Source organism: Schistocerca americana, chromosome 5 (assembly GCF_021461395.2).
Source record: "Schistocerca americana isolate TAMUIC-IGC-003095 chromosome 5, iqSchAmer2.1, whole genome shotgun sequence".
NCBI classification, from domain to species: Eukaryota; Metazoa; Arthropoda; class Insecta; order Orthoptera; family Acrididae; genus Schistocerca; species Schistocerca americana.
In genome coordinates, this window is record NC_060123.1 from 556,273,597 (window position 1) to 556,561,954 (window position 288,358).

At 41.6% G+C, this 288,358-nt stretch overlaps 1 protein-coding gene, 1 non-coding gene and 1 pseudogene across 2 annotated transcripts; 2 read left to right on the forward strand and 1 right to left on the reverse strand.

The window, feature by feature from the left end:
* Positions 1-75,854: 75,854 nt before the first annotated feature.
* Positions 75,855-218,400, forward strand: LOC124615858 (sodium- and chloride-dependent glycine transporter 1-like). The gene is made up of 15 exons (XM_047144017.1): positions 75,855-75,967; positions 93,596-93,646; positions 134,697-134,823; positions 144,091-144,222; positions 158,920-159,074; positions 162,274-162,359; positions 173,224-173,491; positions 174,998-175,101; positions 178,889-179,013; positions 205,550-205,662; positions 205,766-205,894; positions 205,990-206,089; positions 211,348-211,448; positions 211,529-211,699; positions 218,066-218,400. The coding sequence occupies exons 1-15, from the start codon at positions 75,941-75,943 to the stop codon at positions 218,165-218,167; spliced, it is 1,791 nt and encodes a 596-aa protein (XP_046999973.1). The 5' UTR covers positions 75,855-75,940; the 3' UTR covers positions 218,168-218,400.
* Positions 182,340-182,457, reverse strand: LOC124617309 (annotated as a pseudogene).
* Trnar-ccu lies at positions 200,341-200,413 on the forward strand. The gene has a single exon. It is a non-coding gene; the product is annotated as a tRNA-Arg (tRNA).
* Positions 218,401-288,358: the final 69,958 nt, after the last annotated feature.

Sequence of the window (288,358 nt, forward strand, 5' to 3'; positions counted from 1 at the left end):
TCAGCCTCTGCGTTGTCCGTAATAAGAGGTAATGCCTCGGAACGCTTTTGACACTGTGGATCTTGGAATATTGAATTCTCTGAAGATTTCCAAAATGGAATGCCCCATGCGTCTAGCTCCAATTACCACTCCGCATTCAAAGTCTGTTAATCGCCGTCGCGCGGCCATAATTACGTCGGAAACTTTTTCAAGCGAATCACTTGAGCACAAACGACTACTCCGTGAGTGCACTGCCTTTTCACCTTGTGTACGCTATGTTCGAGTACAATGACTTCTCTGGAGACTAGAAATCTACTCCGTAGGAATCAGTATGGGTTTCGAAAACATCGTGTGAAACCCAGCTCGCGCTATTCGTCCACAGCACTCAAGAGAGTCATAGACACGGGTTCCTAGGTAGATGCCGTGTTTCTTGACTTCTTGAACAAAAAACAAAGTATGAGAGTATGAACCATCAGACCAACTGTGTGATTGGATTGAAGAGTTCCTAGATAACAGAGCGCAGCATGTCATTCTCATTGGAGAGAAATTTTCCGAAGTAAGAGTGATTTCAGGTGCGCCACAGGGGAGTGTCGTAGGACCGTTGCTGTTCAAAATACACATAAATGACCTTGTGGATAACATCGGAAGTTCACTGGGGCTTTGGGCTTTTTCGGATGAAGATGTAGAATATCGAGAGGTTGCAACAATGGAACATTGTACTGAAATGCAGGACGATCTGCAACGAATTGACGCATGGTGCAGGGAATGGCGATTGAATCTCAATGTAGACAAGTGTAATGTGCTGCGAATACTCAGAAAGAAAGATCCTTTATCATTTAGCTACAATATAGCAGGACAGCAATGGGAAGCAGTTAATTCCATGATTTATCTGGGAGTAGGCACTAGGAGTGATTTAAAATGGACTGACCACATAAAATTAATCGTCGGTAAAGCAGATGCCAGACTGAGATTCATTTTTAAGAATCCTGAGGAAATGCAGTCCGAAAACACTGCTTGAATACTGCTCACCAGAGTGGTATCCATACCAGATAGGGTTGATAGAAGAGATAGAGAAGATCCAACGGACAGCAGCAAGCTTCGTTACAGGATCATTTAGTAACCGCAAAAGCATTACGGGGATGATAGAGAGACTCCAGTGGAAGACTCTGCAGGAGAGACGCTCAGTAGCTCGGTACGGGCTTTTGTCAAAGTTTCGAGAACATACCTGCAACGAGGAGTCAAGCAGTTGTGAGCGTGGGATTGCTATTCTGTCATTCTGCACAACGGATTAATCTGAGATGTACCCTTTACGCTGTGGCTCCTGCAAGATGCAATTTCCACCCCCACACTACTACAGAAGTCAGACAGACGCTCCTAACGTTCTAAAGAGAAATGCCTGAAAAACTTTCAGCAATAAATATCTTCTGGAGTCGTCCGCTGTAAGGAAACGACACAAAAATTGACAAAATTTCTTACGTAACTAGTGGGATACTTGGGTACTGGAGTAGTGCTAGTTAGTGTAAGAAAAACATGAAACTAACGAAAATTATTATTTTTTTGCAAAAATTCTGAGAAATCACAATGGCACTTTTAGTTATGAATTGAATAAGTTATATCCTGGTTCTTTTCGGAATGTGAAGTTACCTCTCAAGGATAGGATTCGCTAATGAAATTTCTATACAAAGTTTAAGATTGTTATTCGTTAGAATGTTGCTAGGTACGGTCGAGGCTGTCGCATGTGAAATGCAGTAAAGGGTACTGTTGTGGAGGAAATGTTGGGCTCACAAGAGCTGTAGCACACAATACCGTACGCTGCGATGACTGCTGTCTGCGCCGCTCGCTGCTGACAAATAAGATAACTCTCGTTCTATCTGGATTGACCTTCGCCAATCAAACTCTCCCTACGCCTTGATGAAGTCAAGGACTCCTATTCGCCCCTAGTCTAAATATTGGCGTGGGACACCGGTCAGATAACCAGTCCACCGCGATGCCACTCAAAAATTCGTTCACAGGCATTTAACTATAACTCTGTCCGTTCACACCGCACAATAAGTGTGTCGGCCAACACAGTGAACAACGCTTAATTGCAAGGACTCCATATAGAGTCGCACTGCGATTCGCTCTCGACAGAGGTGCTCTCCCAGTAAAGTACTGAGGAGAGACTTGTTCCTCACTCTTTGAGTACACATACGAGCGCGCACACTCTCGTTTCGTGTTCTCGCTCCAAGAGCGACAACGGAACAGCCCCTCTCCACACCAGATATGAAGGGGTATATCTTTCAGTCTCTTCCATTACTCCTTCAGCCCAAGGTGTCAGAAATATCGTCTGCCAATCAGCATTGCTCTTCTAAAACGGGAGAATGATATTTCGTTTAAGGCGACCAATATGGAAATCCGTAGCATTGGCGTTTGGCGTTTGCTGTCTCCCTGTGAAAATCTCTGAAACTGCGTGTTATGTGTAAAGAGTGCGTAGGCTGGCTGCTCCCACACAATGTAGCGAAATATGCTTTTAAGCCGAACATGAGGTCGTTCCTCCTTTCTCTCGGGCACACGCTGTCCGCTCCATGGGCGGTCACCTGCCGACATAGATAGGCTGAGTCGTCCTCTGAAGAGACCAGCGTCGCGTTGTGTGGTTTCTCTCCCAACCTAAAAGCAAGCCCCTGCGACCATCGTGTCTTGAATGTGTGTGTGTACGCCAGCCTCGAGTATTTCAATCTCGGTGCGCATTGGTGATTTGCTAGTTATTTTCATATCGTTCAAATGAATTCATATAACATTGACTTTATCTTATCGAGATTGGGTTAGAATAAAGCGTCTTGATGTGCGGAATATGATTGTGAGGGCGGAATATGTAAGCAATTAAGGTCAGGAGACTATGAAGTCTTACACAGTATATTGCTCCATCCTACGTATATCTCACGAAGAGACCATGAGGATAAAATCAGGGAGATTAGAGCCCACACAGACGCATACCGACAATCTTTCTTTCCACGAACAATACGAGACTGGAATAGAAGGGAGACCCTTAGAGGTACTCAAGGTACCCTCCACCACACACCGTCAGGTGGCTTGCGGAGTATGGATGTATATGTAGATGTAGATACTACCGCCATCTGGATATGTGGAAGTTGCTATCTTATGACTTGTCACCTCAGTGTATATTATACTGAAACAAGACTTCCCCGGATGGGGTCTCCAGCCCATCAATGGCACACGACCACTTCAGTCATGGTGTGATATCTGCTGGGAGTGGGTTAATTTGTTGTACGGTGTGGTAATGTCGCTGCAAGCTGACAGCGGTGGTGGCCCGCAGAAGCCGGCGGCCGGGGCGCGGACGTGGAGTCGGTGTGTGAGCCGCGGCCGGTGCCGGAGCGCCTCACGTGCCACGTGGGGCTGGGCGTGGGCCGGCTGCTGCCCGCGCGGCCGCACGTGCCCGGCTGCGAGGCGGAGGCGCTCGGCTGCCACGACACGTGGACCGTCGAGTAGCCGCCGGCTCTTCCTCTGCAGGACGCGGCCGCATTAATGCCTCAACATCTAAATAAGAAGCCTACCCCCAAAACTGTAAAACGCGCCTGTAACGCTTTTATATTACTCAAAATAAATTCGATTTTATATTTTTCACCTGGTTTCTGTCAACAGTTATCTATCATTCGCAACAGGCTGACAAGGTGAAGTCATGAAATTTTAATTGTCCCCCCGGAAAAATAATGTCGCAGAATAAATTGTTTTGTTTGTTCGCGGATACATGTATGCAGTCCTGGTACACATCCAAATACCTGCGCCACAGTTCGACAGAAGCCAGAGGTTCGTCTCAGTAACGACAATACATTATTTATTTAGCGTATGGCTAATACAGACATATCATGAAATTAAATTACATATACATATGTACATATTGACGCACAAGAAATTTAAGTTTGTTGTTACAACTGAATATTCAATCCTCAAATCCAGCAGACTGCATCTGGAGTTGCTAGCAGGAAGTCCTCTTTGGCGCCGTGATAGGCTCGAATCCTGCATTCACTCACAATTTGGTGAACAGTCTGGTATGGGACCCTACAGTCACAGGCTGGATCAAGCAGCTTCTTCCACTTAAAGAGAGCATCCCTGCATCGGCCGTGGCTGGTACGGATTCTGTTGCAGTAGTCCATGGTAGATCGAATCCACTTGGAAGTTTAGCACCTGAGAAGATGTTATGCAGGTGCACATCTGTCACTGCTTCCCACCGACCTTTCCATTCTTCAAGAGGTTTGAAATCCTTAGCAACCACGTCAGCAGCATCGTACATAGTTGGATGGCGTGATTTCAGTCTCTTGTGATTTAAAAGTGGCAGGTCGCTATGGACGGGTAGGGTAGAATTCCTGGAGATCTTGTGGAATTATCTCATAAGGGCAGTACATCTGCGTAGATCAGGAGGTATTATACCGGTTAACAGTGGAAGCCAATAAACTGGAGTAGATCTGATTGCGCCAGATATTATGCGCATTGTCGTATTTAGCTGGGTATCAACAAGCCTTGTATGATGACTGTTCATCAAAACAGGTGCACAATACTCAGCACTTGAGTACACCAAGCCCGGAGCTGAAGATCGCAGGGTGGTTGCTGAAGATCCCCAGGTAGTTCCGCATAGCTTATGGAGGATGTTGTTTCGAGTCCTCAACTTTTGAGCCAAGTTAAGAAGGTGTTGTTTGAAGCATAGTACACGATCCAGGATGACACCAAGATATTTTGGGTTCCAATTATGACGAAGAATTCTGCCTCTGAAACTTATTTCCACTTTTACATTCGCCAACCGGTTATTTAGATGGAAGCAACACACTTGTGATTTACTCACACTGGGTTGGAGCCTCCAGATTTTGAAGTAATTATCTAATGCAGACAGGTCATTGGCTAGAATCTCTTCTGTTGTCTTCATTTCCTGGTGTTTTACGGCTAGAGCCAGGTCATCGGCATAGCAGTATTTTCTGAACGAAGTGTCAGGTAGATCAGATAGATATAGGTTGAACAGTAAGGGTGAGAGAACTGATCCTTGAGGCAATCCGTTGTTCAGCTTCCTCTCCTTACTTATGTTGCTTCCACTGATTACCTGGAACTTCCGATCACTTAGCATGCTGTTAATCAGTCGAGCCATTGTTCTGCAGGGTATGATGCGGATAAATTTGTAGACAAGGCCTTCCCTCCACACAGTGTCGAAGGCGGCAGTTAGATCAACAAATGCCACAGATGTTTTCTGCTTCATTTGGTATCCTGACTCTATGAAGGATGTGAAAGACAATATTTGGTCGCAGCAGCTACGCCCTGGTCTGAAGCCTGCCTGATCAACTGGAACGTTCTCTCGGATAGCGCTACTTATTCTGTTATATATTAGCCTTTCAAAAAGCTTGTAGCAGCAGCTGAGTAGGGCAACGGGGTGATAGTTTTCAACCTTGTTGCTGGGTTTGCCAGGTTTCAGAACAGATATTATCTTTGCCTTTTTAAACTCCAATGGAAGTTGACCAGTCAGCAGGATGTCTGTGAAGAATTCTGCCAGTTATTTCTTAGCTCACCCAAGAGGTCCCACATTAATTACCCCAACGCAATCCGCAATCTCCATTTGGACATGATACAAGATCTGCATGGGGGACTAGCTTCACATAATAATGTAACAGACTGATAGTAAAATGTACCCTCCATAATAGCGATTGCTAGGAATTACGGTAGAACTATCTAATGAACTGATAAACGCAATCCTTCCATCAAACTATTACATTTATTGTCTTTAAACATGTGTTGACTCAGAGTAAAATTTTTATCAGAGTAACGAGTATCATGACAATAGTACAAATCAATCTGTAAATAGAGTATAAGTGAATCACCAGTCGGCAAATCCGTCTACCCATCGATGCTGCTCAAGACCCATGGAGACTTCTCTAGTGCAAATAAGGTGGCAAAAAGATGCAAATTAAATGACGAACTGAGTTAAGCAATCGTAAATAGGAAATGTACACCGTTATTACCTGTCGAGATGAAGTGGTGACTTGAATGCAACACTTAAAAGTGCTGCGCTACTAATTTGATAACTCTAACAACAGATCAGACCACCCCAAGCCGGAGCCGTGTAAATTACCGAGCAAATATTGCTCGCAGACGCCACGCCGACGAAGGGTGCTAGATTGAGTTGTTTGAGCTCCAGACAGGTGGCCTCTGGACTGGAGATCTACGCACAGTGCTGAAAACTATTAGCATTGCCCGGATGACGGGACTAGCAAACATCTATCACAAATTCTCTACAACGGGAGTGACAGAGTGACATCGCTGTCCGGTTGGCAGTCGAAAAGCAAGTCTCAGAAGAATCCTCTTCCACAGCACAAATCGAGTTTCTGTTTCGCTCTGTGTGGGGCCATTCGACAATTAAACCAACAGTCTACCACTTTACGAGGTGCTCTAAGCTTCCCACTACCTTGCGCTGTTAATTTTTCTCCCAGTGAACGACCTTCCCTCCAGTTCTTCTGAAGGTGGTAATCTTTAGCTGACTTCACTGTCGTGTAGCTAATCCCAGCTACTGTGAGGACTTTACTCACGAAGCTTCTCGGCTTTTCTGACGCTCCTCTTAGGAGCGTTGTGTGCGCCCGCAGCTCTGCATAGACGGGAGTTGGGTGGCCGCTTCCGTGAACTGTTATTGAAAAGACCACAGCTTTTGGCGCTGAACCATGCTCTTTTGCTCACGATACGAGCCTCTCGTCCAAAAGCAGACGACTGCGAGAGCTCATTGCCCCGTACTCTGAATCCCGAGATCAAGGAGGATGGTCCTGGCTGCAGGTGAGCACAAAGAGCCAAGGTCCACTTTGTCGCTGGTGACCTGTCACTATTTTGACAGGTCAGACACCCCCATTCTCTCGGTCACTTGTCGACTTCTACTGTGTGCGACAGGTGAACTCCGTCCGCGATGAGGCTGCCTGGAGGTATCTTCCGCACACACAGGAAAGCTTAAAAATTACTCAGTTCCGTCCTATACGATATGAGCATTACTTCTCCAGGTACGTTGTACACGGTCATAGATTGCACGCGACTGGTGAGTTAGCATGAGGATTTCCCCGGTTTTTCATTGCAAAGAATGAATCGCATAACGGCAAATATCGAAAAGAATGAAAGATGTGCAGGTGAGCTTGGGCATACAACTTGTGTGGGAGAGGCAACTGGCCTGCCATTTTGTACAGAACCACTGCACGCCGGTAGAGTCACAACAAAATGGCGCACTGCGCTGATAAAGTAGAAGTGGGGTGCGCCTCTGTGTTTCGGCTTGCCTAGCCGCGTACTGTGGTGATGGTATTTTTGTGTACCAGGACTGCAGACATTTACCCGCAAACAAACAAAAAAATAACTAGGGACTTTTATTTTATTGAGGCAATACTTAAAAGAAGAGGACTATCTGTCTTATTCATTACCACAGAGAACCAACACTTTGAAAGTAATGTGAACACTGTGTTAACGATAATCTATCAGTATATTATATGTGTTTACGCCAACAAAATGTAAAGTAGCAAAGTAGGAAAGCCATTACTTCAAGAAGAAGCGGCGGCTGCATCTTCAGTTACATTAAGTCACTGTAGAAACTAATGTTTACATGATCACAAGAGTCAATTTCAAAGAAACTAATTACATGTATGTTTGAAAACAGAGGCCTGATACAATAGTCTACTACTTGTTGCGAAATTTTTCACTGTACGCTACTTACCATATATCTAACGGGAAATTTCAGCCTTTGACCCTGCATAACACTACTCAACACACATTTGCCCTCTGCATGAAAATAGATGGTTATGACTAATTGTCGTATATTGAATTTAGATTTGATCTTAGTTTTTCTCCATCCGGTACAGTTTCTTCTCGATATCAGTTTTTTCTCTGATATAGAAATATAACTTAATTTAATAGAAAAAAGTTTCAGTTCACATTCAACAGGGAAACTTTTTTCTCTTTGTATACTTTTATCTGTTTGTCCCTGTTTGTTTGTCCATCTAGTGTTAGTTATCGTCATAGTCCTGCCTACTGCTCCTATCTGGTGAGTTTTCATGCAGTTTCAATGAAAAAGTATTGGTGCTACACCATAATGGCAGTTATTACTGTCTTGTGTGTTGTGGTTATGTGAGTTTTAAAATATATGAGTATGTTCTGTCAGAAACTACTGAAATAAATGTCCAAAGAATGTTTAAACAATTTCAGCATCTTTTGTATAGTAGGTGGGGAATATACAGTGAAAAGCCAATAGCATAATCCTCTTCTTGTAGTTAAGAAAGCATAGGAGTATTTTAGCTGCAGAGTTGGGGACTAAGATAAACCTTTTGCTTCTCATCTTTGTTGTGGCACGTATGCAAGTTACGTGCGTAATTAACTGCAAGGTGAGAGATCACAATTGTATGGAGCATATGCTAGGGTCCCACATGTTGCCAATGTTGTTTCAAGTACGTTGCAGAAGTTTTGCTGGGAAGCCCTTACACATCCTCCATTAAGTCCCCATCTCTCCTCGTGCGTTTTCGATATTTTTTTGCAGCCTGAAGAAACACATTTGTGGCCGTCGATTTGCTTCAGACTAACAGGTGGTCACCCGGGTACAACCATTGTTCCGTAGGCAACCACAAACATTTTTCCATGAAGGCATTGACCGTCTCGTCTCATAGTGGGACAAATGTGTTAACAGCTATAGCGATTACATTTGAAATAATAGTCTACTTACTTTTCCTCATCTGTCAGCTTTCATTTGATTGGCCCTGACAGATACAAGAGAATTACCTTTTTGGCTGAGTGGATTCCGTATTCCACACATTGTCTAAATCTTGTTGGAAACATTACTGCGAACAGGTTTGTTGATCGGTGTGTTTCTTTTATGTTCAATCCAATTTGTTTCTAATGTCAACATAACACACATTCTTGCTAACTTTTTTTCAGCCACTTTTGTTTTCCGGAGTTCTCCGAGCACATTGCCTTTTTTCTGCTGAGGATGAACGGTGGAAGTATTTTTAAAAGCTTGGACGAGAAAACGATCGAAGAATATACTGTCGTCAAGTGTTTGTGAACAACGTGATGTTCTGTTCGTCAAGAATTGTTCTTTTTTGTATTTATTTATTCATTGTTTTTATTTCTCATAGACCACTTTCTTAATAACAACAATGGGCTGCTACGCATAGAGTATCATTTGTTTGAATCTTTTTCATTATCCACTTTTTTTCTTTCTTTTTTCCACTGTGAACACTGAACTAACCTTACAGCAAAAATGAACATGAACAGTCGCAACCGTAAGAAACTTCTTTTGTGAGGTTACCGGTTTCGGTCTGTTTTAGACCATCTTCAGACCTCACACCATGATGGTAGATGGCGGCTGTGAACGTAGCAGGCGCTACGACTCCACGAACGTTACAATCACCACGGTGTGCGGTCTGAAGATGGTCTAAAACAGACCGAAACCGGTGACCTCATAATAAAAGAAGTTTCTTGCGGTTGTGACTGTTTGTGTTCATTTTTAAGTAATAAAAACCACTGCACTTCAAGAGAAATGATCTCAAAAATTACTAACCTTAGTGTCTATCGTATTTCATTCCTCATCTTTATTTTCTTCTATTACTATCTCTTTAATGTTCTAATGGCTACCCTTACACTACTCTACATGCAGTTTTCCTATGGCATCTTTTTGCATTCTGTCGGGAGTTCCTTTACTGCGACAGAATAAAGGCCTCCGTTTTCATTATATCAAACTTCTTTGACAAATTTTCAGTGGTCTTTATATCTACTGTTATTGGTACTGTTCCACCAGCATATACTACTACTATAACAACAAATAATACAACCATTGCAAGTATAAAAAGTCGCTATATCTACTACCACCACCTTGATTTTTCGACAGCAACTACTACTACTACTACTACTACTACTGCTGGAAACTGTGTTACTAACACTAATGCTAACACTAGTACTAATCATCTACTACTACACTACTTATGATAATGTAAGGGTCAGTAACCCTCAGAAACAAACAAACACACACACACACACACACACACACACACACACACACACACACACACACACCGTTTACTACTTTGTGAACGTATCTAGTTTTTCTGTACTTTCCGCACCAGATCTGCCACGCTGTCGGGTCCCGCAAAATTTTGCTCCTCCGGACAGCACTGCGGCGGATGAAAGTGCATCTCTTGATCTTTCATTGATTCGTCTCGTTCATCTTACGTACGCTTGTGACCATCTCCTTTCGGTCTTTCGTTATAGGACCATGCTATTGCAGAGCTATGGGGCTTCGTTCCCTGGAGTCGTAAATAGGCCTTACTTGTCTCTGCTGTGGTATCTGTTGGCTATAGTTACGACTTGCTCTTTCTGAGACAGCTTCAGCTACAAGACTTTAAAGTGTCAAACTCCTCTTGTACTCTAACGATGTTGTAAACATTTTTACCTCTTAAAGTGTGCCTAGCATTCCTTACCAATTCTTCAACTGGGGGAATATTCTCATAGGACATGATCTGGTGTATCGATTTCGCCACAGCCACAGTTGGATCTAGTCAGTTATGTGGGATGTGGCCCATGTCCGGAAAGACAGCGGACTGGCCCCCTACTTGGCTCAAAATATTAAAGCGCACTCCTTTTGGTGACTGAGGAATTCCATTCTGCTGCCATTCTACGAATATTAAATTCTGTGGCGCTAACGGATTTGTTGCTCGTTCCCTAAGAATTTCGTGTATTATTCATCCAATATCTGGCAGACATTTTTCCTTATTTATAGGGCCAGGGTGGCTATGTATATCTTTTCAAACAAGACAGTTTCACTGTTAGGAAGAAAAGAAAATGTTGTACTATGCTGCGATGTGAAAATGTGCAGTTTCGTTTTCTTTCTCGCATTCAGTTTTAACAATGATAGAAGGGCATTGAAACCAATAACAGATTGTGTCTGTCATGTGTCTTCATTCTTATCTGTAATTTTAAACACAAATTGAATACATATCTATGTGGTGTTTTGTTTACTTCCAGCCGGCCGTTGTGGCCGAGCAGTTCTAGGCGCTTCAGTCAGGAATCGCGCTGCTGCTACAGTCCGAGGTTCGAATCCTGCCTCGGGACTGGATGTGTGTGCTATCCTAAGGTTAGTTAGGTTTAAGTAGTTCTAAGCTCCCAATCGATTTATGCATTCATTTTAAGCGACCTTAGTTCTCAATCAAGGTTTTCTTTGCAACCTCAATAAACAAGGCTCGAAGTCTGAGGAAAGAGGAGATGTACAGAGAGGAGGAAGGAAATGAACATACGAAGGGAGGAGGAGGAGATGAACAGAGAGAGGAGAAAGGAGAAGAACGGCAGAGAAGGGGAGGAGGATGTGATGGGCAGAGAAAGAGGCGAGGAGGACAAGGTGGGCCATGAGAGGGGGACGGGGAGGTGGACACAGAGAGAGAGGAGATGGAGATTAGGATGTACTATCAAGCTCAAAAGTATCTGACCGACCTGAACTACGCTCCACCTGATTTACGTGCAACGCACATAACGTAGCTCTTCTTAGTCGGTCTTAACAGAAGGAAGGGTAGTTATCGGGAATCCGAATCGTCCGAAACTTTGTAAACCTACCCATTTGAAGATTAAAACTACGCGGGATGCTGTCACCGAAGCTACTATCCTGACAAATCCAGCACCTGGAGCGGTCTCTCACCGACCCTGTGTACCAATGATCCTAAAAAGTTTACCCATTCATTTTAAGCGAATTCAGTTCCCAATCAAGGTTCCAGGCTGTAGCAATAAAAATGCCTGAAGGTCAGCGGGAAAGGGGGGAAGAGGAGATGGGTAGATGCAGGGGAAATGGACATAGAGAGGGGGAAGCTGGCGATGGAAAGAGAGAGGAGGGTGGAAGGGGAGGAGAGAGATAGTGGAATGAACAGATGGACATAGAAATGAGTGGAGGAGCTGATGGACAGAGAGAAGGGGAGGAGGAAATAAACAAAGAGAGGGGAGAAGAGGAGATAGAGAGTTAAGAACGTAATTCCAATTCCCATACATCTTTAGCATTTGCGAAGCATTTCCAGGTTCGCTAGTATTCTACATAGACATTGATTGACCAGTGTTGGTCAAAACACACACGTGACTACCTATTAACAGTATATCTTCAAATTATTATATAATTTATTTTAATCGATGGATCCCTGATCTCCCTCTAATTAACATATACGTCGATTTTTGTAGTGCTGCCTTGAGTCGCACCTGCGAATACCACTCAAGCGTGATTCCAAGAAGTTTTCCACAATTATTTTTTAGCGAATCTCGGTTGCGCGCACTAAAAGTAACAAGTCATAAGCATATGCTACAACTATGTAGCCAGAAGTGCTCCTAATCTAATCACAGAATTCTGAACTGCAAATATATCCTTGAGGGCATCCTTTCGTAATACGTCAGGTGATAGTTGATGTGGAACTTGACAGCCACACCTATCAGTCTCTGCAGTAATCCATTAGATAATAGCATAATATTCTTGGGCAGGATCGCTCCATAAGTCTTCTAAAGAATGAAGTATACCATAACTTATCAAACTCCCCAGATAAGTCTATCGTTACACATATTACATTTTTTGGTATGCAACTTACATTAATTTTCTCACCTCATTAGTTGCGTCCTCCGTTCATTTATCCTTCCGGGATCTGTAGTGGGTTAATCCCGTGCCATTTCAATCAACTGATTAATTCCTTTCCGAAAAGCTTACACAGTGCATGTGATGGGCAGATATGCCGGTTCAGTTCGAGGAGAATGGTGTCTTTATCTTCTCCCTTTATTTTAATGACTGCTTCAGCTGTTTTCTAGAATTTTTGAGAACAGTCACTCATTGAATCATTTACTCATATAAGGAACTACATAGCGATTTAATGATTGTGCTAAAAGGGTTAAAATGAATTAATAAGTATCTGTATAATTACAGAAAATTATATCTTCTTCTCTTCTTCCTATAACATTTCTGCTTGTGCAGGTCGTTCACAGAGTCTACCCTAATAACACCAGGGCTGTGTAATGTGGTAGAAGCCAGGCTAAATGACGCTGAAATACCACTGAGTCTCGTTAAAATGAGCATTTGCAGTCTCTGTCACTGTCAGTAGCAGGTAAACGTTTAAAATATGATAATAACACAATAAAACGATGTACAAATACTACCTGATTGATTAAGCACTCGCCACTACTGCTTTCATATGCTCGAATATCTGTGATATATGCTAGAATGACTACCTGCTGGCACTGTCAATACCAGCCACTTGGAATGCTACCTCTTTGCTTGGTTCAGTTTCACTAAAATAATTCAATACAAGACTAATGCCACTGTTGTATATGCGACTGGCCTCACCCCTGTCTTGTCTACGACAGGCGACGCAAACACACAAATACGCACACTTGTATGGAAACGGACATAGATATGAAATCACAATGTCATAAAAGATAAACTATTTCTGTGGCTTCTACTGAATCGTTGTGTGTCTTTTAGTGTATGGGATTAAGGGTGTACAAACCGTAGGGAGATATTATCATTTACTGAGCAATCTGTAGTTCATATGAAAATTTAAATGAAGTGAGAAATTTTGAATCAAGTGTGCAACAGGGATTCTCTAGCGAAACATTGGTACTATTGACCTGTGGTTGCTTACATATCACACAAGCTTCGTTTTCGTCACATGTATAGATTTATGTTAGTGAACTACCGCAACGGACCGTATTGATATAACAATTCGAAATGATGCTATTACTCATTGCTCAGAATGCTGAAACTGCAGTAGATGTTCAGCTCCTTATAAGCTAGCATATATGCTTTCACAGCCAACTTATGTAGCTTAACAACAACTTTTAACTGTGAAAGAATGTGTGTGTGTGTGTGTGTGTGTGTGTGTGTGTGTGTGTGTGTGTGTGTCTGTGTGTGTGTGTGTGTGTGCGTGTGTGTGTGTAAAATAAAACATATTTAACCTAACTATTTATTCTCTTTGATAACTGTCTTTAATGTTAACTGTCCTCATTTGTTTAATTTCAGTCAGTGTTCACACGGAGAGTTCGTTGGCAAGATAAATGTTTACGGAGATGCACAAAACAATGTCCAGCGCCAGAGATGATACACTGCTATTTTTCTTTAGCTCACTGGGACTTCTACCGCTGTAGCTGAAAATCGTTGGAATCTTCACGTGGCAGACGTTCGGTGGTCCACCGAAGCAAGCGAAGATAGTTTGGAGCTATCTTATCGGTGAATCACTTAATTTAGAAATGGAAAAGAGTACCCGCTGTCGCTCCGATAAGTCACCCCGTTGCAGAAATCTCACTGTAAAAACCATTAAATTCTTGTAGAAAGGGTATGGGTTAGGGATGTGCTAGGCCTGAAATGTGAACGCTGTTTCACACACAATAATAGATGCACGTGTAACGAGGAATTTTAGTAGAGTGATGTCAGTTTTATTAATATTTCCATTGTCAAAATTAACATAACTCTGGTCCTCACATCAGATAAACTAGTGATAGCCGATCTTTTCATTGTATATTGTTTCGATTAGCAAGTGATCAATAATAGTCACTTTTCGCAACGCTGTCCATGTTACTTCTGTAGTTCGCAGTTTCTCATTAGCCAAAATACAGCTGATACTGCTCAGTACACAGCCTAAGCAAGTTCACTGTATGATCACGTTTACCGATGAGGACAAGGTTCTCTTGTACATTCGATGTCTTGATACTCTTCCGACCTTTTGCATCGATCCACCGCCAAATTGTTGGTCTCGAACTCTTTATAATCTTTGTAATCTTCCCCTCTTGCAACTTTTCTTCGTTGTTGAAAACAAAGTCGTATTTCCTCTCGAAACCTCGTCTTTTACAGCAACAATGCGGCTATGACAGTTTTCTGCTAACTTCCACATTTCGCTCGTTTCACGTATTTAATGTGCTTCCTATAGCCAGCTGGTGTAATTCTCACCTCCACATAAACGCTAATCAGCCATAACAATATGAGTATATCTAACAGCCTGTATATCCCCGTTTGGTATGGATAACAGCGACGAGGGATCGTGGCTTGCAGAACCATATCTGCACACTCAAGTCACCCAGTTCCCTAAATTCCGGGGAGGAGGGAGGGGAGGGGTGATGGGCTCTGACGTCATGTTCAATCACATCCCAGAGGTGTTCGATTGGGCCCAGAGCTAGCAAGTTGGGCGGACAGCAGATCAACCGGAACTCGCCACTGTGTCCCTCCAACCGCTCCATCATACTCCTGGCCTTGTGACATGGCGCATATCTTGTTGAAAAATGGCACTGCCGTCGGGAAACATGATCGTCATGAAGGAGTGTACGTGTTCTGCAACCAGTGTACGGTACTCCTTAGCCGTCATGGTGCCTTGCACGAACTCCGGTGGACCCATGGATGCCCAGGTGAATATATCCCATAACATTACAGAGCCGCCGTCAGCTTCTCTCCTCTCCGTCTCAGAGCACACGTGTCAAGGAGCTGTTCCCCTGGAAGACGACGGATTCGCGCCCTCCTATCGACAAGATGGAGAAGGTATTGGCGTTCATCAGCCATGCAACTCTCTGCCACTGCGCCAACGTCCAGTGCAGATTGTCACAGGCCCATTTCAGTTGTAGTTGCCGATATCGTATGTTAACATAGGGACATGCATGGGTTGCCGGCTGCGGAGGCCCATCGTTAGGAGTGTTCGGTGCACTGTGTGTTCAGGCACGCTGGTACTCTGAGCAACATTAAAATGTGATGTTAGTTCCGCCACAGTTTCTATTTCACCAATCTGGTCAGCCCACGACGTACGACATCTGTATTGAGGGGTGGCCGCCCACCCCACGACATCTGGACGTGGCTTCACCTTGGTTTCGCCACGTGTTGAAGACACTCCAGATAGACCGCGCACCTTCCCCATTTTACACACGGACAGCACGCTCACTGATACTACATGCACCGTGCGTATGTCTGCCTACCAGTCATTCCTAGCCAGGCGACGCTGCTATCGCGAGGACGGGTTCATATCGAGATAACTGACATTTCCCACAAAGAAAATAGCCCGTCTTTCTTTCCAACAATTAATGACGCGCCTTCGACCATGTGTTATTACATTACCGAGTCCTGCACTGACTGACTTCATTCACTTGTCACTTTCTCACTGCCTAAATTTTGCACACATAAAAGTTTTCCTAGTGGACCAAAGCATATACTTTAGATATAAATTGCTTATAATTTAAGTCACAAAAACATCGCAACAAGTTTTTAGGATACATTAAATTTGATTTCCACTTATCGGTAAATACAAAGAAGTTTTTAATCTAGGATGTACAAAATACATGCAGCTGTAGTTACATGTGTGTTTAATCATTGAAAATGCACTGTTTCTCTTGTGTCAGAGAAAATATCCATTATGGTACTACTTCCCCTGCTATGCCATTTCATATATGATTTCAGCTACCTCTGTATCCTTACATTGGTATGTGGCCGCTGTATTTTCTTAAGGCTCTTCGAGAACCTTTCTCATTTTTCCATTTGGTAATGAGTATCAGCCTTTTCGTGGCCATCTGGAAGAAGAATTTGAAGAACAACAACCAGTTACCTATCAACTGACCTTCCGTTTGTACTGAGGACATAACAGAGGGGATCTACGCAGTATGGTAGCTGTATATGATCTGATCATCGATAAGTGGCTTCAACTGGTTATTGTATGCGTGAAAAAACTTCCGTACTCTCTTCCTCAACCAACTGAGACCATTATATAAAAGCTTTGCTACAAGATATTAGAGTGATGTCTTCTGGTGGGGGAGGTAGGTATAGACTAATGTTTTTCCAGTGTGCTTACTACGCGACAAACAAGGATGGAGACTGAACGAAGGGCAGGTACTGACTCAGGACAAGTCTACATAAAATAGGCTGTCGGCGCAACTCCTCCGCAACAAAATGCATTTAAGTGTCTTGCACAAGTACAGCAGTACAGATTTAATTAGCTGTGTAAGAAATATTATTTTCATTTGCAGTGGGTAGCACGGATCTGTGGCATTTGTCGCTCTCCAATATCACTTTACTGTCAGCAAGTGCAGATCAGCTGGGGGGAGGAACAGCTGTCAGCTGACCCACGGCCAGTGATTGCCGGCAATGTCGCGTTGTCGTTAGCCTACCTCCTGCTGCTAACGAGACAGCGTGACTTGCAAATTGCAAATGCGCGACCCTGCGGCCAATTCATTGTCCATTAGCGGCAATAAAACGCGCTGGGTAGCAAGTGATCTCTCGCAGCTATCCAAGCACGTGGCTGTAGCCGCTTATGAGAGTGAATGGGTGACTGAATCTTACGGCATAGGGCTCAGATTTTTGTACCTTCTCTCCACTGCCTCTGCAAGTAGATCGCACATTCAGTACGGAGACTGTTGTATAGCACCTTAAACATTCATTTCCTTCTAAACTCTTTGCAATTCATATTCCAGTCGCTAAAAAACAATTTCATCCATCCGCTGACCAGCCATAAGCTGAAATCAGATTAATAATACGTGCCGAAATTTTACCATTCAAACAGAAACGTCGTACGTTTGTACTTATGGCATAATGCAGCATGAAATTTTTCGAGCTCATTCTATAAAGTCAAGAAACCTTGGAACATGCAAATTTTTCAAATCTAAGTTTCAAATTCCAATTTTTATTGAATTGCAATCAATGAGGTGTGTTTGCTGATATATGAAATATTCGTGGTTCTACATATTCAGATTCAGTATTCATGAACTCAAACATTAGTGTCACCCCTGAACATGCATATATTTAATAATCTCTTGCTCCCTTAAATTAGACTAAGTGGCCAAACGGTAACGGACTAGCAGTGTGCTGGTGACGTATGTCTGAGACGGGATTCAGATATTCCCCAAACATTGTAGCTGTATGCATGATTTTGGGTATTGGTTGGTGCATTATACAAAGAGCAAGAAGAATACTTCTATGATGCATCAAAGAGACAATAGAATACGTTGTTTTAATCGTACCACAGCGACAACTTATGTACTTTTCAATACACTTAATTTTTTGTAACGTTTCAGAGTACCCATTTCACACGTACCCTTTGGATTCTGGAACGATAGTAACGTTATCTACATTATTCTTGCAAATGGTGTAAACGGTCAAAACAATGAGCACAAAACTTTAATTGAAGCACTGTCTATCGCAAACGTAAAATGCAGTGACAGAGAAACACCAATGGAAACAATAACTTTTAACCTTATTTTGTGCTGTTCCCTCTAATTTCTAATACATCATCTAGATTTCAGTAAAATAATTTGCAGTCTTCTGTTGGTGAGTATGGCATTATCGGTTTTTAGCTCCCTTTCTTAGTCTGAAAAAGTCAACACCAGAATGGTATGATCAGAATGTTTACCAAAAACACGAATCGTCTTCTATAGCCATATATTATTTACACATATATGTGTTGTTGGATTTCTTTTCGTGATTATGTTTCACTTATCATAACAGTCTCCATGTTGACATCTTTGGGAATTCGAAAGTGCAGGTTAGTACACACTGAGTCTCCATTTCATTATCTGAGAGAAACGAGAACACAACGCTGATTTCCACATGTAGTTACTCTCTGCTTGTCAGTAGATCCACTTTATATACCGCATTAAAGAACGTCTTATACTTTACCGAATACGAACAACCAACGATCATCTGGCACAAAACAGAAGGGCACGATGCAGCCTCACCCTTTCTTAATTAACCAAATAACCCTTCTAATATGGATATTCCACTAAAACAAGAAATTAAGTATAGGTTGTGTTATGCCAGAGCCCCCCCATGAACCATGGACCTTGCCTTTGGTGGGGAGGCTTGCGTGCCTCAGCGATACAGATGGCCGTACCGTAGGTGCAACCACAACGGAGGGGTATCTGTTGAGAGGCCAGACAAACATGTGGTTCCTGAAGAGGGGCAGCAGCCTTTTCAGTAGTTGCAGGGGCAACAGTCTGGATGATTGACTGATCTGGCCTTGTAACATTAACCAAAACGGCCTTGCTGTGCTGGTACTGCGAACGGCTGAAAGCAAGGGGAAACTACAGCCGCAATTTTTCCCGAGGACATGCAGCTTTACTGTATGATTAAATGATGATGGCGTCCTCTTGGGTAAAATAATCCGGAGGTAAAATAGTCCCCCATTCGGAACTCCGGGCGGGGACTACTCAAGAGGACGTCATTATCAGGAGAAAGAAAACTGGCGTTCTACGGATCGGAGCGTGGAATGTCAGATCCCTTAATCGGGCAGGTAGGTCAGAAAATTTAAAAAGGGAAATGGATAGGTTAAAGTTAGATATAGTGGGAATTAGTGAAGTTCGGTGGCAGGAGGAACAAGACTTTTGGTCAGGTGATTACAGGGTTATAAATACAAAATCAAATAGGGGTAATGCAGGAGTAGGTTTAATAATGAATAAAAAATAGGAGTGCGAGTTAGCTACTACAAACAGCATAGTGAAGCATTATTGTGGGCAAGATAGACACAAAGCCCATGCCTACTACAATAGTACAAGTTTATATGCCAACTAGCTCTGCAGATGATGAAGAAATTGATGAAATGTATGACGTGATAAAAGAAATTATTCAGGTAGTGAAGGGAGACGAAAATTTAATAGTCATGGGTGACTGGAATTCGTCAGTAGGAAAAGGGAGAGAAGGAAACATAGTAGGTGAATATGGATTGGGGGGAAGAAATGAAAGAGGAAGCCGCCTTGTAGAATTTTGCACAGAGCATAACTTAATCATAGCTAACACTTGGTTCAAGAATCATAAAAGAAGGTTGTACACCTGGAAGAATCCTGGAGATAGTAAAAGGTATCAGATAGATTATATAATAATAAGACAGAGATTTAGGAAACAGGTTTTAAATTGTAAGACATTTCCAGGGGCAGATGTGGATTCTGACCACAATCTATTGGTTATGAACTGCAGATTGAAACTGAAGAAACTGCAAAAAGGTGGGAATCTAAGGAGATGGGACCTGGATAAACTGAAAGAACCAGAGGTTGTAGAGAGTTTCAGGGAGAGCATAAGAGAACAATTGACAGGAATGGGGGAAAGAAATACAGTAGAAGAAGAATGGGTAGCTCTGAGAGATGAAGTAGTGAAGGCAGCAGACGATCAAGTAGGTAAAAAGACGAGGGCTAATAGAAATCCTTGGGGAACAGAAGAAATATTGAATTTAATTGATGAAAGGAGAAAATATAAAAATGCAGTAAATGAATATCTACAGGTAGTGCAAAATGGCTAAGCAGGGATGGCTAGAGGACAAATGTAAGGATGTAGAGGCTTGTCTGACTAGGGGTAAGATAGATACTGCCTACAGGAAAATTAAAGAGACCTTTGGAGAGAAGAGAACCACTTGTATGAATATCAAGAGCTCAGATGGCAACCCAGTTCTAAGCAAAGAAGGGAAGGCAGAAAGGTGGAAGGAGTATATAGAGGGTTTATACAAGGGCGATGTACTTGAGGACAATATTATGGAAATGGAAGAGGATGTAGATGAAGATGAAATGGGAGATAAGATACTGCGTGAAGAGTTTGACAGAGCACTGAAAGACCTGAGTCGAAACAAGGCCTCGGGAGTAGACAACATTCCATTAGAACTACTGATAGCCTTGGGAGAGCCAGTCCTGGGGAAACCTCTACCATCTGGTGAGCAAGATGTTTGAGACAGGCGAAATACCCTCAGACTTCAAGAAGAATATAATAATTCCAATCCCAAAGAAAGCAGGTGTTGACAGATGTGAAAATTACCGAACTATCAGTTTAATAAGTCACAGCTGCAAAATACTAACGCGAATTCTTTACAGACGAATGGAAAAACTGGTAGAAGTGGACCTCGGGGAAGATCAGTTTGGATTCCGTAGAAATGTTGGAACACGTGAGGCAATACTAACCTTACGACTTATCTTAGAAGAAAGATTAAGAAAAGGCAAACGTACGTTTCTAGCATTTGTAGACTTAGAGAAAGCTTTTGACAATGTTGACTGGAATACTCTCTTTCAAATTCTGAAGGTGGCAGGTATAAAATACAGGGAGCGAAAGGCTATTTACAATTTGTACAGAAATCAGATGGCAGTTATAAGAGTCGAGGGGCATGAAAGGGAAGCAGTGGTTGGGAAAGGAGTGAGACAGGGTTGTAGCCTCTCCCCGATGTTATTCAATCTGTATATTGAGCAAGCAGTAAAGGAAACAAAAGAAAAATTCGGAGTAGGTATTAAAATTCATGGAGAAGAAGTAAAAACTTTGAGGTTCGCCGATGACATTGTAATTCTGTCAGAGACAGCAAAGGACTCGGAAGAGCAGTTGAACGGAATGGACAGTGTCTTGAAAGGAGGATATAAGATGAACATCAACAAAAGCAAAACGAGGATAATGGAATGTAGTCAAATTAAATCGGGTGATGCTGAGGGAATTAGATTAGGAAATGAGACACTTAAAGTAGTAAAGGAGTTTTGCTATTTAGGGAGCAAAATAACTGATGATGGTCGAAGTGGAGAGGATATAAAATGTAGACTGGCAATGGCAAGGAAATCGTTTCTGAAGAAGAGAAATTTGTTAACATCGAGTATAGATTTAAGTGTCAGGAAGTTATTTCTGAAAGTATTTGTATGGAGTGTAGCCATGTATGGAAGTGAAACATGGACGATAACTAGTTTGGACAAGAAGAGAATAGAAGCTTTAGAAATGTGGTGCTACAGAAGAATGCTGAAGATAAGGTGGGTAGATCACATAACTAATGAGGAGGTATTGAATAGGATTGGGGAGAAGAGAAGTTTGTGGCACAACTTGACTAGAAGAAGGGCTCGGTTGGTAGGACATGTTTTGAGGCATCAAGGGATCACAAATTTAGCATTGGAGGGCAGCATGGAGGATAAAAATCGTAGAGGGAGACCAAGAGATGAATACACTAAGCAGATTCAGAAGGATGTAGGTTGCAGTAGGTACTGGGAGATGAAGAAGCTTGCACAGGATAGAGTAGCATGGAGAGCTGCATCAAACCAGTCTCAGGACTGAAGACCACAACAACAACATGCCAGAGCCACGGTTCCCCCTGAGGGTCGGCAACCCATATTACACCACAAAGGACGGAGTTGTCTATGTCCAAGGCGTACCAAAAGCACCATGGTAAACACCGGCTATTTACATACAAGATACTAGAAACAGACAATCCGAGCACTAATTCCTTCATGGGGAGCTCGAACCGTGGCCTGCAGGAAGTATCACTACGCCAAAACCTGATTGGCTGGAGACAGCTATTTAGGGGCTAGAACCAGCCCCGAGGTTCAGTTCACTCCGGATGCCGACCTGGTGGACTTCGACCGCTGAAGATTACGTCTTCGTCTCTGAATTGGACTTCTACTAGTGTGTGTGTTACCACGAACCTTTGTGGACATTTAGAAGTGAACTTTTGTTTGCCTCAATTAGGAGACTTTTACTGGCATCATTATTGTTACCTTTCTTTTGTTGTTCAGTCATCAACCTTGTAAACTTACATAAATAAAAGTTTTGTTTGTGAAAAATTGCGAATTGTCAGTCACAACAGGTTGTATTAGTAAACTACACTGTTTCAGTGGATGATAACTTCAATATCAACCATGCCCTGTTCCCCCTTACAATAAAAGTTAGGCGTAGTCCAACACAAAGTTCTGGTTCATCGAGCTTCCAAAAATTAAATGAACTTACTTCGCGACCAAATAGCTCTATCGAAACATATCTCCTGTAAAAACCGAAGAATCCCTACTTATTTTCGAAGGTAGGCTCAGTTTACGTCACTCTGACACTAAGACAGCAACCAGAAACATTTATTTAACGAAGAGCATAAATTAACGCTACACGATGTAACCCAGACATCAGCGTGCAGAAATACTCATAGAAATTTTTACAGACGTTTATGATTTCCTTCTCGAGACAAAAATCACATACCAGCATGTTGTTCTCGACGGCGAGTGTTATCAGAGACAAGGGTATCGTCAGGAGTGCCCCAGGGAAGTGTGATAGGACAGCTGATGTTCTCTACATACATAAATGATTTGGCTGACAGGGTGGGCAGCAATCTGCGGTTGTTTGCTGGTAATGCCGTGGTGTAAGGTAAGGTGTCGAATTTGAGTGACTGTAGGAAGATACAAGAAGACTTAGACAAAATTTCTAGTTGATGTGATGAATGGTAGCTATCCTAAATGTGGAAAAATGTAAGTTAATGCGGATGAGTAGGAAGAACAAACCTTTATCGTTCGAATAGAGTATTACTAGTGTCCTGCTTGACACAGTCAAGTCGTTCCAATATCTGGGCGTAACGCTGCAAAGCGATATGAGGTGGAACGAGCATGTAAGACGTGTGGTAGGGAAGGTGAATGGTCGACTTCTATTTATTGGGAGAATTCTAGGAAAGAGTGGTTCACCTGTGAAGGAGACTGCATATAGGACGCTGGTAAGACCTATTCTTGAGTACTGGTCGAGTGTTCGGGATCCGTACGAGGTCGGAATGAAGGAAGATATCGAAGGAATTCAGAGGCTGGCTGCGAGATTTGTTATCGTTAGGTTCGATCAACACGTAGGTGCTACAGAGTTACTTCAGAAACTCAAATGGGAATCCCTGGAGGGAAGGCAACGTACTCTTCAAGAAACACTATTGAGAAAATTCAGGCTGACTGCCGAACGATTCTACTGCCACCAACATACATCGCGCGTAAGGACCATGATGATAAGATACGAGTAATAAGAGCCCATTCGGAGGCGAACAGACAGTCGTTGGGGAAATGACAAATAGTGATACTCCGTCACGCACCGTAAAGTGGCTTGAGGAGTGTCTACATAGATGTAGATGTACCAAAATCACTAATTTCTCGATTTTACAATGATGCTGTAAATGGATGAACATGTACTTTTCTACCGTTCGTAGCATTTGTCACGGCATTTCCGTTCGAGAACTCCTTGACAACAGAAACTACTCAGAAGTGTGTTGTAGATACTTTTCATATCAGATGCGGCTTTATCCCTGAAGGACCAGAAACAAATTTAATTACCAGTTAACATATGCTAACAAACTTTTCTCTCATTCATCATTTCTCCTATCTTTCTTCACACTAATTCTTAGTGCGTTTAATTGTGATCGTGAGACTGCCGGAGTGGCCGTGCGGTTCTAGGCGCTACAGTCTGGAACCGAGCTACCGCTACGGTCGCAGGTTCGAATCCTGCCTCGGGCATGGATGTGTGTGGTGTCCTTAGGTTAGTTAGGTTTAATTAGTTCTAAGTTCTAGGCGACTGATGACATCAGAAGTTAAGTCGCATAGTGCTGAGAGCTATTTTTTTTTTTTTTTTTTTTGTGATCGTGAATTCATGCGTGCGTTTTTTTTTTTTTTTCCTCCACGCTGAACACGGGCTTTCAAGCTTAATGTCCTAAAAATCTCAAGTTACAGTTGAACTGACTTAATGACTCCATTTTGGAACCAGTTTGTTTCCTAGAACAAATAAATCTGTGTGGTCTGTCCCCAGGGATTGTCAAGGACAACTCGCTTCTAATGAGTCGAGGCCGACGAGTTCTCGAGTCCACAAATGTTCAAATTAACTGCTCGGCTTCCGACAGGCCACTTTTGAAGAGAAATGTGAAATGTCGACAGTAAACCTTTCACGGAATCTGCGAGGAAGATTCCACTGGCCAGCAGAATCTTGGACTTCGTCTTTACATGCGACTGTTACGCAATGTAGAACGAAAGAAACTGGTACACCTGCCTAATATCGTGTAGGGCCCCCGTGAGCACGCAGAAGTCCCGCAGCATGACGTGGCATGAACTCTACTTACGTCTGACATACTGCTGGAGGGAACTGACACCATGAATCCTGCAGGTCTGTTCGTAAGTCCGTAAGAGTACGAGGGGGTGGAGATCTCTTCTGAACAGCATGTTGCAAGGCATCCATGATATGCTCAATAATGATCACGCCTGGGGAGTCTGGTGGGCAACAGAAGTATTTAAACTCAGAAGAGTGTTGGTGGGGCCACTCTCTAGAAATTCTGGACGTGTGGAGTGTCGCATTGTCCTGCTGGAATTGCCCAAGTCCGTCGGAATGCACCATGGACATTAATGGATTCAGGTGAGCAGACAGGGTGCTTACGTACGTGTCACCTGTCAGAGTCGTATCTAGACCTTTCAGGGGTTCCATATTGAATAGTTGAAAGGAGTGGAGTAAAATTTAATATATAAAATTGTAACTGATTAATAATTGCTGCTTAAATAATTAAAAAAATAAATTTGGAAAGAATAATTGCAAAAAATTAGAAGGTACACATATCCTGAGTGAACTTTAACTGGCATTAATATCAACAGATCCTCAATATTCAATGTGTATATTCAGCATTTAAATTTACGTACTTCTTTTTATTGTTACCGCCATTGTGCATAGAGCTTGGTATGACAGTATTGGTTCCAGATCGCCCCTCTTCTGTTCACGCAAATTATTCTTGTCTGCTTCGATCCTCTTGATGCAGGATGCTCGACGTGTCGCGGAATGATTAACAGACAGGTCGTCGTGAATGTACGAATAAACTTTGATATCTCGATAACTTTTTATAACACATTTTAATTTACAATTGGAATACACAATTTTTAACAATATTAACTTGGCTGAACTCGTCATACATTCACTCGCTTATAGAGACAAACAGATTTTTCAACTATATTAACTCGGCGGAACTCGTAATAGTCCGCCCGCTATCACTTATAGAGACGAACAGATGAATATAAATAAATTAAAAAATTGAAGAGCATATCTCTACTTGTTCTGTTTGCAATCCAATATTATCTATGGTACGAAATTATTATATATATGAAAAGAACGAGGGAGAAAAGAAAAGAAAAAAATAATAATATGATACATTACAGTATCACTCCAACTGCACACGCCCCACACCATTATAGAGCCTCCACCAGCTTGAACAGTTCCCTGCTAACATGCAGGGTCCATGGATTCATGAGGTTGTCGCCATACACGTACACGTCCATCCGCTCTATACAATTTGAAACGAGACTCGTCCGACCAGGCAACGAGTTTCCAGTCATCAACAGTCCAGTGTCGTGTTGATAGGTCTAGCCGTGGCGTAAAGCTTTGTGTCGTCCAGTCATCAAGAGTACACGAGTGGACCTTCGGCTCCGAAAGCCCATATCGATGATGTTTCGTTGAATGGTTCACACGCTGACACTTGTTGATGGCCCAGCATTGAAATATGCAGCAATTTGCAGAAGGGTCGCACTTCTGTCACGTTGAACGATTCTCTTCAGTCGTCGTTGGTCGTGTGCTTGTAGGATCTTTTTCCAGCTGCAACGATGACGGAGATTTGATGTTTTACCGGATCCCTGATATTCACGGTACACTCGTGGAATGGTCGTACGGGAAAATCCCCAATCCGTCGCTGCTAGCTCGGAGATGTTGTGTCCCATAGCTCGCGCGCTGACTATATCACCATGTTCAGAACCACTTAAATCTTAATAACATGCCATTGTAGCAGCAGTAACAGATCTAACAACTGCGCCAGACATTTATTGTCTTATACAGGCGTTGCCTATCGCAGGGCCGTATTCTGCCTGTCTGTGTACCTCTGTATTTGAATATACATGCCCATACCAGTTTCTTTAGCGCTTCAGTGTAATATGTGACCAGAATCCACCGCCGGCATTACATTCTGCGCCCGCTTCCCCCTTCGACTGACGCCATTAGATGCTCGCGCAGCAGGTGGAAACCATGAGCCATTGAGTTGAAGTCGCCTCACTACGCCTGCATCACAGATGTCGGATCAGTCTCTTTAATTTCCAGCATCTGTGGAGGAACTGTTGCCTTCCTGAAGGCGAAGATTTTCAGTAATTATCTCCAGCTCTTAGTGCCTCTGCTGCCGTTCTGCGAACTGCTTTGGTGATGGCCTGTTCCCATTCGTCTTAGAGACAACTGCAGTCTTCTCCATAACTCCACCCCCCCCCCCCCCCATTTATTTTGGCTTGTAACTGCCAGAGTTTGGTTTCTTTAGAGAGCTCATGTTGGGAGACATGATATTATAGAAAGGCTGTGAATTCTGAATTTCTGATTCGTGCTTGGGTAGCTCAGATGGTAGAGCACTTTCCCGCCAAAGGCAAAGGTCCCGAGTTCGAGTCTCGGTCTGGCACACAGTTTTAATCTGCCAGGAAGTTTCATATCACCGCACACTCCGCTGCAGAGTGAAAATCTCATTCTGGAAACATCCCCCAGGCTGTGGCTAAGCCATGTCTCCGCAATATCCTTTCTTTCAGGAGCGCTAGTTCTGCAAGGTTCGCAGGAGACCTTCTGTAAAGTTTGGATGGTAGGAGACGAGGTACTGGCAGAAGTAAAGCTGTGAGGACGGGGCGTGAGTCGTGCTTGGGTAGCTCAGCTGGTAGAGCACTTGCCTGCGAAAGGCAAAGGTCCCGAGTTCGAGTTTCGGTCTTGCACACAGTTTTAATCTGCCAGGAAGTTTCATATCAGTGCACACTCCGATGCAGAGTGAAAATCTCATTCTGGAAATGATATATTGCTTGTGTGGAAAAAATTTCTCCAACCGTCCACGTTCCAGTTGTTCAGTAAAAAGATGTTGAGGATATTACAGGTAAAACCACCGAGTGGCAGACGCTGCCTCCCTAGTTAGACACATAAGGAAAATCCTGTACGTAATTGTAGTGCTACTATAGAGCCATATATGACTTTAATTTATACGTCAGAATGTGATCTAAAATACTTTCTCTTGACCTGTAGTTGTTCACGAAAAGCTTCTTAAGAAAAGTAAGCAAAGACTGTTCTAAAGTTGTTTGAGCACCTCTTTAAAAAACTCATACATAACCAAATAATTTGTCTGGAATGACGTAAACAATCCCTTGTACCTATTACGTGTTAACACCATTAAAAATTGCGAGTAAAAGTTGGAAAATTTCATCACTAGTCTTCCTTCTATTTAAAGCGTAAAACACTAGGACACGTTTTCTACAGGTAGTGCTACATATGGGTCCCTGCCTCTGTAGCTAAGATTGTGGTGTAAGTTACCAATCACCAGCCTTTGCGCCCACGTCCTGTATTACATTCCAAACCTCTCCACAGAGTGTAATGAAGTGAGACCCTGTGACACTGATGATAATGATCCGTCTGTCGGATGGGGACGTTGAACTTGGCGGGCCCCTTGGTGCTGTTGGGGAGAAGTAGGCTATGTGCCGGTACTGGGTTTCACTCTCTCCCTTCCCTTCAACCATCACGACACAAACCAAACGCCACACAGTAGAAACACTCCCCACGAACAAATACACACTTCACACTATGTAACGGGTCGGAGGAAGGCAACGGCAAACCACCTGCACCCTGCAATGGCGATACAGGATTCCTGCATCAGCTCCCCTACACTCATTCCCGGCATATGGAACCAGTTGCACTTTCTTTGTTTATGTTTGCAGCTCCAAAGAAAACAGAATGATGAAGACATTTAGAAACAATATGCCACTACACAGCTGTCCAAGTTCTGCCAAGATAGTATAGGCATTTTCAGATACTCCAACTGTCAATGAGACAGAGGTAGAAGAAATATGAAAGGAACCAAACCCAGAAACCACAAAAACGAAACTGGGTTTTAATTTTACTATTTAAAGGAGGAAGACTCACGCTTACCAAGAAACGGGTGGTCTTTAACTAATGACAAAAACTATATGAAATTAGTACACTGTATTGTATTGTATTGAACTGGGGACTTAGAAACGACTGAGAGGCTTCGACCCCGCCGTAGCCCGGTAGCCTGCAGCGGCCCAACAGGCTACAGCAGTCCGCTTACCCAGTCTCCACCCCACACCGAACACGGGAAACGTCTTATACCAGACGAGTGTAACTCCAAACGTTTGCGTGGTAGAATAATTATGGTGTGCACGTACGTGGAGACAGTATGAAACTTCCCCTTTGTATGTAAAGAATGACAGTGCTGGAAAAACTCTTACGTTATTTGATTTTCAAACAGTTGAGCAAAACTGAACGTACTCGGACAGTCCTCTCTACTTATTCACTAAACTGACACACAACATTTTTAGTGCAACGCAATCTGACTTTCAATAATCCCTACAAAACAATGGCCCTGACTAACAATAACCTATACCTTTCATGAATCACTTACCTCACAAAAATCTTCGCTATTCGAACTACTGCAATACAGCGAGCGCCAATACTGCCAGCTAAATAAAAGATTCTAACTATTGAAGCCACTGTCTACTGATAGGCATAGTTAGCAAATGAAAGATTTTGATAGAGAACAAACAATGTATTTACTTTAGTAGTGTTCAAAAGTCGTAATATATATATATATATATATATATCAGTTCATGACATCCAGTCTTACAAATTTTCTTTTTCTGACGGACACACGTCTAGATCGTCCGCTCAAATCTCTGCCGTCTCTCTCCCCACATCCACCACTACTGACGGCTCACCTCCAACTGCCCAACGCTACACGCTGTTCACATCCAACCGCCCAACGCTACACTAGCGAATATTCCAACAATGAGTCCAACCAGCCACAGACTGCACACGGCGCAGTCAGCGATTTTCATACAGAGCACTACGTGACGTTACCAACATAAAAACCTAAACAGCCTACTTACAAGCGTTTGCACAGCAATCCCCGACATAGTGTACCTGAAGCGGGATAAGGGGAACCAGCCCGCATTCGCCGAAGCAGATGGAAAACCGCCTTAAAAACCATCCACAGACTGGCCGGCACACCGGACGTAGACACCAATCCGCCAGGCGGATTCGCGCCGGAGACCGGTACGCCTTCTCGCCCGGAAAGCAGTGCGTTAGACCGCACGGCTAACCGGACGGCAGTACACTGCACTCGGGAACATCTTTACATGTATGTAGACCAAGAGAAAAGACCCTCCCCCCTCGCCTGTGACCCAAAGATGAGACTGTTAACATCTTACTGATCGACTATCGAAGCATTCGCATCAAAGATCCAGAAACTGAATCACTGCTAAACAGAAATGGGGCTCATATCATACTACATACAGAAAGCTAGCTAAAATTACCAGAAATCTAAATCTACATATATATTCCAAAGGCCACCGTATGGTGGAAGATACATCACCAGTTTCGATTTTGTCCTGTATTTCGTCCGTGCATAGAGCTAATTAAAAATAACTACATGCGCCCTTGTATCTCTTACTATATTCTCATGGTCACTAAGCGATACATGCAATGGTACCAACATAATGCTTGCACAGACTTCTTTGAACATAACTTTCGTGATAACTTCGTCACCTTTCATCCATGAATTTCCATTTTCGTTCCCATAGCACCTCTTTTACATTTGAAAGGGCTTTACCGACTTGTTCGATTCGAGCAACGTGTCTCTGAATTTGATCAATGTCTGTTTACATGGTTAATTGATAAGTACTCTAAACATCGCAACCATACTCTAGGATGTTCGCAATAGCGTCTGGTACACATTTTTCCTTTACGGATCACTGCACTTAGCCGAACTATTCCACCAAAATTTAGATCCTCCATTCGCCTTCCCTAATACTGAGTTTCCGTGGTCACCCCATTTAATATGGCTTCTTCGATATGGCTAAGTACAGGGTTATTCGTAAATAGTTCCAGGGATTTAGAACACTACTATGAGAAAGCGACGAGACATACAGAAAGTAGTGGATAGGACATCTCTCCAAGTTTTTAACTCATGTTGCAGTCGGACACTATTTGTCACGCGGCAAATGACAATACCTTCGTGTAACTGATTGAGGTCACCGACACAAACTGGCTAGCAAGGTGCGATAGCAGCCTACTTTGGAAATCTATTCTCTGCGTCACCCAGCTACAGGCGGCAACAGGGGACGAATAGCTTGTCTCCTTGTCTACAGCATGCCGTTGTTCTTTTCTTGGCCGCCGAAGGACAAACACCGGTAGACATCCATCGGTGAATGAAGAAAGTATGTAGGGCAGGATGACTATCAGATGGGCGACCTTCAACCATTTCGCTCGACACTGATCTCTCCCCATGCAATTAACACGCCTTCGTCCCTTACAACAGACCTTTAAGGGTCGATTATTGCTGTTGGACGAGGATGTACAGCAGGTAACTGCGGACTTCACACAGCAGGACACGGTGTCTTACTAAATGGCGATCTTCAACCTGATGAGTCTGTGGGATGATTGCCTCAATGCTGACTGCGACATTGCCTGACTTCTGGTCTCTACGGCCTTTTAACGGAAACTTTTTGATCAGCCATGCACTATGTAGATGCCTACTAATAGCAATCTTACAAAGTTAATGCATTATTACATAGCCAGGACATAAGAGCTTTAACGATATTACTCAAGAACAGTACATTTGTTTAATCTAAACGCTGTACCATTCACGGTATGCATAGTAAAGTGGAAAGAAGGTAACGTATTTTCCAAAGCTCCCTTAGCTGCCTCATACGAATACAACAAAACGACAGTGAAGATTTTTCCTCTCCAATTTAATAGTGTAAGGAATTCCATGATGCCACACATGAGTTTCCAATCATGAAACTTTACACCGAACGAACGGCTATACAACGTACTCACTTGAAACGAGGATGTATTTTTAAGTAGTCACAGGTAAACTACCACATAACACAGGAAAGAGGCGGCAGTAATACCCACCGAGGTCGCTAACAAGTAGTAATGTTAATACTGGCAAACTGCCAAGGCCGGAGTATCGAGAAACTTCCAGTTCAGAACGAGAACTTCTGGTCAAAACCAGTTACTATGAAGGCAGTTAGATGTTGCTGACTCGTTACGCCTAACTGTAGTAGACACTTGACTATTCTGTACTTCTAGAATATGGAAGGTATTAATTTATTTACGTTTTTAGATTATCGATATTCGCCTTTAAAAATAATAACTGATTCAGATAACCTTAGAACAAGATTATGTTTTAATTTATTTCAAAAAGGGCTATACTTATCGATGAATGATGGTACAATACTTTACAATTATGAAATTGGAGTATTTGTATCTCTCTAACAGAAAACAAAGGGTGTTGACAAGGAAGAGTCTTAATTAAGTTATCATTCACTATCCAATTGGAAACTAATTGCATGTGGTGTCTCACCTTAAAGCCCTTACTTTTTCTTGTATATTTTAATCACCTCTCATCAGTAACGTTACCAGATTCCGAGTCTGTTTTGTTTGCATGTGATACAGGGATTGAAATAAATAGGAAATCAAGTAAAGTTTTATAATGAACAGTTAGCGAAATTCTGATGAACATTAATAAATGGTATCTAGGTAATTCTTTGTCACCAAACTTTGAAGAGACACATCATACGCAGTACAGATTTTCTATGAGATTTCCTGCAAGAAGCGTGTAAGCTGTTCAAGGAACTGGAGATACTAATTACTACTTCTCAATATATTTAGTCATTAATTAATTAAGATATAAATAACATATTGCTTTTTGGACAAACTCCTCAGTACATGGAATCAACGCTGTATATAAGAATAAAAAATTGTTCAAATGGCTCTGAGCACTATGGGACTTAACTTCTGAAGTCATTAGTCCGCTAGAACTTAGTACTACTTAAACCTAACCAACCTAAGGACATCACCCACATCCATGCCCGAGGCAGGATTCGAACCCGCGACCGTAGCGGCAGCGCGGTTCCAGACTGTAGCGCCTAGAACCGCTCGGCCATAACAATAACACACGCAAAGGTTTAAACCACTAACTTTGGTCAGGAAAGGAGTCCATTATTCAGGAAAACACATTTTCAGTTATATAGCAACAGCCATAAAAATTTTAACTACTAATGAAGTTCAGCGCAAGAAATGTAATTCATGTCCAAGTTTTTCTACTACAGTGATGAATTTCTTTGCAGAACCCTTTGATGTGTACATTATCTAATAATGTGAGTGTTATCTACAATCTTATTTCTGAACATCTGCATTGCAGTAATGCGAGCAATATAATTAAGTAATTCTGAAAAGGTCTCACACGAGAGAGGTTACCTGATTTGCATTAATATAGCCAAGTTTTGTGCGCCTTATTAACTACATACAAGGTGTTCGTAAATTCCCGTTACAAACTTCTAGGACTTGTAAACTGTCTCTTTATCATGTTATTTTCTAGCCACATTTGTTTAGGCAAGAAAATAGCATTGAGGCACTTATTTCAAGAGTCCACAGCGATGTTTTTGTCACCAGTTTGACGGATAAGCGTGTGTATGTGGAAAGTAACATTATGATACTTTAAGAGCACAACCCAATTTCTGCGTCGCTAATATATTTTTATAGACATTTAAAATGTTTAATTAACAGTGTGGCAATTGAAAAGCGCCATAGATGTGGAAAATAGTTAATTGAGGCTCTTTTGTGCCTCGTGCCATGGTATATTATTCGAATTATGAGCATTTGTAAGCGCAGCCATTTGATGGTGATGACTAGCAACTGGGAGCATAAAACAGCAGCTGATTTTATTTCGCGTTCCGAATCTTTGCACAGTAGTATTTAAACTAAACTGACCTTCAACAACTATGTATTATAAATGCATTAATTACATTGAATCAGCAAATTTTATGTTTTCAATTATTTATGAAGAATATGTTTCACATAGGGTGTCCAGCGAAGGAATCCCTTATTTTAAAATTAAGTATCTTGAAAACTAAGATCAATATATGAGTACAAGGAAATGTATGTTTACTGTGAAAGTTGTAAGAATTTTATACAGAAGTTTACAAATAGTTCGAAAAGCTTATAATAGATAACTGCACGCTGTGCAGCTCGTACAGAATCAGGGTGTATAATTAAAATCGTCCTCTGAAAACAGTCTTCGCCTTCACACCCCAGTCTTTTCGAAACTTCCACTACTTACAGTACAGCGGTGGCGCAAAGAAACAACGAAATTTCCCAGCACATCCTATTGTGTCTCAACGGAAATGGATTGAGATGCCAGGGACGTCGCCGATTCAAGCTCGTCCAGAGTGCTGGAATGTTTCCAGTAGGCAGTGTCTTTCAATGTGCCCCACAAAAAGTAGACACAGGGAGTAATTTATAGCGAAAATGGAGACCAATCCGTCACTGTTACAGTAAATACAGTAAATTTGCAATAATCTAACGGAGTGACTATTCCCAAACTATTCACGAGCAAGTGAAACACCTATTCGAAGTGATGTAGTCTGGCCTCATATTAACCAGTCGGTGCCCGGTCAATCCCTCAACGTAACGTTCACCAGTGATCATTTCTCGGTTGACGAAAAGGGCCAATAAAGCCTCTGCTGCTACTGCAACAAAAACGGTGACTTTAAGAGAGTACTGGGGTTTCACATCACACAAGTGTGGATATTCGGAACGGCAAGATCGCGAGTTTTGTTTATTCACGACTCTGTTCAGATGGAAGCGTGCTTCATCTGTGAAACATATGCAACCAACATCAGATCCTACATTATCAGTCATTGTGAGAACCTGGTTCGCAAAATTAGCCCTCTGCTACACAGCTCGTACAGGTATGGCCTGTCGGCTTTGAATTTTGAATAGAAACATGTGTAGGCTCTATCTCAGTGTTTCCTACGTGCTGAAATACTTCAAACGAGTCTGTGCTGGAATTCTTTGGACGGATATCCATGAATTTTGCTGAGATGCCACGGCGACATTTTCAGGAATAACTACAGTTCGCCTGGGCCAACATTCCCCGCTAGATCAGCAGCGCTGCCTGCCTGTCGGAATTTGGTGAAGATCTTGCGAATGGTTTTCGGATTGGGTCCTTTTGGAACATTAATTCGTGTTCGAAAACTGCGCCTTGTTGCCATAGTATTGTGTCTAACCTGTGGTATTGCAGTACCAGAAAAAGATGTTGTTGAAAGGAATGGATGATTTCAACCTCTTCCTTCAATATACTAAACCTTCTTTCACGTTTCAATGGTGAAACTGATCGCTCTGGACTGTCATTCACTAGGCATTACATATTGCGATTACAGAGACATCTGTTGGCAGCTTCTTGAACTCTTTCAAAACTACTGTATAAGATTCTTACAGCTTTCACAATGAACTTACCATTTGTTTGCGCTCGTCTATCGATCTTAGTTTTCGAGGTATTTAATTTTGAAGTCAGGGACTCCTTTGCTGGGCGCCCTGTACTACTTTTATTTTCCATAACCCTGCTTAGCAAGCCACATGTGTTAGGCGTGAAAATAACATTTCAGTAGTCACTTTATAGTTAACAATCATTTTTTGACGCCAATTTGACAAATATTCGTCTGTATATGTCGCTGATCTATTTTTGCTGACATTTTAGATGTGCAAAGAATATTGTGGTACTTGATAAGCATCATAAATGTGAAAAATAATTTGGGAGAGTCACTATAATGTTTTTGACACAGAAATAACATTGTTTACACTTTTCAAAGAGTGCACTTTAAGCTTTAGAGCCCATGTTAGTTTTACAGTGCGTCATGCATGTCATATACTCTGACCGGATGTCATAGCAAGATAGCCTTGATGGAACAAGTCAGCGAATTCACTCTTTCTGATGCCTACTCGACCCGTGTGTCATGTAATGCCGATTGGATGTCACATTAGGAAAAGACTTGTCAGAATAAGCAAAACGCTCATTCACAAGTTCAGTCTTGTCCACACCTGCCTGTCTTTCTGCCTGCCTTGTGACACTTGACAACAATTTAGGCTGAAAATTATTAATTTTACGCTTTGTTCGAACTCTGAATGTATTCAAGTAGTGCTTTATGTAACTGGATAAATACTTTAAAATACGGAGCCAAAAATTCAGGGCGTTCATATAGTTTTTGCAGTGCCCAAATATACTGCGACTTTCATCCTTTATGTAATTTTTTTGGTCGAACGTGACGCAAAAAAAATCAGAGAATTTGGATAATTTTGATCACGGCTAAAAGTACTGTAAGTTATATCCTTTACGTAGTTCTTGTGATAAATTATTTCAATAAGAAAAGAAAATCCGTGTTCAGACAGCCGAATTGTACCCTTTGCATTAACTCCTAGACAAACACTTTTGAACTAGAGAAAAACAAAAGAAACGGATAAATCTGAGCAGCCTCTAAAGTACTATGAAAGACTGCAAGTTACTTGCTTTGCACTATGTTTTGTGTGTGTGTATGGTGGGGGGTGGGGGTGAGCACGCGAGAGCGCGCGTGTGTGTTTTGATGGTCACAGTTTACGTAGTTCAGGTGAAACGTACATAATTTTTGGACGTGGCGTAAAAAATTAACAGTGGTTACGTGTGAGCACAGTCAAGTTGAATTCATTGTGACTGGTGTTTCCATTTTAATGGACGTTAAAATACTAAGCTGTGATCGGCTGTCCTATTTAATAGTATAGTGTGACTGATTGAAGAGGGGAGAGAAGGGCTAGGGACTGGGATGAGAAGGGGAGGAAGGGGCAGCAGAGAGGAAAGGGGCAGGGCTTGTCACGTGATAATGACGTCACAAAATCGGTGACTTCGTCACAAATGCAAACAAAGTGGTCCAGAATATACGGTATAAACAAAGCGTGCTGGTCTCCACATAGGCAATCATACTTTTTTACAATGTGTGTGCCATCTGATAAAATATAATCGGAGACTTATTATTGCCGGCCGCGGTGGTCTCGCGGTTCTAGGCGCGCAGTCCGGAACCGTGCGACTGCTACGGTCGCAGGTTCGAATCCTGCCTCGGGCATGGATGTGTGTGATGTCCTTGGGTTAGTTAGGTTTAAGTAGTTCTAAGTTCTAGGGGACTGATGACCACAGCAGTTGAGTCCCATAGTGCTCAGAGCCATTTGAACCATCTGAACTTATTATTGGTATTAATGTGAGTTTTGTTCACCCTTAGCCTTATGTTGCCTCATCTCTACTGGGGACACATTCAGTGAGATGTCTGCATGTCTGGAGGAATAGCTGTCCATTCTTCGAGAGCCGAAACTAGACGAGGTAATGATTTGGACGCTGGGGTCTGAGGCGAAATCGACGTTCTGCTTAATCGCAAAGCTGTTTCATTGGGTTCAGGTTGAAACTTTAGCTAGGTCAGTCCATTTCATAACTGTTATGTCCACAGAACAGTGCCTCACAGATGTTGCATTATGACAGTCAGAACTGACATGATGACAGAAACAGTCGTTGTATGCAGTACGCGATGCTGTAAAATGTGATCTTATCCTTCCACATTAGGGGGTTTTCAAGCAGAATAAGGGGACAACACCCTCACCACGAAAAACACGCCCACAGCATAGCACCACCTCCTTTGTACTTCATTATTGGGACTAAACACGATGTTAAGGAAAGTTCTCTAGGCATTCGTCAAGCCCAAACACTCCTACCGGATTATCAAAGGGTATAGCGGGATTCATCACGCATTCCATTTGAATATTCAGATACTTTTGATCAGCTCGATGATGTTTCGATCCAGTGGTGGTGGTGATTTTCTTTGAACCTCTGGGTACACAGTTCCTAAAACTTTACTGAGTCATTCCATACTGCTTTTAATAGTAAGTTTTGCTGTATTATCTGTCGTATCCTACATTAAGATAGCCGCAGTAATACCACTCACAACATCCCTAAGCGTTACGAGACACATATTGAAAAAATAAAAAATATTGACTTTTTGGCAAAGTAACTCAGTCACTGACGAGAGCGTTAGTAATGAATCTCTTAAAGTGTAGAAAGTCGCGTTTGTCTTGATGGGCGACACCTGGTAACAGATAAAGAACACAACCAAAAACACTCTGTAGTTATGATGATGTCATAGTTCCTCCAGAGCCAACCAGCGCGAGCAGTAAGCCTCGTATCTCCATCGGGACAGTGGGACACATCCTCTGGCAAATCAGTTCCAGCACGACCGAGGTCGGGATACGCTAGGGGTAGGGGGTCCCCTCTGCGGAAGCGGCCGTCAGTCTCCATTAGTCGCGCCATGAACTCGTCCCGGCCACACTCGAGGGGTACGGTTTTGTGACCGTCCTCTTCTCTCAGCTGCCGGTTAGTCCACCCAAAACCAGATCGAAAACGCTACAACACTGAATGATTGGCTTTAATTGTTCGCCGATGTTTCTACTTCTATTTCTTTGGCAGTGTAGTTAGTGTTCAGTCCATCTCTTTCTGGTTCGCCCTTTATTTCATAACATTCGAGACAAAGCTGATTGTGAAAAAATACTGAATATGGGCTGAAATCCTTATATGGCAATTAGATTTCGGTTTCACACAGCTTCCCTAGTTAGTTTTAAGCGTCCGAAGGGACTGTTGTTTCAACAATGCCAGGACTGGATTCCTCCCTCCTACGGGACAAAGTTAGTAAGATAGCAGTAGCATGCTTTCAAGTTTTTATTTGTATTTTGTAGACGCAAAGATAGCAGTAGCATGCTTTCAAGTTTTTATTTATATTCTGTAGACGCAAGTTTCAGAGGCATTAAAATGTGTGGGGTTCTATTGGATTCAATTCGTTTCTTTGGAAAATCTATAATTCTGTCATTCTGTAAATTCTTTATAACAAAAATAATTAAGTTTTTAACTCGAAATATTTAATGGGACCGTTTACAGTCCATACTATCAAACGGTTCGTGTCGCATAGATCCAGTTGCAGGTCTAGGTATTTACAGGGGCAAGAAAAACTATTTTCAGTATCTCACATAATTGTTGACCTAATTTAAAAGTTTAAAACGATCTCATTATCTGACTGCCGGGGTGGCCTAGCGGTTCTAGGCGCTTCAGTCTGGAACCGCGTGACCTCTACGGTCGCAGGTTCGTATCCTGCCTCGGGCATGGATGTGTGTGATGTACTTAGGTTAGTTAGGTTTAAGTAGTTCTAGGGGACTGATGACCTCAGAAGTTAAGTCCCATAGTGCTCAGAGCCATTTGAACCATTTGATCTCATTATCTACTCATTAAGAGGCATCATTTAAGTGAAAGATTTAACACAGTAAGACAATTGTTAACAGTCAGAAACCGTTATACGTCTTCCGGCAGTGTAAGTCAAGGCGCACAAATTACCCAGAGTATATTCACCCACTATTTGAGAGTGAGAGGACTTAGCCAGAAAAAGTTTTATGAAAATTTGAAATTATGAATAAAGTTTGTTGGACGTCGCTAACACCACCGCCCCTTCCCCGCCCCTCCCACAAAATGATGAGAGGAATAAACGCTTACCAGTTGTTACATTTTTGCTGCACACACAGTAAAACTTCGACATCAGGCATGCCACTTTAATTTATTACTTCTTTACTACTAATTTATTTGCAACACATACTGCAGATGAAATCCACATTCACCACTGAATGCGCCTGCAAAATTATATCATTGTACGACTCACAGTTCAGGAGATACTACGTCATACAGCTGAGATGCGTGAAAAACACCATTTACACATTTTGGACACATATTTTGTAACACTTGACAAACATTACAGAACAATTTAAATTTAATTTGAGGGTGTATTGTGACTCATATCAAGAGAGGCTTAATTAATTATTTCCAGAGTCCCTATAGTTTGTATAATATTTTAGACAACATGCGTTTTCTGCACATATAAGACTGGTCAGTCTAGTTTTACGACATCTTTTGGCCTAACTTGTGATGTCAACTGTCTGTTTAGCATATTATTTTCTAGCCTCATGAGTTTAGCCATGAAAATAGCATTTAGGCTCTTGATTCAAGAGTCCAGAGAGATGTGTGTGTATATGGAAAGTAATGTTGTGATAGTTGAACAGCACAACACAATTTTTGCGTTGCTGATGTATTTTTAGACACATTGTAAACGTTTCCTTAGCAGTGTGACAATTGTCAAGCACCATAGATGTGGAAAATAATAGAGGATCTGGTGTCCTTCATGCTATGATATGTTGTTGTTGTTGTTGTTGTGGTCTTCAGTCCTGAGACTGGTTTGATGCAGCTCTCCATGCTACTCTATCCTGTGCAAGCTTCTTCATCTCCCAGTACCTACTGCAACCTACACCCTTCTGAATCTGCTTAGTGTATTCATCTCTTGGTCTCCCCCTACGATTTTTACCCTCCACACTGCCCTACAATACTAAATTGGTGATCCCTTGATGCCTCAGAACATGTCCTACCAACCGATCCCTTCTTCTGGTCAAGTTGTGCCACAAACTTCTCTTCTCCCCAATCCTATTCAATACTTCCTCATTAGTTATGTGATCTACCCATCTAATCTTCAGCATTCTTCTGTAGCACCACATTTCGAAAGCTTCTATTCTCTTTTTGTCCAAACTATTTACCGTCCATGTTTCACATCCATACATGGCTACACTCCATACAAATACTTTCAGAAATAACTTCCTGACACTTAAATCTATACTCGATGTTAACAAATTTCTCTTCTTCAGAAACGCTTTCCTTGCCATTGCCAGTGTACATTTTATATCCTCTCTACTTCGACCATCATCAGTTATTTTGCTCCCCAAATAGCAAAACTCCTTTACTACTTTAAGTGTCTCATTTCCTAATCTAATACCCTCAACATCACCCGACTTAATTCGACTACATTCCATTATCCTCGTTTTGCTTTTGTTGATGTTCATCTTATATCCTCCCTTCAAGACACCATCCATTCCGTTCAACTGCCCTTCCAAGTCCTTTGCTGTCTCTGACAGAATTACAATGTCATCGGCGAACCTCAAAGTTTTTATTTCTTCTGCATGGATTTTAATACCTACTCCGAACTTTCCGTTTGTTTCCTTTACTGCTTGCTCAATATACAGATTGAATAACATCGGGGAGAGGCTACAACCGTGTCTTACTCCCTTCCCAACCACTGCTTCCCTTTCATGTCCCTCGACTCTTATAACTGCCATCTGCTTTCTGTACAAATTGTAAATAGCCTTTCGCTCCCTGTATTTCACCCCTGCCACCGATATATTAATCGAATTATGAGCATTTGTAAGTGCAGCCATCTGTTGGTGGTGATTAGCAGCCGCAGCATAAAGCAGCAGTTGATTTTATTTCGTGTTCAGAATCTGTACACAACAGTATTTAACCTAAACTCACCTTCAACAACCATGAATTATATATGCATTAATTACATTGCATTACCAAATGTTGGTTTTTAGTTATTTGTGAAGAATATGTTCCACTTACGGTGTCCAGCGTAGGAGCCCTAATTTCAAAATTAAGTATCTTGGAAACTGAGATCAATACATGAGTACAAGCAAAGAAAATGTAAAAATTGTCTATTGTGAAAATTCTAAGAATTTTATACAGAAGTTTAGAAATGGTTCGAAAAGCTTCTAACAGATAACACTGAACGCTGTGCAGTTCGCACAGAACTAGGGTGCATAATGAAACTCGTCCTCTCCAAGGAGTCACTGCGCATGCAAAATTATATCTTTGTACGACTCGGATCAGGAGATATTACGTCATACAGCTGAGATGCATGAAAAACTGGCTTTTGGTTAAAACTAAGAGGTAATTACCCAGACTATACTCATAATAATGAGAACACTTAGCGACTTTCAACAAACTTTGTACTTAATGTTCCATCTTTTCTAAACTTTTCTCACTAACATGCTTAACATCAAATATTTAACACATTAACTCATTTGCAAAGCAGTCAGAGGTTTGGAACTTTTTTATATGTAGGAGTTCGATTCTTCAAAGTAGCGGGCTGGTGGTTTACTGTAATTATACCCAAGCCCAATTGCTTTCGTAAATTAATTCTACTAAAGATAATATGTAATATGCAATTCACAATGGCCGGTTTTGGCTTATTGCCATCTCTAGATGTCTTACAAAATAGAAAACAACACTAATGTGACAAATGGTTCAAATGGCTCTGAGCACTATGGGACTCAACTGCTGAGGTCATTAGTCCCCTAGAACTTAGAACTAGTTAAACCTAACTAACCTAAGGACATCACACACATCCATGCCCGAGGCAGGATTCGAACCTGCGACCGTAGCGGTCTCGCGGTTCCAGACTGCAGCGCCAGAACCGCGCGGCCACTTCGGCCGGCACTAATGTGACAAAAATAAGTTCAATTGGCTTAGGACTCAATATCCAGAAAATATAGAAATACATCGATAATATGTCTGACAGCCATACATACCATTATTCACCTTTTCACCTTTTTCGCTCTCTATCGAAGATCCTTCAAGTAACTTCCCTTCGGGATGAAAATGCGCTCCAGATATGTTTCGAAGACTTCTTCGCCTCAAAGTCGCGTGATTTATACAGTCGCGGTATAGAAAAGTTACACCAGATTTGTCCAGACTGTTGTAAATAGTGAAGGAAAATATATTATTGATGACAAAGGTGTCTGTTACGTGTATCTGTTGTGTTTATTAAAGTTATGGAAAAACGCTACGAACTAATGCACCAGCGCAATACAATACGCAGAAATAAAATCCGTACTTTAAGTCTGAATAAAACGTGTAGAAGGAAATAAACAGACTTAATAGAAAATCTTGCAGCATTGCAAAGTAAATGAAACACAACCCTGTGTGAAAGATGGTTAATGAAAGAATAATTATTTAATCGAAGGTCTGAATGGTTGACAGCGCATTCAGAGGACAATCCAGCTGACACCGCCTTTAGGGCTCTCTGCGGAATGTTGGGCTTGCGGAAGAAAGTCCACACTCGTTGGCGAGCGTACATGACCGTACACAGTGCTACTGCGCTGCAACATGCCGTTCAGACTAGAAACTTGCTGAATACATCACAATATCACTGAAGTAAGACTAACTCCGTTCGATAAACAATAATTCCGGTTGCTGTTTTCGAATTCCACACATCTACATTTCCTCAAGTAGCTTCAGCAATTGTCCTTTTGATGCCCTATGGAACATCTCAAAATTATCCTGCATATTACCTGACAGACGTTTTTCGTTTTTCAAATGTGTACTAAATGCGCACGTATTTTGACTACACCTGTGTTCTTTGAAACGGATCTTAAAATTTGTCCCCGACTGACCAATATATAATCTTTTACAGTCCTCGCACCTGATGGTGTAATATTCATTATAGTTGTTGCAAATTTGTGGCATAGCCTTAGAAGTAGCTGTACCTTTTGTCTGAAATTCAATTTCAACTTCAGATTTTCTGAAAGCTTGCGCAACTCTATCAGAAAAAACTCGACGGATTCATCATTTTTAATTCACTTTTCTATTTTTCACCAATAGACAAAAAATAGTTTTCATTACTTTACTTACTTCTGATTGAAACTTAATTACAGGATTTTTCTTGATTTAAACTATGTTATTATCAGCAACAATTTTCAAATTTTTTGGATGTATTCATTATTTTAAATCATTACAACAAAATTTCTGTTGTCAGCTTTCGGAACTACACCTTTGTACATTTCTAATTTATAATTTAGGCTTCTTATTATTTCAGTGTTTTTTTGTAATGCTATGTTTGTAGTAATCTGCTTTGGAAAGTTTCCTTAACTTTAACTGCCATGTCCGTTTTTTCAAATTTAACTGAACTTAATAAATAATCTAGCCGATTCGGCAGTTACTGTCTGATTCCACATGCAGTATTCCACACGTAGAACACAGTCGAGAAACTGCGAAAACGTCTTTTCAGTGTTGAAGCTAAATTCTTCAGGAACTCCATTTAATTTGCAGCTGTGTATGAGAAGGTGGAACTCTTAGTGGACATAACTAAATGTCGACATACATGACTGGTTATCAGTTATTTGGCATTTCCTTTCTTACACCTCAACTAAGGGTTAACACGTTTTTAATTGAAATTCATTATAATCCACAAACATCCACTACGGCTGTACAACTTAACATTATTTTTCTATATCGGACTGGTAGCGAGGTACGCGCATATTTTTTGCTTTCAGTCTCTCACATAGTCCTTAGGTTAGTTAGGTTTAAGTAGTTCTAAGTTGTAGGGGACTGATGACTTTAGAAGTTAAGTCCCATAGTGCTCAGAGCCATTTGAACCATTTCTTTCTTTCTTTCTTTTTTTTATGATGGGAAAGAGTAAACGTATCTTCCACTGAATAAGTTCTCATAGCGCTTAAGGTATGTCTATTAGAGGCAATACTTACTGTAACTGGAAGTCATGACGACGGCGGTCGAGTTTAGGCTTGTTTTGCACAGCTACGTCAATCATTTTCCAACAGCCAATTAGCGTTCAGTGGTGTTATGAGCGCTCGGTTGTGAATGTCGTAGCCAATGCAAGTATTAAAAGTGATCGTGGTGAGTTATTTAGTGAATGTGGGTGACAAGTGGCTCCAAATGTTTCAAGACCTGATCCGCCCTGATTTCACTGTCCCCACAGAATTCACAGAAGGCATCTTGATCCCAGTTCTGAAACCGAATGGTGGTTGTAGGTGGCAGGATTTTCGCCCACTCAGACTCCTCAACAACGACTACAAGATCTTCGCCCGTATCCTCCGCGCGCGTCTCCACACCGCTATCGGGAAAGCCATCCACACCGATCAGACATGTTTAGGTGGTGTCAGCAACATTCATACGGCGTTAGGAGCATACCGCGACGTAATTGCTTTGACGGCGGCCTGCAAAATACGAGGCGACCTTGTCGCCGTAGATTTTGACCACGCATTCGACCGCGTCGATCACGGCTTCTTACGCGCAGTTTTGCAACACATGGGCCTCTCTCCGGAGTCTGCACAGGTGGTCCTTCGACTGGTCCACGGAGCGCGCTCCCGCATGATGGTCAACGGTTATCAGTCTGGTCACATTGTTGTTGGACGGTCAGTGCGACAAGGGTGCCCCCTGTCGGGCATATTATTTGCTGCAGCGCTTGAACCAGCTTTACATGGTCTACGGCAGCGATTAACTGGTGTCTCCTTGCGGGACGTGACCTTTTGTTGTGGTGCATTCGCCGATGACGTGGTGTTCCTGGCCAGATCAGAGGATGAAATGCATATGGTGCTAAAGTGGCTACGCCAGTACGGGGCGGTCGCTGGGAGCGTCATCAACGTGAAGAAGACAAAATACATGGATGTCGGAGGGGGGATTTCCCACACAACGGCGGTGCCCTTTGACAAGGTGCCCGTACTCAAGTGTTTAGGAGTGCAATTCTATAGCAATGTCCGCCGCACGGCGGCGGCTACGTGCCGCCGGCTCCTACACCAGACACGTGCTCTGCTGCAGGACAACAAACTGCGTCGCTTGGATATGCTCCTCAGAACACGTTATGTCAACACCTATCTTGTCTCAAAACTGAACTATTTTGCGCATATCCTTCCCTTGACAGCTACGATGGCCGACAGATTTCAAGCAGCATATGGACATTTCGTAAGCACCGGTCTGGTTTTTGAAGTCCGATACGCCACCCTGACACTGCCGCAGCGGGCGGGCGGTATCGGTTTAATTCACGTATATAACCGTGCGCGATCGCTTTATCTCAACACTATGCGTCGCACGTGGACCTCTGCCCACGCCACTCTGACGGGTACCCTGATAGCAGAAGTGGCACCACACTCTCTGCATCCCCCGGTTTCTGTAGGACACATTTCACCGGCACTCACCCACGTCAGAGAGTTCTTTATTGACTTCAACTACTTACGGTTAGAACTTCCGATGACACGGAAGCCCAGCACAAAAGACTATTATCGCCTCTATCAACAGCGGCAACCTGTAAATACGGCCACCCACAGACATCCTGAAGTTGCCTGGAACACGGTGTGGCGAGCGGTACACACGCCTTTTCTACCTACGACGGTGCTTTCATTGTGGTACGTGGTTGTGAATGGGAAGTTCGCTACTCGTCAGAGGTTACATTCCATACATCTAACGGACGACCCCTTGTGTCCGATATGCTCAGTCGCTGACTCGGATGCACACCGTCTGACGCGTGCCGCGACCAGCGAGTGCTGGCTACTGACGCAGCGCATGCTGGCATTACTCTTGCGGCGATTGCCGGAGTCTATCTCCCCTGATGTATTGCGCCCCGACGGCGTATACTTTCCATCAACCAGAACGAACGCCGTTAACTGCCTGAAGGGCATGGCCGTTTACTACATATTTTGCGATGCTCCCAAAGGCACACTCGACTTTTGAACCCTATTGATGACGACACATGCAGCTCTCAGCCGCCACCCGAAATACAGAACTCGTTTCGCAAATTATTTAGGTTCATTATTTGCGGATCCTCCTGCACACTGGGGCGTTCCGGGTATGAGACGCTGAAAATGAAGAAGAATGCTGAAGCATATTGATCCTCTACGGACGGAATAGGGGGGAACCCCTCCCAACAGACGAGAAGACGACTCGGACGCTCGGCTACGGCAGTTGTAGGATCTTTCTTTGTAATGAAACAAAAATAAATCTATAATACAAAAAAATGTTGTAAAAATTAAAGAAATAAATAAATAAAAAGAACAACATCGACAAACCCACTACATCCTCTTCCTGATCCTTCGATCCTCGAACTCGAACACGTTGCTTGGGCGTGGCGGCGGGATGGCCAGGCTTCGGGTGTCGACCCCTGCCCTACCCGTCGTCCTGCTCCTGCAGCGGTTCATTAGATTTAAAAAAAAAAATGGTCAACGTGACAGATTGTCAGTCCTCTGTGCCCGGGTTCGATTCCCGGCTGGATCGGGGGAATTTTTTCCACCCAGGGACTGGGTGTTGTGCTGTCCCCATCATCGTCCTTTCATCCTCATCGACTGCAGGTCGCCAAAGTGGCGTCAAATTGAACGACCGGGACCCGGCGAACGGTCTGCCCGACGGGCGGCCCTAGCCATACGAATATATAAATAAATTCTACTTGTTGTGAGTTGTCATCGTTGATGGTGGCGGTAGGCTACAAATGCTACATGAGCAAGCGAGACGTAATTTGCAGCATATACGCTTTCTTCAAGCATAAAGCACATGCGTACCGCAACTGTCGCTATCAACCGGAAAATACAGTCCTAGTCCATGCCTCGCCCTACGCAAACCGCCATTCTTCGTGAGTCGGATTACAGGCAATTTTTATCTTGTTTTGGCCTATACTACCTCCTTCCAAAACATGAAAAGCAAGGAGTATGCAGTCGAAGAGATCCACTGTCAGAGGTACCAGAATGATTTTTGCTTATAACTTTCTACATCTACACTTACATCAATGCTGCGCAGTCCACCGTACGGAGCGTGGTGCAGGGTATCCCATACCACACTAGTCACTTCCTTTCCCGTTTCGCAAACAGAACAAGAGGAAAACGACTGTCTGTATGCCTCCGTATGAGTCCCAGTTTCTCGTATCATATGTTGTGTCTAGACAAGACAGCCTAGACACAATGAGAGGAAGCCAAAAGGCACGCGCTAAGCTACAGCAGGATGGCGTGAGGTCTTAAACAGGATACGTAATGAATGCTATAAAGAAAAGTACGTAGCTTCTGGAATATTTAACTTTAATCCATCCTTTTGGTACATCTGGAGATTGTGGCGATACAAGTGAGACTCCATAGATACATGCAATATTACTAATGGCGCCTTGCTAGGTCGTAGCCATTGACTTAGCTGAAGGCTATTCTAACTATCTGCTCGGCTAATGAGCTATGCTTCGTCCGTGTAGTCGCTAGCAAAGTCGTCCGTACAACTGGGGCGAGTGCTAGCCAGTCTCTCGAGACCTGCCTTGTGGTGGCGCTCGGTCTGCGATCACACAGTGGCGACACGCGGGTCCGACATGTACTAATGGACCGCGGCCGATTTAAAACTACCACCTAGCAAGTGTGGTGTCTGGCGGTGACACCACATCATATCTTCGTGATCCTTACACACAGTCAGCTTTGAAAGCCCGTTCTCTAAATGTTCTCAAAAGTTTTCCTTGAAAAGAATGTCGCCTTCATCCAGGGTTTCCCGAAGCATCTCCGTAACACTTACGTGTTGTTAGAACTTACCAGTAACAAATCTAGCAAATCTTAATTGGTTCGATATCTTCCTTTAATCTGACCTGGTATGCATCCCAAACATGCGAGCAGTACTCAAGAATAGGTAGCACTGGCGTCCTACATGCGGTCTCCTTTACAGATGAACCACATTTTCCTAGAATTATCGCAGTAAACCAAAGTCGACCATTTCTACATTTAGAGCCAGCTGCTGTTCATTAAAAACAACTAAAAATTTGGTCTAAGTCATCGTGTATCCTCCTACAATCACTCAACTTCGACACCTTGCCGTACACTACGTCATCATAAGCAACCAACCACGGATTGTCATCGTGTATCCTCCTACAATCACTCAACTTCGACACCTTGCCGTACACTACGTCATCATAAGCAACCAACTACGGATTGCTGCCCTCCATCTCCACCAAATCATTTCAATCTTTTCTGTATACAGAGAACAACAGCGCTCCTATCACACTCCCTTGAGGCACTACTGACGATATTCTTGTCCGTGATGAACACTCACCGGCGAGGACAACATACCGGCTTCTATAACTTAAGAAGTCTTCGAGCCACTCACCTACCTATGAACCTGTTCCATATCCTCCTATCTTTGTTAACAGCCTGTAGTGGGGCACCGGATCAAATGCTTTTCAGAGATGAAATATGGACTCAGCCTGCTGCCCTTTATCCAGATATAACGCGAGAAAAGGATAAGCTGAGTTTCGCACGAGCTACGCTTTAAAAAACCATGCTGATTCATGGACATAAGCTTCACGGCCTCAATGAAATTTATTGTATTCGAACTGAGAATATGTTCAAGGATTCTTCAGCAAACCGATGTTGGTCTGTAATTTTGTGGGTCCGTTCCTTTCACCTTCTTATACACAGGAGCGACCCGCACTTTTTTCCATTCGCTTGGGAATTTGCACCGGGTGAGAGACTCGCGATAAATGCAAGCTAGGTAAAGGACCAATGCCGTAGAATATTCTTTGAGAACTGGGATTCCACCTGGATCTGGTGATTTATTTTTTTTTCAACTCCTTCAGTTCTTTCTTTACACCAAGGGTGCTTATTGCTATTTCGTGCATACGGGAGTCTGTTCAATGGTCAGCCGCGCGGGGTAGCCGCACGATCTCAGGCGCCTTGTCACGGTCCGCGCGGCTCTCTCCGTCGGAAGTTCGAGTCCTCCCTCGGGCACGGGTGTGTACGTTGTCCTTAGCACGAGTTAGTTTAAGTTAGATTAAGTAGTGTGTAAGCTTAGGGACTGATGACCTCAGCAGTTTGGTCCCATAAGATCTTACGACAAATTTCCAAATTTCGATGGATGTTTGTGCGACTCTCCTGCGAGAACGATTTCTTGAACGTGAAATTTAAAACTTCGGCTTTCGTTTTGCTGTCTTCTCCTGTGACACTAGACTTATCAACAAGTGGCTGGATGGAAGCCTTAGACCCATTTTTCGATTTTATGTGGAGCCAGAATTTTCTCTGGTTCTCTTCCAGATCGTTTGCTAAGGTATGATGTTGGTAGTAACTGTATGCTTCGCGCATAGATGTTTTCACAGACGCACGAATCCCTAATAATCTTTGTCATCGTTAGCGCGTTCTCTTTTGATCCGAGAGTGCAACAGCCTCTGCTTCCTCAACATTTTCCGAGTCTCGTTCTTAAAACAAGGTTAGTCTTTTCCGTCCTTAATTCATTTATTAGGTACATAGTTATCCAGACCACAATCTGCTTAAACTTTGCCCATAATTCCTCTACGTTCATCTTACTGGAATTGACTGATGTCAATTCACTGTCTAAGTGAGTTGCTAACAACTACTTATCTGCTCTTTGTAGCAGAAACACTCTTCTAGCCGTCTTAACTGATTTATTAGCTTTCGTAACCATAGTTGCTATAATGACATCACACTCGCTAAACCCCTTTTCCATACCGATGTTGACGATAATGTCCTGCCATTTGCAGCTACGAGGTCGGGCAGCAGAACTAGCTGCTAAAGTCAGTTTTTAGAGAAAGTGTTCAGAAGTACTGCTCATAACTGTCTGTCTGTACCCCTGCAATGAATCCACAGACATTCCAGTCTGCACTCGGTAGGTTAAAGTCGCCTCCAACTAGTAATGCACGATTGGGTATTTATGCGCTGTTGACCACAGACATTCTTTGAACGACTCTAGAACTGTCACAGCAGAATCGGGTGGCTGGTAAAAACATCCAACAATTAACTTTCTTTAATCTACACCTGTTATACGCAACAAGATAACTTCACTGTCACATTCAACTCCTACCTCAATAGAGACAATATTTTTGTGAACTTCAATGAACACTCCCTCCCCAGTGGTCTATAATCTGTCTTTCTGATATATATTCCCATACCTCAGAGCTCTCCACTTCGGATTTCTTCCAGCTCTCTTTCGAGAGAATAATTTGAGTGCGAGAACTTTCCTGTAGGATAGTAAATTCACGAACATTGTTACGAATGCTTCAACAATTTAATGATAAAATTTTGACGTTCTAAATGACTTTACTCTAAACGTGGTATGACTACGCCTGCTGCATATCGACTGGCGAATGTTCATTAGAGTACCTCAAACTCCGCTTAGCCTAAATAACCTCCATGTGCACTCCAAAGGTCCTGTGCTGAGTAACTGCTTCTTTTGTGCGGTGCACCTTGGTCCTATCAATGAGAGTCCTACAAATCCCCAAATGAAGGCATAGAAATCTGCAGCCAAGACTGTCACAGAGTCGACGAGTCCTTTGGTTGAGACCCTCCACTGGGCTCCAAGCCACACAACCGTGATCAACTCTGGGAACAATGCTGCAAATTGCAAGCTCTGCTCGCACCCTACAGGTGACGCCAGCAGCCTTACCAGTTCTGTCAACCGCCTGTATGTACCGTGAATGCCCTCAGAACCCATGCGACAGGTGTCGTTGGTGCCGACATGAGTCACAACTTGTAGACGACTGCACCCAACACTCTCAATAGCCACAGGCAAGGCCAACTCCACATCTCAGGTGAGCCCCCCCTGCAGACGTACCGAGTGCACATTGGCTTTCTTTCCAGCCCTGAAAGCTATCTGCCTGAGTCACTCGATAACGTGCCTAACGTTCGAGATTCCGATCACTTGAAACCCACCCTGTGCCTGCTCGGAACTTGCTGAAGGAGCGGCCACCTGTCCACTCACAGGTCGAGGCCAGATGACCAGTCTCCACGTTGGCCCCCCACTTCGAGCGGCGCGAACTCATTACCACCAGTCACTCTGGTGTGAGGGTGGATCCACTCGTCGGGCACACTAGGAGGTTTGCCGGTAGCAGAGCACGTGGGCGAAACAAGCGACGCCTGAGATGTCCTACGGGACGCACCAGATTCTCCGCCACCGCTGCATCCCGAGGCAGCAGCCTAGAGGGGGCTGACCTGAGCCGTGCCGTTTTACTGGCGCCCTAGCGTATTTGCAAGTACCTCGCCTTCGCGCTCTTATCCTTGCTTGTGGTGCTTACTCAGTCTTGGCTGCCTTATCTTTGCCGAAGGGGATAACTGGAGGCTCTTGCCAAGGACAAGAGTGGGCGTTCGATGTTACCTGAGGCCGGAGTGCGCTTCTGGTGGAGCGGGAACCGACCAGGTCTATGGGGCAGCTTGGTGGGGAGTCTTTCCTGTCGCCTGAGAGGAGGCTTGTTCCTGCCTTGCGTTGCGTGCTGCTAGTTCCGGTCGTCTGCTGCCTTATTACGGCCTACTGTACCCGACGCAAGCCATATCGGTCGTCCAGCGAAAAGTTAAGTGAATTTGTCCGTGATATGTGACTGCAGATTTGTCAGCATTGCTGTAGTGCTTTAAAATATATCGAACATTTTTCATTTGGCTTATGCCTTAATAAGCTTACTGTGGTGTGAATGCAGTCTGTGGATCCACTATTGGGTGTATTGCTGAAACCTTGTGTGTTTAAGTCCTGAAGATGTTTAGAGTGATATGCTATGCGTGTAGGAATCATTTATTTAGTGAGGTGTGTAATTCTTCTTTTACCATCAAATGTGTATGCTTCATTGTATTGCCACAATTTAGCCAAGATTCAGTATTTTTCATTGAAAATAGATGCACATATTTGTTAAAATTGATTTTGTGCCTTCATCTGTCAGCTAAGTGATAAGACCTGCTGTACAGTGTATTTATATTTGGAAGTTGATTAGCTGTGTCTGCATGGTCGTCATTCCGGAGGAGAAATGTTTATAAATGATAATCAAAACATAAAGTACTTGATCTTAAAGAAGGCAGTGTGCCGTTTTATTAGTGAATATTTTAACCTGTTACTCAATGTCTTTTGGTGGTTGTTTACATTGTCCCTGCGGACCTGTTCTGTGCGCTCGTTAAATGTTACAGCTGGCTGGCTGGTGTTTTGGAGTAAGCGCTATCTTTCCACCTACGGGTACCGGGCTGTGAAATCCTGGGTAGCGGGAGGTGACTCCGGGTCGAAGCTCGAGAAGTGGGTCTTGTACGAACTGCTGGCTTCCGCCTTGGCTTCTCCAAGTGAAGTTTCCGTTCCGCCTTCGAGCGACCTGGCGTCACTCCTCACTATTTAATTCTGATGCTAATTATGTTTACTCAAGTATTTATTATATTTATCAAATTTTGTCTGAAGAGCAACATACAATTGTAAATTAATTTTAAGCCGTCAAGCGAATAATTGTTTTTAATATATATTTAATAATTGTTTTTAATATTTTTATATGTATGAGATAGATGTATGAGATAGACTTTGTTTCATAAAAGACATTGGTAGCAGATTAAGATTCTATCGCTTGCGCCTTGTCCCACGGTTATGCAGGGTCGGCCGTGGTTAATCGGATTTGGCATGTTAATGGTAAGGGGTGGCCGGGTGCCCTTCCTGCCGCCACCCTGTACCCCCCAGGATGGAATTAGTGTACCCCAACTGTGTCTAGTGGAATCCATGAAATAGTGTGAATGTGTTCAAATGTCTGCCAGCTGTGTAACTGAGGCGGAACGTGGGGACCAGCCCAGTATTCACCTAGCGGGATGTGGAAAACCTCCTAAAAACCACATGCAGGCTGGCCGACATACCGACTCACGTCGTCAATCCGCCGGGCGAATTCGACCCGGGGCCAGCGCGCCTACCTGAGTCTAGGAAGCAGCGCGTTAGCGCTCGCGGCTACTCTGTCGGGTTGGTAGAGGATTAAGATATTGTTGTTTTAAAGGAATTTGTTTATATGACTGTTAAATAAAACGAGTGATAACAAAAGGGGTCCAATCCTTCCTATTTGTTTCCCTATTCCTAGTAGAGGAACGTTTCATGACCGTAGCCAAAAGCACATTCAGATGTTCACGAATTGCGGACAGCTCCTCCTGCGTCCGCACACATCCTAACTCTCCACGCAAAACGAACTGGAAAAGCAAACTACAAAAGTAGACAGAATGCTAGATATGCAACTTGCTACCCTCCTGTTGTGTCACCAATGGACGCTGTTGCTATCTAGCTGGCTGTTCAGAGGAAATGAAAACTGCGCTACAGACTGCCCGAATTTACGCATACAAAATGCGAGCTTACATCTGTTAAACGGAAACACACACGAAATTTTAGAAATATACTACGAGGAAAAGGCAGAAAAAGATAAACACTCAATTTTCAGCTGCGCAGATGTGTATCAACCGAGAGTTGGAGTCTGACTGATTGGCTTACTACACAAATGGAAGCTTATCTTCAAAACAAAACAAATGAGCAACTACTGAGAAACAGACTGAATGAATTTACACTTACAAAAGCGCGAGATTAAATCTCTTAAACAGAAAAACAGGCATGAAATTTAATACATATACTATGAGGAAAACACAGGAAAAGATAAACACTTAGCTTGCCGCTCTTTAGATATAAATCAGGAATCGGTCGTTTCGTGACCAGTGTCCCTTACGTCAAATTTATTCACTTACCCTTCTCCATCACCCCTTAATCCCCTGCATATATTTCTATACAGGGGTAAAATTCGGTTGTTGCATTTTGAAAGAGCTGTCGTAAAAGATGGGTTTTTTTACCTGATCCGACTTAACTGATTTTATGAAAGATAAGACGTTCTGAACATTTCACACCAAGTTCATACAACTTGACGAACCACTCACTAAGCCTTCAGAGATCAAACAAAAATCACTCAGATTAACGAATGAAACAATATTAGCGTTGCCATGTAAACTGGGAACGTTATTCCTATTTCAGTTTTTCCGTTATTTGTATCTTATATCCAATGTTGACTGCTGCAGAAAGAATGAAAAGGAAATTAACTTAGTATTACTGTGAAGTATCGCATTCACAGAAAAATAGGTAAACCATAAGTACTCAAAACTCTGAATGTCGAATTTTACTTCCACGGGTGCAAATCAGTGTGGTGAGTGAAGCCAATACGGATTTCTCATCCCACCATGAAATTCGTTTTCATGAAAATTCATACTCATTTGAGGTGGAAATGAAGGAACGTGGTGAACATGGTAAGTCCTCCCCAGCCTTCACTGTTTTCCACGTCACTAACTTACCTAGCACATGTCCTACAATACTGCCAGAGATCCTCCACTTCCTCTTCCCCAGACCTGAATCTTCTCAGAAAAATTCTAATGATTTTCCTATCTCACTTCTTAAACGGAAATATCTTCCGACCTTTCTTAGCTTTTCGATCAATACCAGTGATTTATGGTGCAACAGTAACATTGTGGTCACCGAATGTTTCCTCTACGTTCACTGAATCGAAGAATTTTTTTTTTTTTTTTTTTTTTTTTTTTTTGCAGATCCTTTACTGGTAAGCTGTACCACCAACCGCTAAAAATAATTTCCGCAAATACGTTTAGCATAGCATCACAAGATTTTTTAAATCCCTGTCTCCAATCTTAAACACGTGCACCTCTTAATATACAGGATGATTATACACTGTTGTCATATTGAAGTGACCACTTGTCAAAAGCATGAATAAGAAACTTTTGCAGCGCAGACCTTTCAAGAAGAGAGTCAGTCAGATTCTGGAAGGTATTGGCAGCTATGTGGAGCCATGCTAACCCCAGTGCCGTGGCGAGCGGCACTAAGCTTCTCGCTTGAGAATCCACAGCGCGTTCAGCCTGCTCGAGGCGGTCCCACAGATTTTCGATTGGGTTTAAATCCTGGGAGGTTGGTGGCCAGGGGCGTACCACGAACGTACAAATGGCTCTGAGCACTATGGGACTTGACATCTGAGGTAATCAGCCCCTACCTGTGTGGCTCATTACATTGTCCTGCTGGTAGATGCTGCCGTACCGAGGAAACACACAGTGATGTAGGGATGGATCTGGACCCCAACGACAGATGGACACTTGTGTGGATCCATTATGCCTTCCAGAATGAGGAGATCATCCAGAGAATGCCACGAAAATATTCCTCCCATCATAACGGTATCTCTTCCGGCCTTGACACTTTCGACGACTCGTGCAGGGTGTTCGCCTTCAGACAGTTCACGCCGTTTATGCCGACGGCCATCTGTCCGATGGAGCATAAAGCGTGATTCATCTGGAAAGTCTGTTTGTTGCCACTCAGTGAACTCAATTTGCAGCGTTGGTCTGCAAATTTTAGCCCTCGTCGCCGATGAACAGCAGTCAGCATGGGTGCATAAATCAGGCGCCTGCTGCGGAAGGTCACACACAGCAACTTTCGCTCAATGATCGTTGAGGAGACACTATCGGTAGCCCCTTGGCTCATCTAGACGTTCAGTTGCTCAAGAGTTGCACGTCTATTCCACCAGCTGCGACATAGTCGCCTGTACACATCTCTGCAGCTGTCTTTCAAATGGTTCAAATAGCTCTGAGCACTATGGGACTTAACATGTGAGGTCATCAGTCCCATGGAACTACTTAAACCTAACTAACCTAAGGACATCACACACATCCATGCCCGAGGCAGGATTCGAACCTGCGACCCTAGCAGCAGCATGGTTCCGGACTGAAGCGCCTAGAACCGCTCGGCCACAACGGCCGGCAGCTGTCTTTCACCTCTGTCATCTATGGCTCGTGGTGCATCACAGTTACCACTGCGCCACTTTCGCATAGTGCCATTTTGCATGCACTGTATGCCTTAACTACGGCGACACGCGAAATTTACAAACCTCACCATTTCGGAAATGCTTCCACCCGTGGCCAGAAAACTAATCATCATGCCCTTTTGGGCAAAAGGTTGAGCACCGGCCGCCGTGGCCGAGCAGTTCTAGACACTTCAGTCCGGAACCGCGCTGGTGCTACGGTCGCAGGTTCGAATCCTGCCTCGGGCACGGATGTTCGTGATGTCCTTAGTTTAGTTAGGTTTAAGTAGTTCTAAGTCTAGGGGACTGATGACCTCAATGTTAAGTCCCATAGTGCTCAGAGCCATTTTAACCATTTTGAACAAAAGGTTGTGTTTCCGCACTACAACAACTGCAGTGTTCAGCGTCCCCCTGGCACGCTTTATATGCCCTCCACTGCTAGTGGTGCCACTTGCCGTCTGTGCCTGGTAATTGCACACTGACGTCGAACATTGGCCGTGGTCACGTTAACGTGACTGGACCGTGTGATTAAACTTTCGCTACTTGACGCAGTGAAGCGAAAACCTACATGGTGGAAAAAATTAAAAGTGTCCTGGAGAACAGAATTCCAGAGTTCACAGGAAAACAGCAAAGGAAAGCTAATACAGTTATATAGCAGACGTTGAAAGTGACCACTGTTCATCTCTTGGCACTTCTGGGCCCTGGTCAGCAAGTTGCTGAAGACGGTTGCTGCAATCTCATCCCAAATATTCTGCTGCACTTCTTGAGGACTATTATGGTTATTGCGATACACTTTAGACTTAAGGGCTCCCCACACTGAGTAAACGCATGCTGCTGACGTATCACGTAATCTGGGCGGCCAGCTGGGGCCGCGACCAGCCTGACCTCTGCTAACAACTCCGTCAGGCGTGAAGATTGAGTAAATGTGCTCCAGGGTTCGGCCAGCTCTATGGGCAGCTGCTCCATCCTGGTGGAAATAACTGTAGGTCCTTTCCTCCACCGTTAATTCTGCCACAAATGGCTTCAGAATGTTTGGGGCTCCACCCTGTATTTACCGTACGGGTGCCGAACATTACAGGAACGATGTTCAGTTTGTGCTCTGTAAGATTTGCGTTGTTAGTCGTGTTAGTGTCATAACCTGCCTTTACGTGCTGGTACTGGTACGGCGACACAGGCCTGAAACACAAGCATCGGTGTGCATTACACTTGCAAACAGTCTATATGGTTCTGCACAAGGTGATCAGGATTTTGCTCGTAAAGCTGTTTTATAAAAATAACGGCAATAATACTGCTGCTTTTCGCTAATATCAACGCATTGAACTAATACGGAGAGGTCCTCTTCCCGCACGGCGTTGAAGAATATGATCCGGAAGTTCGAATTAACTAGCGAATTGAGAATTGCTCCTGAGAGAGGCGTAAGGCTGATTGCACCATAAATTGTTGTTAAAATTACTGTTGCCACGGCTGAGAATTCTGGACGCAGCGTGCAACATTCGACCAGAATGAGATTTTCACTCTGCAGCGGAGTGTGCGCTGATATGAAACTTCCTGACAGATTAAAACTGTGTGCCGGACCGTGACTCGAACTCGATACGGGATACTGACGGAATTGAAGCTGTGAGCACGGGTCGGGAGTCGTGCTTGGGTAGGTCAGTTGCTCGAGCACTTGCCTGCGAAAGGCATAGGTCCCGAGTTCGAGTCTCGGTCCGGCACACAGTTTTAATCTGACGAAATAAATCTCGGGTGAACAGCCTGGTATGACTGTTCATAGGACACATTATTTCGGTAATCGACCACGTTGCCATCATCAATACGCCTGGAGAAATTACACCTGATGATGGCAACGTGGTCGATTGCCGAAATATTGTGTCCTACGCACACTCATACCAGGCTGTTCACCCGAGATTTATTTCGTCATAAAATACGCCTGGAGAAATTGAAGAATCACATCAGTTTTAATCTGTCAGGAAGTTTAACATTCGACCACTACACGGGTTGCGTCACACCAGTTTAATATTCCGTGGTCCTCTGTTCTTTCGGGCAGCAGTATGGCAATCTCCAGTGAGTTTCCAGGCTGTCGTTCATGAAGGTGGTCGCCACATTGAGCAACGTTTATAAACTGGAAAGTAAATACGGTATGCAATTAATAAACGTTGCCGTCTCAGTCTGTAACCGCGCGACCGCTACAGTCGCAGGTTCGAGTCCTGACTCGGGCATGGATGCGTGTGATGTCCTTAGGTGAGTTAGGTTTAATTAGTTCTAAGTTCTAGAGGACTAATGACCTCAGAAGTTAAGTCCCATAGTGCTCAGAGCCATTTGAACCATTTACCGTCTCATTTGGAAATTAAAATGAGTTTCTTTCAATGGTTTACTCGTTATTTCTCTTGTCCTTGCAAATGTTTCCATAAAGATTCATTCTCCTACGATCACATGTTTGTTGTGGGGGTCGTCTCAGAAGCGAAATTTTAGTTATAACCACCTTGTATGTAACTTGCAGGCTCATATCTTCTACAGTTTTCTTGTCTTGCTTGTTCCTTTGTTGCGAAGTAGGGCTGTTGCCGTACTGCTCCAATTTTGAGAGAATGTTTCTCTAAAAAAATTTCTTTCATAAAGCTTTTCCTCCAACTTCAAGCATTTCTACAGATAAAAATTGTCATTGCCCTTTGCTTGCCAGTAAAGTAGTAACTTTTGTTGAAGACAGCGATGCACACACTATTCAGCACACTCTCCACGAGTCTGGTGAGAAGATATGTTGGTATGCTGTCCAAATCGTCACTCAGTGCAGTTCGTGACTGGTGCGGTATAGTCTTACGATCTTGTGCCGTGCACCATTCAGGAGAGCCTTACAGAAATGCACGTCACTTCTTTTGTGCCATATCATTCTGTAACATCGCATCATTGCAGTCGGACCTATAAAGAGTCATTTTCGTGAATGAAATTTTCTTCGCTCGCTGGACTACACTAGAGTCGAACAGTTCTCTGAGCTGACACAGTATATCTTGTGTTATCCTTGACCCTCTAACAGTCTCTACTGTGAAGTTGAGAACTATACTTTTTGCGTCAACCCACGTGCACGTCCACCGAAATGGCTACGTTCCAATGCGATCTCGGCGTGTCAACACGTTTCTAGTTTCCTCTGCATCGAGCAGGCGTTCAAAATAGCTTGTTGGACGGAACTGATATTCATCTGAGAAATCGCTCTGAAACAAGGCCATTGAAGACAATAACGATGTGAAATACACCACTCCAGTCCGATAAGATATCTGCCAAAGTCAGTGGAGCGCTCCACACGACTGTCCGACATTTTGCTATTTTCACGAAATGCTTCTGGGGAGCATTCAGCACTACCAAGGTCTGACGCACTTTACACAGGAGTAAAAGCTTTCCTCCGATTCACCACTTTCGCTGTGCATAACATTTTCAGAAGCATAGACGAAGCGTTTGTATGGAAACCGAGAGATTGCAGAACCGAATCCCGGTCGGATCACGGATTTTTCATCCTGCATTTTAACCTAATAATAGTACTTTAAGCATGTGTCTGGGAGCCGAGAGTTTCAGAAACAAATCCCGGTCAGACCACGGATTGTTCAGTTTGCGTTGTAACTCAGCCTTCACCTCTCAGCGATGTGAGGAGCCGTCAGAAACGATAGGTAGTTGGTCCTCTTTCCGCAGTTGGATGACTAAGGAAGGTTAGGGACACGCAAGCCGCCGAAGTGGGGTACGGCACAAAGACTAGCACCTGGTGATTGAGCCATACGAAATTATGATTATTATTATCATCATCTTAGAAGACAGACTGAAGGAAGGATAATCTACTTCTACAGCATTTACAAATTTAGAGAAAGATTTTGACGATGTTGACTGCAATACACCCTTTGATATTCTGAGACAGCAGGGATGAAAACCCTGGAGTGAAAGACTCACTTCTACAGAAACCAGACAGCAATTATAAAATTCGAAAGACATGAAAGAGACGCAATAATTGAGAAGGGAGTGAGACAGAGGTGCAGGCTATCCCTGATATTGTTCAGTCTTTGTTTAGAGCAACTAGTAAAGTAAACAAAGGAGACATTTGAAAAGGGAATTAAAATTGATATAGAATAAATGTGAACGATGAAGTTTGTCAATAACACTGCAGTTGTGTCACAGAAGGTAAATGAACTGAAAGACAGCTGAACTGAAAGTATACTCTCGTAAACAGGTTATAAGATGAATATCAACAAAAGTAAGACAAGAATAATGGAATGTAGTCGAATTCAGTCAGGCGATTCAGCGGGAGATGAGTTTGATTAGGAAATAAGACACTGCAAGCAATAGATAAATTTTACTTTTTACGCAGCAAAATAACTATGCTCGAAGTAGAGAGGACATAAAATGCAGTCTGGAAATAGTATGAACTAATTTTCTGAAAAAGAGAAATTTGTGAACATAGAATTAAATTTAAGTGTCGGGGTGTCTTTCCCTGAAGATGGATTTTAAAGGGAGATAAAGGCTTGAATATAATAAGAGGTTTCATACCTTGCAGATAGAATACAAAGAGAAGATACGCTGAAGAGCCAAAGAAACTGGTACAGCTGTCTAACATCGTATAGGGCCCCGCGAACACACAGAAGTGCCGCAACACGATGTGGCATGGATTCGACTCATATCTGAAGTAGTGCTGGAGAGAAGTGACACAATGAATCTTGCAGGACTGTCCATAAATCCGTAATAGCACGAGGGGATGGAGATCTCTTCTAAACAGCACGTTGCAAAGCATCCCAGATATCCTCAGTAACGTTCATGTCTGGGGAGTTTGGTGGCCAGTGCAAGTGTTTGAACCCAGAAGAATGTTCCTGGAGCCACTCTGTAGCAGTTCTGGACGTGAGGGGTGTCACATTGTATTGCTGGATCTGCCCAGGTTCGTCAAAATGCACAATAGACATGGAACTGCCCAGGTTCATCAAAATGCACAATACACATGAACAGATGCAGGTGATCAGACAGGATGCACACACGTATCACCTTTCAGAGTGTTATCTAGATCTTTCAGAGGTCCCATATCACTCGAACTGCACACGACCCACACCATTACAGATTCTCCACCTGCTTGAACAGTCCCCTGCTGACATGCAGGGTTCATGGATTCATGAGGTTGTCTCCGTACCCGTACACGTCCATACGCTCGAAACAATTTGAACGAGACTCATCCGACTAGACATCAAGTTTCCAGTCATCAACAGTCCAATGTCGGTGTTGACGGGTCCAGGCGAGGTGTAAAGCTTTGTGTCGTGCAGTCATCAAGGGTACACTGAAACGTCCCCTTTGTACAATTTATACAAGACTGTGCTTAACCTGACACACAATATTTTTAGCGCAACGCAATCTGACTTTCAAAAATCCCTACAAAAGAATGGCCCTGACTAACATTAAACTATACCTTTCACAAATCACTTACCTCACAAAAATCTTCGCTGCTCAAGCTACTGCAATACAGCGAGCGCCACTACTGCCAGCTAAATAAAAGATTCAAACTATGGAAGGCACTAACTACTGATAGGGATAGTTAGCAAATGAAAGATATTAATAGAGAACAAACAATGCATTTACCTTGATATCATCATATATAAATATAGCAGTTCATGACAAATTTCAAAACTCCGCCATCTCTCTCCCCACATCCACCACTGCTGGCGGCTCACCTCCAACTGCACAACGCTACGCGCTGTTCACAGCCAGCTGCCTAACACTACAATGGCGAGTATTACAACAATGCAAAGGAGCCACAGACTGCACACAGCACAGCCAGTGATTTTCATACAGAGGTGGCGTTACCATAAAAAAACCTAAACAGCCTACTTACATAGAGAAAACATAAACAGCCTACTTACATAGAGAAAACATAAACAGCCTACTTACATAGCCCCCATGCTCCCCACAAAAAATTTTACAAATTGGTTTGGGCAGTGCCCAATACAGATTTGAAAATTTTTTTCGTAATTACAATAACAAAGATATCAAATGCACACACTTATTGATACAACGTTGGTCAAAAGCAAAAATTTTGTCACAGTCCATAAAGACAGTCCTGATCATTCATTACGGTAAAATATAGTGTTTTTCTCAAAGTCTGAGCAGTAGAAGAAAATGCACACGGAAGTAGTGGATTTCCATGCAGTCTTGAAGAAGTAGTATTGTCCTTCCAACGGAAAGACAGTGCTGACTCTCGACATGCCGACAAGTATTGGGTCACAACAGAGCAAACCCACAGCAGAGTCATTCGAAGTTTGGAAGAATATTGGTAAGTAGGTCATCACAGAGCAGACCCACTGTAGTCCTGGTAGAGATTACGGTATTGGTGGGCCATCAAAGATGCAGACCCACTGTAGTCCTTGTAGAGATGGCCAGCAGCCATCTGTTGCGATTGTGCAGGTGCACATTCACCATCGAAGAGTCTTGCGGAGAATATAGCAAGTCCATAAACCACCACTTGTGCACTCACAAAGTTTTTGGAATTGTCCTTAGAACCAGCAATGCTGTTATCCAGTCCCTTGCTGAATTATTAACACACGTGCAAACACTAACAGTCCCTACTTCTCACATATTGTCCATATACTATGACCAACAGAAACGTGTGCAGTGAAATGTAACTTACAAGTTAATTAGTTTGATAAACTGGTGTCAATTACAATTTTATAACATGAGAATACAATAACAAAGGTACAAAATACATCATTAAAAACATAGTAATACAGATAACATTTGTAGTAATATGGGCTTTACAAAAGAATCGAAATAGACATATACATCAGTGTTACAGGAATTATGACATAAGTAAATACATAAAGATCACAAGAACTTTTGAAACATCACCTTCACATGTGAGCAACAAACCAGAATAAATAATGTCTAAGCATATTTACAAGGTAAATAACATATTATTAATGCAAATTATATTTGAGGATATTACTTTGAACATCAGTTAATTCATTACTCGGTGGCGCTAACACACTGCTTTCATTTTCATTGTCATTTCTCAGTTTACTTTGGAGCCTAGTATTACGTTTTTCACACGCCATTATTGTCACAGTATTTCACACGACAACACAGAAAAACACAATTTGAAGATCAAAAATAAGAGAACACATTAACATAGCACTGAAAATAATATCTAGTTAATTGCAGCTACGAAATACTTGGTGCAAATCTACATGCATGCCACAACTGTTTTACTGTACAACAATGAAAGACTGCAACTACAAAGGAGATTTTCTCTACAATTACGCGCTAGCAATAAACAAAAGCTACACTAATTACACAAACTACAGGAAAAAATCAGAAGATTCCAGTGAGGTATCCTCGGCTAAGGGTCGACATATGAAACGTCCCCTTAGAAAAATTTATACAAGACTGTGCTTAACCTGACACACAATATTTTGTTAGCGCAACGCAATCTGACTTTCAAAATTCCCTACAAAAGAATGGCCCTGACTAACATTAAACTATACCTTTCACAAATCACTTACCTCACAAAAATCTTCGCTGCTCAAGCTACTGCAATACAGCGAGCGCCACTACTGCCAGCTAAATAAAAGATTCAAACTATGGAAGGCACTAACTACTGATAGGGATAGTTAGCAAATGAAAGATATTAATAGAGAACAAACAATGTATTTACCTTGATATCATCATATATAAATATAGCAGTTCATGACAAATTTCAAAACTTCGCCATCTCTCTCCCCACATCCACCACTGCTGGCGGCTCACCTCCAACGGCGCAACGCTACGCGCTGTTCACAGCCAGCTGCCTAACACTACAATGGCGAGTATTACAACAATGCAAAGCAGCCACAGACTGCACACAGCACAGCCAGTGATTTTAATACAGAGGTGGCGTTACCATAAAAAAACCTAAACAGCCTACTTACATAGAGAAAACATAAACAGCCTACTTACATAGAGAAAACATAAACAGCCTACTTACAACACGAGTGGGCCTTCGGCTCCGAAAGTCCACATCGATGATGTTGCGTTGAATGGTTCGAGCTCTTACACTTTCTGATGGCCCAGCATTGAAATCTGCAAAGGGAGATGCGATGTTTTACCGGATTCATGATATTCACGGTACACTCGTGAAATTGTCGTACAGGAAAATCCTCACTTCATCGCTACCTCAGAGACGCTGTGTCCCATCCCTCGTGCGCCGACTATAACACCAGATTCAAACTCATTTAAACCTTGAAAACCTGCCATTTTAGTAGCAGTAATCGATCTAACAATTGCGTCAGACATTTGTTGTCGTATATAGGCGTCGGTGACCGCAGCGCAGTATTCTGCCTGTTTAAATATCTCTGTATCTGAATACGCATGCCTATAGCAGTTCCTTTGGCGCTTCGGTGTATATCACATACCTGAACTAAGTCTAAAATAGCAAATGAAACCATAAAGGAAGTTTGTAAATGGTCATATACAGTGAAGTGACACTGAACATAAAGAAAAAAAATACCGGGAATTTAAGTTTGAAAACAGAAAATTACAATGTTAAATGAAATGTATATGGCACCTCTATAGACTGTATAACAAACATACAGTTTCTAGGAATGAGAACACAGAAAGATACTTGCAAACACTATATCATTAGCATAGCCCTTATAGTCCTGTCATTAGTGTGTGACAGCCAGTGTCTTTTAGTTACATACTACTCATATTTGGCACCCATGAAAATGGACGACATATGCCCAGTGTTGTGATTGACAATTCGCAATTTTTCACAAACACAACTTTTATTGATGTACATTCACAAGGTTGACGACTGAACATACAAACGAAAGGTTACAATAACGATGCCAGTGAAAGTCTCCTAATTGAAGCAAACAAAAGTTCACTTCCAATTTTTCACAAAATTTCGTGGTAACACACTCACACACTAGTAACAGTCCATTTCCCAGACGAAGACGTAATCTTCAACGATCGCAGTACACGAGGTCGGCATCCGGCGCGAAATGAACTTCGGGGCTGGTTCTAGCCCCTAAATAACTGTCTCCAGCCAATCTGGTTTTGGTGTAGTGATACTTCCTGCTGGCCGTGGCTATAGCTCCTAAATGAAATGGCTCTGAGCACTATGGGACTTAACATCTATGGTCATCAGTCCCCTAGAACTTAGAACTACTTAAACCTAACTAACCTAAGGACAGCACACAACACCCAGCCATCACGAGGCAGAGAAAATCCCTGACCCCGCCGGGAATCGAACCCGGGAACCCGGGCGTGGGAAGCGAGAACGCTACCGCACGACCACGAGATGCGGGCGGCTATAGCTCCCCTTGCAGGAAGTAGTGCTCGGAATGTCTGTTTCCATTATCTTGTATGTAAATAAGCGGTGTTTACCATGGTGCTTTTGGTACGCCTTGGGCATAGACAAGCTCGTCCTCTGTGGTGTAATATGGGTTGCCAGCCTCAGGAGCTACCTTGGCTCCAGTATAACACCCAGGAAGAATTCTTTGGACGAACGAGGCACATTTTACTCAGACAATTTTCAAATGTGTGTGAAATCTTATGGGACTTAACTGCTAAGGTCATCAGTCCCTAAGCTTACACACTTCTTAACCTAAATTATCCTACGGACAAACACACACACCCATGCCCGAGGGAGGACTCGAACCTCCGCCGGGACCAGCTGCACAGCACATTTTACTCTGCATGGTGCCGTGAATGCACAAAACTATCACATATGGGGTTACACTCCGCCAAATGTTGTGGACAAACAACAACTGTACTCTGAGGTATGGTTTCACAGGCTCTTTCACTCTCGGTCCGTTTTTCTTCGAGAAAGTAACACCTCGTGAGCCTGTTAGGTGTTCTGTGACGTTTGCTTGTTATAGGGACCACGTTGTGCAACACGTAATTCCAGCTTTGCAAGACGGCAACTGTGTCCACACCACTATTTTGATGCAAGATTGGGCGACACCATACGAGAAAGATTTGCTTCGAGAAACCTTCGGTAATGAGCGCATATCTAGACAATTTCAAAATGTGTGGCCTTCCCAGATCCACCGACCCAAATCCATCTGACTTCTCGTTGTGAGGATATCTGAAAGATCGTGTTTATCAGGGATGTGTTGGTCTGAAGGATAACATATGACGACACATCGCTCTAATGACATCGGATATGCTACGAGCAACTGTTGACCGTGTCGCATTACGGATGCAGCATTTACATGTTGTAACTTGTGCTCATACGCTAATGAACGTTTCATAACCACTTTTACCGATTGATGTGGCGCAGTTATTAGCACACTGGACTCGCATTCGGGAGGACGACGGTTCAAACCTGCGTCCGATCATCCTGATTTAGGTTTTCCGTGGTTTCCCTAAATCGCTTCAGGCAAATGCCAGAATGGATCTATTAAAGCGCATGGCCGACTTCGTTCCTCATCCTTCCTTAATCCGATGGGACTGATGACCTCGCTTGTTGGTCCCCTCCCCCCAAAGCAACTAATCAGCCAAAAGACCAACGTTATCACGTGTTTGATCATTGCTCCCATTTTCAAGCAACCACACCACATTCTGACTGCTTACAACGCATATTTTAACCTGGTGGCAGAGAGTGGAAGTATTATTTTTTCAGCATACTCCCAGAGCGCACCGATTAATCAACATGCCTACAACGCTTCGGTGTCCTCTTAATAATACAGCCCGCACTGCAGCATTCGGATCACCGTCAATTTAATTGCAATCATCCAGCAGACTGACGATAAAAACATGATAAATGAGAGATGGTTTAGTCACATAAATTGCAATTTAATCACCCGACAATTCTGCATTACTGGGCAAGCTGCCATTTTGCAATAGGACAAGAGAAATACATGGAAAATTTTGAGTCACAAATGAGAAACAAATGATAACTCGTCCAGTCGCTGGCGAGAGTAATAATCGGTAAACTGAGGTGTATCCTGGGAAATGAAAGTAACGAAAAAAAGCCACGACGAGTCACACGCAATATGAAAACGTAGACAGGAGCAGCAGGACAAAGCTTACTGTGTTAACACTGATCAAATCGTGAGGCCCGTTGGTAGCAGTGCAAACAGCATAATTCCATATTAACTACGAGTGAAGATGCACCAAGCATTATCCTATGGAACATCTTAACTATAACTGACTGAATCTACAAAAACTGACTGCATCTTCCAAAAAGATGGGAACCAACGCATGTAGCATAAAATAGCGACAACGTCTACACTACTGTTCATAACGCTGTGAAGCCCACAAAGAATTTCACTCGAATGGGGCCCGGAAAGCGTCTCTCTGCACTTTTGTAAGCTCGGACGCAACACACCCACGTGCGTCCTCCGATACCAATAGATGAAAGCTTCTGTAGCCAACTTGTATGGGGACGGCAGTGAAAATGGTTCCTGCTGTTTCTGGACGCTGCGGCCGCATGGCCTTCTGGCGTTGAGGCTGTGGAGATGTCCTGGAGGAGGTTCTCAGCGTAAGGTTGGAACTTGTGCCCCTATGCAATGGTATGGCTGCAGCTTTAATTTGAAAGTAGCGGCCCTCAGCTCCTACAGATTTTCGACATCTTGTGAATTTTCTGAACTACTTAGTCGGTAAAACTTCTCCACCGCTACCATGCCATAGAACTCTACACAGTCGAGCCATTGGTGATTTTAGCTGGCCGGGGAAATCTTATTTTAATGCGCAAGTTAACTAATTAATTTTATCAACGTTTTAATTGATTGTTTTATAGGCCAGTGGCTGTTGTGTTGAAATCATGATTACTTTAGCAGTACAAATCCATGATTGGGAACACGATTTTAATTTAATTAAACTCTCTTGGACTGGTCTGGACAACTGCTGAGGCTTCTTCACATGCTATACACATCTCATGAAAGTCTGACTCCAATGCTTCCAATTGGATAGACAGCTGTCCCTGTGGGAAATAGAATTCAGTCCTGTACATCAGTCACAAGTCAACATTAAATAATGAAATACATAAACCCTGAATACTCATCAGACAGGAAAAAGAACATCAAAAGATATTCACAAAGATCAATAAAACGTGGTGCTACATAAAAATGCTGAAGATCAGCTGAGTAGAACACGTAACTAATGGCGAAATGCTTAATAGAATTGTGGAGAAAATAAATTTTTGGCACAACCTGACTAGAACAAGGGATCGGTTGATAGGACTTTCCGAGACACCAAGGGGTCACCAGTTTTGTACTGGAGGGAAGTGTACGGGTAAAAATTGTTGATGGAGACCTAGAGATGAATATAGTAAGCAAATTCAGAAGGATGTAGGCTGCAGTAGCTATTCGGAGATGAAGAGGCTTGCACAGAATAAAGTACAATGGAGAGCTGCATCAAACTAGTCTTCGGACTGAAGACCACAACAATAACAACAACATCAAAAAATGTTGATCCCTTCAAGAGTACCTCAATAAAAATAATTCTTCTACAAAATCTAGCATAATAACTGATCTGGAACTACGTACCGTTGAGTGGATTAAACTAGGACAAGGAGATTTATTTACAAAAATCATATTATCGTGACAAATTTTAAAATATTTTAATGAATGTCTAAAATGGAATTGTACATAATTGTAATCTTCATCTGCATCTACATGGCTACTCTGCAGTTCACACTTTAGTGCCTGGCAGAGGGTTCATCGAACCATTTTCATACTATTTCTCTGCCATTCCACTCTCGAATGGCGCGTGGGAAAAAGCAACACCTAAATCTTTCCGTTCAAGCTCTGATTTCTCTTATTGTATTATGATGATCATTTCTCCCTACCTAGGTGGGTGTCAACAAAATATTTTCGCATTCGCAACAGAAAGCTGGTGATTGAAATTTCGTAAATAGATCTCGCCGCAAAGAAAACCGCCTTTGTTTCAGTGACGCACCCCAACTCGCGTATCATATCAGTGACACTCTCACCCCTATTGCGGGACAACACGAAACGATCTGCCCTTCTTTGCACTTTTTCGATGTCTTCCGTCAATCCTACCTGGTAAGAATTCCATACCGCGCAGCAATATTCCAGCAGAGGACGGAAAAGTGTAACTTAGGCTGTCTCTTTAGTGGGTTTGTCGTATCTTCTAACTGTACTGCCAACAAAGCGCAGTCTTTGTTTCACCTTCCGCATGATATTATCTATGTGGTCTTCCCAATTTAAGTTGGTCTTCATTGTAATTCCTAGGTATTTAGTTGAATTGGCAGCCCCTAGATTTGTGCGATTTGTCGTATAACCAAAATTTATCGCATTTTTTTTAGTACCCATGTGGATGACCTCGCACTTTTCTTTGTTTAGTTCCAATTGCCACTTTTCGCACCATACAAAAATTCTCTCTAGATCATTTTGTAATTGGAATTGATTGTCTGATTTTACTAGACGGTAAATTACAACGTCATCTGCAAAGAATCTAAGGGAGAGCTGCTCAGATTATCACCTAGATCATTTATGTAAATCAGGAACAGCAGAGGGCCTGTGACACTACCTTGCGGAAAGCCAGATATCACTTCTGTTCTATTCGACGATTTACCGTCTATCACTACGATCTGTGACCTTTCTGAGAGGAAATCACGAATCCAGTCACACGACTGAGACGACACTCCATATGCACGCAATTTGATTAACAGTCGCTTGTGAGGAACGGTATCAAAAGCCATCTGGAAATATAGGATATGGAATCGATCTGAGATCCTTTGTCGACAGCACTCGTTACTTCATGGGAATAAAGAGCTAGCTGTGTTTGGTAAGAACTGTATCCATGTGGGACGCTTGCCAATTAACGACAAATTGACAGAATGACACATAAAAAATTAATTTTAAATTTAACTGTAGATTTTTCGTCCGCCTAGGTTCATCGCATTTAGTAATTTTCGAGAAACGAACATACGTTGTACCTCGGGTAATCTCAGTAAAGCCGGCCGATGTGGCCGAGCGGTTCTAGGCGCTTCAGTCCGTAACCGTGCTGGTGCTACGGTCGCAGGTTCGAATCCTGCCTCGGCCATGGATGTGTGTGATGTCCTTAGGTTAGTTACGTTTAAGTAGTTCTAAGTCTAGGGGACTAATGACCTCAGATGTTAAGTCCCATAGTGCTTAGAGCCATTTGAACCACTCTAAACCATTTTGTAATAGCCAGTTGCTTCAGTCACTATATTTTATCTTTAGAGCACTTTCAGCATGAGATGCTGCTCCCGTACAAGCTATGGTGGCTCAGCTGCGAGCAAAGCTCCAGCAGGCTCCAGCTTTACTTACATACATCTTATAAGAAATATACGACAGTAAACATTAAAAAAAGAAGCTGACTCTCAATATTTACAAAGAAAGGAAGGAAGAGAGATAGTTCAACGTCTCCTACGTTTACAAATTTCGTACCTAAAAACCACTGCTGGAAACAGACCAGTCATAACCTGTTTTCGTAAATGGTTCAAATGGCTCTGAGCATTATGGGACTTAACATCTGTGGTCATCAGTCCCTTAAAACTTAGAACTACTTAAACTTAACTAACCTAAGGACATCACAAACATCGATGCCCAAGGCAAGATTCGAACCTGTGACCGTAGCGGTCGCGCGGTTCTAGACTGGAGCGCCTAGAACCATTCGGCCACATCGGCAGTCTAACCTGTTTGCACATAGTGATTATAATTGATTATAAACTGAAGATCAAAAGAGTAACAGACTAATACAGATGATATACAATTACGTATATAGCCTGTGTACGGAGGGCGCTCAATAAGTAAAGCAACACATCTTTTTCTGGGAGCAGGTTGGTTTCATTCAGGGTTCCAATACACCATATTAAACCCATTTCTTTCGGCTAAAAAATCTCCATTCAGTGCGACAGCATTACGCCACCTTACAGGGAGGGCCTATATGCCCACATAGTACCACTCTGCTGGTCGACATCGCAGAAAACGTCTTGCTGCATCAATAACCTTCCCACCACCACGTACTGTTTCCGGCGGAGTCATTGGATCAAAGAGACAGAAGTCGGAAGGTGCGAGATCTGGGCTGCAGAGTGGATGAGGAAGAACAGTCCAATGAAATTTTGTGAGCTCCTCTCGGATGCACAGACTTGTGTGAAGCCTTAGGCTTTGTGTTGTCATGGGAAAGAAGAAGTTCATTTGCGTTTTTGTGGCGACGACCACACTGAAGTCGTTCCTTCAGTTTCCTGAGGGAAGCACTACTTCAGAGTTGATCGTTGCGCCGTGAGGGGGGACATCAAAGAGAATATAGCCTTTAGAATCGCAGAAGACCGTCGCCATGACGTTACCGGCTGAGGGTCTGGCTTTGAACTTGAGTACACGCACGTTCCAAGATTGTGGGAGTCACAGTTGTGAGCGGTTGGCTCCACTCGGGAGATAGGACAGGCTTGCACGACCACGTTGCGATGTTGACAAAAGAGGCCTCACCCAACGACTCGCCGTGCTTTTGTTCACTGCCAGGTCTCCGTGGGACTACGCAGGCGCCTATGAATCTGACATGTTCTGATTTTCCGCCAAGAAAAACTGATTGACAGTTCTGTGCTTGGAAATCACCTCCCTTACAAACGCCATTTGGAGCGCCGCCGCCTGTCAGAGTTTCATAAAATTCCAAGGACTGGAGTGGGAATATTTCACGATCCCACAACAAATTCCGCATTTTTCAAACGAAATTGGCTGTGTTGAAATACTTATTGAACGTCCCTCGTACTTGTATATATGGAAGCGAATGAGAGATCAAAGATTCACTTGAGATAAGTGAGTTCCAGCATTAGTTGCCGTAAGTCGTACACCTTAATTGCAAAGAAGTGGCATCAAGTTCTTCGAGGGATCCCCACCTCCTCCCCCTTTCTCTCCCCTCCCCCTCGCCTCCTTTCCCCTTTTTCCCCTTTTGCCTTGTCTCCCCCACCCCCCCCCCCCTCCCCCGCCCCCCCGGCGGATACTCCCAGGTTTTTATTCGTTATCAGTGTGTCAGTGTGCTGCGTTAGTGTTGTGTTTCGGTGCCGTTATACAGTGTCATCTAGTGATGTAGTTTTAATTGTGTGCGCGCCCTTTTTATCGTCCATTGCTGTTCCATGCTACGCCGTCCATCAGGTGGCTGTTTTTATCGTTCTACGACTTTTATGCTGCGGCCATACTTTGCCTGGTGCCTTTTAATCTAGTGTGTGTGTGTTTTTTTTTATTGAGTAACACACTTTTTTTAGATTTTTCTCTCCGATTTACAGTCACCGCTCTGTATACTTGCTTTTCTTCTGTTCCGTCTTTTTTGTTTCTATATTCCGCCATTTTATCTTCTTTATATTGTTTTTAATGACTTACTGTCTATGTCTCTCGGCTGAAGAGCAGCGCTTATGCTGCTACCAGCCCGCCCCTGATGGGGAATGGAAACGACAACAAAGGAAAAAAAATTCGAGGAATCTGGGACATTCAGTAATTATCAAGAATCACCCAATTTTATCACAGAAATTTCAAATCATCCGAAGGAAGAACTAGAAGGCGCATTTACAGGTGCTGGCCACTGGCTAGTGGTGCTAGACCCGAATCAGAATACGTCACAGTAGCTTGTAGGCTGATGCAGATGTGGTTACCAACCTGGAGTAAGTATCCCCTGTGAGGTAAAACTAAGTTTTCTGGGCGTAAAACAAAAGGCTTCAATTGTGTTTCGTTCACGAAACTAAATTCTTTTTAGAAGATCGTTACTGCTACCGAAGACTGCAATACTTACAACATACGTTAACAGTACATTTTTTCCAGATAATAGCATTAGCGTGTGACACTCTGTGTGCAGGTGAAAAGAATGTATGAACATCTTCCTCATATAGTCCACCCATTGCACACATAGACTGTAGTTTGTACCATTCATCTATGCGAATAAAACTGAAGCATATACATCACATACAGGGTGCTGGGAAACTTCCATTACAAATTTCTAGGAGTTTTGTAGAGGAATGACTACAAATATTTTTAATCTGAACCCATGTCCAGAAATGTACCGTTTTCGTTCTACTACGGTTTCGACTCAGATTTGTAACGCGTCCATGCCTGCTGTCCTTCAGCAGGGAAGTGTCAGATTTGCTTGTCCTGGTATGTAGTAGGGTAAAGAGGATTATGTGCACCATGTCCGTAATAACGTCGGTGTCACCACATCGAGCCACTGTTGTAACGGATCAGTACTGTTATGCTGTGCAGTATGCAGAGTTCTGTTTTGTTTTAGGATAATGTAAGCATGTAATGTTTAAGTATTGATAAATGGAAGTTTCTTTGTGTTTCCTTTCGAATTGTTACCAAATAACTGTATTGCGTCAGGCCTAATTCAGTTCCTCAAGCAGGAGTGGATGAGGTAAACATCTGAACGGAAACCGTCGCAGAACGGAAGTGGTAAGTTTTTGGACATGGGTTCCTGTTTAGAATACAAATCCTGGAGGTTTGTAACGGGAATTTCCGAACACCCTGTATACTTAAATATCCCAGGAAAATGCTTTCTCCAAGTTGCAGGTAATTCACCCCATAGAACAGAAATTGCTTCATTATTCACTTCACAACAATGAACGAACACAATGCAACCGACTACTACAGTGTTGTACGGCCTACACAGTATTGTTATTCTTATTATTATTACTAGTGGTAAAAATGAAATGAGCGTATGGCATTGTTGGCCGGGAGGCCGCATGTGGAGGACTTCGGCAGTTGTATTGGAAGTCCTTTCTAGTTGACGCCACTTAGGTGACTTTCGGGTCAATGATGATGAAAATGATAATGAAGGACGCACAACACCCAGTCCTCTACTGGGAATCGAAACCGGGCGCCCTGCGTGATAAGTGGAAACTACCGCTACGCAACGGAGGCGGACATTACTAGTGGTGATGTCAAAACACAAAGCACTAACAGGCTGAAGTCTCCCAGTTTTGGCCAGTACTGAAATAAGGAGTGCATCAATTAAGTGATTTACAAACACTAAGTATAGCGCACACATGGGTGTGCATGGTGTGAGTAAAGGAAGTGTCACTAAGAAGAGTGGCGCAGAAGAAGCTCGTTCCGTAACTAATGGCTACCTTCAGTGTGGATAGTTCGCTTTCTTTATGGAGTAGGAATATTTCCACGTAGTGCTCACCATGCACTGAGAAGTGCATGGTGAGTTGTTATAAATAAGCAGTACCGATTGCTTTATCAATGCATTAGTTCGTGGTGTAATAAAATACCTGCTAAAATCAAATATTTCTTATCTATCGTCGTTTTCGAAGTAAAAGTGACCAACGAAATTTTTTTCTTATTCTGCAGTTTAGTTAGGTGCTAATAATGAAGATGGTGAGGGAGTAAGGGGCGCTATCTAATATCTGATTACACTCACGGGTAATGGTCTCAGAAAGATTGGGAACCTTTGCACTACAGCCTCAACTGCCAAACTGGCCAACATCTCGTGACGTGACCGTACTACATACCACAGCGTGGGGCCCTGTAGTTGCTGAGGGGCTACTGACGCTAACTGCAGCATCCCTTAGCCAAGCGGATCGGTAGCGATTTGTACCCACACTTCAATGGGATTATTCACTCAGCGCAGCGATATACAGTACAGCCAACGGCAGTTTCCGCCAGTTTATGAAATCATACTCAAATCATGACCTGCAGACCGACGGCAGAATATCTTGTCCTATTACTGGGTTCGTAGCGCTGAGACGGACACACCGTCAGCTTCCGCCACAAGTGACTACATGGAGATTGAAATGTAACAACTCAATTTTTATACGATTTCTAAGGTAATTTGGTTTGAATTACGTATGATCCGTGTAAGTAATTTCGTCATTTGAGCTCTGTAACCTAATTTTCAACTACTCACTGATATTACGTTCATTCGTTTGTAGGAACGTGTATTGTTAATTCGTTTCGTTGTAATTATACGAACCACAGAGTAACAAAAAGAGATAGCAAATACACTGTAATTACAATGTTTGAAACCTGTAACAACTCTGTTTGCCTTTTGTCAGCTCGCAATGCTATTTACTAACATAACAACACCTAATTATCTCGTATATATTGTAATTCATAACACGAAATCAGATTAACAATGTAAACGAAGTGTTTATATGGGATCCTGTATTATGTACTGAAATTCTGCTCACACTGAAAATTTATGTGCTCATATTTGAAACAGGAAATATGGTAGGAATATTTAGGATAATGTAGTTTCAGTCTAATTATCTCTATCATTTCTGTTTTTTCTATGAAAACAAGAGAACTGTAATTGTCTTTGTATCTTATGCTGAGCATTTCAGTTGTAAGCACCGAATGATAACATTTGTTGTATCAACTTCAGCTTCTATCTTCATCGAACTTCTGTAATTGCAATTAGCGAATTTACTATACGCAACAATATATCAGTTGTTAGGAAGAGTATATAAGACCCGCAATAAATCGTGTGGAAAGGCCAGTACGACGTAAGATCTTGTGCAGCAGTGTGTAACGTAATTAATCGTACACCTGAACCACTAACTTTTTACGTCTTGGGAGAACCGTGGTGTTCTGTGGCCCGTTTTCACCTAAGAAACCTGCAGGTGAGTCATCTGCAGTGAAGAAATGAAGTGAAGACACGTTCTGGTCAACGTTTGTTATTTTGAACAAACAGTTACAACCACCAAAGTTTTCGAACATTTATTTCAGATACTGTTGATAAAATGTTTCGTAAAGACGTTTATTTTGAATTATTTTCTGTTGACATCATTTATCCCCAGCAAGACGGTTACACTGCAGGACACGTGCGAAAATTTCGTTGTACCTAACACTGAGGCTTTTCCGCAGTTTCTCCCTGTTACTACAGACGAGTACGGTAATGCTGCTTCGCGAAAATTGCCTTCATTGCCTGCCGAGTCCACCTATCTTCATCCGAGTTTCAGAACATTAAGCGCTACCCTGACCTGCAAGTCACCGTACGAGAGCAGCAGACTATCGCCATTACAATGGTAGCGATTTCTTAACGATTCACTACGCGTCAGGGGCGTTAGCTGGACTCCTGCAAATTCTGCCAATCCAGACAGCGACGACATATGGGCGCCGGCTGACCTCGGACAAGCAGCCAACAGTCGGCCAGCAGGGGCCGCATGTGGGGAGCTGGGGACGGCTAGTGGCCCGCACTCCCATCAGTGCAGACTGCGACGCCCACGAGCCCGCACCAGATGGACTGCACCGAGCGCCTGCCCGAGGTACGTCCACTTGCGTGCAATGCCGACGGCCTCACGCCTTCGCACCGTCACTTTTCCAGCACTCACTCGCGCACCTGATGGCGGCGCACTGCCAAACGTACTTACATAACTTTACACAGTACGTGTCAAGCCGGGATAAGCAACTCCTCACACTGGATTTGCGAGCGCCGGTTTCAAGGTTCATTTTACCTCCATGGAAATTTAGAATTTCGGATTGTAGAGTCTAGAGTTTCGGATTATAACGAGTTGATCTCAACAATAACAACAATGAAACTGTCTGGCAATTTGAAAATGTGTTCCGAGTCGGGACTCGAACCCAGCACCTTGCCCTTCGCGGGCGGTGTCCTGGCTACTGGCAGAAATAGGACTGACGGCACACCGTGCCTCGTGCATGAATAGCTCACCTTTCTCGCAAAAGGCACGCTTCCGAATTCGAGTCCCAACGCGAGATACAGTTTTAATCTACCAGGAAATTTTGTAACAGCATCCTTCGCTGCAGAATGGAAGTATCATTCTGGGTGTAACAAAATAGCTCCTGTTTCGTCTTTCGACCTCCAAATGCCAGCGTTCTTTACTAAAAGCAAACTGAGAAATGATACTTTTTTAACGACAACAATTTCACTATTGAATATAGCCTATCTAAACTCCATTACTGCATTTTCAAGCGGTCAGCTGCAAGTACATGAACGGTAAAAGTACACTTGTCCAAGCTAGAGCAAAATCCGCGCAAAGGAGAACTGCAGTAACATCACAGTTCAAAAACTGACTGTTGATTTTCCTTTATCCTTTTTATACAGTCACTTTCCATAAGGAATGTCGACAAGAGCGACCTAACGTCACATCTGTCCATTGGTTTTAGTCGCGTCTTACGACAGTAAACCTGAAAGTTCAATTAAGGCTCTTTATCTGCGAGAAATGATCTGAAGATCGGTGGAATTGTCCAAAATGTCTCATGAAATAAGAAAAAAATATAGCGATTGACAGACAGAAAATAAGTCTATTTTTTATAAATAAACATTGTGGATAACACCCTCTAATAAGTATATCAAGTTCTGATTAACTGAAAACTTTATCAATTATAAGTTATGTATAATAAAATGTCATACGAAAACGTGCAAAATAAATTGTACGCTACGTCGATGTCTTAAATGTGCTGATCTATGTTCCATTTTTCAAGTATTCTTTACATTTTCAATAATAGCAACAGTTAGCTGCAAGTTTCAAACTGAAAATCTGTTACTGCTTGGGAGTTTATCACATTGGATCTGCAATTCCTAATTTACCAGAATAAAATGCTGTTTGTATTGAGTATGCTTGTTTATTTGCAAGTGCGTCGAGAAGACTAAATATATGGAAGCTTATGAATTTGTGACAGTGATATAACTTTATTGTTCATCCTCCTATCAGAGTAGCATTGCTAGTAGCAAGGACTTTATAAGGAAATTAGAGATTTATTTTTGATTCGCTTAGCGTGTAAGCATGCATCGGACAAAACTTTATATACATGTGGCACATGAGAATAACTGTCGTAACACAGCTATACAGAATGTCCCAGGAGGAATTGTCAGTACTCAAAGATAACATAGGAGCGATCGTTCGAATCAAAAAAATCTAGTAAATATGGGCTCTAAAATGCTATGAGCAGTTGTTCATCTGTGCTACTGAAAAACTCATTTCTGGTTCAAATGGCTCTGAGCACTATGCGACTTAACTTCTGAGGTCATCAGTCACCTAGAACTTAGAACTAATTAAACCTAACTAACCTAAGGACATCACACACATCCACGCCCGAGGCAGGATTCGAACCTGCAACCGGAGCGGTCGCTCGGCTCCAGACTGTAGCGCCTAGAACCGCACGGCCACTCCGGCCGGCAAAAACTCATTTCTTCTACTGAACAAATGCTCATAGCTCTTAAGGTATGTATTTTAGAAATCGTGTTTACTAGGTGTTTTTGCTTCAAATGACCGTTCCTGTCATATCATTGAATTCTGACCATTTCTCCTGGACACACTGTATATTGAGTGATGAATTTTAATGCTAATTACACGCATGTAGCTGTTAAATCATCACAGTTATGTAAGTAAGATGCACCTCGCTTCCTGTAATCAGATTTGGAGTAAAATCAAGAATAAAGAACTCAGTTAGCACAAACACAGCACAGACCAGCTTATTGCTTACATCATTGAGAAACAGTCTTTTACAAGATGATTCAGCTGCCCCAACCGACTCATTTCATGCAACGCAAACTATGTATCAGGAACGGAATGCAGACAGGCGACAGCTGTGTAATCGATATATGTTCCCTCTCAGAGCTTTGGGCGAACGTTAGTTAAAGAAATCATAGTGGATTGGACGCGGAGGTGATGTGTCGTGGCCGGCTCGTTAGCCAGCCTTGACGCCTCTGAATTTTATCTTGTGGGGATTCGTAAAAAACATTGTTTATTAAGACGTTCCAACTACACTTGAAGATATGCGAGAGAGAATTGTCAGAGCATGTGCTTCGATAAGTACCATGTGATACGGAATACCACTCAGCCCTTGAAAAGAAGATTGCAGCACTGCATTGATACCAGTGGTCGTCACTTGGAACACCTTCTGTAAATGGACGTTCATGCCACCTTTGTGATCTTCGCTGACCTTCAAAGACCTTACTGTTACACATCACTGGATTCGTCTCGATAGCCGCTGTCAGAAAATAAGTACTAAACTATAGCATCCCATTTAAGAAAACGAAGTTGACTGACATATCTCCGACGCGACCCCACCTAGTAACAAAAAACGAACATCGTATTATGGCCCCCGCCCCCCGTTGTACCATGCAACATTTGTCCCACAAGCTTTTCAGCTACTATCATACTTCCAGCGTTATTCTAGGAGGCAATAGTTAGTGACTCACCCTGTATAACGGGAAGTTGTTACTTCCACGCTTCCCATTCTGACATCTCCTGTTAATTTCGTTGTTTCCAGTGGTGAAACGCAGTGTACAAGGCAGCGTTTCCGAACCATTTACGAAAGATTAAGTACAATAAACGGAATAAACTTGTAAAGACATCCAAAACGTATGTGACTACACCGCTAATTACAGAAAGAAAAACTTGAGACGCTTGGATAAGAATGGCAGAAGTACGGTGTAACTTGATCCAAAAATACCACGTAACTTATGGCCAATCCATACTTGTATTTTTTACATTATGATTCCATTTGCTAACAATCCCCCAAAGCTGTCAGAGGGAATTAACATCGATCATGTGGCTCTCGCCCGTCTGGATACCGTTCCTGATACAGACGTAGTGCGGTTTGCATAAAATTAATCAGTAGGGACAGCCGGATCATCCTGTATATGAATTTGGCAAGTCAGCACTACTCCGTTGTAACATAGCAATGGAAGTTAACAGACTGTGAAAAGAGTGAGGTATTGTAGAAAATGAAGGATTAAAGGAGTTTACGTTACATTCAGATGACGCAGTTGGTTAAAGACTTCGAAGCTTTTGCTTAGAGAAAATAGAGTTGTGTTTTACTTTCGGCTGTGCGCTAAGCTCCTGCTCGCGACGTGACGAAAGTCTGAGCCTGGGAAGCAGTTTCGAGAGGACCTCAACTGAAGCCTGGCCCTCCACGTATCAGTCAGTAACCCTGACTTACAACAGCAGGTTGTTATCGCAGGAACAAAAACAGGTACTAGCTGGTCATACAGCACTGTTGCGAACTGATAAGAATGACTACTCCTTCGCTGCACCTGTGGTTTCTGTTAGAAATGAAACAATAATGTCTGCAGCATCTGCAGCACCATTACGTTAGGCGGTGTGTTCATGTTGCGGTCGGTGGTAGCTTAACGAAATTGGAATAGTTCTCTGGCCTTCAGTGACGGTAAATTTACTGGATCCCAGATAGTTGTATTTGTTCGTGAAAAGTCATACTTCCACATTTCCAAGAGGTGCTGATAAAAAAATTCTTTATTTACAACCGGTTTCGATCATCGAATTATCTTCAGATATCATAAAACCATTTACAGTAACCTACATGCTAACACTGTTACTGTGGCGTGATAATTAAAGCCATCCTGCGTTATTGCTGGTAGTAGTATAATATACTATCTTACCAAAAGAATACGGACACCCCTTAATGCGTAACTATTAGACGACACGAGAGGCGGGTGTAATGGTGAGTATAGTTGCCATCCAAGCACTTGATCCGGGTTCGATTCTCGGCCACCGCAGCCGGTCATTATCTTTGCGTATGAATATGTGTGCCGCGCGCCTTTCGGTTAATATTTCTTTCCCCTCTTGCTCCCCGCAGACCAGGCTGTAGTGTGTCCCTATGTCTCGACTTGTCTCACCTTTCGCCACTATAAAAGGAGGCGGGGAGTAGTGTGCTGTCAGTAGAGCAGCCTTAACAGTGGGTCTGGAGAACTCTTATTTCGAACATACACTAATCTTTGTGTATCATCAGAATAACAAATCCATCAGGGACGTGTCAAACCTTCTAAATCTGTCCACGTCGACTGGTGGTAATGTCATTGTGAGAAGGAAACGTGAAGGAACAACCGCATCTAAACGAAGACCATGTAGACATTATGTACCAACGGACAGGGTCTGTGGAGCATTGCAAAGGGTGGCTGTAAAAATATCACATGAAATCAGCGGAAGGAATCTACCTGCAATCCAACAAGAACAATGACTGCGAGTAGGGAATTAAAAAGAAAGGGGTACAATGATCGATCGTCTCCTCGTAAGCCACAAACTTTGTAGTCAGTGCTAAGTGATGTTTGAGGTACTGTAAGGAGCGAGACCTCTGAACGGTGGATGACTGAAAACGAGTGATTTGTGAATCACGCTATACCCTGTGGCAATCCGACGGAAGGGCTTGGGTCTGGCGAGTGCTTGGAGAACGTTACCTGACATCATGCCTAGTGCCATCAGTGAAGTGTGGAGGAGGTGGTGTTGCAGTATGGGGGAGTAGTCCTCTTAACGCGTTTAAGAAAACGCTAAATGCAGAAGGATAAGAACACATTTTATAGCACTGAGTACTGTGTACAATAGAGACATCAGCGTGACAGGGCACCCTCTCACAAAGCAGCATCTGCGAGCCAGTGGTTTGGGAAAACAACATTCCTGAAGTTGAGTAGCCTGCCCAGAGGCCTGACCTGAAGCGTATAAAATACCTTTGGGATGAGCTAGAACGTCAGCTTCGCTCCAGACCCCAGCGGCCAACTTCACTACGTTCTCTGGTTTCGGCGCTTGAAGAATTAACTGCTATTCACCGACGGACATTAAGACACCTCACTGAAAGTCTCCCGTGCAGAGATCGTCATAAAGGCGCGAGGTGGACACCCCCGTATTAATGTGGACACACCCCGTATTAATGTCCACTGATAGGTATCCGGATGCTTTTGCCCAGACAATGCATATTATACAGCCAACAGTAAAATGTACCGACTTATTTGAGCAATGATCGGATGCTAACGGAATCAGGTTCCACTTTTTACTGTGGACTGTGCTCCGCATAAAGTATACTGAAGCGAGTATATTTTTCACTGTCTGCTATCAGCATAAGTCTACCACCGAGGTAAGTGTCCCTACAGCGACAGTGTCCAAAGCGATTGGGACGTCCACGGAAGATGAACAAAATGGACGGAAATCAGTCTTCACTGAGAGGAGTAAAGTTTACAGTCTAGAATTCATTTGAAAAAGAACATACGCTCCCAATGGACAAGGTTATGTGAGGAAACAGTCGCTACCAGTGTTCAGGAAAATGTCGTGACTTCTCTCTTTCTTGCTTAAGGAAGCCACAGGAAAGCGATAGTCAAGGTGTAAACAGGTCTTGACAGCACTGCGGTTTTGATATTAGTTTATTTATTAAAATGTTCAAATGTGTGTGAATACCTAAGAGACCAAACTGCTGAGGTCATCGGTCCCTAGACTTACACACTACTTAAACTAACTTATGCCAAGAACAACACACACACCCATACCCGAGGGAGGACTCGAACCTCCGGCGGGAGAGTTTTATTTGTTACGTGCATATTTACGTTTCGTGTTATGAGAGACTTTTCCCGGCTGCGGAAAACCTCGCAATACAAGTATAGCAAGTAATACAAGAATCTATGTTTAAAAGCTTTAAAAATCCATTTCAAACAGTACTAGTAAGTTGTTTGTAGCTGTTAAGGTAACGCACCATGAAGTTCCTTCCGTTACAGTGTTTACGTTTCACGTAGCTACGACCGTGCTCTACAGACTGCGTTCACGGTAAACAAATGCCCTTCAAGTAATCAGCAGATAACACTTTCAGAAGCAGGACACCACTTAAACGGTTCAAATGGTGCAAATGGCTCTGAGCACTATGGGACTCAACTACTGAGGTCATTAGTCCCCGAGTACTTAGAACTAGTTAAACCTAACTAACCTAAGGACATCACAAACATCCATGCCCGAGGCAGGATTCGAACCTGCGACCGTAGCGGTCTTGCGGTTCCAGACTGCAGCGCCTTTAACCGCACGGCCACTTCGGCCGGCCCACTTAAACGGAAGGCTACTGTGCTACTCATCAAACTAAATTTTTGCAGTTGTTGTAACAGATTATCTTACGTGAAATCAGAGCCGGAATTGAGTTATTTTTTGCGGTTACCGCAGCACTTGATTTCTAAAAAGAGTGGTTCCGGTACTGTGACCTTCCAGGGGTTGTTTTCGAAATTCAGACGTTTGAAAACGTTATTTTAAAATTTTTGTGGGCATTTTAAAGGTGTCAATACGAATTTGTTTTAAGTTACTTCAACGGCATCATAAGTATAACTTCTTAAAATCTGCAGTTCTGATTTTTTTTCGTCTTAGGTACCGTCAAAAATCAAGCACTGATTTATTGCAATACCTCATCTGTACAAAAGCAACAGATTTATGGTTAACTGTATGTTTTCGCTGCTTGTATCAATGTATGTTCGTTGTGTGACCGTCTGCATTTGAGCATTTGGTGACAGAACACTGTGTTTCAGTTTTCGGCTTTGGATGTGAAGAGTCCGATTATATTTTAGATACTTGTTACAATGAAATGAAAAAATACATGGGTCAACATATGATAGTCATTATAATATTACATACTACAGAATGACTTAGAGGAAAAAGGATTTACACGAAAGTAGGGCAGAAATCGTTGTCAACCTTAAAAATTCTGTTATAGGGAACGAACAAAAACTAGCCGCAAAAGAGAAGAAAATATACACAGTTCGCATAATATAAAAAATGCAGATTAAATTGACAGGCCTTGATGGTTAAGAAAATGAAACCAGGTCTTGCGTCACAATATGATTTCAGCTCGTACGGCAACGAAAGAAAAATATGCAACAAAACCGAAAATCCTTCCGTAGTAGGCATGCTGTTCGATATCAATATTTCTTGAAATAGAGAAAACATGCTCACTAATTCACCCTACAGTGTTGCCAGTGTTTCGTATGTGAATTTTGTGGTGTACAGATATTTTATACAGTCATTTCTCTGTGGTCCTAGACATGAGCTACTGTATTAAATTAATGAACTGGGAACTAGTATGCAGAAGCTTAAAGTTGCGAAGGAGCTACAGACATACAGTACAGATGTTTTAGTTTTAGAGTTATCTGCGATTACTGGTTTTTTTTTAAATTTTATGCTTAAGTTATCACAATGAATGTTCACAAACCTTGCTTCCAGTGTCAAAACCGACATAAAACTCCAAACCTGTACTGTCAATATAGAACAGAAGATCGTAAAGTGAGTATTTTCAAATAAGGCACTAAATTTCGGAATCGAATATTTAGTTTTATATTGACATAAGCATCTAACACTACATAGCAATAACTAAAATTCATGTCAACAGTTCAAACAGATGAGGACCAGTCGCTGTGTTTGCTTTACTACACGATCCATTGACAGAACTGAACTCTGACGTCAAAAACATTTAACCCCATTACTTCCATACATTTTTATGGCATGGTTACAACTTCTCCTCTTACACTGAATTCGAACTGTGCATTTCACAGGCAAATTAGCGTGTGGTAATTGGTGGCTCTTTTCCAGCACGATTCAACATCATCTCCTCAAATTCAACCGTGGTAAAATTCAGTGGAGAGCCTATCTGTGGTTTGAACGAACCAGTCTAGTCATTGTCAAGTATTAAATGACTTCTCTAAGGTCGATATACAGGGTCGTTGTGATTAAACTATCGCTAGTTGAGAGGGCCCCCATAAAAACGAGTGATGGTGGGATAACGAAACTTTGTGAAAACATTTGTAAGGACATTCGGAAGAGAAATAACAAGTAAACCATTGAAAGAAACGGTTTAATTTCCATATGAGAGGGTAACATTTGTTAACCGTACGCTATGTTTACTTTCCATATTACAAACGTTGCTCAATGTGACGACCATCTGCATCCACGTCAGCCTGGAACCGCACCAGATATAGCATTTCCCAATTTGTTCGCAGTTATTTTCGAGCGGTGGACCACGGAGTGTTCAGCTGTCGTGACACAGCTCGTTCACCGCTTGAAGGTGGCACATGGCGTCCAACAGTCTCAGCCATGGCAAGAATAACTACTTCCACAATTTATGGTGCAATTGGCTGTCAGCCTCTCCCAGAAGTATTTTCCAAATAGCCAGTTAATTCGAACTTCAGAAACATGTATTTCAACGCCCGGTGCAGAAAGAGGACCTGTCCGTTTTCCTTTAATGCTGCATTGTGCAACAAATATAGAATCTCCATTTTGCGGAATTGTGACAGCTTTGAAACTCCATTTCTTTCTGGATAAGATTGATCCAAGGTACAATCGAGGGCATCTAAAGCGACTATCACATCCTGATGAAAGATTTGTTACGTCCTCCCAAACAGATCTTCCATCTGCATGACGTTTGAAAGAGTTGCTTGGAGTACACACACAGCACACTTCAACTTGTACATATTCATCCACAGCTCGACCATTACGGTTATGCGACCATTACGGTTGCTGTTCAAACGTACAGTGCATCCTTCATTGTAAGAAAACTTAATTTTGAACATAGTACGGTAATAATAATTTCGTGTTGCTTATGGCCTGGTGAAAGTCTGTCAATTGGGGACGCCACTTCGGCGACTTGCATCTCCCTAACCTATGCCAGTTACACATCCGTGGAATGGTTAAATGAGCGTTTCAGGAAATTATTTGCCTGATGATTCTGATTTTGACAGTTTCAGTATAGACAATATCCTCTTACCGATCAATCAGCGCCTTTCGTCGACTTAAAATTTGACTCAGATCAACAGTTACACAGACGAGACCCACCCAGTAACTTCTCTTCCATGTTCACCAATACGAAAATTAATCTTACGGATGCCATGAAAAAATTTGTTTCCCAGACTGTGGAAAGGAAAGCTACGTTTCGAAACTGTAAGTAAAATTTTTGGAGTCTAAAGAGAAACAAAACAAATGCCTTCTTTTTCAAAGAAATTACGATTTCCTTTTTTCGTTAAGATCCGATGCACAGCGTTTTTAAAATGTAATAATAATAATAATAGGCCGGCCGGTGTGGCCGTGTGGTTCTAGGCGCTTCAGTCTGAAACCGCGTGACCGCTACGGTCGCAGGTTCGAATCCTGCCTTGGGCATGGATGTGTGTGATGTCCTTAGGTTAGTTACGTTTAAGTAGTTCTAAGTTCTAGGGGACTGATGACCACAGATGTTAAGTCCCATAGTGCTCAGAGCCATTTAAATCATTAGAACCAGTCATAACAATAATAAGAGGATTGTTAACTGGCGACTTTTACAGCGGTCTGGAGTAAATCTGAACTTCTGTTTGTAAGTGGTCTCAGAAAAAAGGAGAACAAATGTCTTCCCAGCTATGTGATGTGTTCTTTAAAATTTAAAGGAAGAAATGGTTTCCAAGCAACTGTGCACGTTGTTGTGCCAGTGCGGTGGTGCTACATATTTCTGATAGACGAAATTGTCAGTGTCAAGTTGTGGGAATAACCAGTTCCACAGCAATGCAAGATATGATTGTCCTGGTACAGTTTCTTCCTCAAAAAAGTAGGGTCCATAATTTGTGACCGGATTCGGGATAGAACTGAATGATGGACATCCGCAAAAATTTATCGGAAAAGGGAAAAATTCCAAAAGTTCTGGTTTTGATACAGTTGATTAGTTAAGTCGTGCCCTATGAAATAAAATTGACAGGAAGTATACAAAGGTTATTGACCCTTAAAGTTTTGAGCTATGCAGTCAATACTGTTTGATGGTAGATTCTTGCTATACTTTAAAAGTAAGCGTATTTCATTAGTATATTCGAAGTACATCTTTCTACATTATTAATATGAATACGGATGCAAGAACCTTTCAAAAATAGTAAGCAAATTCGTCAGTAGGGCCAACTCTTAACATCCTCAGATTCAACAATAGTAATGGCCTTCATCTCCCTGCTCTGGCACGTTCTTGTGCACACCTAAAAATGGCAACTGGTCTACGTAACTCGCAACTGTTGCTGGATTTCGCGCAGGGTTGTACCCTATATAGTTGTGTGTGTTTGCTTTTCAATCATTATTCTGTAAAGACACAATTTATTTTCTTAATACTTTCCTTAAATTGTTATTTGTTTGTTTATGTTTACTTTTAGTTCAAATGGTTCAAATGGCTCTGAGCACTATGGGACTTAACATCTGAGGTCATTAGTACCCTACACTTAGAACTACTTAAACCTAACTAACCTAAGGACATCACACATAACCATGCCCGAGGCAGGATTCGAACCTGCGATCGTAGCAGCAGCGCAGTGTCGAACTGAAGCGCCTAGAACCGCTTTGCCACAACGGCCGGCTTACTTTTAGTACTAACTAAAACTTTTCTCTTCCATACTCATACATCCATTACCAATGAGGTGCATTATTTCACTTTTATTTGCCTAGTCTCACAGGGCTCTGATTCAAACAATTAATGTACCGTCTTACTTCCATTTTTATACATTTTTTGTCGTATTACTGTTGTTACTCATCATTACAACCATTGCATGTGCGCTAATAACCTCTAGTTGTATCTAAGTGCAAGACCAATAAACCTGAAGACAGCTATCGAGAACCTTGATACCGACATGTGTGCACCATCAAAATGGGCGCAGGATATACATTTAAAGGTCAACCCATCCAAAACCCAAGCGGTACTGGGTAGTCATTCTAAGGTCATTGGCCCGAAATAGCGGGAATCCATACCATCTTTAACCCTAAATGGAACAAATATCAACTTCTCTACTTCAGCAAAGAGTATAGGAGTAAGATGAAACTCTGAATTGGACTGTGCAAGAAGTCATCAGCATTTCTCCATCCCCTACAAAAATATAAAAACCTCTTTCCTCTTGACCTGAAAAATAAACTTATACAAACACTTACATTCCCAATTACATTCCCAATTATTGATTATAGCTATGTAATTTTGCAAGGCCTTTCTCATGAAAGCTGGCGGCACCTGGAACTGGTTATGAATGCCTGTGCTCGTTGTACCTGTGATGTTCGACTCTTTGATCACATTTCACCATCATATGCATTGCTACCCTGGCTGCGTGCAGACAAGTGCAGAGACCTCCATTCCCTGTGCCTTCTATACTATCTTATCAACGAACACTGCCCCTCCTATCTCTCCTCGACTTTAACAGTCTTGTCTGAACATCATCGCAGGAACACCCGCTCCCATCAGAGCAAAATCCTGTGGGTCTTACTCCATCGTTAAGCCGCTTTCTCGAAGCTCTCATTAGCAGAAATCCGACTGTGGAATAACCTCTCGCGTCGTATTAGAGAACAGAATAACACCTCCAGGTTCAGAATACAGTTAATGACATATCTACTAAAGCAACAACAAAATGGTTCAAATGGCTCTGAGCACTATGGGACTTAACATCTGAGGTCATCAGTCCCCTAGAACGTAGAACTACTTAAACCTAACTAACCTAAGGACATCACACACATCCATGCCCGAGGCAGGATTCGAACCTGCGACAGTAGTGGTCGCGCTGTTCCGGACTGAAGCGCCTAGAACCGCTCAGCTACAACGGCCGGCTAAAGCAACAACAACAATTATCATTGTTCCTGTAGGCACTCGTTACCCTGTACATCCCTCTTTCCAACCTTCTCTTCGTCATTTCCCAGTATTCGTAGCTGATGCAGCCTCATTAAAATTCCTTTCCCCTGAACTCGCTGTATCAAAAAACATCCATTTCCTACGCCTATAAATTCTTCTTACGTCTGCCACTGGCATTATTGTTATTACCATCACCATTATCTATTATTATTATTGTTGTTGTTACTATTATCACCAATGGCAGCAGTACTTTTACCGCCAGTACTAACTTTATTAGTTCATTGCCAATGTAATTTACTCACACTGGCTCATCAGTCAATCATTTTAACACTATCTGTCATATTAAAATTGTTATTTCTTAGGTAATTATGAGATGTAAAAGAAGGCACTGTATTTGTGAAATACTGGTCTGATGTAAAAGAGGGCATGATGATCCTAATCAGATTGGGTTAAAAAATATATAAATAAAAACCATATAGTTTAAGAAGGTCCAAACACCTTTTGGACCCTCATATTTCACTATATTTTTCCTTTCATTCATCGCAGGAATTTTTTATTTTTTTCTGTATTTGGGTCCATAAATGAAGTATAGCACCACCGTGCTCTTCATACTCTGCCGTGTAAAGCTAAATGAAGTCTCAGTAATTGCTGACTGGTCATACATAGACTCACTGTTGAGATTAAGCTGCGTGGAAATTGGAGGCATAATCCAGCCAAGTTTATGCTGAGCTAGGCGTCGGAACTATATCATTCAGTATTTCATTATGGACTGTACAAACTCAAGTTTGCAAAATAACGCGGAAGCTCCCACCACGATAAGAAAACGATCAAATTTCTAGTGAACAATCTGACAACCAAACAACACAGTATTCATTAAAACCACTGCATTGCCCCTTGCCAATGTAGAATTAGACAGTATCATTTCTAGAGAATTTTGAACCCAGCACAGATTCCAGAAGGGCTCAAGTGTCCCTCTTGCCCCTGCCCCTCCTTCCCTTTTGAGGATGCCAATGAACACAATATGTTATTCTTAACCTGATGAAATCGACAGATGCAGAGGTAATTTCTGGAGTGCCACAAAAGAGTGTTACAGGGCCTCTTTTGTTTACAATGTGTATAAATGGTATAGTGGATAATATCAGAATGTCCGTGAGGCTTTTTACACACGATGCCATTGTTTATACGACCATTGCAACGCTTGAAGACTGCAAGACAGTGCAGGAAGACCTGCGTACAGTCGGTGACTGTTACAGGAACTGCAGCTGATGCTGAACACATGTTCACTGATGGGTCAGAACATTATGACCACCTGCCTAACAGCCGGGATGTTCACGTTTGGCGCGGATAACAGCGGCGACGCATCGTGGCATGGAAGCAATGAGGCCATCGTATGTTGCTGGAGAGAGTTGGCACCACATCTGCACACACGAGTCACCTAATTTCCGTAAATACCGGGGAGTGGGGCGACGAGCTCTGACGCCATTACAATCACATTCATGATGTGTTCGATCGGCTTCAGATCTGGCGAGTTGGGAGGGCAGTACATCAACTGGAACTTGTCACTGCATTCCTCGAACCACTCCATCACACTACAGGGCTTCGACATCACGCTTTGTCTTGTTGAAAAATGCCGCTGGCGCCGGGAAACATGATCGTCATAAAGCGATGTACGTGGTCCGCAACCAGTATGCGATATTTCTTGGCCGTCATGGTGCGTTGCACGACCTCCACTGGACACACGGATGCCCACACGAATGTTCCTCAGACAGTAATGGAAGCGTCGCCAGCTTGCCTCTGTCCCTCGGTACAAGTGTCAAGAATGTGTTCCCCTGAAAGACGACGGATTCGCCGCTCTCCCATCGGCATGATGAAGAAAGTATCGAGATCCTTCAGACTATGCAACGCTCTGCAAATGTGCCAACGTCCAGTGCCGATGTTCACGTGCCCATTTCAGTCGTAGTCGCCAATGATATGGTGTTAACATTGGCACATCCATGCGTCGTCGGCTGCGTCACACTTGTACTCTGCCCAGTATTAAAGTCTGATGTTAGTTCCGCCACAGTGCGCCACCTGTCCTGTTTCACCGATCTGCCCGGCCTACGACGTCTGACATCTGTAACGAGGGGTGGCCACCCAACGCCAAGACGCCTGGACGTGGTTTCACCTCGGTTTTGTCATTTGTTAAGGACATTCACCACAGCACTCTTCGAACACCTGACAAGTCGTGCAGTTTACGAAATGCTCGTGCTGAGGCTTTGGGCCAACACAACCTGCACTCAGTCAAACTCAGATAGATCGCGCGCCTTCCCCATTCTACACACGTACAGCATGCTGACTGATACTACACGCACCGAGCGTGTATCTGACTAGCAGTCATTCCTTGCCTAAAGACGCTGCAATCGCCTGGACGGGTTTACATCGATAATAGGTCGGTGTTCATAACGTTCTGGATCATCAGTGTAACTATATTGTATCATGCATAAATAAACGGACATATAAACGACTTTTCAGCACAGTTTTGCAATGTCTACATTTTTAGAGGGTATATATAGTACCATGCAATGTCCTTCAGACAAGCAAAAAATGGTTCAAATGGCTCTGAGCACTATGGGACTTAACATCTATGGTCATCAGTCCCCTAGAACTTAGAACTACTTAAACCTAACTAACCTAAGGACAGCACACAACACCCAGCCATCACGAGGCAGAGAAAATCCCTGACCCCGCCGGGAATCGAACGCGGGAACCCGGGCGTGGGAAGCGAGAACGCTACCGCACGACCACGAGATGCGGGCCTTTCAGACAAGCATCCATGTTTGAAGATGCAGACGCTGCTGACGATCTACAGCCAATGAAACAGGAGCGATGTATTTACAACTGGCGAATACAATTACACATCAGCTCTACAATTTACTAGTGACACACGAAAATTTGTGCCGGACCTGGAGACTGGCCCAGGAACCCAGATTTCCCGCATCAAACGAGCGGCCGCTGAGACACAGCGAACCAACAGACGTGGCTTCGGTAAAAAAACCACCACTCAACTTTCATGTCCTGGGTCGGTGAGCCACGAACCTCGTTGCACTCGGAACAGCCCCCACACGCTCCAACACTGCATGGAGACCGCCAGCCGGCCCGGCCGACTACGCCACAAGGAGACTTACTTGCTGATCCGCTCCAACCGACCGACTGGCTGCACACCGGCAAGCCGGAATTATAAGCACCAGACCAAAGATGGTATACTCTGCAAATATCGATACACATTGCTGCTGCCACATGTAGAAAGAGGAGAAACCATAATAACCACGGGAAACCAAATGCAGGGTAACAGCCAAGTTTTAAAGCAACGCATAAGCTGGGATCAGCACGATTCAGTCGCCTTATGTGTGCGCTCGGGCTCCCATCTCTCGCTGTATGGGGGAACGTCCAGCGTTGTCGAATAGCATCGTTTTTCTGACCCAGGTGTTATAGAGTGGGGGCCAGCCGGAGTGGCTGAGCGGTTCTAGGTGCTTCAGTCTGGAACCACGCGACCGCTACGACCGCTACGGTCGCAGGTTCGAATCCAGCCTCGGGCATGGATGTGTCTGATGTCCTTAGGTTAGTTAGGTTTACGTAGTTCTAAGTCCTAGGGGACTGATGACCTCAAATGTTAAGTCCCATAGCGCTCAGAGCCATTTGAACTTTTTTTTTGTTATAGGGTGGGGAGGCATAATGTTGCATGGGTGTACTGACCTCCAAATCATTGAACACGATACACTCACCTGTCAACGTTATTATGACACTGTACTCGTTTTCCATTAGCATCTTTTCAGGGCTACATTCGGCTCTGACTTCAGCCAGCTGAAATTTGAACCAGGACAGATAGGTACACAATCGAAAAGTTCACATTCCAGCTACAATTAATCTAACCAAGACATATCAAATGGACCTCCCGCCGAATGTTCGAGTCCCCCTCAGGCATGGGAGTGTGTGTTGTTCTTAGCATAAGTCAGATTAAATTAGTTTAAGTAATGTGTAAGTCTAGAGACCGATGACCTCAGTAGTTTGGTCCCTCAGGAAATCGCACACGCGCACACATTTCAAATACTTTTGACCTAGCCAAGACACAATTTCATACTGAAGTCGGCGGCGGTTCGTAAGCACACATTGGAAATCAACTCACAATCGGCTAATTTGCGGATCCATGTGTAGTGGAATATGCTTCCTTCTATTACGAGGGTGAGTCAAATGAAAAATTTAAATTTGTAATAACAAATCGAAATTTCACGCCGTTATCCTGTAAGTTGGTAAGCGTGCTACAAACAGTGTGCAGAATTGCCTGCAGGTGGCAGCGTAGTGCATATGCACACATACCGTCGCAGTATCAGTATAAAGATGGCCGCCCCACTTGCGACATGCACCAGGGAAGAACAGCATTCTGTTATTCGGTTTTTGCGTAGTGGTCTTTTATTCGGTTTTTGCGTATTGAAAGTGTGAAACCTATTGAAATTCATCGACGAATGAAGGTTCAGTACGGTGACGCTTGTTTGTCACAGCAGCAAGTCTACGAATGGAGTAGGAATTTCGCAAATGGTGTGACTTCAGTGGAAGTCGCTCCTCCTCCAGGTCAGGCACAACGAGTTGTGACTCCAAAGAACATTGCAGCAGTTGAAGACATAGTGAAGGAAAACAGCCGAGTGACACTGAATGACATAGCAGCATGTTTACAGAATAGTCATGGGTCAGCACACCACAATGTGCATGATGTGCTCCAGTTTCATAAAGTGTCTGCAAGATGGGTTCCACGGCAGCTGACTCCTGAAATGAGAGAATGCCGTGTTGATGCTTGTGAAGAACTTCGGCGCTTTGAACGAGAACGTGATGGCTTCCTTGCAAGAATCGTTACTGGGGACGAAACCTGGGTTCACTTCCAAGGAATGGCGCCATTCCTCATCACCAAATCCAAAGAAGTTTCATTTTGGAGCATTACATGCCTAGAGGTACCAGTGTCACCAGTGCACCATACACAGATCTCCTAAAAAAAATCGTCTGCGGCCTGCAAACAAATCAATGCGACGTGGATTGCTGTCAGCAGGTGTCCTTTTGCAACATGACAATGCAAGGCCCCACACTGCCCGTACAACAGGTGCAACAATCACAGACCTGCATTTTGAGTGTCTTCCTCATCCACCATACTCACCAGACCTTGCCCCAAGTGATTTCCATATGTCTGGACCACTCTAAGACGCTATGGAAGGAAAGAAGTTCCGTTCTGATGAAGAGGTACGCCACGCGGTGCATGAGTGGTTGCGCGGACTACCAAAAGAATTTTTTTCTAAAGGAATTTATGCACTTTGTAAGCGTTGGAGGACTTGCATTGAGCGCGGAGGAGATTATGTTGCAAAGTGATGCAGCTTTGTACCACTTCTGCACAATAAAAAATACTCAAAAAAATATTTAAGGCTTTCATTTGACTCACCCTCGAACTAAACATTTTCATTTGTGCTAGTTTTTGCTATTAGTCGTGATAAATCCTGTATATCTCTGAATTTCAATACGTCATACAACACCAGTTAATTCGTTTCGTTTTGTTACAGGAGCTTCCCCTCAGTGGTAAAATTACCGCAGGTGATGCAGACAAGACGAAGGTAAGTACTGGGAACAGAATCTCGTGTTACGAATATCTATGAACAAACTTTTTTACAAATACTTAGGAAACGTTGTTGGGAGCATCAATTACTGCTTAATCATCAGCAAAAAATCAGTAAATCTGTAGTGAATAACTCTTAACCTAGTGTATTTTGCGTGGTTGGAGTGACAATATTGCACGAACATGAAAGCTGCTCTGATGGACTCCATTAATTAGTACGTACTAAGTGGTGCAGTGCTTAGCACACTGGCCTCGCATTCGGGAGGAACGAGGATCAAAACACCGTCCGACCGGCTTGGTTTAAATTTCTAGCTGCCTGCCTTAATCGACTAGTGCAAATTCCAGGAGGGTCTATTCGGAAGGGACACTGCCAATTGCCTTCCTCGCCCCCACCATAACTGAGCCTGTGCTCGTGAACGTCGACGGAACGTTAAATTTTATTCTTCCTACGTTTCTTCCGTCTGAACTATGTCCGGTCATAGCAATGGAATCCAACTGTTTCGCCATCCTGTCTATTCTTGTATTCTCATTATCGTCATCTGGTTAGTTTATTTCGTTAATAATATAAACTTCAGGGGCAAGGTCCAAACTAGAGTTGAGATTATTAATAACACAGGAATTTTGTGAATCACGAATTTATAAAATATAACCTTTGAAACGTAAGAGCGAAAAGCAGTCAAGACAAAATGTAAGACAATCAGAGAATCAAACATGGAAGTAAAGATAGAAAAAAGTAAAGAGCACGACAAAAATAATATTATGTATAGGAAGTGTTCAGATACTTCATACAATTTGTTATATACTACACATCCACAAATAATAATAAGAAGAAAAAGGATATCAGTCAGTATTGCTTCCCCGAAACTCATTGCAGCTCATTGAGTTTCTATTTCTAACTCGGAAACAGATTTCTTTAAAACTAAAAACATTTAAATGACTATCAGACGTAAAAAAAATACGCAAGTTGTTCAATAGTGATTTCGATCCAATTACCAGTTATTGTAGCAAACTGACTTGCCACTCTGACGTCTCAACCTTTCATGTAGTCGACAAGGTGAATTTAAATGTGGTAACGAAGTCAGAGAGGTCATTATGTTCCTGTGTTAGGAAGGTTTAACAAAACGGGAGACAATCAACGAGATGACACACACTTATTGGTAGCTTGTAGGATCTCGTAAGATAGTTTGCTGAACAGATGAGTTGCGCTGCCGTTATTGTTTTGGAGGCGTAGGCAATTGGTCTTCGCATCTGGCCGACATTTTATGGCGCAGAACCGCCCCTATCACATACTGTGATGCATTCGTAGCAAGCGTCATTCACGAACCCGATGTTTACGATGTTAAAAAATGTGCTATTTTTAGACAGTCTTTAAGCCATTGGAAAGTCTGCTTTCGTGCTGTCGACAACACAAATTTGATACTTTCCTTGCGCATCCTCTTTAATGGGTGAGCAATTTGCACTGCTTGGAATGGAAACTTAGCGTAGCAGGTGATTTTACCATCAAAATACTGCTGTTGTTTCATGTTTGTGGTCGCTGGCAACTTTGTTATCTCGTCGACATGGTCGAGTATGGCCGTAACACTTTTGCAGCTCAGAATGTGCCTCCGGTATCAACACTGTAGGCAAAAGAACTGCACTTGTCCAACTTGATTGGCTCTCGATCTTCCACCATAACCGAGTCCACCAACATGAGATAGCAAATATGAGGTAGCCAAGGAGTTGGAAACGTGGATTCTACTATGCCAAGACTGCTTCGTAGCTACAACAGGAAAAGACAATTAATTAGCAGGAGTACAAAATAAGAAAGTATATATTACTGAACTTTGTTGTAGTCCATGATCTGTTGGTTGACAATTATAGAAGACGCGACTAGACTAAGCGTCTGTAGAATGACATAATTTACAAGTCACAAATCTTGCAGTGACGAATTGATCTCTCGTAATCTTGAATGTCGAATCCGGTGAATTTGAAGACTAACGGGGCCTTCGACATGAGAGAACGTAGAATTGTTTATAACTGCCAACTTAGTAGTGTTGACTTTACTTTAGTACTATTACGGAATTTAACAACTGGGCTACGAAGACTTGATGGCAGCAACGACTGAGCTGCCGACGATGACTGACTAACATCGGCGCTGGCTGACCACTGAGTGCGGCTACGAACTGTAGACTGGTACAACTGCACTACACTCCAGCTACACATGAAGTGGCCTAGCGGCGCCACGCGGCGAGGATAAGTACTGCGACTGGCTGTGTACTCTTTGGCTAGCACAGCCGTTCTTCTGTTCCGTTTATCGAGAGATTCGCATCCGGCGGATCGATCTCTCAGGCGGCGGTGTGGTCGTATGACTGACGGCATCACACAACTGACCACGTGAGACGTTTTCCGAAAGCCTTTTGAAAAGGGATTCAGGGTTCTTGAGGTTTCCGTATGCGTCGCCTCTGTTACAATGATATTGTGCAAGTAGCACACTGCGGAATACCATGAATCAGTTGCTCAAAGCACGAGCATCTCTGAAACATGGCGGGGGCGCTAGCAACCCCTTCTGGCAAGCGAATGTGCAGGAACATACCTAATGGTGTATATCAGACGAATATCTTTTTGATTTGTTATCTAATGGGAGTTGTAAATTTGCATCTTTTAAATCAGTTTGTGAATAATATAGACCTCAGGGTAGTTTTGATAACACATCCTCGAGCCATTGCAAAAGACAGAGATTGCCTGAATACTGGTAATTGCTTTAAAATCGGCACAAATGCTTATAGACCCTTTAGGCTTTCTAAAGACAACCATTGGGGTCGCCTAACAACTGTCTGATATCAGAGAAATGACGCCTGCTTCCGAAAGACCTGTATCTCGGCCTGAATTGCATCTCTAACAGTAAACGACAGAATATATCTATACAAAAATTTTGGTACAGTCGATGGTTTTATAGATACGCTCGTGCGAATAGTAAAATGCTTAACATAATCTAGCGATGCTTTGAAAAGCTCATTGTACGTAGCACGGAGAGGATTACGTCAGTCATCGGCTCGTCTTCGGACACTAAGTTACGTATTTCACTACTTTTAAATCCAATACTGTAAATGTTAACAGCGTCAGGCGAATCTGCAACTAAAGATGTCAGTAACTCGGCGTTTTCGCTCTTAGCTGTAAGTGACAATTCTTCGAGGAGAGGAATTTTCTTTGGGCAGTAAGACATTACCAGTCGCTGAGCCCTGTGTAATGGAGACGAAGTGAGCCGCCTGTACGTATCTTCACTGATTAATGACACGCCTGATGTCCTAACTCCATTGATGGTAATAGTGAGAGCCAGAGATTACTTCTGCTGTGCTCCCTGGACTGTCTGCCCAGCTGACGTGACCGCGCGGAGAGATGTGCCTTCACCGGGTCGTTTTGTTACGGGAGGTTGGCGCGCAGCTTGTTGACATACAGCTGCCAGGTGTCTACATCTACCACAAGCCCGAAAGTGAGTGGCGAGGTGCATGCAGTTGATCCTTGTATAATGTCGGCCCCACCCTGGAAACGACTGGTGCTTAGCTGATGTGCGTGGCACGCACTTCAACGTCATGCTAGACGAGCGTTCGTTTTTTTACTGCGTTCTTTTTTTTACTGCGAACGGGCCATCAGAGGGCCACGTTCCAGTTACATAATTCGTACTTTGTTCTTTTCTTTACTTCCAGTATGCCTTCATCTGTTCACTACCTATCTTCTTGCTGTCCTCCGACCATTTTGAAACAGTCTTTTTAGCTACCCTGCCTTGGAATCTATCCATTTTCAATACGTTTTCCCGAAAGACTTTCATTTGTTTATATCTTCTATTTTATATTGTTTCTTTTTAAATGCTTTTTTATTTCGTTGACCCAGTTTATTGTGGACGTCTTATCCCAGAAATATTTGAAAATCTTATTAGCTAATCTACTGTCTTGCATTCGAAATACATGTCCAAAAAAACTTGAGTCTTCTTTTCCTCATTACGTTTGAAATATTTCCTATATTTCAGCATTACTTCGTAATTCCCAATCTTCTGCTGTGTTTTGTGATCCTAATATTTTCCTCATGATTCACCTTTCTAGTACTTCTGATTTATCTAAATTGTAGTTTAATGCCAGGCATTCGCTTGCACATAGTCATTCTGCCTTCACTGCTGTGTTGTACTGCCTTATTTTTGCATTTTTGGATAAGCACTTTTATTGTAGAGGTCTTTGGTGATACCATTTTATATACCTTTCCTCTATTGCAGATTTTTCCAAAGAATTTTCTAGGATTATCTCCCCTAGCTATTTGAATTTTCTTACCCTCTCTATTTGGCCAATATCTGTTTTCAGAAATTTTGAAGCATCCTTAACGTTTCATACAAATTTTGTTTTTTCTGCAGAAATCCTGAAGCCAGTTCTTCCAGGATATTTATTTGTGTTATAACAGATGCCACATTTTCGGAAAGCATAGCAAAATCATCTGCAAATGCAAGACAGTTGATTTCCATATTTTTGCTTCCTCTCCCTAATCTTATAAATGAGATGTTGAGTTTAATAATTTTTTCGTTCCAAATTCTTACTATTTTCTATAACACACTATTAAAAAGAATTGGGGATAGGCCGTCACATTGTCGTACGCCTGTTTTTAGTCTGAAAGGCTGTGAAATTTCTCCCAGAAATTTTACTTTACAGACTGTATCTGTAAGTGTTTCACGGATTAGGTTTGCCAGTTTAGACTTTACGCCAAATTTTCGAATTATTTTCTCTATAGTTTCACTGTCAACAGAATCAAAAGCCTTTTTGAAATCCACAAACATATCTACAATATCCTTTGAATTAAGTAATCGGTGGCGAATTACTGACTTGAGATTATATATTTGTTCTTGGCGTGACCTTGCTTCCCTGAAAACACCTTGGTGACAGTCTAGTGTTGTTTCTATTCTGCTTAACAAAATCTTCTAAAATACTTTATACGCTACTGGCAGTAAAGAGATTCCTCTGTAGTTGTTTACATCCTGTTTATTATCTTTTTTCGTGGAGTGGGTGTATCAAGGCAACTTTCCATTCCTCTGGGATTTTTTCTATTTCCCAGATTTCTTCAAAGAGTAAATGTAGCTCATTTGCTATATTTGGCAAGGACCACTTCTAAGGTTCAGCTGTAATAGAATTTTCACCACTAGCTTTCTTGTTTTTGAGGGTTTTAATTACTTCTTGAATTTCTTCTATAGTTGGTGGTAAATCTTCTTCCAAATTTTCATTAACATCTAAGAATTCCAATTTATGGCTTGGTTCAGGACAGTTCAGAAGCTGATGAAAATATCTGGCTACTATTTCACAATTTTTAGTATTGCTTAACCCAATTTTACCGTTTTCATCTTTGAATCAGACATTTGGAGTTTGGTACCCCTTTAATTTCTTCTTAAAAGTTTGATAAAAGTCAGGAGTATTATTTTTTTTTAAATTTCTGTCTATTTTCAAAAATGTCTCATTTTCAAAGGCTCATTTGATACTTCTGATTAACCTGGCTGCTTCCTTTCTTCGTCGTTTAAATTGATCGTAATATTCAATTTTCATTGAGCATTTCCATTTTTTTCACGTTTTAGTTCTCTATGCTATGACTAATTTGCATATTTCATTCCATCTTATTTTATTTTTATTTTTCATTTACCCAAATATGTCCTGTGCAGCATTATTAATTTCTCTGTATATTTCTTGCCAATTGCCATGTTTTGCCACTTTAATAGTTTTTAATTGATTCTTTTGTTATAGTAAGCCTGTTTGTGTTACATTTTATTGACCTTTGTGACTTCCTTTGTTCTTTTTTAGGTAGAAGTTTGACTTTAATTTTAGAGAAGTAATGATCAGAGTCCCGATTCACCATTCCTTACTACTTTCACATTCATAATTTCCATTGTACTTCTTTGAAAAAGCCACATGACCTAACTAAAGTCTCCTAACACTAGGTTGGGCGATATCCAGGTTTTAGCTTTTCTTGGTACTTTCCTAAACAAGGTTGACAGTATCAGATGAGAGCCTAGACATAAGATTACTAGCCTCATACCATTGTTCTATGAGCTGGGTAGTGTCCTTCTACAGTTCGATATTTCTTTTCTCTGCATATTCGTGCACTGAAGTCGCCTTATAGTAATATGGTGTTCATCTTTGGAATTTTAGATATTTCAGTTTCTAAAATATCCCAGAATTCCTCTATTTTTTGTGGATTTTTCCTGTTGTCTTCATTTGCTGGTGCATGGCAATTAACAAGTGTGTATATCATGTTTTAGCATTTAACTGATGGGAAAGATAGTCTCTCTGATGTGGATTTATTCTGTAACATTTTCCATTATACTTTCATGAACATAGAAAACTGTACCCAATAATTATTACTTGTAAAAAAAGGATTTACCCGGCACCAACGAGGAATCATTGTGATCGATGTACTGAAGTCTCTCACAAGACGTCGGCGATGCAGAAGACGGTGAACTCTACTGGACTTAGTGGCTAAGATAAAGATGATGAATTAGAATCATCAACTGGCTATTGCTCACGGCGATGACTAACAACTTTTCATAGCCTTCCTGAAATTCTTTGGTGATGGTTTGCCGAGCTTCGGAAACAACTTCGAAAGATATAGCAGTCATAAAGTCTGCACTGAGGCTCGGATCGGAAGTTGCTAATGCTTTAAGCCCTGACTTCCCCCGCATTGGCTAGGCGCACAACCACATCACGAATCAATGGTTCCAGACAGGAAACTTTACGACTGTCACAAGTGAAATTGCACTGTGTGAGACCCTGCAAGGCAGCAGCACATGCCACATAAGAGTGTATGTATAGTTCGTGACAATGATTAAAGTTTAGCCTAATTGCTACAAGGTGCTTATTGCAGGGGGTCCGAGCGGAGACACCCCTGAGAGATACGATATTGAAGTGCCTGTGTTATTCTGAATTACGATGCAAAGCTCCTTTGGGCATCCATGTATGCCCAAAGGAACTGGCACTGTGGCGACTACAGCCGTTATGAAATACATTGAATGTAGTCGCAATTGCGAATATGGACAACCATCAGCTGTAGAACGGAATGACGACAGCGAAAGTTTGTGCCGGTACAGGACTCGAAACCGGATTTCCCACTTATCGCAAGCAGTCGCCTTACCGGTTCGCTATCAGTGCACGACTCACGGCCAGACTGAAACTTGCACTTGTCGTCAACCATGCGTCTGTAAACTGTACTCATACATTCATTATGTATACTCCCGTGCGGGTAAGACAGTTTCATTTGAAAGCCGCTTGCCCGAATACATAATGGATGTACGAGTACTGGCTGTACACACATGGTTGACGACATGTGGAAGTTTGGGTCTAGCTGTGAAATTTTAATTGTCGTCATTCCGTTCCATAGCTGATGATTGTCCAGATTCGCAAATGCGATTACATCTCATCTTCCCCTGTGAGAGGCCAGGATGGCTGTTGGGAACCTGTGAAGTGTCTGCAACGATAGTAAAATGTTGTTAAAGTTCAGTCATTTACTCACTGTGTTTACAATTAGTTGCCCTCCCGCACTGCCCTTGGCTGTGCGTAATCCAGCTGCGTGTTGGATTCTAGCTGACGTGTGTTCAGTCAGCTCAAAAAATTGCTCTGAGCACTATGGGACTTAACATCTCTGGTCATCAGTCCCATAGAACTTAGAACTACTTAAATCTAACTAACCTAAGGACATCACACACATCCATGCCCGAGGCAGGATTCGAACCTGTGACCGTAGCTGTCGCGCGGTTCCGGACTGAGCGCCTGAACCGCTAGACCACCGCGGCCGGCTCAGTCAGCTCAGCATCTGCACGCCCAGGCTACGGTGTTCGTAACCTAGGTGCGCGGCGGACTGCCGGCTGGCAGGCAGCAGCCGTGCGCAGTGCGAATGTTTGGTATCGCGCTGGATATTGGAGAGTCTTCAGTACCACTCCGAACTCTGCAACGATGATTCGTCAACGATGTACTCCGTGTGATCGGTTGATCTCCTCCCTACAGAGCTGGTAGGTTTCGGCAGCCAGAAGTGCTTGAGTGCTGAAACGGAACGTGGGCCCCCAAGAGGCGCTATTTCTGGCTTCCACATTGAAGTTGAGTGCTGGTAACGCTCTGCGATGTGGTGTGGTTGGAAGACATCAGTAGATGGTAGGTGGCAAGCAGCTTGAGCTTCATCAGGTGATGACCATCTACATCTACATCTACATGGTTACTCTGCAATTCACACTTGAGTGCCTGGCAGAGGGTTCATCGAACCATTTTCATACTACTTCTCTACCATTCCACTCTAGAATGGCGCGTGGGAAAAAGGATCACCTACATCTTTCCGTTCGAGCTTTGATTTCCCTTATTTTATTATGATGATCATTTCTCCCTACGTTGATGGTTATCAACAAAATATTTACGCATTCGGAAGAGAAAGTTGGTGATTGAAATTTCGCAAATAGATATCGCCACAAAGAAAACCGCCTTTGTTTCAATGACTGCCACCCCAACTCGCGTATCATATCAGTGACACTCTCACCCCTATTGCGCGATGACACGAAACGAGCTGCCCTTCTTTGCACTTTTTCGATGTCGTCTGTAAACCTACCTAGTATATATAAGGATCCCACACCGCGCAGCAATTTTCCAGCAGCGGACGGACAAGTGTAATGTCTCTTTAGCGGGTTTGTCGCATCTTCTAAGTGTTCTGCCAACAAAGCACAGTCTTTGTTTCGCCTTCCCCACAATATAATCTATGTTGTCTTTCCAATTTAAGTTGCTCGTAATTGTAATTCCTAGGTATGTAGTCGAGTTGACAGCCCTTAGATTTGTGCGATTTATCGTATCCCCAAAATTTATCGGATTTCTTTTAGCACCCATGTGGTTGGCCTCGCACTTTTCTTTGTTTAGTGCCAATTGCCAGTTTTCGCACCATACATAAATTCTCTCTAGATCATTTTGCAATTGGAATTGATCGTCTGATGATTTTACTAGACGGTAAATTACATCGTCATCTGCAAACAATCTAAGGGGGCTCCTCAGATTATCACCTAAATCATTTATGTAAATCAGGAACAGCAGAGGCCCTATGACACTACCTTGGGAACGCCAGATATCAATTCTGTACTACTCGATGGTTTACCGACTATCACTACGAACTGTGACGTCTGTGAGAGGAAATCACGAATCCAGTCACACAACTGAGACGATACTCCACATGCACGCAATTTGATTAATAGTCGCTTGTGAGGAGCGGTGTCAAAAGCCTTCTGGAAATCTAGGAATATGGAATCGATCTGAGATCCCTTGCCGACATCACTCATTACCTCATGGGAATAAAGAGCTAGCTGTGTTACACAAGAACGATATTTTCTAAATCCGTGTTGGTTATGTATGAATAAGTCATTTTCTTCAAGGTGATGTTCGAGTTCAGTATACGCTCCAAAACACTACAGCAAATTGAGGTCAGTGATGTGGGTGTGTAATTCAGTGGGTTACTCCCATTTCCTTTCTGAATATTGGTGTGACCTGTGCTACTTTCCAGTCTTAAGGAACAGACCTTTCGTCAAGTGAGCGGTTGTATGCGATTGCTAAGAAAGGCGCTATTGTGTCTGCATACTCTGAAAGTAACCTGATTGGTATAGCATCTGGAGCGGAAGACTTGCCTTTCTTAAGTGATTTGAGCTGTGTCGCAACACCTAACATATCTACTTTTATGTGACTTATGCTAACCGCTGTACTGGTTTCGAATTCTGGAATATTCACTTCGTCTTTTTTCTTGAAGTAATTACGGAAAACTGTATTTAGTAACTCCGCTTTGGTGGCACCATCATCGGTAACATTTCTATCGCTATAGCGCAGTAACGGTATTGACTGCTTTTTGCCACTGGTGTACTTTACATCTCAAGTACGTCGTCGGCTAGTTCACAGACTGTGATGTAGCATCTGGGACATAGATTCACTACATTATCACAACCATAGAACTGAATGCTATTACTGTGAATGCTATCGATCTCAACGATCAACTCACGTTTGCTGGAAAATTGGAGTATTTAAGGGACAAGCGCGAGGCTATGACCTGAAGCTCGGTTCGTAATGGCCGCATGCGACCCATTTATTCTCCTATATTCACCCAACAGACTGTTAACTGTTGTATCAGGTCCTCGCCGTGTGTTCCTGCATCATCTCTTAAGAGCTAACGAATTTGCTTGTCTCTCTCCCCTTGGTTTTCTATCGAAGTTCTTTCTTCTGATTTCCTATTTTTCGCTTGGAGGACTGTGTCGTAATGTGTCCACTGACCCACTTGTGATATACTGGTACGCTTTCTGCATCAGTCTCTTGCTTGAATTGATTTTGCCTGTGGCAATGCAAATGAGTTTTAATAAGGGTTGTTAATTTCCCGGAGCTTACTATTGTGTACTGTAACAGTATGACGACCGTAGTATTCGTTCACAAAGATATAATTTACTGAAAGATAAGTCTCTGGGGTTTGCGAGTGGTCGCCGATTTCTGCATCATTTTGTACACCCAATTGCTAGAATATAGGATTAAACCACTTTTATCTATCTGGAATGCTGTAAGGAAGGCAACGCAGTTCAAAAGGTCGAAAGTATAGCTCCAAGTTCTGTCTCCTTGATGCAGGAGAACAGCAGTGGGGGTGTAACTGCAAGCACCGAAAGATGTTGTTTCTGCTCACACATAAGCTGGACCATAGCAGCACGCTGTTCTTGCAGTTGCTGCCGCTGCAATTCTAGCTTTTCCTGGTGCTGTTGCTACAGTTGTAGCATCTGTTGCCACGGTTCAAGAAACATCGGTAGTGGATGCGATTGCATCACTAAGTGTGAAGGATATGTTCTCGTTGGCACTTCCCTCCCGATATGAAAAAGTAAACTGTAAATAGCGCAAGAATCTGCATTAGCTGTGCACCGACCACAAACTAATAGCAAAAGGTAGTCAGTCCAATAACAAAGCGGGCTCGTTGTAGCAGTCACGCTATGACTCTTCATACAGCACACAACACGTGCTGATGCTGCCCGCGGGCCTGCTTTTTCCTGTGTTAGCGCCGCCGGCCAAGTGACGTGCCGGTCCCACTCTTTGGGTCAGGATGCTTGAATCACCTCTACGTCGCCGCTGCTGTCGATACCCACTGTTGGCGGGGATACTAAATGGGTGGCAACGAAGAAATACTGTCTCTCTTCGAGGCAGAATTCTTCTCCAAAATAAATTTATTTCAAAGCAAACACAGACAAAAAGTAAGCTCTAAGCTCAAGATGAATGATTTATAAAAAGAATCCTAGGGAAGGGTTATTCACACGTTAGATTAATTGTTGAAGACTTTTCCTCAGGTTAGGACACTGCCTAGTGCCACTAATGAAAGAGAGAGGAATTCGTCATGTACTTGTTCAGTCAGCAAGAGAATGTCACACAGATACTCAATAAATGCCAGTGGGAGACTTTCTTATTGATTGATTTATTTATTATTGCCTTTGCGCAAAAATACCATATAGCCACTAGCTACAAAAGTGCCATATTAACGTAACTATAATTTCCACAGTACAACAGCAAAAAGAATTCGATGTACAATCACAACTTTTAATGTAAAATAAAAACTGTGGTGTCACCGCCAGACACCACACTTGCTAGGTTGTAGCTTTTAAATCGGCCGCGATCCATTAGTATACGTCGGACCCGCGTGTCGCCACTGTCAGTAATTGCAGACCGAGCGCCACCAAACGGCAGGTCTAGAGAGACTTACTAGCACTCGCCCCAGTTGTACAGCCGACGTTGCTAGGAAAGGTTCACTGAGAATTACGCTCTCATTTGCCGAGACGATAGTTAGCGTAGCCTTCAGCTAAGTCAATTGCTACGACCTAGCAAGGCGCCATTTATCCTTTGCTATGTATCTAATGAAGCATGTACAGTAACAAGACCAATGTCTACAAATGTGGATTAAAGTTAAGTATTCCAGCAGCTACGTACTTTTCTTTATAGCATTCATTACGTATCCTGTTTCAGACCTCACGCCAGCCGGCGTGAGTTTAAGCGCGTGCCTTTCGGTTACCCGTCACTGTGGACTGGCTGTCTTGTCAGTCCACAACAAAAACACTAAAAGACAAACGCGAAACAACAAACAGTAGTTACAACAGTACCAAGATACCATTAGTGCAATTTTCACAACAGTACAATGATAAGAGTGTGAAGTACAAAGATAAGTTAGTTATCTAAATTAAAAAACACAAAACTACGACCCATGCACCGGATCGGTTCCAGGGGAGAATGACATCCACAGCAACTTATAATGTAAAACTGGACAACGGAGTTGTTTACAGAGAAAAATCCTCAAGCCAAACTAAAAATACAAACAGACGTCCCAGTTACAGTGGTAGACGCTACAAGGAAAAACATCGTACGCACAAAACTACGGGAACCGACGTTCCAAGCCGGCTCAAGAGACACACAACTTCGTCCGACAAACAGCTCGTGTAATGAGCACGGCGTTAAAATTACAGAAATCTGGACTCACACAGTGTATCCTCTGCCAAGCATCAAGCGATGATTTGAAGAGTAAAGATACACTATGTGATCAAAAATATCCGGACACCCCCAAACACATACTTTGTCATATTAGGTGCATTGTGCTACCACCTACCGCCAGCTACTCCACATCAGCGACCTCAGTAGCCATTAGACATTGTGAGAGAGCAGAATGGGGCACTCCGCGGAACTCATGGACTTCGAACGTGGTCAGGTGATTGGGTGTCACTTATGTCATACGTCTGTATGCGAGATTTCCACACTCCTAAACTACCCTAGGTCCACTGTCTCCAACGTGATAGTGAAGGAGAAACGCGAAGGGACACGTACAGCACAAAAGCGTACAGGCCGACCTCGTCTGTTGACTAACAGAGACCGCCGACAGTTGAAGAGTGTGGTAATGTGTAATACGCAGACATCTATCCAGTCCATCACACAGGAATTCCAAACTGCATCAGGATCCACTGCAAGTACTCCAACATTTAGGCGGGAGGTGAGAAAACTTGGATTTCATGGCTGCTCATAAGCCACACATCAGGCCGAAAAATGCCTTGCGACGCACCGCTTGGTGTAAGGAGCGTAAACAATGGACGATTAAACAGTGGAAAAACGTTGTGTGGAGTGACAAATCACGGTACACAATGTGTCGATCCGATGGCAGGGTGTGGCTATGGCGAATGCCCGGCGGACGTTATCTGCCGGGGCGTGTAGAGCCAACAGTATAATTTGGAGGCGGAGGTGTTATATTGTGGTCGTGTTTTTCGTGGAAGGGGCTGGCTCTGTGCACTATCGGACTTAACATCTATGGTCATCAGTCCCCTACAACTTAGAACTACTTAAACCTAACCAACCCAAGGACATCACACAACACCCAGTCATCACGAGGCAGAGAAAATCCCTGACCCCGCCGGGAATCTAACCCGGGAACCCGGGCTTGGGAAGCGAGAACGCTACCGCACGACCACGAGCTGTGGACGTGGAAGGGGCTCGCACCCTTTGTTGTTTTGCGTGGCACTATCAGAGCACAGACCTACATTGATGTTTTAAGCACCTTGTTGCTTCCCATTGTTGAAGAGCAATTCGGTGATGGCGACTGCATCTTTGAGCACGATCGAGCACTTGTTCATATTGCACGGCCTGTGTCGGAGTGGTTACAGACAATAACATCCCTGTACTGGACTGGCCTGCACAGGGTCCTGATCTGAATCCCATAGAACACCTCTGGGATGTTTTGGAACGCCGACTTCGTGCCAGGCCTCACCAACGGACATCGATACGTCTCCTCAGTCCAGCACTCCGTGAAGAATGGACTGCCATTCCCCAGGAAACCTTGCAGCACTTGATTGAACGTATGCCTGCGAGAGTGGAAGCTGTCATCAAGGCTAGCGGTGGGCTAACACTATACTGAATTTCAGCATTACCGATGGAGGGCGCCACGAACTTGTAAGTCATTTTCAGCCAGGTGTTCGGATACTTTTGTTCGCATAGTATATCTCTTAGTGTGACCGTGTCATATGCGCCTAACCCCCTATCCACTGCCGGCGACAGCGTGCGATAGCTACGTCCACAGAACCTACGCAGTGTCCAGTGCAAAGGAACAACCTTGCAACTATCTGCATCCGTATGATGCGACCCCTTGCCAACGGATGTAACCGATCAACTTTTGAATCATCTGCGACGAACATTACTCCTTTTGAGGGATTTTACTGACACAATGACAAGAGGTATACACTGAGTTGACATAAGTCTGATATACCTCCTAATATCGTGTCGGACCTCCTTTTGCCCGGTATAGAGCAGCAACTAGATGTGGCCTGGACTCAACAAGTCGTTGGTAGTCCCCTGCTGAAATATTGAGCCATGGTTAGGTTAGGTTAGGTTAGGTTAGGTTAAGCGCCTTTATAGCTCTCCATAATTGCGAAAGTGTTGCCGGTCCATGATTCTGTGCACGAACTGACCTCTCGATTATGTCCCATAAATATTCGATGGGATTCATGTAGGACGATCTGGGGGCCATATCCAGAATGTTCTTCAAACCAAACAATTGTGGCCTGGTGACAATTCCAACGTTGCTTGGGAACTTGAATTTCATGAATGCCTGCAAATGGTCTCCAAGTAGCAGAACATAATCTATTTCCAGTCGACAAATTATTCAAAAAAATGGTTCAAATGGCTCTGAGCACTATGGGACTCAACAGCTGTGGTCATCAGTCCCCTAGAACTTAGAACTACTTAAACCTAACTAACCTAAGGACATCACACACATCCATTCCCGAGGCAGGATTCGAACCTGCGACCGTAGCAGTCGCACGGTTCCGGACTGCACGCCTAGAACCGCGAGACCACCACGGCCGGTGACAAATTATTCAGTTGCACCAGAGGATCCAGTCAATTCCATGTAAGCACAGCCCACACCATTATGGAGGCATCATCAGCTTGCACAGTGACTTGTTGGCAACTCGGGTCCATGGCTTCGTGGGGTCTGCGCCAAGCTCGAGCACTACCACTAGCTCTTACCAACTGAAATCGGACTCATATGACCAAGCTACGGTTTTCCACTCGCCTAGGGTCCAAATGATTCGATCACGAGCCCGGGGAAGCGCTGCCCGCCTTCTCGTGCGGTTAGCAAAGCCAAACATCGCCACACAGCCTAACATACACGTTCGTCGTACGTCCCACATTAGTTTTGGCAGCTGTTTCACGCGGTGTTCCTTGTCCGTTAGCACTGGCAACTCGACGCAAACGCCGCTGCTCTCGGTCGTTAAGCGAAGGCTGTCGGCAGCTCCTTTGTCCGGGGTGAGAAGTAACGTCCGAAGTTTGGTATTCTCGGCACACTCTCGACTCTGTGGATCTCGGAATACTGAATTCCCTAACGATTTCCGAAGTGGAATGTCCCTTGAGTCTTTCTCCGACTACCATTCCGCGTTCAAAGTCTGTTAATTCCTGTCGTGCGGCCGTAATCACGTCGGAGACCGTTTGGCTTGAATCACCTGAGTACAAATCACAGCTGCGCCAAAGCACCGCTCTTTTATATCTTGCGTATGTGTGTATCGCTATCCCCTAATTTTTTTGTCACCTCAGTGTATAAAAGGATGTGTTCTGGAACGTTCGTAAACAGACTGGTAACCTAGTTGGGAGCTAGATGGTGGGACGAATGTGAAAAATACACGGTTTTTAAAAAAGTGTCACATATTCCTACAAGAGATAGCACTGATCAAAATTGGAAGAAAAGTTCGTATAATGATATGTCCAATAACCCAACAACTCTTGAGATACGGGCCAGCCTGTCCTATCATTCCCATTTGTCTGTTACCTAGAATCAGACATTAAAGGCAGTGCTACATTCTGTTACCACGCGTCCCCACCGTTCTAATTGCGTCACATGATTTTTTTTTTCAAATGCAATTTGTTAATAGCGAAGCTATAATATTTCAACGAAATACAGACGTATTCACATCAAGTAGCACACCAAGATGTCTCTTGTTTTCGGCACATTGTGCCAGGTGTTTTAATCAGAGTAATTAGCATTTCTTTTCTTTTATAAGCAAGAGCTACCTCATCACTACCAGTAATTTGAGCGTCACCTTCATTATCATATTATTATTATCAGCAATAGTAGTAGTATTGCCCTTGGGCGCCTCGTCCCCCTGCGGTGTTGGTGTCCTCGATTAAGTACGCAAAATTTGTAAGGTTACATAAGAATGTTTCGCCCTTTGATGTATGCAAATTGAACATGATGTTTTGTTCCTCAAGGAAAATAAATCTTCTTCAGTCACAGAAGGTTAAAATATTACATATCTAAAGAAATACGCTCTAAGTCTTAAAAAAATCGACGCATCACGGAGGAATTATCTGAACGGGACGGAAATCGGCAGATGTGATGTACATGTAGAGACAAACAAATGATTACAATTTCAGAAAAGAACGTGATGATTTACTCGAGAGATAGAGCTTCACAAATTGAGCGAGTCAGTAACTTGTCGGTCCACCTCCGACCCTTATGCAAGCAGTCATTCTGCTTAACATTGACAGAGCTGTTGGGTGCCCTCCCGAGGGATATGGTGCCAAATTCTGTCCAATTGTCGCTTTAGATCGTCAAAACCCCGAACTGGTTGGAGGCCACGCCCATAATGCTTCAGACGCTCTCAATTAGGGAGAGATCCAGCGACCTTGCTGGCCAATGTAACAAGGTTCGGCAAGCACGAAGACAAGCAGTACAAACTCTCGCCGTATGCGGTTCAACATTATCTTGCTGCTGAAACGTGTTCCCAGGATGGCTTGGATTAGCCGAGCGGTCTAAGGCGCAGCAGTCATGGACTGTGCGGCTGGTCCCGGCGGAGGTTCGAGTCCTCAAAAATGGCTCTGAGCACTATGGGACTTAACATCTGAGGTCATCAGTCCCCTATAACTTAGAACTACTTAAACCTAACTAAGCTAAGGACATCACACACATCCATGTCCGAGGCAGGAGTCGAACCTGCGACCGTAGCGGTCGCGCGGTTCCAGACTGTAGCGCGTACAACCGCTCAGCCACTCCGGCCGGCTTCGAGTCCTCCCTCGGGCATGGGTGTGTGTGTTTGTCCTTAGGATAATTTAGGTTAAGTACCGTGTAAGCTTAGGGCCTGATGACCTTAGCAGTTAAGTCCCATAAGATTTCACACACATTTGAACATGGTGGCTTGCCACGAATAAAAAGCGCGTAGAATATCGTCGACGTATAGCTCTACTCTAAGAGTCTCGCGGGTGAGGGCCAAACGGGTCCTGCTACGAAATGCAACAACACCCAGACCATCAATCATGGTAGCATGAGAGCCACGTAAATACAATGTCTGCCAAAACCAATGAAGCTCCCAGAAGACATGTTTGGATGTCTGTGTAATTTTGTACACACATATGCAATCGGCGGGTATGTAAATGATTAGAGTAGCATTACTGTGTGGCAGGTAGAATGACTACCAAAGCGCATTAGTGCTGACATGTGGAATAATCGGGTCTACTGCCGGATGTTTGTGTCGCTCTGGCATAATATTTCGGCCACGTAACTCGTTGCCTTCTTCAGGTGGTACCTGAGACTGCCGTATTGAAGGATCTTGACCAGTATTTATGCCCAGAGGGCGCTGGGTGCTCTCTCTGCCGTCCACGCCCGCCTGGCGCTGCCAGTAATTCTCAACAACAAGGCAACGAGTTACGTGGCCGAAATATTGTACCAGGGCGACACAAACATCCGGCAGTAGACCCGATTATTCCACATGTCAAGATCTCGTCGGGAAAGCTTGAAGAGTTCGCATTAGTGTTGTTCGTGTTTAGTGTTTCTACCATGCCTGGTAGGGTATACAAGGCGCGTGAACAGAGTCGGGTGTTGAGTGATCACTGTGAGGATACGGGGATGACACAAATTCCGTTGAAGCAGCGACAGAGATTTAAAGGCGCTTCAGTGTTGATTCCATTTAGCCTGTTATGGAAGCGTGCAATACCCATATTTATGAGACATTCGGATGTGACAGTGGTCCGATGTTCGACAGCACGGGAAAGTAAGGGCAGACACACTCGTAGTCAAGGTTGCGATCGAACACATCTGACCAGCACAAGGGAGGATCGCAGGTTTCAGCATTAATCACATCGGAACCCCTTCAAAGATACAGTATGGACAGCAATAGACAGATTCATACCGCATAAGTTAATAAGAGACGGGACTGATCCACTATGGTACACAAAACACGTCAGAACACTGTTGCAGAAGCAACGAAAAAATCATGCCAAATTAAGATGAACGCAAAATCCCCAAGACTGGCTTAGTTTCACAGAAGCTCGAAATTTAGTGCGGACGTCAGTGCGAGACCCTTTTAATAGTTTCCACAATGGAACATTGCCTCAAAATATGGTAGGAAACCCAAGGAGATTCTGGTCGTATGTAAAGTACACCAGTGGCAAAAAACAGCAATACCGTCACTGCGCGATAGCGATGGAGATGTTACCGACTATGGTGCCACTAAAGCGGAGTTACTAAATACAGTTTTCCGTAATTCCTTCACGAAAGAAGACGAAATAAATATTCTAGAATTCGAACCAGAACAGCTGTTAGCACGAGTGACATAAAAGTTGATATCACCCAAATTACTTAAGAAAGGCAAGTCTTCCAGTCCCGATGGTATACCAACCAGATTCCCTTCAGAGTATGCAGACACAATAGCGCCTTTCTTAGCAATCATACACAACCGCTCACTTGACGCAAGGTCTTTTCCTCAAGACTGGAAAGTAGCACAGGCCACACCAATATTCAAGAAAGGAAATATGAGTAACCCATTGAATTACACACCCATATCACTGACCTCAATTTGCAGTAGCGTTTTGGAGCATATACTGTACTCGTACATTATGAATCAACTCGAAGAAAATGACTTATTGATACATAACCAACCCGGATTCAGGAAATATTGTTCTTGTTCCCATGAAGTAATTAGTGCTGTCGACAAGGGATCTCAGATCGATTCCATATTCCTAGATTTCCAGAAGGCTTTTGATACCGTTCCTCACAAGCGACTATTAATCAAATTGCGTGCATATGGAGTACCGTCTCAGTTGTGTGACTGGATTCGTGATTTCCTCTCACAGACGTCACAGTTCGTAGTGACAGACGGTAAACCAACAAGTAGAGCAGAAGTGATATCTGGAGTTCCGCAAGGTAGTTTCATAGCCCCTCTGCTGTTCCTGATTTACATAAATGATCTAGGTGATAATCTGAGCAGCCGCCTTAGATTGTTTGCAGATGACGCTGTAATTTACCGTGTGGTAAAACCATCAGATGATCAATTCCAATTACAAAATGATCTACAGAGAATTTCTGTATGGTGCGAAAACTGGCAATTGGCACTAAACAAAGAAAAGTGCAAGGTCATCCACATGGGTGCTAAAAAAAATCCGATAAATCTTTGGGATACGATAAATCGCACAAATCTAAGAGCTGTCAATTCGACTAAATACCTAGAAATTACAATTACGAGCAACTTAAATTGGAAAGACCACACAGATAATATTGTGTGGAAGGCGAAACAAAGACTGTGCTTTGTTGGCAGAACATTTAGAAGATGCGACAGACCCACTAAAGAGACAGCGTACATTGCACTTGTCCGTCCTCTGCTGGAATATTGCTGCGCGGTGTGGGATCCTTACCAGGTAGGATTGACGGAGGACATCGAAAAAGTGCAAAGAAGGGCAGCACGTTTCATGTTATCGCGCAATAGGGGTGAGTGTGTCACGATATGATACGCGAGTTGGAGTGGCAGTCACTGAAACAAAGACGGTTTTCTTTGCGGCGAGATCTATTTACGAAATTTCAATCACCAACTTTCTCTTCCGAATGCGTAAATATTTTGTTGATAGCCACCTACTAGGGAGAAATGATCATTGTAATAAAATAATAGAAATCAGAGCTCGAACGGAAAGATTTAGGTGTTCCTTTTTCCCACGCGCCATTCGAGAGTGGAATGGTAGAGAAGTAGTATGAAAATGGTCCGATGAACCCTCTGCCAGGCACTTAAGTGTGAATTGCAGAGTAACCATGTAGATGCAGATGCAGATATCTGCGCCTGCCATCCGAGAACAGGTAATAGACCCTGCAACACTGTGTCATTCCGTACAATTGATGGCAGAATAGCTGCAGTCAGACAAGTGAATTGCTGTCCCATGCTTAGTCGCCGGTAACACAACACCAGCAGCTGCTCTTCGAGTGGTGACGCGACTGGGAAGCATGGACTGTGGACCAATGGCGTCGCTTTAGGTTCAGCTATGAATTGCTGTGTTGCACTACCTCGGATCACCATCGTCGACTAGAATGGCGGCGACCAGGAGAGACGCCCCATTCTCCCAATGTTTTGAGGAAGCACACCAGCGTTACTCATTGCGTCACGGTGTCGGCAGTTGTCGGGTATGATTTCAGGTCACGTCTGGCAGAGCATGAGGGAACTCTGACGGCACAACAGTACGTCACGTACGTCCTACGTCCTCATGTGCTACCTCTGGTACGACAATATGTTGGTGCCATTTTTCAGCAGAACATTGCTCGTCCACACATGGCACGTTTGTCTATAAGCTGTCTGCCTGTTGTTGAAGTACTCCTGTGGCCTGCAAGCTCCCTAGATCTGCCCCAATAGAACATCTGTGGGAACAGTTCGAATGTCAGCTCCGTCCCAGTACCAGTGTCCAGTATATCAAGGACGAGTTACAACAGTTGTGGGTCAGCATTAGAGCACGTCAAAACGCTGCTCAGTCTCGCTCGCTTCTCGTTGAGTACGCGGCTCAATATCGCTGGCACAGGCGCTGAGGTGGGGATGACTGACGTCACGTTACGAAACTGACAAGGGGAGGCCGCCAATTGTGAAATTCAGATTCGATTCATACTGGGCATAATAAAAGCTCATGGCATGTAATGTGGCAAAGCACCAAGATGCACTTCTCAGCCGTCGTCGAGAAAATCGACAGTTAAAAGAAACCGTTGTGGTGAAATACTCTCTACGATTATTAATCTTCTACAGCGTCGTGGCGCAGCGGTAAGCTCTCGGGTTCGTAATTCAAAGGTCGCCGGATCAAATCTCGCGCCATGCAATTTTTTTTATTATTAGTTTTTCGTAATTCAAATATATATATATATATACTTACTTACTTACTTATCGCGAATGGACCCAGAAGGATCACGCAAAGCTTTCTGACGTCGTTTCTTCCATACTTCTTTCATTCGTTCTCCATGTTTTCTTTTTCTTTCTTCTGTCCATTTTGTTCCTGGTCTCTTTAGTGCTTCCTTCTCCGACAATACAATCCACTTTTCCACCTTATTTCTAAAAGTTTTTCTATCTTTGACATCTTTAAGTACAATATTTGCTTTTTGTAAATCTAATTTTACTTGGCTAATCCATGGTGTTGTTGATTTGACTTTTTCTATGTAAGTGAGAATTCTGTTGGTGAGTCGTGTGGGGGGAAGTCTAGTGACATGTCCATAAAATTTTAATCTTCGCCTTCTTATGTCTGCTGCCAGGTTTGATATAGTTTCTGTGGTTCTTCTTGATTGTATCCGGTATCCTTCTTCTGTTAATTTTGGACCTAAAATCTTTCTCATAATTTTGCGTTCTTCTTTTAGTATTTTTTCTAAATCACATTTTGTGTGGAGTGTGAGCGTTTCACTAGCATATAGTGCTGCTGGCTTAATTACTGCGCAGTAGTGTCTGATTTTTGTGTTCGAGGAGATGCATTTTTTATTGTATATTTCATGTGTCATACCATATGCTCTCTTCATTTTCTGTTGTCTGATCTTCTGTGCAACTTTCTCTCCTCCGGTTGGCTCCAAAATTTCACCTAGGTATTTAAAACGTTTTACTCTATTTATTTTTCCATATTTTGTGTTCAAACTGTGTATATGGAATTTCGTACAGAAAAATTCTGTCTTTTGAAACGAAATTTGTAAACCTACTTTATCCGCGCATTCCTTAAGGATCTCTATTTGTTTGGTGGCGATTTCTTCATCATCTGCAAGTATGGCCAAGTCGTCCGCGAATGCTAAACAAGATATCTCCACGTTGTCTTTGGTTCTACCAAGATGGATTGGTTTCCAGTAGGATTGATTTTTTAATTCTTTTTCCCATTCCTTAATGACTTTATCCAGGACTATATTAAACAGAAGTGGAGGTAGCCCGTCACCTTGACGTACTCCAGTTTTTATGAGAAAAGGTTCAGAGATTTCTCCCCTGAATTTAACTTTAGATACAGTGTCTGTCAGTGATTCTTTGATAAGCCTTAGTGTTTTGGAGTCAAGTCCAAGTTCCTCTAAAATGTTAAACAAAGATTGCCGGTCAATTGAGTCATAGGCTTTCTTAAAATCTACGAATGTACAAATTATGGGGGCATTTCTAATTGCTTTGTGTTTTAATATTGTCTTTAAATTAAATATTTGTTCTATGCATGAGCGACCGGGGCGAAAGCCTGCTTGATAATCACCAATTTGGCGTTCCAGCTGCTCTTGTGTTCTTTTCAGCAGGCATGTTGAGAGAATTTTGTAGGTGACTTGTAAAAGTGAGATTCCCCTGTAGTTATTGACATGTATATATATTAATGAATTGCTTATGCATGTTGCAGAAGGCGGATCGCTCTCCAATTGTACCGCCTCCATTTTTCCGTTTCTTTTAACAGGGTGTACCAAAGCTCTCCCGGCCGCACTGATTTTCGACGATGTTATAAGTTGCGCTAGGGACCGCATCTACCTTCTTTCGAAGTTAGCAGGCAATTACGCTGTTATGCGGCGGCTCGTTTCGGCCCATTCAACATCTGTCCTCCAAGTGTAACGAGCGAGTAACGGAGTTTATATTTCATACCTGCCACAGCAAATTTGTGTTCGTGGGGTCTCTATTCAGATTCGAACGTTTGACTTACGCTATACGTATTCGTTTCGGAACATCGTTTCTACGTCTTCCGTTAACTATACGTGGTTAACATTATGAAGACAATTAATAACATTTGTGATATATATATATATATATATATATATATATATATATATATATATATATATATATATATATATATATTTGAATTACAAAAACCAAATACTAAGAAAAAAAAAAGGTTGTATGGCGCGAGATTCGATCTGGCGACCTTCGGCTTACAGACCCGAGCGTTTACCGCTGCGCCACGACGCTGCAGAAAATTGTTAATCGTAGAGAGTATTTCACCGCAACGGTTTCTTTTAACTCGATTTTCTCAACAACGGCTGAGAAGTGCATCTTGTTGCTTTGCCACATTACACCTCTGGCCATGGGCTTTTATTATGCGCAGTATGAATCGAATCTGAATTTCAAAATTGGCGGCCTGCCCTTGTGAGCCGAGACGAGGATTGTCGAATAGGACACGTGCCGGCCCGAGACTGCGAGAGCGCGAGCTGGCCGAGAGACTCCCATTATCGTAACGTAGCGGTAGGCAGTAAACTGTCAGCGGACTAAACTCAGCATGAGCGGCTGCGGAACCGGGAACAATGCAATGACTACCATCACAAAAGATGCTGTGTTGAAGAAACTTGCTGATGGGACGTGCATTATAATAAATGAAGTGGGAGTAAGGAGTGGCAGTTCCAGTTGGGAAAAATTTAAGGTGAGCCCTTAAGTTATTACTAAATAATTACAGAATAGAGCTTCCGAATTCGATACGTGATAGTATTTGATTAATCGAATCGCTTCGTTTGTGTAGCATTTTTTAGTGAATTTATACGTTTGTTGTGTCCTTAAAGGAAAAGAAAAATTGTCTTCGTGAAACATACATGAAGGTGTTTATTACGACTATTTCAGGTGGTTGTTGAAAGAGATACACATCTTCCAGTTGGTTACGTTCAGTGCCAAAATGGAAATTGTGGAGCATTGCTTGCTTACAAAGGAAGCACAACTGGAATGAACAGACATAAATGTAAGGACAATCGACACTTGTCAAGCGTTGCAGCTGCCGGTGCTGATAAAATATCTATTAGGGACAAATGTGTTTTAATGTGTGCAACAGACCTCCGACCATTTAATATTGCAAGTGCTGAAGGATTCATAAGCTTAGCTCAAGAACTGATAAATACAGGAGCAAAATATGGACAAATCACGGCCCAAGACGTGCTACCTTCCCCAAGGACTGTAGCACGACATATTAAGGAATTGGCTAATCAAGTCAGGAGTGAACTTATTCCAGTAGTGAAAGACGCAATTGGTAAAAACCAGTGTTCAATGACGTGCGATCTGTGGACAGACAGTTATCGTAAGACCCATTACCTGACTGTCACATCCAGCTATATTGATGAGTCGACGGACAAATGGAAACCAAAAACAGTGTACTCTTAACTACGAGGTTTCCTGATGTTGTAAAGACTGGTGAACATATCATTACGGAAATATATGAACAAATGGCAGAGTTGCAGATAACGTCCTTGGAACTAAGACGGGTTACTTTCGTTACAGATCAGGGAGCTAACATCAAGAAAGCACTACACAGGCACACAAACGACTCCCATGTGTGATGCACTGTATTAATACAGCACTGAGGCACACAATGAATGAAGGTTTCTTAATGGATGAGATTCCTGCAGTGTATGACTCCATCCTGACTGTACGTAAACTAGTAGGCTTTATGAAGCGATCTGGATTAGTCGCGAGATTAGATAAAACCTTACACCATGATGTAGAAACCAGGTGGAACAGTGTGTACATGATGTTAGACTCATTCCATTCACAGAAAAACCAAATTTAGACTGTTTTGCGTGATTCAAACAAACACGAGATGATGACGTCGTGTCAGAATGCGACTGTGGAAAGCGTTATTCAATTTCTGAAGGTTTGCAAAGAGGCCACGGACGATTTGGAAGGAGACTTTGAGCCGACACTACCATTTGTAGTGCCGTGGATTTTGAAACTGATAGGTCTCTGCGAAACTGCAACCGACGATGTGACAATGTGTAAGCTAAAGAAGAGGGCAGAGCTGTTTATAAAACAGAAAGTTCTAAATGAACTACGTGACATTCATTACGTGGCAACATTCTTGCATCCCTGTTTCAGGGAACTATTAGTTTTTCCCGAAGAAAGAAGAGAAAAAATTCATCAAGATGCGCGAAAAATGTTAAATAACGTTGTTGATACGAACGTAACCAAAGATGTCATTCCTTCTCCCACAAAAAAATTTCAAAATTGGCGAACATTCACCTCAAAATCGAAAGATGAGGTTGAGAAATATATGAACATGGAGAGTCTAAACGATGAGTCCACAGACCTCCTTTCATGGTGGAAAACAAATTCGTGTGCCCTGTCGAAACTCAGCAAAGAGGTTTTCTGTATCCCTGCCAGTAGTGCCTCGAGTGAAAGAAATTTTAGTAAGGCAGGGTTGGTACTGACTCAGAAAAGAAGTTGTCTAGATTCCGATCGCGTTAATGATATTCTCATCATCCATAACAATAAGATAACCAAATAAGCTAAATTTGAATCACAGAAACAAAGGCAACTGACAACTTGTTTTCTGAGGTGTGTACGTAATAAGATATAATATTGAGAAATGATAAGCAATGACTGCACAATTATGCAGTGAATATTACATACTTCATACTAAGTAATGTAAATTGTTGTATAACTATGGTACTAACAGGAGAACAGACTGAACTGCAGTGCAATATCTTCAGAAATGGGACTGCTGAATTAAGGTTTCAGATTAATTTGCGGAACTATATTCTACATTATTCGTTTTGAATATGTACACTTTCTTTTAATAAAATGAATTTATTATTGTGTACTACAGTCGTTTACATCGCTTGAGTAGAAGAAAATTGGTTGTATATAAGACGCTACTTCTTCACTAAATAACAGGTTTATTCCAACGTACTGTTTAGCAGGTGGATCACATCCTAAGCTGCTGCTTTAAATCGTTTTTCTTTTGGGTGCTATTGTACGACTGCCGGTACAACAGTCTTTGGTTGGTCAGTTAAATGTTCGATAGATCATTTGAATGATTGTTTTATGGAAATGATGTGGAAACAGCGTCTTTTTCCTCTGGCTACCACCTTTTCAATAGACATTCTTCAATGGAACAGAAGGAGTTGTCCAGGAGAAGTGATTTTTCAGTTCGATTTAAAACTCACTTTGCTACCTGCCAGACATTTTTATGTTCGATTTGAACTTACGTTGCTACCTGCCAGACATTTTATGTTATTGGGCAAGTAATCAGAGATATTTGTTGCTGCATATTTAACTCCTTTCTGAGCCACTGACAGCTTTAACAATGGGTAAGATGTTGTTTCCCTCTAGTGTTCTCCCTATGGACAATACTGTTCTTCTCAAACTGTGATGGGCTGTTTATAACGAATGTCATTAACAAATATATGTATTCTGGCGGCGCAGTTAAAATGCCAACCTTCTTGAAGGTTATTGTGCCTACATGATTTCCGTGAGTGAACATCGCATATTATTTTTACTGCTCTCTGTTGTGCAATCAGTATTTTCTTTCTAAGTGATGAGTTATCTCAGAACATCATTCCATGACGCATTTCTCTTTGTTGAGTTCAAGCATCGTAATCTTAAGGTTCTTTCAGCTTTAGCAACAGGTGGATCCGGATTTTTGTAGTTTCTCTTATGTCTGTTGCTGTGATTTGTATATTTTCAGTCAGAAAGCACAGCATAAAAAATAAAATTGCAAGGCAGTGATGGTTAACAGAAGGATATCAAACGGTAACAAACGGTAACTATGTACTGTGATTAATACATTAAGCATCTATGACCTGAAAAGTGGAGCACCTCAGAAGGTAGTCGTTTCCTTCAAGCGTACCAAGAATGTAGCTACAGAGCCTGCGAAAGATAAGTCCAAACCACCTGCCTTCTCGAACATTCTACCTGTACAGCGTTGTTGCAAAAGTGCAATATCTTTTATAGAACTAGGGCCTACAACAAAATAAAAATAAAACACGAAAGTTACACAATTAGCTTTGATAGTAAACGTTACAAAATTAACTCTGAAACAGATATGTTAACAACCTTGCCCGTAGTTGACAGCAATCTTTAATGCTGACGGAGGTCGTAATAAATGCAATGAACCGTATTAAGTCGTCGAAGAGTGAAGAAACACTGGGATAATAGCTAAATAAATAGGAAGACATAAACACAAGCATAAAGGCAATAAACTTCAAAACTAATTCCTCGAAAGGAAATCTTGCGTGTGCGCAGTTACACATGAAATAGGAAACTTTTGTAAAATGAGACGTCACTTTAAAAACAACCGTAAGTAAAAAAAGCACACACACAAAATTCAACATTAATATCTATGGTAGGCAGGAAAGTGGGTGGCTAGTTTTCCTTGCTATCGCACGAAATGACTTCGTGTTAGTGCTTAGCTTAGACCCCACGATAAGCGCAACTTCATGTAGAAAGTAATTTATAGTCGTTATCTTTTGCTTTATCATAAGGTTTCACGATTTCCTTTGTCGCCGTTACATGACAGTTTCTGAGTAACCTGAATGCTACCACTGATACCACTTTTACAGGAAACCTTGGCAGCTTTACTTTTGTTATTACGTGGACTGGATTTGTTCGAATGTCTCAGTTTTGATTCGTTCGACCGAAATGTGTCTTAAATCTCCCAAAATGCATTCATACATACCAGCACAACTGTGACACGTCACACGTGCATGTTTCTCACTAGAATACGTGTAACTCGGATAGCCGCACACAGTACGATACGCGTTCGGAACGGCCCCATGCGACCGGCGGCGTTGCAGGTGGCCAGCCGAAAGTGTCGGGTCGCTTCGTTATCGAGACCGCGCTCTAGGAACACGATAATCTCGCAGGCAGCATTCTCGCTGCTCAGTCTCGCTTGCGACAACGATCGGGAATACGGCGACAGTTGACGGCCTCTAGTCAGCATACTACGTAGAAAATTCAACGGCTTTATGACATCCTTCCAAACCGAATTCGTGCGTGCATCCAGGCCAGAGAGGATGCAATGTCATACTAATAAGATGACTTATACTGCAAAGTTCTCTGTAAATCTGACTCATTTTTGTAATCGCTTAAACGACATCACATAACTTCTTGACCCTTTCAGTTTCATTTCGTATCCTTATCCCCCTTTGGTCGTTTGACTTTTTAGTCGGGCAGTATAAATCGCCTCCTTTCTCCAAGTCGGACCCCATATCTCGCGAATAGCAGGGTATTAGATTACGCACCTGTTTTGAATCACTCTAATTGCCTTGTATGTTACGAAGATTAATGAGATCAATAAACTCTCGTGGTTCATTATTTGGTGGGCATTTTTCTCATTGACACCACTTGGACATCTTACACGTACACTACTGGCCATTAAAATTGCTACACCACGAAGATGACGAGAAATTTAATCGACAGGAAGAACATGCAGTGATATGCAAATGATTAGCTTTTCAGATCATTCACACAAGGTTGGCGCCGGTGGCGACACCTACAACGTGCTGACATGAGGAAAGTTTCCAACCGATTTCTCATACACAAACAACAGTTGACCATCGTTGCCTGGTGAAACGTTGTTGTGATGGCTCGTGTAAGGAGGAGAAAAATGCCGCTGAGCACTATAGGACTTAACATCTGGGGTCATCAGCCCCCTAGAACTTACAACTACTTAAACCTAACTAACCTAATGACATCACACACATCCATGCCCAAGGCAGGATTCGAACCTGCGACCGTTGCAGCAGCGCGGTTCCAGACTGTAGCGCCTAGAACCGCTCGGCCACCCCGGCCGGCTAAGGAGGAGAAATGCGTACCACCACGTTTCCGACTTTGATAAAGGTCGGATTGTAGCCTATCGCGATTACGGTTTATCGTATCGCGACATTGCTGCTCGCGTTGGTCGAGATCCAATTGTTAGCAGAATATGGAATCGGTGAGTTCAGGAGGCTAATACGGAACGCCGTGCTGGATCCCAACGGCCTCGTATCACTAGCAGTCGAGATGACAGGCATCTTATCCGCATGGATGTAACGGATCGTGCAGCTACGTCTCGATCCCTGAGTCAACAGATGGAGACGTTTGCAAGACAACAACCATCTGCACGAACAGTTCGACGACATTTGCAGCAGCATGGACTATCAGCTCGGAGGTCATGGCTGCGGTTACCCTTGACGCTGCATCACAGACAGGAGCGCCTGCGATGGTGTACTCAACGACGAACCTGAGTGCACGAAAGGCAAAACGTCATTTTTTCGGATGAATCCAGGTTCTGTTTACAGCATCATGATGGTCGCATCCGTGTTTGGCAACATCGCGGTGAACGCACATTGGAAGCGTGTATTCGTCATCGCCATAATGGCGTATCACCCTGCGTGATGATGTGGGGTGCCATTGGTTACGCGTCACGGTCACCTCTTGCATTGACGGCACTTTGAACAGTAGACGTTACATTTCAGATATGTTACGACCCGTGGCCGTACCCCTTCATTCGATCCCTGCGAAACCCTACATTTCAGCAGGATAATGCACGACCGCATGTTGCAGGTCCTGTACGGGTCTTTGAGGATACAGAAAATGTTCGACGGCTGCCCTGGCCAGCCCATTCTACAGATCTCTCACCAATTGAAAACGTCTGGTCAATGGTGGCCGAGCAACTGGCTCATCACAATACGTCAGTCACTACTCTTGATGAACTGCGGTATCGTCTTAAAGCTGCATGGGCAGCTGTATCTGTATACGCCATCCAAGCTCTGTTTGACTCAATGTCCAGACGTATCAAGGCCGTTATTACGGCCAGAGGTGGTTGTTCCGGGTACTGATTTCTCAGGATCTATGCACCTAAAGTGCGTGAAAATGTAATCACATGTCAGTTCTAGTATAATATATTTGCCCAATGAATGCCCGTTTATCATCTGCATTTCTTCTTGGTGTAGCAATTTTAATGGCCAGTAGTGTATATGTTTAACTGTCTCGCTAGATGACAGTAACGAGTGTGCGTATAATGCAATGTTGTGTTTGTGCTGTTAATGATGAAAAAAAGGATAGGGTGAAAGGCGGTGTCTGCACATCGTCTATTCCTCTCGAATAACACCAAGGTTTGAGGAGGTGGTAGGAGCAGGAGGGAGGGCGAATCAGTGTCAACAGTGTCACATGTCCTCACCCCATGATAAACTGCACACAGGTTTGAAGCTTGAAAGGTGGCTACACTGAGCCACAGTGCCAGAGATTGCGCCAAAGAGTTTTATTCCGTCGCCTCCACTGGCAGTCCTTGTCGAGATGTGGCAGTAATCAGTGCTTGTGGAGTAGTAGTAGTGAGTCGGTGTTGAGATGTTGTAGTAGGGAGTGCTTGTTCCATCTTTTATGCAGTTGTTTGATGGGCTAGGCAGCAGATGTTGTTCGAATGGAGATATTGTAATGATCAGAGTGCTTTTCGTCAATATATATGAAGGTAAAAAAATTTCCCTTTTTTTTATTATTTCAATGTCTTAAATAATGCGTCATTACAGGTTCAGTCAACAAAGCATCTGGCTCGTGTTCTTGTATTAGAGTGTAATTCTGGTTTTCTTGCGCAATTATAGTATTTTTATTTTTTTTAATTACTTCAGTACAAATGGTATTTAAAATTTCTTGTCTTATTGAAGAAGAACCGTGCCAGATGTGTACGTTGAATCACACTTCCACACACAGAACAGTTACACTTGTGCTTTGGTTTCGTACGTTTTATAGTTACTGGGGACTTAATTAATTAATTGTGTCAACGGAAATTTTCTTTCATTCTTTGTTGTTATTCTACGCAGTCAGATTGCGTACTAAAACTAGTCAGGGCCAACCGTTTACGGGACAGTCAGCTACTAAAACAAAAAATAAAAAGTATTTGCATTGCATTCTTTAATAGTTAATTAAGCCCCCATGCACGCGTGCATGGGGGCTTAGTAGTTGTCTGTCCGATTACGAAGTCTCGTAAACGGTTGGCCCTGACTAGTTTTAGTACGCAATCTGACTGCATAGAATAACAACAAAGAATGAAAGAAAATTTCCGTTAACACAATTAATTAATTAAGTCCCCAGTAACTATAAAACGTACGAAACCAAAGCACAAGTGTAACTGTTCTGTATGTGGAAGTGTGATTCAACGTACACATCTGGCACGGTTCTTCTTCAATAAGACAAGAAATTTTAAATACCATTTGTACTGAAGTAATTAAATAAAATAAAAATACTATAATTGTGCAAGAAAACCAGAATTACACTCTAATACAAGAACACGAGCCAGATGCTTTGTTGACTGAACCTGTAATGACGCATTATTTAAGACATTGAAATAATAAAAAAAAGGGAAATTTTTTTACCTTCATATATATTGACGAAAAGCACTCTGATCATTACAATATCTCCATTCGAACAACATCTGCTGCCTAGCCCATCAAACAACTGCATAAAACATGGAACAAGCACTCCCTACTACAACATCTCAACACCGACTCACTACTACTACTCCACAAGCACTGACTACTGCCATATCTCGACAAGCACTGCCAGTGGAGGCGGCGGAATAAAACTCTTTGGCGCAATCTCTGGCGCTGTGGCTCAGTGTAGCCACCTTTCATATGCCCTTCCTCCACGGGCCAGAATTTGATGGTATTTTTGCCAGCATTGATGGTGAAATACCACCAAATTCGTCCACAAAAATACAGACAAAAATAAAAGATAATATTAATACGTAAATATCACATAATTATATAAAATTTTGGCTTTTCACTGACCTTTCAATAACCTAATATATAAAATACAGTAAGCAATACAAATTCTTTCACACATGTGACTTTACATAATAGTTTACACAATACACAAAAAATCAGTTTATACAAATGTTCACATAAAATGCTTTCAATGATTCAAAAAACAAGTAGTTGATAGTTCCAGCAGTAGCACCCAGCAATGGTCAACAGGTGCAAACAGCAAGAAGTAACATCATTTCAGTAGAAACAGTTCCAACAGTGGCACCCAGCAATGTTGAGTAGGTGCAGACACCGACAAGTGACATCATTTCAATAGAAGCAGTTCCATCAGTTGCACCCAGCAATGTTGAACAGGTGCAGACACCAACAAGTGACATTATGTCAGTAGAAGCAGTTCTATTAGTGACACCCAGCAATATTGAACAGGTGCAGACACCAACAAGTGACATCATTCAGCAGAAGCAGTTCCATTAGTGGCACCCAGCAATGTTGAACAGGTGCAGACAACAACAAGTGACATTATTTCAGTAGAAGCAGTTCCATTAGTGGCACCCAGCAATGTTGAACAAGTGCAGACACCAATAAGTGACATTATTTCAGTAGAAACAGTTCCATCAGTGGCACCCAGCAATGTTGAACAAGTGCAGAGACCAACAAGTGACATTTCAGTAGAAGCAGTTCCATCAGTAGCACCCAGCAATGTTGAACAGGTGCAGACACCAACAAGTGACATTTCAGTAGAAGCAGTTTCATCAGTGGCACCCAGTAATGTTAAGCAGGTGCAGACACCAACAAGTGACATTATTTCAATAGATGCAGTCCATCAGTGGCACCCAGTAATGTTGAACAGGTGCAGACACCAACACCCAGTAATGTTGAACAGGTGCAGACACCAACAAGTGACATCTTTTCAATAGAAGCAGTTCCAACAGTGGCATCCAGCAATGTTGAACAGGTGCAGACACCAACAAGTGACATTATTTCAGTAGAAGCAGTCCATCAGTGGCACCCAGCAATGTTGAACAGGTGCAGACACCAACAAGTGACATTATCTCAGTAGAAGCAGTCCATCGGTGGCACCCAGCATTGTGGAACAGGTGCAGACACCAACAAGTGACATCATTTCAGTAGAAGCAGTCCATCAGTGGCACCCAGCAATGTTGAACAAGTGCAGACACCAACAAGTGACATTATTTCAGTAGAAACAGTTTCATCAGTGGCACCCAGCAATGTTGAGCAGGTGCAGACAGCAGTCCATAATATTCACTATCACTAATCACACTGTTCATCAGAGTTTATCAGCAGAAATTAAACATGTCCTAGTGGCACCAATCATGTAGAAAAAGTGCAAGTAACAGTCCATAATATTCACTATCACTAATCACACAGTTCATCAGCAGAAATTAAACATTTTTAAGTGTCACACATCAATGTTGAACAGGTGCAGGTGTGAACAACAGTTTGAATGCACACACAATTGCTTTTACAAAATTATTATCAATGCTCTTACACTAAACATACAATTATAATAAACACACAAATGATATCAGATAATTGTCATATTAACTGTTACAAATACACAAATATCAGTAAACCTATAATATTTATGGGTGTCAGTGCAAGTAAAATAATATTTAGGAGATAGGTCGGTACCAATTATCTGGGATTAGGAAAGGAAAACACACAAAACACACTCACTCATCTTTCATCCACATTAAGTACTACTGTGTAATTGAATAGTGTTAACTGTGTAAATGTAATTCTGTCCAAAATTTTATGTTCAACTTGTGTATCAAGTAGTAGTGGCAGCAATGTATAACAGTCAATAATAGTTAGTCAACGTCATAGTCATCATGTCAAGACCAATGTTTGCCAAGCCAAATCAAATGTACGGTTGCTGAACAACTGTCAGTGAGCCAAGATATGCAAATGCTTCCTCTCTCGAAAAAAAGTATATACTGCTTAGTGATTTAACAAAGTGTGTGTGTAGACAATCTTCCTTCTACTTGAGTGTTCTAGTCTGCCATCTTCATCCTCCTTGTTGCATATAAACCAACAAAAAAAATATGCTCCTCACTTACTTTACCTCTTATCCACCAAAACTCCAATAATCATCAGCATCACATAATCTCAATACTTCAATAATACCTCTTACGTCGATACATATAAATCTTGTCATCAATATCATTTACCTTACCTCTTGTCCACCAAAACTCCAATAATCATCAACTTCACATAATCTCATCCATCTCTCTTCAATACGTCGATACATATAAACCTTATTACCAATACCATTTCACTTCCATAACAACTCTTTCCTCTAGTCAGTCTCCTCGAACAAGTACAGATAAAATCCTAGTGCAAACTTCAGTTCATCATCCCATGCAATCCGAAGACACAGTGTCCACACACAACCTCTGTGTAATCCATCTGACCCAAATCTTCTACTCATTATGAATTATAAGATACATTTTGGTTACCTTGTCCATCATTAAACAAAAGAAATGCATACATGACCTCTAACAGCCTTTAGTTTGAATAACTCTCAGTAAGTAAGTACGAGTATGTAGTATGAAAGATCACGTAAGACTTTGAGTGAATAAATCGTAATATTTCACAGTGTGTACACAACTTCAAGAATCATGGCAAATCAGAAACATACATGTGGAGTATTTCTTGTGTCAAGTGTCACTTCCTATTTCAATTGCTCACGAAGAATGCAGTGTAATAACTGTCAATGGTCTAACCCTAGCGTTGGTGTGTCATGTCGTTAGCTTCCTTCCTAGTAACATAAATTTATACTGCTTCCATAAAACCTCCAGCTCATGTGACTTCTATGAAGTTTCTTGTACTAATGTCGTTCGTCGAATTATAGCAGTTCATTTTCTTATCTTAAAAATATAAGGCACTGAGTGTAAGCAAAACATGCAACAGCGAGTAAATATACCAGTAGAGAACAGAATGTCAACAAGTGGATGCAGCACAATTCCTACAACGAGGCTCTCCCAAGCAAACAATCTATAATTAATACCATAGTATGACCTAAACTCTATGTTCGTACACCGCATATCAGCAGTTCTATATACGAAATTAAAGAGTAGTTATGACAACAAACAGAAATGTATAAATATGCAATCCATACGCAAAGCAGCAAATATATATCTTACATAATAAACAGGTCATTAGCATCATATCAGCATAAGCAAATAAATGTTCATATGTAATCTTAATAAGTAAACATGAAGGCGCAAGCAGATAAATCACAAAGTGTAACCTACATACATAACCACATCAGCACAATTAATCAGGTGACAATTATAATTTAAGTAAATAAGCACAGTAGGCACATAATAAAAAAATATGACGTCAGTGAAAAAGCAGTGCAGCCAAGCGATGCATAATATACACAAGTAACAACCCTGTTCATTAATCAATCATTGTCAAAATCAGTAAACACAAAGTATAAATCACGTAATCGCGAGCAGCAAATTACATCTAAAGTACGTACCTAAGTGGAAGTATGTTACCTGAAAAATAAACTCAATTAATAGTTACCTTTTTAGTTTATTAGTTTCTTCTTCGAAATTACATTCTTCCTGAAATTTTCTCGATAGCAAGTCGTCTTAACGTCAGACACGCACAGAATTTACCTGAAGTTCTTAAATATTTTACAGAACCGTATCCTGAAAAATACTGACCGTTAATAACATAATTCATCAAGTCACTATAGCTTTATACTGAATTTAATCGGAGAAATTAGACTGTGTATTTGTTTACGGCTGTCAGTGCATTCGCACTGAGCGCTCGATCAGCTGTAGGCGCGTGACGTAGGAAGTAATTGTTTGCGGTCAACGACCGCCTTGTGTGGGGCGCAGACTTGACTGTTGCTTTGAGTATGTGCCGCCGCCGGAATACGGCGCGGTGTCCTTGTATTCTCTGCGTGTTTACATGTAACTGTTTGTCTCTCAAAAGTATGTCATTCCACAAAAATTTTAACGTTCGATATATGATGTATTCCCTTAGAGCGCCGAGATTTAAGAGTTTCTACTTCGACAGTGTTATCATGAATAATTTTGAGAACTCCATATGGACGGTTATAAAGCAGAAAAAATTTGCGACACAAGCCTTTTCCTTTGTGAGACAAACGATGAGACTTAATTAACACCTTTTGACCAACTGACAAGGTTTTTAAAGGACCAGGACGTTTAGCTGATTTCTCTCTTCTAGCAGCCGCAGACGCAATATTTTGTAGAGCCAGGTTGACAACTTCAGAATGCCGCAGTTTCCGTGAAGGCGGAAAAGGAACGATTTCAGAAATGCGATTTGTCGGTGCTTTGTTTTTTAATATCAGTATAGGCGGTAAAGAAGTTGAATCATTAGGGAGTTCATTCAGAATGTTTTGAAAAATATGAAGGTACTGATCCCACGTTCTGTGATTCTGATGACAATAAAGACGACACAATTTATTGATTTCCTTCATCCATCTCTCTGAAGCGTTAGATTGAGGGTGAAAAAGTGAAATGAAAATTGGTTTAATCTTACGACGCCGTAGAGTACGAAGCCAAATTTTAGAACGAAACTGTGATCCATTATCTGATATAACCTTATCAACATGACCCACTTCTTTAAGAAAATGTTTGATGAAAGCGTTAGATACTGAACGAGCTGTTGCTTTGCGTAAAGGTGTAAAACACACATATTTTGATGTCAGTTCCACTGCTACGAAAATGTACGCAAAACCATTACTAGAACGAACCACTGGACCGAACAAATCGACTGCAGCCATGTCCTTTAATTTCGCTGGAATGATAGGAAACAACGGTGCTCTGTGAGAAATAGTTGGCGGCTTAGCCTTATGACATAATTTGCGTTTGGCAAGAACAGATCGAATACGTTTTTCCATATTACTGAAGTAGCAATTTTCTCGTAATTTATGAAAGCATTTTCTGGGACCAAAGTGCGCATAACTGAAATGTGTGTACCAAATCAATTTATTAACCCACTCATCAGGAATACAAACTAACCAAACAGAGTTGTCGACCGATTTTCGTTTAAAAAGAATATCATTGCGAACGAAATAATACTATCTAATCGCTACGCTTTCCTTTCTCCTCCACTTCTCCTTAATGTCCTTCCAGATTGGATCCTTATTTTGCTCCTTAGCGATGTCCTGGAGCGAAGACGAAATAAAATTCTCAAACGCATCACCTTGAATATACATCAAACAATAATTGTTTGTTTGCAGTCCTCTTCAGCACTTTGTTTCAAATCCATAGGTGCACGTGATAAAGCATCAGCAATAATATTTGAAGAACCCTGTATGTAAACAATACTAAATTCAAATTCCTGTAGATACAACGCCCATCGTGACAATCTCCCATGTGTTAATTTTGTTGACATAAGAAATTCCAGAGCTCGATGATCGGTGTAAACCTTAGTATGTCTGCCAAACAAAAATGTCCGAAATTTTGTGAAAGCCCAAACAACAGCCAAGGCTTCAAGTTCCGTAATCGAATAATTCTTTTCTGATTTAGAGAGAACACGACTTCCAAATGCAATAGTTTTCTGTAATACAACGCCGTTTTCTTCTATCTCTTGAAATAAGTGTGCACCTAGGCCTTTGTATGATGAGTCCGTCGCCAAACAAAAATCTTTAGATAAATCCGGATGTGAAAGAAGTGGAGCAGCAACTAAAGCATCACGAAGTTGTTCAAATTCTGACTGAGCTTCCTCATCCCAACACCAATTAGAATTCTTTCCAGATAGTTCACATAAACGAGGTGTGGCCAAATTGTCCAATCTAACAAAGCATCTAAGAAAATTACAGACACCAAGGAAACTACGAACATCACGTTTTGTGGTAGGAACAGCATAATTACGAATAGCGTCTAGTTTCTCTGGATCAGGAAGAATACCTTCTGTAGAAATAATGTGACCGAGAAACTTCACCTGAGAACGACCAAATTGAGATTTTTCCAAGTTCACTGTAATGCCAACTCTTGCAAAAATACATAATAATGAATCCAAAATTTTGTTGTGCTCACTCCAAGAACGTTTAGCAATAAGAATGTCGTCAACATATGAAGTAATATTGTCACGAAGATAAACAGGTAAGATTTCGTTTAAACTACGAATGAATGCTGATGAAGATACAGTAAGTCCAAACGGTAAATTCCGAAATCTCTTTTGGGTAAAATCGTCATACCCGGTTAATCTTTACCGACTCTCTAGATAGATTGATAGTCGAAGAGTTGTTTTGATAGATGCAAAGAATAGTAAAAGAGTAGGCAGCGGTGCAGAAAACTAAAAGGGAAATAGCACCACTACAGCTCGGGGCCCTATGCACGCTACGGCACGTATTCACTTAGTGTAGTGAATCCCCTGAGGACATTAATAGCCGCACATAATTTCCAGTTTGTGACTTAGTGGCCAGTTTCGTGGAAGTGCGTATATAAATTGATCTATCCATGAACATGGATGTATGTCATTCTTAGAATTGCGAAAGATCTTAAATTTCCCAACAGTCAAAAAGTGTTTATAGTCAAAGTTTTCGCCTCGTGGCGACAAAGACCTACCGCGTCTGTCCCAGTCCCAATGTCGATTATTGTCAAGTTCGCGCGCCTGGCACTCTCTTGTTGCTTCCCGTAAATGAAACAAATTACTTTCTTCAAACCCCTCTGCTATCTGTGATTCCAAATGTCTTCTGCTGTCTTTTCCTGCGATTTCGCCTTCAATTTGTTTGACTTGCTTTCGTAATGCCTCAAATTCCCTTTTGACCCGTTCATTAAATTTTTCCCTGATTTTCAACATGCTTATTTATGTTCTGGTACTCTTCGGTTTCTGCAAATGGCAATGGTGCTGTATCATCTGAATCTCTGTCCCCATTTAAACTAAGACTTGTCAATTTATCTGAAATCTCCTCAACTCTTTCCGATAAATCACCTATTTGTTCTTTCTGTTTATTTACGTCTTCCGTAAGTGTCGCGACTCGGGTTTCAGTATTAACACATTTGGTAGTTAACTCTTCATATTGTTGTGTTAGGTTATTTATTCTATCATTTGGTACGGATTCCTCGATTCTCTCAAATATTTCTTCCTTATCGTGTGCACGTTGTAAATTTAGTTCTGAAAATTTCTGTACTATTACGCGATCTCTTTCCTCCTGTTCTATATCCTGTTCCTTTTGTCTGATTTCTATTGAAATTAATCTATTATTGTGAGCATTCAAAATCGGTTGTACTTCTTCTCTAATTTCTTTCTTTAATTCATCTTTCATGTTTTTGAAACATGTCCCTATTCGTGAATCTAACCGTGTTTCCATTGTTTCCATCTCTGTTTTAATTGTTCCTATATGTGATCCCAACTGTGATCCCAGTGAGTCTAACGTGTTTCCATTGTTCCCATATCAGTTTTAATTTCAGATCGTAACTGTGATCCCAGTGTGTCTAACCGTGTTTCCATTGTTCCTATTTGTGAGTCTAACCGTGTTTTTAATTCAGATCCCAAATTTAATATTACACCCATCAACTGCTCCATATTAACAGGTTCAAAATTCTTTTCGCCCCTAACATTTCCCGCAAAACCAGTTTCCTTCGTCATAGCTGTAAAGCTATCTGTGTTCGATACTATTCCAGAATCTTCTGTCATTAATCTCGTATTCTGAAAATTTTTTGATTGTGAAAAATTTTGAAATGGTTCCGGACTATTTTCCCGACTTATTAAATTGTTTTCGACTTCATTATTCATCATCCTGTTCTCCTGTGTTGGCGAGTTCGCCATGTTAACAATTTCGTCATTCTCACTATTCATCATTTTTGCCTTTTTCATCGATCGCGTAATCATTTACAAAACATACAAAACTCGTCACTATACGAAAATCACACACAATGACACTTTATCACCAACAATATCATTCACACGAAATGCTTCCCTCAAACACGATTAACGAACAATTGAAATCTTCCTAACTGCACAAAATTGTCAAACCAGTATACAAGACAACAAAAATTAAATTCTGCAAAAAGTACCATTAGAAGAATGACAATTACCAAATCTACACATGCAATATAGACTACAATTACTAAACTACAAATTACTACAACAATACTACTGTCTGCTATTTTTACAATCAGAAGAATTCCAAGGGACGATCCGAAGCAGCGGTCGCCACGTGCATGGGGGCTTAATGAACGCAATGCAAATACTTTTTAATTTTTTTTTTTTTTAGTAGCTGACTGTCCCGTTACGAAGTCTCGTAAACGGTTGGCCCTGACTAGTTTTAGTACGCAATCTGACTGCATAGAATAACAACAAAGAATGAAAGAAAATTTCCGTTAACACAATTAATTAATTAAGTCCCCAGCAACTATAAAACGTACGAAACCAAAGCACAAGTGTAACTGTTCTGTGTGTGGAAGTGTGATTCAACGTACACATCTGGCACGGTTCTTCTTCAATAAGACAAGAAATTTTAAATACCATTTGTACTGAAGTAATTAAAAAAAATAAAAATACTATAATTGCGCAAGAAAACCAGAATTACACTCTAATACAAGAACACGAGCCAGATGCTTTGTTGACTCAACCTGTAATGACGCATTATTTAAGACATTGAAATAATAAAAAAAGGGAATTTTTTTACCTTCATATATATTGACGAAAAGCACTCTGATCATTACAATATCTCCATTCGAACAACATCTGCTGTCTAGCCCATCAAACAATTGCATAAAAGATGGAACAAGCACTCCCTACTACAACATCTCAACACCGACTCACTACTACTACTCCACAAGCACTGACTACTGCCACATCTCGACAAGCACTGCCAGTGGAGGCGGCGGAATAAAACTCTTTGGCGCAATCTCTGGCGCTGTGGCTCAGTGTAGCCACCTTTCAAGTTATACCCAGGACCTTGACATTTTCTCTACCTCGGTAAAGGAGGAAGTTTACAAATGTCGTATAGCTTCTATCTTGCTTCATCCCTTCCGATTTGACGACACTTCGGTGGCTCAAGTGTCATTTTACCGTACAAGGATGACTGGATCCCATTGTGGATGTTTTCCCCACAAAAACATCTTTGATGATCAATAGAAATCAATGAGAAATCTCAACGTTAGCAGCTATCAATACTAAAAATTTGTGCACGTAAGTGACCTTTGACTAGAGATGTACTTCTCATATTCTGGTGACGAATGTATTGCAAATTTTACATCATGTGTATGATTTTCTTGAGGTGTTGCAATTAACATTAGTTTGTAATTGCAAGCGGACTGAAAAATCCTCTTTACTGACGTTGATACAGCATTTATTCTCTATTTCAGGCTAATGGCGAAAAGGACCGTGGTAACTGGGCTAGTAAGACAGAGTTCCTCCTCTCCTGTCTGGGATACGCCATTGGCATCGGCAACGTCTGGCGATTCCCCTACCTCTGCTACCGCAGCGGCGGAGGTAAGCAGTGCCCGACACATCTATCTCTTACCAACACTACATCTAAGTTATTAATCACATGTTCACAATGGCTCTGAGCACTATGGGACTTAACATCTTTGGTCATCAGTCCCCTAGAACTTAGAACTACTTAAACCTGACTAACCTAAGGACAGCACACACATCCATGCCCGAGGCAGGATTCGAACCTGCGACCGTAGCAGTCGCGCGGTTCCGGACTGCGCGCCTAGAACCGCGAGACCACCGCGGCCGGCTTAATCACATGTCCCATATACCATGTGCATTACCTAGTGACTTAAAACGAGACAATTTGCATACAATTTACAACTGATTTTGACACGTTTATATCAGTTGTCCCTTCATAAGAAAATATCGACCAGTTTGAAAACGTACTGTTTTAATAACAACAGTTGGTGTGTCATTACCTTGGATTACAGCTCAATATAAAATAGAATGGCTTATCAAGAAGAAGTATTTTGAGGCTAATTTAAAGTTAAGTTTGATGTTTATCAAATACTAGCTGAAAAACACCCGCTCATCCTGGTCTTTATTTTCCGAGGCATTCCACATCTCTCGATAAAATTCTAGAACTTCGTAAAAATGGACATTCAAAAAAGTAATAATAAGGTGCTCATTGAAGGTATTTTACTTTCGTCTTTATAACTACAACACAATTCATGTTTTTGTCACAAAATGTGTTGCGTTTCATCGAAATCAAACATCATGAGTCGTGGCATCTTACGCCCACTGTGGCCGAGCGGTTCTAGGCGCTTCAGTCTGGAACCGCGCTGCTGCTACGGTCGCAGGTTCGAATCCTGCCTCAGGCATGGGTGTGTGTGATGTCCTTAGGTTAGTTAGGCTTAAGTAGTTCTAAGTCTAGGGGACTGATGACTTCAGATGTTGAGTCCCATAGTGCTCAGAGCCATTTTTTTTCTTTGCTCATATCAGGATGCGCTGTCTGTTTCCACCCTTTCGTGTTATTCCTTCGTTTGACAACATTGATTCTGATCTAAAGATATGCTACTTTGCCTATGTTCTCGTTTCTTGATGTGAAACACACCACAACATAGCAACACTGGTGTTTGTATTTTTCTGGCTACATATGCCTCGTGTAGTGTTTCTGCGATACGTTGTCACCCTTCTCCTCTACGTTTAGTGATTACGACTTTTGTAATCACTGTCCACAATTACAGCGCCAATTTCATTCACTTGTGCACTGAATCGACGTTCGTGTTCTCCAACGGGTTTTTTGTAGGACCAAATCAAAACTTTATACTCATTGGATACCGTTTGGTCTAGTGTTGTTTTGAGTACGTGAACCAATAGATAGTTGTTATGTATAATCATCTGCAGTTCTTCAATGATTTCCCGTCTCATTTCACTTATATTTGCGTTGATCAATTTCCATTCGTTCGTCAGCAATGAAATACAACTGCAAAAATTTATAAGATTCGTTTGGTTGTTGTAACAATGATCCTACTCTATGACAGACTTACCCATTAACAGGAAACATAGGACTGAATTGATGTTTTTCATTGCACATGGCAGTATCACCAAATGATGCAATTTGAAACCCAAAAATATACTCTCTCATACTGCGTAGAAATTTTTTTTTTATCGGTTACGTAATCAAACGAATTTCGAGGAGGCATTTCCAAAGCTGATAATCAAATTTTTGCATCCATGAAACACATTCCTGGTGTTTCTCTTTTGAATTTCTTGGCACCGCAGAACAGATACACTTGATCCACTCTGCCTGTGGCAACGTATTTGTTGTACTCTTCAGTGGAATCGTAACGAAAAGCTACACCTGCCAAATTGTAATCTCTTTTTCTTCTGATTCGGAGTTCTCGTACACTAATGTACTGTTCACGTGTTCGCGATCGTTGTCTTCCACGGACTTCGTTCAACGGAATTGTAATCTTGTTTCTTCAGAAGATTCTCTATGTCTGCTTGCTGAGCGTCCCTCTTGACATTCTTCTCTAATTCCATCTCGTTGTTCATACGTTTTCTCCCAATCAGTTCATTTCTTCCGTTATGAAGGTACACGTGCTCTCGCCCCTCATCTGTTTTATATCTTCGCTGTTCTTTATGGTTCCCTCTCTTCAATTGACGTTTCATCATCCTGTTAAACATGAACCATGAACCATGGATCTTGCCGTTGGTGGGGAGGCTTGCGTGCGGCAGCGATACAGATAGTCGTACCCAAGGTGCAACCACAACGAAGAGGCCAGACAAACATGGGTTTCCTGAAGAGGGGGTGCAGCCTTATAAGTAAGTTGCAGGGGCAACATTGTGGATGATAGACTGATCTAGCCTTGTAACATCAACCAATACAACCTTGCTGTGCTGATACTGAGAACGGCTGAAAGGAAGGAGAAACTACGGCCGTAATTTTTCCCGAGGGCATGCACCTTTACTGTATAGTTAAATAATGATGGTGCCCTCTTGGGTAAAATATTCCGGAGGTAAAATAGTCCCCCATTCGGATCTCCGGATGGAGACGTCGTTATCAGGAGAAAGAAACCTGCCGTTCTACGGATCGGAGCGTGGAATGTCAGATCCCTTAATCGGGCAGGTAGGTTAGAAAATTTAAAGCGGGAAATGGATAGGTTAAAATTAGATATAGTGGGAATTAGTGAAGTTCGGTGGCAGGAGGAACAAGACTTCTGGTCAGGAGGCTGCAGGGTTATAGATACAAAATCAAATAGGGTAATTCAGGAGTTGGTTTAATAATAAATAAAAAATAGGAACGCGGATAAGCTATTATGAACAGCATAGTGAACGCATTATTGTAGCAAAGATAGACACGAAGCCCACGCCTACCACAGTAGTACAAGTTTATATGCCAACTAGCTCCGCAGATGATGAAGAGACTGAAGAAATGGGTGATGCGTTAAAAGAAATGATTCAGATTGTTAGGGGAGACGAAAATTTAATAGTCATGGGGGACTGGAATTCGACAGTAGGATGAGAAGGGACAGTAGTAGGTGAATATGGACTGGGGGTAAGGAATGAAAGAGGAAGCTGCCTGGTAGAATTTCGCACAGAGCATAACCTGACCATAGCTAACACTTGGTTTAAGAACCATGAAAGAAGGTTGTATATGTGGAAGAGGCCTGGAGACACTGGAAGGTTTCAGATAGATTATATAATGGTAAGACAGAAATTTAGGAACCAGGTTTTAAATTGTAAGACATTTCCAGAGGCGGGTGTGGACTCTGACCACAATTTATTGATTATGAACTGTAGTTTAAAAACTGTATGAACTGCAAGAAGGTAGGGGTTTAAGGAGATGGGACCTGGATAAACTGAAAGAATCAGAGGTTGTAGAGAGTTTCAGAGAGAGCGTTAGGGAACGATTGGCAAGAACAGGGGAACGAAATACGGTAGAAGAAGAATAGGTAGCTTTGAGATGAAATAGCGTAGGCAGCAGAGGATAAAATAGGTAAAAAGGCGAGGGCTAGAAGAAATCCTTGAGTAAGAGAAGATATATTGAATTTAACTGATGAAAGGAGAATACATAAAAATGCAGTAAATGAAGCAGGCGAAAAGGAATACAAACGTCGTAAAAATGAGATCGACAGGAAGTGCAAAATTGCTAAGCAGGCATGGCTAAATGTGGAAGCAGTATATAGACGGTCTATACAAGGGCGATGTACGTGAGGGCAATATTATTAAAATTGAAGAGGACGTAGATGAAGATGAAATGGGAGATCTGATACTGCGAGAAGAATTTGACAGAGCACTGAAAGAACTAAGTCGAAACCAAGCCCTGGGAGTAGACAACATTCCTTTAGAACTACTGATGGCCTCGGGGGGGGGGGGGGGGGGGGCAGTGTAATATTGGTAATTTTCGCCTCACAAACATTAGTATACGCTCAATAGTAAAGGCCATATGGCCTGAAGTTATCAAATAATTGTAATGTAAAAGAGATGAACTGTCGCATAGCAGCGACAGAATCTATTATTCTTCATCTTTGCCGCTCCTGCGCGGCGGCTGTAAATCTGTATGTACACGTATCGATTAATGACATAAAAAGAATTCTGTTGTTTCAAGACAAATGAGGCCTTGAGTGCTTCACCTTTTACTGTTTCTATTCCAAGATAGGCGGACGCGGACTTGCTGCGTTCCGCAATCTGCGTTTTATAATTTGAGGAAAACATTCTGTAAATGTGCTAATTGTTTTCTCAATCAGAGAACATATATGTTGATGTAGTTAATTACGAGCAGGCACCATCAAGAAGACATTAATCTCAAGTATTGCCTGTTATGTGCTAAGCTTCTGTTAATACGCATTAGCTGTTGTAACTATAATATAAGAAGGTACGTAGCATTAAAAGTGTGTTATACAGTGTGGTCCATTGATAGTGACCGGGTTAAATATCTCAATAAATAAGCATCAAACGAAAAAACTACAAAGAACGAAACTCGTCTAGCTTGAAGGGGGAAACCAGATGGCGCTATGATTGGCTCGCTAGATGGCGCTGCCATAGGTCAATCGGCTATCAACTGCGTTTTTTTAAAATAGGAACCCCATTTTTATTACATATTCGTGTAGTACGTAAAGAAATATGAATGTTTTAGTTGGAGCACTTTTTTCGCTAGATGGAGCTGTAATATTCACAAACGTATAAGTACGTGGTATCACGTAACATTCCGCCAGTGCGGACGGTATTTGCTTCGTGATACATTATGCGTGTTAAAATGGACCGTCTACCAATTGCGGAAAAGGTCGGTGTCGTGTTGATGTATAGCTATTGTGATCAAAATGCTCGGTATCCTGGACGACATCATCCAAGTGTCCGGACCGTTCGCCAGATAGTTATGTTATTTAAGGAAACAGAGAGTGTTCAGCCACATGTGAAACGTCAACCACGACCTGCAAGAAATTATGATGCCCAAGTAGGCGTTTTAGCTGCTGTCGCGGCTAATCCGCACATCAATAGCAGACAAACTGCGCGAGAGTCGGGGATCTCAAAAACGTCGCTGTTGAGAATGCTACATCAACATCGATTGCACCCATACCATATTTCTATGCTCCAGGAATTGCATGGCGACGACTTTGAACGTCGTGTACAGTTCTGCCACTGGGCACAAGAGAAATTAGAGAACGATGACAGATTTTTTCCACGCGTTCTATTTAGCGACGAAGCGTCATTCAACAACACCGGTAACGTAAACCGGAATAATATGCACTATTGAGCAACGGAAAATACACTATGACTATGACAAGAGGAACATCAGCGACCTTGGCGGGTTAATGTATGGTGCGGCAGTATGGGAGGAAGGATAATTGGCCCCACTTTATCGATGGCAATCTAAATAGTGCAATGTATGCTGATTTCTTACTTAATGTTCTACCGATGTTACTGCAAGGTGTTTCACTGCATGGCAGAATGGCGATGTACTTCCAACATGATGGATGTCCGGCACATAGCTCGCGTGCTGTTGAAGTGGTACTGAATAGCATATTTCATGACAGGTGGATTGGTCGTCGAAGCATCATACTAAGGCCCGCACGTTGACCGGATCTGATGACCCTGGATTTCTTTGTGTGGGGAAAGTTGAAGGATATTTGCTACAGTTCATGTATCATGTCCGTGACATTCTCTCCCCTGTTTCTCTATAACACAAAACGGGCTGTCCTACTTGGAAGTTTTTCGATGTCCTCCGTCAGTCTCATCTGATGCGGATCCACACCGCACTGCAATACTCCAGAAGAGTGCGGACAAGCGTGGTGTAAGCAGTCTCTTTAGTAGACCTGGTGCTCGTTTTAAGTGTTCTGCCAATAAATCGTAGTCTCTGATTAGCTTTCCCCACAACATTATCCATGTGAAAGTTCAATTTAAGTTATTCGTGATTGTAAACGCATTGTATTTAGTTGAATTTACAGCTTTTATATTCGAGCGATTCATCTTTTAACCGAAATTTAGAGGATTTCGTTTTGTACACGTGTGAATTACTGCACATTTTTCATTATTTAAATCAACTGCCACTTTTCGTACCATCGAAATACCTTGTCGAAACCATTTGCAATTGATTTTACTCACCTGATGACTTCATAAGATGTAAAATGGCAAGATCATCTACAAACAATCTAAGAGGACTGCTCACATTGTCTCCTATGTCATTTATGTAGATCAGGGACAGGACCTATAACACTTCCTTGGGAAACGCCAGATATTACTTTGGTTTTACTCGATGACTTTCTGTCAATTACTACAACTGTGATCTTTCTGACAGGAACTGACGAGGTCCTGGATACAAGTGGGGATTTTCACAGTTCCAGACCCTCCACGGCGGTTCCAGTTCCACTCAGCATGCTATCAAATGTGTACCGAGAACCTTTCCCATCGGTAAAAGGCGGCCGGGGCGATGAGCCTGCTAAGCTGTTCCTCCTACCGTTATGGTAATGAGAGGCTGTACAGTCCGGCCAATACTGCGGCCACGGGCTGTGCGTCACGGACTTTATCTTTACTTTATCTGTAAGCAGGCACCGTAGTTACAACCGAACTGTCAACCGGAAGAACAGCGGTCACGTCTGCTGAATGTCCCATATAGGTTCAGTTGAACCTGGGCCGGCAAGATCGACTGTCATCGTGTCCCCCAGTTATGCTGATGTGCTATCAATTCTTGCCTTAATTATGTTATTAAAGATTAAGAAAAAACGGAAGCAAAAACGTAAGGCATGGTATAAAGAGTGGTTACTGATGAGACAAACATATTCAGACGCGAATTTGTTCATGTAACTGAAGCTGGCTCCAAAAGACTGGCACGATTACCGTACAGTGGATGAAAGTACGTACCTACAACTGTTGTCATGATGCCACCATTGACAGGAAAAATACGGTGATGTGAAATGCGATCACTTCTCATGAACAACTCAGCAGTTATGTGGTCCCTGGATACGGTGATCATTTGGAAGGCGTGAAGACTTATGCCATCTATCACCTTAGGCACGTGGGACAATTATACCTGGAACATGTGAAGCAGTCTACAAAGTCCTACAAAGGGATTGTTATGTATGAGGCGGAACTATGGGCCGCATGGAAAAAGGGTGACTCGGCTGAGTCACGCAATTTGACTCTTAGTCTGATCACAAGGTGTGTCCATTAATTGCACGCGTTGATCACATAGGCTGACGTGAGGATCAATGACTATACTTGACGGGATGTATCTGAAACATCTTAGGTGATTAGAAAGTTAGTAGACAGGAATACAGTTAAATACTTAGCTTTAATTCAGCATCAGCGGTGAACGTCGATCTTGACTTTGTACAATAATATTTACAAGTGCAGTTATAGACTGAACTGCGAATACTGCTTTACAATTCTGATTGCTTCACACGTATAGATCAATTGTCAGTGCATAAGCTGTATGTGGCGCCTGGCTAGGTCGTAGCTACTGACTTAGCTGAAGGCTATTCTAACTAACGTCTCTACAAATGAGATCTCTGAAGCTATAACAAGTGAACCATTCCTATTAAAGTCAGCTGTAGAACTGGCCAGTGCGCTAGCTTGTCTCGCAAGACCAGCCGAGTGGCAGCGCTGGGTCTGCTAGCGTCGACAGTGGCGACTCGCGGGTCCGATGTGTACTGACGGACCGCGGCCGATTTGAAGCCTACAACCTAGCAAGTGTGGTGCCTTGCGGTGACACCATAGGAATCACTTGGAAGCTAAACATATAGTCAATTTTTTTAACACAATTACAAAAAAATACGAACTAGGAAAAATCATTGTAAGCAAGCATAATCGGGGAAAGCACATTACCGTTTCCTTGCTGCCGTTCGTTAATACTACATTCCCGTTTTCGGTTATGGTGAGAAGTTTTTGAACGTACTGAGTTTCTCTGGTGTGATGACTGTGAACCGCTCGAGCTCGGAGAACCATAATAGTTGTTACTGTAAAACTGTTACAGAACTGGAGAAATCTGATATAATGTCTACTAATGAGGAGGAAAGCGACGAACAAATACTTAGTTTCCATCTAAAACGTCACTGTCAGCTTCAAACAACACATCTTTGGATGAATTTCTCCGCAAACTGCTGTTGATTGGTATCTAAATCGTGAGTTCCAAGCAGGTCGGCAGCTCGGCCAGCCGTGTCACCCCACAACACGCTACGGTGTGCCTGCACGCTCTTCAGCTGGACCAAATGGACGAACAACTTTCGTCCGTTCTCGGGCCGCTGGATCAGTCGAACTTCACAGTCCAGCCAGACTTATCGCAGGTTCCGTCCGCCGGTCTTCCAGTGGACAGTATAACCGTAATTGCACGGTCTGCCAGTGCCTTTATTATTGCGCAACGGCTGCGCAGTGTCTTAGCACTTACGTCTATGTTTCAATCGTTAATAATTTAGAACTGATTTGAAGCGCAAAATAAACTACTGTTGTAAGTTGTAATCTTTGTGTTTGCCTACGTTATTTGCTCACCTGTAGCTCTTTTATGTACATTGCACTATAGACACTGGAAAGACACCCGATGAGATTGTCGTACCTCTAAGCGAGATTTCATGCTAATCCGTGGATGGCAAAATTCTCGCAACTGCGTTGTCTTTGGTGTCGCTAGGATGAATGTAACACTCACAAAAGCCTAAATTTAGTCGAACAGAACGAATACAGTTTCATAGAACCCTCTAAAAGAAATTTGAATGTGCAAGAAGTTAATTTCTCATGCCCTTGTATTCTGAGAAACCAATCATTCTCAGCGAGGGGTGATTCAAAATAATGTTACCACTAAAATGGCATGAATATGTAACAATTAACCATGCATCAAATGCGAACGGTATTCAGCTTTAACATAGCTGGGTTTCTATGTGCTACACATGATGCCAAACAAGTTGAGACCATTACGTAAATCACATACCACGTCTACTTTCATTCAATTTCAATTAAATACACATTTCATAAGCAGAAACATGTCTACTATTTGTGTGTTAATATAATTTTGAATCAGCCTGTATAAAACCAGTTTGTAGAGCCAAAAGAGGATGGCAAAAATAATCAATTGTACAACGTTAGGTAATCACCTAGTAAAGAAATAAAAATAGAAAAAGCAGCGGGACTGATATAACTGAAAAGCTTCACACTTACGTACATCTGTTACTGAGTCGTGTCCATTGCTTTGCAAGCAGACCAGTTGGTGTAAAGCATGCAGAATAGGCCAATTTCTGTTTACGTCCCCGGAAAAGTCCCTTAACGAGTGTCATTCATCTGAGCACAATCACTACAACAACATAGTACCACCTCACATTGTTCTTGTTTCAGGCGCTTTCCTAGTGCCGTACCTGCTTATGCTGCTGCTGTGTGGAATACCATTGTTCTTCATGGAAACGTCGATTGGGCAATTCGCCAGCACGGGCTGTATCACCATCTTCAGGATATGCCCTCTCTTCAAAGGTAAATTTTTAGTTGCTCGTTTTGTTTCTAATGATTAACACAATATGCACACAGAACATTTTGCAGTATTCTAATAATACTTCTGGTAGCACACGCACTAATCATAAGCTGAAGGTATATTAGTACATTTGATACTATTTAACACAACGTTAATGTACTTAATGCCTACTGTAATACAGGTATATCCTACTCACAGTTATCTTACGTCATGGTAAAATAAGCTAAACTAAATTTTAGTTCTGTAGTCTTTATAAGAACTGATCTCTCGATTATGTCGCATAAATGTTTGTTAGATTCATGTCCGGCGATCTGGGTGGCCAAATCATTCGCTCCAACTGTCAAGAACGTTCTTCAAAATAATCGCCAACAATTGTGGCCCAATGACATGGCGCATTGTCACCCATAAAAATTCCATCATTGTTCGGGAACATGAAGTCCCTGAATGGCTTTATATGGTCTCCAAGTAGCCAAACATAACCATTCCTAATATGAAACTTCCTGGTAGATTAAAAATGTGTGCCGGGCCGAGGCTCGAAGAAGTTTCATATCAGCGCACACTCCGCTGCAGAGTGAAAATCTCACTCTGGAAACATCCCCCAGGCTGTGGCTAAGCCATGTCTCTGCAATATCCTTTCTTTCAGGAGTGCTAGTTCTGCAAGGTTCGCAGAAGAGCTCCTGTTAAGTTTGGAAGGTAGGAGACGAGGTACTGGCAGAAGTAAAGATGTGAGGACGGGGCGTGAGTCGTGCTTGGGTAGCTCAGTTGGTACAGCACTTGCCCGCGAAAGGCACAGGTCCCGAGTTCGAGTCTCGGCCCGGCACACAGTTTTATTCTGCCAGGAAGTTACATATCAGCGCACACTCCGCTGCAGAGTGAAAATCTCATTCTGGAAACATTCCCCAGGCTGTGGCTAAGCCATGCCTCTGCAATATCCTTTCTCTCAGGAGTGCTAGTTCTGCAAGGTTCGCAGAAGAGCTCCTGTCAAGTTTGGAAGGTAGGAGACGAGGTACTGGCAGAAGTAAAGATGTGAGGACGGGGCGTGAGTCGTGCTTGGGTAGCTCAGTTGGTACAGCACTTGCCCGCGAAAGGCACAGGTCCCGAGTTCGAGTCTCGGCCCGGCACACAGTTTTATTCTGCCAGGAAATTACATATCAGCGCACACTCCGCTGCAGAGTGAAAATCTCATTCTGATAACCATTCCTCGTCAATGATCGGTTCAGTTTGACCGAAGGATCCAGTACACGTCATGTAAACACAGCCGGCACCACTATGGAGTCACCACTAGCTTGCAAAGCGTCTTGTTGGCAACTTGGGTCCAAGCTTCGTGGGGTATACGCCACGCTCGAACCATATCATCGGCTATTGTCAACTGAAATCGGTACTCATCTGACCAGGCCACTGCTTTCCAGTCGTCTAGGGGCCAACCAGTATGGTAACGAGCCTAGGAGACGCGCTGCAGGCGATGTCACGCTGTTAGCAAAGCTACTCGCTTCGGTCGTCTGCTGCCATAGCCCATTAACGCTAAATTTCGCCGCACTGTCCTAGCGGATATGTTCGTCGTACGTCCCACGTTAATTTCTGCGGTTGTTTCAGACAGTGTTGTTTGTCTGTTAACAATGACATCGCTACGCAAACGCCGCGACCCTCGGTCGTTAAGCGAAAGCCGTCGGCCACTGCGTTGTCCGTGGTGAGAGGTAATGCCCGAAATGCGGTATTCTCGGCACACTCTTGATACCGTGGACCTCGGAATATTGAATCCCTTAACGATTTCTGAAATGGAACGTCCCACGCGTCTAGCTCCAACTACCATTCAAAGTCTGTCAATTCTCGTCTTGCAGTCATATTCACGTCGGAAACCTTTCCGCGTGATTCCAACCTTGTGTACGCGATCCTATCGCCATCTGTATATGACGTGTCAGTATCCCATGACTCTCATCGCCTCAGTGTATATCTCTGACCATATATTAAACTACATTATTATATTTTAGTGAAGGCTATGATTCCTACCGTCACATCCCTTTATCTAGTTCGCACAATCCCTACACGAGGTATTCGTCAGAGGCCATAAAATGTTTGCACGGTTTCTCTCGAATATCGGTTATCTTAATTCAGACAACAGGGTTTCACGAGAATACAATCGCATTCCTATCAAAGGTTCAAATTTAAGCCCCTTGAACATCTCTTTTACAGTACACCGATTATGAACCGCGTTTCCAGGCGCTCCTCTGGATTTCTACAAATTCAGTCAGGCCGCTACCGAAACAGTGCGTTCCACATTCCAAGAATTTTCTCAGTTAATTTAAATCTTCCATTCGGCTCTCTTCCTACTGAACTTTCATCAACAACTATGTGTGTGTCAGTAAAACAGTGTTTATCAGAGATATTCACTGCACAGGAAATCGAACAGTAGAAGTATCGCCATTTATGGTATCACACAGTTACAGAGCTTTTGCGCATAAAAACGAAGTTCTGAAATCGATCTCCCAGTGAATCAAGTGCTGTATGGAAAACCCAGTAGTGAGTTGTTAGAAACAATAAAATTCACAGAATTTTTATAAATGCGAGTTACTGTCAATACTAGTTTGAGGATAACAGACTAAGTCTTTTATCAAGAGGGCCCATAAATCCCATATTCCCAATAATCAAACTACAATGTTTCTCACCAAGCCACATTTGCACATATCTGCGCCATGAGGGCAGATTCACTTTTGTTTTGTAAAGGCAGTGATGTTGTTCAGCGTATTCTCTCATGACGCAATTCTGTGTAGAAGGGTTCCATAAATGCTCCCGTCTATGGGTGACGACATCATTGTAATTACTTTGTATCTTGCTAATTGGAAAATACTGTATATTACCATTTTTGTCAGTTAGAATATGTTTCAATCTCCCATGTAGTACTTGGTGTACTACTATCAAAAACGTGGTTATTAGGATGTCTATCGGAAAAGTCACGAATCCTATAGAAAAAGAAATAGTAATATCTATGTTAGAGCATCGATAATTTCTCTCACTTGCATCTTTGTCTGCCAGAAATGTAAAAGCTTCTAACTATAGAGCAAGTGACATTCCAAAATAAAAAAAATTGTGCACGCCTTTCACGACGTGTTTTCTGTTGACTGGACGCACGGATTTTCAATCTTGGTCGCCATGGGCGCTCGTACCCGGTGGCAAAGGGGGAGGCGGGGTGACTCCCACCCCGACACCCTACAGGAGAAGGAAAAAAATTGCAGTAGTAAGGTGTTTTTCGTTAAGAAATTGACTTAAAAGCAGGTACTACCTACAAGCGGTTCAGTACTAAGATATTTTTACAAAGCTTCTTTTACATGTACACTTCACTTTTTTATATGAGATCAAGCATTCTTAACCAGCGGTGTACAGCGAGAAAATCCGCGCAAGAGCAACGATCTTGACGAGTCATTCCCTCTCACCTATTCTACCCAAGCCCACGCGGCAACACAAAACAACAATTGGTACGTTCACTGTTAACTCATCAAAACCAAGCTTTTTCATCATAGGGCTATAGTTCCCAACGTCTCGCCTGGACGTAGTTTACTGTATTCAGTCAGCGGAAATAACTTTTAAATTAGTGTAAATAAATCGGTGAAAAGTGTAAATATAAAAACTGTCGATTGGAGTACGATTTGTAGACGAGAAATTGAACTTTAAAGTAAAATAAGAATTTTTAGGGTCTGCAGAGCTAACTACATTGGATGTTTAAGGAATTTCTTCATCTACTTTAAAATTTTTTGAAAAGTCAGACCTTGACACGAATAAGTTAATTGGCTTGGGCTTTGATGGCTGTTCCTCAACGGCAGCCCATGAAACTGAAGTCCAGGCTACGATCAAAGAAAAATATCTTTCAGCTGTTTAATTCCACTGCGCACCGCACAATCTAAACTTAGTTCTCAATTACCTTAACGGTGTCCTTCAACTGTTCCACTGTCAGCCATTTGAAGAAACTCATAAAATTATAATTCATACCTTTTTTTGGCAAAATGGCTGACAGTGGAACACCTTCAACTGTTCCACTGTCAGCCATCTTGGTTTTACACCTTCAGCTGTTCCACTGTCTTCCATGTTTGTTTTTACAGCCTTTAAACAGTGAAACAGTGACAGTGACAGTTCAATATATAATGTTCACAGTGAATAATATGAGAAAAAACGAAACATAAGTGAAACATAATGTAAATAGACACACACACACACAACCTTCCACACAGAATTAATTAATTGCAGGCACAGCTATAACAATTTTCAAATCGTGATTTTGGCTTAAATAATTTGTCTACTTTACGATGTAAGTGGTTGCAATGACAAACTGTGAAACAAAACAGTCACTGTATAAACACAATACATCAGGAAAACCACAACATGTGGTAAAAAGGTATGAATTCATAATTTTATGTTTTTCTTCAAATATCTGTAATTACGATTTAAAAACTAATATTTACGTGTATACAAACAGTAAAGAACGTTCTTTATCTTTAATAGCCATGAAATAATACCCCACTGAAGATGCTGCAATTGTAGCGAAACATGTTTGGGTTAAAAAACAAAATTGTGTTTTGCTAAATGCGAACCCTATCCAGAAACATATGTACTGTTAAAGCGAACACGGCAAAAAGAGCTTCAATCCCAAGATGGTTACATCTGACAATCAAGTTTTGGTGTAATTAACTGCCGTTAACTGCACTTTCATCTGAATTATGAAGGACGTGCATTTCTAAGATTCGGAATTCCAGTTTTCAAAAGAAAAGCAGACACAATCGCAATACTATGTGTGCTACTGTGGTAGCGGTTATTAGGCATGTAGCCATGATGTCGAGGTTGACAGTCGGGCAAACAAACAATTAGCGGCCCAAGTTTTCCGACTTTCTAGAGAAATCTACCGGTTCAGTACTAAGGTGTTCGTGCGCCAAGAAAGGTTGCCAAGGAGTGTTTCTAAAAGAATTCACATCTGCAAATACGCTTCTCGGGTCTGCCGCCGGGTCGTATTGTGTAGATCGCACAATATTCCATCGATGCAACTGCTCGACATCAACAGCTGGTGGTAGTTGCTGCTGTCACTGCTGCAAGACGCGACTGATGACAATCGCGCGGCGGCGTCGAAATTTATCATGCCGGGAGCAGGCAATACGCGTTCGAGGGAAGACGCTCGTCGTTGGAGGAAGCGGCGCTCCTGGTGCCCCCTGCTGGGAGCCGCGGAAAGGCCATCCGCGCGTGCGCTATAGGCAATGACTGTGCTGCCGGCCACTACTGTGGTTAAAGGTTGAATTAAATCTCAGTAGTGCTCTGCGTCGCTTGATGAATCGGAAGTTCTTTTCTCCCCTGTTTTGATTTAATGGCAGCTAGTGCTGGATTCCAGGTGGCGCTTAGTTCGAAACCCGCATCCCTGTTGATAAGATTGTCCGCCATACTGCCGGCCGAAGTGGACGAGCGGTTCTAGGCGCTACAGTCTGGAACCGCTCGACCGCTACGGTCGCAGGTTCGAATCCTGCCTCGGGCATTGATGTGTGTGATGCCCTTACGTTAGTTAGGTTTCAGTAGTTCTAAGTTCTAGAGGACTGATGATCTCAGAAATTAAGTCCCATAGAGCTCAGAGCCATTTGAATCATTTGAACCATCCGCCATACGGGTATGTATGGCCTCCTTAATAACACAGTCCCAGAAAGATGACGCTGAGGATAAAATTTCAGTCTTTTCGTAAAACATACACTCCTGGAAATTGAAATAAGAACACCGTGAATTCATTGTCCCAGGAAGGGGAAACTTTATTGACACATTCCTGGGGTCAGATACATCACATGATCACACTGACAGAACCACAGGCACATAGACACAGGCAACAGAGCATGCACAATGTCGGCACTAGTACAGTGTATATCCACCTTTCGCAGCAATGCAGGCTGCTATTCTCCCATGGAGACGATCGTAGAGATGCTGGATGTAGTCCTGTGGAACGGCTTGCCATGCCATTTCCACCTGGCGCCTCAGTTGGACCAGCGTTCGTGCTGGACGTGCAGACCGCGTGAGACGACGCTTCATCCAGTCCCAAACATGCTCAATGGGGGACAGATCCGGAGATCTTGCTGGCCAGGGTAGTTGACTTACACCTTCTAGAGCACGTTGGGTGGCACGGGATACATGCGGACGTGCATTGTCCTGTTGGAACAGCAAGTTCCCTTGCCGGTCTAGGAATGGTAGAACGATGGGTTCGATGACGGTTTGGATGTACCGTGCACTATTCAGTGTCCCCTCGACGATCACCAGTGGTGTACGGCCAGTGTAGGAGATCGCTCCCCACACCATGATGCCGGGTGTTGGCCCTGTGTGCCTCGGTCGTATGCAGTCCTGATTGTGGCGCTCACCTGCACGGCGCCAAACACGCATACGACCATCATTGGCACCAAGGCAGAAGCGACTCTCATCGCTGAAGACGACACGTCTCCATTCGTCCCTCCATTCACGCCTGTCGCGACACCACTGGAGGCGGGCTGCACGATGTTGGGGCGTGAGCGGAAGACGGCCTAACGGTGTGCGGGACCGTAGCCCAGCTTCATGGAGACGGTTGCGAATGGTCCTCGCCGATACCCCAGGAGCAACAGTGTCCCTAATTTGCTGGGAAGTGGCGGTGCGGTCCCCTACGGCACTGTGTAGGATCCTGCGGTCTTGGCGTGCATCCGTGCGTCGCTGCGGTCCGGTCCCAGGTCGACGGGCACGTGCACCTTCCGCCGACCACTGGCGACAACATCGATGTACTGTGGAGACCTCACGCCCCACGTGTTGAGCAATTCGGCGGTACGTCCACCCGGCCTCCCGCATGCCCACTATGCGCCCTCGCTCAAAGTCCGTCAACTGCACACACGGTTCACGTCCACGCTGTCGCGGCATGCTACCAGTGTTAAAGACTGCGATGGAGCTCCGTATGCCACGGCAAACTGGCTGACACTGACGGCGGCGGTGCACAAATACTGCGCAGCTAGCGCCATTCGACGGCCAACATCGCGGTTCCTGGTGAGTCCGCTGTGCCGTGCGTATGATCATTGCTTGTACAGCCCTCTCGCAGTGTCCGGAGCAAGTATGGTGGGTCTGACACACCGGTGTCAATGTGTTCTTTTTTCCATTTCCAGGAGTGTACGATGTCCTGTGTCCAGGTAATGCTGCACTACCGCAGATTTATCAGGCAGCAGCGGAGCATTTCCTGGGCACGGGACATCGTTGTTGCATTAAAGTTACCGTCTTAATTAAGATTCTGAGTTACGATGAACGACGCTTTCGCTACTGATGGAAATACTGTTCTATGTAGAGCGTGCAATAAGGACGTCGGGTGCATCAGCAACATGCACTATACGTAAGTCGTAAGCACAGAAAGAACAAAGCAGTGCAATCGTCTAAGAAGCTAATTTTGTTGAACACGAATGTAAAGGACTCTAAACGCCACAAGTGAATTTTTGCGTGATATGTGCTCTTCTATGGCTGCTGCGAACGTTCCATGGTGCAAGCTTCCAGTGCCAGAATATCGCGTGTTCCTTACAAAAGTATTGTGGTGAGTAGATTCTTGATGAACCGTGTGGTGAGTAGATTCTTGATGGACAGACATTAAGGAAAAACTATTTCTATTTTTGTTGCAAGAAAGTTGTGAAAACTAAACGGAGCTTCATAAGTAACCGTCACATGCGCATGGGTGAGACAAAAATTTGGAAACACTGCGTACAATGCAGGCTTGAACATAAATGCTGATGCTAGCCAAGCCTGCAGGGTTCCCTATTGTGTTTGACCACAAACGGCACCTGTGCCAAGTTCTTAATGTGTTGCAAGTGTCTGTCGTGGTCAGAGCAGTGTTCTGTCGGACCTCAGTGCATTCCAACGTGGACAAATTGTTGTTGCTCGTGTAGTTGATGCTTCCGTAACCAAGGCAGCCAAAGTGTTTGGTGCTTCGAGAGGCATCGTATCGAAGACTTACACCACATACAGGGAAAGCGGCAAAACATCATCTGCTAACTCCAAACACGGCTGAAAGTGTGTGCTGAGTGATCGTGACACACGGTCACTGAAGAGGACTGCGACATAAAACAAGAGGACTGCAGAACAGAATGTCACATTCGTGGACCCCGTCAGCACCAAAACAACAAGAAGGGAGCTCCAGGAGCAAGAATTGCAGGGCGAGCTGCAGTCCACAGCATCCATCAATGAAAGAAAACGGCCGTAAGAGGAAAAACTTGGCGCCAAAGCCAGGAAACCTGGGATATAGAACAATGGAAGAATGACATTTGGTCGGATGAGTCTTGTTACACACCGTGAAGAGGAATGCGACATAATTCAAGAGGACTAGAGCTGCAAAAGTCACTGCAGAACAGAATGTCACACTCGCGAACCCTGTCAGCGCCAAAACAACAAGAATGGAGCTCAAGAAGCAGGGATAGATTTCCAAGTTCTGGCCGAGTTTACGTCCCAAGATTGAAACACTGAGTGTTCGGTGATGTTGATGATGATGTTGATTTGTGTGGCGCTCAACTGCGCGGTCATCAGTGCCCGTACAAAGTCCCAATTCTTACACAGTCCATTGTCTTTTCACAATCCAATCTAGTCACGCTCTCAAATGATGATGAGGAGGAGGAGGACAGCACAACCACCCAGTCACCAGGCAGAGAAACCCCCAGTCCGACCCGGAATAGAACCCGGGATCCTAGGACCCACAGGCAGCAACGCTAGCCCCTAGACCACGAGCTGCGGACAGGGGTTCGGTGATGACTCAGGCAACCATATTGTAGTATTCCACGGGCCCCATGGCTACTCTGCACTGTCGCGTTACTGCCAAGAATTGTATGACGAGTTTGGTTGCTCAAGTACATCTCGTAGTACTTTGTTCCCCAACAGTGAAGCTGTGTTCCAAAACGTCAACTAGCGTCATCCAGAACTGGCTTTGTGGCACGAGAATGAATTGTCGCATCTCACCTAGCCACTACAGGCACCAGAACTCCACATTAACGAGCCTTTGGGGTCTAGTTAGCAGAGAAGGGCCCGTAATCAATATCCACCTCCACCATCGTTACCTGAACTTGACACTATTTTGCAGGAAGAATGGCGTAAGATTCGCCTGAAACCCCGCATTCATCCATTCCGAGAGACTGGAAGCTGTTATGAACGACGAGTTCCCTACTCTGCATAATGCATGTCAACGATACTACTGTGTTGTATTTTCAGTGTTTCCATAATTTTATCCATTCTCTCTAGATAAATGACTAGGAAACAAGGGATGAATGTAGAAGTTTCAATGGCAATCTCATTGCTAGCAAACTGACAGAGAAGAACTCTCGTCACCATTACTGATTTCCTGCTAAGTGTTTGCTACCATTAGCCAAGTCGACATAGATCGAAAAACGTCGACTGGGGAAACGATTCGTATAGTCGCAAATTTTTGCCTTGTGATAGGTGGGAGTTCATGAACAACATGCTAAAAATAGTGACGGTGAGGTGCACGCGTGGAAAGCGGGAGGGGGTAATTTAAAGGTCAATTTTCTATGTCTTTCTTGAATATCTCGAAAGCCGCCGCTTCTATCGAAAATGTTTACCAGTATAAAATTAAACTGCATTGAATTTCCCACAGAAAGTTTCTATTCATTTTTTTCTGTGGCACTAATACTTTCCGCGTCCAAGGGGCTGTAAAACACGCAGATTATTAAAAATACTGTTTTAATGGTACAAAACTGATATTTATTGGTAAATGAAGTTATGAACAAATATTAAATGTGAGTACCACAACTAAATGCAGTAGAATCGTATTAAGGAATGAAATGTGTTCTGGGAGTGCAAGGGGCTGGGGGGGGCGGGGAGGGGGGGGGGTACATATTAGATGCGTGAAGGAAGGTGGGTCGCCACATTGTGCTCATGAGCTACACTCCTTTGCAGAGCTGTGAAATGAAGAATGATTAGGTGATTCCTCACACTCTACCCCACTGCATCACAAAAAACAACTACAGGGTATTTCACAAATTTAAACCGACCCTACTGCAGCTCAGCTTATGAAACAATGGCGACGCAGTTTCCAGACACTTGCAGGGCTTGCTTATTTGTTACAAAGTGTGTTAGCACCACATTAAATATCGATATGAGTTGCTAAGTGGAGTCATAAAACTAAAACAAGATCGGCATATGGACAGATTCTACGTAAATATCTGCACATTGTTCTATGGTGCTAGATGGGGAACTGCTTATGGGTCATCCTGTACGGTACCGTCTGGGGAAGGAACTTCCCCCATCATAAGCGCTGCTCGCTTTTCAGCGTACAGACAGACTACACCTGCCCAGAATTTCCTGTCCAGTTCTGTTATGCAAGACGACAAAATAAGTTTACTCCTTTAGTGTTTATATAGTGCAATACTTATTTGCAGTTGTTGAGAGAGCGTTACATTCGTATAAACAATGGCTGAGAAGGATTAATTTGTGTGATGTGGTGTTGGTGGGAAAGGCATTGGATTGGTAAACATGGTATCTTGCAGCTGTCCGTCGGTGACAGCATATTTGAAAGCCATGTAACCATGTTGTAGTCACTTCATGGTGAATAAATGAATGACCTGAATGTTACTGTACTTCTCTCTCTTCGTTAACTTTGTAACTGGTAAAGTGCAAGCTCTTCCACTCAATAACTGCTGACACCTGTAGAGCGGGTTGCACTGAGTGGGGCCACTTACCACACTTTCACAATATTTCTTCCAATGTGGTTATGGATATGGCTGATGGAATGGAAGTCGTCATGTTCAGGTCTAGAACAGTTACCTTCTGTAATACATTGCTCGACAACATGACGAACTTTTCTCCTAATTTACGTTCCCACTATGTCTGCAATATCCGCTGTGGACATCAATCATCTCCTATAATTTGCACCATTAACATTCTGCTACGTGGAGAGATCAGTTTCCCCCTGCAAAAATTTTTTCTGATCAGTGACATTCGCTGACTTCAGAGAATTTGGAAAAGTTCCTGGTTGTTTCTTGCACCTCAGAATGTAAGGGAAGATAGAAAATCTTAATAATATCAGTGGTGATGGATAATTTAGTAAACATTTGTGACCAAAAATAATTTATTTTTTAATGCAATATAAACTTTCAAATAACAAGTATTAAACTGCTTCGAACATTTGATTACTTTACAAAATGAGTGTTAAATACTCGTGTTTGCCTATAATCGTGTAAGGAAAAAAAGTTTACGAAAGATTTGAAATTATGCTTAACGTTTGTTAGAAGGCGCAAAGTGCTGTCATTATGTAACACCGGATGTATATAAACAGGATAATTTCCGCTCCATTTTAAGCAAAAGCAAGTATTTCACTCAACTCAATATTTACGATCTCGTATCTCCTGAACTACGTGCCGTACAATGATATAAGTTCGCAGGTGCATTCAATGATATATGTGTATACTCTCTGCAAATGCTGTAGCGAACAGAGTTAGTAGTAAGTAAGTAATAAATCAAAAGGTCATGCCTGATGCTGAAGATTGACTGCATGAACAGTGAACACACTTTTTTCCTCTCATCATTTTGTTGGGTGCTGTAAGTGAGAAAAAGTTATGTAACAGTTTGAAATTATGTGAAAGTTTGTGGAAGTCGCCAAGTGATCTCATTCTCAAATGCTCGATGAATGAAGTCCGAGTATTTTCACGCAGTCAGTTACACTGCCTTAATGCAAACGCACAGTTTCTAACAGCTGTAATACTTGTCTTATTGTGTTAAACTTTTAATATAAGATTATATCTCTTAATGAGTAGCCTATGAGAGCATTTTAAATTTTTAAATTCGGTTAATAATTTCGCAAAATATTGAAAGCCGAAGTTTTGCTGCTGGGAGTGGGACTGGGTTCTGGGTTTCAGATAACGTTTAGTAATATAGATCCTTAAAAAAATGTTTTTGATTTTAGAGTACCACTGGGGGAGGATGCCACACTTTTTAGTTGAATGTGAAATTTAGAAGGTAAATATGGAAACATTCAAAACGAGATTAAACCCACAAATTTAACAATATATTTTGAAACTGAAACTACATGTACATGAAAAAGTACTATATTTCTGTCCCATAGCATATTTTGTTTAAATGCTGGAGTACTGGGGATCTCACCACAAAGATTGGGGTAACATGGCGAAATAAAAATTTGACAAAGATAAATCCATTTTCCAACGATCATATATGATGTATTGTGCAATAATACAATGTAAACAGTTTTACTGTGATTTCCACTTCTGCTGAGGTTGATATTTCCTGTTTTTCAGCACAGTTGTTACACATACCTGCTTCTTCTATGCAGGTTTCATGAAGCAATTTTTTACAATCAATTCTACAGATTCAATCCGCTTGGGGTCCATTGGGATTGTAGTAGTTTATTTTGACCTGAACACAGTCATTATCATCATCTGTCGATTTTCCTTCCCTGCATTTTTGGCTGACTGATGGAGCTCTTTTTCGTGCTATTGCTTTCCTTTCCTGTTACGTGGACTTCATTATGTTCAGGTTTTCCTTGCTTGTCAACATCAATGCTGATTTCTTCCCTTTTTTCAGATGCTTCAGGTCAATATCTCGAAACGATAGCCCTGATTTAGCTTTAACATGTAGATTAGACATACGTCCTCAATCGTTGCTAACTCCCAATTTAGTTGGTTCTTTTGCTACATTTTTCATCTGGAGGGTCCTGCAGTTACAGAAAGAACAGTTTCAAGAGCATCTTCATCACTTGCAGTTTCTAGTCTAACAGCAACGTTGTCGGTTTCGTTAGGCTTCATCTTCGCCAACACAGCGTCAGATATGGCAAATGCTTCCTCTGGTATTTTCTGGGCACTCAGTTGAAAGACACCAGCGGTTTCATAAGTACTACTGGCGTTTGATGGCGTTGCACTTTTTTGCAACACTTCCTTCAGCGTTGGTCCAAACTAAGCTTGTGAGACTTTCCTGCCCAAGAGATCGTCCAAGTATGCATTACCTTGTAGAAGAATTGCTTCAGCAACTTGAGGAGGCATCAGTATAGTAGCTATAGGAAATGTGCTGAATATCTGTCTGCTAGTTCCAACAGTATCAGACCTGTGAGACATATGACCACCAATGGCTAACAAAAACTTTCCTTGTGCTTTCATTGGGATGAAATGTTCCTTTAACTTCAACATGAATGTCGCTGAATTGATATACGCTGAGGTTTCATTCTTGAAAATTCTTGAACCATTTGGAAGAGAATCCCCTCATTCAAATTTCTTATTTTTCCCCTTTAAAATACAAGCTGGAGGCAAAAAATGCCATTCAGCATTACAACATGCTATTATGGTAATTGTTTCCCCCTTTTCTCCACAGGTCATTTGATTGATCATTGGGGAACCTTTTTTGTAATAACTGATCCATCTCTGGGGTTCATCTGAAAACTGTGTTCGTCCATATTAAATCTATGGTCTGATTTGTCAATTAAAATATTCTGTAAGAGAACATTCTCTAGCAATTTGAAATAATTTCCAATGTCTTCTCTGTTGAGTGCCATTGCCCTTTCGATGGGAAGTCCCTGAGGTTTCCTCTTCACAAGACTAGGAAAATGTCTCAAGAATGAGTGTAGCAAATCCCACCCCGCCATGCCGGCATCCTTGTTGAAATGATGAGCAATACCATCGGTTTCAGCAAACTGAAATGCCAGTTTTCGCACTCCTTCTCCAGTAGATGGACATATGGTAGCCTGCAACCTCTTAATGTAAAACGCAAGTTGTTCCTCGTTTTCTGTTCTAAGACAACTTAAAAATACAATGCGATATTCTTAATTAAAATTGATATTATCATTTACATCAATATTCAATGCTGTTAATTACAATGTATTATTACAATAGCTAGTTTAACATGAACCTTTAATTTGTTATTGTTTCAATAGATTAATAATTAATTAAATTTTGTGCTAGTTGCATGACAAAAGAAAAATAAATGGTTTTTGCTAAGTTACTCCCTTTCATGTCCCATTCCTATTTTTTGACATCATTCTTCCCTAATAGTCTTTTCAAAGTCTGATATGGAGTTACATATGCCTCAGAAGCTTGAAAACAGCTCATGCCACTAGTTTTCACAAACCATACATGTAGGCATTATCTTTAAAGAAATTAATACTAATAAGAGTTAGTGTGAATGACTATCATACCCCAAAGAAAATATGTCTTCTTCCAAAGCGTTCATGGCGAGATGCCACTTGAAATATACTTACAAATATGGCAACAAGGTGCGTGTAACTACATGCAAATCATAGGTTAAGATACGTACTAAATGGTAAACGCACAGTTATAACTAAGGTAGGTGGATACAGAGCACTATTATTGTTTTGAAACACACTTACAATCATTTTACAGTGTAAATCGGAGCGCTTACCACAGATTTCAAGCTCACAAATGTGAAAATACCCATTAAGACTGCTTCCAACGCTTCCCACTCAAGACAATGACGCAAGGAACCTAAGGACTGACGAGTGCTGCACTCTCTTGGCAGAGTGAAGCACTGAATGAAGATGCATCTCACCTCCGATTGCCATCATACCCCGATCCACTCTACATAAATTTTTACACATTTTACCCATTTTCATTACATAAACGTGTACATATTTCATGTGTTGATATTATACAAAATTCTGAGCTCTGTTCATCACAGCTCAGAGCACACTTTTGTAGCGCTCACGGTTTATCTCTTTCTGCTAACAGGCGCCGGTTTGGCCATCGTGGTGGTCAATGTGCTGTGCACGACGTACTACAACGTCATCATCGCTTACCCGCTGTACTTTCTCGCCATGTCTCTGCGAGAACGCCTTCCCTGGCAAGACTGTGGACATTCTTGGAACACAGAGGCCTGCCTACCGGTAAATGACACATTCCTTCGTGCAGGAGTCGTAAGCAACTAAATACGTTAGAACACATTTTTCTTCGCCATACATATCTAATTACAGACCTCTTTTAATACCTTGTGAGTGATCATATATGTCTCCTTTTATTATGACCTAGTGAGTCTTCTACAGTTTGTGCTCTCTCCTGCAATGTACGAGGGTGAGTCAATTATTATCCGTAGTTTAGTTATATTTTTGTTTATTTTTGTAGTACTGTCGTTTTACGTTGATGACGCATGCTTTGTTTATTTGTTATTATATCTCTACAGTTTTCAAGATAGTTTCGTTATCGCTGCCGTGCTGTTAATCATGGCTGCTCCGCTGTCTATTTGCGCCAAAGAAGAGCAACGTTCACTGATCTGTTTCTTGTGGTCGGAAGGCGTATCAGGGGCCGAAATTCATCGAAGACTTCCGGTACAGTACGGGAACAGTGTTTTTCCAGAACGGAATGTCTACGAATGGGTTGAAAAATTCCGAAAAGGTGGCACAAGTGTTACGCACGATGAAGGAGCTGGACGACCAATTACAGCCACAAATGAAGAAACCATTGAGCACTAACGTGAAATGATTCTTTTAGACAGATGATTAACTGTGGATGAAGTGGCACATCGTCTGCAAATTAGCCACGGTTCTGGCTACGAAACCATCCACAACAGACTTGGGTTTCATAAAGTTTGTGCAAGATGGGTCCCAAAACAACTCACACAGTTGCATAAACAAACGCGCTCGGACATCTGCAAAAAACATTTGGATCGCTATAGAAACGAAGGGGACAACTTCTTAGACAGGATCGTTACTGGTGACGAAACATGACTCCATTCATTACGAGCCGGAGAGTAAACGGCAGAGTATGGAATGGAAACATCCAAATTCGCCGTGCAAGAAAAAGTTTCGCAGGAAAACTGATGCTTGCGGTTTTTTGGGACGCACAAGGTCCAGTACTGGAACATTATGGGGAAAGGGGCACAACAAACAGTGTACGCTACAGTGAGATGGTTACTGCCAGGCTAAAGCCTGCAATTCGAAGCAAACGCCGAGGATTGCTGTCAAAAGGTGTTGTGTTGTTGCACGACAATGCCCATCCACATACTGCTGCCCACACTGCTGAAACGCTGCAGAAACCTTCTTTTATCAGGGCATCAGGAAGCTTGTACAACGATGGACCACGTGCGTTGAAATGCAAAGAGACAATGTCGAAAAAAGATGCTCTTCTAAGTTTCCTATTCGAATACAATAAAATGTTTTAACTACTTTGCGGATAATAATTGACTGTCCCTCGTACACCTAGTCCAGTCTTTGCAGCCACTGCTTCGACATCTCTGACTGCCCCGTTTCCTATTCGGTCTCCTATCTCTCTTCATAGTATCCTTTCGTCTGTGGTGTCTCCCGTCTTAATATCTCGAACCAGTTCAACAACTCCATTAGCCGTTGGTGTACATGTCACTACAAACAATTAGTTTCAAAGACAACCGAAATATGTCGCATTGCCGTTAATTTCCGTGCAACAGTAGGGAACAGATTACTTGCAGCTCTTATGACGGCGGTACGACGTACATCCCCTCCCCCGACCTCCATTCCTTAAGACCCATAAGGTCCGAGATGTGCTTCACAAAGAGAGCTAATAAGAGCACTGAGCCACCACTTGTTACTTAATTACAAATTTATATTAAACCTCATAATCACTACGGAACACCACTTCCATTTACTTAGCTACTAATTTATGAAATTTACGCTATGCTCAGCTACCTTCAGGAAGTATGTGCGTAACTAGAGATCGCAATTCATGAGACGATTTACTAGTCATATTACTGCCTCTAACATACTGAAACTGTAGCATCGTTATTTACAACAGCACCAAGTTTAGGGAATGCAGAAGACTATATTTTTGGCAAATCAGGATGGATTTACGTAAAATTCATTCCGTAAAAGACCGAGGATTCGCTATTTCTCCATATTCGATAAAAGTTTTACTATGAGTAACATAAATCTTACAGCAGCATATATTCTACGACGGATGTCCCGGAGAGTAATGTACCGCATTTTTTTTCTCAACCGAAAACAATGCTACGAATACGAAACGTTACGTACGTACTATTTGAAGTTTCCCGAGTGAGCTCGCAAAGTTCCCGTCACTTCCGACAGATAGCGTAGCCGGAGGTCAGTTTCAAGACGGCGTCTGAAGGTAATGTGCGTTACAAGCAACGTGCCGTCATTGAATTTCTCATTGCTGAGAAAGAAACTGTGGGATATATTCACAACCGCTTGTGCAAAGTTCATGGGGCACCAGCTGTCGACAGAAATACAGTTAGTCGATGGGCACTGAGGTTCAGGTCATCAGAAGGCAGTTCGGCCAAACTCGATATGCAGTGGTCCGGGAGATCATCCGCGACTGTCGACATTTGACAGACCTGACCTAGCCCCCTCGGACTTGCCTTGTCTGGGCTATTAAAGGATGCCGTTCGTGGAAGACATTTTGAGGACGATGCGGACTGATTCACACAGTGAAGCACTGGCTCCGCCACCAGGACAAGGGATTGGTACCGACAGGGCGTACACGCCCTTGTCTCGCGCTGGAGGAAGGCCATAGAACGGGATGGAGATTACGTGGAAAAATAGGGTTTGTAGATAAAACACCATTATTTCGTGTGTGTAATTCTCATTATCTTCAATAAAGAATTGTTGAATAAAAAAATATGGTGAATTACTTTCTGGGCAACCCTCGTAATTACCATTTGCGTTCATATGATGTGCTGTAAGATGAAAAGTGACAACTGTGTCACAAACTTGTATTTTTTGCCTTTGTAAAAGGTTATGATGTCCTGGAGGTCGGTAATGTTACCTAGAAAAGGCATAATTTTACTTTGTACTCCCCAAACTGAACAAAGATTATGAATTTCTGCGATCATCATGTACCGAGTGTTCCTAACAACAAACATAACACGTCTCGCACGGAACTGGCAACGGCTACTGTCCTGTCACTCATAGTCTAATATTCTATATAAAGTACCTGAAAACAACAGCCTCGCAATATTGAATAATAGACGCATTTAAATTTTTGTTGTTCAAACTTGGAGTGACGTCAAATAACGTATCTGCTTAAAAGCAACAGAATAAATTCCAAATCTGGAAAAGGTCTTGCTCTGTTTGTTATTCGCTGCTGTTTTGCCCTTTGCAGCTCGCCACGGGCGCGAACGCTACGAGAAACCTGCAGGTGCTCAACTCCAGCATGCGAAGGAAAACGCCAGCAGACGAATTCTTCCAGTAAGTACCAAGAAATTATCAACTTCTCGCACGCTACTGCCGTAGCGCCCCGTGTTCGTTTTCTTCATTGCTAGCAGTATCTCGCGTGATTCCCGCAAGAGATCGAACCCAGGGTGCATCCACACTGAAGATGTCACGAAATGCCGTCAAGACTTAGATATTACTACTATGTTTGTGGTGTGTGTTCTTCCGGACACCACACATATCATAGGAAGTAAAAGTACCGCAAGTTCACAAAAACTGCAAGAAAGAAAGGCTAAATGTGTCATCATTTGCATTACGTAAGGCTTTGATGTTACACGATAATTTCACTGATAGTAATCAGTATAAAATATTTGCGAAAATACTCTCCTAGTACAAGCTCCGAGCATTCACCAGTAATAACTGCTTCCCGTGAAATGGCAACTGTCTGTGTTACAAAAAGAGATTTTTGCTTGACCAACTGTAGCACGAACAAGGTGCAGAATTCTACACACACTGATGAACAGTTAAATCGAAGTTGGCAGCCATCTTCGAAGGATAACGTCACTGTCAACTCAAGACCAGGAGACTAGTGTTTAACGTCCCGTCGACAACGAGGTCATTAGAAACGAACACAAGTTCGGCTTACGGAAGTATAGGGAAGGAAACCAGCCGTGCCCTGTCAAAGGAACCACCCTGTTATTTGCCTGAAAAGATTTAGGGAACTCACGACAAACCCTAACCAGGATGGCCAGACGCGGGTTTGAACCGTCGTCCTTTCGAATGCGAGTCCAGTGTGCTAACCACCGCGCTACCTCGCTCGGTGTTTCCCAACTCGATGACTCAGTGACTGGAGTAGTTCGGTGTGGGATATCACGTTTTATCGTGACAAAAATGTAACGGTTCTCGCTGCTCGTACGAAGTGAACCAAACACTAGCACGCAAGGAAGAAGCTTTAACTGAATATGCGATTCAACTGCAGAGATTACGAATCTCGTGATTTCTCGTCGCTATTTAAAGAACCAGTCATTACTTTCTTTGAAGTTGCATATGATGTATAGTTATGTTGACACTACAGAAAACTTACTTCAGTTTTCGATATGCAACAGTCTCTCCAGTTATTCTACAAATTTGCTGTTGGATGTTCATTATAGCATTTAGGCCATAGCAGTTCTTATAAATTACTAACATAGCTCAGCGTCACAGTTAAATGCAGAAAGATATTCAATGAAAATTATTGTCTATTTTCTTTTGATAGAGACTCCAGTATTGAAATAAATCTAAGTCAAATGGGAATGTTATGCTAATCGTCATACTTCTGATGACGAATATGCAATGTAATGGAAATAATTGTAACTCGTTCCACACAGGCAAACATTTACCTCATGCGAGCGATCTGCTAGAAAAAAGAAACTCGAATACTTCTGGTTTTTAACAACAACCAACTTTCTCCGTTTGTCGGATTCAATTTTAATTGCATACGAGAAAAATAATACTTATTCCCTCTGCTCTAGAGCTACCGACTTACATAATCTTTAATGTCATTGAGCAGTATTCCTCCTCTTGTCCGTATGTACTATTTAACATGTTTTTGTTCATCCGTCTTCGACAGAAGGTAAAACAAAAGTCAGTCAAATTAAAATTTGAATGATAAATCAATATTTGCGAACAGTCCTCCCACACATCACAGTTCTGCTGTCCTCCACGTACAAAATATTACATTATCATCGCGATCGAAAACTGTGCTTTGTATTTCACAATTCCGCCTTAAAAAACGTAATACATCGCTAACGCAGAGGTGCTCTCTGTAGCCCTCGCGATAATATTTCATTAGCCTCGTTGGTTTCATTATAATGTTAAGATACACTGAAGAGCCAAAGAAACTGGTACACCTGCCCAATATCGTGCAGGGCCCCCGCGAGCGTGCAGAAGTGCCGGAACACGACGTGGCATGGACTCGACTAATGTCTGAAGTAGTGCTGGAGGGAACTGAACCATGAATCCTGCTGGGCTTTCCATACATCCGTAAGAGTACAACGGGGTGGAGATCTCTTCTGAACAGCACGTTGCCAGGCATCCCAGATATGCTCAATAATGTTCTTGTCTGGGGAGTTCGGTGGCCAGCGGACGTGTTTAAACACAGAAGAGTGTTCCTGGAGCCACTCTGTAGCAATTGTGGACGTGTGGGATGTGGCATTGTCCTGCTGGAATTACTCAAGTCCATCGGAATGCACAATGGACATGAATGGATGCTGGTGATCAGACAGGATGCTTACGTACGCGTCACTTGTCAGAGTCGTATCTAGATGTATTAGGAGCCCCAAATCACTCCAACTGTACAAGCCCCACACCATTACAAAGCCTAGACCTTCAGGAGTCCCATATCACTCCAATTGCACACGCCCCACACCATTACAGAGCCTCCACCAGCTTGAACAGTCGCCTACTGACATGCAGGGTCCATGGATTCATGAGGCTGTCTCCATAGCCGTACACGTTCATCCGCTTATACAATTCGAAACGAGACTCGTCCGATCAGGCAACATGTTTCCAGTCATCAACAGTCAAATATCGGTGTTGGCAGGCCCAGGTGAGGCGCAAAACTTTGCGTCGTGCAGTCATCAAGGGTACAAGAGTGGGCCATCGGCTCCGAAAGCCCATTTCGATTATGTTTCGCTGAATAGTTCGCACGCTGACACTTGTTGATGGCCCAACATTGAAATCTGCATCAATTTACGGAAGGGTTGCACTTCTGTCCCGTTGAGCGAATCTCTTCAGTCGTCGTTGGTCCCGTTCTTGCGGGATCTTTTTCCTGCCGCAGCGAAATCGGAGATTTGATGTTTTACCGGATTCCTTATATTCACGGTACACTCGTGAAATGGCCGTACGGGAAAATCCTCACTTCATCGCTACCTTGGAGATGCTGTGTCCCATCGCTCATGCGCCGACTATAACACCACGTTGAAACTCACTTAAATCTTGGTAACTACCATTGTAGCAGTAGTAACCGATCTAACAACTGCGCCAGACACTTGATGTCTTATATAGGCGTTGCCGACCGAAGCGTCGTGTTCTGCCTGTTTACATATCTCTGTATTTGAATACGCGTGCCTATACCAGTTTCTTTGGCGCTTCAGCGTATTGCGCTTCCGTCGACTGGTAATATATTTCAGCGGCTCTCTATCATATACTACCATAGGAACAAACATGAAAGTAATGTCAGTTCGTTTCTGAAATACCTTTTCATTAATTTTATATTCAAATTCGTTTTGTTTTCTTTTCTTTGTTGCATAACGTACGATGTTTCAGTACGTACAGTCGAAACTTATTCCCAAAATGCACTCGAAAATTAACTTTAGTTCTACTGAAAAAAAAAATCTTTACGGTGTCGAGAAAGGTAATCCCTGATCCCTAACATGAATATGACCTCGTCCTGATCTTATGATTGACGATTACCACAGAATGTACAAGACACAATATCTGAAGGCACAGTCAGTGGAACAACTTTATTCGCTCATTGTTTTACACCGGTTATGGCTCAAATCCATAAAATGGTTCAAATGGCTCTAAGCACTATAGGACTTAACATCTGAGGATCAAATGGTTCAAATGGCTCTGAGCACTATGCGACTTAACTTTTGAGGTCATCAGTCGCCTAGAACTTAGAACTAATTAAACCAACTAGCTTAAGGACATCACACACATCCATGCCCGAGGCAGGACTCGAACCTGCGACCGTAGCGGCAGCCCGGTTCCAGACTGTAGCGCCTAGAACCGCACTGCCACTCTGGCCGGCAACATCTGAGGTCATCAGTCCCCTAGACTTAGAACTACTTAAGCCTAACTAACCTAAGGACATCACACACATCAATGCCCGAGGCAAGATTCGAACCTGCGACCGCAGCAGCAGCGTGGTTCCGGACTGAAGCGCCTAGAACCGCTCGTCCACAGCGGCCGGCCTCAAATACATCTGCTAAATGAATTCACAGTGTATAGTGTGGAATTATATGCGATCTTAGGGGCACTAGAGGACGTGAGATGAGTCTGACCTGTGAAATTCTTCTACTTCGACTCCGTGAGTGCAGTTCAACCCAAACAGTGCTTCTCCCAGCAACAAAACACCAGGACACTCTCTGTCACTAAAACATCTAGAGAAGTAGGTGGTATACTGCTGGGCACCTAGGCATTTGGGAATCACAATGTACTGTCTGCTTACAGGCAGTGACCTCGCTGTTGAAGCATAGGCTCTGTGTCATTGGGAGTAAGAGTGGCAGGGAGTGACGGGCAACTAGCTGCGGTCTCAAACACCAACTTACCGACTGTAACATAGCTTCTTTCCTTCAAAGAGGCGACATGGACAGTTTTGAAAATTCCTGTGAATTGGGCATTGCTCTCTGATACATGGATTTATCTTCCAGCATTATGAGTCTGCAATGTGCGGAGCTTATGGCGTACGACTATCAGTACACACACTTGCCACATGAATTATCTATCATCTGGATGAGAACAGTTTAGGACGAAACGCAATGTGTCAATCGATTACTAGATTCTTGTCGTCTTCCCATCTGTTTCATAAAGTTTTAGGTCATCAAGTTGGTTGAACCATTCAGCGTTTTTAGTTTGGAAGTCTGCATGCATTTTTGTACGCTTCCATTTCCTAGCCTTTCCCTAGCTTGTTCTTTTTATTGATAATTTTTGAAAATTCTTCATACGGATCAGTTCAATGTGGATAGCTGAACCATCCACCACTGCATCCTCGTTACATGATACGGAAGCTCCTGACCCACACGAGTGCGTCTCTGTGTCGCGAAGCACAGGTGTTTGCAGGACCTGGAATGTTGCCACTGGACTACGAAGCTTATAACAGATGCCTGGACTTACGTCTTGCAGTAAATGTTGGCACAAGCTTGCGGAGCCATACAAATGCGTAGCAGAGCACTGGAGGAAATGTGCCCCTCGTGTCGGCTTGGTATAGTGCGGATTTGTCTTAGTATCCTCATACAGTTAATATTTGCGAGAGACGGGCCCCTAGTATGTTTTCTTTGTTTCTCTTTACCTGCATGTTCGCCTTACGGCGGCCACTACATAAAAAAATTAGCGTATTCCAGATAATGAAAACATACAAGAAGGGCAGCACGAATGGATACAGGTTTGTTTGACCCATGGAGAGCGTCATAGAGATGGAGAAAGAACCGAACTGGCAAACGTTTCAAAACAGATGCAAACTATACCGTAAAAGCCTACTTACTAAATTTGAAGAACTAATCTAGGAATATACTGCAGCTCCCAAAGTGTCGCTTTCGTACGGATCGCGATAACAAGATCAATTACAGGGCGCACAGAGACGTTTAAGGAACCATTCTTCCTTCGCTCCTTACGCAAATGGAACGGGAAAAAGTCCTAGTAACCAGTACAACGGCAGGTACCCTCCGCTGTGCATTTCACAGTGATTTACAGAGTATGGATGTAGTATGCAGATGTAGAATATTTGTACATTTCTGAATCGTGCGGAAATTGCTCATTTTCTGATACATATCCACAGCCACTTGACAGAACAGCGTCAAAGTGGTTGTACAAATGTTCACCTGCTTTGGATGAATAATCATTAGCGATATACCGTCCAAAACAAAGAATATTGTAATGGCACTGCGAACCAGATTATCCACCTTGAGATATAATTTAAGAACTCGATTATCGGTTATTGAATCAATGTCGATCGCAATACCTCGCAACAGACTCTTTGATCCTAACTTAAATTGATAATACGCAAAGTCTTATTTTCTTATACTCACGACATATTTGTAACAACAATACAATACTGGTGATTGTTTGTTGATTCCATAGATACCATACAATCCTTCTGAAACTGTTTTTTTAGATTCCTGTAAGAAATCTATATTTCGAATGTGGGAACTAGACAAGTTTAGAACAGGACCCCATGTTTTGCGACCATGAATTATTGAGCTATAACAACTAAAGATCACGATAGAATAACAAATTTCTTTTAGTAATTAGAAAATTGCATCACGTATTGAAAAAGTTATCTGCTATGGAACATCGAAGTTCAATTAAACGATGTTTTCAAAAGTTAAGTTTATTGAATTAATGATGGAAGTCAAAACACAGTGCTTTACACACACAACAGGATGCTAAACACACCAGGTAAATAAATATTAATAAAATCTTAATCACAATATTAAATTCTCCATAACTTTAGAATTGCGGATGTCTCGCAAAACATAAGACCAATTTTGGAATCAACACAATTGCTTCACGAAGAAACTTTTTATACATCATTTAACAATCATTCTAAAGTTAGTAAAAAGTATGTTTGTTTTATTTTGCTAAGAAGGTAGAACGAGTTATGGAAGAAATAAATGACTCAATTATTGTTACTGCTACACTTGTATACATTCTGACTGATTTAATATGCAATTGACAATCTCTTTAATGTTAATAGTATTATGAATTAAAATAGCGCTTGCCATCAGGCAGCCTAATTCTTCTACAAAGTACATGTATATACTTCGGTTTTGTGACTTCACAGTCCTTAATTAGATGCTAAAGGCAGTCTGAGTTTATACAGAGATATGTCTTTAAGATCTCCAGTACTTTGTTATGAATGCCTGCCAAAATTAAGTAGTCAACAGTGAAAAACATGGCCAGTGGATGTTATTGTGAACTGTGATTTCTGTGAACTGTGTTTCCTAATAAACGCAGGCAGAGTTGGAGAAAACTGCTACAACTCGTGAAGAAGGCTCCGTGTCTCTCTTGGCCACAAAAGTACTCAGTCGCCGTAAGACTTTCTGTGAAACACATTCAAAATGAGAAGGTTGAACAACCAGTAGCACTGTAGTATCTTCTCACAAACTGGTCGCTTAGGGAACGTCTTGAACACACAAGCTGACGGCGAAATATTGCGTGTCGCCCACCATTGTTAACTCGCGAAGAAATCACTGTGTCCATGGATCCAACATCGAATAAAAGTTCGTAAACGATATTCACCTTTTTCAGAAATTTAGTTTTTATTCTTGATAATCGCGATTGCATGTTGACCTCTGCACCGCTCAAAAGAATTGGGGTAAGACCTGTATCAACATCCGTTACGCTAAGTCTATTTTAAGACAAGCGGTACCTTTGGTCGTATTGCATAGCTTGGGGTCTTCGCTTTGACGGTAGCCAAAGTTATTTGCCATCTGTCGGCTGTGTTATGCATCACAGTATTAGGTGATCCCTCAGAAGAAAGTGAATTCCGGTGTCTCACCGGTCCCTAGTGAGGCTCACAGATGGCAGTTATCGTTTCTGAGGTTGCATTCAACAAACAACATGCTTTGGGACTCTTTGGAGTGCAAATTGCAAGGGCAATCTGTTTGATCCAAGAAGAACTGACTTCCCATCGTGTTGCCGCAGACGCCAATGTCTCTCCATATGTTATCCGTAGATTGTGTACACGCAGTAGGGAGATGGGTCAGTCCACAAGGCCGATGCATTACAACACTAAAGACCGTAACCTGGCCATCTCTGCGTTGCACCGTTGTACGGCTACCGCCAGACCACTGTAAGACGATCTCAGAAGAATCATTGGAGTGCTGCATCTGATCAGACTGTAAGGAATAGGTTACGAGAAAGGACCTTGCGACACAGCCGTCCTGTCTGAATACCCCGCTCGACACGACAACATCTCGCAGCTCACCTTCAGTTCTGCCGTACCCATGTAAGCTGGCAGCTTCGCCAATGGCGGAACGTGTTATTCGCAGACGAGTCCACATTTCCTCTGACGCAAGGTGATGGCCATGTTCGTGTGTTGAGCGGTACCTGCTAAATGTTGTACAGGAAATCGGCCAAGCTTCTGTGACGGCATGGGGAGTCATCAGTGTTAACAGCTGTACGGATTTTTCGTTGTCCATGGTCGCCTTACCATCAGGCAGTACATCCAACAGATCCTGTTGGACCATGTGGTGGCCGCTGCATACGATGGTGGCCCTGAATTCCTTCTCATCCACGATAATGCCAGGGCCTATGTGGTAGACGACACCAGCAATGTCTTGCGAAGCCTGGACATGGAAATAATGGTACGGCCAGCGGTAAGTCCCAACCTTTACACCATCGAAAGTGTGTGGGACATGCTTGACAGATGTGTTCTTGGTCATCCTGTTCCACTACAGACTCTCCAGGAACTCTCAAGTGCTTTCATTGAAGAATGGGAACGAATACCACAGGGTGACCACTTGTTTCAACTTTTTTTTTCGACACCTAACGACATTTTAAGTTCTTGTTATGCAAATAAACGAGGATGTAATAATGTTTAGTGGTGTACTTAGTTTGCGGAAGATAAAGGTATATTTTGATAACATACCCAGCCTTCAATTATTACTGAGCGGAGTGTGGCAGATGCTCAAAGTCTTGTTCCCCTAATTCTTTTGAGCAGGGCATAAATGGACGAGTACTGATAGGACGTCTGTACGTGTTTTCCTCTCTGCTCTTGAATAAAGCAAGCGATTTTTCCAAGTTGTAATGAGGGACGTACGGCAGCTTATTGTTTACTGAAGGGGTTATACAGGGTGTCCCAGCTATCTTGTCCACCCAAAATATCTCTGGAACAATAACAGCTATTGGAAAACGACTTCCGCCGGTATCAATGTAGGGCTGGGGCTCATGAATGTACATATTTGGAAACATTCTAAAACGAAAGCATATGTGTTTTTTAACACAAACTTATGTTTTTTTTTAATTGACCTCCTGTGTTTTTTCTTCAGCAATCCATAGCATGACAAAGCACATACACAACGGCGTTGATTGCATCGCAATATTCCCATTACATCCCGAGATATTAAGCCGCGAAGTTGAGGCTTGAAACACCCGACATGCGCTGCTAGCGCACGTCCTGAGGCTCAGGCGTGAACCCCACGCTGCCCGTAATCGCGGTGTGATTGATATGCGTAATCACACTTCCATACTTATCAAGAGGTCCGAAACGAATAATACGGTCTGCTGCCATCCTGCATTAACGTCGTACATTCCAGCAGGTATTTATCCCATAGGCTAGGGGTGATCCGGTTCTGTAACATATCTGTGTACCGCAACGTTAGTCACAAAGTTAACTTCGCTTATCGTTAATCCGTTACTAAAAAGGTAATGCCGTTCAACGTTAAAACTTTACTTTACTGTAGATCTAGCGCAAGTGACAATTAATCATTCACTCGTAATTGTAAAACTCATGTTGATGGTTTTAGTGAAACGAGCAAGTGGAATAAAAGTTTTACCGTTGTTGCGGACCTCTTGATAAGTATGGAGGTGTGATTACTCATGTCAATCACATCGCTATTACGGGCAGGATGGGGTTCACGCCTGAGCCTCAGGACGTGCGCTAGCAGCGCATGTCGGGTGTTTCAAGCGTCAACTTCGCGTCTCAATATCTCGGGATGTAATGGGAATATTGCGATGCAATCAACGCCATTGTGTATGTGCTTTGTCATGCTATGGATTGCTGAAGAAAAAATATAGGAGGTCCATTAGAAAAACATAAGTTTGTGTTAAAAAACACATATGGTTTCGTTTTAGAATGTTTCCAAATATGTACATTCATGGGCCCCAGCCCTACATTGATACCGGTGAAAGTCGTTTTCCAATAGCTGTTATTGTTCCAGAGATATTTTGGGTGGACAAGATAGCTGGGACACCCTGTATAGGAGCTAATATTCCTGAAAGAGTAAAGGTCGTCAGCCCCTCTCAGGCTTCATAGTGAAATTGTATCGTGAGTGATATTGCGAACAAGCGACCTGGTAACTGGTGAGCTACAAGTCATGATGCACTGATGCTTGAATTGAAGATTCGCTCACAGTTTTTGACGGTCGACTGACACGCTTTAATGCAGCTGCTCATAGGCCAAATAAGCCACAGGCCAAACAGATTCGTGTGTACCACAACGGTTCAGTGAGTGTATGAAGCTCCAAAGCAGGCAGCTCCCGAATATGAAAATGCATCTACAGAAAATTGTTATGTATTTAATACATTTCCAAAAAACTACAGTAGTAATGTACTTTCCAGGGCTTTCTGGAAACACTGGATTCTTGCTGGCATTGAATTAATCATACTCCCAGAAAAGTCGATTTTGCGCTACCCAACACGAGCTCTCTTCTCTGTCGGCTCAATTTTAGATCCACAGCAATATGCGTTTTTTTTTGTTTTTTTTTTTTTTTGTTTTTTTTACGGCGCTGTCTAGATCTGCTCGATAGGGTCGGGTGAGTTCGTTAGCTACCACAGTCTTTGGAAACGCAGATCATTCAGACATTATTATGCAACTCTTGATCAGTGGCAACTGGAATCGTGATATGGAAAAATAAATTGTTCTATATTTTCACTTATGGTGTGTTCGTTATTTCCTTTTCGCTGTTTTTACAGTACATACAAAATATCAAGTTGAAACTACAGGGAAAGGAGAAAGACCTTTTTACACTTCATTAACGTTTTGTAGCCACGAAATGTCACAAGGGAATATCATTAGGCCATCTAGAGGCATAATGGTAAGTTATTAGAACAGATGCTCTTTTCAAATTATTTAGAAATTGGTAAACGTTAAACAGATTGTCAAAAAGATTTTCCAATTGTGATTATTTTACTGCATACCCATTTATAAAACCGGTAATAAAATTCTATTCATAAAAATACTATTGCAAATCACTTTTTAAGTGGTTTTGAGTAATGCAATGTTCTAAAACTGTCAACATTCAAGCAAAACCTTAAGTAAAAGTGAAGTAAAACAAGAAAATATCGCGTTTCAACTTAGTTGGGATAATTTTCTGGACCGTAAGGTGTTTATCTTGAAGTACGAAATGGTTTTCCTATTATTTCTCTTTGTTGCGAGACGCAAGCTTACCGTTCCTAATGACGTGTGTCTTGACAGCAACGGCATCCTCCACATTTCTGAGGGCATCGACAAGCCCGGCAATGTGGTGTGGCAACTGCTGGTGTGCGACATCATCTCCTGGGTAGCGGTCTACCTGTGCATCATGAACGGTGTTCGTTCCGTGGGTAAGGTAGTCTACTTCACGGCAACCTTCCCCTTTGTCATACTATTCGTACTCTTTGTGCGAGGCGTGACACTGCCTGGAGCCATTGATGGTATCATCTTCTACATATACCCTCAGTGGGAGCAGCTCACCAATCTCAAGGTAAGACAAAAGCCTATCCTCTTCTTCACATCTGAGAATATTCATATGCGGTAGGCGACGGTACTCTAAAATATATCGTATAACAGTCTCTTACATGAAGTCTACTACACAGAAACATTATCCTCTTAAAGGATTTTTTAACAAATGTAAGCTGTCCATTTGCTCTCCCTACGACTGTTGTGTGCTGATCCCACCTCCTAACACAAGCGTTGCACCAAAATATTTAACTGATATAACTGAGCCCAGGAGTGCAATGTAATGCCACTAATGCTGTACTCAAAAGCTGTCAAATTTTTCTCATACTCATACTTACGACCATGCACTTATCAATATTTAAAATAAGTTGTTCTTCTTTATACCAAGTTATACAAGTCGTTGGATGGGACTTGTTTCTCTTAAAATATGTCCATCAGTACAGAGGAACATCAGATTACAATATACTTAGCGTCTTATTTCTCTGTAGGTCACGATAGTCAGTGAATTGCTGTAGCGATTTGTTACTGTCAGAGTATGTTGTTATTTACTGGGTAATTTTCAAATATTCCTGGAAAAAATTGAGACTTTACTGTACTATCAGACGACAAGAAGCAACTTATAATTTGTCTAGATTTTAAATTCATTTTTTGAATGACCGAAATATAAGATGTAATTTGGAATTTAACAGAACACTAATACTTCAAGAGTCGTACATTTTCGCATCAGAATCGTGTAGAACATTAATGTGTTTGTAAGCATGATATCTGACTGTGAAGGCGTAGGACCTAATCAGTTATGTAAATATTTACCCTATAATAAATTACCTCTCTAACCATGGTTCAGACGTATCCATGATAAATCACTTCCTAAATCATAATGAGACAGACGATGTAAAATAATTCAGTGACAAATGACGACACAATAGAATTCTGCATACTGGAAAGAGTTGAAAGAAAACTGCGTTATTTATTTTCACCTCGAATCTAGGTCAAGGTGTGGTATAGACCCTCTAATAAATAATTTACTAATTTACTATTAGCATACGAATGTCATAATTAGACACTGGCCGCACACTAAAAAGAAAAGGAAGCTTCTTAGTGTGGGAGAATATTTTGTGAAGCACAGAAGACGGCATGGCCAATGACTACGAAAAAAATCAGTGTGCCGAAAGTACTGCGATCTGTATATGCCGCCAGTGAGACAAGGAAGAGTTGTTAGTAACTAAATTGATAGTGTAACCATCCCATCCAAAGTTGACGAATGTAAGCTTTGTGCTACCATGCCAACAGATATGGTATGAACGTCATACAGGGCAATCGTAGAATACCTATCAAACAGGAGACGATATAGAATACCTTTTCGCAATAACATGTATATTCCGTAGTTATTACACAGTAAATACACTGTTCGTGGAATTTTTATACCATATTAGTCACCATTAAAAAAATCACAGTCCGTGCATTACCGTTTGTTACCACCTAAGACAACCATTTGAGCATTCTAACTACGCTGGTTGCTCATTTGTTTTAGGTTTGGGCTGATGCAGCAATCCAGATATTCTTCTCCCTTGGACCTGGATGGGGAGGAATTGTCAACATGGCCAGTTACAACCAGTTCAGAAATAATGTCAAATGGTAATGTAGTCTTTTATGTGTTTGTAATCATTTAGAGTTGGGAACTATTCGCAAGCCTTTTCTTTATCCCTGGACTCCTTAGTTCTAAGACGATGGAAGTCAGAAGACTTTGGGGCGCTTGTGTTTCTTTCTGTTCACAGTCACCTTTAACGATCAATATTAGTACTGAGGAAACAGGTTATTACTCTGCAACAGAGTCTACTTAAAAGTAACAACAACGTGTGTACCATTGCGGTAGTCATTAAGTTTTGTGCTGTACTGTCAGGTTTCAATCACAACAAGTGATGAAATAATTCCTGGTCCATCGCAAGCGCCACTTTCTTCTGTAGTGGCAGACACTATCGTCATCAACATATTCATCATCTTTAACGTAATAACTTATAGTCTTTATGTCAAGAGGAAATCCTTGGCAGTTAAAATGAGCTTCGTGTGGCTGCTTCGCATGACTGTCAAATGGTTCAAATGGCTCTGAGCACTATGGGACTTAACATCAGTGGTCATCAGTCCCCTAGAACTTAGAACTACTTAAACCTAACTAACCTAAGGACACCACACACATCCATGCCCGAGGCAGAATTCGAACCTGCGACCGTAGCGGTCACGCGGTTCCAGACTGAAGCGCCTTTAACCGCACGGCCACACCGGCCGGCGCAACCACGTAACGTACTTTTCTTTACGCTTCCATGGCAACGACTTGGTATTGCTGAGGTGTTTGGCAGCTATGTTTTACAGTCAGTATTGCGGCAACCGTTTGCACTTCGCGTTTGAAAGCTGGCAACAGCTTTGTTATCTGTCAGAGATATTTTTCCAACGTACGAAGTATAGGCTGAGATATCCCTGGCAGTAGATGAGTCACCTAACTGGATAAAATTGTTCTTACAATTTTAAGAAAGCCTCTACGAAGTGAAGTACAGTCGTACGTTGGAGCCCCCCCCCCCCCCCCCCATAAACAATGAGATGTGTGAAAAACTATGTTAGGAGATCGATTCCCGAAAGAATGGGGGTAGGTTTGTACTAACCGCTGTGCAGGTCTGGAGCTTGTGATCTGCTGGAAGACAATTTACCCTGCCCTGATCATCGATATGATGTAGTGACACCTAATCGCGATTTACCTGTATCCACTGCAGTCAGATGATCATTTTTTATTGAGTAAGATCAAACGTGTGGACCATCAGCTGTTGAGCCACATCTGCAACAATTTGTGAAGAGCTACATGCACTAAAATTCCAATTTTCCTCAAGATTGTTTTCTTCAGTCATTTTCACCACAGAATGCCTCTTTTTCTACGTTAAAGAGCAGATAAAACTCTGGCGGTAACATTCTTCAGTAAGGAATGAACGTCCAACGTCTTGGAGTTTAATAGCAACATTTCCCAGCCTTTAGTCAATAGTGTGTCAATATTCGACTATTCATCTTGTGATACCCCTTCGCCGAATGTTTTCTTTTTATGACCAGTACTTGTCATAGGGCTTTCATTCTTCATTATGTGACCTTGGCGCACTCGTTCTCACGCTACAAGTTTGGCAACATGTTTCAATCGACCAATGTGTATCTGTATGTAAGGTGTGTGTGTGTGTGTGTGTGTGTGTGTGTGTGTGTGTGTGTGTGTGTGTGTGTGTGTGTGTGCCGGCCGGAGTGGCCGTGCGGTTCTAGGCGCTACAGTCTGGCACCGAGCAACCGCTACGGTGGCAGGTTCGAATCCTGCCTCGGGCATGGATGTGTGTGATGTCCTTAGGTTAGTTAGGTTTAATTAGATCTAAGTTCTAGGCGACTGATGACCTCAGAAGTTAAGTCGCATAGTGCTCAGAGCCATTTGAACCATTTGTGTGTGTGTGTGTGTGTGTGTGTGTGTGTGTAGACTGACGGCGGAAATCGTAACATCCACAAAAAAGCATTCGCTATCAAAGAGATCAGGTTAATTAATAGAGAAATTTGAATGGTTATTGTCGACTCTACAACACGTTAAGGGCCGGTTCAACAGTAGAGCAGGCTTCACTTCTAGGGCGCCAGGCGTTTCGTATGTGATCAAAGGAGGTCCAGTATTCTTCATGCAACCGTATCCCTGTGTGTCTGAGTCATAGGCAGACAAAGGAGCAGAAACTGCACTAGTAGATTCCAGCGCGTTCCAGGTAGGTGACAAGTCTGGAACCTAGTAGACTAAGGAACGGTGGCCACGCCTCATGCTGTCCCTCAGGTTTTGGAAACTATATGTGCACTTATATATTATCATAATGTAGAGACATAATTCCTCAAAATACTTGCCTGTTTTCTCCGAGTTAGGAAGAACACGACAACTGATTAGGAATCGAGTGTGGCAAACTTGATGTGTGCCAGGTTTCTGACATTCTCGCATCATTGCTGAAATGTTGCAACTATTCCCTAAAGCGCCAAATTCTACTGTGACCGCCATGATCATCTGTACCAAGATTCACGCAAAATCCGTCAGTGTACACAACGTGATGGCATTCTATGACATTTCATGCAATAGTTATGAAATGTTCCATCATTCTGAGGGAACAAAAATACAGATGTCAGAGCACTCCATGCGTTGAGGGTACACCCTTTAAAGGAAGCCGGACTGCTATTCTACACACCTGAAAATGCACCACATTCTCCACACTCTAATCATCGCCGTCGATGGCATACCGCTACCCCCTATTGCTTGTTGGCAAGAGTGATGATGTTCCCTCTTTACATACTGTCCAGTTCAGCTACGGGGGGGCGGGGGAGGCGGGGGTGGGGGGGGGGGGTGTTCAGGATGAGTATGGGTAGGGAGGATGTGAGAGTGGGCGACGCGGACATATTGGTACACAAAACATTGGTTATAGAATATGTCATGTAGTAGGAATATTTTACCGTAAATGTGATGAATAGTGAGAGCAGGCGGGATGCTGCATCGACCTTTCACAAAGATGAAAACAACAAATAAGTAGGTATGAATTACTCGTATGTAACAACACAGGAATTCCGAAGTCAAAACATCCAAAACGGAACGCAAGTGTCATAACATGTGGCACATATGTGTTCGCTGCTGCAAACGGACGTTACACCACGACACAGACACAAATCTGAAAACAGCGAACAGTAATGTGAGTGAGCTCTCTCGGTTATTACTGTTGTCATTCAACGACTTACGAACTATAAATAGTTCAACAGCTCCTATGCTGAATAGTGGTAGCTACAACATAAAAATTATTTGAACCTTGATTCTTGTTTTACAATTGTTTGTACATGTTCCAATTGTCTCTAACAACACTGCAACGGCAAAGCGTGATACATGCCGACATAAAACATTCAATTCCACATCGAAAACTATTCCACGTCAAACACCATCTATATTACATTCGATTAGAATCGGCGTGTTACTGCGAATGATTTTCGCATTCTTTGAAATACGCTTTACTTTTTCTGCTTCCCCCTTCTTCCAAAATGTTTGACGTGTTTTTGTTAACAACTGCACATTACTTAACTGTGGCTGTTTAACTGGAACTTGCTCAAACGAAATATTGTTTTTATGAGGACTGGGCCAGCTACAATGGCCAGCCGTATAGGTTCGGGTTTTCCAGAATCACTCCAAGAAAATTCCGAGCTGGAACCTAAAAGTAAGACATAACTTTTCCACCTCACCAATTATAAGTAATCTGATGTTAACATATTATGCAGTCACTTATATATTGTTGTTATTTTACTTGATCAGTATACTTAACTGTTATTCATTTACTAGAGTGAAACGGTCCCTGACTGCATGGAATTAAAACACAAATATTTGATTGTCACTTGCATACAGGGATTCTGTCCTGGTACCGGTGATGAACTGTGGCACCAGTATCTTCGCGGGATTCGTTGTGTTTTCTGTTCTGGGCTTCATGTCCCATCAAACAGGAGTGCCAGTGTCCACTGTCGCCACAGGAGGTAAGTACAAATCTGAAAAAAAAAAACAGATTTAATATTTTTAAATTTACAATACTTTGTGCACTATATAGACGAGCATGGAAGAGAGCGATCAAACTGCCAATTCAATCATTATTACAACCTATCGGTGTCACAAAAACGCTGCAACAAGGTTGCAGTATGTCACCATTCTTGTTCAGTTCATACATTGAAGTAGCTCTCTGAAGATGGAAGAACAGCTGTGGAGGAATGGGAATCATTGTCAATGATGTACAGGTGTTTTCCTTAAAGTTTTAGTGATGAACTAGCACAAGATGAATATGGTCGTGTGTACATGTATATCAGGAATATGACAAATAAGGCCTAGAGATGAGTCTAACAATACCCTAATATCTGGTAGTGAATCGTGGCAATACATTTGAAATATGAGTCAGTGACGGAGCAGTTATAAGACAGGTAGAAAAAATTAAATATCTATGAGCATATACTGACAAAAGTGGATTTATTCATAACACTGGGGGTTGAGTAAAAGATATGTAGACTAAATTACTTGAAGAAATACAGCAACCAGCCACTCTTATATAACTATATTTATGCCATGATGCATTTCGGGTTTTCTCCCGTCTTTAGTTGCGATAAATGGTTAAAATGCCTTGTACCTTATATTATTTTAATTATTTTTACGTCGGACAGTTAGCGAATGCTGCACTGCAGAAGTATATCAGTATATTTATAAATGTGTGTGTTACATATAAAACTCCAAAACAAGGAGTTACAGGATGCAAAATAAGAGAGCTGCTGCAATCAGAATGTAGCAGACATAAACTTAATAATTCTGAAGATCAATGGCAGACTAAGCCTGTTGGAGGCCCAGATCAACTACATGAGGTCTCTGGTCTGTTTGCAAATTAATGTAATTGTATTTACAGTGCGTATATCATGAATAACATAGATGTAATGCCTGACAAAAAACATCAACTATGTATTTATAAAGTGTGTTTTGTACACTGTAGTAATTGAAATGTACACTGCCAGAAAAAATATTCAGGACCCTCAAGGAATGTGTTCAGTTGCACCAGAATATATATGTCCACACTGGAGGATTTTAGTGTTAGTAATTCATTATAACACTCATCGGCGATCAGATGGCGCGCAGTGGCCTGTCTGTATACCTTCTGTTTTGACTCCGCAGTGTAGTAACTATGCTGAGTTTAGAGGTAAACAGCGTTTGCAACATTCATTCTAGGGTAGAACCGGGTCTACCAACGAGTTAATTTGAATCATTTCAACTTGGCCGCATTACAGGCCTCCAGGAATGACATATCGATTAATTACTGCACATGCTGCGAACAATGTATCGGTGTTGTGATGCTGCTTTCAGCAGTGGTCAGTGGATCATTCCCACAACCACAAACTAGGTTCTGGACATTCGTGTAGTACAGACGCACATCAAGATCGACGCATTGTTCCAGTTCAAAAATGGTTCAAATGGCTCTGAGCACTATGGGACCCAACTGCTGTGGTCAAAAGTCCCCTTGAACTTAGAACTACTTAAACCTAACTAACCTAAGGACATCACACACATCCATGCCCGAGGCAGGATTCGAACCTGCGACCGTAGCGGTCGTGCGGTTCCAGACTGTAGCGCCTTTAACCGCTCGGCCACTTTGGCCGGCCATTGTTCCAGTAATTATGGGAACTGAACTCAGCCAGGACAAAATCTGGGCATATATTGCACCCTTTGTGTAATCGGGGACCATTGGGAACCATCTGCTTTCAACACGATTTAGATCACATTTGCCTCTGGTCAGGCTACTACTGACACCATGACACTGTCAACTGTAGCTACTCTGGTGTCGTAAAATAATTAAGTGGAGAATGGAATAACATCAAAATGGGATAAATAAAAACAAAAACTAGACACTCCTTTAAAACAAAATAAAGTTTTTGCACGTAAAAATAGAAAGCAAGCAAACCACACATTCTACAAACTTCTGGTCAAACTTACTGACATGCAACTAACTAACCAAGAAATAAATTTTCTAGAAAAAGGCCCAAAATACAATATAAACACAAACATCACACACAAGACAGTGGAGAATCTTATGACGCAAAGTGAGTTCATCATAAAACAACAAGAAAGAAACAATATCCCAAACTCCAATGCAGGTCTGACAAGAGAATTAGTCGCAGAAGAAATAAGATGCATAATAAAGGAAAACAAAAACAACATATTGACAGGAACAAAAACTGAAGAAGAAAAAACCTCCAGAAAAATAAAGTACAAACTTAAAAACAATGGAGCACTCATTACGAGACCAGACAAGGGCAGCATCATGATAATAATAAAACAGGATGAATACAACTAAAAGAACCTTAAAATTTCTGGAAGACAACAACATAACAAAGCTAACCAGTGAACCAACACAAAGATATTAGAAAAACAGACTGACACTCCTAAAATATACCTCAAACATATTGATAAATCAGAAAGCAAAATGTCTGAAAAAAAGAACCCCCAAGCACCGACACTGAACAGCCTGCTAAAGCTCCACAAGGACGGCATTCCGACATGCCCTGTTGTCAATATCAGAAGTGCACCCAAATTCCACTTAGCCAGAGAAATGCACACATACTTACAGAAACATTACATACACACAAATAACAGAAGCATACACAACACTGAAGAGCTGATACAACAAATCAAAGTCATCAACATACCCACAACAGCCACACTCCCATCATTGGCATCACATCCATGTACACCAATATCCCCAAGGCAGAAACCATCATCATCATCAAACAACAATTAGAAGAACAAGCCAAACTTCCCAAACCTCACATAAGAGAAATAGCTAGTATTCTACAAGTAATCACAGAGCAAAACTATTTCTCATTTAATAATTAGTTCTACTCACAAGAAGAATGGCTTCCAATGGGGTCACCAGCCAGTGAACTCCTAGCCAACATTTTTCTCAATCACACTGAAAATAAAATCTTTGAAACAATAGTAAGACCCAAACAATACCGGATAATATATTGTTACCGTTATGTAGATGACATCATATGCCTTCTAGATGAAACACCAAGTCGCATCCAACAATTCCACAGTGATATAAACAAAGTAAACTAAACTAAACTCCTCCCAAACAAGCCATGAAGGCCCAACAGTACTAGCCAGGCACCGTGTCATCCTCAGCTCATAGGCATCATTGGATGCAATTATGGAGGGGTATGTGGTCAGCACACCAGTCTCCCAGCCATATGTCAGTTTCCGAGACCGAAGCCATTACTTCTGAATCAAGTAGCTCCTCAGTTTGCCTCACAAGGGCTGAGTGCACCCCGCTTGCCAATAGCGCTCGGCAGACCAGATGGTCACCCATCCAAGTGCCAGCCAAGCCCAACAGCGCTTAACTTCGGTGATCTGATGGGAACCAGTGTTACCACTGCGGCAAGGCCGTAGGTGATATAAACAAAGTACAACCAAAAATAAAATTAAACATAGAAACAGAACATGACAAAAGGTAAAACTCCTTTGACTTCACAATATACAGACACAACAACCAGCACCACTTCTCTATATTCAGGAAGTGACCACCACCAGCACAGCCATTCACAAAGATCCTAATCATCCAATTACACACAAAGTAGCTGGCTTCCAACATATGCTACACAGACTGAACAAAACCCCACTTACTGAAAACAACTACAAGAATGAATTACAGACGCTCAGACAAATAGCAGTAGAGAATGGATATGACACAAACACTATAGTTAAACTGAGCCACAAAATTAAAAAGGACATCCAACACACTAAAACAAACGCCTCCTCATCAACTTGCAAACACACAGAACACACATATGAGCACACATGAACAAGAAACACCCACGGTGACAAACAAGTGATTCACTCTCACCTACGACAAGAAAGCAGTCAACAGAATAGGCAACATACTCAAAAAACAAGTGGTAAAAATAGCCCACAGGACAGACACCTCAACACAGAGAAAGCTAAGGACAACCAACACAAGCACAGACAAACACAACGCATCTGGTATTTACCAACCAACATGTCAGGACTACAAATCAGTTTACATGGGGCAGACAAGCAGAAAATTTTAATACCAGATACATAGAACACAGAAGAGCATTAAAAAGTAATAGTTGTCGTTCCACATTTGCTGCACACCTTATGGACAAGAAACATAGCCCAACAAACATCAATACTGATCTGAAAATTCTCAAATGCAGCAACAGCCTCCCCCCCCCCCCCCCTCAATAACCAATAATTGAAGAAAATTATCAGATACAAAAAGCCATAGTCGAAGGAAAACAAGTGATAAATGAATACACAGCTCTCTGCAATGGAACTCTGTTCTCTGCCCTCAAAGAATTATTAGACAAGACCAACTTATAGAGCAACAGAAAAACCATACCTTGTGGTAAGAAGGTATGAATTCATAATTTTATGTGCTTTTTTTCAAATATCTCTAATTACGATTTTAAAACTATTAGTTACATGTATACAAACAGTAAAGAACATTCTTTATCATTAACAGCCATAAAATAAAAGCCCGCAGAAGATGCTGCAACTGCAGTAAACATGTTTGGGTTAAAAAACAGAATTGTGTTTTGCTAAAGGCGGACCCTATCCAAAAACATATGTATTGTTAAAGTAAATATGGAAAAAAAAAGCTTCAGCCTCGAGATGATTATTTAAGCAGATTGTAAATCGTGGTCTGGTGAGTTAGGGCCCAGTAAGTGGATAAAGAATGAAAAAGACCCACCATGATTTAACAACAAAATTCGGAGGATGCTGAGGAAGCAGAGGCTGTTGCGCTCTCGGATCAAAAGGGAACACCCAAATAACAACAAGCGGAGGTTAGTAGAGATTTGTGTGTCTGTGAAAAGATGTATTGGGGAAGCATACAACAGCTACCACCGTCACACTTTATCGAAAGATCTGGCAGTGATCCCGAGAAAATTCTGATCTTACGTGAAATCTCTAAGCGGGTCTCAACTACCACTGTCACGCCTTTGATCTGGCAAATATCCCGAGAAAATTCTGATCTTACGGAAAATCGCTCTGCGGGTCTAGGGGTTCCATTCAATCCCTTATTGACCAGTTTGGTATGGCAATTTAACACAGCAAAACGAAAGCCAAAGTTTTAAATTTCACGTTCAATAAATCGTTCACACAGAAGAATCGTACGAACACACTGTCATTTGACAATCGGACAGACTCCCTATGGACGACATAGTAATAAGCATTCCAGCGGTAGAAAAACAACTGAAAGATATGAAAGCAAATAAATAACAAGGTCAGGATGGAATCCCATTTCGAATTTACGAAGATTATTCAACGGCATTGGGCCCTTACCTAGCTTGCATTTATCGTGAATCTCTTGCCCAGCACAAAGCCCAAGCGACTGGAAAACAGCGCACGTGACTCCAGTATATAAGAAGGGTAAAAGAACGGAACCGCAAAATCACAGAGCTATATCCGTAACTTCTGTTTGTTGCAGAACTCTTGAACATATTCTCGGTTCGAATATAATAAACTTTCTTGAGACTGGGAAGCTTATGTCCACGAAGCATCGCTCGTGAGAAACTCAGCTTGCCCTTTTCTCACGCGATATACTGAGAACTATGGATGAAGGCCAACAAGCAGATTCCATATTTTTAGATTTCCGGAAAGCATTTGACACAGTGCCCCATTGCAGGCTGCTAACAAAAGGTACGAACATGTGGAGTAAGTTCACAGATATGTGAGTGGCTCGAAGACTTCTTAAATAATAGAACCTAGTATGTTGTCCTCGGTGGCGAGGGTTCATCAGAGACAAAGGTATCATCAAGAATGTCCCACGGAAGTGTGATAGAACAGCTGTTGTTCTCTATATACATAAATGATTTGGCGGCCAGGGTGGACAGCAATCTGCAGTTGTTTGCTGATGATGCCGTGGTGTAGGGTAAGGTGTCGAAGTTGTGTGATTCTAAGGACATACCAGACGACTTGGACAAAATTTTCAGTTGATGTGATGAAACGTAGCTAGACCCAGCTGTGGAAAAATGTAAGTTAATGCGGCTGAGTAGGAAGATCAAACCTGTAATGTTCGGATACTAGTGTCCTGCCCGACACAGTCAAGTCGTTTAAATATCTGGGTGTAACGCTGCAAGGCGGTATGAGATTGAACTAGCATGTGAGAACTGTGGTAGCGAAGGCGAATGGTTGACTTTGGTTTACTGGGAGAATTTTAAGAAAGAGTGGTTCAGCTGTAAAGGAGACGCTGGAGCAACCTGTTCTTGAGTACAGCTCGAGCGTTTGAGATCCATACCAGCTCGGATTAAATGAAGACGTCGAAACAATTCAGAGGCAGGCTATTGGACATGTTACTCATAGGTTTAATAACATGTAAATGTTATGGAGATGCTTTGGAAACTAAAATGGGAATCCCTGGAGGAAAGGCGACGTTCTTTTCGAGAAACACTATTGAGAAAATTTAGAAAACTGGCATTTGAAGCTAACTGTCAAACGATTCTACTGCCACCAACATACATTGTACATAGGGACCAGGAAGATAAGATACGAGAAATTAGGGCTGATGCAGGGGCATATAGACAGTCGTTTTTCCCTTGCTCTAATTGCGAATGGAACACAAAATTAAAAGACTATTAGTACCTTCCGCCACGCACCATATGGTGGCTTGCTGAGTTTCTATGTAGATGTACATGTACGTGCAGAAGATACAGTCATCAGGTGCTAAGCCTGTATGGAAAAATCAGTCTAGTAGCCAAAACATGGACGCAATTTGCGACGTGCACAGTACTCAGTAGTGTTAGACAGATCTGAATAGACCACAAATGCCACATTCCATCATTTGTGTAGTCATACACCGAGTAGTGGTCATATACAAGGACAACATTGAACATGCTCTGGCTGTGGCAAGGACCACATCCTTAATGTTTGCGGGTAATGTCACATTACACAACTATGACATGATGTCACAAACAGTGACTGAACCAAAACTGCCTTCCCACTTACCTACTTGACGGCACTGCACACCAAGCCCTCACAAAACACAGTTCATAATACCCTCCCAGGATTGACACAACCAGACGTGTCACGGTACCTTGCCACTGGTAGTGCCACCTGCAAACCTGATTTCCAACCAGACACACCCTTCTTAGAGTTCACAAGAATACCTATGAGAGTCTCTCCATACAGAGTGATGAACGAAATTATACCAGCTACAGCTTTTGTATCAGAATGACACAAATCTCTTCCTTCCACAGGCACTGAAACACATTGCCGAAAGCAAAAGTCACCCTAACGCTATAAGAAATGCCGCAAGACACCAGAATCGGCCAGTGAGACACCTTCACAGGTCAATGTGACACACAAATATGAGTGCATACACAAATGAATCATTTTCCGCAGCCAAAGTGAGACATTCTGCACCAGACTGTGAGTTATACACCAGAAACTGAGAGCAAGAATTACGCCCAGAATCCATGGATATTAGCACGCCCGACATCGCCGAAGCAGTTGAGCGAACTCCGCTAGCACTACTACCTCTCACAAATGTTGAAACTGGTGGAAAGTTTTCATGGGCAGATGATAGGGATTTGACACCTCCACCCAACGCAGAAATAAGGTCTGTTCCCCCACCAGACCAACACGAAATTGGAGGGTCTTCCCACAACGACCCCTGCGAGTGCTACAGCCATCCACAATCCTCCATGACAACCTTCGGCAGCTATAAGCGTACTGACACCATGGATCCCCCACCAGGCATATCGAACAATTACTATAAACACCAATAATATCGGCCCCCACATTAAACTTCAATTATACCACGCCACACTACAAGAAGCAGACATTGACATCATCCTGCTACAAGAGCTGAGAACAGTGACTTGGTCTGGTTCCTATAGATATGGTACGTATGTCACGCCAACGTATATATAACAGAACAGTGTGGCAATCCTCCTCCAAGAAGAGATTGCAATTCCCAATGTTGCCAGGATAAACAGAGTGATTGGTCACAGTCTACGCTGAATATATTTTGCATACATGAAACTTCACTTCCTGGGCTACTGCCTTCATCTCATCAACACTTGGAGTGTGGTACAGGGTGATATCCCAGGGCATATATGCATCATGAGACACTCCACCAGCCAACTCGATAAAATGTAGTTACTGATGCTTTGACACCCAATCTTCTAGACATGGAACATTGGCCAGCTGGCTTTTTGGATCATGAAATCTACACCTGTACCATCAACCTTCGTAGACTCTCAATATGGCGCAGCACAGGATTCTGGAAACTCAATACCACACTATTATGAGACCCCAAATGTCGACAACATGTCACAGAAACATGGCGCACTTGTGTTAAATGTATCATGGGGTATGGGACCAGACTGCTGAGGTGGATACTGTGCACCCAACTGATCATCCAACACACCTTGACACAATATGGTAAAGCCAAAGACAGGTGGGACAACCACTGTAACAGATTTTTACTACAGCACTCTACACAGTCTCCTGGATCTTTCCCCACCCCCAGATCATCAAAATGAAGCCCAACACGTCAAAGCTAGCATTTTAACCTTGCCCAAGTTCCATCTGGAGGTAGATGTTATACGAGCACACAACCAACACAGGATTAGCAGCAAAGAACTTTCTATGCATCATACCATTCAAAATTTTTGACAATGTCAACAGATCTTAATGTCAGCCTTAGATCTACCTGATTGACAACGGTTGATATCGCGAGCTCCCAACGCTGATGCCTTCACAGTACTTGACACTTAGTGCAGAAGTTATTGCCTAGGTGTTCCAGGAGATCCATGATACACTAGATACCATAGTAGCAACTGTCCTCACTGCAGAAGTGACCACCGATGATGTCCTTACAACTGTGGCCAAGGGATCACTGAATTAGCCGCACATCCCCAATGGTTTTGCTGCTAGAGTTTTACAGAACCTTCCAAGACCTGATGTTATTGAGATGGAGAGACATGTACTGGGATCTTTTGTCTGGTGTGGTGCTCCCGCCACCAAAGTTCATGGAAGGCCTTCTTATGCCAGTCCTGAAAGCCATACGAGGAACACGGATTGACAGTAATTAGCCGATCAAGTTATAAAATTCCAATTTCGAGATTTTCACGTGCCTTCTAGCTGAGTGACTTAAACATATGTTACAGCTAGTTCTCCCCCATGTACAAATGCCTCCTTAGGCGCCGATAATAACATCCAGCCTACCCTCTGTGAATACGAGATGTGATCACCACGGCAATACACTCCTGACTGCCAGGCTTTTTAATCTCCATCAACTGTTTGACTGCATCAATCATGAATTACTTAATGCAGTCATAGACTGATGGCGATTTCTCTGATGTTCACACAAGCGATCATGTGCATCCTTCGAAGGGCAACGTCCAGTCTTCTATTATAACAAGACTCAATATGTATCACACGCTCAGCACAACAGAGTTGTCCACTGTTGACTATGCTTTACGCATTCACAGTGCAACCACTCATCTGAGGAATATCATGATGCTTGACAGGTATTCCACTCTGGGACCACGTTTTCTGCTGCTACGTGAAGGACCCGCCCCTTGTCGTATGTTCTGTGGCCGAGATATAAGCCACAATGCAGTGGATTACCCGTTATAACGTGGGGCAGGAAGTACTGTAAACGTCACAAAATCATGCGTTATGGAGATCAGCTGGGGCCTTCCCACCCACTTTCCAATGATAGAACGGACATTGTTCTAATGATGAGACGTCAGGGACCATGGCACTACAATTCTTCCTAGTTTCCTTAACTTTCTCCTTCCTTTTTTCTCTTGATCTTCTAAACATTTTCTCTTACATATGATTTATTCATGGACGGTTTTGCATCTGCAACATTGTTTGTTTCTCTTTTCCATGTACACTGTTACTGCAGTCATTTGCTAACGATGCAAAAAAACTTTATTATCCCCTATATAAGCCAAAGTCATTTGGAAAATAGTTGGTAGAGCAGTTGCTTGTAAAATTCATAGGTCCCAAGTTCGAGTCTTGGTATGCCACACAGTTTTAATCTGCCAAGAAGTTTCTTGTTCACAACTGTTTCATGTTTTCTTTTATGACTTTAATTGAATTGTAATGAGTACTCCAGCGAGTATCAGGCATTGTTTCAAACTATATCCTTTTTTACTAGAAGTAATTGTTGTCTATGTGTAGAAGACTACAAAGAATAACTGTAACTTCTATACAGTTCCAAAACAGAAGACGCTTAAGGGAACACATGAAAATGTGTGAACTCCACAAAGATTTAAGGAATAATTAGCACAGGGATTGAATGGAGCTTTTAGACTGATTTCTTGAATTTTTCGTTGTACTCCTCCATGTACACTTGACACTGACACAACACTATCGTAACCTTGAGCCCAATACAACAAAATATACAGCCCATCTTTTTCCCACTACTGTTGAATATTTTTTGATGTATCCTCTGCAGTCTTTCCCGTCATTTATTTTGCACATATTTTGCATGCATATGAGAGTCTCAAAATTCCAAACTGTCTTTTATTTACTGAACATATTTTGGCCTTGTTAGGGATCTGATTAATAACTGTCGCATCCTGAGGAGCCTGAGGTGGGCTGCCCACTTAGCCCATAACTGCAGAACATATGAGGGCAACACACAAAGTAAAGAACGTTTCTTTCTTCAGAAATTATTATTTGATAAAATTAAACTAAACTGTATTTTATATACTATTTGATACCCAAGTAGTCAACGTTCAAATTTAGTCACTTGTACGATTTTGCCAGCTTTTCTATGCCTTCTGCATACTCATTTGCCAAAAAGTTGTTGAACCACTGATTAACAAATTCTTTACGTTCGTTATCACTTCCGAAGACTGCAAGAGCTGATAAATGCGAGAATTATCGCATAATCAGCTTAACAGCTCATGCATCCAAGTTGCTGACAAGACTAGTATACAGAAGAATGGAAAAGAAAATTGAGGATGTGCTGGATGACGATCAGTTTGGCTTTAGAAAAGGAGGCACTCGAGCTGCAATTCTGACGTTGCGGTTGATAATGGAAACAAGACTAAAAAAAATCGAGACACTTTCATAGGATTTGGCGACCTGGTAAAAGCGTTCGACAATGTAAAATGGTGCAAGATATTCCAAATTCTGAGGGAAATGGGGGAAAGCTATAGGGAGAGAGCCATGAGGGCATAATAAGGGTGAAAGACCAAGAACGAAGTTCTCGGATTAAAAAGGATGTAAGACAGGGATGTAGTCTTTCCCCCCTTCTGTTCAATCTGTACATCGAAGAAGTAATGATATAAATAAACGAAAGGTTCAGGAGTCGAATTAAAATTCGTGGTGAAAAGATGCGATTCGTTGAAAACTGACTGAAAGTGAAGAAGAATTACATATGCTGAATGTATTTAACAATGTCATGAATACAGAATATGGACTGAGAGTAAATCAAAGACAGATGTAAGTTATGAGAAGTAGCAGAAATGAGAACAGTGAGAAACTTTAACATTTGCATTGATGGTAACAAAGTAGATGAAGTTAAGGAATTCTGCTACCTAGGCAGCAAAATAATCAATGATGGATGGAGCAAGGAGGACCTCAAAAGCAGACTATCACTGGCAAAAAGGGCGCTCCTGTCCAAGAGAAGTCTACTAGTATCAAACACAGCCTTTAATTTGAGGAAGAAATTTCTAAGAATGTACGTAATATACATCTGGGGCACAGCATTGTGTGGTAGTGAAACATGGACTGTGGGAAAACCAGAAAAGAAGAGAATCAAAGCATTTGAGGTGTGGTGCTACAGGGGAATGTTGAAAATTAGGTGGAATGATAAGGTAATGAATGAGGAGGTTCTGCACAGAATGGGAAAGGAATATTTGAAAAACACTGACAAGGGAGAGGGACAGGATAACAGAGCATCTGTTAAGACCTCAGGGAATGATTTCCATGGCACTACAGGGAGCTGTGGGCGGCAAAAACTGTAGAGGAAAACAGAGATTGGAATACATCCCACAAATAATTGAGGACATAGGTTTTAAGTGTGAGATGATGAGGTTGCACAAGAGAGGAATTCATGGTTGGTCACATCAACCCAGTCAGAAGACTGATGACAAAAAAAAGTATCACTTCTGTAGTGTTGTCAATTTCCCACTGAAACCGCTGAAGCAAGTCCTGTGTCACTCCTGCTGCATGATGATTGATATGTTTGGTCATCCATATAACAATACCAATTGTATGGATGTTGTCAATTGTCTTATGAACTAAAACATACATGGATTCTTACAATGTTTACAATTCAATTCTTATAATTTTTACACATCAATTCTTACAAATTTTATAATTATGCCAAATGCTGTCACTTTATATAGGTCTATGTGGTATTTTTGTCTACTAAATAGCTATCTACAATTATTCTAAATACTATTTACCTTGTAACAACTTTTGCTTAGTTGTTTTTAGCTTTTGGCTAGAGATATGAAGTTCATTTACAACTTTTATTTCCTCTAGCAATCTGTTGTACAGTTTAAAGGCCATTATATAGCACACTGTTCTGTGTTTTGGACTTGTTTTTCCTGTTTAGATATAAGTAGTGGCTGGATGTAGTTTCGTGGTCATATGTTGAGCTATTTGCAGCATACAGATGAATATTTTTCCTTACATGCATTACAGTCTGGAAAATCTATCCACATGGGACAGTCAGAATTTCTAGTTTTTTTAATAAATCAGTGCAATGTGCCCAATTGCTGCTATTTGTTATTATTCATACAGCTCTTTTATGTCCTTGAAGACGGACTGAATATTCCCATCACTTATTCGCCAAAACATGATTCCATAAATGAGGATTGAGTTTATGTATCCAAAATTTTGGGGCATGAAATATCACACGTAGGTGCAAGTATTCATAGGGAACAACATGCTGTGGATAATCTCTTTGTTAAAGCTTTTACATGTTCTGTCCATTTTAACTGACAATCTACCTTCAACTTCAAAAATCTGATATCCATTACATATTCTATTACATTCTTTATGCTCATCATCCTGAATTGCATACAATTAGTTTTCTTTACATTTAAAGTTACTTTATTTTTCAGTGACCACTTGTGAATATCTCTGAGGACTGCAATAGCCTTTTCTGTCAACATTGTTGGAGTTTTGGCTGTGATCAGTATGTTGCTGTAAACAGCAAATAGTATTTGCCCCCCCCCCCTCAATCTGATACTCTGCATAAAAGCGTTAATATAAATAAGGAAAAAGATTGGACCTAATATACTACTCTGTGGGAAGCATATATTAATACTGTTTGGATGTGATAAGTGTTTTACTAGACATCTTTCTGAAGTATATGAAATCTCAACACCCTGCAGCTGCTTTCCTAGGTAGGACTTAAACCACACCTCTTATTCCTAGTAACTCCAATTTATGTAATAAAATTATGTGGTCCACTGTATCAAAAGCCTTTGATAAGTCCAATAAAATTCCATTCACATGGGTCACCTTCGATCAGTGCCTCAAGAATGACGTTTGTATGCTGTGCAATAGCCGATTCTGTACCTCTAAATTGAATTGAATTGAATGAAATTTTATTGTCATTTAGCTATTACAGCAATTGACAAAGTCAAGTTACATAAATACAAGTTATACAGCATATATACATGGGTTGAAGATCAATATGTCACTATTGGTTTTCCATATAATACAATATTTAAAATCAAATAATATGAAAAGCACTGCATCATAAATTACTCAGTTAAAGAAATTATGCTGAACTCTCCAAACCGGTACCTCTATGATATTTTACAGTCATAAAATTCCTGGAGTGAGTAGCAAGGATTTGCAGCTAACCAACTGAATAATTTGTCTTTAAATAAATCAAATGGAGCTTCTATCCATTCTAGTGGCAGTTTGTTAAACATCTTCATACCCACCACTTCGTAACTGTTCAGTGACTTGGATAATCTGTAGTAAGGTATGTCAAGATGGCTACTATTTCTGGTTCCATGAGAGTGTACATCTCTTCTACGCTGGTATTCTGATAAATTGCTCATTATATGCAGTAGGGCAGTGTAAATATACATGTTTATAACAGTTAATATTTTTAAATTGATAAACAGTGGTTTGCAGTGGGCCAGTTTATCACTATTTGTTATAATTCGAATTACTTTCTTATGAAGTACCAGAATGTCCTGAAGGTGTGAGCAATTGTCCCATATTAAAAGCCCATAAGATATAATGCTTTGAAAAAACGCAAAGTAGGCCTTATCTTACATAGGCCGCAGGTACATGGTTTTTTAAATTCCTAAACAAGTACACCACTCTAGACAGTCTTGTACTAATGTATTTAATATGTGGCTCCCAACTCAATTTACTATCTATAGCAATACCTAAGAACTTAACACTATTCATGAAGTCAGCTACTGGCAGATCTCTTAAACTAAATACAATCTTTTGAGTTTTACTCTCATTGAGCAGGAACCCATTAGCTCAAAACCAGACTGATGCTTGTGATATTACGTCATTTGCCACAGTTTGGAGCATATCCATGTCTGAGCTGTCATTGAAAAAAGTGGTATCATCTGTATAGAGAATGGAGTGAGTATTTATGTAACACGGTAGATCGTTTGTCATTAGGGTAAATAGCAGAGGTCCTAATACTGAGCCTTGTGGCACATCGCACTTCAGCTAGCTATGATCTCTGTTTACCAATACAAACAATTTGTTTACAGTTGTTGAGAAAAGATTCGAAAATGTCGTCAACTTCATTGTTTGTGATTCCGTAATAAATTAGTTTGTTGAGGAGTGAAGTATGCTCCACACAGTCGAAAGCTTTGCTAAGATCACAAAAGGTAGCCTGAGCAAAATTTTTTCCTTCATAAGCATTAAGCACTTTTTAATCAGGGTATCAATGGCATGGACTGTGGATTTGCCCTTCCTACAGTCAAATTGTACCGCAGTAATAATGTTATTACATATCAGATAATCACACAACTGGGAGTTGATGATGGATTCCAAAACTTTAGATAAAATAGGTTGGCTGGCTCTGAGCACTATGGGAGATAAAATAGGTGTCAGAGATATTGGGCAATAGCTAGATGGGCAGTTTTTGTCTCCTTTCTTGTAAATGGGCACTACCCTGGATAATTTTAATACATCTGGGAATACTCCTTCTATTAGACATTTGTTTATACAATTAGTAAGAGTATATACCATGTGCCCAATTATATTTTTTGACATATTGCAAGAAATACCATATATATCTTTACTATCAGAGGACCTAAAATTATTTACAATAGTTAAAACAACATCTGGTGTGACCTCTGTTAAAAGGAATTTATCTTTCAGGGTGTAGTCTACATTATGATATTTAATGAGATCAGCTACAGTTTCTTGCGGACTCCCAATGCTTTCTCTAATTTGGTTAACAGATTTTGCACAGTAGTTATTAATTTCATTTGCTGAAATTTCTACCTCAGCTTTCTGCTTGCTTTTGGCCACTGAATTTATTATAGTCCATGCTTTTTTGCATTTATTTTTTGATGACTCAATGCTGACTAGGTTATGGTGTTTTTTGGCTTCATTTGAAGCATACTTATACTCCTTTTGTGCTCTTGAGTACCTTTGTTTAGCTATATCAGTTTTCTATACAACAACAACCTCCTTTTCATATTGGCTAGTTGAGCGGTATACCATGGATTCTTATCCTTACATCTATTACTGTTACTTTTAAGGTTAACATTACATTTGTATTGAGGGCAGCTGGTATCGAATATATTTCAGAAAGAATGAAAAAATCTATCGAACAATGTGTTGGCAGAGCCCTGGGCATTATTGTTAAACATATGTGACCAGTCATAATTACTGACTGAGACCATGAAATTAGACAATTTTTCTTGCATTATTGGTCTTGTGATGACTATTTTAGGCTCTTTAAACTCTTTATAGTTCATATTAGTCCTATCTGTACCTATTTTTGCCCAAACTGTGTTGGTCTGAGAAATCAAAGGCAGCCACATCTGAAGACAGTAACTATCTATTGACATTTGTAAGTATGTTGTTGAGACAAACGAACTGTCTAGTGGGTCTGCAGTTCGTAAAAATGAAGTTGAATTGTCGTAACAGGTTTTTAAATTCATTTATGGTGTGCATATCTTCGTTTACATCATATGATTGATATCACCATCAATCACTATACTACATTTCTTCCACTGAGGACTAAGAAAGAAATTTAGTAAAGTCTCAAGTTTTTCTAAAAATATTAGTGGACTTCCATCTGGTGATCTATAATGAGATACAATAGCAATTTTTAAATGATCCAGATATACACCTGTGGCTTCAAAATTTATCTCACTTCACTGAAAGCCTAGATCTAGTTCATTACTACAATTTATTAATTCTTTCTTAATGTAAACTGATACACCCCCATGAATATGCTGCTCTCTGCTAAAGCTGTTTGCTAAGTGGAAACCATCTAGTACATGAAAAGATATTTCACTTCCTTTACACCAGTGCTCACTTAAGCATAATGCATCAAATAAGTTCTCATTTGCAAATTCGTTTAAAATTACATGTTTTCCACTTATAGTTTCAATACTGAGATAACCTATCTTGAGAGACAAAGTTGGTGAGTAATTTTTTTATGAGGACAATCGTCATTACTGATATATTTCTCTCTTGTGTTACCAACATTCATTATATTATTCTTATCTTTAATCTGGTCGTCCAGTGTGAATCTGGGCAAACCTGTTAGTTTCGGCCCTCTTTTGTGTCTGAAACCATGTTGTTCCTTGCAAAGAAAGTTAAACTTATTTAGATACAACATTAACCTACTCTTCATTACTTTTTCAATAATTTTTGGAAATGGTGGACAGTAGAGAGATGGGTCTGTAGTTTTCTACATTTTCAGCATCACCCTTCTTAAGTATGGGTATTAACTTCGCTTGTTTCAGGTGTTCGAGAAAACAGCCAGATTTGAATGATTCATTGATTATTTTTGTTAATGGAGCTTTAATGGAATTTGCACATTCTTTAAGAGGATAAGCTGCGATTTCGTCTAGACAGTTGATTTTTTAGTTTTTATTGATGTATAACTTCTGCGACCTCTTTCTCAGTTGCCGGATAGAGTGCCATTGAGTTTGGTGGATGGTTCTGGTGGGTAAAACATATGTGTCCAGAAAGTTCTGTTGTAATTTCTTAGCAATGCTGTTGAAGTACACATTTACAAAGTTTGCTATTCTTTTGGGTGGATCATTTGTCTATTTTTGTTCTTAATTTGTGAATTCAAAAGTTTTTGCCCTGTGTCTGCTGTTTCCTGTTTGATAATATTCCAGGCTGCTTTGCCTTTGTTTTCTGCCTGCAATAGTATTTAATGGTTTGTGAGTTTTTAGCAGCTAGTAGTACTTTCTGTAGATTCTCTTCCAGTTTTTATACAATTGCAAAAAGATTGGGTCAGTTTATTTATTTCTGATTGAAGCGAGATGCCTCAGAGTTTCAGGGGATTTTTTGATCCTTCTGGTTATCCGTGTATTTTTTTCTGAAGTTGCAATGGTATGCAAAGTTTTGGGAAGTGCTTCCTCAAATTTTAGTTTAAAAATTTACATGAAACTGTTAAACATGTTGTTCACATTCATTTCTGCATAGACTTCCTCCTGCCCTTGATTTTTTATCTGGGACGAAAATTCATGCAAGTTTGACTTTGAGAAGAGCCATTTGTATACTTTTAATTTAGGGGTTTTTCTACACAAAAATTTACTGCTAATATCTGACAAGCCTATATCTTGAACATGCATATAGCATTTTTTTCCAGTCTATATCTGATGCTACATGGTCTGTCAATGTAGAAGATTCTTTGGTTACTCTAGTGGGACAGTTTACAAGTGAAGTCATGCCGTAACAGTACAAAACATTTAAATAGGCATGGCTGACTTCATTGTATTGATATTGGAGTCCCTACAGACGATTATGCTTGTTTTTGAGCAAGATACCTTAGCCAGTGTCTGATTTAGTTTTAAGAAAAAAATATCCTCCTCACCACTCAGTGATCGGTACACACAAATTACCATTAATTTTTTAATATGTTGTGTTCTGTTACTTTAATAGCTGAGAGTTCAAAATGTTTATCAACACTTCCCAATAAACTCATTTCTGTCTTTAAATGAAATATCTCTCTTCACATAAATACATGAACCGCCGCCTTTCATAGAGAGTCTACTGTAGAAACAAGCAAGTTTATATGAGGTTAAGGCTAAATATGAGATTTCATTCCCGTTGCACCAGTGTTCCGTAGGGCACACAACTGACCTCTCTAGTGTTTGTAAATTTACTTCTAGTTGCCGAACTTTGTTTTTATGTGTTGTATATACTGGTGAAGTACTGTTAAACATTTAGTTTTTTGATGGCCTCCTCCTCTTCGTGTTTGATGTTAAAAAATATTTCAGATGGTGTGGAGGCACTGTTTTCTGCCTGATTGAGACACTGTGCATTTCACTTGCTGTTGTTTCCTTTTCTTCCATTGGAGTTGCTCCTGACTCATCTATTGCTGTTGTTGTTGGTTGTGTAGATGTACATGTTGTGAGCGTTTCCTTTGCCTCTATAGACATTGGTTCTAAGTCTCTTATTGCTGCTGTTGCTGGTATTGTTACAAATGCTTTCCTGTTGAAGCCTACTTCTATATCTGATCCTTCTCTATGTTCTAGCACTGCTACAGATGGATTCATTAGGCAGGCAGGGCTTTACATGTCACTGACAGCCTTGCGTGTTCACAATACTTTGCAGATCTCTTTTGCTGTTGGTATTGCAATTGTCATATTTATCACTTGTAAAAAAAAAAAACCCTTTTCAGGGACATTTTGACCCTCTGGCACATTAATGATTTGCTCCACTTATTTGGGTGCATTCCATGTCTCGTAAAATGCTTTCTTTCCAGGTCATTTAGGGTGAGAAAAACAGCATTTCAAGTGGATTGACAAATCTTTTTGTAAGCCCTGTTCGCTTTGTGGATTTCTTTGTTTACACATGACGATTCAATAAGGTCATGCCTGTATGGTACTGGTATGCATAGCACAATTATTTTCTGATCGTCAAAGGCACAAACTCTCTCTCTCTCTCTCTCTCTCTCTTAAAACTCTTGCTGCTACTTTCAGTTCATTTGTATATACATCATTTGCGCCGCCTACTATCACGAGACACTGGTTTTGCGACACACAATTACTGTTTTTATGGTCCTTCAGTATTTCCTGCAATCCTGCTCCAGGTTTCACCACACTTGTCACATTGAGATCTTGCTGGTAACGAAGAATCTCTGCTATTCCTCTGCCGTGGCTGTCAGAAAGCAACGCTATACTAACACTTTTTGGTAACGCTTTGTTTACGTTGTTGCACTGCTTGTTTACCTTCATTTCGTGACAGCTGGTTTCTGAAAGTGTATTTTGACGTAATGAATGCATTGTGTGTTTCTTTACTGCCACTAGAAATCAAAGTGATTTATCTGAATTGCCAACTTCTTTCGTTTCAGGTTCACTGTTTTGGGTAGATAATGAAAACAGTTTCTTAAGGGTAACAGGAATCTGTCTGAATTAAGTTTGGGTTTTGCACATTCCTTTGGTTCGTTATAGGTTTGGGAATTTACAAGTTCTGTTTCTGATGGTGCAGATAGGTATTTCACTGTATTTTCCACCAGCTTAGCGTGTTCTTTTGCGTCTTTCAGGTCTTTCTGCAATGCTTCTACCACTTTAAGTCCTCGGTTAGAACGGCACATTTCAGTTGCATTCATACGGCCGTTAAACGTTGTTCCACGCGCATACGATATGTTTTCTTGATTCACTTTCGAAAAACAGTGTGTATGGTACCACTTATGCTTCAGTAAGCATATTCTAACACCACTTTGTACGATTTTACTGCATGATATGCAATTTACGGAAGCTAAATACTCGCGATTTACGGAACAATTTTTTATTACGTCTACACACGTCGCTATCTTGCTGAAGATGTGAAAGTGCATTATCGTGAAGGACGACGACTCGACGGTTGGCAATCTGCGCTCGTTTTTGGTGCAGCGGAGTCACTGAAGCGTCTGACAGTGGGAGCGGCATTTATGGTCTCACCTCTAGGCATGTAGTCGATGCACAGGACAGCACGATCCAAAAACACCGTAGCCATAATCTTTCTGGTGCCAAAAATTTCTTTTAGTTTTTTTTTCAGTTTCATTGGAGATTGAGAATGAAGGCAATCTATTCATTTGCTTTTTGTTTCTGGTTGGGAATGAGATATCCAACCTGCCATTCGTTTGGTTTTATACACACACACACACGCACACATTGTGGGCAAGAATTTGGGGGCTACATCCCATGGAGAGTGATGGATGTTATTCTTTTTCTTTTGTATCTTCACACAGATAACGATTAAGAAAATGTTATGTTTGTGAACGGTGGCAATGAAATGCAAGGCAAATTTTACTGTAAAATGTAAATTAATAGGGACAACTGTTATGGCAATGAAGTTTGTAAAAACACGAGACAAATCATGACGTGCATGATGTTATATAAAAAGTGGCTGGCTGCTGAATTTCTGCAAAAGTAAATCTGAGCAAAAGGAATATGTAGGAATGTTTTTTTAACGACTGGATAAAATACGACTTGATCTTGAATACCTCCGCCTTACTAGCAGCATTCTGCCTCATGCCGAAAGCTACAGACTATAGCAATATGACGGATTTGTCAAAACGTTATTTATATTAATTTGTTGCACAAATTAATTTTCTGTGATACAAGCCCGGAACGAATAATTTTCCGGACCAGTACACAATTATCAAGCTAACAGATTACCGGTTCTGCAAAGTAATAAAAAGATTTTTTTTTTTTTTTGCAACTTTTAATGAAAGCAATCAAAAGATGCAAATAGTTAATTTGTTCTGATGCAAAAATAAGATATCACGATTTTCACACTTTCTGAGCGCTTCAGTCGAAAATATATTACTAGAGTTTTTATTAATGCTTCTGCATTAACAAGTCTACAAATTAAACAAGAAATAAAAAGTACCGTAGTAACCATGTGTAAAAATATTATTTTTATATGTCGTGTACAGATTAGCAATAGTACTAAAAATATGTATGCATACGTTCCTTAGTACTACAAAGAGCAAACGGAATCAAACTGTGTAGACGTTGATCACAGGCGAAGGTCGTTGGTAAAACCTAAAATTTCTCGAAAACACGAACTATCGTCTATTTTCACTAGTCTTAAATGCTAAAAGTACATAACAAGTATCAGACAACTAGTTTACTACTAATATGAGCACCATGTAACGTGTAGCCCCTGTGGCCTAATGGATAAGGCATCGGTCTCCTAAACCGGGGATTGTGGGTTCGAGTCCCACCAGGGGTACACCAAAATTTTTTTTTCTTGTAATATGTTTAAAATTAACCCTTATTTTCTCAAGAATATAAAATTTTTCAACTGTGATTGATTAACGTCGAATACCACAAAGTAACAGAGGTCAGTTGTTCCTCTTAATTGGCGCGTTTCAACATCAAAATTTGTCCTGCATTTCATTGCCACCACCTAGAACTATAGCATTTACTTAATCGTTATCTGGGTGAAGAAAAACCATCAAAAGTCGCTTGATCTCTCTTTTCCACTCTCCACTGGATGTATGTCACACATTTTGAGATTAATTTCAAGTTTTCAGCAGTATTCAGATTTCAGTTTCCTTGTGCTGTACATTAGCTGAATTGACAGTAATTTTATGTGGCTTGTTTTCAAGAAGACAGAACAAAAACTACCACAAACTAATTGCAAATGATGGTACTTAAGGGAAAACATTAGATATTTCACTGAATTCATTACCATTTATTGAAACAGTGGACAGATACTAAAAAGGAAATAAGGAAAAAGAAAAGGGAAAAACTGATTTACATTCTTTCTTGGGTCAGAAATTTTCTGTGAAAGCCATAATATTAGTGTGATACTATAACTAAAAGGTCAAACTGATTCATTTGCCTGTAAACAATTGTTATGTTCTATTAACACCTCTTTAGTGCATAATTGTACAAATGATTCGCATATATACTAATATATAGGCATTACTTATCTCATACTCATATCATAGTTAATTTTATTGTGCAAGTTAAAGAGACTGCAAATTAAGTTGTATGCTGTAAATTACAAACTGATTTGTTCACAGTCACATTTATAATAAAAGCCCATCCTTTATTTTCATTATCTACATAGTCAATTGTGTTACTGAACTTTTTTTTTCAACCATGACTCCATCTCTATTTTAAATTTATTTTTGTGCGATATTCTTGTGTTGTTGAAAAACATCTGGCCAAGATGTAAAAAATTATTTTTGCTTTATTAATCGGGTTCAAGGAATGTCCAGTAAGTATCTGTTTTCACATCAGTATACTTCATACATGTAGACATTCTGTCAGAAGACCACAAGTACTCTGAGTATGTATAGACTAGGGATTGTAAGAACTTTGTTCCAAGAATGAGTAACATGTTGCAGAATGGAAACTACAGGTCGGAATATCAACAACGTAAGAAAAGATAGATTGCTATTTACTGTAAAGATGACATGTTAAGTTGCAGACAAGCACATTTCAAAGATAATTATACATAAGCTTTCGGCCACAGCTTTCGTCAGAAAAAGAAACACACACAATTTACTCACACAAGAAAGCACATCTCAGGCACACAGCTGCTATAGTTCACGGTCATGTGGTCAGGTGTACATAAGGTGTGAATGAACACTTCTTTTTGTGATGAAGGCTGTGGCTGAAAGCTTATGTGTAAGTGTCTTTTAATTGTGCATATCTGTAACTTAACATGTTATCTTTACAGTAATTAACAATCTATCTTTTCCTATGTTGTTAACATGGCACAGATATAGAATAAAAGAGAAAATGTATTTCAGTACAGCAGCTACAGGTGGCCTACTGTACTCACCAGTAATCCTTCTGAAGGAGTTCCACCCTTGAGCTGAGCTAGTGAAGCTTTTAAATGAGTTCAAGTATTCTTGACATGATCTCTTGTTATTCTCCTTAATAATACAGAAACATTTGGTCCTCAAATGGAAAGGATGCAAGGTTCTCTGCAGTCGATCAGCATCTGAGCAGGCACAGTTTGATTCTCATTGTAATCAACATTCTTCACTTTACACAGGCACATCCCGTCTTTGCAGATGGTCTGGAGACAATGGGATGAATTTATCAGTGACTCACTAGACCACTGTCATAACATGATCCACACACATCTAGACAATGCCTCGATGTACAAACAAAGTCAGTGACTATCATTCATCCACTAACTCTTTTTGAATACACCCATTTGCTGGCATCTGGACACTGCTTGTTCTGTCATACGTATGTGGAAAGGGACATGGTCACTGCAGTGCAAATCACAAACCACTTCCCTCCAAGCAATATTGGTGTGGGCAGGACACCAAATCAAGACACTGTTGGCAGAGAATGTCTCCTGTAGCAGTATTGAAATATGTGCTCTTTCTCAAGTTCAGAACACTTAGGAATACATGAGGTTCACAGTAGCTCAACCCTGGGGGCAGGCTACATGCATTAACAAAGGGGGAACAGTCATGGGAGCTGTTCGGTAAGGTTCCTGAGAGAGTCTTCGCTGTGGAGATGACTTAAGGTTGCAGGCATATGGCAGTTGAAGGATAAGATGGAATCATTGGCTCCCTTCAACGGACTTCATAATGAATTACCTCCATGGATCAAGGACCTCTTCTGGCTCATCTATCAAAATGATTCTGGGATGGCCCAATGGCTTTTGACTTGCCATTTCAAGTTTTTTATTTTATTAGCTTGATTTTTGTCCTTCATGGCGTTGTTGGTGATGATAGGCATCTTGACAGGCTGCTTCTCATATTTGGTGATGTTCCTCTCTTTGGTGAAGTTTGCTATTTACTAGATTTGTACACAATTGATCTACTCATTATCAAAGTGCAAACAGTGGCTACTTTGCAAATATATTTGCAGAAGCATGTTTTTATGCTTGCATAGCTGATCTGTGTCTGAGTGGACATCTTTGCTTTGGCAATAAGTGTGCCAACCACTGAAACAAAGGATGCTATGAATGGGGACAGTTATATCAACATGTATAATTTTTCCTCTCAGGCACTCTTGCACCTTCTTTTCTTCCTGGGATAATTTGCAGCTTCAGTTCCCTCCTGTGTTAGTCTTTTCAAGCTTGCCATTGGCCTGCTCCAAAATATTTCAAATGTCTATTACTCCTTTGTAAGACCACTGTTTCAGAAATTTTCTGGTGTTAATATTAGTAATATGTTGGCATTAATCATTTTTGCTTGAGTTAAGCAAATTTTCCAACCACAACAGTGAACTATCCTAACTCTTTGCAGCTTGTTTATCTGTGTTTTCTTCTATTAATAGTGCCCCATTTCTTAGCTGTTTGACTGACTTCAGCGACATAGTTCCACACTCCAGTGCTTTCTGAATATAAAAAGAAGAGACACCATAGAATGTACATTTCTACCCTGTGACTGTAGACTATTCTAAGGTTTGTTGTTGATTGCAATGGGGGAGTAGCCTGTAAAGCTCTTTTTGGTTGCTGGGTGGTATATACAACCAGTGGTCAACCCAACCTACTGCAAGGCTTTTCGTTCTAAGAATTATGAGCACATACTGAAAGGATGTCTTTTTACTTAATGGAGGTTTCTACCGTTCTGTGATCCGGGTGGCTAAACAAAGATCGCCGCTCTGTGTGACACACAACATTCCACCACTACACCACATAGTGGCACTGAAGCATCCACACTACTTACAAGTACGAGGAACTGGTGGCCCTCAACAACCCCTTGCTCAAGAAATCTGGGTTCACAAAAATAAACTCAGCCAAAGCTGACTAAGTTCCCTGAGGAGGCATGATCCAGGTGGAACAGGTGGCTTACCAAATTCCATGGATGTAGAGAACATTATACTTTCTCTCCAAGTTTTTTGGAGGTGGGAACTGTATTTGTCAAAGGATGAGAGAAAGAGATTTCTCACAGATTTGTCTGTGGACAATTTCTGTGGGGTAGTTGCAGGAGAGGAGAACCTGGCTGAAGGAAGATAGGCAGGAAGATTAGGGTTTAACTGTCAACATTGAGGCCATTACAGATGGAGCAACCTCATAACGTTCCAGGATGAGGAAGGAAATCAACCATGCCCTTCCATACAAACCATCAAAGCATTTGCCTGGAGCAATTTACAGAAATCGCAGAAAACCTAAATTTGGATCCCTGAATGCAGACTTTAACCATCATCCTCCAGTCCAGTCTGCTAATCACTGTGCCATCTTACTTGGTAAACCTGGCAGGGGGTTTGGGGTAGGTGATAAGATGTTTGCCATTGGAAGATATATGCTTGTCACAAAATCCTGCTCTGTAGCACAGGGAGTATCTGATGCAGAGTGGATGTAGCTGTTCAATCAACAAACAACAACACTTTCACACTGACAGCTATTCACTGCATAGCTTTTTGCATAAAAATGACCACCCTGAATTTTGGAGATAGGAACTTGCTATGCGACATTCTCACATCCCATTTCCTTATTTACAAAACTTTTTACTCTATTCCCTCTTCTTCATTCTTTACTTTTTCATTCACGATTTTCAATTAGCTTTCTTCATCTTGTTTTACTTTTTTTAAGCCTCATTTTTCCTCCTCTCTCTCCCTCTCTTTCTCTCTTTCTCTCTCTCTCTCTCTCTCTCTCTCTCTCTCTCTCTCTCTCTCACACACACACACACACACACACACACTCCTTGGTACTTTTTTATCCCCTCTTCTGCTTTTCTCTTAGTTCTTAATTGAACTACTCATTTCTATAATTCATGTTTACTTCTCACTCTGTCCTGTTTATGGACCGAAGGTGGTACAGTGCTTGTCACCATCTTTGTTTCCTTTTGCCCTCACAACAGGCCAGTCCCTTTTAACCTGGGATCCTAGTGACCTTTCTCCTTCCTTCCCAATCTTCCAAGATTATTAACTATTCTGAGAGCTAGGAATAGAATTTTTCTTTTTAAATGTATCTACTTATAGTACTGAAATTTTCTCTACCAGAGGTTTTCTCACACTGTTTTATTATTTGTATCCTGAATTTGTCTGCCATCAAAAGCAGAGCTTTTTCTCACTTTGGCCTCTCTCATATAATTTCCAAGCGCTGCAGTCTGGCCTAAAAATAATTTGCCATTTGTTACCCTAAGCTTTCTTCATAATCTCAACCAATTATTATAGCACTATTGCATATCTTAAAAAATTAAGGAAGATTTTTTTCAAATTGCTCAGTATGTTTCTTCAGTAAGGCCACAGTAATGATATACTAGTACTATATGTAATATTTACATATTATGGCAAATATTCAAATCATTTGGTTTTGCTTCTTATGTTCCATAATTTGTGGCATTATAACTTTATTTATTGTTCCATTTCGATGTACTTATTGTTACTGAACCATTTTAATACTGTAGTTTACTTCCATGACATGTCAAAATTTTCAGTTTAGGTCCAGGCTTGGCATTTGTAACTTACCCAGAGGCAATTTCTATGCTTCCACTGCCTCATTTATGGGCAATTCTCTTCTTTGTGATGTTGTACCTTTTGGGAATGGACAGTTGTGTAAGTTTCACTTGCCAATTTAATTACTACTGTATTATTTTGTTTGTATTAACATTCTTGCATCAATTTACAGATCAATATTAATTGTAATTTCTTTAACTAGTTTGTGCAGATAGAAGCAATAATGTCCAGTGTGACAGATGAATACCCTGTATTGAGAAAACATAAAAGAGTTGTAACACTGGCTTCCTGTTTCATTATGTTTCTTGGATCTCTGTCCTGTATTACTAATGTGAGTACTGAAGCACTCAACAAATGAACAAATACCTAACAATATCTCATTTGCACTTTCTGTTATACTAAATGAACGAATTTTCCATTTATTAGGGTGGAATGTATGTCCTGCAGCTTTTGGACTGGTATTCAGCTTCAATATCAGTAATTCTCATCTGCAGTGTTGAAGTGATCTCTATAGCATGGATATATGGTAAATATGACTAGTACTACACTGCTTCTCAGATGTGCATAATAATACATCATGAAACAGAAAAGTAAACGCGGCATCTTCTAATACAAATAATGGTGGCTTGTCTCTCTGTTGTCTGTAGTCTTATTATTTCATTCTTAGTAAACAAAAGATATTAAACTGTGTATTCACATCATCTTTGTTTTTATATATATATATATATATATATATATATATATATATATATATATATATATATATATCACACACTCCTGGAAATGGAAAAAAGAACACATTGACACCGGTGTGTCAGACCCACCATACTTGCTCCGGACACTGCGAGAGGGCTGTACAAGCAATGATCACACGCACGCCACAGCGGACACACCAGGAACCGCGGTGTTGGCCGTCGAATGGCGCTAGCTGCGCAGCATTTGTGCACCGCCGCCGTCAGTGTCAGCCAGTTTGCCGTGGCATACGGAGCTCCATCGCAGTCTTTAACACTGGTAGCATGCCGCGACAGCGTGGACGTGAACCGTATGTGCAGTTGACGGACTTTGAGCGAGGGCGTATAGTGGGCATGCGGGAGGCCGGGTGGACGTACCGCCGAATTGCTCAACACGTGGGGCGTGAGGGCTCCACAGTACATCGATGTTGTCGCCAGTGGTCGGCGGAAGGTGCACGTGCCCGTCGACCTGAGACCGGACCGCAGCGACGCACGGATGCACGCCAAGACCGTAGGATCCTACGCAGTGCCGTAGGGGACCGCACCGCCACTTCCCAGCAAATTAGGGACACTGTTGCTCCTGGGGTATCGGCGAGGACCATTCGCAACCGTCTCCATGAAGCTGGGCTACGGTCCCGCACACCGTTAGGCCGTCTTCCGCTCACGCCCCAACATCGTGCAGCCCGCCTCCAGTGGTGTCGCGACAGGTGCGAATGGAGGGACGAATGGAGACGTGTCGTCTTCAGCGATGAGAGTCGCTTCTGCCTTGGTGCCAATGATGGTCGTATGCATGTTTGGCACCGTGCAGGTGAGCGCCACAATCAGGACTGCATACGACCGAGGCACACAGGGCCAACACCCGGCATCATGATGTGGGGAGCGATCTCCTACACTGGCCGTACACCACTGGTGATCGTCGAGGGGACACTGAATAGTGCACGGTACATCCAAACTGTCATCGAACCCATCGTTCTACCATTCCTAGACCGGCAAGGGAACTTGCTGTTCCAACAGGACAATGCACGTCCGCATGTATCCCGTGCCACCCAACGTGCTCTAGAAAGTGTAAGTCAACTACCCTGGCCAGCAAGATCTCCGGATCTGTCCCCCATTGAGCATGTTTGGGACTGGATGAAGCGTCGTCTCACGCGGTCTGCACGTCCAGCACGAATGCTGGTCCAACTGAGGCGCCAGGTGGAAATGGCATGGCAAGCCGTTCCACAGGACTACATCCAGCATCTCTACGATCGTCTCCATGGGAGAATAGCAGCCTGCATTGCTGCGAAAGGTGGATATACACTGTACTAGTGCTGACATTGTGCATGCTCTGTTGCCTGTGTCTATGTGCCTGTGGTTCTGTCAGTGTGATCATGTGATGTATCTGACCCCAGGAATGTGTCAATAAAGTTTCCCCTTCCTGGGACAATGAATTCACGGTGTTCTTATTTCAATTTCCAGGAGTGTGTGTATATATATATATATATATATATATATATATATATATATATATATATATATATATATATATATATATATATATATATATATATATATATATATATATATATAATAGAGGGAAACATTCCACGTGGGAAAAATTATATATAAAAACAAAGATGAGGTGACTTACCGAACGAAAGCGCTGGCAGGTCGATAGACACACAAACAAACACAAACATACACACAAAATTCAAGCTTTCGCAACAAACTGTTGCCTCATCAGGAAAGAGGGAAGGAGAGGGGAAGACGAAAGGAAGTGGGTTTTAAGGGAGAGGGTAAGGAGTCATTCCAATCCCGGGAGCAGAAAGACTTACCTTAGGGGGAAAAAAGGACGGGTATACACTCGCACACACACACATATCCATCTGCACATACACAGACACAAGCAGACATTCATATAATATATATATATATATATAAATCATTTAACGAAGTATCACACCTATGTTTATTTTCAAAAGTATAATCATATGGGGTATCAGACAAAATATGTGACTGGGTTGAAGATTTCATGGGATGGAGGATGCAGCATGTTATCTCCAATGGTGAGTCATGACAGACATAGAAGTTAACTTCAGGTGTACCCAGGAAGCATGTTGGGTCCATTGCTTTTCATCTTGTACATTAATGGTCCAGCAGACAATATTAGTAGTAACAAACTTTTTGCAGATGATGCAGTTATCTACAGTGAAATACAATCTGAATGAAGTTGTACAAATATTCTGTCAGACCTTAATAAGATTTCAAAGTCTTTGAATGACTTACACTTGCTTTAAATGTTCGAAGCTGTAAACTTGTGCGCTTCACAAAAGACAAAAACAGTATCCTATGAATACAATATTAGTGAGTCACAGCTGGAATCTGTAAACTCATACAAATACTTGGGTGTAACAGTAGGGATATGAAATGGAATGATCACATAAGCTCACTCATGGGTAAAGCACGCAGCAGACTTCGATTTATTGGTAGCATACTAGCAAAATGCAATCAGTCTACAAAGGAGATTGCTTATAAATCACTAGCACGACCCATTCTAGAATACTGCTCAAGTGTGCGGAACCATAAAAATAGGACCGGCAGGTGGTATTGAACTTTTACAGAGAAGGGCAGCAAAAACCATTAAAGGTCTGTCTAGCATGTGGTAGGGAGTCACTGAGATGTTGACAGAACAGAACTGAACTGGCAGACTTTAGAAGATAGACGGAAACTATCCCAAGAAAGTCAACTAACAAAGTTTAAAGAACCAGCTTTAATTATGAGTCTCTGCTACCCTTTGGATTACAGGTACACAAAACCTGACTTACTGCCCAGTGGCTGGCTAGAAACTTGAGGGCTCATGTTGTCATGTTGGTTGATTCCACACTGAGATTCAGAATCACTCAACTCTGAGCTGAGATTGCTGTGAGCATAACTCTGCTGAAGTTTAGCATTATATATGTGTTACCCAATTCTAGGGGTTTATCAGGCTAGTATACCTTGGGTGCACTGGTTGGGGTCCTATTAAAATGTTCTGTTGATGTCCGTATTCTATATCATGTGGGACACTATTGGAAGCAGAGTACTAAGGAAACTCTGGCAACTGCAGGGTACACCCAGCTACTTCTGCACCCACATCTTGCTAGATGAAGTTTGGATTTTGCTTGTGAAGGAATAAACTTACCCAATACTGGAAATATGCAGTAATTACAATTTTTCACAACAAAAGAGACAAACAAGGATTTAAAAAAACTGTAGACTTTTCCCTAATAGAATTAGATTTTAATGAAGTCAATGGGCAAGCATCCTTCTGACAGGGATACTGCACAATATACCATTATCCTCTAGTGTTTTGAGCTTCAATAATGAATGAAAGAATTTAATAAAGGAAGTTTGACACTATATCTAAAAATTTATTATAACAAGAATAAAATAAAGCAAACACAATGAAAAGAAAAGACTACAAATTAACGATGAAGGCAAAGACTCAGTTGATGAGTTTTTGTATTTAGAGATGCTTAAGATATGACATGGAAAAAATTAAACAGAAAACTAAAAAGGGTTTGGAGTGTTTTTGGTAAACTAAACTGGGTTTTCAAAACTAAGCTTCCAATGCTTCTGAAGTGGAAAGTTCACAACAGTCAGTGTTTATTTTCATTTTTTAGTTTATGTCAGTAAAATTGATTGTTTTAATGAACCATTTTAGTCTTTTTTGTACATAAACACAAATTCATAAAATGTGGACTTTTGACATGAAAACTATTAAAAAGGTTGGTCAGCAAGCTAGCATGTTGAGATCTACAAGGAGAGACAGGAAAGGAAAGAAAAGATCAGGAAACAGATTTGAGTAGAAAATGTAGTTACGACTATAATGAAAATGAAACAAGTATTTGGGAAGAAGTTAGCCATATTAATGGATAGTGGAGGGTTCTTTTGTGGATTCACTATCTATAATCTATTTCTGCATCATAGTACTGGAGACTCTTCTCAGAATTGGAAACATACCGTAGACATCTTCCTGCCATAGAGTGATAACATTCTCGAAAAGGTAGAAAAAATTTTAACACAAGTGGACTGCGATGTAAAAGTATTGATATCTGTCTTTGAAGAGACTGAAGGAAAAGAGATCCTAGAAAGATTTTGCTCATAGGATATGGCACTGAGGACATATGTGGAAGAATACTTCTGCACTGGGAAGTTGATAGCTCTTTTGTGGTTACACTTCTTGTTTCAATGTTTAACTCTTGAATGAAGTGAGAATGACTTTTGAAATCCAGCAAGAAAGGGGACGGAGCAACCTACAGAGCAATAAAACAAATTTTATAAGCACAAAAAATTACCTTAATGGGAGAACACTCGTCTGAACAAAACGAGATGACACCCAAGTCAGTTTGGCACAAAACTTTTTGTATGTGCAGTGATGCTGTACATGTATATCACCAGACTCTTTCTTTTCAGTCTTCAGTGTTACTACAATCAAACACTGTCTTTTGACATTTTCAATCTGTATGAAAAATGAAATGGTACAGTATCACCATCACTCAAAACAATGCCAACCAATTGGAAGCTAGCTAAAAATTTGGTCTAACCACAACAGAACCTGAAGGCAATCAGTTCAACATACTTCAAAGAAGTAACAACTAATTTTTGTTTTCCCAGCAGCATTTGGGCGCTAGACTCCTCAACAAATTCCTAGCGATGCTGAAAACAGTTGATTTTACATGAACAATTAAATTTAGAATTTTAAGTGGTATCTGTCTAACAATGTGACATTTTTTTAATTGCAATTCATTGGTTAATCTCCAAACTTATGTTGGTAGGGTCATTTCTTGTTTACAACTATTTAACTGATGAGAATACCAAACTTCATCACGAAATAGCATACACCGTCCAAAGATGTGAGCTAGTGGGCAAATTCAAACAGCAACTAGTGCCAATTTAGTTGCCATACTCCGTACACCATATTGCACTTCAATAAACAGGCTAAACAAGTTCACAGTCAACAGTTTTTAAGTTTTCACTACCCCTTAGATTATCTTACTGATTTTCTCTTAACAAATGTCAACCATATTTACAGGTTGTGAAAATTTTTGTCAAGACATAGAATTTATGATGAATGAAAAAGTTCAGATATGGTGGAAAATCTGTTGGAAGTACATCACTCCCTGCATTCTAACGGTAATAATAAATAATTATCTGAATTATAATACATTTGTAACAACAACAGTTAGGCTAACAATGTGGGTTCCCTGTTCTAGTTCATCTTCATCACAACGATACTTTTCAACACACGAATTTCCTACAACAATATTGAATATCCAGACTGGGCCATTGCGACAGGATGGATGTCTGCTGTCTCTTCAATGATCTTTATCCCAGGATATGCAGTCTATAAAATCTTCCTCACTGGGAAAGGAAGTATGCATGAGGTAAGTAGAAACAACATTCATGACACACATTTAAACATTCAAAATTTGTATCATCTTAATAATTACATGATTAACTGATTTCCCTAACAAAAAGCTTTCAGTAAAAAGGGGGATGAAAACTGATGGGAGACGGGGGGAGGGGGAGAGAGAGATGAGTTAGGGTATTCATATTCCGACCGACAAAAATCATTTTATGACAACTGTTTCTTTCTGTAAAGAAATTCTGGGGCAAAGAAAATAAAACAAACACCCTGTAACTCATATTCAATAAAAGAAATAACATACAATTCTTACATACAGTTACAATTTCATTTTTTTATTTTGGGATGGGTTGTACTCCAAATTGAGGTGCTCAAGATTTCTACAGAATTCTGAAAGAAATGTTGACTTTTTGTGCTTCTGAGAAATCAGAAACAACTGTGCACTGAAGCATCTAGCAGCAGAATCAATGGAGCCCAATAAAAATAGTTTTAAAGAGTTTGCTTCACACACAGAAATTCTTCCGAGAACTTTAAAAGAAAATATCCACAAAAGTCAGCTGATACTACTTAATATTGTAACATACTGCATGCTAACTTCACAGTGTGTCCTATACCAAGTATCTCATATTTTTACCAAGTCAGTCTACATTTGACCTATGCTGGACTATTTGCATCTGCTGAACAATATGGGATCTGTTGATCTATGTTGATACAAACACTTAGTCCTCACTATTATAAAATATTATAAATGTGAAAGTAACTGTCTGTTACACTTTCATGACAAAACCAATGAACCAATTTTGATCAAATTCGTTATGGGGATAGCTTGAACACAGGAAGAAAGTAAGTTATTTTAGAAAGGGTGTAGAAGAAGATATTTATTGATTTGAAGCATATAACACAAAATATGGAACAATAATTCCTCTTTGAAAAAGCTATTTATCCTTTGACTTTTGGGCTTTATCATATTTGTGAAAGGGCTTTTATTATTTGATATGCTCTACATAATACGATTCAACATAATGAATACAATGCTTACACAATCCTCAATATGTTTAATCTTAACATCAGTCACAAGCCCATCACATTTTATTTTCTGAGCATCACACATTTCTTACAACCTCTGAGACACTTAAAAACTCACAACAACAGTGTCATTAAAACATTGTACAAAAAACAGAAGGATGTTGTGCCGTTACACGTAGAATGTGGGAAGCCCTTATTGCAGCAGCATCTTATTGTGATACGTGGGTGCAACTGTGGGTAACAGGCAGACATGTGAGGGCAGCTGACGTTATTGCATGTACAAATATTATAAAATTTGCGCTGCACCAAACTACAAACTATTTATTTATTTCTTCGTCAGTTTATTTAATAATTTTATTTTAATACCATCACCACTCATCACAACAAAACTACTTATACGTGCCCACAGCTCATGGTCTTTTGGTTAGCTTTGTGACCCTCATCATTAGGTCTCAGGTTTGATTCCTGGCCCAGCCGGTCTTTCTCTACTCAGGACTGGGTGTCTGTGCTGTCCTAATCATTGACAAGCAAGCTGCCAAACTGGCGTCAAATAAAAAGACTTGCACCAATCGGGCAAACATGACATACAGGATCTCCTGGCCAATAAAGGAATATCCACATTTTACTGGCATGTGATCACAGGCAGAATACAATGCTCACACAACCCTCAACATGTTTAATCCATACTTCCATACTAACATTGTGAAATGTCAAAGTATCTCAGTCAGTCATGCTTTCATAACTAAACAACTGAACCAATTGCAGTGAAATTTGGTATGGAGATAATCAGCCCCCTAAGAGGGTGATGCTACTGCTGCCACCACATAGAATGTTAGGACAGTTGGTGGGGGAGGGAGGGTGGCGGAATGAGAGGGGGTGCTTCACAAGTTGTGCTTACCCAAACAAGCAACCATGTAAACACTTTAGGACAAACAAAACTACTGATACTCAAGTACAGCCACAGGTAGCAGGTAGCTGAACATGAAACTAACATCAAACACAAACTGTAATTATGTCTCCTTGATAACTCCTTTCACTCCATAGAGGAATTTCTGAGGAACTACTGTAGAGATTTTTATACAGTCTTGGAACTCCTGGGACTGATATCTTGCCAGTATCTGTATCGAAAACAAGCAATAATCATCGAGAGTCTTGATTTCCAAGCTAGATGAACTGTGTGTGTGTGTGTGTGTGTGTGTGTGTGTGTGTGTGTGTGTGTGTGTGAGCGCACACGCGCACCTGCACTTGCGATAGTTAAGTGTATATCAAAAGAAAAATATAAGAGAGAAACTGGACAGTTAAGCAAAATCACAATGTAATCAATAAAAAAATTGGCCACTGAGAGTTACACACACACACACACACACACACACACACACAGTTCATCTAGCCTGGAAACCAAGACTCTCGATGATTATTGCTTGTTTTCGATACAGATACTGGCAAGATATCAGTCCCAGGAGTTCCAAGACTGTATAAAAATCTCTACAGTAGTTCCTCAGGCTAGCCTGGATGTACAAAAAGAAATGAGCATGGTACTTCAGTTTATATATGTAGATATAGGAGATTCAATACAAATTTTTTTTTTTATTTTCTTACTAAAAATGACTACAACTTATATTTTATGTTTGCATGAAGTAATGTTGCTCTATTATGTTTTTGATGGTTGGTGAATGCACTGTATGTTCAAATGGTAAAAAAGATGTTTTTTATGTGATACCATCATAATTTCCTTTGGGCCTTTGTCCCACTCCAGTGCAGGGTCGGGCTTGTTAATATGGATGTGCCAATGTTAGTGGCAGAGGGTGGCCGGATGCGCTTTCTGTCACCACCCCATACCCCCCGGGACGGAATTAGTGTACTCCAGCTGTTTGCGTTGTAAGCCATGAAAGAGTGGCAAACATTTTCAAATGTCTGAGCTGTGTAACTGAGGCCGGATGTGGGGACCAGCCCAGTATTCATCTAGTGGGATGTGGAAAACCGTCAAAACAAAAAACCACATCCCGGCCCTCATTGATAATCCGCCGGGCAGATTCGATCCGGGGCCGGCGTGCCTACCTGAGTCCAGGAAGTAGTGCATTAGTACTCTTGGCTAACCGTAACAAGTTTCAGATTTACTAGTACTGTGAAATCTTGCTTTTTGCCAAATTTCATGATTCTAGGCCAACAAAAAACACCGTATTGGTTTTGATGATTGAGTTTCTGAGTATCCAAATGTGTGACATAAATCGCCATATCTTTTGACTGAATAAAATTTTACACTGCCAAGGGATCACAGACCTTAATGCATGACGAAAATTTGATTGTCCTATGTCTACCCATTCCTGAGAAAAAGGGTTCTTAACAAATGGACGGACAGATGAAGTGATCCAGTAATTTTCAGGTTTGCAGCCGGATCCCATTAACATTCTGCCACGATATTTCAGCCCAGAGAAAACCGGCCATCCTCAAGTGAGTAGACGAAGTACTTAAGAGACCTGATGCAGCCATGATATTTATAGTGAATTCCGGACATGAGTATCGTACTGGCAGCTTACAGCACATGCATTAGGAGGTGACATGTGCGAGGCAGCCAAGTTGTGTGTGCTGCCCGCACTGGTGAAGTAAGAACAAGCTAATCGCTGAGCATCAATTGAACATTTCGATTCCGTTATGACCGCATCATTTCAATAATAGGATTCCTATTTTTATCAAGCTGAAAGCCATTATCATGATTCATTAAATTATCAGCAAGATGTATTTCCATGGATTCTTTAATTATAGGGTCCCAAAAGCTGGAACCTGTTGCTAAAATTTTGATATTATTGTATTCCATTGAATGTCCCATGGAAATGCAATGTTCTGCCACTGCTGATTTTAAAGGTTGCCACAGAGGGGTGGGTCTTTCGTGTTCTACACAGCGTTTCTGAATCGTTCGTGTTGTCTGACCTATATATACAGAGCCACACTCACAGGGAATTTTGTAAACACCTACCTTCTTCAATCGTAAATCATCTTTAACAAATTATTTTAGACGACATGTCCCTGGCATATGGAAGGAATGCAGTTGACTATAGTTGTCATTAGTCTCCTCAGAGTCTTGCTTCATGATGTTATAATTGTGCATAGCCTTCTGTATTTGATGCAAAGTACAGCCATTCTCTTTATAAACCTTCTCCAGAAGCATTAATTCTTCATGAAAGCTATCAGCATCTGAAATTACATGGGACCAATGAATTAAGAGATGGGAAGAGTGCTATGTAGAAGTTAGGACTGCTGAAGTGTGTATTAATCATACATTTTCACACATTCATATTTCAAGTTCAAAAATTAAATGAAAGTCAATATTACGTCTGAGCAAAGCTTTCTGCCTGCATATTTTGAATCTACATGTTATAAAGTATCACACTGAATATTTACAAGTAAAAAAATATATAATGAATATAATCTATATGTGTTTTTCTTAAGCCATACAAAGTGCCAACGTTTCCCGACCTAACAGGGTTAAGTGAGCAGTGCACACACACATACTCCAAAACTAGACAGCAACCCTCTCTCGACTAAAATAACGCCACCAGCTTGGAATCTTCCTGTAAGTGCAAACAATTTGCTGTTCTTGGACTCAATTGTCAAGGATGTCATCCACATTATACATATTGTGAGTAGGATGAGACTGTTTTCTTGCACTGTTTTAAGAATATCAAAAAACTTCCCATTGTTGACCTCATTAAAAACTTGTTCTCTTACCATTGAGGTAAGCTTCCAATGCCTAATGCTAGGGTTCTCTCTTTGAGTACTACCCTGACTGTTTGTTGAAACAAAGTGGTATTTTCTTCCACTCTGTTCCACTTGTACTGTTAAACGGATATTAAAAAACATGACCACATTGACCTTGTTAAAAGCTTGTCTTCTGGCCACCGAGGTGGAGATACTATGACTAATATTAGGGTGCTGTCTCAGCCTGCCGTCTCCCATAGTATGTTGAAATGATGCAATATTTTGTTCCACTCTGCCAACTGGAATGCTAATCTCCATAGATCATTCACTGTGAATCCATAAAACACAATCAAAGATTTCTTGTTCTTTATTGAGCATACTCCATAAGCTTCTCATAATCATTTTACAATCTAATACAAGTCTATTTTTTCCTATAACTCTTTAGTGTATTACATAGAACATGAAATTGCTTTACTGCTGCAGAAGAAGGTGTCTTATCATTCTTTATTACCTCAGTTGCATTTTCCATTGCAACAGTGTCCCACATTTGGATACATTTTCTAACGCCTTGATGTCATAGTATCTGAGAGAATATGGCTGCAGTGGACAGTTTTCAATGACATTTTTGTATTTTGGCAAATATAACATAAAAGAAATGATTTTAAATAACAACAGATAATTAATTCTGAACTATCACAAAAGGGTAGAATGACAGGTTATGACTTTTTATGTAAAAGGATTTAGAAATCACTCTGTAGTATTATGCGTGACATATGAAACTAACTGGGATAAACAGATTAAAAATTATTGCATGCCATATCGGCACTAATGGTTCACAGATAAAACTATCAAACCAAAAGAAACAGGAACTACATTCGTAAGCCAAAAGATGTTGCTTAAGCTCTGATATTGTAAAATAAAGTACTACTCTGCTTTTCAGTGAGATAGCAAAATTTACTTACCTTACATCAGATGACAGAAAAATCTGGAAATTTTCTTTAAAAAATAATGGGACAGGCATCCACTGTGAAACTCACTGACAACAATGATGGTGTGTATTAGAACTAGTTTTTACCACTCAGCAGGCAGCAGCACCATTCTGGGCCACTTTATCCCACCTTCTCCTACTTGTGCTGGATTATACATTTCTGTAACAGCAGACATGAGATACAAAGATAAAATGATTTAAATATTCTGAAGAATCAGAATTGACATACTAAGATAAAATGATTTAAATATTCTGTAGAATCAAAATTGACTTCACCTTGCTACAAATTACAAAACACTGTTATACCAAACAGTATTGTTTGCTAATTAACATTGGCAGTAACTGGAACAAGCTCACACAGGTCAACTTAAATACCAATTCCTCCACTCTCAGCACATCCACAAGAAGTGCTGAGTTATTGTGTACACATGATTAGTATGAAAAGAATCAGATTAGCCTGAAAAGAATCCTTTCTTATTTTTCAATGGTGAATTAAACCACAAATAAATTCAGAGATGATTGTGATACCCTTAGAGTCTCATTGCCTGAAAGCTTTAAAAAAGATAAACAAAAAGGAATACTGAACAAAAAAATATGAAATATCATGACCACAAAATGATGAAACATCATGATCACAATGTTCTTCCCTGTCTACATTTTTATTTTCTTTTGCAGAGACTTGTGAAACATCTGAAAGCAAGCAGTGAATGGGGTCCTGCTCTGCCAGAGAACCGAGCTGCATGGAAGGAGCATATTTTATCCAATACCAACAGATGAAGTAGTATTTTTAACTCTTTCATGTTCCTTTGCCTTGTTTTCAAAACCATACACTTAAAAGCAGATCGTGAATACAGTTACTTTCTCTAGCCATCTATGACATACTGGCATCTGCCTGTTTCAGAATCACTTGAGCTGGTACAATGGTGGCAGTAAATACGTAATACCATTATGCATTGTCATTTATAAGACTATGAAAAGTTATTTATGTGATCAATAAATATTTTTATATAGTATGTCTACATGTTCTCTATTTGTCTCTCACTCATTTTACTCACTCTGTGTGTGTGTGTGTGTGTGTGTGTGTGTGTGTGTGTTTGTGCGGGCAGTCTCCCTGCAACATTGTCCTTTCCACAACACTCAAATAAGTTCAAAATAGAGATGCTTAATATAAGCATAGTAATATTTTTTATGTTTTTTTACAGCTACAAGTACTTTCTTCACCTAATTTAGTTGCCCTTTCTGCTAAGTAACGGTATTAAAAAAGTGCTTCCAGTGATATTTACAAAGGTACTCACACAGAATCATGCTCTTTCTAATGAAAATGATTTAACCTCAGTAAATCATTTGATAATGAATGCAATACAAATGCAAGAACACTTAAGGAAGAATTTGCCAGGTGCAGTAAGGAAAATCACAGTTATCATAACTTCCAATGACTAACCTGGAACAATGGTAAAGAGGTGAACCAATTATCTGGAAGACTTATTCAGTCTACTTTTGGCATTTTGAAACACCAATCCAACGAATGGTATCATCATGGGTCGCTGCGAAAGTTGAAACTGCATCAGAGCCCCAGTATGGTGAAAGTTATGGTGATCCTCGTGTACGACTGTGATGCTGTTCTCCTAACCCATTACGTTTCTCAATGCACAGTATTACCATTCGTTTTTGGAGCATCAACTGCGACCAACTTTGCAAAAGAAGTGGCGACACTTTCTGTGCAACCCACCCATCATTTTGCATGACAATGCACAAGCACATACAGTGCAAGCTGTGGCTGCTCTGTTCAGTCGATGGGACTGGGAAGTACTGTACCATCCACCATATTCCCCAGACTTAATCCTTGTGACTTTGATTTGATTCTGAAGATGAAGGAACCACTTCGTGGCATTCACTTCAGAACTGTTCCAGAGATTCGACAGGCAGCAGACCGCTCCATTCTCACCATCAACAGAACAGCCTCTGCTAACAGTAGGCTACGCCTTCATCATCACTGGCAACGGGTTCTACACAATGCTGGTGACTACTTTGACGGACAGTAACAGGTGCAAAGTAACTCTTTAATATTGGTTGTGAAGAAATAGTTGACACTATTTAATTTCCAACCCCTGTACTTTACAGAAGCAGCTTGCAGTAACTGCTTCTGTCAGTTAACGTACAACTTTACTCCCCTTGTACTCTCAACATGTCTTTCCCTCTCATCCTGCAGTCAGAGTGACTTGCCCTTCCTTTTTAACCTTCCCCAGTCTATCCTTCTCTCTTCCCCCCAGAGAAGAAACTAGTAATTTCAGAGGTAAGAGAATGTATGTTCTCTCACAGGTACATGTGTCTCTCAGCAGTACTGACATTTCCTCTGAAGATATGTATTCTGTCTAATAATGTTATAGTTTTCTTGAGAGAATTTTTCTTTTGATAGAATCAAACACAAAAAACAACAGGTAGTTGCATTTACTCATAAGCCAAAGGAGATTTATAAGGTTGAATATAGGGATAAGATTATGAAGTGGATGATGTAAGACAATTACACTCGTTCTCATTTCTTTCTTCTCTTGACCCTTCTCATCTTCTTCAACTCAAATTTTTAATTTTTCACTTAGTTCAAATTAAACTAGTATTGTCAGCGTTGGTATAATACTTGTTACAACACAAAATTGAGAACACCAGTATAATACAATCATTTTAATACATAAACCACAAATATGTCCAATACAGAGTCCATGTGCGTAGCTATGTTGGTGCCAAGTAAACAATCCAAGATCCAAGAGCAGACTTTAGTTCTCAGTTGCAAAGAACATTTCAAAATCGGGAAGAATGCACTTTGCTCCTCAGTTAAATAACCAAATTACACTTGTCTCTGCATGGTGGCACTGGAGTGGCTGTGTGAGCCACCTGGGAGGTGCAGCCGTCCATAGTGCCTGAAGGTGCTGCCTCCTGGAGACAGAATTTTGCTGCTGTGTGCTGGCATGGGCAGATCAAATGACAAGTTACTTGTGGCCACCTCATGTCCTGATGACTTCTGACAGACGGTGAGGTGAAGCACAACTGGTGTGGTAATTGTGGGTTACCACAGTTCTCTCCCCTTGTTGAGGCACCTGTATGCTGTTGTCACTCCACCATGCTTCCCCAATTATGTGAGACAGCACTGGGAGTTCAGGAAAGTGACATCCATTTCTTTGTAGGTGTTCCTGGTCAGTGGGTGCTGCACCATGAACAGTTCCCTGTCAGGCTGCACAGAAGGATAGTGGCCAACTGGCCCTGACTATGACCACCATGGGCTGGATGCTGGCAGCCAGGGCCACTGATACTGAAACGAACTCTCTGAAGTGACTTGGGGACCGGGCATGAGGGTGGAGCACTGGCTCTAGTGGAGGCAGCTCTCCATGCTACTCTATCCTGTGCAAGCTTCTTCATCTCCAAGTACCTACTGCAACCTACATCCTTCTGAATCTGCTTACTGTATTCATCTCTTGGTCTCCCTCTACGATTTTTACCCTCCACACTGCCCTCCAATATAAACTGGTGATCTCTTGATGCCTCAGAACATGCCCTACCAACCGATCCCTTCTTCTAGTCAAGTTGTGCCACAAACTCCTCTTCTCCCCAATTCTATTTAATACTTCCTCATTAGTTATATGATCTATCCATCTAATCTTCAGCATTCTTCTATAGCACCACATTTTGAAAGCTTCTATTCTCTTCTTGTCCAAACTATTTATCGTGCATGTTTCACTCTTATACTTTCAGAAATGACTTCCTGACACTTAAATCTATACTCAATGTTAACAAATTTCTCTTCTTCAGAAACGCTTTCCTTGCCATTGCCAGTCTACATTTCATATCCTCTCTACTTCGACCATCATCAGTTATTTTGCTCCCCAAATAGCAAAACTCCTTCACTACTCTAAGTGTCTCATTTCCTAATCTAATTCCCTCAGCATCACCCGACTTAATTTGACTACATTCAATTATCCTCATTTTGCTTTTGTTGATGTTCATCTTATATCCTCCTTTCAAGACACTGTCCATTCCGTTCAACTGCTCTTCCAAGTCCTTTGCTGTCTCTGACAGAATTACTATGTCATTGACGAACCTCAAAGTTTTTATTTCTTCTCCATGGATTTTAATACCTACTCCAAATTTTTCTTTTGTTTCCTTTACTGTTTCCTCAATATACAGATTGAATAACATCGGGGAGAGGCCAGAACCCTGTCTCACTCCCTTCCCAACCACTCCTTCCCTTTCATGTTCCTCGCCTCTTATAACTGCCATCTTGTTTCTGTACAAATTGTAAATAGTCTTTGGTCCCTGTATTTTACCCCTGCCACCTTCAGAATTTGAAAGAGAGTATTCCAGTCAACATTGTCAAAAGCTTTCTCTAAGTCTGCAAATGCTAGAAACATAGGTTTGCCTTTCCTTAATCTATCTTCTAAGATAAGTCGTAGGGTCAGTATTGCGTCACATGTTCCAATATTCCTATGGAATCCAAACTGATCTTCCCCGAGGTCGGCTTCTACCAGTTTTTCCATTCGTCTGTAAAGAATTTGCGTTATTATTTTGCAGCCGTGACTTATTAAACTGATAGATCGGTAATTTTGACATCTGTCAACACCTGCTTTCTTTGGAATTGGAATTATTATATTCTTCTTGAAGTCTGAGGGTATTGCCTGTCTCATACATCTTGCTCACCAGATGGTAGAGTTTTGTCAGGACTGGCTTTCCCAAGGCTGTCAGTAGTTCTAATGGAATGTTGTCTACTACTGGGGTCTTTTTTCGCTTTAAGGTCTTTCAGTGCTCTGTCAAACTCTTCACGCAGTATCGTATCTCCAATTTCATCTTCATCTACATCCTCTTCCATTTCCATAATATTGTCCTCAAGAACATTGCCCCTGTATAGAACCTCTATATACTCCTTCCACCTTTCTGCTTTCCCTTCTTTGCTTAGAACTGGGTTTCCATCTGAGCTCTTGATATTCATACAAGTGGTTCTCTTGTCTCCAAAGGCCTCTTTAATTTTCCTGTAGGCAGTATCTATCTTACCCCTAGTGAGATAAGCCTCTACATCCTTACATTTGTCCTCTAGCCATCCCTGCTTAGCCATTTTGCACTTCCTGTCGATCTCATTTTTGAGACGTTTGTATTTCTTTTTGTCTGCTTCATTTACTGCATTTTTATATTTTCTCCTTTCATCAATTAAATTCAATAGTTCTTCTGTTACCCAAGGATTTCTACTAGCCCTCGTCTTTTTACCTACTTGATCCTCTTCTGCCTTCACTACTTCGTCCCTCAAAGCTACACTTTCTTCTTCTAGTGTATTTCTTTCCCCCATTCCTGTCAATCATTCCCTTATGCTCTCCCTGAAACTCCATACAACCTCTGGTTTAGTCAGTTTATCCAGGTCCCACCTTTTTGCAGTTTCTTCTGTTTCAATTTATAGTTCATAACCAATAGATTGTGGTCAGAGTCCACATCTGCCCCTGGAAATGTCTTACAATTTAAAATCTGGTTCCTAAATCTCTGTCTTACCCTTATATAATCTATCTGATACCTTCTAGTATCTCCAGGCTTCTTCCATGTATACAACCTTCTTTCATGATTCTTGAACCAGGTGTTAGCTATGATTAAGTTATGCTCTGTGCAAAATTCTACCAGACTGCTTCCTCTTTCATTTGTTACCCCCAATCCATATTCACCTATTACGTTTCCCTCTCTTCCTTTTCGTGCTATCGAATTCCAGTCACCCATGACTGCTAAATTTTCGTCTCCTTTCAGTATCTGAATAATTTATTTTATCTCCTCATACATTTCTTCAATTTCTTCATCATCTTCAGAACTAGTTGGCATATAAACTTGTACTACTGTAGTAGGCATGGGCTTCGTGTCTATCTTAGCCACAATAATGTGTTCACTATGCTGTTTGCAGTAGCTTACCCGCACTCCTATTTTTTTTATTCATTATTAAACCTACTCCTGCATTACCCCTATTTGATTTTGTATTTATAACCCTGTATTCACCTGACCAAAAGTCTTTTTCCTCCTGCCACCGAACTGCACTAATTCCCACTATATCTATCTTTAACCTATCCATTTCCCTTTTTAAATTTTCTAACCTACCTGCCCGATTAAGGGATCTGACATTCCACGCTCCGATCCGTACAACCCTAGTTTTCTTTCTCCTGATAATGTTCACTGTAACATTGCCAATATATTTCTTCATCCATGTCTCAGACATGTGGGCGAGGCATTCCACCTCCCTGTTTGACTGAGGGTGGAATGGAAGTTCATGCACATGCTGTATACCAAGGTAAGCACAAAAATCATGAAAAGCCTAAGATGAATAGAGGACTGTTGCCCATTGCCATGTGTGGGGTTGTCCTTCCATGGGAATGTTCTCATGAGAGCCCATATCGTTGCCTCAGCTGTAGTGAAGCAAAGTTGACAATGTACACAAACCTGGAGTAAGCAATGAAGACCAACCAACAGGTGTCCCAGAAGGGGCTGGCATAGTTGATATGAACACACTCCCACAGCTGTGGGAGCTCCGGCCATGGAGAATAACTTTTCTGGAGTGCAGCCTGATGACCTGCACATTCATAGCATGCAGCAATTAAAAGTTTGATCTCCAAGACTATGCCAAGGCAATACACATGATGGCGATCCAGCATCTTTGGGTGTGAGATTCCCCAATGGTCCTCGTGCAGAAGACGGAGAATGCTGCTTCAGAGAGCCACAGGAACCACCTCACATAGGGCAGTGTTTTCTGTAGAGAAGACTAGAACACCATCAACTAAGGTAAGTCTGTCGCAACAAAAAAAAATTTCGGATGGAATCTGAGGCCTATGCTGGATGTTGCACAGGCTACACCTGCTGAATATATCTGAGCACTTCACAAAGAATGAGGTTGTCAGTGATGGCTTGAGCAACACAAGCACTGTTAATCAGAACTGTATGGTGAGCTTCCTCACTGAGGTAAAAACAAAGCACTTTATCTAGGCTCAGGCCCCATTGGCAGACAAGAAGGAGCATCAGTATTTGAATGTTATGCCATGGGTCGAAACTGTATCTACTCACAAACAGGGCAGTCCATGTGCTATCTTGTGTGGCAAGTGCACTGCAGGACCAAAAGGAGACACTAATGGCTTGTGATCAGTTATCAAATGAAACTTAACACCATTTACAAACACACAAAATTTCTTAATAGCATTAATAACTGAAGATTTCCTTCTTGATTTGAGAATAATTCTTCCGTGCTTCATTAAGCATCTTCGATGAGAAAGTGATGGTCTGTTCTGAACCTTCAGGTCAACATTGAGACAACATGGCCCTCATGTCACACTTCAATGCTTCAGTCATAACCACAACCACAAGTTGTAGTGCCAGTTAATAGGTGACCACACACTAGGTGGAACATAACCATCTTTCAACTTCTTTAACATGTGGTCACAGACAGGAATCCATACAAGTGCTGCATCTTTTTTTGGACAGGAAATGTAAGCCACCTGCAGAAGAAACTTGTAATAGTACCCATCTTTACCTAAGAATGCTTTACATTAGGCAGCTGGAAAAGGGTCGCAATAGCCGCTATGTGGCCGTCACTTGGCTGGATCCTGCGAGGACAGATAATATGACCCAAGTATTCTATGATGCCAAACACTCATTTCCATATAGAAGGCTGGAAGAACTGTGACTTCTCTAAGTTTCGCTAAGACCCATTTCCCACAAGATATGAAACAAACGCCAAACATTGAGCAGATGATCCTCAGTAGCAACACTGGTAACAACATTGTCATTGAGATAATTTATACCACAAGGAATTTGTTGACTAAGCTGTTTCAAGTAACATTAAAAAACAGCAGATGCACTTCCAATGCCAAAAACCAACCGGTCATATCAATAGAGGCCTTGCCCATTGGTTTCTTGATAATCACCAGAGGCGTAGCCCACTGACTGTTCCATCATGCCGAGATTTATCAATCTGGGTAATTCTTTCTTGACTTGAGCATGAAGTGCAAGTGAAATTTCCCTAGCAAGTGATATATTTGTGGGGAGATCCATGGCAGAAAGGAGCTTTTTGGAAAAACCTTACCTTTTCCCCCACTCCCATATTCAATCATATTGGGCTTGTTAAAAACCTGCTATCAGTTCCCTTCCCAGCCTCATCATTACCCCCACCACCCAGATTGCTTCTCCCTGGTATCTCCTTTCTACAACACAAACTGCACATGTGTATTAACAGCATTCCTTACTAACCAGAACAGAAAGCTACTTATCTTTAAGCTAGTCCACGTGTTGTGGTAAAAGCTCTTTTGTAATAGTCCATGTTAGCCTCACTGCTGAAGAGGTACAAGTACCGCTATGTACACACTCTGGTCGCTTGGTACTGACTCCGACTCTCTGTGACTGCAACTCTGACTGCAACTTACTAGGTGATTCTGTGACTGACTGGTCCTCCACTCCTCAGCGGCGATCTAAATACTGGCAGTCAAGAGGGCATTGGTGGCATGTTGCTTGCAAGACTGTCTTTGGCCTCTCTCTTGACAGGCACACTTAATTCAGTGCCTGTTATCGATCTTCTTGCAAGCTCTTCGCCGACCGGTGTGCTGGCGACAGTTTACACCAGCACATTACTCCCCCGCCCTCCACCCCTCCCGAAATGCTGCACCGCTGTCATATAGTGAGGCTGCAAATGTCAACAGGGAGGGAGGCAGGACTCTGGACATAGAGATGAGCCCAGGAGCTGTAGCTGTGGAGGACGGTGTACTCCCGACCATACTCCACTGTCTGGCTTGCGAGGCAACAGGAACATCTTCCTGAAAAGTGCTGCCAGGGCACATGTCTAGGCCTGAGGACACTTCCTGTGGCATGGACAGCGATGGCAGGTCCAGGTCCATGGGGTTGGTGAGCAGGGAGTGCAGGGACGAAGATGTATCGTCCGTTCACTCCTCCTGGGGTGCCCTAGTGACATCAGAGGGCAGCTGCACAGGCCGCGCAGACCAGTGAGGCCACGGATTTGGGGGAAGAAAAGCAGCAGAATCACGGGACAAATGACATGCACAAAGTTGGTTCTGGTGGTGGTGCTGCAAACCATCAGGACCTGCAATCAAACACGCATAAGAGCCAGTGCATTCCTGGATTACACCTCTTTCCCATTGCCCATGGTTGCCATAACCCTGAAAAGAACAAGATCACGTGGTGCAAAGCGATACTTGTGGACCATTGGCGGCACCAGATGTTGCAGTGGGGCTAGCAGCATCCAATGGCCGTTGGCATGCCAAAGATCCACCGGTGATGGTCCGTCTCAAGTGTGGAAGCGATAGGAGGCGAAAAAGAGTTGCAGCGCCTGTTCTGGTGTGTGGGTGGTGCGAAGCTTGGCCATATGTTGCTTAAAAGTGAGTATGAAGCATTCTGCTTCTCCATAGGCCTGCAGGTGAAACGGAGCACTTCTGAGATAATGAATGTCATTCTGCACACAAAACTGTTCAAAATCATGTGAAGTGAACTGTGGTCCATTGTACGACTCAAGTACTTCTGGCAATCCTTCAATGCAAAATATGGAGGCCAACGCTTGAATGGTGCTATGTGATGTGGTAGAAGCCATAGGCACCACAAATGGAAACTTGCTAAAAGAATCTACCACTATGAGCCAATGAGTGTTCCATAATGGTCCTACAAAGTCAATGTGCTCTCGTTGCTGTGGCAGTTGAGTCTTAGGCCAAGCTGAGAATGCCTGTGGCGGAGCGGATTGGTTTTCCATGCATGCACGACATTGTGGCATCATCTGTTCAATGTGGGCATCTATGCCCTGCCCAGCACAGTACTGGCATGCTAACTGTTTAGTGCAAACAGTTCCCCAATGTCCTTGATGGAGCAATCGTAACACATCCTTTTGCAACACTTTGGGAATAAGCACATGTGATTGTCCACTGTCATTCTGAACTAGAATTGCACCCTGTTGAACTGAAAGGTTATGCTGACGTGCAAAATATCAACGCAAAAGTGAGTTCTGGATACTGTTCACTGAACAAGGCCAGGACATGCAAGCATAATGCAACAAAAGTTTGATATCTTAGTCTGCTTCCATGGCCTGTGCAATTTTTCTGTAGTGCAAGGGAAAAGATTCCAGCAATTCAGAGTCCTGTGCACTGATTTGGCAAAAAGATGTGGCAGATGCATCAAAATCAGTCTGGGCCAATCAGAAGACGAGATAGGGTGTCTGCATTACTAAGCTTTGCCATAGGCTTGTACGCAATTTCATACTGATATGTCCGCATGCTTACCTGAGGGGTAAAGTGCTTGCCTCCCATGCAGCGGACCCAGGTTCGATTCCCAGCCAGGTTGGAGACTTTCCTCTGCTTGTGGACTGGGTGTTATGTTGTCATCATCATCATTTCATCCTCATCACCGGCACACAATTTGCTCAATGTGGTGTCAACTGAAATAAGACTTGCACTCGGCGACCGAATTTCCCTGGATGGAACCTCCCAGCCAACAATGCCACACGCTCATTTCATTTATTTTCATACTAATACTGCGAAAGCAACAAAGCCCATCACTGCAATTTTTGAGCAGTGTGTGTAGGAACTGGCTTTGATGGATGAAACAAGGACTGCAAAGGCTTGTGATCTGTCACTAAATAGAACTTGTTACCATACAAATAGCAAAGGAATTTCATCACACCATACACAATAGCAAGAGCCTCTTTTTCTATTTAAGATTATTTGCACTGAGTATGAGTGAACAATTTTGAGGCAAAAGTGGTAGGTCTGTCTTGTGCATCAATTCTGTGGGAAAGCTCAGCACCGATTTCGTAGGAGGAAGAAGTGTTGACCTGCAAGACTACTGGCTTGGCAGGGTCCAAATGCACTAAACATCTGTCACTGAGCAAGGCATTTTTGAGCTTCTGAAAGGTGTGTTGACAGTCTCTGGTTCACACAAAAGGCACATTTTTGCAATGCAATGGAACCGCAATCTGAGCGGCATTCGGTATGAACCGAATGTAGTATGTCATCTTGCCTAGTACTGACTGCAGTTCAGACACATTGCAAGGAACAGGTAGAGCAAGGATTGCAAGCAAATGAGATTGGAAGGGATGCGTACCCTGACTGGTTATCACATGACCTATGTACTGTAGTTCAGTGTGAAACAAGTCACACTTTTCAAGATGACACTTTAGTCTTGCATCTGACAACACTAAAAAAAAAGTATGCAAATTGGCAATGTGTTCCTCCAGTGTATGACCCAAGACAATAATATTGTCAACGTTGTTTGAACATAATGGCACTTTTGCAGTCAGCTGTTCCAAGTAACATTGAAAAAAGTTGAGTGTGGAAGCACTGCCATAGGGCAAATGCAAATACCTGAATAAGTGTGTATTTACAACAAACACTTTCAGTGATTCTTCATCCAATGGAATCTGCAAGTAGGCATCACGAAAAACTCTCTCAGGAAAGTAACGTCCTGCACCAAGCTCGTCCAAGTTCCTCAGGGCAAGGTAACGGATAAGTGTCTGTTAATTACTGCCTCTGGGTTGACTGTAGGCTTGAAGTCAACACACATGTGAATGTGACTAGAAAGCTTAGGCGATAAAACAAGAGGACTTGCCCACTGACTAGCTTGAATCAGAGCAATTACACCATTATCTTGCAATTCTTTCAATTCACTGACTACTTTGTCTCTTAAAGCAATTGGAAGAGGCCAGGCCTGGAAAAACTTTGGCTGTGCATTGTCTTTCAGTGTAACATGTGCTAAAAAGTTAGTAGCTTTTCCCATTCCATCTGAAAATAGTTCAGGAAATTCTTTAAGCAAGCTAGTGACACTATCTTTCAGTGCAAAAGCCGATATGTAAACTACATTCTTGAAAGGCCAAACAAATACAAGGTATCGAAATCGAAAATGTTCTCACTGTCTCTTGATTTCAGCATGGTAAAATTCAATATCCTACTGTGAGATTTGTTAAGTGGCAGGCAAACTACACAGTCCGAGCACTGGAATTTCCTGTCCATTGTAAGCAGTGAGGTGCTTGCTAGATTTAGAAAGGCGTGGTGAGCCCAACTATTCGTACGTGGCACAATCAAGCAAAGTTACTGAGGCACCTGTGTCTAACTGCAAGTTCACATAGCGGCCAGCAATGCATAATGAGATGAATAGTTTGTTAGAAAGGCACTGCACAGCACTAGGGCGAGAATGAGGAACAGCCTTAATCTTACTTTTGTCAGAACCTATTTTAGGTTTCGAAAACACACCATTCACTGTATGTACAAGAGCCTGTTTTTTCTGGGAGTGGGCAAAATTGGAGTTTTTGTGCCATTGCAAATAAACTGCTTGGACATGGCTTTTTTTTCCACACATATAACACTTTGCGTTACATGATGGGCAATCCTGACTTTTATGGCAAGAAAAACATCTAGGGCAAGACTTCACTAAGTTCACAGGTCCGTTTACCTGTCTACATGGCTGTCTGCACGGCTGTGTACACGCTTGCTGTTGTGGCTGCTTGGGGCAGTTGCAAGTGAGGGGTGACTCGACCCAACAATCTGGGCCTGGTCAAACTTATCAGCTGCTATGGCACCTGAATCATATGTTCTGAATGTTATTGCATCCCTAATCATTGAATCACTGTAAAAGTTGCCACAACTACATTTCAATTTACACTTCCTAGTCATGCCTGTTAATTCTGTCTACCATTGATGGTACACCTGTTACCACTTTTTCTGCAAGCGAAAGAACTTGCAACTATTTGAACTTGTTGGTCATTATACTGAGTTAATGCAGCGATTACTTGGTCATAACTGAGTTCATCGGGAGACCCAGTTGGGAATAGTTTTTGTATTAACCTGAAACATGCGGCCCCGCAATGCAAAGGAAGTGTTGTAGCTTTACAGTACCTCTAACTCGATGAACTTCACAATGTGGTTGGAACTGTGTCAGGTATTCAAGCCACTCCTCTTCCATGTTGTTAAACTGCCAGAACAGTGGTATGCTGGTCAGCAGCACTTATTGGTTGATCGGTTGCTCAGTAGTTGTTGTGCGGCCAACCCAGCTTGTGCAGCCAGAAGTTGTACCATTGTTAACAAGGTAGCAATTTGTTGGTTCTGAAACTGAAAAATTTGTGTTAGATCCATCACATTGGCCGTCTGTGCCTGAGGAGCAGGGGCAGAGGTGAAGGGTGTGGGGTAGCCATGGTTTACACAAATATGTTGTAGCAAAAGGCAAGCAAAGCCTCTGAAAAGAGAAATTTGATTAGTTCTGTGGCTCCCCTCCTCCGAGTACATGAAGGAACAAACAACAACAAATTAGTAAAATGATTGCCCCTGCAAGCTAAGACACAAGAGAAGCAAACAAAATCATCGGCCAAGTTGATTAACTTTGATCTGCACTGAATTATCCTCGTCGCCACTTTTGCGTCGTCTCATTGCCACTGTAGGCTTGTACCTTGGGAAGCAAGGAGAGGATGATGTTTGGTGGCCAGTATCCTCTTTCTACAACACAAACTGCACGCATGTATTAACAGGTTTCTTTATTAACCACAACAGAAAGCTACTTATCTTTAAGCTAGTCCATGTGTTGTGGTACAAGCTCTTCCGTAATAGTCCACATCAGCCTCACTCCTGGAGAAATACAAGTCCCGCTAGGTACTGTCTGACTCTGAGCGACAGACTGTGACTCTGACTCTCTGTGACTGCGACTCCGACTCCGCCTTACTGGGTGACTGTCTGTGACTGACTAGGCACTCCAGTCTGCGGCGGTGCTCTAAATACCAGCGGTCAAGCATGTTGCTTGCGAGACTGTCTTTGGCCTCTCTCCTGATAGGCGGGCTTAATGCAGTGCCCATTATCGATCTTCTTGCAACCTCTTTTCTGACCAGCTTGCTGATGACATCTTATGCCAGCACACTTTTTGTTGTGCCTGTCTGCAACTGAACATCTCTGCTATATGGTGAGTAGCAATCTATCCTTTTCATAATCTTGTCATTATTCCATCCTGGATTTTCCATTGCTTGATTTTAACATTTTTAGAATACGAATAAAATTTTTAAAGTAATGTTTTCTAGCCACATTTTGCACATCATTGGAGACCTTGTTTTTTCAATCATATGGGAGTATGATTTCACATCATTGAATCAAAAAGATGGCATCCACATTCATATTAATAATAAAAAAGATATACTTTGTATATACTATGGTACATAATTCGCGCTCTTAAAATCAAAGGTATGTTTACCTTGACAGTGCTAGGCGGATCACCACACTGCTGGCCCCCAAAATACAACACCTTGGAGGAAGCATCCACATCTGACGAAATTTGCAGCATGCATTTGCGCCAGTGAGGGATGCACATGATTAGCATTTCAGTGCAGGCGCACTTCAAAGTGCCAGTAGCGCCACCTGCAAGCGCTATATAAAGGGGGCACAGACAGCTCTGTGGACATACTGGAACTGTTGTTTCGTGCAATTGTTTCGTGTAAGGAGCTTCAGCATGCATCGCGGAAGACAGCAAACATTTTTCAAGCATGTTTCGGAGTCAAACTGAGGAAGAATAACTGCCTAAAGGAATTGTGGATTATCCTTCACAGAAATCGGTGATTGGATACAATTAAGCAATGGTGATGTGGATCTGTAATTGCTCAATGCAGGAGGAAATGACAGACCAATGGAACTGATTGCACCCACTTAGTTGCACCACTACACGTGATGACTGTATGAATGGCAGTGATGGATCGCTCTGCCACATAGTGAGCCATAATACAACAAATTCTGTGTGTTGTGTAACAAGAAGTGTCCATGCATGCCATGCGACATCATTTGCAGCAGAGTGGACTGTCAGCAAGGCATCCATTGCTACAATTACCGTTGAGTCAACACCTCAAGTGTTTGTGCCAGCAATGGTGTGATGTATGATGGACATGGACAACCAAATGCAAAACACTGTATTTACTGATGAATCCCGGTTCTGCGTGCACCACCATGATGGTCAGTTTAGAGCATGGAGACACCATGGTGAGAGACTGTTTAACTGTTGCCTTATGCATTGCCACACTGGTCCTGCATCTGGTATTATGGTTTGGGGTGGTACTGGATCCCATCCTGCACCTGCCCCCTTCCCAGTACACACTGCCAGTGCACTAATCAGCCAACGTTACATCTCTGAAGTATTGGAGCTTGTTGTCCTCCCATATCTTTGAACTTGTCAGCAGGAGATAAAGCGTGACCCCACACAGCACACAATATTCAAGACTTCTTCATCGCCCATCAGATTGCATTGCTGCCTTGGCCTTCCTGTTCTCCTGATCTGGCACCTGTTGAAAACATCTGATCAATGATTGCAGAATGACTGCCCCGGGACACACCACCTGCTGCTACACCATATCAACTTTGGCAATATGTGGAAGCAGCATGGACTGCTATACCCCAACAACACATGCTATGTTTTCAATCATGTGATCTTTATACTATGTGTTAACTATCAGGGTGGGACTGAAAATCGATGAGATCAACCTGGCAATGGGAACTGAATTCCGAAAAAACCATTGGCTTGACCACAACACGTTTTTTAACACCTTCTTGCTTCTTCTGGCAAGGCTCACAACCGTGAATGTACAGCTCAGTATCATGATGGTAATGTTCTTATACTTGGGTGAAAGTTCTTTCAACATCCTGCCATGCCCTCCATAACCAATAGCCAGATGCATCTTATGGAGTATGTCAAATACCTTTGAGTCCAGAACATAAAACTGAATAGCACCCTTACCTTCTTTAACAAGATAGAACACCATAGTCTTATTCTCGACCATCATTATGTCATAGCGTTTCAACAGCCAATAGTTTCGTGGTTCCTTCTTCATGGTCGTCTTAGCCTTTTTCATATCAAAGACTAACTTTTGGTAAATGGTTTCAGCTAGGAAAACACATTTTTTAGTAGCAGTGGCTCTTTTTTTGGATAATTCATTGCACAACGTGCATGTTAGCATGGTGTGATTCCTGTCTTGGCACTACACTCCCTTCCAATATGGCGAATCGAGAACAATTGGAAAGGATGAAGGGAGAGCGTCTGTGGAACTTCAGCTGGCCACTGCACATAGGAGAACTACCGTATTATGACAATATCTGTGACATGATAGTTGAATCCCTTACAACAATACACTGTCTTTGCAATCATTAAAGGCCTGAACATCACCATAAACATTGGTGAGGGGGAAAAAATGGCGGGGTTAGGCATACTATATTCTTTAGCAGCAGACAATTTGGCAAAGTATACAACACCTGGGCAAAGTGTAAACTATCAATCTTATCACACTTTGATGTTCAATTGTTGGCATTCTATACATTACCTAGGCATTCTAAAGAATGCGAGAGTTCACACAATGCTGGCAACATATATATTGTTTTAGATACAATAAGTTCTGTTTACTTTCTGTCAAATTTTGGTCTTGAGGTACAACATGTATTGAAACCTACCAAATCAGTTACGTAAAAATGGCAATAACAGACTCTTGCTTCCTCTTGAATAAATTACTGAAGACACCCATGATTGGAAAGAAAGCAATACTGCCAGAGTCAACTGCTAGCGCATCAATGTGTACATGAAGGGGACTATTGGAAATTGCAAAAGTGGACAACTATTTACTTAGGTAGCAGAGGGTATTCTTGTCCGAGAGATGTTAACATTAGCTGAAATGGGGTAGGTGGTACATGTATCATGATATGTCATTACATGTAACACAGTAACCTACTATCTGACAATTAGCATTTGTTTGTTTGCCTACAGCATTCCAAAGCTGAACTGTACTTTCAGCAAAGTCAGTACACAACCGATCACTCCTGACGTGTGTCAGAATAGTTTGATTGACAATGCCTAGAAATGAGGAAGCTTGTGTGCTCCTTAGGTAACCTGAAGAAACAAGTGTGCACCTTAATTACAGCTCCAACCACTCTCTGGGAGTTGTGAGCTTCATTTGAGTTGACATGGATCAGGATGGCTTCCTTATAATTTATGTATCTCATAGAGTAGAGTTCACGCATGATTAATTGGCCCATGCGCAGTATTGCATTGCCGTTCTCTGCACTGGGCCGATCCACCCTTCTTTTCCAAAGGGAGAGGGGGCTGCCTCAGTTTTCTGTTGCCTAGTGAGCTACAAATGTGTCTGTTATGAATGAACAATTCTCTGCCCACCTCAGCTAAACTGTGGGAACAGAGGCATGTACACACTGGCTGCACTGTAACCTTTCTCAAATTATTTTCAAGAAATTATTCGGTAAAAAAGTAAATAAAATAAATAAAAAAATATTATTATCATGCATCTCATAGCCTCATTCGTCAGCTTCATGATGAAGTGCCTGTAATTTCATTAACGGTCATGGTTATTGTGCCATTTTCTATACTGAGCAAGGTAGTGTGTGAAATTCAAATAATTTTCAATGAAAAATGGCGGTCACTTTGAGTTTGCATTTGATACATTTTAGATCATATACTGCGGAGTACAAAATCGAGTTAACATACTGAACTTTTCTTTAAGCTTGAGATGCAATCTATATCTACTGTCAATCATGAGTGCGCAAATGAGAGAGTGGAAGCGAAATAATCATAACAACTCTCATATTTCATAAATGATTTTTGACACATAATACATGCATAGCAAAGAATATTTTGACATATGCCTAACCTGACACACTTTCTGCTGCAACATATGAATGACTACAGATTTTTTAAATGAAATAATGCAATTACTTTAAAAGGGACCAATAGCTGGTGAAATGCATTGTACGTGTTTGCAATAACATAAGTGACTGAATCACACTTTTATTTTATACATATAGTGTGAGCTTTTCATAAGCTACTGACCTCACATGCCCTCAATTGTTTAATTAATAGTATACTGTTTCAGGATTCTGTTGCAATTGCATTAGCATCTTGATGAGATGAAACTGTGTACACACCACTGTGTTTTTGGAAAAGAATCTAGTTTTAATACGGCAACAAGAGAAAGAAAAAAAGGTGAAAATAAATCATTGTCTGTGCTGAAATTTCAGTGTAATCCTGTACCATTGTGTTTTTAATAATAAATGGCTGACTTCTATTGGTCATTCTGGCATAATCTGTTAATGTGATTGTTCGAACACTTGCTAGCCATAGCTTACAAGTTCCACATGGCATGTGTTTGTATGAAGGTCTCAGTTGTATAACTACACCTCCTATACCATTCTGTCTCACCTACGAGAGAGCTCCCACCTTCACCTTTGTCTCCTCCACCAGAGTTATGGGTCAAGTAATACCATATGGCCACAGGCTCAGCATGAGAAGAGCTGCTACACACTACTACACTACGTTTAAGATTACTTGATACCTGACGTCTGTCACTTGCCACTACGGTGTTGCCACATCAGTCACCTGCTATGGCTCGGTCATAGGTAACACACAAATATATCAAGTCACTTCACAAATGCTGTTAATGTGTAACACAGAGCAATGTTGGAAGTGGGCACAGCAAAATGTCAGAAATGTGAGAACTTTTGTCGACAACTGATTTTGAAGTGACCAACGCCTGAACTGCAGAAGGAGATGTGTTTTGCAGCCCTGAATTTAAACACAGGTCCAAAGTTAACCACAACCTCATATGCATAATATATCCAAGAAAGCAGTGGTCAACAGTCCACGGCAGAATAAAAATTATGATTGCTTTGTTAACATCCATTAAAGCTAAGCCCTATAAGCTAACTCAAGAAGAAAAGCACACTGTCCTTCACCCACCACTCCCCTTCCCTGTTCTCACTCTAGCACTACCCCTTCTCTGTTCCCCCTCCAGCACCACATAGCCTTCTGTTCCACCAATGCACCCACAGTCCTTTTACTTCCCTTTTTCCTGCACCCCCAACCCCCTAAAATCCGTCTAACCTTCTGACTGCACCTAGCTACCCTACCCTCCCCGCAACTTGTCCGTGTATGCTCCCATAAGGAGCATTTTATGGTCCCCAGCCCCTACCTTCCTATCCCTCCCCCTTCCTACTCCAGCTACCTCTTTACCCCCACAACCCAAATTCCTTCTCCTGTCATGAACTGTTGCTCACAGACTGGCATTGGCAGCCACAGACTGTGGTCATGTGTGTGTTAATTGTACTTGCATGAGTGTGTGTCCTTATAAGTTGTCTAATTCAGAAGAAGGCCTTTTAGCTGAAAGCTTACTTGTCTAGCAGTCTTTTTGTTGCGTCTGTCTGTGACTCAACATCTCCACTATATAAATGATGACTGACTGAAACCCTCAGCTGCCGACAGGTGTTGTTGATATACCTCGATGTGGACAGCTGAAAATGTGTGCCCTGACCGGGACTCGAACCCGGGATCGCCTGCTTACATGGCAGACACTCTATCCATCTGAGCCACCAAGGACACAGATGAATAGCGTGACTGCAGGGACTTATCCCTTGCACGCTTCCCGTGAGACTCACATTCCCAACTGTCCACAATTCTACATATGCAATGTACCCTATAGACATTTGCCCATTCACTCATTACTCGCGCACGCTTTGGCGATTCCCGTAAGAGTTTGGGCAACCTGTACGCATTCGCAGACGAAGGTCAATGGCTGGGTAGCCTTTAACTACATATATGAAGACAGTAACTGTTCTCGAAAGAACAGAATACTGTCTTCATATCTCCACTATATGGTGAGTAGCAATCTATCCTTTCCACTATATTGTCAACAATATGGAAAGGATAGATTGCTGCTCCCACATGGAGGAGGCACTCAGTTGCAGACAGGCACAATGAAAACACTGCTAAAGTTGTTAAGCATTTGGGCAAAGTCCTTCTTATAAAGCAGAAAACACATTCCCACAAGCACAACTCTCACACACAAGGCAACTGTCAGCTGGCACTGCATCTGCATCTGTTGTAAGCAGCAATCTGCTGGGGTAACTGGTGAGGGTAAGGTCGAGACATAGGGCATAGGGCAGGGACAGGGGAAGATGCTATGCTGCCTGTGGGAGCATGCAGGGACTTCGTGCGGACAGGACAGGGCTGCTTGGTGCAGCATTGGGTGGCTGTGCTTGGGGAGACAGGGCACGAGGGTTAGGGAGAAAGAGAGAGGAGAGAAGGGAAAAGGATTTGTAGGTGTGCTGGTACAATAGAAGGTGTACTAAGTACTGGAGTGGGAACAGGGAAGGGGATAGGTGGGAGGAGGCTAGGGTTACAGGTATGACGGATATATTGGAGAGAGAGTTCCCATCTGTACGATTCAGAAAATCTGGTGTTGGTAAGAGGAATGCAGATGGCACAGAGTTATCCACAAGCAGATATCCCATGCCTTGTCTCTCCAGTCACCTACCACCCTTCATATACTCATTGTCCAGCCACAAAGGAACACTCCTCTTGTGACTATGTACCACCCAGGACTAGAGCAACAGAATTATATTCTCTGCCAGGGTTTCAACTACCTCTCATTATACCCTGAAATGAAAAATATTCTCTCCACCCCTCCCTACTAACATAGTGGTATTTCGCCACCCCACCAAGCCTCTGCAATATTCTTGTCTGTCCCTACTCCACCCTGCCTCCCAACCCCTTGCCTCAAGGTTCAAAAGTCTCCAACAGACCAGATGCAAAGCATGTCCAACACATCCACCCACTACCATCTGCTCCAGTCCCATCACAGGCATCTCCTACCCCATCAAAGGGTACAGAAAGCACCCAGGTGATCTACCAGTCAAGTTGCAACCACTCTGCCACTTTCTGTGTAGCCATGACAACTAACAAGCTGTCTGTCTGCGCAAACAGCCACCACCAAACTATGTCCAAGAGACAGCTGTACCACCCATTTGTCCAACACAATGTTAATGACTGCTTCACAACCTGTGCCATCTTGATTCTTCATAATAACACCAGCTTTTCTGAACTGCACGGGTTGGAATTCTCCCTAGAACATATCCTCATTCTCATAAACCCCAGAGCTCAATCTTTACCCATCCTTGTCCAACTACCTTTCCCCTTCCCTCCTCCCACTCCAGCACTTCACACACCTTCCGTCTCATCAATGCATCTGGAACTCCTTTCCCCCTTCTCTATTTCTCTCTCATTTTTCCCCTCCCCTCTGCCCTGCCCCCGCCAACACAGCTGATGCTGCACCTAGCAGCCCTATCCTGACACCACCACATTCCTGCACACTCCCACAGACAGCACAACACCCTTCTCTCCACTCCTTCCTACCTATTCCTCTCCCTCTCTACCCCATGCCTCATCCTTACCCTCACCACACACCCCAGCAGATTGCAGCTCACATCAGATGCAGTCGCAATTGGACCTCAAGGCCCGTTGCTCTGTGTGTGTGTGTGTGTGTGTGTGTGTGTGTGTGTGTGTGTTGGCACAAGGCCTTTGTTCAAAAGCTTAGCTATTTTAGCAGTCTTTTTCATTATGCCTGTCTGAGACTCAACATTTCATCTATGGGGTGAGTAGCAATTTATCCTTTCCATATTGAAATTATTACCAAAATATTCCTTAACCTTGTTTACAAAACTGAATCATTCATTTTAGTGATAGTGAGGATTCAAAACGCTAAAGGTCTATGGATTATTATTTTGTTACATCATCTCATATCGTAAAGACTGAACAGAGAAAGTAGCGAGTTCTAGGAAATAATTCCAAAAGAAAGTATGTCCAAAAACTAGAATGCCTCAGCCAAGGCATAAAAATACAATACGTTGCAGTTAAACAGAGAAACATACACAGGCGGAGATGTATAAGAAAGACAAAAAATACAAGAAAAGAAAGAAAAGCTTGTTGGCTGACACACTGCCACAGTGTAAACAATCCATACTCTTTAGATTCATAAGAGTTATAACGGTGATAGCTAACATCTTATTTGCAGCTGCTAGCTTGGTACTCAATTTGTTATACCATGGGACTACCCAATATGTAATAAAGTCTATGAGTGTCATACAGCTTCAAAGTGCTCCTACATCTACATGCCGACAACTTACATATTGTACTTCAATACATTTATCCTATGGTTGAAATAAATTACATTTAATCTTAGATTTAATACTGCAGAAATACACATATATACACACAACCATTGATACAAAATTCGGAATATGTGCACACACAATCACTGAGGTGTGTTTCCTACATAACGTAGGAAAGCTGAGTATAATTTTACTGGAGACAGTTGGGGCTGAGGTCAGCACAACTGAGTACATGTAACAAATCCAGAGCAGGAATGAGTTAATTGCAGACAATGACTACACATGGATGCAAGAGAGCGTTCCTGGACCCATTCAAAGAACAATTTACCACCATTCATATTTTTACTTTTATCAGTTCTCAAACGTTTTTGTCAACTTATGGAGAATAGTGTAGCATGAAAACTATGGTCTATATAAGGGTAAAGAATTGGAATTCTACTTTTTAGTTACTTGCCTGGGGTTAGTCCCAGGGTATAGGCTTTTGAGCTGACTAGCTGCAAGAAGATGTTCCCACCTGCTAGAGTTGCCCATTCACGGACTCACCGCACCTGCTGCAAGTCTGGTACGTTTTTGAGTCCAAGGAACATAAGTAAGGCACAACAGAAAGACAAAAAATTTCCACTAAGAAAAAAACATTAGATAGAGAGACTGTGGCAAACACTGGCAGAGATGGTCAAAACAAACAGCATTGCTCCTACTTACCTGCTCACATAGCTCTAATCTGCAGACCTGTGTCCACGAACTTCATGCTAAATGAAATTCTGATAATAGTAAATCCACACTTCAGTTTCATCATCATCATCATCATGTACAGATGGAAGAATAAAATATAACAAAGAGATTGAAGGTTGATGAGGAAGGAATGAGTTATCCAGTAATGCAGTCATAGTCTGACAGAGCCCTGGATGAACTGAATCACAAGTAAGCAGAAGTTGATGATATTTCTTCAGGGTTCCTGAAAACAATGGGAACTGGAGGAACCACGTTATTGATCAAAAAACTATAAAATGGACGATCAGATTTCCACAAAAACATTACTTTCACATTATAAAAAAAAATAAAAATAAAAAACACATGTACAAATAAAAAAATAAATTTATAAACTACGAGACAATTATTCTGTGAATTTACACTTGCAAACTGGTGGACACTATGCTGATGAATATAATGAAAATATTTAAGATCTACTCGTTCAAGTACAGTTTTGTTTCTAGGAAAAATGTGCTAGATAATTAATTCAGTTCTTAATAATGGAAATCTGGCAACAAGAGTCAGGATACAATCTTAGTATTTGTAGACCAACATAAAGTCTTCAACAATGTAAGATGGAATAAGATGTGTACAATTGTTAGAAGATTGCCACTAAAGTACACAGGCACATAACTAATCTACACCACCCAAGTGTGTGTAATAAAACTGGAAGGCCAAAAGAGACAAGTTCATGTAGAGGCAAGATTGCTGTTTATCACCCCTATTTTTCAACTTTTACCTCAAACAAAGAGCAAAGGGACTTAAAGAAAATTTTAACAGAAGAATAACAGCTCAGGGAGAACAGATACCAATGGTAAGGTTTCCAGATGACATAGCCCTTCTGGTTGGAAATACAGAAGGCTCAGAAGACCTCTTTAAATGAATGGACATCATACTGTGTCTTAAGGATAAGCAAAGCAAATACAAAGGTGATGAAGAGTAGTATAAATGAGAATAACAACAGGCTTAATATCAAAATTCACTATAACACTATAGTGGAAGAAATGAAGGAATTCTCCAGCTGAGAAGTACGATTACTCAAGATGATTGAAACAAGAAAGATCTCACTGGCAGAGTGGCACAGGGGAAGACAGCTAAAGGAGTAATCAAACCATCTCTTCTATTGCAGAAAAACATAGCACACAATATGAGTCAACAACTGAAAGCATAAGACCACTCATGTGCTACTAACATCATACTAGAACTCTCACACAAGTCAAGAGGAGGCCTGCCAGCCCTCATACAGTCACTGCTTGCTGAGGACATAGTTTTAGTTCCAGTATTTTTCATAAAAAAGACAAGACCAGGAACGCATGAAAGTTGTTTACAGAGCATCAGGGGTCTCAGTTGCACTGCTAAAGTTAAGTCTAAGTGAACCCAAGAGGCTGCTCTCCATTATTCACTGAGCTAGCCATAGTTTGTTAATGATTAGTCCATGCCGTATAGCCATAAATAAAAACTGGTACTGCACAGTTATTGTAAAGCTTCCATTTCAGACAAATCAGCGTCTTCATTCTGAAAACTTTATTCAGCCACCAAAGGATCTCTATAGTCTGTCTAGAACGTTACAAACTTTGACTCAACCTACTGCCTGCAGTCCATGTTCCCTACAAAGCAAACTATCAACATGGGTGCTTTATAGGTACTGTACTGAAGCTGCACTGTGTTAACATCTAAAATGGACATTGGATTCTACCCTGGTAAGTTCTCTCAGTCTTTACCAAGATGTGATTTTGGCTGCCTTCTCCTCCTGCTCCCCCCTCTTAGGCAGAATCACTGAATGGTGTATGTTAAGTGATTGCCAGAAAACCACTTGAGTAACAGGAAAATATCTGAATGTATACCGAGCAGTGCGTGAAATGCTATCAAAGGATTACGATTCAAATGTTGTATTTGTGAAGATCTTGTCAGGACCATCATCAGTATACTGAAAAAAGAAAATTTGTCTACAGTAACGACCAATCTCAGACAGAGATTTCATGTACCATATATTGTCCCATGCTCCAACACTCTGAACTGATACCCACTATCCATGCACTAAGCAGTAACCTAAGCACCAGTATACACATCACTATCATAGACTGCAACAATGAAAGCATACCCCTTTAGCTTTGTGTCTATGTTAAGCACAGTTCTATTTCAGGTTTGGTATGTATTAGGGTCATTCCACATCAAGTGCCCCAGTTTAGAAGATGCTCCCAGCTCGACCATCTTCAATTTTGATGAAGTTTGTACAGTATGTACCTTAGGGCCCTACACAAACTTATGCTCACCTGTAACTTGGTTGAGGTGCTACTGCCACTTTTGTGAAGACCACTTTTACCGAGACCAGGATGTCATGAAGAATCCTCAAGTTCGCCATTCCACTGTTTCTAATGTAAAAGAGCTAGACTCTTGCTTCTCGGTGTATTGGTACAACTCTTTGTGCCCTACAAACAAATGATAGAAGTAGAGGTCAGAAAGCAATGCATCTGGCATAATCTCAGTTCACAGTGGGCAACAAATCATGTAACGAGAAATTTGTCCCATACTTTAACAAGGCATAAGTAGGGGAGAAAGGGTGATATGGATCTGGTCTTTGGCCAAACTACTGTCTGTCTGGGTATTTAGTATATCACAAATTTGGGCCTGGCTTATGTGTTTAATTACTGCACTACCATCCTGTAAATTTGCTAAAAACATGAATGTATCAAAATATACCCCTGTTCAAAGTCATGTGTCTCAAAATGGACACCAACCACATTACACTCATTAACACCATTTAACAGAGCACATTTCATTCTATTAGAAAAACTTACTTTCATTTTGGTGTCTCTTTGGGTAAGGTGCAAAAATTGCACCTTAAATTTGAAATTTTGTTGATGATGTCTGCACTGTTTAAATATTCATTTTGCTGTTTATTTGGTGATTTTAAACCTGTTTGTGACAGGTTCATTGCTAAATTTAACCATTTAACTGTACTAGAGACTGCTACATAATTTTTGTGAAGTTGATTGCTTATCAATTTTATTTCTTTTCTTTATTTAGGACTCGACAATTTGATTTTAGTGCCTGAAACATATCAAGCTGTTGCTGAAATGAAAAAGCAAGATCAAATTAATGTATGCAGTTTTGGAAATACTGACTCAGCATGCCATTTAACGACACACAGTGCCTTAGAAGGACTAAAAGCTGTAAACGATCTTTCCTTAGAAGAACAAGAATTACTTACTAGATGGAGTGGTTTACACTCCACTGAAAATGCTCACCTATGCTTCCACCATGAACCTTTATGCCCACAAAGATTTGAATTTTTGCAAAGATCATGCTGCAACCCATTTGGTAAGAAATACCACACTGCACGATGAAGTTTTCACTCAATCAACACAGAAACAGCTGACCTACTAAAAGGGATAACCATGTCTGACATTAAACCACGCACAAAAAAAAAAAGTGCTCTTACTGTAGAAAAGAATTTGATCCACTGAAATATTCACAAATGGAAGTTACATCTCAGTCAGATGAAGATTATGAGACTAATGTTGCTCACAATTTGAATACAAGTTAAACAGCTGTTGGAATATCACCATTAAAATTTCAACGAATTGTTGCAAGGGATACAAAAGGATGTGCAAAGTGCAAAATACATCAAGTTGAAGGTGCAATTATTAAGAAAATTGCAGAAATGGAAGAACTTGATGCCCGTGAACTGGAGGAACAATCCACAAGCAAGCAATGCAGTCAGCTGATCCAAGAACTGAAAGACAAATAACATATATCAAATCAGAATGAGAAAATTCCAATTTTGACCTTAGTTCCCCAAATCTGATCTATCAAAAAGGCTATGATAGAATTTTGTGTTTCAGAAAGAATGGTAAGGAAGGCTAGAAAGTTAAAAGCTGAACAGGGAATATTGGCACAGCCCAAAGGTAAATATGGGAAAAATCTTTCTGAGGCTCTGAAGGCAACCCAGCTAGCACTCAAGCTTATTTCAAGGTGGATATTGAGTTTAGGTTCAGTTGCAAATTCAAGATTGAAAAATCAACCTGTTACACAGCTTATTTCAAGGTGGATATTGAGTTTAGGTTCAGTTGAAAATTCAAGATTGAAAAATCAACCTGTTACTCAGTTTACATCAAGCTGTAAAAATTTAGCTTGAATTAAAATAATCTTCCCAAGCTTGAAATAAACTGTAATTTCCCTGGAAGGCTGTACAGCAGATGCGCGCGCAGCATAGCTTCCATAGATGTCCACGGGAAGCGCCACAAGCGTTTATAAGCCTTGCACTGACTCTGCTAGGTTTACGGCCATTTTACTTTTGTGATGCGCGTTAATGATTGTTGACAAGTTTGTTTTATACTGGAAAATAGTTCGGAAAGTGGGTGGCGTCCCCTGCCTTACTGCTACACTGGGTCTGAAGAAGATATATAGTGTATTACAGGTATGTTAGTGCATTTTTCTCTAGTGGTACGTTAATATTACAAATGTTAAATATTATTACGTAACGTAAAGAAATATCATATTCTTTTACGTAGAAAAATTGAACCTGGATGAAAGTGAAATGGATTACCAGCTAAGAATACATATTACAAGTTGTTCAGCACCAATAAATTAAAACTTAATGTTATTTTACCTTTTTAAAATCTCGCCTTTTTATATATATCACCCTATTACATTTGTTTACTTGTAAGTACTCGCGTGTGTCACACCATGAATGAATAATCGTGAAGTGTGAAAAGTGTCTTTGCGAATACAAATAGTAATGACATGGTGAACGGGAAAAAATGCTCAAGAACCAGTCACTACATAGGTGTCAGTCTTTTTTATTTACGTAGCTTTGACTGCTCTTCATCTGCTCTTAATTTTGTTGTTCCCTAGGTGAAATAATACTGCAAGGCCTACAGGTACTTTTTAATTTTATTGTTATTTGTAATGTGGCTGAAATCTAAAAAAAGGCCATATTAAAATATGACAAGGAGAACATTTTTTGTTCTTTTACATTTCAGTTCCACTGAACTGGTAATTTCTTAAATTTATTTCGATTTCATCTTTTATTTCATTTTGATTCAGTTTTACTCACCAAAAAATAATTGTGGATAGAATAAAATGTCTACATTTTTCTAAGCCGTAGTTTCCTTATAAGCTTACAGTATGAGGTGTATATGATTTCAAGTAATTGTTTCTTTATAATTCAGTTTAAATGGCCCTGAAACTGTTAGAAATAGTGACGTGTGGCTTCTTCGTGAAGTCATCGCAAAATTACCCAAATATCATCTTTACTTTAAAATTTTCAAACAAAAAGTTATTTCAAATTACTTTAAAAACTCTTTGGAATGAAGTCACCAGAAGCAGCTGCTTACTCAGTGACGTTTATACTAGTTAATGATTTTTATTGCATCAGTGAGTTTGAAGTTATTTTGCTAATCTGGGGCATAAATTATATTTAGGTTGATCAGTTTAAACTTTTTACATTTTTTATGTTTAGGTATGGCTAACATTTTCTTTTACCTTTTACAGGATCATTATACCGGCAGAAGTCAGCGATATTTGATCCTGCTCTGGTCTGTGTGCTGGGGCCAGAGGGGCTTCAGAATAATTAAATTTTAAAATAAAACAATTTTAAACACTTTGAAAATAAAAAAATTAAACATACATGTCTTGATAATTTTTTTCACACCATTTCCATTCTGGTATTTATTTAATTAATTAGGTTCAATAAATTCAGATTAATAATTATGTAGCTTAAAACAAGCTGTAAATACCACGCTGTATTCCACGTGTGTAGATACAGCTGGAGCCAAACTTGATAAGTCAAGCTTGAAATATAGCTTGAACTCTGCCAACTTTGATGTTTGTTTCAAGCTTGAATCCAACTAACAGGCCTGAATATTCCAGCTTTGATCAAGCTTATATACTTGAACTTTACATCTGGAAACAAGTTTGAAACCGGCTTACTGTGCTATCTGGGAAGAGTCATAGAACATTTTTATGATGAAAAGTTTAGTCAGATTTGTCCAGGAATAAAGGACTGTATTACTATTCGAATTGAGGTTCAAAAACAAAAATACTTGTACTTATTACTGAGCAACTTAAAGGAAATGTTTGTTATGTACCGCATTAAAAATGGACTGGAAATTGGATTTTCCAAATTTTGTGAATTAAGACCAAAGTGGTGTGTGACTGTAGGCACAGCTGGTTCACATTCCGTCTGTGTCTGCACAATACATCAAAATGTGATACTGACGTTGGCACATAGCCCAATAAAAAAAAAATTACAAAATATTACTGAGCAAAATTGTCTGTAATTTGGAAACAAAGGATTGCATGCTTCATCACTGTGGAGTATGCCCAGGAACAAAAGCTCCAAAGGAATATTTGGAAAGAGCTTTTGCAGATATTGATCCTGAGATACAATTCAGTTCAAACAGAGGACTCACACTGAAAGAGATACACTTGAAACTAGAGAAATGACAGTTGAAGAATTCACTGAACTATTAGTTACAGAACTTTTGGCCCTTTCTACTCACCATTACATTGCAAAGCATCAGAGCAAGCATTTGATGTTCACTAAAGAGGGTCTCAAACCAGGAGAATTGATTATATTAATGGATTTTGCTGAAAATTACTCCTTTATTGTTCAAGACACAGCTCAAGGATTCCATTGGGAAAATAGTCAAGCTTCAATCCATCCATTTGCCATTTACTACAAAGATAATGAAAGCCTAAAAAGCGTCAGCTACTCCATAATCAGTGACTGCCTCCGACATGACACAGTTGCAGTGCACGTGTTTTTAACGTCCTTGATCAACTCCCTGAAGTGCATTTTTAAAGAAATTAAGCATATTCATTATTTTAGTTATGGTTCTGCCACACGGTACAAAAATTTTAAGAGCTTCCTAAATCTTTTCCATGTGACGGAATTGTGGCACAGTTAAGCGTTTAGCAGCAACAGCTTGCCTTCAGCACCCAATTGACAACCAAATCTTGACACCAACTGATCTGTTTGAATATTGACAAAAAATGTGCATGACACTGAATTTATTTATATTAAAAAAGAAATGATTGAAGATGCAAAAACTGATCAAGAAAAATGTTTTGAGGATGGATCTACTACAGTGTCTGGTACACGAGACCACCACCATTTTGTGCCAATTGATGAAAAACGACTTCAGGTTCATAAAGTATTAAATGGTAAATTGTCCTTTATGGCAAATGTTAACCAATATGCTAAAGTTGCTACTAAACATGTTGCCATTACTGAACTACAGCCTGGCCAGTATGTCACTTTCGTTTATGATGGAAAATGGAGGTTAGGAAATATCTGTGAACTTTCACCCGAAGATAAAGATGCCTTGATTAATTTCGTGCATCCTCATGGAGCTGCTTAATCATTGCACTGGCCAGCTAGAAGAGACAAATGCAGGATTCCAGCTGCTTCAATGATGAGGCAGCAATACAGTTTGCCCAAAGCAATGGTTTTGGACACCAGTAACAAATTTAAAGCATTTAACAACTGAAGAATTCTGCATTACTGCTTGGGAACCACAAAGAGACCCAAACAAGGCTTGGAAACCTGTTAGATACTCACATTACAGCTTGGGAATCTGACAGGCTCCCACATGCAGACTTGGGAACCTGCAGTAAAGAAACCCGCCCGTGGCTGACGTCTTGCATTGCTATCAGGCATGGCCACTTGGCCATGGGTCTACCAGTCACTGAGATTGGTAGTGGCACAGCCACCATGGACCAACACAAGGATTCTTCTCGAATTACAAAAAAAATTCAATACTTTAGGCACAATTTTTGCACCTTACCCGAGGAGACAGCAAAATGAAAATACGTTTTTCTAATAGAATGAAATGTGCTCTGTTGAATGGTGTTAATGAATGTAATGTGGTTGGTGTCCATTTTGAGACACATGACTTTGAACATGAGTATATTTTGATATATTCATGTTTTTTAGGAAATTTATAGGATGACAGCACAGTAATTAAACACACAAGCCGGACCCAAATTTGTGATATACTAAACATCTAGACAGATAATAGTTTGGGGTCAACAGAAGCGTCCGATTCCACCCCTCGGTTTTGACCCGTGACGTAAGGCTGTTGTGGTGTGTGATGTCACGACGGCGCAGAATTTAGTTTTTGAGTGTGGCGTGTTTGTAGGTGTCATTTTCATGTAATCTGTGGTGCTCTCTGGTGGTGTGTTTATGAGTAGCGTGTTACGTGGTGTATGGGGTTCATTTGCGTTGTAGCATGGCACATGTGTGGTGTCGGTAGTGACTGTGCTTTCAGCGGAATATTTTTCAGTGCGTTAACGATTTTAGTTTTTTATGTCGACACTACTGTAGTTTTTTTCTGTTCGTCGTGTGAGAATTTTGGTAAATTGCTTTGTTTATGTCTTTGGTAGGTACGGATATGACTGACAAGGTCAACAGTTTACGGTTGTCGGCGATGATGGGGGACAGTGCGTTGTCTCTAATAAAATTTCTTCAACTAATCGGATTTTGGATGAAGTCGCAAAGTGTTCAGTGTGTCATGAAGAAATGAGGCTTACTAAAGCTCCGGCATCTCGGACCAGGGACGGCTATATGTGGAGATGTCGTAAGGATAAGTAGGTCAAGGGAAGTGTTCGATTCCAATTTTGATTTTCTAGTAGTTGTTGTTGTTGTCTTCAGTCCTGAGACTGGTTTGATGCAGCTCTCCATGCTACTCTATCCTGTGCAAGCTTCTTCATCTCCCAATACCTACTGCAACCTACATCCTTTTGAATCTGCTCAGTGTATTCATCTCTTGGTCTCCCTCTACGATTTTTACCCTCCACGCTGCCTTCCAACGCTAAATTTGTGATCCCTTGATGCCTCAGAACACGTCCTACCAACCGGTCCCTTCTTCTTGTCAAGTTGTGCCACAAACTCCTCTTCTCCCCAGTTCTATTCAATACCTCCTCATTAGTTACTTTGACCATCATCAGTTATTTTGCACCCCAAATAGCAAAACTCCTTTACTACTTTAAGTGTCTCATTTCCCAATCTAATTTCCTCAGCATCACCCGGCTTAATTCGACCACATTCCATTACCCTCGTTTTGTTTTTGTTGATGTTCATCTTACATCTTCCTTTCAAGACACTATCCATTCCGTTCAACTGCTCTTCCAAGTCCTTTGCTGTCTCTGACAGAATTACAATGTCATCGGTGAACCTCAAAGTTTTTATTTCTTCTCCATGGATTTTAATACCTACTCCGAATTTTTCTTTTGTTTCCTTTATTGCCTGCTCAATATACAGATTGAATAACATTGGGGATAGGCTACAACCCTGTTTCACTCCCTTCCCAACCACTGCTTCCCTTTCACGTCCCTCGACTCTTATAACTGCCATCTGGTTTCTGTACAAATTGTAAATAGTCTTTTGCTCCCTGTATTTTACCCCTGCCACCTTTAGAATTTGAAAGAGAGTATTCCAGTCAACATTGTCAAAAGCTTTCTCTAAGTCTACAACTGCTAGAAATATAGGTTAGCCTTTCCTTAATCTAGCTTCTATCTAGCTTCTAAGATAAGTCGTAGGGTCAGTATTGCCTCACGTGTTCCAACATTTCTACGGAATCCAAACTGATCTTCCCCGAGGTCGGCTTCTACCAATTTTTCCATTCGTCTGTAAAGAATTCGTGTTAGTATTTCACAGCCATGACTTATTAAACTGATAGTTCGGTAATTTTCACATCTGTCAACACCTGCTTTCTTTGGGATTGGAATTATTATATTCTTCTTGAAGTCTGAGGGTATTTCACCTGTCTCATACATCTTGCTCACCAGATGGTAGAGTTTTATCAGGACTGGCTCCCCCAAGGCCGTCAGTAGTTCCAATGGAATGTTGTCTACTCCCGGGGCCTTGTTTCAACGCAGGTCTTTCAGTGCTCTGTCAAACTCTTCACGCAGTATCGTATCTCCCATTTCATCTTCATCTACATCCTCTTCCATTTCCATAATATTGTCCTCAGGTACATCGCCCTTGTATAGACCCTCTATATACTCCTTCCACCTTTCTGCTTTCCCTTCTTTGCTTAGAACTGGGTTTACATCCGAGTTCCTGATATTCATACAAGTGGCTCTCTTTTCTCCAAAGGTCTCTTTAATTTTCCCGTAGGCAGTCCCAAATGCATTGCTTTCTGAACTCTACTTCCATCATTTGTGTGTAGAGCACAAAAAGTTGTACCACTATACCCAGAAGGAAGAGTCTAGCTCTTTTACATTAGGAACAGTGGAATGCCAAACAAAGATTCTTCGTGACTTTTCACCCTGTATAACTGAGCAGTGCCCAGATTAACCGCGTCTTTCACGAGCGAAGCTATGTGCATTTCTGACTGCACTCCTCTCAAATGAATTAACAAGAATTATTTTTTTCTAAGTGAAACAATTCACACATTTTACAAAGAAGTCACATTGTTATAATATTAATGGTGGATGTACTAACAAACGATTTGTGTTCAATAGCCAGGTGTCTTTACAAATACTACTACCAGAATACACTAATAATGCAGATACAGTCATTAATTTTGAAATGGGTATAATTACTCCAACATTCATCTTTCGACAAATAAAATTACTAACAGGGGACAACTTGTGAAAGCCAAGAGGTGAAACAGATAAAGACAGAAATACGTACAAATTTCATGGTACCACTTCAACACTGTTTCCTTCAACCATAACATCTGGGCAAGAATACAAAATGCCGAAACAGCACGCACAATTATCACTGTCCAACGGCCAATTCGACTGAATTGATAAGAAAATTTTTAACGACTTACATAAAAGGCTTTGCTGGAAATATACAGATACTGAACTGAATTTACTGGAACTATACTGCACTGATTCCACAAGGGTAACTGAGAAATAATATTATCAGTTACAAAATAACATCAGAAAGTATCTCATTGTAAACACTTCGGTAGTACTCGGCAACATTGACATGTGGTAACAATGAAGCCAAGTGCAAAGGCATACGTAATGAACCTAGACGATGTGTACGTACACATCTTACTATGAACGTAGGCAATAATGTGGAATTACGTACATTAATAAATCCAGCCTCTGCAAGCAATCAACAAAATATGTGAGAATATAACCGGTGTCTTAGTTAATTTTTTGCCATGATAGCCCGGGACAAAACATAACGGATACTCGTCAATCGATCTTGCAACAAATGCATACCGGTATTTCAAAACTCAAAACGTTTCAAAACCTTCAACAGATTACCCTCAGTATTTCAGGCAATTTCGCACGACCGATGACTTTCGAACTCACCCTGGGCTAAAGGGTTAAAGACCGTGCTGATCTGATATACAGCACCGCAGTTTCCCTGCAACTACTTTCAGCAATAATCCCTGGTACATGTAAACATTTTTTTAGGATAATAAGCATCAATATTTCATGTATGCAGTCCCCGTACTCTCAAATTTATTTTTACTGTAGCTGAATTAGCATCATATTCTATCGCCTTCATGTTCCCTCCTAGTGTGTAGAGCAGTTGATTCCATGCATCCTTACAGCAATACTATTTACCTGAATGGTCCTACAAATATGTGAGATCATCAGAGTATTCCCAGAACGCCACAACCACGTCACCCTATGCAATTACCTCATTTTTAAGTGATCACTGACTATGCTTACGCTCGAAAGCTCACAGCCGTCCGATATGACAGGCCTGGACTGCTAGACTCGGTCAGCGGTCGAGCGTTCGCATACCGCGGCGTTCTCTAGGGCGACAAGACTACATATCACCTGTCACTGAATCCGACCCGACCAAATACTCTCGACCGCTTGACCAAACTGAATCGTCTATAGTGCTTCTAAGACATGTTAATCGCCGCTCAGTAAATAGCACAAACTTAATTTGTCATCAATGCAAAGAAAGTGCCCATAATAACAATATAGACATACTTCATTTAAGTTTAAGTTCTTGGCGTTTTTCCGTAAGTTTAATAAAAACAACGGATGCACATAGCAGAGACTTTAGTCGTCAATGATATATTCTCCTCCAGTATTTACAACAGTCTGCCACGGCTAGGGTACTGGTACTAATTTATGGGGTCCACTACTGTAGAAATTACGTGGTTTTGTTCGTTAGAGAGCGAAAATCTGAGGCCAAAAGACGAGGTGAATAATGAGGGTGCAGAATGACTTCCCAACCGAACTCCTGTATAGTGTTTTTTGCTAGTCTAGCAGAATGTGGGCAGGCGTTATCGTGGAGTAGCTTCACTTCGCACTGTCTTCCTGGTCGTTGTTCTTAGATTGCGTCTGCAAGATTCCTCAGTTGTTAATAATAAATATCGGGAGTGATTGTTAACCTCAGGGAAGCAATTTGTAGTACCCCACATCGTCGCTGTTCCGTCAGATGTATGACATTATTTTTTATGGATGCATACAGGTCTTTACGTGGGGGAGTTGCTGCTTTGTTTGGGCTCAACTAATCCTTTCTTTACCTTATGTTAGCACAAAGGCACCATTTCTCGCCACCAGTAACAATACAGGATAGGAATGTTCGGTGTTGTTCACCAGGCAATTCATGACGGGTAAGCAGAGATGCAAATATGGCCACCCGCTGACTTTTGTGGTTCTGGCTTTTGTGGTACCCATACACCCGATTTTTTTAACCTTTCCCACTGCATGCAATTGGTGCATGATGGTGAGATGATCACAGTTCATCACATTTGCCAGTTCTTGAGTACACTGATGTGGATCATTGTGACTTGCTGCGTTTAAACGATGTTCATCAAACCCCAAAGGTCTTCCTGAGCGTGAAGAACCACCAACGTCAAAACGATCCCTCTTAAAACGAGAAAATCTTTTTTTTTTTTTTTTTTGCCCTGCTTTGTCCAATGGCATTATCCCCATACATGGCGCAAATGTTTCTTATTGCTCCTGCTGTGATCCCTCACCCAACTCAGAGAGAGGAATATGTCGAAAATGTTCCGATTTCTCCAAGTGGCACCCCATTTTCCAGCGTCCCCAGCTTCACTTTCTATCACCAGATGACAAAATAGCAATATGTAAACGCTAATAACAACAGTGAATTACAAAGAAAAGATGACAATCAGTAAATAAATCCAAGATGCAAAACGTAAACGCTACGAATTTATGCACCAGCTTAAAAATTAACGCGAAACATAAACACTACCAACTTATGCAGTGGCTTAAAAATTAATTTAGTGAGAGTCACTTCAGTTGTACTAATTATTTATTCAGACCATGACCGGTTTCACGGTTTTAAAATCTCATCTTTAGGTGTACGAATTTATTGTATTTGGTAGTGCATAACATGCAGTAAGGCAAGTTAGTGCAATAGCTCAGAATCACTGCATCTTGGAGGAAACTGCCCGCCATTAGACATCTGCACAGTATGAACGCCAACCATTTCAGTCGTGGTTGGCGTTCATAATCTGCGGCTGCCCGACAGCGGACAGTTCCCAACAAGATGCAGTGATTTGGAAATCTTGCACTGACTTGCCCTACTGCATGTTACGCATTACCAAATACAATAATTTAATACACCTGAAGATGGGATTTTAAAATCTCCAAACCAGTCATGGTCTCAATAAATAATTAGTACATCTGAAGTCGATCTCTCTAAATTATCATGCCCCTCAGCTGTGGATGTCCTACATACCAACCGAACACTTACCAGTAGGGTCTGTAAGTTAGACTAACAGAACAGATTAAAGATGCTGAAACTGTTTGCTAACTACTTGTAGTATTTACCTTGTAGTTCATAGTCTCATGTAAGTCTTTCAACAGGATGTCTTTTTGGCATTTTCACTCACCAGCCTCCAGGTGTAAAATTATTTGGGATAAATCATTTAAGATGAAATATCAATGTAAAGGTTTTTTAAATTACCGCTACCAGTCACAAACTTTGTTGACTATTGTAGTATTTATTTATTTAGCGACATGTTTCGAGGGAATACCTCATCTTCAGGCCAAATGGCATTACAAAAACAATTTTACAATAAGGTCATACCGATATTACATAGTTTTTCGTAAATGCTGTGGTTATCTTTGTTCTTCTGGCGCGGCAGACTCGTTGTGATGTGCTGAGGTGTTTCCATTTCCGTGGCTCACTTGGCTTTCTTGGTCACTGCTCACAAATTTTCACAAACATAACAGTAACTTGGAAACACTATGAGCTCCACATTGTCTGCCCCTGGTAGCTGAGTGGTTAGCGCAATTGAATGTCAATCCTAAGGGCCCAGGTTTGATTCCTGGCTGGGTCGGATATTTTCTCCGCTCAGTGATTGGGTGTTGTGTTGTCCTAATCATCATCAATTCATCTCCATCGACGCACAAATCGCCGAAGTGCAGACAAATCGGATGACCTGCTCCCAGTGTACAGTCTACCTGATGGGAGGCCCTAATCACACGACATTTACATTTTTACCTCCACATTTGGAGAGCGTCTTCTCGGTTTTCTGTATGTCTGTGTATACGCATGTGTTGTGGAAGGCTCCCAGAACTCAGTCCCCACACTGGTGGACCAAACTTAAATTATAGAATATGTGTTCAGAAATAACGCGTGGTTGGTCCACCTGCGAACCCTATCCCAGATGTAATGTGTGTTGGATCTGCCACCGAACATTGCTCCGGATATATAGTCTGCGGCAGATCCACACTCGAATGCTAACTCAGATCTGGTATATTGTGGATCTGCATCCCAACATCACTTTATACATAGTGTGTGGCAGATCCACCTTCAAACTATCCCTTGCGCGGCATATTGTGGATCCACATCCCAACATTACTCCAGATACAACGCATGGCAGATCCACACTCGAATGCTAACTCAGGCCTACTGTGGATCCTGGGAGCCTTCTGCAACACATGCATGTGCACAGGCAAACAGAAAACAGAGCAACCGCTCTCCAAATGTGGAGGTGACTGGATACAATCGAGTACAGTGCTATACTACACCTCCCGATCATTGCATTTGGGCTAGGTGTTGACAGCTGTGCTACATTTACAAGCAGTTTTAGAACACAGAACGAGAGGTTGTCTCATGATCGCATGGATAGAACTGACATTAAAAAATCGATAGAATTGCGAAAAATGACAGGGAATAGGTATAAATTGACCGAATATCCACCGAAACGTGGAGAAACTGAGGAAGTACTTGCATATCTTCTGGTTCGTGCAGAACAATTTGTACATGCAAACAAGTATGCGGCAGTAGGAGGAATCCGAGAAAACGTCGACATGGAAGCGAACTAAAGCAGGGAAGCAGTCAATTTTTCTTCTGTTGAGGTGGCATTCAACTACACGTCTACTGAGGTAACAGTGATACACGCGAGTTCGATTACTGTATTTGACGCTTTTTTGGAAGACAGAGAACCATCTGCCTCTAAACTTCCTTGCATTTGCATTAAAGGATAACAGAAATTGGAGGGGGAGATCGACTGAGATGGAGCTGTAATGAGGTACGATTTAATGGTAGACTGATGATGCACTGTAGAGAGGGAGAAGTTGTTGCAGGTCAATTTTTCCACTGTTCTGTCAGGATGCATCAGTCACATAACATATCCTGTGTTCGACTCATGTATAGCCACATGTTCTGTATGTGATTTAAAAAGCACAGTCTACTTGCGATCGTTAATGGTAAACCTGACGGTCAGCAGGGGACTTCCCTCTCAATTGTGATTAAATGTGACACATTCCTCTAAACGAACTTTGATTTATGCGATGCACTCCACCCCTCTGTCGCATCTTGGGTATAAAATCGAGACTTCAGCTTCATAACTAAGTTAGCGGTAGGTGCTTGTGAGGCACTGCAATCCTCATGTATACTTTTGCCTGACAGCTGTGGTGTTTACAGAATTAGTGGCGGAATGACTTGTAATTTTCACATGTTTGACATTGCTGCTATGCGTTTCTCTGTTTCTTTATAAGAGGTATCCCCCATTACTAACGATCATTTTATATAGCGCTGATGCAGGTATAGTATAATTTCTGAAGCGTGATCAGATGTGAACAGTGGACGCTATACATCTCCAGAATGCTGTATTGTGCTCGTATCATGCAGAGCAAATGTTTTATGGAAGTAGTTTTTTCGTTTTACGGTTCGATAACATAGTTTATGGTAGAGAAACTGGGAAGAAGGATGTATGTCATGCACTTGAAATATATTTCTTACATTGGAATACTAATAGCGCTACATTCCATACGACTGATAGGTTGGAAATGCAAGCGGTCTAACATTATAGCCCGTTTTAAGTGCAGAACATTGTAGACTTAGGAGCTCATGTGTTTATGTTCACTCTTACCAATGCCTTCCAGGTACTGATCCTAGACTCTGGAATAATACTATAAAATTGATAGCTTGGTTGATTTACTTAAAAATGCTTCAAACTCCATCTGTCTAGAGATCCATCACACATAAAAATCATTCATTCCTTGTTCTTCTTAACCGTCTGCTATTACATCATGGCACTTCCAAATCTGTTACTATACATTGATAAGGAGTTCTAACCTCCTCGACATGGGCGCATCTCGAGAAATCTTGTGCACTTGGATGGATGAGGACTCGGCAAGCTCCATTTATTCACGGGACGTGGAAAGTAGTGGTCTACGTCTGGTCGGTTGTAAATTAAATCGGTAACGGTGGTGCAGGGCGGGTTGGTCAATGACAGTGTGAGGGGGTCTTTCACTCCCTAAGTTTACCCTAGCACAGCGAGAATGCTCTGTGACTCCCATACGCAGAGAGATGGATCATAAATTACGCACTATTCTCGAGGTGTTAGAAATTTGTAGAGCTCTGTCTGATGTACTTTTATGGTGTATGTGTTCGAGAATTAACAATGCTCGAGGTGTTAGAAATTTGTAGAGCTCTGTCTGATATACTTTTATGGTGTAAGTTTTCGAGAATTAACAATGAATGGATGTACTGTATGTCATCTATCCACATTCACAAATATACTCGCAAAGTGGAGAAGGGGTGGTTTAGCTATGATACTGAAACTGGGAAACACGTTGTCACATCATTGGTCCATGTTGAAATTACTCTAAAATTGGTAAAATTGTTCACACTATCAACTGTGATGCTGATTATTAGAGTACATCAATGATGTCTTTTCCATCCCATTCGTCCACTGGCACACTGTTGGTTAGCAGATAATGATTGACTGACATCGCTTGTTTGAGTTGGAGAAAGAGTTTTGGTAGAGGGATAACAGCTTCTGCGGTGGATAACACCGAAACAATGATCATGTACATGACTGCAATATGATGAATCGGTCGAAATGGAACATAGAGTGATCAGCTATTCCGTCACTATGACAGATGAGTTTAAATGTAGAGCTCTTGGATCACCTGCAGACTGTAGTTTGGAAACTCTCCACAACGTGACCAAACTCTTCTCGTTTCCTTATGTTATAACTGTTTTTTATTTAATTATCCACTGTGTGTAGCGTGTTATGGTAACTGCAGTAGCAATATGATTTTCACTGTGTGTCCTCTAGTTTTCTGTGAGAGGCCATGGATCAGAATGTCTTAATGTCAGTTTAGAACCTGACACAAACCTTGAAGTCGTGGCAAAAAAACAAAGTGTACAGCAGTGTACAAAGCATGCTACAGCAGAAAAAAATGTTTCAAACAACGAGACAGGGTCACAGGGAGCGTCTGTTGCGATTTGCAGTATAGTCCATGGGATACGACATCCTACTACAGTACAGGTGATGAAACTTTAAACTGGCCTCTGCAGTGGATCAAAACCTGTATATTTAATAGGAGCAGCAGTTTGACTGGTGAATTCAGTGACAGACGGGCTGTCCCTTTAGAATTGCTAGGAGGAATGCACCCTATGCTATTCTGGGAAGCATTGAGACATCTCTCTCTCCACACTAGACCTCCACTGCAACTATGCATCATTATGGCAGTATCGGTGCCTCGGGGAGTTCTGTATCGGATTAAGTTAGTGGAGCTTTTATAGTTCGTAATTTTTCTCTGTTGGGTGGTACAGAATAACGATGATAGCATGTTGGGCTGATAGATGTGAATGGATGCAGATCTGCTTTGGACTGTATCTGATTTGTAGACGCACCACAATGAGCGCATTTCCACCGAATGGTCAAAATACAGTCCTGTTGCACTAACACAGGTCATTCTGTTTCTACATGGGTTGCTGAAGGTGGTGGGTTGGCTTTCTCTGACTTCTGCTCAGTTCTGTCTTAAATTGGAAGGATCACATGTGCAAAGCTGTAGAAATGGGAGCAGTTGCAAGATGCTTAGGGGCTGTCTAAATCCACATTGCAATTTTACTCCAGCAGATGGGTTCGAGAGAGGTGACTCGTTTCGGGATATGAGAGTGCCAGAAATATGATTCTGTAGCTGTTGTAATCATTAAAGGAATTGTCAACAGGATCCAATGCATGTATGTGCTTGAATGGAAAGAACTGATTCCAAATCATAGACATCATTTCTAGTGGATAGCGTAACACTAGAGACTTGAAAAGCTATTGTACATTTTCTTAGGACCTCAATCAGCACACCATCTACTACTACTGTTTGTGATCCTTCTCAATCAGTCATCGATTATAACTCGGTGGATATATTGCAGAACCTCTGAGATGAAATCGAGACAGAATATGTTACAAATACTGGAGAAATATCTAGCTGGGGCGGAGAGAGGGGGTTGCAAATAGCGGTTTCATACCACTTTCCCTAGTCGAGTCACTTTCAAAATGGAGCGGTTGTATGACTAGGTTCCATTGTGGGTTACATGTAATCAGACTGCCAGTCTGATAACATACACTCTTACGATCACCGTCTGGGTATTCGTCTGGTAAAACCACGTGATTCGTAGGTAAAGTCGTACCTTGATTTATAAAGGAAGTATAGCTTTTAACATGGAAAGTTGTGTGCACCTGAAGAACCAAGATCACCTGTGACAGGAACATACAGTAGCTGTTGAGATCGGGTCTTTTTTTTTAACATCTGGCGGTTTGTAAGACGATTACGCCTATCTTTCTCAGACACTGTGGTATCACTCACTAGAAAAACTTATTAGACATGTCCATCCATCGTTTACTTTCTCTCAGTATTATTTTGTATCGCAGGCAATCAGTTATTGACGAAGTATTACACTTAGTAGTAGTAGGGGAGGCGTAATAGGTTCACCTTGAGCATCAGGCTTATAAGTATGTGTTCGTGTTCCAACATGTGCAAAGGAAATGACTATGCCCAGTCGTAAGGAAGGTGTGGAATTGATGTGGAGTACTGTGATAGCAAAGGGAAGAGTATGTCAAGTCGTAAGAATGGCACCGAAATTTTTATTTCCAGAGCCACAGCTGTCAGTTGGATGTATTTCTGATACTTCGCTCATTGGCAAATGTCATTCAACTGAAACCGCCATCATAACATTTAATTGTAAGTATAGCAATCAAATATATACGTGACAGATTTCGTAGGATGATTCCGTCTACGCATGGCCTGTGGTTGGCCTCATTCAATTTTCCAGCTAATGACAGGAGGTCTGAGTGCAAAGGTCTGTTGGAATGCAGGAATGTAGCTGAATTAACTGTGTTGTGCTCTCCATGGAAGAACAGCGAACTAATACTTAGTATGTGTTGGGCAGCTTTTGTGATAGCGTGGAAGTTTGAGAAGGTTGAATAGGGACGTGTGTTTGCGCTGGACCATTATTCCCTCCCATGTAGATTGTTCAGTTGACTGCTTCTGCACATTTCACGCCTTTATTTAGTTGGAGGAACATCAATTGTGGTGTCTGCGTCTAACATGTGAAAGACATGTTTGCCGGTTCTCTAGACATGAGAAACACCTTAGTTGGCTTTGTAAATTAAAAGGATGATCTGGAATCTGTTATATCATCAACATTGGTATTCGTGAGTGGAAATATCACTTTCCTCTATTTGTTTCGAGTTTTCACGTAATGTTCTTCACAGACGGGACAAGTTTCTAGTTACTCAGTGGTCTAGAGCGCGCTCCACCTCGCTAAAATTTCGGGTTTGTAGAGAAATAATTTCCAGTCTATATCTTCAGAGTTATGTTGCGCGATTGATCGATAGCATGCTGCCATCTGCTGGATATCGAGAAGTACCACGAAAATGGTAATACATTATGGCAAACTATGTGACAATACATGTGTTCTTGTAATCCCCGAGTCTGGAGGTGGGTGTAGAAAAGCGAGCAAGCAAGCAGGTTTGGACAGAAACAGTAACGCGTTTATACCTAGGGGAAATGAGCTCGAATTTGTAGAATGGTTCTGAGAGTGACTTCGGTCTCCTGAGGTCGCTCTGGTCACCTATATGGCGTGGAAGACAGCCGACCTTGCATGGAAATATCTAGTGCTGCGAGGAGTGTATACGGTGCTATCTGCCTTCGCAGTACATGTACAAATGATGTAAAACGGCTGATTTTGTATGGCACAGGGTAGGAAATGTATGTTTACTATATCGATACTACACAGTGATATATTGCTGGGTTGGAGATCGGTTTCACCCTCTAATATTCAAGTTCCTGTCTGTGGAATCCAAACTGGTCTTTCCCAAGGTCTGTTTTTACCAGTTTCTCTAGTCTTCTGTAAAGATTCTTATAGATGTTGGTGTACTTGTTCAGTCATGCAGAGAGAGAAGGTAGTCTGATCTTGGGTATGGCAGATAATGCAGACGGCATGAGAATTAGGATTTTATACATATAATACCAATGGTAATATTAGACACCAGTTTGAATTCACAACAAACTGGATCTGTGCTCTACCAATAACTCCTGAAGGCAGTTGTGGTGGGTAAATTATGCATACTCAAAATGACACTAAACAATAGGGACCCACTGAATGAGGGAGTGTAGTTGTTAAGAAATAGACTTTATGTATGGGCTGGTCGACTTTGCTCCATCCATGCATCCTGACTTAAGGTTCCCATGGTTTTCCTAAATCATTTTAGGCAACTCCAGGACGGTTCCTTCAGCAAAGAAGGATAGGAGCACATGTACTAACGTTATAAAAACATACTTAGAATAAAAGAGGGTAAGATGACGATAGTAAGATTTCGAATTTTTTTACCCTCACGTTTTTGAACCGATTGCCTACATTAATAATTTAAAGCAACGTTTACAGTTTTTTGTTCAACTACTGATTTTATACTTTATGTCGATTTTTTAACTTTTTAAAAATGATGTCAAATTCTTGATCCTACCCTCGTTTCTAGGTAAGATGATGTAAGCACGTGGGTAAGATGTCGAAGGAAAACAAAAATTAATAAACATAAAAAATAATTTTATTTTAAGCAAAGTAATTAAGTAGTAGGGCAACAGCGCCATCAGCCCACATTGCAGGTTACCTGTATCAGGACCAAGTATACATTCAGGGGAAAATCTATTGTTCTTATTTGATAGACAGATCCCTACCTAATTGTTCTGCTAAGTGTATTATAACCCCCTGGGGATAATACTCCCCTTAGTTTGACATGTCCTTAACCTATTGTTCCCTCATTCCTCCCTCTCCCTACAGGAAACCTCCAACCCCCCCCCCCCCCCCCAGTGATACAGGTACACTTTCAGGACTGAGCTGTTCAAGTAGCCCCCTCTTACTCTTATCAATCTAATTGACTAATTAATTAAACTGGTCAATTAATTAACCCCCCCTCTGGTAAACCCTCTCAACCCTACCCTCCCCTCTCCCCTTCCAAGGAATGGAAATCGGCGGCTCTGTAGTGGAGAGGAAGGATCTTATGACAGGAAATTCAATTACATAGGTGAGGGTATATTGTCTATTTACAAAAAATTCAGTTTTAAAGGGTTGGATTTCTCTTTCTCATTATTCTCTGCTGTTTGGGAAGATGCAGGTCTTTAAGAATTACTTAAATCGATCCCTTCTTTTTATTCTGATCGCACAAGGAATACCATCATGAAACAGTCGTCGCATGTAATCACGCTCTTAAAAATCATTCGATCGTGAAGCATGCGCCGTTCACTGGACAGCACAGAAAATCACCGCGCAACCCTCTCAGAGTCAGGGTGTACTGGCGAGAGCCTAAGAAGCGGCCACCACATGCAGGTGTCTGCCCAGCCCCCACATCTAACAAACCTGATGTCACACTAATCCTCGAACAAAAGCAACCGAGAAATTCTGTCCAAACACGTGCTCTTTCTCTGTTTCTCCTCATGCCCTGCTGGGCTTGCACGCACCACCTGTCGCGGTCGGGCTGAAGGGCAAACAAAACAGCATTTACCGGTAAATGCTTGCAGAATACTGACACATGTGAGAACTACTTCCAAGGTGAATCGATCCTGAAATACTGCTGAAGTTAATAAATAATTAATTTCTGGTCACATGATTGTGATGTATTGGATATAAGGCGGACGCAGTTGCTGTCACACACACACACACACACACACACACACACACACACACACACAAATTGACGATGTCACAAAAATAGTAGCTGGCTGACTTGAAATAAACTTTTTAAAAAAGGTCGTTGCATAGAGAGAGAGAGAGAGAGAGAGAGAGAGAGAGAGAGAGAGAGAGAGAGAGAAAGCTGTAGTTTGCTTTGCAGATGAAATAGGAACTACGATGAGGCATTTCATTCCACCATGGTCTCTAAACTGCCCCACTTCCTTCTGGTGCATTTTTCTTGAGGTACACTTCACGATCTGCTTCAGGAGTTATTAAATCTGGAGCGAAATCTTGAAGATGTCACAAATGGTACTGCAGAAGAAATGGGAAATATTAATGAAATCGTTAATATGGTGTTTAACAATTTGCTTCACACAGTTAAAACTACTCGAAATTTAAAAAAAAACGCTGTACAGTAGTTTGCATGCATAAACAAGAATATTATGTTTTTGACACGAAATTTTATTAAATAATCCAAACCTATTATTATCTGATGTCGCAATTGGAATTGGTGTGTATGCAATGATAGTTGGAATTTCAAATTTCGAAATGAATTTACACTGTCGTGGTTATAGAGTTCCTTAAAATCTGATAAGTGTATTTTCTTTTTTAAAGCGCTATAGAATTCCTAACTTGACTGGTTCTCTCAGCTACACCACGGCGAAGAAGAAGGGAGGAAAAGGGTCCACCGCGTTATACAATAGTAACAACAACAAATACCGCCAAGATGTATTGAGTAACACGATCTGTTCACGGCTAGAGACTGAGATTGTTGAAAACACTTTTATATCCCACTTATTCACTTTCTGGACGCCCACTTGAACCACACCCAAGTACAGCACCAATGGGGGAAACTGCCGCTGTAAAAGAGGCCCATGACCGCAGCCGCAGAAGCGCATGTCAGTCAGAGAAAGGCCCGCCGGCCGAGGACGAGTTGAGTGCTAGCATTTCGAATGCTATCAATACACCCAGCGCAAACACTCGTCGTATTGAATTTTCTCAAATTTCCACAGAGAATACACGCAACATACATTATCCCGAAGGCAGCTCAACGCAAACTGGGTATTATTTCACTATTCATCCGTCCAGTGAAAGCCGCTAATCAAATCGTCGTAAGCCGAAAGCTCTCTCAGACTCTCTGGATTCGTGCACAAGGATAGGCAAGCCCCAGCCTAGAACAAAGGTGTCTGTTGAGATGCTGTTTCCGACCCATACCCGAATGCTTGTTTCTATGCGTTCTACAGCCATCTCCAGACTCACAAGAATATTGAGAACCAGCCACATATTTATCAATGGAACTACAATTAAAGATTACTATTGCTGCTGCAGTCTGACACCAATCAACGTACTGGAAATGTCTCCTCTTGATGGCTGTGGTTCTGGAACGATTTTCAGTATCTGTAGAGCACATAATTTTCTGCGTAAAAATCTATCTCGTACCCTTGCGGCTACCAATGCGCTAAATCAATACCTCCCTCACGATAGGACACACAGTCATTTTCTCTGGACATGATACAACATAAGCCACAGTAACTTAATACTGCAATATATAGACATTTCACATAAGCAGTGCAGTTATTGTTTACGTATGTAAAGCACCCTAAAAAATCGTGGCATGCCTACTCTTCTCAGTTCTAGGAAATTATTTGACGTTTAAATGTTCCAACCAGCACTTCCAGATGGAGCTGGATCCCGCCAAGACTGTCCAAACAAGTGTCATAAAGCAGGGGCATCTGGCACTAAGTGATAATCAATAGAGCACCCAAGGACGAAAGGGTTGGAAAGGCAACACCAATACGGACTGGTGTACTGTATTTGGCATCACTATCGATAGTGCAACAAGAGAAACACGAGAATACTCTTAGGGATGGGCCTTTTGTTTGTACACTATAGCAGGTCCAGTTGAAACCTCGCATTCCTATATTGTGCAGCTGTTTACTAAATGAATCTGTCACCACTTACATTCGGATATACTCTTCAATGCATTTAAATCACAATTCACCATGTCAAATCTGTCCTGCACTTACGACTAGACTTTTTTTTTTTTTTACTGTGCTGGCATAAGCTGTCGCACCACCAATGCCCTCTCGACTGCAAGTATTTAGATCGCTGCTGACCAGAGGGTTCAGTCTGTCAGTTTGCCTCAGTCACAGTTACTAGCGCAGTCTCGGTCACTAGCTTAGTCAATGGTGCACTAACTCACATCCTAGTTTGGCGTCTGTCATTCATTTCATACCGAGACTTGTACTTCACCAACAGTGAGGATAACGTGAACTATTACAGAAGAGATTGTACCATTACACTTAGACTTAGCAGCTATCTGTTTAAGTAATAAACAACCCTGTTAGTACATGTGCACAGTTGTGTTGTAGACAGAGGATACTGGCCACCAAACAACACCCTCTCCCTTGCTCTCATGGTACAAGACACTACAGTGGCGACAAAGAATACAACATTTACGTGAATAGTAGTTTGATTAGTTCCCATAAATGTCTGGTGATATGTTGGAACATAAGCCACGGTACCTTTACATTCAAGTAGCAGCATAACATTTCTATCAATTATTATACATCCACACTCGCATCAGCCAGGTGTCGTTTTCACACTGAAAAAAAGTCTCAAATATTTGTTGATGAGTAAAGGATGTAATCAGAATTTTAAAAATCCCAAAAGTCTTTTCAGTTTATCGATTTTACCACTTCCACGAAACCTTTCCGTATTAGCGATACTTGTAAATCCAGCCAACACACAGTGGCATCTTCTATATATTCAGACCGCCAAGTTGGGGTTGTGTCAGTACATTCCATGCATAGCTACCACCAAAAGATCACACTAATTACCCCTGACTAAGAAATCATTGCTAGTGCAATATATACTGTAGTACGTTGATTCGGAGCTAATTTTCAGGGGTCGAGCAGATGGGTGGAGAAACCGCAAAACTGTTGTAGTCTAAGCAAATTTTTAAGTTCATGTGGCCAAGCATTGCATCTATTTAACACTTTGGAGCGTGAAGAGAATCACTGCGAGACGGATCTGTTGTTGCAGCTGAAAATTGAGTCTGTTACGAAAAAACAGAAGAGCCTGTTAGAAATTCATACAAAGATTTTGTTTGTTACATGTGCGAGAAACGGCGACTTAATGATACAGACCTGTTTAGATCCTATAATTTGTGTGCGGAAGCTGAATTTTCAAAAAGAAATACCTTGTTATATACAAACCTCCAATAGACTTGATTGCAAAGAATCCTATTCATTTCGACACATCCTCATACACAGCCGATAATTCTTCCGGTATTGTTCCACAGAATTAAAAGGTTATCGGCCTTAGTAAGAATGTGGCCAGTGGATTGCCGATTGTGGAGTTTGTAGGTCGGCAATCAAAAATGTACGCATATCACACATTCGACAGTGCCACCCAGAGGTGGGCTAAGCGTGTGCATCATATGACATCGAGAGCCCTCTCTAGAGAAGACTATTTGTGGTGCCTGGTGCCTGTACAGCAGCCGCTGCATATGGTATTGCAGACCAGTATTTGATCGAGATGACACAACATGTAGACTGTGCTGCACTCTAAAATCATCCTGTTGCCTCATGACGCTTAAAGGGCGATTTGTGATTATGGGATTGAAAGTCTCCTATACTCACACTATTCACTTGTAGCGAGAGAAGGAGTATGGGACTGATTGAGTGAAAGTAAGAGAATGAGACAGAGGGAAAGAGAGAGAGGGAGAGAGAGAGAGAGAAATAGGGTGAGAGAGAGAGAGAGAGAGAGAGAATGTCTGCCATGTAGTAGTATCACCGTTTTATCATGGCGTAAGTAATTTTTGTATGTGCTTATGTGTCATACAAATATTTATTTGTACTATAGACATGTGTATATATACACACACACACATAGACCATGTGTATAAAAGGAAGATAAAAAAGAAAAATGTATATATATATATATATATATATATATATATATATATATATATATATATATGCACACCATATGTTTGAAAGAAAAGAAGTTTAAAAAAGCATAAACATTAAAATATTAAAAGAGCATAAACAGAGTAAGATATCTGTATATTCATTTATTCATACATAACGTATGTGCAGCCTGTAAATATGTATATCTATGCACCATGTGCGTCTTGTAAATAGAATAGTTTTTAGGATTTTCACTTGCCCTAGCCATCCAATTCAGAATAGTTTTTAAGTGTTCATATATCTATATACCTCACAGTCCATCAGAATTATTGTTATTGTTGTAAAAACCTTCATACTGAGGCTGCTGAAATCAAACTCTAACAATAACTGTGAACAGTCCATCAGAATTGTTGTAAAAGATATGCTACTGGTACTGTGGGATTTAGTTGTAGTAAAATTATCTCTGCATTAGTTTTTAGCGCAGATTTACAGAAACTTGTAAACATTCTCATCCAGTGCTACTGAAAAAAACTGTAAAAAATATTCTCGACCAGTGTGTTCCAGTTGTAGCTTGTAAGTTAAAAGAAACTCTGACTGGAATAGCAGAGTCAAATTGTACCTCAAGAATACTATATTGTGTGTCTAGAACTACATTGTAAATCAAAAATTATGCTGTACCTTAAGAACTATATTGCATTTATGTGAACTGAATAAACAAAAAAATTCGTCATATATATATATATATATATATATATATATATATATATATATATATATATATATATATATATATACATCTACATCTACATCTATACTCCGCGAGCCACCTTACGGTGTGTGGCGGAGGGTACTTATTGTACCACTATCTGATCCCCCCTTCCCTGTTCCATTCACGAATTGTGCGTGGAAAGAACGACTGCTTGTAAGTCTCCGTATTTGCTCTAATTTCTCGGATCTTTTCGTTGTGATCATTACGCGAGATATATGTGGGCGGTAGTAATATGTTGCCCATCTCTTCCCGGAATGTGCTCTCTCGTAATTTCGATAATAAACCTCTCCGTATTGCGTAACGCCTTTCTTGAAGTGTCCGCCACTGGAGCTTGTTCAGCATCTCCGTAACGCTCTCGCGCTGACTAAATGTCCCCATGACGAATCGCGCTGCTTTTCGCTGGATCATGTCTATCTCTTCTATTAATCCAACCTGGTAAGGGTCCCATACTGATGAGCAATACTCAAGAATCCGACGAACAAGCGTCGATGAGTCACATTTTCTTAGAATTCTTCCTATGAATCTCAACCTGGCGCCTGCTTTTCCCACTATTTGTTTTATGTGATCATTCCACTTCAGATCGCTCCGGATTGTAACTCCTAAGTATTTTACGGTCGTTACCGCTTCCAATGATTTACCACCTATGGCATAATCGTACTGGAATGGATTTCTGCCCCTATGTATGCGCATTATATTACATTTATCTACGTTTAGGGAAAGCTGCCAGCTGTCGCACCATGCATTAATCCTCTGCAGGTCCTCCTGGAGTACGTACGAGTCTTCTGATGTTGCTACTTTCTTGTAGACAACCGTGTCATCTGCAAATAGCCTCACGGAGCTACCGATGTTGTCAACTAAGTCATTTATGTATATTGTAAACAATAAAGGTCCTATCACGCTTCCCTGCGGTACTCCCGAAATTACCTCTACATCTGCAGATTTTGAACCGTTAAGAATGACATGTTGTGTTCTTTCTTCTAGGAAATCCTGAATCCAATCACAAACCTGGTCCGATATTCCGTATTATCAGGCTGTGCAGATCAGAAATGACATTACTTTTCTCTGAAGATGAGTGCTACTAAGGAGGCGAAGTGTAAGACCAAGAATAACAAGACATATGGAATGGATGCATTGAATTACACCTATAGTGGAGTACGAATTGGGTTATGGGAGCAGGAGGCAAGTGACTGCATCTGTTTCCAAAGACATATAGCAAACATCACTAAAATTATATCTAGGAAAACCATAGACGTAGTATCTGGTTAAAACTGTACACTGTCAAAGCTGAACTGTGTGAAGAGAAATAATATTCATATTATGAGGTAAAAATTCATTTATTTCTCATACATCTTAAAATTAATTTTACATTTTCATAAGAATACACAGCAACACTGTTTTTGTACATCTTCTTCTTTTTGAGTCGATGGAGAGCCGGACACTTGTAGAATTGCAGGTCTTGAATAGCAGCAAACTTGAAGATTCGACACATCCATGAGATCTTGTCCTTCATCTTTGTGTAGATGATAATCGAATAATCGAAGCGACGTCACCATAACTTTATACGGTATGCCAGGATTATCCCAATGAAGTCCATGGTAAAAATGTGATAACCACTTTCCATTTTTCCATGTTTCAGCACACTTCACTTCCTTGAAAGACATCGGTGATGCACTGCTGGGTGGAAATATCTCTAGTATTCAGGCATTTTCTGTGTATGCCATATCTTTCAATATGATCTGTCTATGATCATCATCATAGAAACCATGAAATAGAAAAATAGGTCATTAAAAAAGCAATAGCATCTTACTTGGCTACTGAACAGACATAATTATTATTGATCTTTTCAGCTATACACCCAATACAATACATCTTAATTAATGACAGTCCATCATTGTTGTGACGTGCATTCAAGTTGTAGTGCTTAAGGTGGGGAACATACGTTGAAATACATCAAGTGGCAAATAAAGTGTATATCACATAGTAATGGTACAAGTTGTGTAAGGAACATGTAGTTATCAAAAGCGTTCACATGACAATGATTCTTTATCAGCTTCATATAAATATCCACTCATACGTGCTGTAAGCAGTAACATGCTGTTTTTCCCTGGGAATTCGTAGTCCTCAACGTTATCTATTGTTATATATTGAGGAAGTAAGAGTTCTAGAATTTTTTTTTCTAATGTGTGGCTACAGCTCTGTTTGTGAACAAGCAGAGTTGTGCACTCACTGTCCCCCTTTAATAGCGATAACTAAAGCAGAATACACTCACTACCGCTGCTCATATAGACTATCAGAAGTCTATTGTATGCTTAGAACAAAGCATTCTTCGCATTCAAGCCTATAGAAGGTTTCTACATAACATGGTAATACTTTTTGAAAATTCAGCTTCTGCACACACATTATAGGATCTAAACAGGTCTGTATCAATAAGTCGCCGTTTCTCGCACATGTAACAAACAAAATCTTTGTATGACTCTCTAACAGGCTGTTTTGTTTTTTCGTAACAAATTCAATTTTTCCAGCTGCAACAACAGATCCGTCTCGCGGTGATCGTCTTCCTGCTCCAAAATGTTAAATAGGTACAATTCTTGACCACATGAATTTAAAAATTTGTTTAGGCTACAACAGTTTTGAGGTTTCTCCACCCACCTGCTCGACCCCTGAAAATTAATTCTGAAAGGACATACTCTAGTGTCTACTGTACTCGCAATGATTTCTTAGACAGGGGGAATCAGTGTGATCTGGTGGTGGTAGCTATGCATGAAATGTGCTGACACAAACCCCGACTTGGTGGTCTGAATATATAAAAGATGCCACTGTGTGTTGGCTGGATGCACAAGTATCGACAATACCGGAAGATTTCGAGAAAGTGTGTAAAATGGCGGTATAATTTTGCTCCTCAACATACTATTTGAAATATAGAAACGTAGGCTAATCTACTCATCAAGTAGAGCAGTTTCATACCATGCATGCCCTACTTCAAGTAAAATGATATTAATTTGCGTAGTACAGAGATTAATCATTTTTACGTGGCTGACATCAACTCGATACTAACAAGCATTCTCTAATTTGCATGTTAATAGTCACGTAGTATTACAATCACTTTGAATTGAAGTGCATACAGGGAGTTCCCAGCGGTCAAGAGAAGTGGGACGTGGAATGTGTATCGAGAGGGGCCATGAAAAGTCGATCCTTCGCAGTGGGGAGGCAGTCACCATTAACGCAGCCTGAAGCCGGTCGTTTATGACAGTGCACAGCTAACAATAGGACGTTAAGCGAGATTCTCTCAATCACACCTGCGTGGAATGGAAAGAAACATCTTACCATATCACTGGTCCGCGTGGCCACTCTCAGAGGACCACTACAAGGAATTCTCATTTACGAAAAATGTTGAGTATTATAAACTAAATTTAACAGTGGGTCATATACGACTGGAGAGAACACACATAGAAAGACCACATCTGATGCCTGGGAAAGTTTCTAGGAAAACAATGCTTTCAGAATCACAATACGAGGTCTTTGAAAAGCACGAAAAACTTTGTCGCTAGGTTTCTTTTTTCGAAACAAACAACAAGCCACTGTGAAAGCACCGCTTTTTTTAAACAGATATCCTCTTATCACCTAATGACGGCGTGGAGAACACAAGGTTGCACGCGGACAGCTCATGTGTGGGCAGAGTTTGAGAGAACAGGAGTGAAACATGAATGCCATAGGCCAGAAGGAAAATAGTTTCCACCCCCAATACACTTAATCAGCATTGGCAGCTACAACTTGTGATAGGGGATTAACACAGGGTCAATGGGGGGGGGGGGGACCAAAAAGATTTACAGGACGCTCTCAGTCAGAGAGAAGAGTGAAGGTCTCTTCAGAATAGCGCCCTGCGTAGAAAGGGAGAGAGGTCTCTTCAGACCAGGGTCTTGTGTAGACGGAACACTTCCTGTTCTGTCGCCCTAGAAGAGGTTTTTAGTGAACATTTGAGTTCATAGCATTCGAAAATCTCGTATCATCTCCAGATTGTTCTGGGGAACAATTTAAGAGGACAGAGGTGTACACGGCGCTAAGCCAGAGTGAGTGGACATTGCCAATAGTTTAGCGAGGGAAAAACATATTAGTTTGCCTCACGAAAACTCAGGGCAGTTTCCGACTCCTAATACAGCCGAGGCCAGAGTAGTATTGAGGTATGCAGGTCTGCACAGCGTCGACGTGCCGCCGTCATCACACGCCACTTCTGCCCACAGCAGCCGCCGATAAAGCACGGTAATTATCGCGTTTGCTCAAGCGCTCAGTAATGGAGTCACTAGCTTGTGTGGCACTTCAGTTCTATTGGAGATTGGAGTTGTGTTACATATTTTCTCCTCATTCCCTCGTGTCCATGCTAGCCACGTATCATGTGTGTGATCAAAGGGCTTAAAGGTCGAGAAAGGTATCAGTAAATATAAGTTATTCTCCAGCTAAAATAGCATAGAAAGTAGGGCATATTGCAGTGTTGTGAGTGTCATATTTTGGAGGGTACATTGTTTTGTGTTCATTGTGTTGTAAGTTAGATTGGGGATTCTTTTCTCATGTAGGAACGCTTTTGAAAGGTTGTCATGTGTTCGTGTTTATCACGATTCATTTCATTTAGTTTGTAAATTCATTAGCAGGATCTTCGTAATTGTAGAGATTTTCCAACATCATCAACTACACACTTGAACCCAAGGTGTATGGTGATTCTGTAATAAAAGATTTAGTACAGCTAACAGTTGCTTGTGTGTTCTAGACTAGAGGCTACCCCTTCCTCACTTAAATATTTTAGGGCATGTATGATGGCTGTTATTCTGATACCTAATCGTGACTTCATCCAGGATCTTCTTACATTGCAGGACCTGAGTTCATAGACACTTTTATTCTGTCATATATCTCCATGCATGGCAAGTGGTAAGAACGGGTCATAACGACCGGAAGACTACTTTAGATAATGGCATCCCTGCCAGGATGGGTTTTTGTTTGAGAGATTAGACTGCCAGGGTACATTTGTGGTTGATAGAGACTTTCAGTTGAAAAATCAGACTGTACGGATACTTTTCAACACAGTGGCAAATTGACAGACGTTTGTGGTTGGTGGTATACATTTTCGAGTTAAATTTCGGAATGCCCAGATATGTTTCAGCACAGTGAAATTCTTAGAATCATGTTAATTTAGTATTGGACACTGTTAGAATACACGTACGGCATTGACATGTGGCTGTTAGAGGTCAATTTGAGGACTGAAAGTGATATACTTAATTATTTGTGCATAGGGTGTGTCATCTTGTTGAAGTTTAGACTTGTAAAAGTTTGTTAGCTCATTTCGGTGTTACTAATAGTAAGTTTATGTTAATAAGTGTCAGAGAGTAAGTAATGTAGCAGCACTTAGTAGGCGTGGCATTATCTTGTTGGAAGATAGAGGCTCAGTAACGCTAAATGTAGTTATATCTGGAAGTGCAATTTAGAGTTAATTGTGTGACTTCTTTTGTTATTAGATTAAATTTGAACAAAAAAAGTTTTGAATTCAATTTAAGTCAGTAGTTAGGTACAGCTAATAATTTTATTTTGTGTTTGGCTGTCGCACAGGTTTTTTCACATCGTTGTAGGTGTGTTGGGTTCTGTTCCAAACATCGTTGAAAAAATCCTTTTGTTAGACTGAGAGAAAGTGTGCACTGTAACCTAGAATTTGTACGGGACTATGTACGTTATTTTGGAGTCGTGTAAGGTCGTACGATCTCATGTTAACGCTAAGTCAGGCGCCAAGTTAAGAGAGCGTTAGAAAGATCGGAAATGACGGAAGAACATAGGACAGATCAAAGCCGGGTTGTAGACGAGGTGGAAGGGATTGAGCGTGTGTCACAGGCAGAACAGTTGCATGAACAGTACGACGGAACAGTCGCAATGTCACGTCATCAACTTCACGAAAGTGAGACACGTTCAAGGCCCTGACATAAAGGAATTGATGACGAAAACGGTGCAAAGGTAGATCACGGCAGAGACGCAATTCCAAATGATGCTAGGCTGGACTATCTCGAACCGTGTGTACTCGTAAGAGACCAACTGTCACGTGATAGCACAGAAAGAATTAGCGTCAGCGCACCTGCTTTTCATTCACAGATTAAAGAATCGGTACAGGGGAGACAGGAAAGTGAAAAGCTGAATCAAATGGCAACTGGTAAAGGTCCAAATGTATCTAATAGTATTTGCGAAACGTTGCAATATGTGATTCATCAAGGTAGACAAAAAAATGCCTGTATGCAAAATCCAAGTGCAGAAACGCGTTCAAATATGCAGAACCTAAGTGCAGAAACCTGTTCCAACATACAGAAGCTAGGTGAACAGACAAACAAAGGCATACGAAAGTTAGTACAATATCAGATTCGAAAGGAGGCACAAGCATCACGAGAACTGATTGAAACTCTCTGGTAGGCCACACAAACAGACGCACACAGATATTGACAAAGTTACGTGACGAAACCCACCAGCGTGTCAAAGAAGTCAAGCAATTGGTCGATCTCTTTACGACAAATACATCTCGAAAAGCACAGCAGGTCATTGAAGAGACAACAGTTCAAAGAAGGGTTACCAAGCAGCATGAAAGAGATTCGATAATCGTATTTTGAAGATCGAATCGAAGCTAAGGAGCAGTTTCAACGACTGAAAGCTGAATTATTGCAAAGTATCGAAGGTCGTGGTAACGACAGCGTGTGTTCAGAGACCACGGTAAATTCGAATAGGGACACTATGAAGGTTGCAGGTAGGTCATCCGAAGCAGCTAACGAGACACAAAAAGATCGCGACAACGTAGAAAGACGCGCATGTAGCGGCATATCTGAGTGCACAAATGTGCAACGTAAGAAAAAGGGCGAAAAAACGTACAAATAGATTCCAAATGAACGTACCAAGTGCACAGAAACAGAGCATGCCTAATGTACAGCATACAATGTGCAGCACATCAAAATTCAATATGTCAGGTGCAGAGTGTGACGTACACTGATCAACATTTAAGAGAACATTATGCCGTACCGCAGCATGTCACTCAGGTACCAGCAATTTCTTATGCAGAACAGTACAGGCCATACCAAAATCCGACGGAAATGACACGAATGGACACAGATCATGTAATCGAAAGTATGTGCCAAAGTAGAATACCTATTACAATGACGGAAAATGTATGTCATAGGGCTCAACTTGAGACAAATAATTGCGAACCATTTCGAAGATTTTATACTCATTTACATGACAGCGGAAGTGTGCCGTACCACATGGCGGTACAGAGCACAAACGAATTTGACAGAGGTATTAGTGGAGGGAGGAGTGGCATAGAACAAACACCGTATGGTGCATATACAAAATTTTACAATGACCACTTCCACACAGTAAGGAAGTTTCAGCACTACAAAGAAGATGGCAATTACTTACATCCATGAACATTTACTAATCAATTTCAGATCAATTTACCTGAACATTCGCCACTACCGCATCTCACAGACTGGACTTTATTTCTTGGCATATGGACGGAGCAATTGCAGAAACCATGTAGAGAATAGCTCAAATGGGTAAGTCGTATGAGGAGTTCAAGTTATCATTTCTGTTACGACACTGGTCGCCTGAATCACACAACAGAATTAAATATGAGTTGCTTCAGAAGACAATGTGTGAAAATTCGAAAGAGAAGAATCCAGTTAAGTTCTTTGAGAACATGGTAAAGAAGAACCAATGCTTAGACAGTCCGCAGAGTGACGGAGAATTAATACGATTCTACATGATGAAACTCCCATTAAGGTATCAACAGTCATTAGTGGGTAGAGCAGGAGATAATGTGCAAGTCTTCAAAGGAATTCTTCGTGAATTAGACTTTATATTCAGCGAAGATGACGCATGAAAACGTCGAAATCAGCAGGACAACAACAATGACAGCCAGAGGTCAGGAAATGGAAACAATGGCAATAGTAATGGGTATAGACAGAACTCAGGACGTAATCAAGGACTTGGGAATTCAGGACGGAATAATAACGGCAACAACAGATCCTTTTTCCGAAATAACAATAAGAACAGAAATAGGAATTGGCGAAATGGTGAAAATAGACCAAACTGGTTTCAGGAAGAAAATCAGAATCAGTCGAAGTCGAACAACCCTCAAGAACCAGTTAAGGATAAGCAGAATCCGAGCACATCTGATGATCAGACGAAAAACAAACAAGATGAGGTTGACATTAGGCCACCTAATCTGTGGAAATGTAAGAATTGGCTAGTTGTAGAAGAGGGGGACAAGGAGGACAACACTCGACCCACAGACAATTGAATAATTAACAACGAACAGGCTAACAGACTTGTTTGTGATTCAGAGGAAGAGAAATCAGTAATAGGAGCCGAACAAATAGGATCGGAAATACAAGTTACAGATTGGGACATGACTGACTAGGACTCAACTGACGATGAGGCAGATGTCCCACAAATCGAAGTAACACCTACAAAGGATGATGAAGCCTTACATTGCTTATATCAAATGTTTGACATAGAGAGCAGAACGGAGACAGTTAAGGAGGATAACGTGCCATTGAGCGAAATCCCTGTTGGGCTACTGCTGGATAGCAAAGTTAATGTTTATAGTTTGGATAACTATGACGCGATTGTGCAATCATATGGAGAAGAGGTTGGTGAAATTAGACCAGCAAAGACTGGGAAAGCCATCCATAAAATAGGAGAGGAAGTGATTGACATACTTCCACCACGAAGTTTGGTGTCTGAGAGTATGCAGATCAATAGACTCGAATTTGATTCGATTGAGGATGCACTAATGAAAGAGAGTGATCGAAGTGTGCCACTTGAGATACACCCAATAATTAGGGTTCAAGTGGGAGATACAATGATCAATGCAGTCATTGACACTGAAAGTGAAATGACAGCCGTTTCAAAACAGCTGTTTAATCAATGTAACAGTGAAAATGAAATGCCAGTATTCAAAACACAAAAAGTGAGAGTCCAAGGACCGATTATGGGTCATTCCACTAGGATAGCATTTAGATGTCAAGGACGCACAATAGAGACTAATTTTGTAATTGTGCAAAAATTATCAATAGAGATGATGCTTGGGGCCGATTTCTTGAATCAATAATGAGCAATTTTGGACATGGGGAAAGGGAACGTGACATTAGGTGATGTTACTCTTTCCCTGGCGAGAACATGCAGTTAGGTATGCAAATTAGAGGAAATGTGTCAGACGATGAACATTCACAGTGTGAGCAGAGAGATGAATCAAAGATGGTAGATCCAGGGTTACTATGTGAGATTCATCAGGAAATAGATACAATATCACAGGAAGTAACTAATATCTCTCAATGTGATAAGAAAGAGTTAGAGAGAATACTGTGTAGCAATGCAGAGATATTTTTACCAAAGACAGGTGCAATTAAGCATTTTCAATACCAATTTGAGGTAAAAGAACAGAAACCATTTGGGGTTCCACCTTACACCATACCGTTGACTTATAGGCATAAAGAGCTTCTTGAACTACACAAAATGATGGAAGATGGGATAATTGAACCCACATCATCAACCTACACTAGTCCTGTATGGATTGTAGATAAGAAAGATGGTAGTATTTGTCTTGTACTAGATTCAAGGCAGATCAGTCCAATAATAGTGACTGAGACAGATCGACGGGAAAAGTTAGAGGAATTACTTCAGAAATTTCATGGGGCAAAGATCTTTTCATCTCTTGTTCTAAGATTGAGTTTTTGGCAAATTGAGTTAGCACCAGAATGTAGGAAGTATACTACCTTTACAGCATTTGGGCTGTGTTACCAGTTCGAAAGATTACCATTTGCGCTTAACTTATCATCTGTAGCTTTTATAAGGGGATTAGGAACAATTTTAAATAAAGAATTACAGGAGTAACTGACATGTTATGTAGATGAGGTATTAACTACAGAACCACCATGGGAACAACACAGTGAAGTTCTGGGAAAACTCCTCCCAACATTAAAAGACTGAGGGGCTACAGTAAATGTCACAGAATCCACATTCTTGGGTCATATAATATCAGCAGAATGGATAGAACCAGATCCAAATAAATTGCAAGCGGTTAGGAAGTTCAAAAGGCCCTACAATTCATTTGGATTGACACATTAGCAGCACCAATGTTATGTAAACTTACTGCCAAAGATACACTGTTGGTGTGGAGCCAGCAAGCAGAGGAGGAATTTCAGAAATTAAAGATTCCTCTAATAAAACCACCCATATTAGCCCATCCCAATCTAATCTTGAATTTTTGCATGGCCACAGATAGCGCAAAAACGCAATTGGGAGTAGTACTATTTCAGGAATGCGAACAAGATGGACAACTTAATAAAACTATTGCTTTGGCAAGTAGAGTGTTGAGTAAATGTCAACATAATTACTCCATTACAGAATTGCAAGTGTTAGAAATTGTGTGGGGTTTCCAAAGTTTTCAATAATTTCTATTTGGATGAAAAACAAAAGTTTTTACTTACCATAAGGCGTTGGAATTTTTGTTAACAGCAAAGCTGACTCAAGGCAGACTTGCTCGTTGGATAGCAAAATTACAAGAGTATGATTGCTTAATTACTTATGTACCAGATCCAATTAACATTTTAGCAAACGCACTATCAAGATCTCCTCGACGTGGCACATGAATTAATAATGAGGTAGACTTGCTAGCTGGATAGCAAAACTACAAGAGTATAATTTATCAGTTATTTATGTACCAGGACCAGTCAACTTTTTAGCAGACGCATTATCAAGATCTCTTCGACATTGCGGTAATGGCACAGGAAGTGATAATCAGGAAAATCATTTTGTAATTTATTATATTAAAAATGTACCATTTCAAAACTATGTAACTAACACATTCAAACAAATTGCCACTGAACAAACCGAAGACCCTGAGATTTTGGAAATCAAACATAAATGGAAAGATAAGAATGCTGTCGGCATTCGCCTCCATTATCTCGTGAAGGGCGACATCTTGTTATATAGAAGGACTATATCTGCAAGTTCATGGGTAGCGTGTATTCCAGAAGAGTTAACTAATAAATACATTTGGTATACATATCTTAGCAATGGGAATTATGGCCCACGAAAATGTTACTTGAAATTAAAACTGTCATGTCATTTTTCGAATACGGAAAAAAGAATTAGAAAGGCAGAGGGCTAAGCACATAACATTTCAAACCAGACCAACTATGTATCCAATAATACCTGAAAAATTAAAACACATCGCAGAACCTATTTAATGGGACTGTTCCCACATACAAATGAGGGAAATACATTTATTTTTGTTGTGGTAGAATTAACATCTAAGTATGTTGCCCTTACCCCCTTTAAAAAGGTAACTGGGTGCACTATTTCCTAAAGTAAATGGGCAGAGTTGACAAAACATTGTCTGACAACGGACCACAATACAAGTCAAAACAGTGGCAGACTACACTCAAGAAGCATCAAATCAAGCCCATATACATTTCAAAATACAAACAAAATACAAATCCAGCTAAGTGGGCAATGAAAGCATTATGAACATTGTGTTTATTATATTGCAGTAAGATGCATAATACCTGGGATATGTATTTGCAGAATTTCAGGCAGTGATCAATGAAATGCCACATAGCACCACTTTACTTCCACCAATTACTGTCTTAACAAATAAACCAACCCCAGATAGAATTAGGGAGGTAATAAAATTTCCACCAATCTCAAGAACACAAACACCAAAATCTTGTGGCTATGGCACTCAACAACATCCATTGTGCAGCCCTGGAGAGGAAGTCCACAGCCGACAAAACTGCCACCTATCGAGTGTTTATGGTAGGACAAAAAATTTCAGTAAAAATATATTATTTATCAAACAAACAAAAACAGCAATGCTATAAGTTCCTCTCTGCATATAGGGGTCTGGTAGTGGAATTATACGTGCAAATGGTGTGGAATGAGTCAACCTGTTAACAGGAATGTCTTTAGGGATGCACCACATAAGTCATCTAAAAGCATATGAGGGTTAGAATTATAAGAATCAAAGTTCACATGTTTGACCAAGATCAAGTATCTTGATAATTTCCTATTTTATATGAGATTAACACTCTTTTTATCGACAGGACAACTAAAAGACTAAATTATAGTTGTACTGATAAGATGAAGGACATTGAATTAATATGAAGAGGATCTGAGATGATCATGTAGACATTACAAGAGTTCCGATACAAAGAGCTGATGATGGAGAGCAAAGAAGTATCTAACGAAAAATACAGGAGATCCAATAAATGCAGGTATTAAAGGTACAATAAATGTGCAGATATTGTAATAATTTGGTAGACATGATTGAAATACCTGAGATTTACATATATGTAAGTTAATCAAATGAGAGCATTGAGAGATGGAGAATTTATTATGCAGGAGTCGATATTAAAGAGGAGTGCGAATGGCAAACAGGGGAGAGAACACAGGACAAGGACATTTTTCATTTCCTTAGCATGAGACTAACATGGATTAGGATTAAAAACATACTAACTGTATGTACATACTAATGATATGCAAAGTACATCACCATTTTCTTTTACACTAGCTACTTCTCTCAAAAGATCAGGGAACTTAGGTAGAATTAAGAAACAATGATATATTCGAATTTAAATTTGCAGTCTAGCAGCAAGAGGGGAAGGCAGTCAGAGTGAGAGGTGACGCTTAGGCAACAGAGCTCCTACTGCTTAGACACCAGATAGCAGTAAAGAAAACTCCAGAACAACTTACCTGGAATGTTCATCAACGAAGATGGGACGAGGCAACAGTCAGATACTGGTGTGGCAAATGCAATGGAGAAGTGCATATCAGAACAATACCTGTTCAACGAGGCATCCTAAAGCTGCAGAGGGTACTAAGAAACTCATGACCACAGTAAGAGATATAGTTTACAATGGGAGTGCTACTGCAAAATTAGCATCTCCAGAAACACCAATGTAGTTCAAGCCTATAACGCATATCTGATGCATAAGTAAAAAGGACTGCTGGAAGCTACAAGGCAAGGCAAACATAATAACCACAAACTACATAATTCAATGATTCACGTGAAATATTTCTGGAAAACAAGTCAAAATTCCTAAATTTCCTATTTACCTAATAATACCAGCCCAAAGAAAAAACGAGACACAAGCAAGAAGAGCAGAAGAAGCAGCAAATACAGAAGAGTCATCATAGAAGACATGGAAGAAAGAAGATGAGCTAGAAGATGGAAGAATATACCATCCCACATCCCATTCTTAGATAATCATTAATATCAAACCAGGTAATATACCACCTATAAATGATTAGCTGAAAGTCAAATCTACTTTATTTGCCTTTGCCTTTATTAGCATCTGAAGATCCATGATACCACTACATGGAGCAGCCAAGGATACTTTGGGTCGACTCTACTACACATCGACAGGTCGTGTATCATGTACATGACTACTCAACAATGTTATCTAGTTTGTGGACTTAACAGTCAGGAGACTGGAACTCAAACGCCACACTCTCTCATATGGCTCAGTCTGTGCCATCTCCCTATTTCTTGATCTACATGGCACTACACTCTGCTAAGGAAGACTCCAATATCAACAGAAAAAAAATCGACAGTTATATTCAAACTTTGTACAAAACATTTTTCGTGCTATGTTAACAAAAAAATATCCAAGGGATATTTTCAGTTAAATATTTTTAAATGAATGATATGATGAAAACTAGTGAATTTATGAGGGTATAAGAATAAAGGTGGGTGTCCCTCTTTTGAACAAACTGAATATTTTGAATTGATGTAGATGTGTGTAGATTATGTTGTTCTACTTACATGTGTGTGTATTAATATTTTACGTTTTTGTTGAAGCAGTACTCCTACAGGTATATATGTGTGACTAATGTTTTTCCATTGTTAGAGAAGTATGAATACTGTTTCAAAGCTATTTTTCCACAGGTTAAGTGGAGTAGTGCATGTTCATGTGTTTATATTCAAGATAAAGCACCCATATTCAGGATATTCATTGATGATAATTTTTAAGAGACAAGAATTTTCACATGCTGTCAGATAGCATTCAAATGATAATGTTAAAGTATTAGAGCATTGATGATAATTTAAATTAAATAGACTGATTGAGAAATTGTTGTTCAAGTAATTATTTGAAGAAACTTTCCTCATATTTAATCATTTTCATCATTACACTCAGGGTGAAGTATATGGTGTACCTCAAACTATACATAATTTTTGGCATTTATCAACATAAATTTTTCAGACTGATACATAAAGGCAGTCAATAGATAACTGTTGAATTAATGAATAGTAATTTTCAGAATGGAATAATAGAATATGTGCCATCTATAAACAAATTTTAGAACTGAAACATTTACAGAATATGTATCCATATATATGTATATCCATTAATAGTGATATCCTATAATCATAAGAGTAGTTTGAAAATCTGGACAATAAAGTTGATGTACCTTGGGGGGATTGAATCTTTACACAAACAAAATTTTGCATAATTTTTTGCAGTGTTAATCAGTGCCTCAACCATAGATTCACCCTACACAAAATTAACTCAGAAGGGGAAGGATATGTAAGGTGGCGGTATAATTTTGCCCCTTAACATACTATTTTAAATATGGAAACATAATCTACTCATCAAGCTGAGGAGTTTGATACCATGCATGCCCTACTTCAAATAAAGTGATACCAATTTGCATAGTACAGAGAGTAATCGTTCATACGTGGCCGACATGAACTCAATACTAACAAGCATTCCATAATTTGCTTGTTAATAGTCATGTAGTATCACAGGCACTTTGAACTGAAGTGCACACAGGGAGTTCCCAGCCATAGAGACAAGAAGAACATGGAATGCATTTGAGAAGGGCTATGAAAAGGCGATCTTTGCAGCGAGGAAGTAGGCACCAATAATACAGTCTGAAGCTGGTCGTTTATAGCAGCACATAGACAACAATAGGCCATTAAGCGAGCTTTTCTGACTCACACCTGCGTGGAATGGAAAGAAACATAGCATACTAGGACGGCTGCGGTAGCCGAGCAGTTCCAGACACGTCAGTCCAGAACCACGCGACTGCTATGGTAGCAGGTTCGAATCTTGCCTTGGGCATGGATGTGTGTGACGTCCTTAGGTTAGTTAGGTTTAAGTAGGGGACTGATGACCTCAGATGTTAAGTCCCATAGTGCTCAGAGCCATTTGAACCATTTGAACATAGCATAGCACGGGTCCACATAGCCACTCTTAGAGGACCACTATAAGGAATTCGCATTTATGAAAAATGTTGAGTCACACAAAATAAACTTAACAGTGGGTCAGAGACGACTGGAGAGAAAACACATAGAAAGACCACACCTGATGCCTAGAAAATAACACAGTTAAAAATCTTTCGATCGCGAAGCACGTACCACCTGCCACCCACTGTCCACTGGAAAGCATGGAATGCTACCACACATGCTGCCACACTATGCGCAGGTGTCAGTTTGGGTCCTGCAAGTAATATGTGGTGACATCCCTTTCATGCTTGACACCTGAGAAATACCTGTTTAAACATGTGTTCACCTAGGCCCCGTTGCCTGCACGATGACGGATACCTTTGTACCTGTGGCTCAGCAAGATCACTAAAAGATTCTCAATGTTGTACTGATGTCATATATCTATGTTAATAACAGACAAGTCTCTCTCTCTCTGAATGCGCTATAGAAGGTTGTTGTAATGCTCTCCAGAATAGCACAGGCCACATTGTTCCTAGCAATCCTAACGGGACACGTGAGACGTGTCGACCATGTGCACGTGTTTACCTGCCCAGCAAGGCTGATGATGCATCGCCATGAGAAGTGTGTGTAGTGTGGCTGGAATTTTTCGGTGTCCTACAGCTACTGATCTGCAGATGTCCTAATACCACAATGTCAGAAGAGGGACAGCATCACACCAGAGATGGGTGGTCTGCTTCAACTTGTCTTTGAACACCTGAACAAAGAATACATCACCTTACACTCAGAACTTTACTCAGATGACTTGCCCCCCCCCCCCCCCCCCCCTCACTATCCTGTTCAAACCAGTCTGTAGAGGCTCCTATGTCCCAGCACAAAGGATGTCTTGTGAATGAATGGAGTATTCTGATTGGCTCTTACTGAATTTACCCACCAAATTACTGATGCTGCTGGTGTGGAAACTGTCTGCCTTTTTTCTGCAGGCGAGACTTTCAACGACAAAACTATTTTGCACAGATCACCCTATTGCACTGACAGTTAAATCCTGCAAAAGTGGCCTACAGATCATCAAATACAAACCAAGTACTCACCATCTCCCTGTGCAGCACCGATGGAGGAAACTGCACCCCATGAGCACAGCTGTGGAAGAGCATGTCAGCCAGAGAGAGGCCAGCCACCCATGGGCGACCCAACATCCCAGGAGGACCTGACTGGTAGGAGTTCGAATGCTATCAATACTCCCAGCACAAACACTTGTCATACTGAATCTTCTCAAATTTCTGCAGGGTATACACGTGACACATGCGGCCCCAAATGTAAGTAAATGCAAACTGGGTATTCACTATTCACCCGTCCTGGGGAGCTGCGAGCCGAATCACCAAAACCCAGTAGCTTTCTCGGACTCTCTGAACCAGTGTACAAAGGATGAGTAAGCCCCAGATCAGGACAAAGGCATCTGCTGAGATGCTGTTTCCAGACCCCACCAGCTTTTTTGCTGCTGTGCTTCCTATGGTCATCTCCAGACACAATAACATCGGGAGCCAGGCACATATTTATCAATGTAAGTACAATTAAATATTAGGATTGCTGCCGCAGTCTGACACCGAACAATGTACTTGATATGTCTCCTCTCTACAACCATGGTTCTGGAACAAATTTCAGTATCTATAGCGTACATAATTTTCCACATATAAAAAGAAATCTTTCATTCCTCTTACAGCTATCGATCTGCTAAATCTAAACCTTCCTCACGATAGGACATGCTGTAGCGACCACCAGACACCCGTACATATACAGCGAAGACTGTTAGCCGGGCGGGATTAGCCGAGCGGTCTACGGTGCTGCAGTCATGGACTGTGCGGCTGGTCCCGGCGGAGGTTCGAGTCCTCCCTCGGGCATGAGTGTGTGTGTTTGTCCTTAGGATAATTTAGGTTAAGTAGAGTGTAAGCTAAGGGACTGATGACCTTAGCAGTTAAGTCCCATAAGATTCCACACACATTTAAACATTTTTGAAGAATGTTATACATAGGCTGAGTCGGTTCCCCTCCTCACTGTTTCTGGTCCTGGCGTATTTGCTTGCTTGCTTGCTTTTTATACCCATCTCCAGACTCTGGGATTACAAGTACACATGTATTTTCACATGGTTTGCCACAATATTAAACCACTTACGCGATACTTCTCAATATCAAGCACTTAGCAGTATGATACCAATCGCTCGCGTAGCATAATTCCGAAGATATGGACTGGAAATTAGTTCTCTAGAAACCCGAAAGTTTAGCGAGGTGGAGCGTGCTGTAAATCACTACCCTCTTCGAAGACCCTTACGTGAAAACTCGAAAAAAATAGTGGAAATTGATATTTCCACTCGTGAGTACCGATGTCGGTGACGTAATAGATTCCAAATCATCCCTATAATATACAAAGTCAACTAAGGCGTTTCTCATGTCTAGACAAACAGCAATCATGTCTCACACCCATCTTTCACCTGCTAGATGCACACATCACAACCAATGTTGTCTCAACTAAATAAAGGCACGAAATGTGCAGAAGCCGTCAACCAGTCAATTTACATGGGAGGAAATAATTGTCCAGATCAAACACACATCCATATTGAATCCTATCAAATTTCCACGCTATCACGAAAGCAGGCCAACACGTACTAGTATTATTTCGCTATTCGGGCGTCTAGAGGATGATACGGTTATGTCAACTACATTCCTGCATCTCAACAGGCTTTTCGATTTGGACAGCTCCTTCCATTAGTGGGAAACGTGAATCATTCTCGCCGTGCTATCCTAGACAGGATCACCCCAGGTAACCGGCCACATATATATTCTATCACTGTATTTGCAATTAAATATTACGATCGCGGTCTCAATTGGACGACATTCGACAATGAGCAAAGTATTGGAAATACACCCTGCTGACGGCTGTGGCTCTGGAAATAGAAATATCTGTACCATTCTTACGACTTGACATACCGGTACTCCTCCCTTTGCTATCACAGTATTCCACGTCATATCCATAACTTCCTTATGAATGGACATAATCATTTCCCTTGTACATGTTAGAACACACACACATACTTTATAAGCCTGATGCTCAAGGCGAATCTATCACGCATCCCCTACTACTAAGTATAATACTTCGCCAATAAATGACTGCTGGCGATACGAAATAATACTGACCGAAAATCAGCGATGGGAATACATATCTCATAAGTTTTTCTTGCTAGTGGTACCACTGTGTCTTAGAAAAAGAGGTGTAATCGCCTTACAAACCGCCAGATGTTAAAAAACACGATCCCAACAACTACTGTACTTTACTGTCACAAGCGGTCTTGGTTCTACAGGTGCACATAATTATCCATGTTAGAAGCTATACTGACTTTATAAATCGAGGTGTGGCATTACATCCAAATGAAGTGTATTTTTCCAGACAAATACCGCGACACTGAATATACAGGGTGTTGCAAAAAGGTACTGCCAAACATTCAGGAAACATTCCTCACACACAAATAAAGAAAAGATGTTATGTGGACTTGTGTCCGGAAACGCTTAATTTCCATGTTAGAGCTCATTATAGTTTCATTCCAACGTGACCAAATTGTAAATTTTCACAGTCAGCATGTGTGGGCTGACGAGAATCCGCACGCAATTGTGCAATCACGTCATCAACACAGATTTTCTGTGAACGTTTGGGCAGGCATTGTTGGTGATGTCTTGATTGGGCCCCATGTTCTTCCACCTACGCTCAATGGAGCACATTTCTTACGGGATACTCTACCTGTGCTGCTAGAACATGTGCCTTTACAAGTACGACACAACATGTGGTTCATGCACGATGGAGCTCCTGCACATTTCAGTCGAAGTGTTCGTAAGCTTCTCAACAACAGATTCGGTGACCGATGGATTGGTAGAGGCGGACCAATTCCATGGTCTCCACGCTCTCCTGGCCTCAGCCCTCTTGACTTTCATTTACGGGGGCATTTGAAAGCTCTTGTCTACGCAACCCCGGTACCAAATGTAGAGACTCTTCGTGCTCGTATTGTGGACGGCTGTGATACAATACGCCATTCTCCAGGGCTGCATCAGCGCATTAGGGATTCCATGCGATGGAGGGTTGATGCATGTATCCTCGCTAACGGAGGACATTTTGAACATTTCCTGTAACAAAGTGTTTGAAGTCACGCTGGTATGTTCTGTTGCTGTGTGTTTCCATTCCATGATTAATGTGATTTGAAGAGAAGTAATAAAATGAGCTCTAACATGGAAAGTAATCGTTTCCGGACACATGTCCACATAACATATTTTCTTTCTTTGTGTGTGAGGAATGTTTCCTGAAAGTTTGGCCGTACCTTTTTGTAACACCCTGTAGATGGTGACCGCTGGAGTGTGCAGTTGCACGTCGCCGACGGTGCAACCCCATAATAAATTTACCGAATTTAAAAAGTGATTCGGCTAAGGAAAGTGGTATGAAACCGGTATTTGCAACTCCCTCATGCCTCCGCTAGATATTTCTCCAGTATTTTAACGCATTCTGTCTCGGTAATATATCGACTGGGTTATAGGCAATGGTTGATTGACAAGGATCACAAACAGTAGATGGTGTGCTGATTGAGATCGTAAGAAATGTACACTAGCTTTTCAGATCTCTAGTACTATGCTTTCAGGTAGAAATGATGTCTATGATTTGGAATCAAGTCATTCCATTCAACCACATATCTGCATTGTATCCAATGGAGATGTCCTTTAACGATTACAGCCGCTAGTGAATCATATTTCTGGCACTCTCATATCTCGAAACGAGTCACCTTTTTCGAACCTATCTGCTACAGTAAAATGCCAGATAGCCCCTATGCCTCTTGCAACTGCTGCCATTTCTGCAGCTTTGCGCGTGGGATCATTCCAGTTTAAGTTGGAACTGAGCAGAAGTTGGAGAGAGCTGTACCTACCACCTCCTGCAGCCCATGTAAAAACAGAGTGTCCTGAGTTACTGCGACAGGACCATGTTTTGACCATTCAATGGAAGCGGTAACAACTTATCGTAGCTCCGCCGACAGTGTACTATGTGTAAGGTCAGCGCCAAACAAAGCCTGCTTCTGCAACACAGGATAGTAGAAAAGACAGGACAGGAACTGGGAGAAGGACGAGAGTTTTGCTACTGCATTGTGGTGCGTCCCCAAACTACATACAGGTACTGGTGTCTGAAGCAAATCCGCGTCCCTCAGAGCCCATTCACGTCTATCACCCCAACATGCTATCGTCGTTATTCTGTAATATCCAACAGAGAAAAATTACGAACTATAAAAGCTCCACTAACTTCATCCGATAGAGGACTCGATAAGATTTTTACTGCATCTCTCTCCTCCCAAATATTGAAATCAAATACCGTATGCATGCCGGCATCGAGCACATGTGACGATTCTATTAAATATACAAGTATGATCCATTGCACAGACCAGTGTAAAGTTGCATCGCCTGTACTGTAGGAGGATGACCATATCCCACAGAGTAAACTGTAATTCACAAGAGACATTCCCTGTGGCCGTGTGTCGTTGTATGAAACATGCTTTGTACACTACCATACATTTTGTTTTTCCACCATGACTTCGAGGTCTGCCTCCCGCAGAAAACTAGATGTCGTACAGTGCAAATCATGTTACTTTTGCTACCATAACACACCACACACACTGAAGGATTTTAAATAAAAGACAGTTACAACGTAAGGAAACTGGAAAAGTTTGGCGGTGTTGTGGAGCGTTTCCAAACTGATGTCCGAAGGTGATTGACGACCTCTACATTTAAACTCATCTGTCACAGTGATGGAATAGCTGATGGCTCTGCATTCCGTATCGACTCATTCCTCATATCGCAGTCATGTACGCGTTCACTGTTTCGGTGCTAGCCACCCCCAGAGGGCATTGCCCATCCACCAAAACTCTTTTTTCCATCTCAAACAAGCGATGTCAG

Bases quoted from the DNA above. Each gene is read 5' to 3' on its own strand.
- LOC124615858 (XM_047144017.1), top strand. From the start codon at position 75,941: ATGGACTGCACCGAGCGCCTGCCCGAG. The intron at 162,360-173,223 runs GTAAGTACCAAG...GTGTCTTGACAG, and splicing joins CCAGCAGACGAATTCTTCCA to CAACGGCATCCTCCACATTT. The intron at 205,895-205,989 runs GTGAGTACTGAA...TCCATTTATTAG, and splicing joins CTCTGTCCTGTATTACTAAT to GGTGGAATGTATGTCCTGCA.